At 42.6% G+C, this 288,358-nt stretch overlaps 2 protein-coding genes across 16 annotated transcripts; one reads left to right on the top strand and one right to left on the bottom strand.

The window, feature by feature from the left end:
* Window positions 1-93,376: 93,376 nt before the first annotated feature.
* KLHL13 (kelch like family member 13) lies at window positions 93,377-213,489 on the bottom strand. 15 transcript variants are annotated; one of them, XM_037908368.2, is made up of 11 exons: window positions 213,296-213,489; window positions 203,249-203,327; window positions 200,932-201,034; window positions 198,893-198,951; window positions 181,196-181,267; window positions 134,739-134,880; window positions 128,600-128,732; window positions 128,118-128,314; window positions 113,114-113,909; window positions 101,022-101,135; window positions 93,377-94,981 (listed from the first exon to the last, which is right to left on the bottom strand). In XM_037908368.2, the coding sequence occupies exons 4-11, from the start codon at window positions 198,910-198,912 to the stop codon at window positions 94,494-94,496; spliced, it is 1,962 nt and encodes a 653-aa protein (XP_037764296.1). In that variant the 5' UTR covers window positions 198,913-198,951; window positions 200,932-201,034; window positions 203,249-203,327; window positions 213,296-213,489; the 3' UTR covers window positions 93,377-94,493. The 15 variants fall into 15 exon arrangements, with proteins under 15 accessions (XP_037764296.1, XP_037764297.1, XP_043377942.1 ...); XM_037908369.2 differs by having other exon boundaries at window positions 200,932-201,057; window positions 213,296-213,484; XM_043522007.1 differs by having other exon boundaries at window positions 200,921-201,057; window positions 213,296-213,466.
* Window positions 213,490-213,933: 444 nt separating this feature from the next.
* On the top strand, window positions 213,934-227,417 carry LOC114018570. Its single transcript, XM_037909621.2, has 4 exons — window positions 213,934-214,693; window positions 215,786-215,852; window positions 222,966-223,094; window positions 224,034-227,417. Exons 1-4 carry the CDS (start codon window positions 214,561-214,563, stop codon window positions 224,056-224,058), a joined length of 354 nt encoding a protein of 117 aa, XP_037765549.1. The 5' UTR covers window positions 213,934-214,560; the 3' UTR covers window positions 224,059-227,417.
* Window positions 227,418-288,358: the final 60,941 nt, after the last annotated feature.

Below are 288,358 nucleotides of genomic sequence, written 5' to 3'. Positions count from 1 at the left end.
ACATGCGTAATTGATGAGTTTACTCACATGCAGAAATTTAAGCGTGTGTGTAATTATTTGCAAGACCACGTGGATACCAGAAGGCAGCTCTGGTCAGTCTGCCTGCTCTTGTCCCATGAAATCCATGTCATCAAATCCGGTTCTGATTTGAACTGCCAGGCTGGGTTCCCTGAGAGCAGCTCTACTGGATCTGCAGCTGCCAGGACCTGGTACAATGAAGTGGACTCTACCAGGCCCGCTACGGATAGAGGTCCTGTTTCAGTGAAGTCAGCTCCCACAGGTCAATGGTAGCCTGGTTCTGTCTAATTTCATTGAATGCCCCTCATTCTTGTGTTAGGAGAGAGGGAGAAGAGAAACTCCCAATCTAGATTCTGTGCAGAATTGATTATTTTACACACTTTTATAATGTCCCCTCTTATTTCTTTTTTGGGGAAACTCCCTTTCTTCAAGCTCTCTTTGGGTCCAAGATTTTCCAGGCCCCTAACTCTTTCATCACTTTCTTAAATCCCCTCTAATTCACCAAAATCCTTTTTGAGGTCAGGTTACCAGATTTCACGGGGGGAGACCAGATTTCACGGTCCATGACACGTTTTTCATGGCCATGAATTTGGAAGGGCCTGAGATAAAATTTTTCCTTGATAAAAAACAGGAATAGTTTTGAACTGTGAAAAATGCATTTTTTGGTGAAAATGCAATTTACTGGGGAAAAAAAAATCACCCAACTTAATTAGTAACCAACTATTAACCATGTTCTGAATGGACAAAAGTCATGATTACAAACTTAGTTAAAAGTTATAGTGTTGGCAGGGCCTTGATCTAAGAGGTCAGATTCTGCTATCACTTACACGTAAGTGCTTCCACTGACTGCAGTGGAGTTACGGTACTCCTCCTTTACACTGGCTGAAGAGAGACCAGAATAAGGGCAAGAGAATCTAAGTTAGTGTCAAAGGAGTTTTACCTGGTTCTCCCATACACCCAGTAAGGGTGTGTGAACAGCCAAGCATTCCCACTCTCTTCCAAAATCTATATGTACTGCTTAAGGGGAAAGCAAAATAGGAAATGACTGTCTAGGAAGGAATACTGCAGAAAGGGATCTGGGCGTCATAGTGGATCACAAGCTAAATATGAGTCAACAGTGTAACACTGTTGCAAAAAAAGCAAACATCATTCTGGGCTGTATTAGCAGGAGTGTTGTAAGCAAGACACGAGAAGTAATTCTTCCGCTCTACTCCATGCTGATTAGGCCTCAACTGGAGTATGGTGTCCAGTTCTGGGTGCCACATTTCAGGAAAGATGTGGACAAATTGGAGAAAGTCCAGAGAAGAGCAGCAAAAATGATTAAGGGTCTAGAAACATGACCTATGACGGAAGATTGAAAAAATTGGGTTTGTTTAGTCTGGAAAAGAGAAGACAGAGGGGACGTGATAACAGTTTTCAAGTACATGAAGGTTATTACAAGGACGAGGGAGAAGAATTGTTCGTCTTAACCTCAGAGGATAGGACAAGAAGAAGGGTGACCAGATAGCAACTGTGAAAAAACGGGACGGGGATGGGGGTTAATAGGCGGGACACCTGGTCACCCTAACAAGAAGCAGTGGGCTTAAATTTCAGCAAGGGAGGTTTAGGTTGGACATTAGGAAAAACTTCTTAACTGTCAGGGTAGTTAAGCACTGGAATAAATTGCCTAGGGAGGTTGTGGAATCTCCATCATTGGAGATTTTTAAGAGCAGGTTGGACAAACACCTGTCAGGAATGGTCTAGATAAGTTTTGGGCAACCTACAGCCCACAAGCGGCCCATCAGGGTAATCTTCTGGTGGGCCACGAGACAATTTGTTTACATTGAACATCTGCAGTCACGGCTGCCCGCAGGTCCCAGTGGCCATGGTTCGCTATTCCCGGACAATGGGAGTGGCAGGAAGTGGCACGGGCGGCAGGGACATGCTGGCCACCGTTTCCCACCGCTCCCATTGTCCGGGAATGGAGAACTGCGGCCACTGGGAGCTGCGGGTGGCCATGCCTGTGGGCAGTCAATGTAAACAAATTGTCTCATGGCCCACCAGCAGATTACCCTGATGGGCCATGTGCAGCCCACAGGTGGCCCACCACTGATCTAGATAATACTTAGTTCTGCCATGAGTGCAGGGGACTGGACTAGGAGACCTCTTGAGGTCCCTTCCAGTCCTATGATTCGATCCCCTTTATGTGGTGTGGCTTTCAATAGCAAGAGAACATGAACCTCAGTCTTAGCAGTTTCCTTATGGTTGGAAGTTCTTAAGGTTCCCTGCACAACCCCACCTACCTCTTCCCCTAGTTCTTCTGACCAGAGAACAGTCACTCCCACTTTTCTCTACTACCTTGGTGGAGACAAGCTGGGTCTTCCCTTGTAGGTGAAATTCTGATCCTAATAAAGTCAACAGCAACGTTCCCATCAACTTCAGTGGAGCCAGGAGCGTGCCCAATGGAGGTCAGTTGCCGAAACTCAGCCGTTTTAGGTACATCTCTGACTTCTGCTAACTGGGGTGTGTCAATGATGCACAAGCATCCTTTAGAGGGTTCACCATTCCACCAGCCTGTTGCAGAGAGCCAGAAGAAAGTGTAAGTTATACCTGCTTAGGCTCCTTTCTCTGTAAGGCCTACTGAATCCACTCAAAACCTAATGAATTCTGTGTTTAATTGAATGTGCTGTACTGTAAGAGCCAACATGGAAAATTAACTGCTTACCTAATGAGAGCACTTCATTTTATTGTAAAGTCATGCATCACACAGTTTTATTTGCCAGGGTGGTAAAAAAAAAAGTTTTGTTGAAGAATCACAACTGCAGACAGCTTGAAATTAGCTTACACAAGCATAGGCAATTAGTAATCTTATGTTCATTACCAGACTCATGATTTGCTCCATACTCCTTTTTAAAATTCTCTCTCTCGGCTCTTTGAGTGCAGATCAAAAATGCAATAAAGGCTACATCACGATCACAGAGAAGAATATATAGGTGCACTCAGATGTCTCATGGTTGACCTATAATTATACCTCGCTTCAGACTGCCAATCCATCCTGATAAATACTCTGCGCATGTATTCACAACAGCTTGCTTTGCACAGGAGAGATGGAATTCAGACGCCAGGGTTTTGAGGATGTCTGACTTTAAGATGATCTGGAATTCATGTATATGTTTTTATTATTATTATTTTACTATTGCAGCACTGCATTCGCTCAATTCAGACATTTCCATTAGCAGTTCCATCTGGGGCAGTATTATCACAGCCATTTGAAGTCAGACTGGAACGAAAATTCAGACTGGCAAACATACTACCAGCCCAATTGGATTTTTACCTTCCAAGCTGTGCTTTTAAATGGGTTTTGACATTACTGGGTGATAAAGCAGGGGGAAATGCATGATTGTCACAAGGCTTTGAGACATTTTGTGTCTGGTTATGTAGCCTATAGGCAAAACAAAACAAATGCATGTGCTAACTTTGAAACGTGTGGAGTACCCACAAATTGATGAGAGCTGCAGCTACTAGGCCCCTTTGAAAGCCAGGCCAGAAGAAGTTCTTGTGAAAAGGGGAACTGGACTTGGAGTTTGGTCTCTATAAAGATACATGAACCAGGAGATATAAATAAGTGTTTACATTTTCAAATTTGTTTAAGATGTGACCTAATAGTAAACTTTGGACTAGATTCTGCATCTCTTGAAGTCAGTGGGTTGATTTCATGGACAGCAGGACTGGACTTTTTGCTGTGAAACCGACCTCTTCAACAAAGCGAAAAAGCCCAGACCCACCCCCTTGAGCTGCCTTTTGTTTATCTTCTCTTCCTTCCTTTCCAGCCTGTGACTGGAGATGTGTTAACAGGTCACTTCACCTTGAATGGTCCCTTGTAGGGTATGTTAACTACTTATGCTCAACACTCTGCTCCACCTGGCACTTAGCTGTGATGCTCGGAGTGCCTTCCCAAGACCCGAAGAAGAGCTGTGTGTGGTTCAAAAGCTCATCTCCCTCACCAACAGACGTTGGTCCAATAAAAGATATTCCCTATCTCATCTTGTGCCTCTCAGATCTTCAAACGTCGCTCGGTGCCCATCTCTCACTGAAATCACATTTAGAAATGTAGATGCCTAAACACCTTTGGGCCCAAGTGCCACCATTTACCTGACTAGGTCACGGCGTCCGAACAAAGGAGCTTGTGCTGCTCTCGCACATCAATTCCGGCCACCAAGGCCCTTAATGCAGCGGAGCTGGATCCACAGTGGAAGCTAATGGGGTCCCTCGCAGAGGATGTGGCGCTCACAGTGAAAAAGAAAAGGGGGGTATCTCATCATTAAGGATGTTAATGGGTGAGCAGGGGTTCTCAGAGGCTTACTTTTGTGGCTTCCTGTCCTGTTGACAGGCGTGCTTGTCCCATGCAATCCCATGGAGGCAGGGACACCCCAGGTTTGTTAAATAGGTCCCAAATCCCAAGCCATGTACTGGAGACCACCCTACTTGCCTCCTGCTTGACCCAGGTTCATTGGTTCCCTTTCAGAGTTTTGGGGGAGGGGAGCAGGCATTAACCCCCAAAACAAGCACTGCACACTTTTATCTGACCAAAGAAAGGGGGTAAAACAGGGTTTGTTAACTATCATACCATCTCCCTGAGATCGCCCCCGAGCAAAGTGCTGGTCTGCGTAACTCAGGGTCACACAGAATGAACGACAGAAGCAGAACTCCCAAAACCACAAGCTCATTCCCGAGAGGCATGAGGTACATGCAATCAAACTGCCAATACGGAGCATATCACTGAAAAATGCAGGAGGTATCATCACCCATTGACGGGGTGGTTTCAGTGACATTTCAGAGCATTTGATACTGCGTGACATGACCATCTCTAGAGGATACTGGCAGACACAGGGATTCCAAAGCATTTCATTGAGCTCATCGCAGGCCTAAACGGTCAACAACAGATCACAGTTCAAACAGCAGAGCGTGATAGCAAGTGGTTTTTGCACTGGGTAAGGTGTGAGCCAAAGGTACAGTTTGTCCCCAAGTCTTTTCAACATGTGTGCAGAATTTATTCTGAGACAAGCCCTGGAAGGTTTTGATAAAGTGGAAGGAGCTGGAATTTCCATTGGTGGACACCTCTTAACCAACCGCCGATATTCTGAGGACACAACTCTCTTTGCCACCACCATCAATGCCACAGAATGTATCTGGAGTCTCCATATTTCCTCACAGAGGCATGTAAAAGAAAAAAAAAGGAAAAAAAGAACTTTAATCACCTCCTTAATTTCCCCATTTTCCTTTTATTGCATTTTCCTTCTCCCTGCTACATCTGTCCTAAGGTCAAGTCTCCCTCCCAGATTCAGTGGACAATCCAAGTTCCATGGAAGAGCAGGCCTGGGGAGAGTACTGGTGCCCGACAGGCAGGGGTGCTGGGCAAAGGTTTTAAATAATCCAAGACTCTTTTCCCAAGACTTCCCCCCACTCTGAAAGCCAGGCTCAAAATAAGGAAGGCACATGAGACATATGGATAAAAATGAAGGTTTCCCTAGCAACACAAAGTACTTAAAGTAATCTTGTCCTAATCTTTGCACACGGATTTCTCCTCGCGTTAGCATTTTGCACGTGGCCTTGCATGGAAACAGATTGAAACAAGAATTTCTCCATTTGGTCACAAACTGGTTAGCATTTTCAGTATGATTCTCTGCACGCTTTAACACAGGCCACCTGTATATGCACCTTTCTGAATCCTAAATAGCGTACCATGTAACAATAGTACCATTTGCCTCTCACTAGCCACCTGAAGTTTGGATGCTAACAATGCAATATAACAGAATATGGCATAAAGAATGACATCCATCCTAATACAAAGGGACCATGTGCTCTAAAGGAGATGGCATGGCAGACTGCATTAATCAAAATAAATAATGCAATAAATTAAAGGGGCTACAGTATAATGATATTGCTTGAATGTTTTGCCATTATAGCCAGCTAACATTAGTAACATATATATATATTACTAACACACTACAACCAAGATATGCTGGTATTTTTAAAATCATAGTAAAGGAATATTCATGATGTTATAATACATAGTGCTACTCAGCTTAGATCTTAAAGCACTTTTATAACAATGTAAGAACTAACACCCATTTTAGAGATGGGAAATCAAGGCGCAACAATATTAACTGGTTTGTGTAAGATCATGTCGTGAAACGATGGTATGGCTTATTCACTGGACTCTCTGGGAATGCTGGGAATGGCTTATTCACTGGACTCTCTCAAGGCATTTGGTTATAATGATTTTTGGCTTCTGAGGATTAACTGTCACAAGCAACTGAAGTAAAGCCTCAAAAATGTGTGTATGGGGGGGCGGGGGGTAGAAGAAATTAACGCAATAGTCTAAAACTCATTAATGAAATATACAAGCTGGTGCATGGAAGCATAGGTGGTGTACCCAAGGGGATTCAAAATGGATTTCTATTGATTCTTTTTGCAGAAGTTATTTTAGCTCATTGTTCTTCAATACAGTTCATATTATCAGATGACAGAACAATTATCCAACTAAGCAATTTAACCATGATTAAAGACTAAACAAACACCTACTGAGCCACATTTAGGCAGAATTTTAATTCCCTGCACATACACAGTGTCTTACATACTGTATCTTCTTGTAAATGGGTTAACAGGGTATTGGAGAATGCCTCTGTACCTCATTTCACAAGACTTACATTTACTCTTAGCTCGAGTAGCAAAGTAAGAGATACCATACGAATTTCACAGGTTTCCTAGACATACAATAGCCTATAAAATTAGCTCACATTGTTCTGTCATTTACACATAGGTAATTCCTTTCCCACCAGAATAGCCAGAGAAGCCTAAAGCCACATTTCTATGCTCACTGCATTTCGTCGTTAACAAATGGCAGTGCTCTTTGTATTGCTCTTTTAGACCCACTGCAAAATCCTCCTGTTATGTTTTTTAAAAAGTGCATTCAACAGAATGAGATTAGGGAAGCAGCAGTGATGTTGCCAAACTAACAGCATGAGGAGACTGGAGGGAAGATAGACCCCTTGTGTAACCTACTGATGTGAGCGTTACATATTCCCTTTTGTACCCAAACCACAGAGGATGCAAGTATGTTACAGCCCCCAGCTCCAGAGCCTAGCTCAAGCAGTAGAGACTCGTGCTTTCATCTCGGGAGGTTACTGATTCAGTCCCCAGTGTGCCCCCATCAACCGTGTACCATTCTAACACAAAAGGGATGCCAAGATGACTTAACGGGTCACCTCCGGATCTTCCCTACGCCAGTAAAATCCCCTATGCTGGGGCCGGCTGGGAAGCATTGTTATGCCTGCACATTAGTGGCTCCATCCCATCTCCCTCCCAGCCCGGGCGTAGAGCATGTTCCCAGGAAAAAGATATGGTCAGTGCACTTCTGTAGCCTAGCTGCTGGAACAGTCTCTTGGGGCTGTGGAAAGCCAGACACAAATTAGAGCAGCATAAAGTGACCTCTCCAGTCTGGCACCAAATCTGTAGGGGCTGCATGCTCCCTCCACTATGAGCAGACCAAGGGAGAAAAATGGGTCGGAAAGTCCCCACATTTGTAGAATGATGCTGATCATACTTTGTATGAGATACTGAATATGGGAAATTAATTCAAACCACCAGCTAATCTAGCCAGTGGAATACTGGGTATCAAGACCGTTTTGTGGCTATTAAAAGCTTCTGTTTGATGTGATCATATTGAAGCCTGTTAGCAATTGTGAATTCATGATGCTTCAAAACTGGTTGGCATGGTTTTGTTGACAACATATATCTGAAGCCAAAGTCATTATTCAGATGTTAATGCACACATCAGATTTAGCATTCCTGTATGTGGCCCACTACATTTCTTGGGTGTCCCATTTTGAAATTTGAATACAAAATACCAACACGGAATGCCTTGTAAATAATCTGTCATATAGCATGGGCTCACTCCCACTGTCCTTAGAATGTTTTCAAACAACCAGTACACTCATAAATAACGGATCTCATTTAAAAACACAGAGAAACAAACAAAAACAAAAAAGCCAAAAGCCAAAATTTCTTAGTTTTGTATTCAGTAAAAACTCTCACACCACTTCTATATGTTGCCCAGAGGCCTGGTGTAGCAAAAAAAAACAAATGTCTAAAGATAAAGGTTAAAAATTAATATACAAATTATATTATAATGTAGTGTATAGTATGGTATGTGTTATAGTTTTATTATCCATATGCTAAGACACTTATTTGAAAAATACTCATTTGCAATAGCTGCAGCCTTGTGTTATGGATTCTACAATCAATTTGGCCTAAATATTTCTGCCTTTAATTGTAGAATCATAGACTGTCAGGGTTGGAAGGGACCTCAGGAGGTCATCTAGTCCAACCCCCTGCTCAAAGCAGGACCAACCCCCAACTAAAGCATCCCAGCCAGGGCTTTGTCAAGCCTGAGCTTATTTCATCCTCAGTAAACACATTGCAAGATAATGCTCACATTAAAATTAAACCACCACTCCAAAGCAGAGCAAGATGGACCTGAAATCTGTATGCAGTGCATTAATTGTACAGACATCGTGATGAGTATTATCTCACGAGTAGCAATTTTCCTACTCTGCTTAATTCTGGGAATACAATGGCATTAAAGTTAGATCCCTTAATTCTGCACAAAGGACATATCCCTGCACGTGGTTTGTTCTTTGTAAAGTAGTAAATTTCCTTAAGGAAATTATAGATGTCACTCTTGTTTATCAACTCACTGAAAGGTTTAGATGTACAGTTAGGTGAACTCACAGACCCTTCTGTATTCTTATTGAAGCACAAGGAAAAACAAAAAGTTAATTTATTACAGTGTGGAGTTAGAATGGTTTTTACTGTAGGAAAAACTGCATAATAATATATAAGCCAAATGAAGAAACATATAAATGCATATTATTAACTATATTAATAATCTTCTGAAAATGTAGATACTTTTGCATATCTAGATTTACATAAGCAAGGACTATTTACATTACATGAAACGATAAACTATTTTTGGTAATGTGATGTCCCTGACATTTTGTTTTCTCGTGAAATTTCGGAGCAAAGTGAAGCAGTAGTTTAAAAAAAAAAAAAAAGCAAAAAAAAGTTTCGGATGCATAGGAAGGAGATGGCGAATAATAATGAAAATATTATGGTGCTGTTTTTATGGAGGTTCCAGTCATGACTACATAGCTGTGTGAGAGTCAAGATTTGTACTTAAAGTTTGGATTCAATCCAGGGGGGGCTGAAACAATGTGTATGGGGGGGTGCTGAGAGCAATTGAACCAAACTGTAAACCCTGGGTATGATGGAAACCACTTCAACCCAGGGGGTGCGGCAGCCCCCCCAGCACCTCTAGTTCCAGCACCTACAATTTAAACTCATTGTTATTCACGAAACAGAGCATATTCTCTCTCAAAATTACAGCACTTACTCATTAGTGCTGAATTAATTCTCTGGGAATTTACAAGTAAATCTATTAGTTTCTGATATAAAAAAATTAATTTAAAATGGATCTATTAAGCAATTTAGCATTTTGGTCCCAAATGAATCTCCTGTGCCTATGAACATAATAACTGGTAGACCGGTGAATATTGAGGAGATCTGCTGGAATGAGTAAATTGTCAAAAGAAATGTTAGGATTAATAGTTGTTTCTTCTATAATTCCCCTCTAACTGAAAGTTGATCTATAAAGCAGAAACTGAAGAAAGTTTTCCTTTAGAAAGCCTCACAAAGAATTGCCCTCTTTCAAAATGGCTGCATCTCCTCTTGTACTCAATGAGATGGAAGCCCAGGCTGCCTTTATCAAAGATGGCAACCTCCTCTATTCAACTGGTCTTCACAGTGCTACTCTATCTCTTGACAGCACAAGTTTCACCATCTTCCCTGAGGGCATCTTGGTTCCACTTTTGGCTTCTTTTCCTGGTCACACAATATTTTAGTCACACAGGCTGAGATTTTTCAAAGGCACCAAGGGGACATGGCCGCCCAATTTCCAATAGAAAATATTGTAGCTCACCAGAAAAAAAAGCTGAGAATATTTGCCAAGCACCAACGTTCTCGGTGTTTGTTTTAATAATAGCCGTGAGTGTTGTGTAACCACTCTCCACTCTCCCTTGCTTTATTACTCCAATCAGCCATACATGTGTTGTGGTCTTCAGGTCCCAGTATGAGCGAAGTGTGTCATAGAAGAGGTGAGAGTTCATGCAGGAGGGTACGTGTGAACACTCTTTGACCTGCTGCATGGTTATATACAGCTATGCTCATACGACTGCTGATAGAAAAGTATCTTACACATACACACAGCTCTGATTGTTCTTATTATGCAAGCAAAATGATATGCTCTCACATTTGTCACCATAGCTGTAAGAGCCAAGGAACACAGAACAGCTATAAATATCTGGTACGCTCATTGCAATGCCTAAACAAAGAGATCACTAGCTTTAAAGTAACGTTACCTTTATATATTTAAAATTAAAACATTGTGATGTTTCTAGAGACAAAAAAAAGCAATACCATTAAGCAAAAGCAATACTAACAATTCATATCTCTAATGCGTGCAATTCCTCCGGCGCTATCTATCGGAAGTAATGAGAGCTTACATTAGGCGGGCCATATGCTTTACTAACACATCTCATTCAAAGGCAAATTGATGTACTTCTAAATATTTGGAGGATGTTTATATCTCCATATCTGCATTACTGTGTAGGCCTCCTCATCCTTGGAAGCTTAACAGTGCCAATTAAGCTGACAAGGCTGAGCAAGCTTGACAGGTGGACATTAACAAAACACTTGGGCTGATTATACTCAGGAAGACATAGTGCAATACTCCGAGCGGGTTCTCCGGGCCCACCTAAGCAGAGCTGCAGTTGATCCAAAGCCCGAACGGTATTGTAGATTAAGCTGCTAATACAACAGGATACCTCTTACATAGCCTTCTGGTACCAGAATGCTTTTCTTTTACTCTTCTTTTGCCTTAGCCCCAGTTCTGCAATTCTACCCATTAAGTAGCACTTATGCATGTAGTCCCATTGAACTCAATACACTTGCTTAAGTATCACTCAGTGTAAGGATTGCAGAATTAATCCTTTAATATGTACGGCACGTATTTCAAAGGGCTGCACTGTTACATTTACTGAGCCACATCCCAGAAGAAAGGTTTTGTCTATGCTGAAAATTAAAAGCTACTGAAATGGGTATTTCTGCCATGAATTATCTTTTGATACATGGAGTACCACATTGGAGATCAAGAACAGTTAGTACACGAGGCCAGAGCCGTCCCTTGGGTAGGGCGAATAGGAGCAACTGCCCCAGGCCCCGCACTTTGATAAAATCGGGACTGTCCCGCTGTTTAGCCCTTTGTCCCGCATCCCAACTGATGTACGATCGAGACATCATTTGACCCAATATTCAGGTGAGGTGGCGGGCAGGGAAGGGAGGCGAGGCGAGGCGAGGAGGCGATCAGGAAGGCGAGTGGCAGGCGGGAGGGCGGTGAGGAGGCAGGCGGATGGCAAGGAGGAGAGAGGCGGGGGGGGGGGGAGCATGCCGAACAGACAACGAGGAGGAGAGCAGCAGAAGGGGGCTGAGGAGGAGAGCGGCGACTGGGTGGGCCAGCGCACCGGCGAGGAGACTAGTGGGGAGGCTGATTTGTCCTGGGCCCTGCATGCCCCTCGGGATGGCCCTGCGTGAGGCACCGACTAACCCAGTTTAATTATCCCCATAGGGGTTAGCTCGTACCCTTTCCTTGTAAAGGCAAAATCATCTTGCAGTTACTACTGGGACAAACTAGTGAGTAAAAGGTCATTTGTATGGTGGGGTCTTCTAGGAAACAACCAGGTGCTATGGGTGTTTGGGCAAAACAGTTTACAAACTTCATCTGAAATCATTCTGGTTTGCCTTGGTTTTGCTTAATACGAAGACTATATACACAACAGTTTAAATTGCAGCAAATCCCCCAGTAAAATGCATTGAGCTAGCACGACAAACTGCCAGAAAGAAGACATATGTGCAGACACCATCAAGGATAAGATGAAGTGTTACTTTCTAGATTAGAACTAATGCCCTTAGAAATAATCACTTATTCACGCAGCAAAATAAGGTCAGTTATGTTAACCTTGAAAGAACCACTGAGCTATTCTCAAGTCTTCATATACACAGATGGATGCCCGTTATCGTTCCTGTAGTCTTGAAAATCCATGGTTCCCCACTCTGTTTTCACCATCAAACAGTGGAAATTCCTTCAGTTCTCTTAAGTGCTTTACAAGTGCTTTGTAAGGTAAGAGGGACTGAGTCTCCGCTCACCCACGCCCGTACTCGTGACCATGAGAAAAAGGTCCAAGATTTTCAGCAGTGACTAGTGATGTTAGGTGCCCAATGTGAAATGCCTGCCAGGGGCTGGATTTTCACACAAAGTGCTGAGCACACTCCCACCAAAAACCAGGCCTCTTTAGGGTGTCTCAAGTTGAGCATTCAAAATCACTAGCCATTTTAGATTATTTTGGCCCAAGACTTTTGCCTTGCTGAGAAGAATTTAGTATTTTCCAGACATAGCCACCACATACATTGCAACTTCCTCACCCCACCCCTGCAGCGCAGTGAGTTATCACAGATCAGAGAGGAGGAAAAAAGCATTCAGATGCCAGGGTGATGGGTGTGATACAAGAACCCCCAACACAACTGGATAGCAGCATAGCCAGTTGGCTAATGGCCAGGGAGTCCAGAGCCCACAGCAAATGGGAAGATTGGGCAACGCTGCATTTTGCTGCGTGTTCTAAATGTAGCTGAAGGCTAGCAGCAGGATATGGCACCTCCTCTCCAGACAGCACCAGCGGTCAACACCATTACAGATGATGCTCACAGTGTCTGTCGCCATCTACACAGCCCTAAACAACCTAGCACTACTGCTGCTCTCTCTGGGACCTGCCGCCACACCCATGTTCCTCTGAAATGCTTGCACCAGCCCTAGGGCTGTGGCGTGTGCTGGGAAGCGCTGAGAATTCGCTCTACTATTCCAATAACCCTGGTGTCTGAGTCACATTTTAAAATCCATACAAAATGTGGCTTGAATTGCTAACAAATAACATAAAACTAAGGCTAAAAATAAGTTTTAGCCCTGATATTTTGACCGGTAGGGCATAGTTTGATGGTAACCATGGCTGACAGAGATTTTTCCAATCATTTCATATCTGTGTCTTCTAGAGCACATCTTTCCATTAAGAGCGCAGTGTATACAGAGTCACAGAGTGAATGTTATCCTGGTTTTATTATATGCACCAGTGAATATGAGATTACATTTACAATGGCTTCCCCATAAAAATGGCAACCAGCTTGACTGACACAAAACTGGTTAGTTTCTAAAGTGCCACAAGTCCTCCTTTTCTTTTTGCGAATACAGACTGCCATGGGTGCTACTCTGAAAACTGAGTTAATAACTACTGGATCTGGCTAGGTCACTATACATGTAACTCTTTATAGCGTGCTCAATCAGATTATAAAATTCAGCCCGACTGGTAGCAATTACAGCTGTGTATGGATATTATTTTATGTTGAAATCTGCCCAAGAGTTTAACTCTGCGAGCGAGTTGAATTCACCCTAGCGTAGAATGGGTTCACAATCACATACACCTCGGTAGAAACATGTTTTCCTGCAATCCAGTATGCTGAGAAATTATGAAGTTTAGTGACGAGAGTTAAACCCAGCCATGCATAAGACGACTAGCAACCCTTCAAGATACCATAATAATGGCCCAGGATCTTGTAATCCATCTGAAAAACAACAATGCAGAGACCAGTGCTTGGTCAATAAGGACATAAAGAGGAGATCTACTGGCAACGAAGAGGGTCAGGTAGCCAAACAAGAACAGGGAGTTAGCTGAGGCTTGCAAGTGGGGAGCCGGAGGAAGGGGAAGGAACTAGAGAAGAATGAGTTAATGCTAACTAAAAAGGCCAGGAGAAGAAGCAGGGCTTTTATAGACATTCCCAGGGAAAGCAGCCTAGGAAATAAAACCTCTAACAGGTGAGGAGGAGGAGAGGAAATTAGTGACTCAGAAGTGGTTGAGATGCTTGGAGAAGTGGACTTAGGAAATGTTCAGCTAGTGCCTGATCAAACTCCCACTGAAATCAATGGGAATGCTCAATTTCAGTGAGATCTGGATTGGGCCAACAGGGGCGAGGCACAGATGTTCCCTGGGGTGTGAAAAGCATGAATTAGCAAATGACCTTAATATAACCCCAGTTGCCAAAAAATGTTTCAGAAATAACGGTAGGGAGGACCTGGAAACTGGAGAAAAGCCAGTTTCAGGAAGCACATGTTCAAAGAGGAAATAAAAGACTGAGGCAATACCAGCAGTGTGCCTTTCTCATACATACAGTCAGCAACTGCACTTCTCCCTAGCAATTTTAAGAAGCTGCCCTCATTTATAAACTGCACATTTACCATGTGCCTTCACTTTGCAATCCTCCTGGGAATATAATTAAATTTCACAGAATCCCTCCACATTTTAAAGCTGCGGTGGAAAGTACTTATATTCAATGGAAGCGGTGGCTCCTAAATGATTATGGTATTTCATTTGCATGCGCTTTGCGATTTTATCTGCAGCTCCATGGCTGCCATGCTTTTATTGTCACAATGAGACGAACAGACAGTCTATGAAAAAATTCTAGAAAATGGAGAGAGATGAAGGGGTAGCAGAATAGGCTGAATATTTTTGTTTTGAAAAACCATTTTGGCTTTCGGCAAAGCTCAAATTACCGCTTGCTTTCAGGAAAAGAAAAGAAAAAGATGTAGCATCTTGTGTGCTAATTTTCATTACAATTAACCATCCGTTTGGCTCGGTATATAGGAGCAGCTCTTCATCTGATGTCAATGCACACTTCACTGCTGCAATGCACAGAAAGAACTGCAATCCTCCAAGCCTGGGTTAGGCCCATGGGCTCCCTGGACAATGAATGAGGCACCTCCCAATGCAAGCCACAAAGCCAGCCCGATAGGCAGGGAGCTGCCTAAGCTAGCCAGTGGGAGATGGCGAGGGGCGAGGTCTGGTAAATCCCACCCCTCTTGCAGAGACAGCTGCCTATCTTCACTGGTTTCAGAGTAACAGCCGTGTTAGTCTGTATTCGCAAAAAGAAAAGGAGTACTTGTGGCACCTTAGAGACTAACCAATTTATTTGAGCATAAGCTTTGGTTAGTCTCTAAGGTGCCACAAGTACTCCTTTTCTATCTTCGCTGGCGATCCACAGCTGGGAACCCTCGGCTGGAGTCAGATGGCTGAGGTGACTACGGTGTTTCTTGTGAGAATGAGTTAGACCCTGCCGCACTCTGCACAACGGGCGATGGGAGGGGAAGAGAGGCAGCGGCCCACCTTCTCCCTTTTAGCCCAGGGGTTAGTGCACACACCTGGGACATGAGCGACCTGGGTTCAATCCCCCCCTCTGCCTGCAGGGGAGAAAGCCTCCCAAATCCTTCCACCTCCCAGGTGAGCGCGGTAAGCGCTGAGCTCTGGGACAGTGTGATGTGAGGCACTCTCAGTCTTTCCTGGGGAAGCTGCTCCACTTTGGATAGACAAAGGAACAGTCATTGGAGGTGTGGGGACTGGACCCCAGGTCTCTCGCTGGCTGGGGACCCGATCCAGTAGGTGGCCTCTGAGCACAGCTCCCAAATCGGGCCCTGCCTGTGAGTCAGGCAAACAAACCCCTGTCAGACTGGTTTGTAGGTTGCTCTGGGGCTCAGGCAGGAACTAGATGCCTTGAGGGAGGCGGCTGCCTGCATGCCCAGAGGCAGAAACACAGACCCTTAGGGAACTTCTACTGAAAAATCCTAGGTGCTGAGGGAGTTTAGGGATCTACAGGGTTAGGCGGCAGCCAAGCGAGAGTTTGTGGATGCTAGTAGTGCCTACAACTGGGACTAAGGCACCCAAATGACTTGCCAAAGGACACACAGGACGTCAGTGATAGAGCAGGAACCTGAACCCAGCTCCTAGCCTAGTGCTGTAGCCACTGGACCCACCTTCCTCCCAACACAGGAGCAGCCAAATGGACGGCATCAGAGTCAGCATCACAGACCCAGCAGGCCCTAGAAGGCGACAGTGTAATTAAGATGTCACTTACACCACTGAGAGTCAGGGGTAACTCCACTGAAATCAATGAAGTTGCAATAGTGTTAAACCTCAACAACCTCTCAGAGTCAGATCTGAGACTTCTTGGGCCTTGCCTTTTCCAATTGAAGGCGCTGGAGGGTTTTTACAGCAAGGTAACAAATGCACAGTAGTGATCTTGGAATAAAGTCCCCAGTGGAGACAAGGCACTTGTAGTGTTAACCCTTAAGTAGCCAGGCAGGGTCAGCCCACCTGTCTGTGTTTGGTCTTGTGGTAAAATTCACGTGCTTTGTCTCCACTATGTTCTTACAACAGGACAGCTAGCGTGAGAGGGTTATTCCATGGGAAAGTACATACAAACACACCCTTTTTGTCAGTGAAGACGTAGCCTAGAGCAGTGGTCCCCAACCTTTCTGTGGGAATAGCATATTCCTATTCCCAGAAGACTGTTGCGGGCACCACACACCCCGCCGCCGAAATGCCACTGAGAAACGGCACCGCATTGGGAGCCCCTGGCCTAGAGTCACTGCCCAGGATTATCCTTGAAAGAGCTCAAACCAGAGCACGATACAGAAGCCTGGGGGGCAAAAAAAAAAAATCTTCCCTCCTCCTTTTATCTGTCTATCCTCCATCCTACTAGACTTTGCTGTTCAATTTATTGCCAGAGGCTTCTGCTTCTACATCTGAGCTTCCCAGAGCAAAGCGTGTGCACGTCGATGTTCCAGGCGATTGACATAGATCTCTTAATGGAGTCTTTACAAACTTTTACAGACAAAAGACAAAGCTGGTTCCAGCAAAGGCAGAGCGTTATTGAAGAGGAATTAAGAACGGAGGAGGATGGGAATTGTTTGATCAGTTGTCTGACTAGAGACCAGATGGGAATCTACTTGAGGGTGTTGGGTATCTCCAATTCCTTTGGAGTCTATGTCACAGACTTTGTTCAGAGTCAGTAAATTGCACATGAGAAAAGACAGGCTGGAGATGCAAACTGTGCAGTGCACCGTAATCATGTCCTGCACCTGAACCAAGAAATCACTGAATGCATCATAATAAAGGCAGATTGAGACTTTATGCAAATGTGCCCTTTAGTTTCTCTATTACTGTCCCCCTTTGCTAACGAGGCAGTACTGTAGTCCTGAACAATTTTAAAAAGCAGCCACTGCTCTATGGTGGTAAACTTCAAACATCCCTTTGATCACAAGCGCTCTGTACTACTCTGTGGTTTTTTTCTGTTTGGTGAATGTAGTGCTGGAGAAGGATGCCAGAGTGAGGTCCCCAAAGACTAAGGGATCCCTCTAGCCATGCACAGCAGAAATGCAACATAGGCAGCTGTACATGTCCCACCAGCCTGGCTTATACTCTGCGGTGAAGGGTTGAGGTGCCAGGTTGCATTCTCAGCTACACCGCTGTAAATCTAATGTAATGCTGCCATCTTGGTCTTCAGTGGAGTTATTGCAGAACACCACCAGTGTGATAGAGATCAGCCTCTGGCCATGTGTCCAGGAATGCAAGCCCATTCAACCACCGGTCTCTCAGCTGAGCTTGCCCCTCTGAGTACCACATGCTGCTAACGGATGTAGATACTTGGGGAACAATGGAGGCAGCCAACTCTTTCTACATAGATACCAATTAGCTATCAAATGGGAGTCAAAGAACCTTTGGTCACCATTGACCTGAGTGAGATTCAAACCGGTGACCTAACTGCAAAAGACTCCCCGTCCCATTGCTGTTTGCCAGAGTCATCCAATTCAATGTCATGTTTTCCTTTTCTTCCTTGCAATCACTGGCTCTTTCCATCTCTGGGGCTGTGCTCTGTGAGCCAAAATACTGCCCTCAGTTCTATTTCATCCTTCCCAACCAGCCCGTTATTTCTACCCGACTCATTAAGCGGGGTCAAAATATAGCATGAGAGACTCACAGCGGTTTATCCTTATGAAGGTAACTAAGGTACCTCCTGAAGGTAACTGTGGAGTCAAACTGTTGATTGTAGCACCCTTGATGTGCTAAACACTTCCGAGAAGGGAGGTGGCCTGCACCCAGAGGTGCTCACAGTCTAAAGAGGGACAGACAGAGAAGTAGACAGAGGTTAAGAAAAGGCAAGAATCAACAGGGATTTTTTTTTTATACACATCAAGTAGGTTCACTTGAAGCACAGTAGGTGTGTGGTTTTGAGGTCATGTGGACGATGGCATCACTGACTTTATCACGTATTATTTGTATTGCAGCAGCACCGAGGAGCCCTGGTCCTGGCCAAGGACCCCATTGTTCTTAGCACTGTGCAAACACTGAACAAAAAGATGGTCCCTGGGCCAAGGTACTTGCACTCTAAGTAGAGAGAGTCCGATGGGAGGAGAAGATTATGAATAAAGAAAAAGTAGCCATCCATCCAAAATATCCTGATTATTCTCCCACCAGTTTTAATTAATGTAGGAAAAGGAAAGGCCATATATGAGGTATATCTGGGCTGATCCTGCAAGTTTCATGGATAAACTTCCCTGTCACTTTCACCATTGATTTGGATTAATTCAGATCCTTTTAAAGTTATCTTTGCTACTTGCTGGGTACAGCAATGAACAATAACTCTTTTACAGATATCACTGACTTTATTGCTCTTGATGAAATGGTGTTTCAGTATGCAAGGGAGATGAAGCACACATAACATCTCCATTTGCTGAGAAACTGGATTCACATCAAAAGTAATAAAACTATATCATCAATTTACTACTGGTCTCTCTCTTTTTTAATGAAGCTGACTATACTGAAGTCCATTCTCAATGACTGACAAGCTCATTAGGATAATAATGTGTGTGTGATGACAAGATTGAATTGATTTTAAAGAAAAGGGATATGTCATTTGTTTATCAACTGAAACTTGTGAAAACATCATCCTTTTGACCACTAGGTCGAGGATCTACATCCTAAAGTGACTCCCCACGATAAAGCTCATTCTGGTTTGGCGATGAACAACAAAGCTCAGACAGTGGCCAAAGAGTTTTATAATGAAGGATGAAAGCATGTCCAGATCCACTGAAGTACTGTACTGGGATTTCAATATATGCAAAATATTACAACCACATTCAATCTCTTTATCCAGTAACTCAGCTACAGAACAGGAGAAGTAATATGACACAGCGGAGTCAAAAGATATTTAAACATTTGCTTATGTGCATTTTCCATCAATAGCTTTGGCCTTGAAGGAAACTCAGAGAGAAAACGGTAACTGGAACATTTATACAGTGACACATGAGCCTGAAACTACTAAATGCAGAACCAGCTAAGAGTTTACCAGAAGGGACAGCGGCTGTTCAGACCTAAATTAGCACATATTGCCAGTGGAGAACTGCTTGTTTTCTCCAAAGGGTTGCATGAGCAACAGCCAGAAAGACTGAATATCAGTGTCTTCAGACTCCCTCAAAATATATTCTATGATGTATTGAGAGAACTGTAAAGAAAAACTTCAGTTCTTGTACTCTATCATGTGCAGGGTCTGCAAAAATGTACCCTTCCCTCCTTGTCTCTTTACGGTAAGCGAGTCTGGTAAAGGTTTCTCAGCAGTGATGTTTCTTACACAGTAATGTCAGAACTGAAGTTTGGTGTCTCTGCATGAAGTATTTTCCAGCTACTTATAGAAAAAAACCTAAGCTTTCTGCTTTTGAAATATTTTATACCTGTTGATTTATCTGTTCAAGGAGAGATTGGTTCTTTAGAATTAGATTTTGCAGACCAGTGTAATGGCAGAGAAGCAGAATTTAAATACTTAAATTTCAATTTTGAAAAGCCTCTGTCCACTAAAGCAGCACCATCCTTTGGTTCTGCAATTATCCAGCCCATGGTTTATCATGTAGTTAACACACAGTCACCTTAAGTTACAGAGATGCCAGCAAGATCTGGCCCACCATCTATTTGTGTGTGTCGATAGAACATATGAAGAATAGTGCCTAGAAGGGGTGGGGGAGAGAGACAGAAATGTCCTTGTGTAGAGATCCCTAAACTCTTCCATGGCACTTATCCTGTGCTGATCTTAGCCTGTCAGACCACTTCCACTGCACTCCCCCTGTTCCTAGTGGCGGCTTGATGCCTTTGTGCATCTCAGACTTCCTTGGCTTTAGTCTTTGACTGCGCCTGCTTGTTTCTGTGCGCTCCCATTCAAGTGAAGCTAATTCTACACGGCAATATGCCAGCTCAGGAATCTGATGTGCAAATTCATAATTATTCATGCATGACTCAGGTATTATTTGCATACAGTAAACAGGCCCTCATTCTGATGAAGTGTCAGATGATATAATGTGCTAACGAAAGAACAGACAAGGGGAACAGCGAGCAAGACCAGGAAAGAGAGTGCAGCGCTGGGAGACTATCCCCTTACAAGAGATGAACAGGTTGGGGGAGGGTTAGTGAACAAAACATTCCTGACCCTGAGTTTAAATGGCACAAACTCAATCAGTGAGTAGCGAATGTAACTTGTCTCCCTGGACAGCACAGCCATCTGCACAGGAAGCTGGAACAGAACTGCCAAAAGCATTTTGCTTGAGTCCCTCCCTTTCTGTCACTCTGAAAACGATCATTGGCCAGTGTGTTTTCACCTACTGAACCTTCTCAGAGACAGACACAGATCGTGACTGACCAGGCCGGCACTCCCCCACCCCACTGCTGTGCTGGGTGGCAGGTGATGAGCGCGACCATGTTAAAAATCTGCCACCAAATACAGGGAAGTTGTGGTGAATTTCCTGCCTCTGGTGGCATTCACCTAATGCTCTGCACTATGCTAAAGTTACTTGCAGGGAGATGACTTTTCGCTGGTGGACATAAATGTCTGGCTAGATGAAGCCCTGGAGCCAGAGGAGGAAATCCAGGGCTGGGGCTGTGTGCAGATGTCTAGGAGCTAGAAGTTTCCCAGTGGATCTCGAGACAGATTAGCTTGCCCATGCTGTGGTTTTCACATGCAATGCAGTAGAATATCTGTGACATCAAACCCTTGGAGTTTTCCACTTACTTGTGTCCCTCCAGCAGGTTTCTCCCTGGGAGGGCAGTCTGGACCCAGCTACGGTGCTTCATCCAGCTCTTCTAAAGATTATTGCTCCATTACTGCAATGGAGTATTCTCCAGCATAGCTCCTGAGAGCACAATGCCTCTGCCTTCAGGAGGGCTTGTGCTCTGCTCAAACAGTTGCCTAACAGACGGAAAAAGGCATCACCTGGCACACCCAAGAACAGGTCACTAGCTGCCTAATTGAGACGAGGAGTCACTGGAAAACAAAGACTGTAAAGGCTTAGCAGGACAGTAACATACAGCCTCAAATAAAGACACCAGCATGAAAATGATTGTCATAAATAGAAAGGGAAGGATAAACACCTTTAAAATCCCTCCTGGCCAGAGGAAAAACCCTTTCACCTGTAAAGAATTCAGAAGCTAGGATAACCTCGCTGGCACCTGACCAAAATGACCAATGAGGAGACAAGATACTTTCAAAGCTGGGGGGCAGGGGGGAAACAAAGGCTCTCCCTGTCTGGGTGATGCTTTTGCTGGGAACAGAAAGGAATGGAGTCTTAGAACTTAGTAAGTAATCTAGCTAGATATGCGTTAGATTCTGTTTTGTTTAAATGGCTGATAAAATAAGCTGTGCTGAATGGAACGTATATTCCTGTGTTTGTGTCTTTTTGTAACTTAAGGTTTAGCCTAGAGGGAATCTCTATGTTTTGAATCTGATTACCCTGTAAGGTCTTTACCATCCTGATTTTACAGAGGTGATTCTTTTACTTTTTTTCTTCAATTAAAATTCTTCTTCTAAGAACCTGATTGCTTTTTCATTGTTCTTAAGATCCAAGGGTTTGGGTCTGTGGTCACCTATGCAAATTGGTGAGGATTTTTATCAAGCCTTCCCCAGGAAAGGGGGTGTAGGGTTTGGGAGGATTTTGTGGGGGGAAAGACATTTCCAAGCAGGCTCTTTCCCTGTTATATATTTATTAGACTCTTGGTGGTGGCAGCAATAAAGTCCAAGGGCAAAAGGTAAAATAGTTTGGGGAAGTTTTAACCTAAGCTGGTAAGAATAAGCTTAAGGGGTTTTTCATGCAGGTCCCCACATCTGTACCCTAGAGTTCAGAGTGGGGAAGGAACCTTGACAATGATACTCACCATATTTCATCTCTCCTTGATCTTTATTCCGTCTTGACATCTTTACAGTGTTTAGCAACATCCGTGCTAAGTGATGGAAGCTTAGAATTTCAGGCCTATTTAACACATGGTTAAATACTCCTTAATGACTTGGCCTTGGCTGAATGAATCCTTGTTAGGTAGAACCATCATTAATGTTGTCCCAATTAAGCAGCAATCATTGCCATTCACTATCATTCGGTTAAGTCAGCTCAGTGCAAGACAGCCCAAGGAGGTGGCGCCTGACCCAGCTGCGTACAGGCAGGCTGCTTGGCTGCTCTATGCATCCCCATCATGGAGATCCAGTGTGTATGGAAACTGCTCTGGGCTTGTGTAATGGGGTGTGCTGAATCCAGAGCTAACTTGGCACCCTGCCACTCAAACCCCCACCAGGATGTAGTAATTGGCACCTCATTGGAAGCTAGGGAGTTGACCCAGGGTGTGAATTAATTGAACAGAGCTGCAGCTGCGGGGCTAAGGGAGGGGGCAGCAACCCCAGCAGCTGGGACTCACAGCAGACCTATATAAGCCGACAGGACGGGTGTACTGGGGAAGACCCAGGAGCCTGATAGAAGGTAGAAGACTCACTGCTCCTGCCGCCACCGCTGCCATACTCACACATGCAAAGTAACAAAAACCACAAAAAACCACCAACAGAAGGCGCCAGTGACCTGATTGTAATGACGCACTAGGTGACTGCAGCAGCAACTGGTGCCCGGCCAGCCATCTCAGTAAGGCCACACCTGGGTGAGATATCCTGCTGTTAGCACTGGGGCCATCTTCTAGACCCCAACACCCCAGAGCATGTCATGGCCTACAACACCTGGTGCTTGAACTTGCATAAGAAGGGCAAGGAGTCAGTGGTACGACTAATGAGCCCCAAGGAGCTCCTATTTCGCTTGAGTTAGAAAACCGAGCTTTTCAATCCAACCAGAAATCAGTTTTCTGAGACTCAGTCATTCGAAAGGCACTTAGTTATCCAAGGTGAAGCATTTTATTCAAGGATTCTTTGGGCCTCTCAGGAGGGGCCCAATGCTCTCAAGTATTCTTATCAGTATGTACATTAGTGAGTTTGTAACATGATGAGATGGGGTATGATGATTTCATTGTGAGCAGACACATTCTACTTGTATTCAAGCTCCTTCTTCAGTCAGCCCTAGGAAAGAGCCAAAGTTCTGCTTCTAGGAACACTGAAAGGACCCCTGTGTATTAGAGGCCTTGTTAGCAAGAAATTACACAGCGGAAGTGAGGGAGCATGTGACCCTGATCACTATGTTGAATTTGTTACCACCCTTTCTGAATGATCACTGGGACTGCGGGAAGCATCCGACCCCTCTTGACAGCATACTATGGAACGGAGATCCTTGTGCTATCCCAATTTGATTTAAATTAATTTATTCTGTATGGTGTATTTTTAAATGAGCAGAGAAAGGATTTTCATTTAGAACTGGTCAAAAATGAAGAGAGAATTTCTGAAAAAAATTGAAGTTTTCATTGTGTAGGGTTCAAAATGGAACCTTTCATTTTTCACAACGTGATTATTTTAAATCTATTTTTAGCCAAATGGTTGTAAAAAATGTCATTTACTGAAAACTGGGTTCTTGGTAAACAAATAATTCAAATAACCATTTCAACCAAAAACTTTCATGAAACCTTTCAATAATGTCCCCTACTTTCTGTGAATTATTGGCTTTAAAAAGGGGGGGGGGGTGTTCAAAACAATTTGACTAGTTTTATTATAATTATTTATGGAAAATCAATAGTGTTTGGTGCTGCAAAAACGTATTAGAATATGCACGATTGCACAAATAACTTTACAGTTTAAGATTCTGCAAATAAGCATGTAACTTTACTCAGATAAAAAGAAAAGGAGTACTTGTGGCACCTTAGAGACTAACCAATATATTTGAGCATAAGCTTCCGTGAGCTGCAGCTCACTTCATCGGATGCACAGAATGGAACATATGGTAAGATAGATAGATTGTGTATATACACAATCTGTCTTACTATATGTTCCATTCTGTGCATCCGATGAAGTGAGCTGTAGCTCACGGAAGCTTATGGTCAGATAAATTGGTTAGTCTCTACGGTGCCACAAGTCCTCCTTTTCTTTTTGCGAATACAGACTAACACGGCTGTTACTCTGAAACCTGTCTTTACTCAGATAAAAATTCTCCTTGAAAGGAACGGAAGTGCTCCCTCTAGAAAGCACTACCCTGGTAGTAATGATTTCCTGTATTGGATCCCACATTAGGTACAGACAGTATCATCTAAATAGACAGTATTTCATACATACGTGATGCAGAAGAATCTGCATGCAGATGTGTCATTTTTAATATCTATTCATTAGTTGGTGGGTTCATTGTTCATTAGGAATCTCAGAAGAATTGCCTTTCCATCAAGCTTACTATCGACCTCTACTGAGCGGAAGCCTGTGGTATCCGCTCTGCCTTGCTGTGGGTTTCATCACTCTTCCACTGAGCCGACAATACTCTGTGTATTAACAGAGGGGCAGCCTGTGTTGTCGCTAAGTAAAGGTGCCAAAACAGTCATTACCTCCAGTGTTTTGATAGTGTTGCAGCTTGGCTGCTTTTAGAAGCAGCCTGGCTCCATTCTGGAGAGAAGAAAAGAGGGAGGTGGTGGTTTAAAAACAACAAAACACACCACCACCACCACCACCACACAAATGCTTTTTATGAAGTGGCAATATTATTTACAATCAAGGCTTCAATCTTGCATTTTTTTGGTCCATTAATGGACTGCCTGTGAGGAGCAGAGATTTGGAGATAAATCCTTAGGCTGCAGTTACTTGTAAGAGTGGAAGATTTATGCATATTTCTGTTTCATGCTATCCTACGCATAATAAATAGGTTCTTTTATGGTGAACATCACCTATCAGAAACTTTTATAAGGGCAGTGCCAAAGAAAAAGAGGAGAAGAAACAATCTGTGAAAGGAAGGTGTAGGAGCACTTAATGCCACTGGAAAAGATTTAAGCTTGTCAGAATGAACGAACAACATTTTCAAATGCATAATTTCAAGATAATTATATAGAATGTAGGTGGCTTCAAGAACTACACTAAGTTAAGGAGAAGAAGAAAATATTAACCTTTCTAGAAGGGAAAAAAGGAGGATGGCTGTAATTCTGATTAATGGAAAACACTAAAAACAAACACCCTAACACCCTATCTTGCCCCCATTGAAGTCCATGATAGTTTTAGCCCTGATGTCAGTGGGAGCGGTGGAAGGCCCCCATGTGAGAATTTGTTAATATTCTAAGGACTGTGCTGAAGTGAGCAGTCCCCTCCTCCCTCCATTTTATCCAAGTACCTTTGACCAAACACGCCCACACACTAAAATGTGTGCCTTTAAAAGCCTTTAAAAGCCCTAGCAGCCCCTGAGGGTACATGTTTCTCCACAATATTTCTGTGTGAACCTGGCTGCCACCTCAAGTCAGAGATGAAGCAAACCCATAGGACAGACACGGCACATGACATGCCACTGGATTGTCTCATAACTCAGCTCATTAGAAAATGCATGACAACTAAGCATTAAAAATGTATGAACCATGGAGAGGTGTGAGGGAAAACTGCACTGAAAAGCAGGAAAAGGAAAGTGGCTTAGTATGTCCATAGTACTAAGGATCGCAGCACCGCTATCCCGTCGTCTAAGATCTGACAGACCTCCCTGACAAAGGGCACTTAAATCATAAAAGGAATTGAGCAAAGTAAGACTTGTTTTGCCATAGTCATGACACTTGATCCAGTTTCTACTGAACTCGGTAGCCAAGCTTCCACTGACTAATGAAATCAGGACAGAAACCAGGGGTTTCTTTAAAACCTCCCAGGGTACGTCTTCTTCCTGGGTCTAGCTCAGGTAGATCTCAGATCCGGAGGCTGAGTTTTATCCCATTACATAACTAATAAACCATTACGGCATGTTTTTAAAAAACGTATCTTCCTAAGTGACTAAAGTTTTGGTTTCCTTGGGGTTTTTTTCTGTTTTTCTTAAAGCAGCATATTTGGTGTTTCTTATTAAGATCATGACTATCACCTTAAGCATTATGAAGCACCTAGGTACTATGGTGATAGTCACTGGAGTAATAAAGTGTTTTAAATTTTTTAAAATTTTTAAGATGTTTAAAGGAAAACAAATGAGGCCTATCAATAGGAAGCTAAACTGAAACTTCTCCCACTGTATAGGGTAGATGCTCATTTATTTATTTTGTTAGTCATTCAAAAGATGCTCTAGGAGAGTGCTTCTTTTATCATCAATAGGAAATCTCTATTTAAAGAGTGTAGATATTTTACTATACCTCACATCAGTTGTGAGAGGGATGACATTAAGATTGATTTTTTGCCTGTAAACTCAGACTCCATTTTAATGAGCATCTAATGATTTTGGAATCACCCAGCAAGATGTATTGGGATGAAATTAGATTTCTAGCAAATCACAAAAATAAATAATAAAACAATAAAGAGCTGAGAGAAATATCAAAGATTAAAGATTGTAGAGAAACATGTATGGACCATGAGGTTAGATGGCTTCTCACTTCCAGAAATTATTCTCTTCAATTTTTGGAAATAAAAGCATCTTGAGTTGTAGAAATCAGCTTTGCTGCAACCCATAGGATGTTGCCAGGACATCTGCAGGGGCCAGGCAGCACCTGGCCTTTCTTCCTTTCTTATTATTGTCTGTATGATAGTAGCACCCACAGGCCCCAACTGCCATCAGGGACCCAGGGTAGGGAGTGTTCTAAGGCCCCCTAGTGAGAAACCTGGCTTTCAGGGGCTTACCCCCTGAATTCACATCTCCAACCGCAGGAGGTGTATCGTCCCCATTTTACAATGCCGGAAGTGAGAGGAAAAGGGACTTGTCCAAGGTCCCACAGGAAGTATGTGGCAGAGCTGGGATTAGAACTCAGATTTCCTGAGTCCCAGTGGTGTATTTTAGTCACAGGACCAGCCTCTTGCTGCCCATTGTTTTATTTTTCTATACTGAGGGGAGGCTGGTGGCTTCCTGATGACTACCACAGCCCTCAGGAGACCATAGTGGTCAGCATGGAGCGTGCAGCCAGAGGCCTCTGAATACACCTACTCAGCACTTTCATAAATAAACCTGGTCACATGGTGCTTCATAATTGGATAACAATTGTGTCACACCAACTTTTAATATCTTTCATGGAATTCAAAATGATCTGGAAAAATGGTCTGAAGAAAATAAGATGAAATTCAATAAGGACCAACACAAAGTCTTCCACTTAGGAAGGAACAATCAGTTGCACACATACAAAATGGGAAATGACTGCCTAGGAAGGAGTACTGCAGAAAGGGATCTGGGGGTCATAGTGGATCACAAGTTAAATAAGAGTCAACAGAGTAACACTGTTGCAAAAGAAGCAAACGTCATTCTGGGATGTATTAGCAGGAGTGTTGTAAGAAAGACACGAGAAGTCATTCTTCTGCTCTATGCCACCCTGATTAGGCCCTAACTGGAGTATTGTGTCCCGTTTGGGACACCACATTTCAGGAAAGATGTGGACAAATTAGAGGAAGTCCAGAGAAGAGCAACAAAAGTCTAGAAAACGTGACCCATGACGGAACATTGAAAAAATTGAGTTTGTTTAGTTTTGGGAAGAGAATACTGAGAGGGGATGTGATAACAGTTTTCAAGTACATAAAAGATTGTTACAAGAAAGAGGGAGGAAAAAATTCTCTCCTTTACCTCTGAGAATAGGACAAGAAGCAGTGGGCTTAAATTGCAGCAAGGGCAGTCTAGGCTGGACATTAGGAAAAACTTCCTAACTGTCAGGGTGGTTAAGCACTGGAATAAATTGCCTAGGGAAGTTGTGGAATCGCCATCATTGGAGGTTTTTAAGAGCAGTTTAGACAAACGCCTGTCAGGGATGGTCTAGATAATACTCAGTCCTGCCTTGAGTGCAGGGGACTGGACTAGACGACCTCTCGAGGTCCCATCCAGTTCTGTGATTCCATATAGTAGCTAGCAGAGCAAGTTGCACCTCCCTTAGTTTTATCATTCCTCAGTATTCACTTATTCCTTTTAACTTCTCCATCAACCATCACAGTGCATCCGAGAGAGAGCCTGGCAGTGTTTTGAGTTCCCTAAAGTCTCTAGACCATTCCCTGGGGCATTTTATGAAGTAAACAGCATAGCTGTGTTCTACAAATATATTTTGATATATTATCGATCGCATCATTGACCTGCAGGCTCTACAAGGCAGTGGGTCCCTTCACAGGCAATGGGGACTGCCCATGCCACTGGTCCTCACAACAAAATATAGATCTGGAAAAAAAATACCATTTCTAGCCGACTTCACAGAACACTAAAAAGTCAACAAGAGACTGCAACCTCCTGTAGACAGACACAGCTGAAAATCAGTACATCGTATTTTCCTTGACTTTTAGAAAAAAACTATAACCTATAGGCAAGCTGGGGGTACCATGTGGAGCAAAGGAGAACAGGAATAGCAATGGACATGACTTCTCCCATGCCCTGGTCTTTCTTATACACAGTAGATCAGATACACAAGGCAAGGTCTGCATAAATATTTCCTACACAGCAACCCTCAGCTTTTAATGATCTAAAACTTTGTTTCTATCGACTGTTCTCATACAGCAATATTGCACTGGAATGGCCATAATGTGCTTGAAAGCTGCATGTGTTTTTTCCTGGAGGGCTGCTATATAGATTATCACACAGAAAATTCTTTAGCATTTGCAGACACCTCCCTATTCCAGGGATAGATCAAAATAAGCTTGAAGGATTTTATCTTTTCTTCTATCTACCGAATACATTAATTATTATTTGGATTGGGGCAAACCTGCAGCTCCAGGACACCAATGAGCTGTTCGAGTTAAAAGATAAATTAAGTCTCCATTGACCCTTCTAAGCACCAATACAGAGATGTGTCCGTGAAGGAGCTTAACGCTATATAGGGCTGTGCTTGATAAAAAATAATACATGGACACATTGACCTTTGGGAAAGGGATGTGGCCAAGCTACTCACATAAAGCCCGTGCTAGCATTATTGTATGGGTAGCCTTCTGGGAGAGGGAACTACCATGCTCATTATAGCCCCGATCCTGAGCCCCACGCAGCCTGTGCCCTTTTGAACTGAACACTGTATTTCCGTAATGGTTTCACTAAAGCCGTGTACAGAGGTAATACCACCACCCTGCTCCGACTTGGTATTTCTCTGTCTATAGATTCAAGGATTGCATTCAACCCCTGAGCCCATGTGATGCTGTGGCTAAACCAGTTGGGTGCTGTGACCTGCAAGGCCTTTCAAGAGTCACTGCACTGTAGAAATCAGTCTCCCCTCTTGTGTGACCTACAGCTAGATGTAGGACCTAACATTTGGCTGTATTAAAAAACCCACATTTTGTTCAAAGAAGCTCATCCTACTAGGTAAATCTGTATAAATAACCTATCCTTGCCATTATTCATAGCTCCATCAGGTTTGTGGTTATCTGCACATTTTACCAGTAATGATTTTATATTTTCTTCCATATCATTAGTAAAGATATTAAACAGCATTCGACCAAGAACAGATCCCTGTGGACACCACCGAACACTAGAAACACCTCTACTAGATGACAATTTCTCATTTTGCAATCTATTAATCAGTTTTTAATCCAATTAACATGGGTCACACTGATTTTGTAGAGTTTTTTTTTTTTAAATCAGAATGCCACATGGGACTAAATTAAATGCCTTTCAGAAGTCTGTTATGTCAACACAGCTTTCTTTATCAACCAAACTTGTACAGCTGTGCGCCAAGGTTGTGTATTATAGCCTTCATTTTTCTTTGATTGAGTCTGAAGTGTGCAATAAAGGAAAAACATCTGAGGCAATAAAACAGCCACAAAGGAATGACCTAGTGTCTCCTGGCTGAAATACTGAGCTGCGGAGAAGCAATGCAGATTTGGCAAGGAATAAAGTGACAGTTTAAAAAAAAGGAACAGCAGAGATCAATTTTTGTGACCAAGTGAGATCCCGTCTGTTCCAAAGGTGTACACAAGAATGAGAAACTAATAAAGGATCAACAGTTGCTACACATGTTCTTCATGGGGTGAACGAGGAACCTCCCCTGCTCCAAAACCTTCTCCCAGAGATATCTGAAGATCAGTTATAATATAGATTGTAAATTGTTCAGGGCATGATCTTGTGTCTTCCTACTGCATGTAAATAAAGAAAATAATGCAATTCTCAATCGATGAACAATAGTAATGCAACGTCCCTAATTGAACTGTATCTTAATGACAAAATCTTGCCCCGAGTGTTAAACAGCCGAAGACTCCATGCTGCATCTGCATGAGGCACATTCTTCCATCCAGTTGCTAACTGAATAGCTTCCTTTCGTGTATAAATATGAATGACACAATGATCCTCCTAATGCTATTGTTCAAGGTAATATCTCAGCACTTTGGTGGCAGTGGTATTTTTAAGAGCTGAGAAAAATAACTTGCAACAAGAGGAAATTATTTGACAATTTTCTCTGTTTTTACTGTCTAATATGTTTCCTGTTTACAAATCCCTAAATTGCCCAGCAACAAATTTTGTAAAATATTTCTTGGTATTCTGAGCGTCCCCATATGGTGAACTACAAATGTTTTCATGTTGTGCTTTGGATGTTACAGAAGTCACGGGGTATTATTTCTGTTCTCTGGATGTCTTATGTAACTCAACAACTCAATTTTACAAAGAAATACACAATTCCAAAGTCATTTTTGGTAAACAGTTAGGCTTAGCATGTGTGAGTATTCAGGGTAGCAGAGCCCAAACACACAAATGCTGATTGAAAGTGAATTCAAAAAGGTCCATTAACACTGTCAAGTCAGAGCAGATTTTTGAATTTTAATGAATGTGCGTGGAACGTTTTCTCCCCAATATTCTCCCAACCCCAATAGTTTCATTTTTTGATAGAGGGAAAATAATAAATTATCACAATAGAATAGTTTTAGCCAGTTCATTTACATTTAATCTAATAAACATAAAATCATTAAATGAAACAAGGCAATACCCAGCATATACTACAGATACAAGGTGCATACACACACACATACCCAGAGTATATTTTCATGTAAAGCCACTTAAGAAAGATACAGAAGATGCTAATCAGATTCTGAAAATGACAGACTACGTAGGCATTGACATTAATTTGGTACAAGGTGCTTAATTCCCGTTTGGATCGTGTTGTGGCCAAGTAAGGTACAGGAAGATTTGCCATCCACAATAATCCATTACCTATTATGACCTCATTAGCTTGATAAATGGCACAGCTGTAGGGGAAAAAGTCTGTGGACTGACAGCTGATTAAGTATGTATGGGTTCTGAGGTTGTCATTTTCCCAGTTTAAAGAATGGTTTGTTCCTCAGTTCTTTTGCTTTGCCATTTGAGCATCCAGGGAAATCTTGAAAATAGCTGCCGTTACACTTACTTTCCTGAGACTTTTAGAAGTTACAGGCTTCTAACACTATCCTTCTGAAACACCGGACACAGCATTGTATAGAACTAATAAGACATTGACAGTACAGATTAAGCAGAAATGCCAGGGAATGTCCATCATGGGTTTAATATATCTTCACCGAGCAGGAGCACGGTATGAAACATAATTGCAGGATTTGGCCAAGAGTGGTTTTGTTCTGCAGATATTCCATCATGATACCAATATTATTCAGTGGGATCAGAAAACTGCAGAGGTGAAAGGTTCCTACTTCTTTATGAATTATTTATGTGCCAAGATGCAAAGGGCTGAGTTACTGCCAGCAAAGAATTATATTTACTGGAGAGACAGGATTTCTCCATATTTATGTATTTGAGATACTTTTGGTTTTGTGGGGGTTTTTTGTTTTTTTTAAACACACGCACAGCCTGGTTAAAGTTGATACAGTGTCTGCACAGAAGTCATTTGTTAACTATGTAATGGGCTTTTTATTACAGCATAAAAAACTAGTCCAACTGTGCTAATGAACAATCATTATTGAAAATGCCAGGGCAGTGTCAAGGAAGAGATATACAAAGAATTATTGAATTATGATACAACCATATGAGAGGGGGATTGGAAGAGAAATACAGTTACCCTCCAATTTGGAAAGAGGGTGTTGCTTTATTCAAAGGTCAATTTGAGATAGCCTAGGAGGCACCTAATAAGAAAGAAAGGGGTCTGACTGGCATTAACAAAAGGAGAATGTAACAGATAACAAGCAAATATCTGAGCTGGGAGTTAGGTAGACAAGCAAAATGGACAATCAGGGAAATGGCTGACTCCGGGATTTTCTGCTTAAGCTTTACCTGCTGTCTTCCAACCAGCAAGTGGTGAGGGACCTCCATGGTGCTTAACCAATCTTGGCAAATTACTTTAGTTTACTTTGGGTCTCTGTTTTTCTGTAGTGACTAAAGTTTGGTTTATTTAAACTCCGTTGGAGTTGCTGTGACCCATGCCAAGCAGAGGGGAATTTTGTTCTATCGATACAGGTTCCAATACCACCTCATTATCATGGTCTCTGAGATCCTTCCACTAAGACCTGTCACATGGAGTCAGTTCATTCTCTCTCATCCTCTCCCCAGAGAGATTACAAGGGAAATAACTATCCTTCAACCACTGACTGAGCCAAAACCCAGCTCAGATCCTCAGCCAGAGCCATGGACTACTTAGGGGGTAAATAAGTATTTTGGCTTCCATCTGAGCGAAACGTCAACGTTCAAGAATGAGAAGGATGAAGGTGACACAAGAGCAGGCAAGTGTTGTTGGGATAGATGTAGGAGCTGGGTGGCTGCATAAGAGGAGGAAGAGGACGAATGCATCCGTCACGCATGTGCGAAAGAACCTCACTTTCAAGGGAATGGTCAGGTAGCAGATGGTGGAGCACGGCTCAGTTTAGTAGAGCAAGGTAAAGACGGAAGAATCAAGGTGTCAAACAGTATATGAAGAACCAGTATGAAGGTAATAGCGGAAATAGAAAGTTATCCACACAGGAGATGGTCAGAACACTGTGACTCCAACAAAACATGCCTGGGAAGGTAAAGGGAAGGAGGGCTAAACAGGTCAAGATCTGGGATCAAATCCTACTCGCCTTATTCAAGCAGTTCCATTGACGTCAATGGGACAACAGGGGCGATTAAGGCAAGCAGATCTGGGTCCTTTATATGGCCATAGGGATAAGCAAGAAGAGAAAGGAATTGAGATTTATGGGTAACTGAACTGGGAGACTTTGAAGGATTTGCAGAATAGCTATGATGCCAAGTTAGAAGTAGTAGAGGTTGTGCCTTAAATTACAGTATGGGCTTTAAAGTTAGAGCTTCAGATTAAGGGAGATCAACTAGGGAGAGAATAAATGGAAAAAAGAATGTACAGAAAGGACAGGAATACAGAGGAGGTGGAACAGGCCTGGGCCTTTATCTAGGATGCCCCGGGCCCTTTGCCAGCATTCCCACTGTCGAATCGGATACTTAGTGGAACTGAGAAGCACACGTGAGGAGACTATGGCACCGGACAGCTCCTTACACAATATGTATAAGGATTAAAACCAGAGTCCCTTAAAATGAAGGAACCAACGATTTGTTGTTGTTTGTTGCTGTACGTAAACACAAGCAACTATTGCTAAAAAAGCTACAAGAGTTGAATTCACAGGTTACAATGATGATGGAGGAACACATCTCCAAGGGAGGAGAAAAAATATACTTAAATAAATAAATAGAATTATTTTCACATCTGCAGTGCTAGTCTTCTTGTCAGGCTGAGATATGAACTTAGCTGTCTGGAGAAAACTGCAAGCAGCAGGGTTTTTTTTCTTTTTTTCTTTTCTTTTTTGCTTTATGCCTTTCCATTTGTAGTGATAAGACAACAGGGAGTTTTTCAAGGAGAAAGACCTGCAGGGCTCTGTGAGCCTCCGTTTGTTTTCCGTACATGTGCTCGTTTAGACCAGATTGCTCCACTATTCTCAGACGCCTCATGGAAACATTTTCTATGTACATAATGAAGTCATGTTTTATACTAACACACCTGTGTCTAAATACATATCTACAGCCACACACACGATAAGCAAGCTTACATTTTGTCCTTGACCCTCTAGCCTGTTTGTGGTGAGCTCTCCAGTGGAAGTGTGGTCAGAAGCTTTGCATTGACCCTGGTACAGTGGAACACCGGGCACAGTCCTCTAACTTGGTGGAAATATTTCTCAGCTGCTTGTTAACGCAGCCCTCACTCAGGGTGAGTGCAGAGCATCAAAGGGAGAGGAGGTGGATGGAAGAGGGGTGTATCTACAAAGACATTGTCTAAGCAGGCTCCTCAGCTTGCTAATAAGGTGTATGGAGTGAAGGAATGTCCTCCCTCCACAAACCATAATGGGTAGTTAAAAGCAGAGGTGTCCAGGTCTTTCCCTCCCTCCTTATTTTAAATAAGAAAAGCAGGCCAGGGATACATTCCCAAAGAAATCCATCATGCTGGTTTGATGTTTTTAAATGCATGACATTAAATCAACAACAAAAGGGAATGTGAACTAACAGACCATAAGCATGCTTGTGTGCTCCTTTGAAATGTTGTTACAGGTTAAAACAAGGATTCCTTGTGGCACCTTAGAGACTAACAAATGTATTTGGGCATAAGCTTTCATGGGCTAGAACCCACTTCATCAGACGCATTAGTCTAGTAATTACACATTGTCACTGAATCTCTCTGTTACTGGCTAATCATTTTGAATCAGTTTTGCTGCTTCGCTTTCCCTTGTCACTAGCTGTGGATGTTGCGAATTTTCCTTCCAACAATTTTCCAAAGGAAAATTAGCTTTCCCTGAAAAATTTCAATCAGGAAAATTGAAACTACAGATTTTGTTTGGGGTTGGGTTGTTCTGAATAGAAACATTTCAGTTTGTCAACCCAAATGGAAATGTTTTATTTCAGATCAGTGAGGCATTCATCTATGTTCAGCACAGTGCCTCAGAGGAGATGAAGTTTGGGTGCCTCAGGCCCCCATTCTCCTCTACGGGCCAGGCTCCATCTCTCATGATGCACTTTGGACTCCCTTCTGGCTGAACTGATGTGATGCATCATGGGAGATGGACTCTGTGAACAGAAATGATTATTCATCTGAAAAGTTATAACAGAGAGTATGTTATTCATCCATGTTATTCATTCCATCCACACACACTACTTATTCTCCTGTTTCAAAGTTTCATAAATCCAATCAGGGAGTAGAAACAACCTCATTAGGGGATAAATTACACATCACAAATAATGAAGTGAGAACAGCTGAGATGAACAGTTTACAAATAATCCATATGCTGAAATCGGTTCACAAACTATTCCTCCGATATTGATGAGTGCATCTGCAGAAATCATCACTGGGGTGTGCGTGCACGTAACGCTGACTTGGGGTGCCCAGGATTGTAAGTCACTTTGTAACCCCCCTGCCTCCAGCTAGAGGAAGTCTTTCCTGCGGGCGTTGGCTGCCAGCTCCCTGGCCCTGCCAGCCCTTCAGCCACTATCTGCAGAGCTCTGCCATCCCCCACTTTGCCTTGCAGGCTGACTCATGGTGTAGCCCAATTCCTGAACTCCTCAGAAGGGTCCCCCTGTAGTACCCAGCCCCTGTCAGTGGACTCAGAGTAATTAGCAGGGGAGCTGTCCCCAAAGGAACAGTGTCACACAGCTTGACTGTACAGCGCAGGGTAAGGTGCAGTATAGCACTCCAGCACTGCAATCTATTTACAGCAAAAACAAATGTACGTTTATTAACAAAGGTTAAGATTTATGAGATAGTGAGCAAGGCTAATAACAGGTTACAAATAAAACAAAAAGCTCTCATGTGCTTCTTAGAGTCTAAATTTAACTTTAACAGGTAAAATCTTTGGGAGCATCTCACCCAAAGCAACCTCGTCCTCCCCAGAGTCACTAGCCCCAGTGGCCAGGATCCAACTTTCACGAATATGAAAATCATCATCCTTTTTACTTCCCCAGTCATGGCTGCTACAACATCTTTTGGTTCCTCCTTATATTTTCCAAAACGCATTGTTTTGTCCACAAAGACAGGGTGACACTCTGGTTCCCTTCCTGGAGGGCTGGGTCCACATGTAAATAGGGCTTCCATTGTGTTGGCTTTACGCTACTTAATTTACGTCAGAGACTGGGACGGGTGAATACACATACCTTCTCTGAGAGAAAGCTGGTCTATGCTGGTGCCTCAGAACTTGATACAGACTCTCAAGATATATTTTCTGTATATACACAAATTTTACACACCATCAGCACATGCATTTTACAATGATATTTATGACCAGCATGACACCAGCTTTCATCTGATACCTTGCAAGGCACGATTTATGGATAAATACCATGAAAGTGGCAGGTTAGGTGTAGTAGCTTTGTCAAGCCAGAGAAGCGTTGCTGATACAGAACAGTGACCCCTTCGCCAGCTGGCCTGTGTGACAGTGTGAAAACTGAAAAATGCCAACGTTCACTCATTACTAATTAGTAAGTCCTTTTATCAGCCGTAATATTTGCATTAAATAAACAATTTTGGCTTTTCTATATGGAACAATAAATTGTATAGCAAGATGTTAAATGAGGTTTACTTCTATTTTTAATGTAGCTAAATATTGTAAAGTCAAGTCAAAGTAAACGAACAAAAACCCAATAAAACTGTTTTTCAGTAAGAAAGTGTCAGAAATGGATATGAAAGATTTTAATACTATTCAGTCTAGGAGTGCATACTGCTACTGGTTGTCCAGCCAACAGTATTTAATTTCAATAAAATTATGTAGTTTACACATAGAATTAGAGGACACAGCCTAATGGCTGTCAGAAAATCAATCATTCAGTGTCAGCCGTTATGTAACTGGCACAGATGATGACACTTACATGTGTATAACACTGAGTAAATGCCAGTGTTGGAATCACAACCTTAGTTTCCAACAGATATTACTCTTTATGATTGCCTCCATCTTTTTGTCATAAATGTAAGGATCCTACTACCATGCTGAGATATCGTGCACTAAATCTATCAGAAGACATTACCCAATATAGTTCTTGGCAGTGCCATTGAAGCAATGTCAATCAGCCAAAACAGAGCTGTATCTGAGAATAACTTGGATCATATGCTTTAGTAATTATGCAAAAAAGACATACACAAGTTTAATACATGCGATTATGCATGACCTAACATTTCTGCACAATTCACAAATTACCTACAACTCTGTTTCTCAGACAGGCAGTAGATTCACCATAAAGCTGACATATTAAACTGAAGGCTGTGGCTTTCTGAGAAATTACTCCTAGATTTATGATCCTATTAACCCATGACCCTGAAAAGCAACTGATGAGACTTGTTTATCATTCCTGTCTGGCGGCTGAAAACAGCTCTTTTCTTGATCTTGATGATTCTGTGCAGAAGCAACATGGCTCTGAACAGAATTCATAACAAGGGGATCAGAAAAAACAGAAAAAATACACTTGCTATGAAAGTAGTGTATGATCATCCCTGTTTTACTGAACAGGAAAACTACCTAACAGAGGGGAAAATGGGGTGTTTTCCCTTGGTTGGAGGATTTGCCTTCCCCAGAAATTAAGAGATTTTTGAAAAGGCAAATATTGAAACAGCATTTAAGCTTCAAAATTGACCTATTAGAGTTTGAAGATTTTCCAAAAAAAAAAAAAAGGTGACCATCAAAAAGAAAAGAAAGAACAAAAAAAGGACACTGCATCTTGAAGAATCGTATAATAAATAAATCTGGCATATGCTCTGTACTACACATACACCGCATACAACTGTGTGCTGGCAGCCAGAAGCCACCCACAGATACAGAGCGAGAGAGAGAGGCATCAGCAACTAGATTGGAAAAACTCTAGAGGTCAGAAGTTCAGTATGAGAGCTGGGTTTTATGCCTAACTCCCGTAAAGAAGGATAATTTATCTATAGGGCATCATCACCTCAGTATCGAGATGGCATTTAACTATTGTAATTAACATGATATTTTCCTCCCAACAGAAGTCAAACACTTCCCTCGCCCCCTGCATCATCCCTGGACCCTAAGCCAGGAAATGCCAACGACAGAGACCCACCCTGGACTCTGATCCACTTTCTCTGGACTTGCCAGAAAATGGAGACATGACACTTAGCCAGTCTGCTGCACTCTCATCGGGCTGATGACACCCCCCCACGCACACACACTCTTATCTGACACAGCCAATGCAGTCAAACCCCTGGTCTAATACAGGGTGTGTGACAAGATATCTCAATTTGCTGTCTTGTGGCTGGATGCAGCATTGCGGGGTTCTCACTCTCCATAGCCTTGTTGACCTGCCATATAGACGCACTGGTGGTCCCCTTAGTCTTGTAACCCAGCCTTCTCCTCAGGGGACTCACACTGTTGGCAGGGGTCTGCCCTAGGGTCACGCCCCACATCCCAGTTCCCACCGGAACAGAGGAAAGAAAACAAAGCGACCAGAAATAAAGAGCGACACCAGCCCTGTTATCACACAAGGGTCCTTCAGCCATCCACCCGACTGCTCCATGTCCCCAGGCAACCTCAGGCAGCTTGGCTCTCGGGGAGCTGGCAAGAGAGGTCTGTCCACCCTCCGCTCCGGCGCTCGCTGAGCTGGGCTTCTCTCTATTAATACTCCTCCTCCGAGCCCAGCATGGTTCACCGGAGCAGCGGGCAGAGCTAGTGCAGGTTCGTATACCCCACCCCGAGGGGAGATCGGGTGTGCTGGCTGAAGCTGGTTCCCCACAAGACTCGGGTGACACCAAGCTGCTAGACTGGGGGCAGCCATCAGAAAATATGGCCTGGTTTACATCGGTCATCCTTGGGCCAGGTCTACACCACAGACTCCTGCCACCAGGGCAGGGTCAGGCAGCCGAAGGGGTGTGATGTGTGGCTGACCGAGCTGAGCCGGCAGAAGCCCCTAGCAGGACGGCCAGTGCTAACCTTTGTGCCGCTCCTGGAGGATGGTTCTCTTGGACCAGTTCAGAGCGCTGGTCTGCCAGCCAGTTCAGCTGAGCCCTCCACACGCGGGGCGCTTTGTGGTGGAGTCACTCTCATCCTCAGAAAGGCGACAGCTGGTAGAGTGCGCTGGGACAGGAATACCGATCAACCCTCCCTAGCGTAGCCACAGCCTGGCTGGGGCTGAATTCCCACCGTTTGTTAATCGAGTCTGCAGTCCAGGGCTTTGCTGGATCCCCAGATGCTACTGGATTATAATACAGTGGTACTATCCGGGATGGCCTTTCTCATCTTTGCCTGGTTTAGAAACTGTGGTCCTTCCTTTTGGGTGCTGCTGTGATCCACATCGCTGCTACGTCAAGACTCAGTCACTGCAGCGTGCTGTACATAGGGTGTGTCTTAAACCAGTACGGAAACTCAAGCTGGTGCGGCATATGTGACTGGCTTATTGAGTGGTGTCTCCTGCCATAAGCACCCGACTCCTGGGTCCTAGCCCTCCCCCTCCCCCAGCAGGGATTTAACAGCCCATCTCATGGGGCTGCCTCAGCAAGCGGGTTGGAACGTCGAGGATTCCTACAAAAGTTTTGCCCAGCAGTTTCCTTCGTGGTCATTACAAAGAGCTTCGGCTGCACTCTAAAGTCCAACTCAAGCTGACAGCTGTCTGTTAATCCAGATTCTTACGGGCTACCTTAGTGCAGTAAGGGGCCATTACCAGATGGCAAGAACAAGTATATTCTCCCCTCCAGTTACCATCAGGCACTGAAGACTTGACTTCACCTTGCACAGTGGCGCCTACTCTAGCTGGAACACAGACTGAGCTCTAATAGATGGAAACAAAACTCCAAACTGGTCTTCATTTGCTCCTGGTCTATAACACTCAGACATTTTTAGGATTATACTAAAGTAGTTTATATTATATAAAGCAGATTAGAGTTATGTTTAATTTCACATAATCCATCTATTGTTTATTTATCAATGTTATTATGGTAAGGATGAACAACTGTCATTCAAAGCAAGCATTTTAAAATCAAGTCTCCATTAAATCTATTACATTATCTATCGTTCTGAGTAGTCATTAACTGATATGACTTTTAATAACTGAAGAATCATTATGAAAATAAAAATGAAATTATTGACTTTGGTCGGTCCTTGGAAGCATATTTTAAAACCAGCATATCTATTAAGCCTACAAAATATAAATTAATGACTAATAACATGGAAAGGAAAAGTTTAATATAAAAACAATTAAACTGAGGCCCTTTCGTCACTGATTTTTCCTTGTAAGCGACAGACCTTTTCTCTCTACATTGCACAGCATTTGGTTCGGATGTTTCACATGACTGGATCACTCATTGAAAAGCAACCTATAGTTCTTCACAAAGGTCAGACTACACCAAATGTCTAACTTTATAATTTACATATTTTCTACATATTTATATTGCTTGAAAGATACATTGTGAAGGGAGGCAAAATGGTGACTCATAGTCTTAATCATTTCATAATTAGATGTGGTTTTAATAACTTCAAAGTAAGGGGAAATATTAGGCTATTATTATTCTCACTCTAAGACATGGTTATAAAAACTTCAAAGTGGTTTAAAAAAACAGTCTTGCTTTAAACATAATTAGTAATGGAACTGATAGTTTCTAACATGAGCCTAAAACAATAATAACCCAGTTTCTTACCAACTGTTAGAGAATGAAACAAGGCAAAAAAAACTATTAAGGATTAGCTGAAATCAGAAATAACCTTCTTAGCCTTTGCCCAAACAAGAACATTTGCAACATGTATGGATTCTCTAAGCTTACTATATTAGTAAATGACTGAGGAAATCGTTCACACTGAAATGCCCTAAGCGATCAGAAGACCAGTGGTGTGACCCACAAACACATTTAAGAAGAAGAAATGCATAATAGCAGCATAGTCTACCTAAAGATGGGCTCAGACCAACTTTTTTTTTTTTTTTTAAAGTTCAGGGATGATTGGAGCTAGGGGTCTGGGTTAGCCCATTAGGGAAGAGGGGAAAACCAGGCAAAAGCATGACTCCAGGTCTGGTTCTGAAACATCCTAGTGGTTGTGGTCTTTGGATCTAGTATTCAGAAAAAGCCAATTCTGTGTGTTCAGAAAAGAAGTGTTAACCATCCCTTTATGTTAGTTGTCCCCAATGCATCTCCTTTTCTAATATTAGTCCATAACTCTTCATGTAAAAGCTTTTATTGGCTTCTCATTGATAGTAATGGCTGACGAATATGCCATGCCATCAACCTGGTTACTGCCTGATGCAAGAATCAATAAAAACTGCTAATAAAGACTATTTTTATTGTTCCCAACTACAGTACAAAGAACCAACAAATGCACTTTAAAGAGGCACATATAAAATTAGATAAATGCCAGGCAATATAAACAAAATATGTATGCAGGTATTGACAGGTCTGCCCCACTGAAGGTAATTATTGTGCACTACCACGAGAGAGCAGCGTGCTCTTAAATACTTGGTTCAATTATTTCTCCCTGGTATTTGGTCATATCAGCCTTCTAGCAAAAGACTTGGTTTTCAGCTGCACAATCTTATAAAAAGTGATTTGTTGTCACGATGATCATGAATCTGTACTCAGACTAAGCCAGATTTCATTAGTCTGTTTATAGAGAAATCCCATATTTGACAGGTTTGGATTTATCCATAAATTGTTGCAGTTTTGTTAATCACTCTATTACTTTTTTTAAAATTTATTTTATTGGGCGAAAAACTTCTCAAATGCACATTTTCTGTTCATCAGTACTTGAGATTGGACATTTGTGATAAATCTCACTGCGGGAGAGAAACCGTGTTGTTCTCTCAGAACAAAATAGCCCATTGTAAAAAGCATCGAGAAGATACACTGCTGCTTTAATCTAATAGAAACTCCCTTACGGTGTCACACTCATAAAGAGTCTATTACTAGCAAACTCGGGACAAATAAGGTTAAACTTGGGGGGAGGGAGGGGGAGTCCAATGACCATTTTAAATTTACAAGGTAAGGAAAAACAGGTACTGGAGGAGGTGTGAATCCTGTACTCACTGAAGTCAATGGCAAAACTCTTATGATTTCAGTGGGGTCAGGATTTCATCCCTAAATTGTTTCTAAACCTGGGAGTATTTGCCCAACTTCCCCTGGGCCGATCATGAGTCAGCGTAGGGAGGCGGAGTGGCCCCCCTCCGGGCTCGAGAGTGAGGAACCACGCCATTCTCCCAGTGTCTGGAGCCAAACCTGCCCCACCCCTCCTCACCGAAGTACCAGGGCAGAACAAGAAGTGTAAAAGGAGAGCCCTGGAGCTCAGTTGGTGCTGGACCAAGGGACGGAGCGGACGTCTCTTCCAGGGAGCGGAGCCCTCTGCAGGATACTGGACCAGCCCCGAGCAGAGCAGCGTCCTGCTGACCAAGGAGGTGGAAGGCCACGAGAAGGCAGCAGAGCGGACGCTGCCTGACTCTGAAGCAGCCAAACTGAGCTTGGTGTCAATGGAGCAATGCCGCCTGAGTGGGGTAAGAAGTAGCCACGGGGAACCAGTCCTTGATCTGGTTGTGCTGTCGGGAAGTGAGGCAGCGTGTTCCAGTGGGTTCCCTGCTGACCCAGAGGCAGGCCCACCCATCACTGTTGGACCCTGGGCTGGGACCCGGTGGAGTAGGGTGGGCCTGGGACCCCCTTTCCCTACCTGCCGCCACTCCCCCACACATGTGGGCTGGCTGCCTACTCCCCAGAAGGCCTTGCCACAGACTGTTAAATCGCTGTCTGCACCAGCCAGGAGGCTCAGGGCTAAACACTCCAGACTGCTCTGCTCACCCAGAGGGCCAGAGCTTCCCACAGACTGTTAATTTGAGGCTGCTTGTTGCTCTGCCCCCCGCAGAGTGGCCCCAGCCTGACTATTGTTGCCTGCCATGGTGAGGCAGCGTGGCCTCCCTCCTCACTCGAGGGCGAGGGACCACTGCAGCCAGGCAATGAGAGATCTAGTATTCGGCAAGGAGTCCTGTAAGTGCATGTATTGCCTAGCATGTGCCTTAATTGTCTCTGTGGTGAGCCATCCATCTGTGCTATGGGTTTATTTGGGGCATAGCTGGCTAGCTAATCCAAATGCCTTTTGATCGACAATATTCCTTTTAATGCTGATTATCAGGTGTATGTACAAATCACACAGACAAAAGCAAGGGAACTGAACACACCACAGACACAGGGCCACATTCCCAGTACGGAGAGGCCCATGCATTCACAGTGATTTTTCAGTTCCCTGGTCATTCTGGGGTGGGGGGGGGATAGTTTCATGTTGACCTGAACATAATTTTTTTCAAATTTTCAGCAAATCAAAAAGTTGGAAAAAGATGTTTTGGGTTGAACAAAAATGTTTGATTTTGAGCATTTAAAAAAATAAATACAACTGAAGGTCATTTCTCAACGAAGAGTCATTTCAAATTGAAAAACCAAAATGTTGACTTTTGGGGGGATTTTTCCCTGACATGAACAATTCAGAGAAAGTGACACGAGTTTATAAATCGTGTCAGAGTCACTGAATCTGCATTTTTTTGCTGAACAACGTCACCCAGGGCCAGGTGCGGAGCACTTGGGCCCTGAACCAACCAAGTGGTGACACAAGTGCTAAACTGAGTAGTTCCAGTGACTTTACACGCTTATACAGCTTAAAAGTAAACCATGTGCGGAGAGCTTCATTGCACTGGGAACAGAGTGCTCCGCACCTGGCAGGATCAAGGCTTTACCATGTTACCATGAGTAAATGCAGTCATTTTACTGCAGCAGGCTACCTGGAAATTACTATTGTTTCCAGTGGGTTTAACATGTAGTTTGCAACCAAATCCTAAACTTCTAATAGAGGAAACGTCCTAATTCGAAACTGACCATTTGGCACCTTTGACGTATCTAGAGGGGCTGTTTGTTTAAAAATGCCACTTTTTTCATGACATAACGTCAGCCTTTTCCAGTCATAAACCTTCAAGGAGCAGGTATTATTCATCAGCCTAACTGATCATTAAAACAGAGTAGCCAATGTAGTCTGAGACCAGACCGCTTCCACCACACACATTAGATGTTAAGGACTTACTCCTTTCACAGTATAAAGCCATGTTCTCCCTTCTTCAGTCACGGAAACCTAGGGGTGTTTTCTTCCATGTAATCATTGCTAACTCTATTCTGGGGTACGCTATCAGCTCCATACGATAGCAGTGAACATAACAGTAAATTTCTTTCTAAATGAGCTCAGTGAAAAACATGGTCTCTGTTACCTACCCGCCATGCGGTTCAGCAATATGGAAGGCATTACAGATTCAGGGGATGAGCCACGTTTATTGCGCCACTTGCTAGGAGCAATTAATTCTTTGCACTATTGTTTCCTATAGCACCAAGTATCAAAACAACAAGCTAATCTTTCTGCTCTGACCATGTTAGGGAGGATATCACTCCTGCACGAGAGATTAGAAATGTTCGGACGTATCCCGGTCATAAATCTGTGCTGATTACAAAAATCCTTTGCAACACTGAAGACAGCGAGTCTTTTATGTTCAAAGAAACAGCTGCCTTGTGTTGATAACAGGTAGCATCCAGCCCATGTAAAACTTGGAGAGTGCTTGTAGATGGGAGCATTGTCTGTCTTGAAATGATCACTATCTGAGCCTATGAAGAGATGGAGACATTAATGACAAATTATCTGAAGTCTTCCATGTATCCAATGGAGCCTGATAATGCCCGTGTCCCTCCGCCTCTCTGGCAGTAATCACCCTCCTCACTGGAGCAGACCCGTGATAAAGAAAACATAAGCACCTTTCATATCTCTTTAGAACAGTGACCAGAAAAATGTAATCAAAGCGATGGCAAAAGACATTTTTAAGTTTAGATCTAGAGCTAGACCTTCCAAATTCTACTGCTTGGAAACAGTGCCATGTGTACCCACTTTTACTCCAGGTCAGAAGGGTGAGCCTTGGCAGGAAAGCATATGTCCCAGGACGAATTCAAAAGCTAAGCCAGCAATATAACCCTTCTTTAAGCTGCTCTAAGACAGCAATTTAAGAATGCTCAAAATATGTGACTGTTATTAAGTATTTGCCTAACGTCACCAGCCCAGCTCAGCACCCCACTGAGATGATTATTTGTTTCACAGTAGCACCTGGAGGTTCCAACCAATATTTGGACCCCATTGTGCTAGGAGCCGTACAAGCACATAGAAACAGTCACTTCCCTGAAGAGCGCATCTCAACAGACAAGACCGGCAAAGGGTGGGAGAAAAGAAGTTACATCTCGTCCGTTCCAGATGATGTCTAAAAGGCCTCTGCTATAAAGGCTCCATTAACAAAAGCTGCAGCTGCTCTTGGTGACAGGTCAAGAAGACGGGAGATTAAGAAGAATCAGTCTCAGTCCCGAAGAGGAGAAATAACTCAGAGAGCAGAGAAGCCTGACAATCCCAAACCTTTTGTGCTGAGGGGAAAATGACAATGTAACGCTCTAAATGTATGCTGAGAGCTGGGGCGGGGGGAATTTTTGTTTGAGGAAAGTGGCTTTTCAAGCATGTTTAAAATTCAATTTTGAGCGAAAAGCCACGATGTTTTTTTAAGTCAACCCTAGATATATGCTAATGTTCATTTATGGAAATCAGTAACATACATGCCCGCACACACACCTAACAGCTAGCCATTTAAGAGACCCAGAAGATTTACTGTCTAACAGAAAATCAGCGAAAAGCAATCATGTTATGTGAAACAACAACTAGAGGCTATAATTTTAATAAAATATGAAGACTGGGGAATGTGTGACTGTGAAAACAGGACTAGTTATTTTATAAGAAGCATTAAATGGGAGCATGAATTTAACAAAATCTAAAGACAAGGGAAGTATTTATGTCATGCAGGACAACTTGTAGTCATGGCGGGAATTCCAATACAGGGAAGTGTAACTACAGAGTGTAATGTACCAGGGGAGCCGTTGTGATAAAGCCCTCACTGATGAGACAGTAAGAGTAGTGCAATGTGATCACTGGGGAGTGGGTTACGTCTTATCCTCACCCTGTACGTAGAGCTTAAGCCATTGAGGGACAACGTGAGCTTGCACGCTCCTCTTCTGGAACAGTGGGTGAGATTTCCCCCAAGCTCCTAAGAGGAGCTGAGCACTGACTTCACATGGGCATTCCCGACTCCAAGGTGCTTTGAAAAATCCCACCTTGCATCATTAGAGTGCAGTGCCATGTAACAATTCAGAAGAATGTTCCAGAAAGTGGTTTTGGCAGCATTTGTCCGGATCTAATCAGGAGTTCTGTCCCAGAGCAGAGAAGAGGGATGCATTTCCATTGATCACTTCTACAGTGGCTATTTCTTTGCTGCAGAACAGTGTTAAAGTTGTCCTGTCCGTGTCATGACTTGTGATGCTCCTTTAATGATATGGTCCAAAGAAAGCAGGAGAATGGTCTTGTGATGCAGTCTGTGGGAGGCACACGGAAGATGCCCCAGGCACGTCACTTCCCCTCTCTGCTCCCCTGATGTAACATGAGGCTAATGCTTCCTTTCTCCCAGCATTTGTCTTTCCTGTTTCTTTATTTGTGGATTTTAACACCAGAAGGAACCACTAGATCACCAAGTCTGACCTCCTGTATATGTCAGGCCATTCCATTTCACCAGGTTACTGCTGGATTGAGCCCAGTAATTTGCATGACTAATGCATACTTTCCAGAAAGGCATCCTGATTTGAAGATGTCAGAATTTCCTTGGTCATTTTTCCCCCACACTTTTCCAAATGCTCATGTGCAGTTGTGTAGAAGAGCATGACCCCAACACTGGGGAAGGGGTAAATAAAGAAGAGAACAGGTCGCTGATTCGGAGTGCTCTCTAGATCACTTGGTGAATAGGGCACGAGGAACAATATGCATTTTAATACAATGTTAATGTATAGATCTAGGAGTGAAGAATGTCTGCCATCCTTACAGGATGGGGGGACTCTCTCCTGGGAAGCAGTGACTCTGAAAAAGATTTGGTGCTAAACATGAGTTCATGTGTGATGCTGTGGCCAAAAAAGCTAATGTGATCCTGGGATGCACAAACAGGAGAATCTCAAATAGGAGTAGAGTGGTTATTTCACCTCTGAATTTGACACTGGTGTGACCACTGCTGGAATAGTGTATCCAGTTCTGGTGCCCACAATACAACAAGGATGTTGATAAACTGGAGCAGGTTCAGAGAAGCCACAAAAACAATTAAAAGATTAGAAAACATGCCTTATAGCGATAGATTCAAAGAGCTCTGTCTATTTAACTTAACAAAGAGACAGCTACAGCATGACTTGATTACAGCCTATAAGTACCTATGCAGAGCACAAAGATTTAATAACGGGCTCTTCAGTCTAGCGGAGGAAGGTCTAACAGGATCCACTGGCTGGAAATTGAAGCTTGACAAATTCAGACTGGAAACAAGTTATGCATTTTTAACAGTGAGTAATTAGCCCAGGGTGATGAATTCTCCATTACTGACCATTTTAAAGTCAAGATTTAAAAAGATTTTTTTCTAAGCGATCTGCTCTAGGAATTATTTGGGAGAAGTTATGGCCTGTGTTATACAGGGGGTCAATGATTACAATGGTCCCTTCCGTTTTTAGAATCTATGAATCCAAGTTGTCCCGACAGTACCGTAAGTCATTCCCTTACTACCCACCCCTGGACTGAGGGCTATGCATTCCCCGGCCTCCTTGCCCAAGATTAAGCATCTCCAGAACCCAGTCTTTACATAGTCAGGGCTGGGTTCTTACACTCCCGAGATGAGGTCTGTGCATTCTGCCATTAGCGCATTATGCTGCCTTTTCTAAGAGCCACCGCACTTATATAAACCTCCTCTCTGGTGCCATTCTGTGTTTCGCTGTGTCATGTCCCTGCACTTTGGGACCCGGCTACTCTAGAAAACTGAATATTTAGAAAAAGAGAATAGATCGAGTTAGTCATTCCTCTGTACACGCACCACTGAGCTAAAGAGCGTAGAGCAGAAATGATAAAGCCAGGGGCTAGAGACAATACAGTGAAACCATTACTACTGATTTAGACTGTGGCCAGAGAGTACAGAAAAGGCTTTACTAAGTCATGCCCTGAAGTCACAGTAGATAGTTCATGTCGACAATCTAAACGCATCCCAGACTAAGTCATTCTCAATGGAATCTCACTTTGGATTCTTGGAAGCCATTTTTCATCTGATCCCTTTAGTCCCAGCAGTTCAACTCACTGAGACTTATTGGCCTGACAAGCTATTCACAGATTGGCAAAGTGTTTTGGTTTTGGTTAGGCCCTGCTCAGGACGGTACCATTCTTTGGCCATTCTGTTGTATGCCTGAGGAACTTCCGACCGCTCTGGAGGTAAGAGCAGCTGGGGTGTGATAAACTGATCTCTAAACAAACTAGGAATCACGTCTCTCTGCCCACACCAGTGTTTACATTTTTTTTTTTTTAAAAATTAAAAAGTAAAAAGTGACTTCAAAACCCCAGAAGCTGATGGGCTGATCTCTCTGAAAGACAAGCACGTGTTCCTTCTGGAAGAGTGTCACAAAAGTCACCTATTTCCCCCCCCATGCATCCCTGATGTGCTGGAGGAGTCCCATGTGAGTGCATAGTGGACAGTCGATCTTCCCACAGGCCCCAAAGGCTACCGCGCAGCCAGGAAAGAGAATTCTATTGCCAGCTTTTCAGGGCAGGGACTGCACCATGCTCAGTGGAGCCCTGTCTGGGCTGGGGCCTCAGAGCACGACTGTAAATCAGATAAATAGCAGTAGCAGCAGCTAAGTGCAGGGATGGCCGTGGAGACTTCCTTCCCCTACCACAGCACGGTGACTCCAACAGCACTTGCAGGTAAGCGGCTTGTTTGAAATAGCTACTCAGTCAAACACTGCCCAAGGCCCCACGCCCAGTGATTTTTGCACATGTCAAGGTGTTACACTAATAAAAATGATACCACCAGGATCTTGTAAGAGGGACAAGGCAAAATGCCACATTTATTGTAAATACAACAAAATATTACTATATGCAATTTCTATAGAAATCCATTCACGCACACAGACATTCACACAGGTTCTGCAAAAAGGTTGTTATAGTTACCAGCCTAGATGTTGCTCGTGCCAAGTCACTGGCCAGGTGGCCTGGATACAAGAGTGGAGCCAAGTCGTTGTCAGATGCGCATCCAGTGCTCCTGGAGGGTGGTCGTAGAACCAGACTCAAAGAACACAGTCCCTGGAGCCAATTTTTATAGGTCTCTGGTTGAATACAAGTCTATGGAAGTTGCTTCATCATGCTGAATTTACAGTTGAGATGACCATCAATCAGCTCAATCAGCAGGTGGTACATTCATGATGGCTCCATGATGGCTAGGTGTTATCTTCTTGTTCTTCCTTGATGCGTTTTGGGTGGATTCCGGTTCGCCCTTTGAGGGGTCATCCAGTTATCTCCTCTTTGCATATTCTTCGGCCCATTGATACCAAGGTTGAAATTCTTAGGATTAGGCTGGCACCATTTAATAACCAATTATTTCCCTGCTTCAGGCTTTCAATTCCATGCACTCATCATTCATTCTTTTACTTAACACAATCTATGACTCTTGATTCATTTAACAAGTTTTATCCCACTATCTATTTTTCCCTCTTTGGATACGAAGATTTACATAGGCATGACAAGGGGCCACCACGGGGGAAGAGCATCAGGGTGTTGTTTTAAAGAACAGCATTGTTTTCTCAAAGTTCTTATCACTTTCCAGCACAGACTCTTTATCCGTACTGGCCTGAAATAATTAGCCCTTTGGCCTTGCATTTGTTACAGAGTGAAATTCAACAGCCTGGAACTGATGTTCATACCCTTTTACAATACCTATATATTCTTTTGTCTATCTTTATTTCTACTACTACATAATTATAATTCTATCGTACTTATATAACTTTGAGGGCGACCCAACAAAGGCACCTGAGAAATCACACCCAGGGACTCTGGGGCATGAAGGCTCATGAATGAGAGACTCCAGCGCATCGTGTCCTTCTCCAGGCTTGTTTCTATAAAGCATTGAGTCCTGGTTCCTCTACGTTCCAGTCCTGCTCCCACAGGAAAGTCCCACTGGATTCCCCGGCAGCAAGATCTCTCCCCTTTCGAGAAAGGGGCACTATTGACTTTCCACTCAGCAATGGCGGTTTCATGCCTGGCTCTCAAAAGCGCAGGCAGGGCCGGTGAACTCTCGTTATGGGGTGAGGGGAAGGGCGGTGAGCTGCACCAGCAGAGCGCTCACCTTAATTAGCCTCTGATTAAAATTAATGTGGTTTGTTGATGTAATGCTCTCCAATTTATGTTGGAGTCATTATGATTTTTCGCTCCATTTACCTAACAAAATCTATTCAGACAAACAGTGCATTTATTAAAAGCAGAGATGTTCCGGCACCCACCATAAATCCTGATTTGTAAAACTAAACTCGAGCCCAGAGAGAGGGACTAATTTATCCTAGCTACAAAGCAAGCTGCAGGCAGCACCGTGAATTCAGCACGCTGCTGTGAAGCGTGAGTGGTCTGAGATCCTTACTAGGGTGTGCTGGCTTTGACGTGCAATGAGGTCACCTTCAAACAAAGGGAGAGAAGGAAGTTCGGTAAAGCATCATCATTTCCTTCACAAAACATTGCTCTTTTGCCAGGTACAATCTGTGATGGATTCGCTGTCAACTTTTTCTTTTTTAATTGCATCAGGCTTTCCATCATTATTATTATTTAATGGCACCCCAAAGCATGTTAAGTGCTTCACAGAACACAAAGAAAACAGAACCTGTCCCAAAGAATTTACAATCTAAGAGCTTGGCCATCTGAACACTTTGCTCTGATGCCGGCAGTACCTTTCCCAGACCCGAAGACGAGCGGTGTGTGGCTCGAAAGCTTGTCTCTCTCACCACCAGAAGCTGGTCCAATGAAAGATATAACCTCCCCCACCTTCTCTCTCTAATATGAACACTTAGGAACCCGAGTAATTCTATTCTAATGAGTAGTCCCATTAGACCAGGGCCTACATTTTAGAAGTGACTCGGGTGAGGGTGACAAATGATAAGGAGCGAGTGGGGCTAGGAAGAACAGCGGTATAAAATCATGAGCACTGCTTACTGTACCCTGGTCTTGGCGGCTCTTTCAGGTTAGGTTTGATTGGTGTTTTAAATATGAAAAGGAAGGGAGATCAGGACACAGCCTAACACTAGGGTGACCAGGTGTCCGGTTTCGCACCAGAACACCCGGTCGAAAAGGGACCCTGGCAGCTCCATTAGAAGTCCCATCGGAGGTGCTGCAGGGCTCAGGGCAGGGATTGTAACTTCGCCGTCCTTGTGCCGTGCTTGGCACGGTGGGAGTCCTGACGCACTGTCGCGAGTCCTACGCCTACTTACAAACATGGACATTGTGGCGCTCCTGCTCCCTCTTCTCGTTAATGAATTTCTGCGTCTCCCTGGAGACCAGAAGCCCCGGTCAGGAACAGAGCCCCACTGTGGCAGGTGCTGTACAAACATTTCAGAGAGTGATCAGCCAGAAGGGACCATTAGGTCATTAAGCCTGAGCTCCCGTATATCACAGACCATTACATTTCCCCCAGATGCCTCCAAGCTGAGCCGAATGAGTGTAGTTAGACCCAAGCATTTCAGTCCTCAGGAGACTCAGCTGTTGTGTGCCCCTGGCAGAGAACAGGAGAGATGGACGTGACACCCATGCCCGAGGCCCCAGCAATGGCAGGGAATTGATTAGGTCTGAGATGCCCAGATGATTCCAGCAGGTGAACCTCACCCTATGCTGCAGAAGGAGGTGAAAACCCCCAAGGTCCCTGTCACCTGACCTGGGGAAAATTCCTTCCTGATCCCAAATCTGGCAACCAGTTAGACCCAGAGCCTGTGAGCAAAACTCACCAGCCAAGCATCTAGGAAAGAAGATTCTCGGTACCTCCTTAGCACGCTGGCCCATTCCATCCGGTGTCCCTTCTGCAGCTGTGGCCATGCCCTGATGCTTCAGAGGAAGTCGAAAAACCATTCAAAGCCACGGTCCAGCTTTCCTCCTTGCCCACCAGCCGGATCTCGTTCCAGGTTTGCGTTTGTTCTTCCATCCAGCTTGCCTTCAAAATGTAATGTCCATTTTCATACCCAGCATTTACTGCTGGATCCCCAGCTGAGCACGCAGGGCTCCTAATATGCATATAGCATCCTCATCCCATGCCTATTGCTCAAGGAGGCTACGGCGTCAAAAGGAAAAGCACCAGGGAGGACTGGGGGCAAGTGGCTAAAGAGAGTAGGAAAAACTGCACAGCCACAAGAGCAGATTAAACACCAGTTATTTACTACATTGATTGAGGGTTATCAGCTATTACCTATTTAATAATCAACTAGTATTTAATTAAATATACAGTAACTGTCCCCTTTCATACTGCCACGTCGAGGCAGAGCTCACTCTGGACATTGCTGCATATGTTTCCATATGAATGAGGCTTTTTTACAGCAAGCTTGTTGATTCTACTGCTAACTATCTCATGCATAAAAACTAGCAGAATTAATGTGATCTGACCACAAGAGGAATTTCCCCGAAATAAAGTCCTTCTACTAACAGAGACTTATTGTAGTCCGGTTTAGCTTCCTACTTTGCACTGCCGGAGCCCTGCTTCTTGGGGAATAGAAATATGAGGTCCCATGCAGGAGGACCAAGACTTGACATTACTGGTGCTCCCTGACTGCGGCGAACAGCAGAGTGGTTAACAGAGGGAGTTTGCCTGGGATCTGTCTGAGAGGAGGTATTCTAAGGGCTGCATTAGGGAGGCTGTGTTGGTGAGTATCTGAGTGTCTGTTGTGGGGACAGTTTGACCGTATGCTTGATTGGTTGTTTGAAACGTGTGAATTGGGAGTGCTTGGTTCCAGGTGAGCCTTGAGTGGGCCTGACTGTTATAAAAAGCCAGTCAGCTGTGAACAGCAGAGCGGCTAACAGAGGGAGTTTGCCTGGGAGTTCGCCCGGGGAGAGCCCACTGAGGCTGACATCTTGCCAGCTTCTCTGAGTAGTTACTACAAGTCCTGAGGAAGCTCGTAGAAGGACGGTAATATGGATGGGGAGCGTTCAGCTGTTGTGACCTGCACTGGATGTGCCGTGTTTGTCGTTCTTCCACAGGACAGAAGCTACTTTGTCTGTACAAAGTGCAAGCTGGTCTCCATATTGGAGGAGAAGGTTCAAGGTCTGGAGCAACAGGTATCGACCCTGCGTTGCATAAGAGAAACTGAAGATTTCCTGGACAGACGTCAGGATATGCTTCTACGGGCACAACGTTCTGAAGATTCAGAGCAGGCTGCGCAGCGGGGACAGGAGGATGGTGAAGGAATTTGGCAGCATGTGACCTCCAGAAGAAGAAAGGGGAGCGTCCATGTACCAGCAACGCAGATACAGGTGAGCAACCGTTTTCATGTTCTCTCCACAGGTACTAATGCGGAGAGTGGCCCAGATGATACATCTGAGGGAAGGGAACAGAAGGAGACTCCGCCAATTGGAAGGCATGAGATGCACTGTCCTAGGGTTGGGGGTTCCACGACCACCGCTCCCAAGAGAAGAAGGCGGGTGGTGGTGGTCGGGGACTCTCTCCTCAGGGGGGCTGAGTTATCTATCTGCCGCCCCGACCGGGAAAACCGAGAAGTCTGCTGCTTGCCAGGGGCTAAGATTCGCGATGTGACGGAGAGACTGCTGAGACTCATAAAGCCCTCAGATCGCTACCCCTTCCTGCTTCTCCACGTGGGCACCAATGATACTGCCAAGAATGACCTTGAGCGGATCACTGCGGACTACGTGGCTCTGGGAAGAAGGATAAAGGAGTTTGAAGCGCAAGTGGTCTTCTCGTCCATCCTCCCCGTGGAAGGAAAAGGCCAGGGTAGAGACTGTCGAATCATGGAAGTCAGCAAATGGCTACGCAGGTGGTGTCGGAGAGAAGGCTTTGGATTCTTTGAGCATGGGATGGTGTCCCAAGAAGGAGAAGTGCTAGGCAGAGACGGGCTCCACCTAACAAAGAGAGGGAAGAGCATCTTTGCAATCAGGCTGGCTCACCTAGTGAGGAGGGCTTTAAACGAGGTTCACTGGGAGAAGGAGACCAAAGCCCTGAGGTAAATGGGGATGTGGGATCCGGGAGGAAGCATGATCAGGAGAACGCGAAAGGGGAGGGCTCCTGCCTCATACTAAGAAAGCAGGACAAAACAGCAAGTTATCTCAAGTGCCTATATACAAATGCAAGAAGTCTGAGAAACAAGCAGGGAGAACTGGAAGTCCTGGCACAGTCAAGGAACTATGATGTGATTGGAATAACAGAGCCTTGGTGGGATAACTCACATGACTGGAGTACTATCATGGATGGGTATAAACTGGTCAGGAAGGACAGGCAGGGCAGAAATGGTGGGGGAGTTGCACTGTATGTAAGGGAGCAGTATGACTGCTCAGAGCTCCGGTATGAAACTGCAGAAAAACCTGAGAGTCTCTGGATTAAGTTTAGAAGTGTGAGCAACAAGGGTGATGTCGTGGTGGGAGTCTGCTATAGACCACCGGACCAGGGGGATGAGGTGGATGAGGCTTTCTTCCGGCAACTAACAGAAGTTATTAGATCGCAGGCTCTGGTTCTTATGGGAGACTTCAATCACCCTGATATCTGCTGGGAGAGCAATACAGCGGTACACAGACAATCCAGGAAGTTTTTGGAAAGTGAAGAGGACAATTTCCTGGTGCAAGTGCTGGAGGAACCAACTAGGGGCAGAGCTCTCCTTGACCTGCTGCTCACACACTGGGAAGAATTAGTAGGGGAAGCAAAAGTGGATGGGAACCTGGGAGGCCATGACCATGGGATGGTCGAGTTCAGGATCCTGACACAAGGAAGAGAGGAGAGCAGCAGGATACGGACCCTGGACTTCAGAAAAGCAGACTTTGACTCCCGCAGGGAACTGATGGGCAGGATCCCCTGGGAGAATAACATGAGGGGGAAAGGAGTCCTGGAGAGCTGGCTGTATTTTAAAGAATCCTTATTGAGGTTACAGGGACAAACCATCCCGATGTGTAGAAAGAATAGTAAATATGGCAGGCGACCAGCTTGGCTTAACAGTGAAATCCTTGCTGATCTTAAACACAAAAAAGAAGCTTACAAGAAGTGGAAGATTGGACAAATGACCATGGAGGAGTATAAAAATATTGCTCGGGGATGCAGGAGTGAAATCAGGAAGGCCAAATCACACCTGGAGGTGCAGCTAGCAAGAGATGTTCAGAGTAACAAGAAGGTTTTCTTCAGGTATGTTAGCAACAAGAAGAAAGTCAAGGAAAGTGTGGGCCCCTTACTGAATGAGGGAGGCAACCTAATGACAGAGGATGTGGAAAAAGCTAATGTACTCAATGCTTTTTTTGCCTCTGTCTTCACGAACAAGGTCAGCTCCCAGACTGCTGCACTGGGCAGTACAGCATGGGGAGGAGGTGACCAGCCTTCTGTGGAGAAAGAAGTGCTTCGGGACTGTTTCGAAAAGCTGGACGAGCACAAGTCCATGGGGCCGAAGGCATTGCAGCCGAGAGTGCTAAAGGAGTTGGCGGATGTGATTGCAGAGCCATTGGCCATTATCTTTGAAAACTCATGGCGATTGCGGGAGGTCCCGGAGGACTGGAAAAAGGCTAATGTAGTGCCCATCTTTAAAAAAGGGAAGAAGGAGGATCCTGGGAACTACAGGCCAGTCAGCCTCACCACAGTCCCTGGAAAAATCATGGAGCAGGTCCTCAAGGAATCAATTCTGAAGCATTTCGAGGAGAGGAAAGTGATCAGGAACAGTCAGCATGGATTCACCAAGGGCAAGTCATGCCTAACTAACCTAATTGCCTTCTCTGATGAGATAACTGGCTCTGTGGATGAGGGGAAAGCAGTGGACGTGTTGTTCCTTGACTTTAACAAAGCTTTTGACACGGTCTCCCACAGTATTCTTGCCAGCAAGTTAAAGAAGTATGGGCTGGATGAATAGACTATAAGGTGGATAGAAAGCTGGCTAGATTGTCGGGTTCAACGGGTAGTGATCAATGGCTCCATGTCTAGTTGGCAGCCGGTATCAAGTGGAGTGCCCCAAGGGTCAGTCCTCAGGCTCGTTTTGTTCAATATCTTCATTAATGATCTGGAGGATGGTGTGGATTGCACCCTCAGCAAGTTTGCTGATGACACTAAACTGGGAGGAGAGGTAGATACGCTGGAGGGTAGGGATAGGATACAGAGGGCCCTAGACAAATTGGAGGATTGGGCCAAAAGAAATCTGATGAGGTTCAACAAGGACAAGTGCAGAGTCCTGCACTTAGCAAGGAAGAATCCCATGCACCGCTACAGACTAGGGACCGAATGGCTGGGCAGCAGTTCTGCAGAAAAGGACCTAGGGGTTACAGTGGACGAGAAGCTGGATATGAGTCAGCAGTGTGCCCTTGTTGCCAAGAAGACCAATGGCATTTTGGGATCTATAAGTAGGGGCATTGCCAGCAGATCGAGGGACGTGATCGTTCCCCTCTATTTGACATTGGTGAGGCCTCATCTGGAGTACTGCATCCAGTTTTGGGCCCCACACTACAAGAAGGATGTGGAAAAATTGGAAAGCGTCCAGCGGAGGGCAACAAAAATGATCAGGGGACTGGAATACATGACTTATGAGGAGAAGCTGAGGGAACTGGGATTGTTTAGTCTGCGGAAGAGAAGAATGAGGAGGGATTTGATAGCTGCTTTCAACTACCTGAAAGGTGGTTCCAAAGAGGATGGATCTAGACAGTTCTCAGTGGTAGCAGATGACAGAACAAGGAGTAATGGTCTCAAGTTGCAGTGGGGGAGGTTTAGGTTGGATATTAGGAAAAACGTTTTCACTAGGAGGGTGGTGAAACACTGGAATGCGTTACCTAGGGAGGTGGTGGAATCTCGTTCTTTTGAGGTTTTTAAGGTCAGGCTTGACAAAGCTCTGGCTGGGATGATTTAGTTGGGGATTGGTCCTGCTTTGAGCAGGGGGTTGGACTAGATGACCTCCTGAGGTCCCTTCCAACCCTGATCTTCTATGATTCTCTTCCCTTCAGAGGCTGGAACCATAACCGAGGCACCAGTTTCAGTCACCGGCGAAGAATACAATTTCATTGCTCTCCATCACGCTCTGACAGCAAGTGTACAGAGAGACATGGACAGGCTCCAGTGTCCTCTGGCCTCATATCTGTGGGCACGTTTCAGCCCAGTGCTTCTCGGAGATGGTGGAGACCACAAAGAACAATGAGGGGCTTCCAAGTCCTGCTGCATTGGCTATGCCATCCTGCCCCTGTTCCCCAGGAGCCGTGAAGAGCCCATGACAGCATAGGCTTTTGCTAGAACAACAAGAGCAAGGTGCCTCGGACATCAGCAGTCCAAATGCCGGAGCCCTTCCAGGCTATCAGTCTAGTACATCTTTGGCCTATGGGTAGATACACAGCAATACTAAGAGCTTCTGGTTTTATTTAAAAATTGCAAGAATATGCAGTTGCTGCTTTCTTTGGACCGGGTTCTGGAAACATGTTACAGTGCAGTCAACACAGACTTTGGGCCAGGCTCTGATTTCAGCTACACAGTGTAAATCCAGAAGAAATCCACTGAAGTTAATTCCAGAGTTACACCAGTGCCTTTTTGCCATGAAAACGATGCTCACAATATTGATAGCCACTCCCTCTACACCCAGACACCGACACCATCTCCTCCCTCTAAATCCTTACTAGACAAAAATTGATAAAATCTAAAACCCAAAACAAGACCAACAAAAGAAAGACAGGCAGATTCTTGACAGCAAAAATGCGAAATGCCAGAGACACCAGGAGATCCACTATGGGTTTCGCTAGTGATTATACAGAACGGGTGCTCAAACAGTAGGGCAATGGGCAGCGGGATAAAACGAAAGAGAGAGATCAGGCCAGGGTGAGTGCACATTCAAGAGCCAGGATCAGGGTGCAAACACTTACACACATAAGAGTGGCCACACTGGGTCAGACCAACGGCCCATCTAGCCCAGTATCCTGTCTTCCGACAGTGGCCAGTGCCAGGTGTTTCAGAGGGAATGAACAGAATGGGGCAACTAGCAAGTAATCCATCCCCTGTCATCCACTCCTAGCTTCTGGCAGTCAGAGGCTTAGGGACACCCACAGCATGGGGTTGCATCCCTGACCCTCTTGGCTAATAGCCATGGATGAACCTATCCTCCATGAACGTATCTAATGCTTTTTGAACCCCATTACAGTTTTGGCCTTCACAACATCCCCTGGCAATGAGTTCCACAGGCTAACTGTGCATTGTGTGAAGTAGTACTTCCTTATGTTTGTTTTAAATCTGATGCCTAGTAATTTCATTGTGTGATCCCTAGTTCTTGTGTTATCTGAATCTCTCTCTCACACACACACACACGTGCTTACATAAGCATTTGCCGGATCAGGGCCTTAGACTGCAAGCTCTCAGGACCCAGGGCTTCATCTGCATCCACGTCCGTCAAGTGCTGTGCAGCTCGCTGGGGCTGTACAGACATACGGCAGGTCACTGCTGCACGGTTTTAGGCTAAATGTGTAAATTCACAGTTCTTTCTTTATAATGTCTGACAAGGGGAACAGATTTGTGGCAACCTAGGGCCAGCTCCTCAAGTGGTGTAAATTGGCAACGCTGCATTGTTTACAATGGAGGGAAACCAGTTCATGCCAGCTGGGGATTTGGTGCCACAGGTAAGGTTTTTATATTCTGCTCTGCCAGCATTTGGAAAAGTAAATCCAGTCAGCATAAGGACTGCATTCTTCCTGCACTGACCGGGGTCGGAAAGGAGGGCGCTCAGCCCCCGGCAAGATTGGGCCTTGTTTGACAGACAAGAGGGGCACGTACCGTACTACCAGTCAGGACCAAGCTGCAGTGCAGGGTATCTGCGCAGCCTTGTCATGCTAACTGCAAATAGTTAAAGAGTTGAGGCAAATGTGTTTCCATTTTCGCTTGAGGCTCTATCAGGGCTGTTTAGCCCCACAGCTCTTGGGACAGTTGGACTCTAGAATCATAGACATGAGGCTTTTTAGCTATATTGTAGCAATGCAGGTCACACTAATAAAAAGATTATTTGTACCCTGCAATTCAATCTAGACAGTCATTATCCATATAATCACCTCTGTTATAGCACAATAAATATCCCAGTCTCACAATGATTTGGCTGAGGGGAACTATTGAGTCATGTCACTGTTCCTCAACGTGCATCAGCGGTATTCAAATGTGAACACCGGGAGAGAATGGGAATGCTTGGAAATAACTCAGACTTTGGGAAGAAAATCAGCTTTGGCGATAGAGCAAGTCAGCAGAGAGAATCAATGCAGACAACTCTCTCTGGTGTTGTTCCGATATCTACTGAGACATTTTTTGGTTTGGGTTGTTTTCCTGAAGAGCGCTGGTGATTTCTTTCTTCCAAATCAGCTTCAGTATAATTGGGCCGGATTCATTCTTCGTGTAATGCCAGCTGAATTCAGAGGAGTTGTCCAGGAAATAATTTAGTCCCTTACGCGAGTGGATCGTTACTCTGTTAAGTCAACTCTGACTGTACTTTTCCATCTGGCTTTAATAGCTCTAGTGTTTGGAGTGCTAATGACTGGAGGTAAACAGAATTCACCATGGAGATTCTTAATGCAAGTCCTCTGGGAGCCTTTCCATTGACTTCAGCTGGTCTAGATCAGGTCCCTATGCTGGTTTCAAGTGGTAGAAAAGACTAATACCGAATAAAGAACAATGAACAAAGAACCAGTCTATTGCTCCACATTTTCCCGTACATCAACTGCAGAAGTTATTGATGAAACAAAGCTGGAAACCGCTGATCTGAAAAATCTCATCTCTCGAGGGGAAGCTGGGTAAACAAATGTTTTTTGTTAAAAATAATATATAGCTACTAGTTTGCTTCTTAAGAGTTTGGAATGTCGTTTTCGTACGAGTGGATTGTGTGCACCCTCTAAGCAGAAAATTGGAGTGACATTTGAAAGAAATGAAGATTTGTTCCAATTTTTTTGTCTAAATTACACACAAGACCTCGCTGTCTTGATGTGGTTCACTTAAAGATCAGTACTCCTGTTGCTGAGTGGGTTGCAGAGTGATTCATGCCTACGCAATCTTCTGTCTTTGACTGACAAGAAAAGGCTCAGAGATCAATAAGGAAGACATCTGCAGTTCTGTATGTACTGCAATTAACAGAGTAAACTTTTGATGCTACATCAAATCTATATAAATCAAGACATTTGGAACTAAAGATTTTTTTTTAAATGTGGAATAAAAGCAAAAATTAAAGGCTTTAATTGAAAATTTTAAACCCAGACCAGCTACAGAACACCGGGGAAGTGTTTAATAATTAAGAATATAGTTAGCAGCCTTTCATACTTCATTTGATTGATGACACAATATGGTGGTTAATCCATCAAACTAAAATATTGCATATCAAATTGGTTTCATTTTTAACAATTTGTCTTCTCTGCTTACCTTCTGTTGTTTGGCATCTCCAGAATAGTCATTTGATTTTCTCCCACACACACACTGAAAGCAAATGGCAAATCTGTATTTGTTTAAAGAAGTTCAGAATAACAATGGACTGACCATAATAACAACAAATGATAGCAAAGAAGGAGGTAAAAATTCAATTAAAACCTGCTTCTGCCCTAGAAAACTCCCAGAAGAAATTCCTAAGATTTTAATTTGCTGCCTTCCTTATCTCCTGAACACCAGAGCTACGAAGCCTTCTATGCCAGCCCCATAAAGACATTGGAGAAAGGAGTGAATTTGCACACACAGCGGATAACAATTGCTTCCATCTTTTTAGGGCCTTTTTTATCGGCCCGGCTTGCCAGATTGTAAGCAGTAATTATGGACGGGAATGGACCGGACTCTATAGGAATGAGCTTTGTTCAAATAATTGTCTTTTAAAAATCTCCTTACTACGAATAGGGCTTTATTCTCAGTTTGCTGCACACGCTTAACACTCAGTCCCCTGTGATATAACTAGGGCTTTCACAGCCAAATTGGGGTCAGACGTAGCCCTGGGACAGGGCCTCAAGAAGTTGGTTTCCTGAGTGCACTCCAGGGCAGGCTACAACGACACCCACATCTCTGAGTTAAGACCTCTGGCTGCAACTATTAACAACATGAATTCCTTTGACCCGTGGTTACTGTTAGCCACCCACAGCCCCCGGGCCTCAAAGCGGCAAGGTGCTGAACACGGGCGTGATCCAGCAAAGCCCTTAAGCGTATGCTTAATTTTAAGCAGTCCCATAAAACTCAATGGGACTAATTCATGTGCTTACAGTTAAGTACTTGCTTAGATGCTTTGCTGGGCCAGGCCAGAGTGGTCGGCATCCTGCAGGATCAAGTCCCACTTCCTTTGTGGGGGAAACTGGACATCCTAATGGGACTCTCTCATTAGTAAAGCCTAACCCAACCCATGATGGTTCCAGTAACACTGTTCCAGCCCCCTCCAAACCCGGCTGGTTGTCCCAGTCTGAATACTGGGATATGGCACGTATATGTAATCCAATTGCCTTCGTTCACGGGAACATCAGCTAGTGATCTGACCGCCTGCTGCCAGGTCCCCAAACAGACCTCACCTGAGACCCATGTCTCCTGATGCTAACATTTGGGGTAGCTCTGCCATGTTGCACAGTGACAGCGAGGTGAGCAGGGAGTTGTTACAAAACACTTTCTGAGTCAGGATGGGTCCAGAGTCAACAGGCAATCCAGAACTCCCTCCAACCACAAGAGCATCCTTATCAGGATCCTGCTGAGACCTTTAGGGCCTAAGCCCCTCTCTGCGACCATCCTGAGCAGAGTGAGTCAAGAAATGAATCTTATTTTATTGAGGCCTCATAAGGCTGGGTCCTTGTTCTGAGGTGAAGCTTGAACTCGTAACCACAAGGAAACCCCTAAGGTGGAGTGTTGAAGGACTGTTCCTGCCAGAGCCCATGTCAGGGTTAGGGTGAGTGCTGATAAGCTTATTCATATAGGTGTAGCTTCTTCTATTGTTTTTTAAATGTTTTCTCTGAAATGCTTTTCACCCCAGGAATACAGCAATCTTGCACAGAAAGAGCTGTGTGGACTTCTAATGGTTGACAATCCCTGTGCTAGCCATCTCTGAAGAGAAAGCAAGCTGGTGTGTTTGGATGGCTCGTCTCCGCTGGGAACAACAGTGAAAACTGGGCAGGCTGGAAATACCCCATCAGGAGGGAGAGAGAGACGCGGATCTCCACCCAAGAAAGGCAATGGCTGGGAAGCAGGAAGGCTGCAGTTGGGTGTCCTGGCTGGTCCACTGAGGGGGAATGCAGATGCAGTTGCCCTGAACTTGGACCATGGGTTAGGTGGTGGAGTCTCAGGCTATGACCAGGTAGCACTTCCCAAGAGACCGGCCTGTCTGAGTGACCTTGGGCCTCTGGGGCTGGGCTGCCCACTGATACCAAACCAAGAGTGGGGTTTAGCAGATGGCAAAGGGGATGGGACACTGTAAAGGGGCATTTGCCTCTTGGCTGTTTGCACTGGTGGGTGGGGAACAGAGCTAACTGATGACTCTAAGAGTTACTGTGGAAGTGCGTTTTACCTGTCAGTCACTTAGACTGCGGGGTGTTTTCCCAAGCTGAAGCTGTGTCCCCTCTCCCCCAATACAGGATGGCATTTAATGTAACCCTCTTACCAATTCCTTGGTAGCCTTTTATTTTTGTCAAACATACGCTTAATTCCTGCCTTGTTGAACGAGTTCATAATTGCTGCCAGTCACACTTGCTGAAATTGGACATTACAATTCTGCAGGTGTTGTGCTGTATTCTGAGAAGATAATGAGAAACACTTTTAAGACATGGATTTGGAAGCTCATTAATTTCCTTTAATGGTGACCCTGTGTTCTGCCTGACGAGCTAATTATGACAGAATCGTTTTGTGAGGCTCAACGACCACAAGTGCTGCTCAGTGCGGAGGCAATCCCGTGACGCAGGGCTATGCTCTCCTCCCCGTTGCACCACTCTGGCTGTGCAGTAGCTTTGTGGTCCAATGGAGTTACACCTGTGAGACGGAGAACACTGCTTGGCCCATTGCGCACGCATCGCAGACAGAGCGTAGACACTCCGAGCCATCAGAGCTTTGAATAATGGAACCCCAGAGCTGGATTCATGCTAAAGAACTGGAAGCATCCAAGGACCGAGACCCAGCGCTGCCAAGAAATGCTGGGAACTCTGTGCCCATCTTTGTGGTGACAGAAAAGCATCAGCTAAAACAGCTGAGAGCCAGGTGTACAAGGAGGGGCCTCTGTTAGGAGAGGTTATATTTTAAACTGGACTATAAATAATCTATTTCCTTCCTGTGCCAAGCACTGGACTCAGACCACAAAGGGCTAATGGAGCAACGTTAGAAGCCCCCAACATCTAATTTTATCTATAAAATAACATTTAAACTTAAAACTTTTCATATGTAGAGCTGCAAGTGATTTATAAGGGTCCATTGATGTCAGTGGGGTTGTATCAGGAACCAAAGAATCACAGAAAAATGAGGAGGACTTGTGGCACTTTAGAGGCTAATAAATGTATTTGAGCATAAGCTTTTGCGGGCTAAAGCTCACTTCATCGGATGCATTCAGTGGAAAATACGGTAGGAAGATACACACACACACAACATGAAAAAATGGGGATTGCCACACCAACTCTTAACGAGACCAATCGATTAAGATGGGCTATCAGCAGCAGGAGAAAAAAAAGCGTTTGTAGTGATAATCAGGACAGCCCATTTCAAACAGCTGACAAGAAGGTGTGAGTAACAGTAGGGGGAAAATTAACATGGGGAAATAGTTTTTAGTTAGTGAAATGACTCATCCACTCCCAGTCTTTATTCAAGTCTAATTTGATGGTGTCCAGTTTGCAGATTAATTTCAGTTCTGCTGTTTCTCGTTGGAGTCTGTTTTTGAAGGTTTTTTGTTGAATAATTGCAACTTTTAGGTCTGTAATCGAGTGACCAAAGAGACTGAATTGTTCTCCGACTGGTTTTTGAATGTTATAATTCTTGATGTCAGATGTGTGTCCATTTATTCTTTTGCGTAGAGACTGTCCAGTTTGGCCAATGTACATGGCAGAGGGGCATTGCTGGCCCATGATGGCATCTATCACATTGGTAGATGCGCAGGTGAACGAGCCTCTGAAGGTTCTTCAGTCTTCTCTGATCTTGACGAACCTACTTTATTTGAGGTCATCTGCAAGTGTTGCCAACTCACTGCTCTTCCTCTTTCCTGGCTCATTAGGCAGGCTGTTCACCGGCAGGCAGAGGGCAAGTTTTACTAGTTCATTTTTGCAGATGGGGAAACAGAGGCACAAAATAGCTCAGTGATTTGCCTAAGAGTACACAGTGATAGCGGTGCCAGGAGGGGAGCCCAGGTCAGCTGGCTCCCAGTCCCATGGGCCATACGGTCTCCCTACCGTGACCTTTCAAAGCTGTATTAAAAGGTTTGGGGGGAGGGGAAAAGACTTCTGCTAATTCCCTTCCATGCCTCCTACACACACAGTCTAGCAAACCAGCCCTTCTAAGTTCACTCATCACAGACACTCTCATTAAGAGTGAAAAATTTCCCTCCCTGCTCAGCCAAAATATTTCAGACAGCTCAGTGCGAAGCGCCAAGCCCTGACGACCCATGAGGTAATGCTCCCAATGAGATCATGGCATCATGCAGTCCCCTTGCCTAAGCAGGAGAGAGGCTGGAAAAGGAGCAGGGTGACAGCAGGCATTAGCTCCCACCGTATTTCTCCTAGAGGCTCAGAAACAGAGGGGAGAAATCTGGTTTGGAGGTCTGTCTAGCATTGTATGTTTGATTGTTTCCTTCTGCTCTGCAGCAAATAAGCACAGGAGAGGATGGGTCTGTGGGGCTGAGCCCCAGAATGGCACTTGCACCTCTGAGAGGTGTTGTCCATCATTGGATGATCCACTGGCATTGCTTAGATGCACCTTTGATGGGAACACGTCTTTTACAGGTACTAGGCCAGCTCACCAGTGTCCTGAGCTCTTTAAAGCCTCTCTGGTTATTTTTCAGTGAAACCACAGATTTAATCCATGCTGTCAAATGCCAGCTAATGGTCTGTTGTTTGTTTTCATAGCTAGTAAACATCACTGAGTGATGGAATTTATTAGCAATTATAAAAGCAAACTTTTGCCTCAGGGAACCATTAGTTATTTAAAGCCCCAACCAAAGTGACTCCGGGACCTCTGCTTCCATGCATAATGAATGCATCCAAAATTCTCTATTGTGGAGAGGAAGTGTAAGCCTGCGGTCACTGTCTCAACGTTAGCATTTTGAGCTAGCAGCCTGATGATTAGATAGTGAGACCTTAAACTGGAAAGTCAAAAACAGCCATTCATTGTGTCTGAGTGGAACTTCCTATTTGTGAATGCTTGTGAGATTTGGAAGCTAATTTTGACCCGACTTTGTCCACAGCCCTTTGATGTTTGCTTCCTTGACCTTTCAAGCGCTTGAGTTTTACTAGTGGAAATACCCACAGGAAATACATTGAAAGTATAAACCTTGATTGTTCACGAAGAGCAAAAATTTCAAGTTGCACGGGATTGTAAAATTCACAGTTTGCATCGTGTTAGTTACATAGGTCAGATGGTACAGTTCCTGATCTCTGAATGGATGTCTTCTTTATCTGACAAAACACACAGTTCAAAATATGCATGTTAAAATTGAGCACGCAGTTAGCAATAGGCCCATCCCTGACCACCACCTGTCTCCATCTCAGGATATTTGGATTCGAGTCCAACAGCACAATCTGCTCCGGCTTGGTGACATACAGGTTCGCGATGCCATCAGCTGATCCCTTCTGTGGCCTAGCTTCAGGCCTGCCAGAGAAGCAGGCGGTGGAGCACTTGACGCGAGCTGCCGCTTTCGTGTGTCCGTTGAATAGTAGGGCTCTGTTGTCACATTAAGGCCCAGCAGCGTATTGGGGGAAGGTCAGAGGAGCGCCGCCCCAGCAAGGCTCCAGAGGCACTGCTGGGCACCGCAGCAGGCCAACACCTCCCGGAGCTCTGGGGCGTGCCACAGGAGAGCAGCAGCACCCTCCAGCCCCTGGGCTGCTCTGCTCCCCGAGGAGAGGCAAGCACCGGCCGTGGTGCTAGCAGTCTCTCTCCTGCAAGAGCTCACCTAGCACAAAGCCCTGGCATGGGGCTAGGCTGAGGCAGCCGGTGCCTTGTCCTTCCCTCCCTGGTGCACCCAGGCAGGGCCATGCACTGTGCTGGTTCCAGCCCCAGGGTGGAGGGCTCGAGTTCTGAGGGACGTTGCTGTTGAACCCAAGGGCTGCAGGACAAAGAAAGAGCGGCTCCGCCATAGAGCGGGAAGCACTTTGTGAGCCCCAGGGCTGGGAGCGAGGGACACAACAAGGGGAGACAGGCATTAGCTTAGGTGACAATTTTCAAAAATGGTTTTGGTAGCCCAAATCAAGCCCTCCTACCCCCAGCCCGGCCCCGCCAATGTCTGCTTTGCAAAGGTGCTGATCAGCCTCAACGCCAGCCAGAGTCACGGTCTGTACCCAAAGCTGGGGCACCCAAAAGAAGAGGTCACTTGGTGAATAGAGGGAAGGGGAAAGGAGAAAAGCGGTTCTCCCGTTATCACAGCTTCAGCTTGGAGCCTGGCTGACATCTGGGGCCCGCTCTCCAGAGGTACAGAGCACCAGGAGCTCCCTGGCTTCCCACTGGAGCTGCAGTCAGGTCCTGCTGAAGATGCTTTAAAAAAGGCCTGATTGGGAGCGCAGGGTCATCTAGTTCTTTCAAAGCATCTCAAGTCAGGCAGCCCTAGCCCTCCCTCGCGCCCATGCCCCGGACGAAGGCGCTTTGGGAAATGCAGGCCCCGCAGCCTAAGCCAAACCGCGCAGCTCCCGCATTCATAACCAGCCGTGCGTGCAGGGCCCGTCGCTGCACTGAGCCGAGTGCGCTGGGCTGAAAGAAAAGGCACTTGGCATCATTATTTCACAGTTGCCCATTGCAGACAAACTGCACGTTGAGGAGGTATTTTGCTGTCTGCAGGAGCGGGCAGCTGTCTACCAAAGCTCCGGGAGAACCGTGAGCAGCTACCTCAGCGTGCCACAAAACCGAACACCAATCCCAGCTCCTCACTCCGTCAGCCTAATTACAGGAACCAGACCGTGACGGCAGCCTTGCCACCCGTGGCAGCACAGAGAGCGCCCCACCCGGAGGGAACACGAGCCCCTCATTTCACTTTTAGCTCCCGCAAGTGATGGCTTCAGCAATGCGACAGCAGCTCGACGGCGGTCGTGGACGAGGGTCAGCGGATGGGAAAATGTCGGTGCTTTTCAGCAGTTAGCCCGTACAAGAAGCACTACACGCAGCCACCTGGGAAACCAGCAAGGACCAAAGGCAGCTCTGCCGGCACTGTATGACGGGAGTGCACACGGAGTCGTTGCAGGAAGGGCGGCACTTTGCCACGGTCTCTCTTGCTACGGTGCTGCATGGGCAGCTCTTCCCCAGGCATCCAGTTAGGTGCCATAGCTTAGTTTCCCTCAATGATCCAGTCTCATCAAGGAGCCTAGCACAAGGCCAGCTCTGGAGGGAGGACGCGGTGCTGGGCACCCCAGCTAGAACTGGCCCCAGTAAGCTCACTGGCTGGGAATAAGGGACACCAAAGGTTTCCATCCCCCTGCTAGCACATAGGGCTGTGCAGTGAAAGCCACTTAATATGACTGGGCTGGACAAAAAAAAACCAGCAGCAGCTGGACAACAAGAAGCAAGAATGAGGAGCTGGTGCTCATTAGATGCCAGATGCTGCATCATAAATTAAGACATTTTTGTCCCCTCTGAGTCGTTAAAAGCTCTGCAGAGTCCGTCTAGATCTGAGCCCACCGCGCCACCCGTGGGGAAGGGGGGATGTTCCAGGATGTGCACTATTCTGGTGGCGGCAGGATGCTGGCTCAGCTGCCGATCCAGCCAGGCAGACAGAGATCAGCACGTGGGGCGTAGATGGGAGGAGAGGACGACGCGTGGGCAGATGTGACCGAGCGCCCACCCAGCGTCTGCCGTAGTGCCCCCCTGTGCACACCAGCATCTTCAGAGCGACGGGGCTGAAACGCTGCGGGACGGACCTGTCTGCTGAGCCCAAGACTTTCCGGCGGTGGCTGACTCGAGTCCTCTCGGGGCGCGGGAGCCTGCTGCTGCACGTGCTGGGACTGAAACGCTTGCTGCACTTACCAGCCGAAGCGCAGCACAGAACCCGCAGCGGTTAGGGAGGAAGACAGAGGCGGGCCACCGCTTGGGGCCCATGCTACAGGGGAGCCGCCTGGAGCTGTTGCAGAATGGCTCTCCAGCTATCCTGCCCTCTCTGTGTCCTACCGTTCTCATCACCACTGAGTGTGTGGGGAGGGCCTGAGCTTTGACCGTCTCTGCCGAGGAGGAGGACAATCTGTGCCCGTCTCACTTAACCCCTCCCTGTTAAAGTAGGGGTTCTTCCCCCATGCTTTTAAGGAATACAAGGTTTTTGATACCTAGCTCAGACATTCAAAAGCCCTCCAGGGGAGTTTTGCCTGAGTCAGAGCTGGAAGATTTGAACACTAATTGTATCCACTTCCTGTGGGATTCACTAGTTAATGGCAAGGACATACTTGTTACAGATTACATTGTGCATTTTTTATTTTACATGTTGTCCTTTTATTTCATTAGCTGTTTGTGTTGTGCGCAAGCACAATGTTTCCTTATGAAATAATCAGCTGCAAGAGGCCTTTTCATTGTAATATACAGTCAATGGGGCACCAGAGATTAATCATTTTAACAGGCTTTAGGAGATGCAATTCTTCCTTAAACAAAACACCCCCCACAGTGCAACGAGGCCATATTTTCAAAATTGCCCATCCACATCCATGCACGCCCAGTTTCCATGTGCATCCAACATCTAATGCTCATGCCGACATTTGATGTTACACAGGTTCAGTCCTAGGCAGGTGTGCAAACCCAGCTTACTCACATGCATTGGAAGCTACACATGAAGCTGGGCTCATGCAATAGGGAATGTATTTGTGTTCACTGCTAGACATTTCAGCCAGGTCTGTTTATTTGAACAGAAAATGGGCTTTTCCCATATGTGCTGCAAAAGTAAATTTACTTCCCTTTATGCTTAACTCACCCTACTAAATAATAGAATTTACTAAAAGTCATTCTCAGCTCCTACCGAGACTCAGAGACAACATACTGTATCTAGAACGTATGATCATAGCACGTGTTCCATGAATGATACCTCAGTTACTAATACTGTCTAGGACATGCAATTATATGAAATATATTCACCCACTCAAATAAAATCTGAAAGTGTTGTTTGTCCTGTTTGGAAAATGCACGCTGGATTGGTGAATTTCAGCGTAGCAGCCGTGTTAGTCTGTATTCGCAAAAAGAAAAGGAGGACTTGTGGCACCTTAGAGACTATGAGTGTTACCAGACACACTGTAAGGAGAGTGATCGCTTAAGATGAGCTATTACCAGCAGGAGAGCGGGGGAGGGGGGGAGAAAACCTTTTGTAGTGATAATCAAGGTGGGCCATTTCCAGCAGTTGACAAGACCGTCTGAGGAACCTGAAGCAAATACTCACCAGCAACCACACACCACACAACAGAACCACTAACCCAGGAACCTGTCCTTGCAACAAAGCCCGTTGCCAACTGTCCCCACATATCTATTCAGGGGACACCATCATAGGGCCTAATAAAATCAGCCACGCTATCAGAGGCTCATTCACCTGCACATCTACCAATGTGATCTCTCTGGTCACTCGATTACAGACCTTTAAAAGTGGCAATTCTTCAACAAAAAAACAAAACTTCAAAAACAGACTCCAACGAGAGACTGCTGAATTGGAATTAATTTGCAAACTGGATACAATTAACTTAGGCTTGAATAGAGACTGGGAGTGGATGGGTCATTACACAAAGTAAAACTATTTCCCCATGTTTATTCCCCCCCCCCAACCGTTCCTCAGACGTCCTTGTCAACTGCTGGAAATGGCCCACCTTGATTATCACCACAAAAGGTTTTCTTCCCACCTCCCCCGCTCTCCTGCTGGTATTAGCTCATCTTAAGCGATCACTCTCCTTACAGTGTGTATGGTAACACCCATTGTTTCATGTTCTCTGTGTATATAAAATCTCCCCCCTGTATTTTCCACTGCATGCATCCGATGAAGTGAGCTGTAGCTCACGAAAGCTTATGCTCAAATAAATTGGTTAGTCTCTAAGGTGCCACAAGTACTCCTGTTCTTTTTACTGGATTGGTGACTATCAGTTATGTTTGCATTGTCTGTACCCTAAATGTGTATGTCCGGCCATTCCTGTTGGTCCAAGCTCTTGCTTAAATACTCCTAGTTTGTCTGTGTGAAGACTGTAAAGTTCTCTAGAAAATCATGATTAGTCTGATCTAAGAGCAGCAGTGACTGGAAAATGAATCGAAGGAACTAGAGGATCAGTTTATGGCTCAGTGATTGGAAGGAACAGCCAAAATGTGCTGTTTTATTGTTTACTTTGACAATGTAAAAGCCAAAAAAAAAACCAAAAAACCTTGGCTCTGGAAACTAGTGATAATAATATGCATGTATAAATTATAATGAGCATTGTGTATGTTCAAACCATGTATCATACTGACAATTATTTCCTTGTTTTTTTTAAAATGCCTCTTGGAACTCCTCAAAGCAGCTCTTAAGGAGCCTGGTGATGGCACAATTACGTGTCAGCTGGAAATAACCTAGATACTTCCAAGGAGGTCTAATTACCAGTCAGGTTCTCCTTGGCTTCTTAACCTGTGCCTCCCCTATGTCCCCCTAGGGCCACTGGATGCATGCAACCCAAGGAACACGTAGCAATTGCTGGTTGAATTTCTCCAAGTTGGACATTTCTTTTTCTTCCAGCTGCGTGTCACTCCGGTAGAATTACTGTAGCCTGGGGGAATTGAAATTTTGCTTAGCTTTTCCACATGAGGGGCTCATCTTGGAAAGCATGCATTCGGAAGAGCTGTTGTATTAACTAGGAGCAGCAATTAGGTATTTTTAGACCCCCCCAAATGCATCTTTCACAGAGAGGGCTGCTGGGGGGGCCTCCTTGTCCGGGGCTAGGCCTTGCTTTTGTGTGGTGTCTAAAATAGCTGCATGTTTCTTTTTCTCCCCTTTGTTTCCTTGCACATCCTCTTTTAATTAGCTCTGGCATAGTAAAAGAAAAATCAGTGTACTGGCAGGTGAGAGTTTTTCCAGCGCAGCCATGGGCAAGAGGGAAATTGTAAAACAGAGCCAAGGACTCTGCAAAGTTCTTGTTGTGACTGGGGGTAGGGAGGACCGGATGATTCAGCCACAGCTTTTGGGTGAGCAGAAAGTAACTGCACCACCCACTAGACTTAGAGAAGTTTTCTGAAGTAGGGGATAGCTCCCACTTCCAAGCAATGTGTCTATGAATGAAAAGCACTCCAGATGAGCTAGATTGGCACCAGGTAACATGCAGGTGGCACATCTGCTCCTTAGATGGAGCAGCCTCAGGCATCTTCACCCACCCCCTGTAGTAGCAGAAGATAAAACTGCTATTGAGGATCCTTGCAGATAGGCCTGTTGGGTCTAGTACCAGAAGACCCCTTGCCTTTACAGAAGCATGGAGGAGAGGTGCTGGGTTCTGTTCCCTACAGTCAGGAACTTTTTAATGAAGTTCCCCCATTGTTACCAGCAACTCAACTAGTCTCTGAAGCCAGTTTAATTACATGGTGTTAAATATGCCAGAAGCCACCAAAGCATCATCTACACGCTGGCTGGAGGATAGCTAAGGGCGACCTATTACTGTTTAAATGATCAGTTTGTTCCAAAACCTCTTCTACTGACACCTCAGTCTAGGACAGTTCCTCCGATTTCTCATCTAAAAAGAATGGCTCGGATGTAAGAATCTTGCTCATATCCTCCGCAGTGAAGACCAATGCAAAGAATTCATTTAGCTTCTCCTCAGTTACATTGACTGCTCCTTTAGGACCTCGATCGTCCAGAGCACTACAGCATATTATTTGAAGTAGTTTGTAGGACATGTGAAGACTTACCACCGTAACTGTGTGAAACAACCTAAGATAGGAGGGGTCACATATTAAAGAAATATTGTCTCCCTCCTCCCCACCTCCTGCTAAAAACCACACCAAACCCAACACAGAATCACCAACGGTGGAATCTGAATATCTGACCTGAACTTTGATTAACTGAGAAATATGATTTCCATCAGGGTTGGGGCTTTCCATAGTACATTACCTCTATCATTTAGATTTTAAACAGGGCTAGACCTTGTTATGGTTGGTAACAGGTCAGCATAAGGTAGCTTAAGAGAAGTTGTTTCCCTGTTTAATGTATTTGCTACTATCTTGTTGCCTGCCAACATTGCCGACTGCACAGTGGAGAACTCCAGTACCAACCCTGAAAATGAAGCACATAAAATAAAATGTCAGGCAATTTCAAGAGGAAAAGGAGACTCGAGTGCTGGGATGAATACATGCTATTGTCAACATTCTAAAAACTCAGCATTTTACTTGTCACGTTAAACCACTGTACTTCTTTCCGGCATCATGCGGATAGAAAATAAAGATGGGAACATGTGTCCATGACACCGGGTAAAGCCCGTCATAGAAGCAATAGGAGAGATCAGAGCGGAAATCTATAGTTAGGCCCTCTCAAATTCACGGTCCATTTTGGTCAATTTCACGGTCATAGGATTTTAAAAATAATAAATTTCATGATTTCAGCTATTTAAATCTGAAGTTTTACCGTGTTGTAATTGTGGGGGTCCCGACCCAAAAAGGAGTTGTGGGAGGGGTCGCAAGGTTATTGTCGGGGGGGGGGGGGGGGGGGGGTTGCGGTACCGCTACCCTCACTTCTGCGCTGCTGCGGGCGCCGGCGCTGCCTTCAGAGCTGGGCAGATGGAGAGGGGCGGCTGCTGGCCGGGAGCCCAGCTCTGAAGGCAGAGCCGTCGCCCGCAACAGCGCGGATGGCCTGGTGTGGGATAGTCATCCTCACTTCTGCGCTGCTGCCTGCAGAGCTGGGCCCTCGGTCAGCAGCCGCCGCTCTCCGCCCACCCAGCTTTGAAGGCAGCCATGCAGAAGTAAGGGTGTCAGACCATGGTATCGTCTTGCTTACTTCTGCGCTGCTGCTGGCGGGATGCTGCCTTCAGAGCCAAGGGCCTGGCCAGCAGCCACCACTTTCCGGCCACCCGCTGTTGCTCTCCAGCCACCCGGCTCTGAAGGCAGCTCAGAAGTAAGGGTGGCAATACCACTGTCCCCCTAAAATAACCTTGTGATCCCCCTGCAAATCCCTTTTGGGTCAGGAGTCGGGACCCGCAGTTTGAGAAATTCTGGTCTCCCCCTGTGAAATCTGTGTAGTACAGGGTAAAAGCACACAAGAGACCAGATTTCACGGTTTGTGAGGTGTTTCTCGTGGCCGTGAATTTGGTAGGGCCCTAGCTATTGTATATTTGCCATCTTCACACACATTTTACAAATGGAATATTGGCCTCTGACCCATCATCCCTCCCCGAAGGATGAGCCGGCGCTCCCGCGAGAGCGGGACACGCACTTCCATCTAGCCCTTCACATGCATTCTGCTCAGTTATTTGAGGGGAGGGGGGGTTCGGTTTGGTTACCAGATGTCCCACTCCACCTTGACAACAATTGGTTTCTGTCCACGGACAACTGCCGGATGCAAAGCAGCACCTAGCCCACCACTGGGGCTCGTAGGAGCCAGGTAGTGCAGATAAATAATTTATATCATCAAAATTTGGCCTGCTGCGTATCAACAAAGCGTTGCTGCAATTACCCGTTAGCTGCGGAAGCCCGGCTACAGCCAATGCCGGCACCCATGCTGATGCGCTCACACACTGAGCTCGGGGGCTCAGACGAATACGCAAGCAGGAGACACGTGACCTTTTCGGTGGTAATTCACATCTCTTGCTAGCGAAAGGGCAGGATTCAGGGGCAAGTTGCAGAAAGGGCGGACATCACCGTGAGTTTGTATTGCCAGCATGGTCTCCATGCTCCCGAGACATCGCGCGGTCGGGGCCCCTGCGCTCCCTTTGGCTGGCAGCCACTTCTCGGCCTTGACGCTTAGAACCTACAAACCTGTCACTTCAGTATCGAACAATCGGAAAACAAAGCACCATTTCCAGGTAAGCAGCTTAACAGCCCTTAGTGGGGTGCAGCAGCCAGAGTTATTTTACTGGGTTGGCCCTGGCGCAGGATGCTCTCACAATCTGCTATTTTAATATACATAAAAACGAACATGAATTTAAAGAAGCAATTGAATGTTTTGCCTCAAGCCCAGTGGCAAACGAGGTCATATATGGAGGTGTCACTGAAACGTTTCTACCCGAATGTATCGCCACCAGTCCCATTATCTATTCTTCATGAAGCCAGGCAGATCCATCCCCCTCAGCAGTCCCAGGTTTTGTGGGACTGTCCTGCTTTGACCCCCAGCCCCTCCACACCTGATTGAGGTAGAACATTTCCCACATTCAGTGGCTCTTGCAGCTGTATGCATGTTACACATGGTGCATATCACTGGCAGAGGCAGGGCTAGAGAGAGCAGATACTTCGGGGATGGGGAGAGACACTGCACCAGGGCAGGCCAGCCTGGAAGGTGGGGGGTGAGCGTGGCACAGATTTGGCAGGCAAGGCTCTGGGTTGGCTCCTCAGGGATTGGGGGTGAGGCCAGGGACATCCCAGCTCCCCTTGGGTTGGGCTCAGCAGCCACTGTGCTCAGGAACCATTCCTGCTCTTCGCAGGTGACAATGCTGCATCCTGCGTTAGCCACTAGAAATGCTGGGGGGTATGAGGTCACCTGGCAAAGACCCCAGTTCCAGAGCAAACCCTCAGCCCCAGGGCAACGGGGGTTGGAGGATACGAAGAACTCCATAATGACATGTGCAGGGTCCTGGATAGGACCCACGTGCTAGCTGATGGTGCATGTTATGCAGAAGGGACATGTGCAGAGCCTCGGCTGAGGCATAAACTGGCAGAGAAAAGTGTCTCTTGGCTGAGAATTCAGCTGGCTGAGATGCCACCAGCTCCTTAAGATGCATCACTCCACCGTGCAGTGTCACTCCATCACCCAGCTGTGAGGCATAAACGCAGCAGAGAACAAAAGGCCCAGACAAGTCACGGTGCTAACACGATACGCACTCAGCCTCCCTCACCCTGCACTGGGACCCAGATTCATAGAGCGTTGGGCCAGGACCAGCGTGCCCTCCATTTTGCCCACCCATGTGCGGAATGGATTTTGTTATGTCCATCAATATGGAGGCAATGTGAGACACATGACCTTCATATTGGTGCACATACAATTCATGTGGTGGGGGTGGGGCCGAGGGGCTCGGAGCGTGGGAGAGGGCTCACGGCTGGGGCAGAGGGTTGGGTGGAGGGCCCTGGCTGGGGGTGTGGGCTCTGGGGTGGGGCCGGGGATGATGGGTTGGGGGTGCAGGAGGGTGCTCCAGGGCTATGGCGGGGAGAGAGGGCTCCCCGCAGCAGCACCTAGGCTGGGGCCACAGGATAGGAGCCCCTCCCCCAGCAGGTCCAGGCCAGGGCTGGGTTCGGGCTGGGGGAGGGGCACCTGGACTGCGGATAGGTCCAGACCAGGCTTCCCCGGCTGCAGCAGGTTGGGGCTGGGGGAGGTGCGCCCCTCCCCCAGCCAGGTTCCCTGAGCACCTGCACCCCACTAAGAAGGCAGCCGCGCAGCTTACAGGGAACTTAGGCCAGGATCCGTTAGTGTGAACTTCTGGGCAAGAGACACCCCAGAGTTTCATCCAGTCACTCCGGTATGCAGCCTGGTCACGTGTGTTGTTTCAAGCATGGTTTCTGAAAGCGGCAAACACACACTGGGTAGCCGCACTGCCGCCTACCTATTGTCCCTACACAAATCCTATTGTTTAAACCCCGGCAGCTACTCGATACTGCAGTCAGCTGCCATTGCACTGAACAGGTCTAAACTCGGCCAGTTGGCCACCTCCCAGGAAACCCGGAGTTTAAATGCCAATGCGACAGACCCCCCTAGAGATACCATAAATGGGCTAGAATATTGTTTTAATGGCACGGCAGCAGATTTCTGTGTTAGGGGAATAAAAGCATAGGCCAACGTTAAATTAACCAGCTGCATCTTAGACGTGTTCCCTAACAAACAGACTGATTTTATACAGTTTAAAATAGTAACTCCCGGCAATCAATGAATGCGGAACAGCAACGGGCATAACCAGCACCTGCTGGAGCTGTTTTGCTAGGCACAGAAGCCTTGTAGCTGTGTGTATCACAAAATCTGCTCTTGCCGTGCTCCATAATGGATTATGATTGCACTCTCGGAGACCTACATTCCCTTATATTTTAGGCTGTCCCAGGAGGTCCTGATTAATCAAGTCGTCAGATAGTTGCACCGATATTTACGTTAGCCGCATTCCAGTGCGGGAAGGGGAGAAAGGCTGCAGAGCTTGGTGTCAAAATCCACTAGCAGAGCTTTGCAATCACAACAGCAGCTATGAAATGTGCTTACAGGAGGGAAGAGATTACACTGTCCATACACGGCTCCTTAGGGCAGAAACAGTCATTTATTACAGGTGTGCAACTCCTCGCACAATGGGGCCAAGCTGGTTGTGGCCTTTAGGTGCTGCACCAGTGTAGTAAATGATAACAGACTTACCATCACGGATACTCAGGACATTTTAGATTTTCACACCATTGATTTTAAAATACTATTGTGTAGAGGCTCTCAGACTTCGTTCATGTATTACCATACTTGCACTGACCATAACATTCATGTGCAAGGTGCAAACACAGCATCTCTTGCACACTGAGTGAGAAGAGAGGGCAGAAAACCTTTTCAAACCCACCAGCACACCCACAAAGGAGGCAGCCAGCATGTGTTGCAAGTGTGTGCATAGTCGGCAGTGCCAACAGCATGCGGACATGCTCCACCTTCCCACCCCTGCCTCCCAGCATTCAGGATAGCGTGGGGGAAATGAACTGAGTGAAGACCAAGATGTACCAGTCTTTCCTTTTTAAAGATTACGCTCTTCAGGACAAGAGCAAAAGTGTGTTAGTACAGCACCGACCGCAACAGGGTCCTGATCCTTGAGGTACGGGTAGATCTGGACACCCCAACGTCTGAGGTAGGCAGACACCACCGACATGCACTTGGTAAATACTTGTGGTGCTGTTACTAGGCCAAATGGGAGGACCGCAAACTGATAGCAGTTGGGACCTACCGTGAGCCGGAGGAAGCGTCTGTGTCCCTCGAAGATAGCGATGTGGAAGTATGCATCTTTCAGATCAAGGGCGGCGTACCTGTCTTCCAGATCCTGGGAGGGGATGATGGAGCCCAGGGAGACCACGCAGAACTTCAGCTTCGCTAGGAAAGGGTTCAAGTCTCGCAGGTCCGGGATAGAGGATGGATCTAGACTGTTCTCAGTGGTAGCAGATGACAGAATGAGGAGTAATGGTTTCGAGTTGCCGTGGGGGAGGTTTAGGTTGGATATTAGGAAAAACTTTTTCACTAGGAGGGTGGTGAAATGCTGAAATGCGTTACCTAGGGACGTGGTGGAATTTCCTTCCTTAGAGGTTTTTAAGGTCAGGTTTGACAAAGCCCTGGCTGGAATGATTTATTTGGGGATTGGTCCTACTTTGAGCAGGGGGTTGGACTAGATGACCTCCTGAGGTCCCTTCCAACCCTGATATTCTATGATAGGTTGCAGACTGCCCTTGGTGTTCGGGATTAAAAAGTAATGGGAAAAGAACCTCTTGTTCCTGTACTCCGGAGGAACCATCTCCACCACACCTAGCTGCATGAACCCCTCTACCTCCTGTGCGAGGAGACTCGTGAGAAGGGTCCCTGAAGAGGGACAGGGAGGGGGGTGGGAAGGAGGGGTAGAAAGTAACTGAAGGGTGTAACCCCGTGCCACTGTACTGAGGACCCATCAGTCCGATGTTACAGATGCCCATGCAGGGACGAAAGGAGAAAGGCAGTTGGCAAAAATAGGGGAGGAAGGATCCTGGGAACAGTCCAGTAGGTCACCCTCAGGCGTACCCTCAAAATGAGCACTTGCCCGCCTGCTTATTGCGGGTCGAGCTTGACTGAGAGGCCTGCAAAGGCTGTTGCCCAGGACGCCACTGGTAGCCTCTGGATTTCTTATGGGGAGGTGCCTGGCAAAGGGGCTGCCCTGGCCGAGGCTGCTGTGGTTTGAACCGCTTGCAGGCAGGGCCGTGAACATACAAGCCCAGCGTTTTAAGGGTCATGCGGGAGTCCTTTAGGCCATGGAGCTGATTGTCTGTCTGTTCCACAACCAGGTTTTGCCCATTGAAGGGAAGGTCTTGCATCGACTGCTGAGCCTCCGTGGACAAGCCAGAGAGGAGCAGCCAGGATGTCCGGTGCATGGCGAAGGCTGAGGCCATGGTTCGGGCGGCAGTGTCCGCCATATCTGACACCGCCTGAGGCTTCGCCCTGGCCACAATTGTGCCCTCCTCTATAATAACCCAGAACTGCTTCCTAGAAGCCTCAGGGAGTCCTCGAACTTGGCCATGTCGACCCTCTTCAAGTAAGAAAGGAGAGCAGCAGAATACGGACCCTGGAATTCAGAAAAGCAGACTTTGACAACCTCAGGGAACTGATGGGCAGGATCCCCTGGGAGCATAACATGAGGGGGAAAGGAGTCCTGCTCCAGTTGGTCCTGCTTTTAAAGAATCCTTATTGAGGTTACAGGGACAAACCATCCCGATGTGTCGAAAGAATAGTAAATATGGCAGGCGACCAGCTTGGCTTAACAGTGAAATCCTTGCAGATCTTATACATAAAAAAGAAGCTTACAAGAAGTGGAAGATTGGACAAATGACCAGGGAGGAGTATAAAAATATTGCTCGGGGATGCAGGAGTGAAATCAGGAAGGCCAAATCACACCTGGAGTTGCAGCTAGCAAGAGATGTTAAGAGTAACAAGAAGGGTTTCTTCAGGTATGTTAGCAACAAGAAGAAAGTCAAGGAAAGTGTGGGCCCCTTATTGAATGAGGAAGGCAACCTAGTGACAGAGGATGTGGAAAAAGCTAATGTATTCAATGCTTTTTTTGCCTCTGTCTTCACGAACAAGGTCAGCTCCCAGACTGCTGCACTGGGCAGCACAGCATGGGGAGGAGGCGACCAGCCCTCTGTGGAAAAAGAAGTGCTTCGGGACTATTTCGAAAAGCTGGACAAGCACAAGTCCATGGGGCTGGATGCGCTGCATCCGAGAGTGCTAAAGGAGTTGGCGGATGTGATTGCAGAGCCATTGGCCATTATCTTTGAAAACTCATGGCGATCGGGGGAGGTCCTGGACGACTGGAAAAAGGCTAATGTAGTGCCCATCTTTAAAAAAGGGAAGGAGGATGATCCTGGGAACTACAGGCCAGTCAGCCACACCACAGTCCCTGGAAAAATCATGGAGCAGGTCCTCAAGGAATCAATTCTGAAGCATTTCGAGGAGAGGAAAGTGATCAGGAACAGTCAGCATTGATTCACCAAGGGCAAGTCATGCCTGACTAATCTAATTGCCTTCTATGACGAGATAACTGGCTCTGTGGATGAGGGGAAAGCAGTGGACGTGTTGTTCCTTGACTTTAGCAAAGCTTTTGACACCGTCTCCCACAGTATTCTTGCCAGCAAGTTAAAGAAGTATGGGCTGGATGAATGGACTATAAGGTGGATAGAAAGCTGGCTAGATCGTCGGGCTCAACGGGTAGTGATCAATGGCTCCATGTCTAGTTGGCAGCTGGTATCAAGTGGAGTACCCCAAGGGTCGGTCCTCAGGCTTGTTTTGTTCAATATCTTCATTAATGATCTGGAGGATGGTGTGGATTGCACCCTCAGCAAGTTTGCTGATGACACTAAACTGGGAGGAGAGGTAGATATGCTGGAGGGTAGGGATAGGATACAGAGGGACCTAGACAAATTAGAGGATTGGGCCAAAAGAAATCTGATGAGGTTCAACAAGGACAAGTGCAGAGTCCTGCACTTAGCAAGGAAGAATCCCATGCACCGCTACAGACTAGGGACCGAATGGCTAGGCAGCAGTTCTGCAGAAAAGGACCTAGGGGTTACAGTGGCCGAGAAGCTGGATATGAGTCAACAGTGTGCCCTTGTTGCCAAGAAGGCCAATAGCATTTTGGGATCTATAAGTAGGGGCATTGCCTGCACATCGAGGGATGTGATCATTCCCCTCTATTTGACACTGGTGAGGCCTCATCTGGAGTACTGCATCCAGTTTTGGGCCCCACACTACAAGAAGGATGTGGAAAAATTGGAAAGCGTCCAGCGGAGGGCAACAAAAATGATTAGGGGACTGGAACACATGACTTATGAGGAGAGGCTGAGGGAACTGGGCTTGTTTAGTCTGCAGAAGAGAAGAATGAGAGGGGATTTGATAGCTGCTTTCAACTACCTGAAAGGGGGTTCCAAAGAGGCTGGATCTAGACGGTTCTCAGTGGTAGCAGATGACAGATCGAGGAGTAATGGTCTCAAGTTGCAGTGGGGGAGGTTTAGGTTGGATATTAGGAAAAACTTTTTCACTAGGAGGGTGGTGAAACACTGTAATGTGTTACCTAGGGAGGTGGTGGAATCTCCTTCCTTAGAAGTTTTTAAGGTCAGGCTTGACAAAGCCCTGGCTGGGATGATTTAGTTGGGGTTGGTCCTGCTTTGAGCAGGGGGTTGGACTAGATGACCTCCTGGGGTCCCTTCCAACCCTGATATTCTATGATTCAGTAGTTCCTGGTGCACTTTAGCATCATCCGGAGGAACTGGCAACGATGAGGAGGATGTCGGAGCTGTAGGGTCCTCCACAACTATTGGTGGCCCAGTGGCTTGCTCCCCTACTCCCTCTTGGACCTGCGGGGTCCTTGCGCTCGAGGCTTCGTGCACAGGTGAAGTCTGGCAAACAGTGTTACATAACTACATGAGTCCACATGGCCTAGTAAGGAAAGGCAGATATTGACAGGGGTTTATGGACTGAAAGTTATTTGTCTTATCAAATTGTTCATAGTCTGGAGTCTTTCTGTAGGGAGGTCACGCCTTGCTGACATCGAATATAGGGTCACTCCTGTAAAGTCTATAGTATTTGTGGGAGTTAAAGTGGACTTTTCTTTATTTACACAGATTCTCACTGTTGCCAGAAGATGAAGCAAGAACAGAGTTGCTAACTGGACCTCCTGACTGCAACCACTATTAGAAGCCAGTCGGATATGAGAAGATTGTACAGCCGGGACATCTCATTTGGGCCACCACCACTGAAAAGACCTTCGTGAAGACCCTGGTGCTGTGGATAGCCTGAAGGGGAGTTGTGATTATTGGACCTAAAAACTTATCCTAATAGCGAGCTTTGATGTAAAAGCTGTGTGCAAGTTTATAAAATGTCACAGTACCTTTTTGCCTAGTTGGAAAATAACCAAAACAGGTCAAGTTGTTTTCAATATATAAATATTAAGAAGAAGGGCAAGAGAAGCAGGCAGAATGAAAGGTTTGGTACAAACAAGGCGGGGGCCTATTGATATGGTTCAAGGACTGTGGAAATCACGGTTAGTAGAAACAGAGGATGCGGAACTGGAGATTAGTGCCCCAAGGCTGGTGTAGCAGCTGGTGGGCCTGGTTCGTGGATGGAAAATGAGGGGATGAACTTTGCTGCTCACTCCCCCAGCCCCTTCTTTTTTAAACAGAGAGACTGAAAAAAGCTTTCATCTCCCATCCCACTTTGCATCCTGGCTCGTCTTGTCTCATCCTGCTTGACCCCCAGATAGAAGGAGCAGACCAGACTAACTTGCTTCCTCAGAGGAATGCCACTTGGCCTTGCTCTTGTCCTAGGAACTTTGTTTTTTATTGGCAAGTCCTGAAAATCATCATATCATGAAAGCCAGTCCTCAGCCCCTCAGCAGAAATTCCTAATTGCCAGCATCACAGAGGCATGTAAGATCCTGTCTCCCACTCTTTCAGCTTTTCATCACATCCTGGAATCTGTTCAGTGAGATGAGGTGACCACAGCCTGCCCTGTCTAAGGTGAAAAGACCCAACCAGATCACATCCCTGACTGGAATGCGAACCAGGGTTCAAGCAACAGGTGCCACGATCGACTTGCCAGCCAAAGCTTCCATTCATGACTGACTAGCCACCCAGTGTTCCAAAAACATCAATACAAGCCGTATTTCCCCACCTTTTCTACGCTATCTCTCCTCCGCCTTGTGACTGTTAGAAACAGGAGAAGTGAATATCCTTTACACAGCAGAACTCATCCTTTTCATCAAGGAAAAGATGTTCTGAAAATAAGAGGCTCTGATAGAGACTTTAAAGGCTTTGATTAAGTTTGTTTTGCACAATCACTTTCAGTTTCAGTATAAATGCTTGTTGTAATGTCTTGTTTCTTTTGACAGGTTTCAGAGTAGCAGCCGTGTTAGTCTGTATTCTCAAAAAGAAAAGGAGGACTTGTGGCACCTTAGAGACTAACCAATTTATTTGAGCATAAGCTTTCGTGAGCTACAGCTCACTTCATCGGATGCATGGGGGGGAGGGGGGGAGAAAACCTGGATTTGTGCTGGAAATGGCCCAACTTGATTATCATACACATTGTAAGGAGAGTGATCACTTTAGATAAGCTATTACCAGCAGGAGAGTGGGGTGGGAGGAGGTATTTTTTCATGCTTTGTGTGTATATAAAAAGATCTTCTACACTTTCCACAGTATGCATCCGATGAAGTGAGCTGTAGCTCACGAAAGCTTATGCTCAAATAAATTGGTTAGTCTCTAAGGTGCCACAAGTACTCTTTTTCGTCTTGTTTCTTGTGTTTAATCAATAAACTTTCAACTTTAGAATAAATGCTTTTGGGTATTTGCCAAAGAATCAAGGAAAAACAAGGCCTCTGTAGAAACCCCCCCCCCAAACCTAAGAATCACTTTTAATGTTTAATGTCAAACTCCTTCAGTTCTTTTGAGATTAATCCCTAAAGATTAATACGGAATACTCTGAACCAGTAGTATTCCTAGTCTACCAAAAACCTTAGAAACTTTCTGTGGGATGGATAAATGTTCACATGAAAATATGCATCTTTCATGTCAAAAATCACGAGCCATGTTTCCTCCCACAGGGAGGAAATTATTGATGTCATCATAAGCATTCAGAATTTTGATTTGTGAATAAAAACGTTTGGGAATTAAAGGTCGAGAATGGGTCTCTAGTCTCCCTTTTTCTTGAGGACTATGAAATATGCGGAGTAGAACCCTTTCCCTTGGTACTGAGATGGCACTTCTTCTATTGCCCCTCACTGGAAGAGAGGATCTGTGTCCTGACAAAATTTCCTCATGTGAGTGGTCCCAGAAGAGCGCCCAGGAAGGGAGAGGAACTCTATAGAGTAGCCACAATGGATGATTTCTTGTACCCACTTGTCTGTTGTGATGGTCTCCCAATTGTGGGTGAAGAGGGTGAGGAGGCCACCAAAGGTAGGGGGCAGAAGTGGATGGCATCAACAGGGTAGGCGGTTCTCGATCATCCCATCAAAAGTAGCCCCTGTATGTGGCTGGGTAATAGCAGTTGCCATACAGAAAGACCTGTATATTTGGGTCTTTGTACCTTTTGGCATTTGCACAGTAGTTTGAATGAGCCCTGGTGGTAAAAGGGTTAAGGAGGCAGCCTTCACTTATTCACCTGTTTATACTGCTATCTCTTCAGGCCGGGATGTAAATTCCCAGGGAGCAGAGGGTTTTCTTTCAATGAGTAAGCACTCAATACTCTTCTCACTGAATAAATTAGACTTGTCAAAAGGCAAGTCCTTGTGGTATTTTGAATCTCCCTGGGGAACCCTGAGGAATGCAACCATGATGCTCATCTCATGACTATACCTGTGGCAAACTATCTAGATGCAGTGTCAGCTGCATCCACCACAGCTTGAAAGACTATTTTGCCCGCTAGTTTGCCTTCCTCAGTGAGGGCCTGGAATTGGCCTCTTTCCTCAAGAGAGTTTGTCCTTGAAGCCCAAAATCCTTGAATACTTAGAGAAATCGTATTTTGCTAACACAGCTTGGTAGTTAGTGATACAGAACTGAAGACTTGTGGGAGGAAAACACCTTCCTCGCCAGAAGATGAAGTCATTTCAAGCCCTTCCCTGTCGATGTACCATTGGGATGCTGTAATCTAGACCTTTCCGTGCCTGCTTGCTCCACCAGGGAGTTGGGTGCTGAGTGTGGAAAAAAGGAACTCCGCTCCTTTGGTACAAAATAGCACCTCTCAGCCCTTTTTGGGGTGGGGGCGTAGGAGGCCAGAGTAATAAAACACATTACTTCACCCACTTTGTCTCTCTAATATCCTGGAACCAACACGGCTACAACAACATCATCAAAGCTCTTCATTGCCATTTTCCTGAAGTGTGGATGCTCCCTTGCTGGGTTTAGCATGCTGTGAGAAGAGGCACTGGATGAGGGTCAGCTGTGCAAAGCCCCAACACCCAGGTTGGGTGTTGGAAGGTAGTGATGTCAGTATGGCAGAATGGCTCCGAGAACATGGAGTAGGCTGTCTACAGTCCTCTGAAGCTGCCATTTCATCTGCTTCCATACTGGTGTATTGTATGTGTTAATGAAGTGGCAGCCTGTCTCAGCTGCCATATGGCATGTGTCATCACTGATCCGTGATGGAGCTTCATGGAAGTTTTGTCTAGTTAGACAAACTCCAAATAGCTAGCATACTTGGGGGAAAAGACAAATGCATTTCCATAAGGGTAGCTGGGTTTCCTGTTGTAGTACTCTCATGCAAGACGTGTATTGACTACACATCCTTTCGTGGAATACAGTACTTGGGAAAGACCAACAACTGGTCTTAATTTGGAATTGGTTAAAAAAAAAATGAGGGTGTGAGAGAAGTGTCTGGAGTAATTCATATAAACTACTTGAGTGAGATGTTTAAGGAGGTAATAGAGAATGGCAAAGAATAAAACAAAAATTGATGATAGGAAAATGTCAAAATTCAGAATTTATCTCCCATCAAGGAAAGCGCCTTTTCTGCTCTTTATTTAAAGAAAATTCCTAGCTCAAATTTGGAGCTCTCTGTCTGGGGAAGGAGTCAAATTATTTCTATGAGAGATCAGGTAGATGAAATAAACTTGTTCTATTTTGACTGGTGGTAGGAAGTTAATAGCTCTTCCCTCTTCTTAGTGTCTACACTATGGTCCTTGTTCATACCACTTTTAGAACTGAGTTACACAAAGATGAAAATGTAAACAGCCTCAGCTGGCAGTGTGGTTTAATGCACAAACGCTTACTGCATTGACCTTCAGCTTCCTGATGCTATCAGCCGGAGTCTCAGCTGGGGAATAGAAAGGTACATGACTCTGTCATTGGCATTAGGATGTTCTTCTTGCTGATGGAGAGGAAGATTGTCCCAGAGGCAGGCGTACGGAGATGGAATTTCAGTTTTCCTGCCTCATTGGTAAATGCTGTTATTCTAAAACATGCAACAGCAAGCCACAGCTCTTGGAGGAATTCAAAGATGGTGTTTGCACTCTCAGCACTATGTTACTGCCAGCCAAACAGAGACCTTTAAGTTATTAAAGAAGATACATTTAACAGCTGTAGAAACATCATAAAATTGCCCCAACCTTCCCAACTGCTGACAGAATCTATATACTGATAAAGGCTACATTAAAAACTGCCCCATCACTTCACTGTGGCAAGGAAAAAAATAGAAAGAAACCGCCATGGCTTTAAAAATATTGTCCGGAAAGTATTCTTAAATGTGGCTCTCAGTAGTTTTAATCGCAAAGGGAGCACATGGCTTTGACTGATGATGCCATGTCTTCTTGAACAAATAAAATTACATGAAACATATAACTGGAAAAACAGGTGTTGCTTCTGCCTGCAAGCACTTGTCAGACGCTTCTGACTACATTCTTGTCAAGGAATTTAATAGTCTGGCGTATTGACCTTGACGTCATCTACCTTGGCTCTTATAGCTACAGGCTCTGTGCCAGCACTGAGAGATTTGCTAAAATGTTTTTATTTACAGCAATGATCAAATTTAATTTACGAATAGCCTTCACTCAAGACAAAGACTAGTAGGGGAAACAAACTCCCCCGACCCTTTCTATAGGGTCAATCCTGCAAATCAAGATGTTGATTTGATTTGATTTTGCTGCTACCAAGGTGTCCCTTTGATTTTCCATCCAAGTTAAGCTAAGCTCCCCCTGCCCCTGGTACAGACTTTTCAGGAACAGGAGGCTTCACCTTAGGGGTTGGAAGAGAGTGCACTTCATGTCTTTTTCTTGATGCTTGCTGGGATAATGTTAGTAATGGTTTAAATGCCTAAGGAATCTCTATGGCACGATGGAAGACCTTATCAGCAGATAACGAGTATGTTACATCTGGGATGATGCACCAGAAGTGGGATTGGCTTTAAATGCTTTTAAAAGGATGGCTATGATCAGCAGGTTGGAGCAAGGCTTTAATAAATGAAACATTACTGCAGCTCTACATCTGGTAAGGCGGCACACGTCTGGATTAGAGTGCAAAAGCTTGTTTTCCTCTGATGTTTTGACATAGATTGATTAACCAAGATGGCAGGAAAACCAAACACCAATGCTTCCTCCTCCAAGTTTTCATGCAGGCATAGCAGTGAGAGGGAAGCAATGCTATTCCAGGAGGCAGCAACCAGGTGAGAAGTGCCTTCTGAAGAGATTTAGAACATTTGACCCCTTCCCTACAAGATGATTTGGGAGCAGGGGGACACAACCTCCTCTGACATTCCACGGCTAATTGGAAAGGTGCCGCCTTCTACAACAGACTCCAAACCTGAGCAAAGTACTGTATCAGAGATACAAATCTTAGATATTTATATAGTGCCCATTGCCACAGTAACTAGTTGCTAAGATGAGAAAGAAAAAAATGCATCTTAGGCATAGAAATTAAAATGGCAGAATACAAGATAAATATTTCACTTTAAAACCACAATTAAATGAAATGCAGTATTTGAATAATTACTGGAAACAAGGAGATGTGTAACCTCATTCAGCAGAAATTCACAGGAGCCCAGAGGAAACGGCCCCTGCCAGTAAACACAGCCCATCCTGCAAGAACTGTGAAGGATGAGAGGGCAGTGAGAGTTACATGAGCTTCCTGCAGCTGCACTGAGCACCACTGGAAACACAGCTGTAAATACACGTCAAGAAATAGTGTGGGGGGGGGATGGGGGGGAGGGTCATCTTTCTGTCTCACACTGGTCTGATAAGGTTTCAAAGCCAGTATACATTTGAGATGCAAACTTCCACAGGTGCGTGTAATGCAAAAAAACTTGGATTTCCACTTGGACTCCAGTTTCCAGTACTATGTCATACCACATGGAGTACAACTCAAAGATTGTTCCCCCCACCCCCTTGAGAGTTACAGATACTGAGAGAAGTCATGGGCTCTAGATTCTTGTCTCATTTGTGTACTAGAGGGATAATTAAAAATAAAATCATTAAAAGGGATTAGTATTATAACACACATGGAAAACGTAAGTTGACTAGACTTGCATTGCAGTTACTCAGTTATTTCATTGATTTATTAACCAGACTACAACCTATCAGTCCTATCTACAGGAGAACCTCTGAGTTACGAACACCAGAATTATGAACTTACCAGTCAACCACACACCTCATTTGGAACCAGAAGTATACGATAAGGAGGCAGCAGTACGTGCACACACACACACACACGCAGATACACACACTGCGTTAAACTGACACTACTAAAAAAAGGGAAAGCAGCATTCTTCTTCTGCACAGTAAAGTTTCAAAGCTGTATTAAGTCAATGTACAGTTGTAAACTTTTGAAAGAACCACCATAATGGTTTTTCAGATTTACGAACAACCTCCATTCCCGAGATGTTCGTAACTCTGAGGTTCTACTGTAAAGCAGGAAGTAGTAAGAATGCAAGCTGGGACTTGGGAGACCTGGGTTCAATTCTCTGCTCTGCCACAGACTTCCTGGGTGACCTTGGGCAAGTCACCTAGTCTGAATTTCCTATCTGTAAAATGGGGATACTACTACTTCCCTTTCCCCATGCCATGGGGAAAAATACATCACTACAGTAATATAGTCCTATTAGTAGAGATCTAGATAGATAAGATCATGTATGTAAGCCTCGTTATGTAGTAAACTTTCACACTGGGATTTTGAAGATACAAAAAGTTATGAGTTATCAGTTTTAAAATGTGAACTGATGTAACAAACAGCACAGCATTAAACTTAGCTAAACATTACTTCAAACTCGGTATCAAACCTGCTCGGTTATGGCATGCCCATAGGATATTTTAAATAACCACATCTTAAAGAGGCATCTTTCCCACTCTACACTCATTGGCCAAGATTTTTCAGGAGTAATTAGTGATTTTGGTGGCCCACCTGAGACAGCTCAAAGGGGGACTGATGTTTACAAAACACAAGGGAACACCTCCCTCTGAGATGTCAGGCACATTTAGGGTGTCTCAAGTTGGGCATCCAAAATCACTAATGCTTGTGAATATCTTGGCCATGATGGTCATCATCATCATCATCATCATCTGTTAACTGAAGAGGAATGCTTCTGGAGTGTCTTAAGCATTCCTTTTATCAACAATACACATTCAGCAAGGACTTTTCCAAAGAGGATCTTGGCTTCACAGTTTAAATTCAGTGCTTCAGAGTGCTTAGCCAATGAAACCCTCACTAGAATACACTGCAGAAACCGGTCTTTGGAGTTTGTAGATACATGAATGCTCCGGCAACCTCTGGATCAGGAAGGACCAGTTGTAGTTTCCAGTCCAACCACAGGTGGAAAAAAGACATTAACCAATTCATGGCTGAAATCCAAAAAACAAAAGGCAGCAACAGGTTCAATGTGCCCCCCATGGTCAAGAACCATAGCAGCCAAGATGAGCCCTACTTCTAATAAACGGGCAAATTCCATTCCAGACCTGCACTGCAGTTTGACAGCAAGTCTCCCAGCTCGGGTACAAAGACGTGTCCTAGCTCTGTTTGAGCTAGCATGCTAAAACCGCAGTGTTGACGTTGCAGCCTGGGCTAGGATCCAAAAGTCTAAGCCCACCAGAGTCCATACTTGGGTGGCTAGCCCGTGTCACCACCCAGTGTCGCAAAAGTTCACACTGTTATTGTTAGCATGCTAGCTCAAGCAGAGCTAGCCTGTGTCTGTCTTCCAGGGCTGAGAGGCATGCCCCCAGATGAAGTACCGATAAACCTCTACAGCAGCACCTTTCCCAGGCTATATGAACTTGCATCCCCTGAAAACATGCAAACAGCCTAGTTACCTAAACACTTCAGAAGGGCACTTGTGCCACTGGTTGCCTTAATTCCTTCCTAATATCTAACAGGCAGCATCTTTACAAACAGAAGAAACTAGGCAAAACATTTTGTTGAAGATGGAAACTTGAGGCTACTGTGGTATTCTCCATGGTACACCAGAAATAGTGAGTGTAGTGGAAGACAAAGGGAAGAGACTGAGGATGGGGGCTGCCAAATAAGGTACTAAGTTCACTTCACCCTGTTGATGGATGAAATAAACCAAAAATATCACCCCAATAAATAATCACCTGCTTTGTGTCCTTCTCTGGAGGACTCAAGGCAGCTTACAACCATTAGGCCTCACCAGACTCCAGTGAGTAGGCTGACATGATCCCTAACTTGCAGCAGGGGTAAAGATGTACCAGGTAAATGCCAAAAGTCACATGATGAGTCAGTGGCAGCCAAGCAGAAAAGGTCTGATTCCCAGACCAGGCCCACTTTTCCATCGCTATACTGGTTCTGTAGTACTGACATGAGTAAGAAGAAACAAAAACTTATTTTTGTCATCAAGCAAAGCTGATATAATTGTACACACCACAGATTTTCTCCTTAAGTATAAAAATGTTGTATTTTTACATAGACTTTCTGACCACAGGTAGACTTTAAGAACTAACATTCTCTTGCGGCTAAGTGGAAACTATGATTAACTACACAGTGCTTAAGTAAAAAGAAAAGAACAGCTGTAAAGTGCTCTGAAAATGTAAAGCCCTATACACAGCGGGCCTGATTCTAGCATGGATGCTACACCTCTGCAAAGTGGGTAGCATACTACATTCACTTTGTATAGGCATGACTGACTATGCAAGGTGCAAGCCAGTGGAGTACAAGATTCAGGGTACGTCTTCGATCTATCGGGGATAGACACGATAAATCGATCCCCGAATCGACGCGTGGACTCCACCTCGGCAGGAGGAATAAGCGGAGTCGACGGGGGAGCCGCTGCGGTCGACTCACTGCCGTGAGGACGGCCAGGTAAGTCGAACTAAGATACTAAGTTGCGTATCTTACTTTGAACCCCCCACTAGTGTAGCCCAGGCCTCCGTATTTTTCCTGCAGTAAGATAAGCAAATATCTACTTTTCCAGAAACACTCTCAGCAATGTTGAATCAAGACGACTTGTCTTACATAGCTGACTTCCAAGTGTCTGAAAGTTGTGCTATGATCAGATTCACTAACTTTCCAAGTTTATTCCTAGGAAAACAGTGAGTTGTTACTTATCAGTAATGGTGCATTTTGCCCTTCAGTCCTTTCTAAATTAGGCAAGTCATTACATTTTTACAAATTTTGGTGCACCTTCCAGAAACAAGAGAGAAAACAGAAGTGTTAAGAGAACTATAAACATATGTGAGTTCTGTCTTAACTCAGAAACAAGGTAGACAGTAGTTTGGATACAGATTAATCTCTCCAAGCAAAGGACATTTCTCACATGAAACCAGTCGTTAGGCTAGAACAAAGAAGACATCAGTGGAATAGGGGATGACTATTTAGAATAAGATGGGATGGAGGGGCTACAATAAGACAACTAGTAAGCAAACATCTTCAAAAAGAACTTTAAACTGTAAAGACAGTAGAGCAACAACACAATTTATCCAAAGCAACAAATGAAATCCGGAATGGCTTTGGGACAATGTATAGTGCATTGAAGCAGTCAAGCCTGGAACTCAAACATGTGGCTTCTGAGAGGATTGCAACAGTCTCCCGACCAGCTGTAAATGGAAAAAAGCAGCAGCTGCTAGGAATGCTGTTTGGGAACCAAGACAGGAGTCCAGATCAACCCTGAGATTACAAACTGCCTTAATGGTTGGAAGACGGACACCTCAGGCCTTTGGGTATTGGAGATTACCATGGCTCTTCCAGCTGTCCCCTTAACATCCCTTGCATCCAACTCAGGGTAAGCATCAACTTTGCATTCAATTACCATTCCCTCTTTGGTACTGCGACAACTAGATGATGTTACTATCAACAATTGATGTAAAGGAGTTGGGCATCACCTGTGTACCGTGAGCATTTAATGCCATGATAGCTCACAATCTCGCCACAAAAGCAATCTTGTTAAAAGTGGAGGGTGAATATCCTTCTCCTGAAGTAGCTTTCCATAATTCCTTCTAGATTCACAGACTGAGGTTATCTCAGGCTATCATGAAAAGAGATGCAGTCAGTCAGTGTCAAGCTATTCAACAGCGCACCACAAAAGAAAAACAATTTGCCATCTCTGTTGAGTCTTTGAGATTTACTCTTAAGTCCTGGTGAACTGATCTGAAATAATTTCATTGTGTGGTAGAATTCTTTAGCTATAAAAATAACAGGAAAAAAATTCAAAAGGAGAAGCATTTTATTTAAGGACAAATCTAATCCATTATCCCATATACATCCAGCGTTGGTGCAGAAATTCAACACAAGCACTTTGCATTTAAGGATTATAGCTAACATTTTGTCATTAAAAAGAATCCCTAAAGCTGAAAGAGTTGCTATGTTCCAGTTACCTGCTCTCCGACAGGGAAGCTGCTAGACTTCCTCTTCTAACCTTCAGGAAGGTATCTCCAAAGGGTCTTTCCACCATCAGCATCTTCAGAGTGCAGACCATCAGGGCTAAGATCCACTTTCAAGAAGTGGACCCTAAGGATTCAGAAACCAAAACCATACTTGAATCATCCAAAATGAATTGCTGTTTCTCTTTCTAGGAGGAGGATTTCTTTTCTAGTTGAAAAATAAAGTAAGTATGATACAGGCCTCTGGGTTTTATGTTCACAAGAGTTCACTAGAGGTGGCATTTAAGCTAAAATTAGGTAAAGTGTATGTTAAATACCTGCACTAGTGACAGCAATATTTGCTCATCTTCTGTTTCCTATGAGTGGAACAAAATATTTTACCTAGAATACTCATTTGATCTTGAATAGGTCAAATATTTCCCAAGAACATTCCATCTTTCATTTCCATACAGGATAACTTGTGGTAACTCAACATAAGTAGCCCAGAGTTAGAAAATGTTTTGAGGAAGAACCACTTTGCTTTTAAGCAAAATAATGTTAAAATATGAAACCTGTGATAAAAGTACATTTGAAAAATGAGTGAAGGACACTTGACCAATTAAATTCCATCAGAGAAAAACAAACACCAGCAGTTAGAAGATTTAGGGTTCAAACCCAATATTGTTATAGTGGAAAAACGTGGAAAAGAACACTTATGCTGAGAGCATGCTACTAAGATTTATATTGTAACTGGTAATAGATACCATAATAAAATAACAAATAATGTAAACACTCATCTCCAGATGTCTGCAAAAGCCACCATGATTGCTAGCAATTAGTACAAATTCTTGTGCTTTTTATGATGGAAAGCCAAAAACAATAATGAGGATTTTGCGTTCAGATAATCAAAACTAACATTTGTGATTATTTGCCCTGCATTTTAAATTTAATTTGATTTAAAACCAGAACTTAAAAAAAAAAAAAAAAAAAAAAAAAAACATATTCAGAAGCAAATTACTGTGTTGGAACCGATAAAGATTACTGTGTAGTACATTTGTACTGCTTAACATTTACATATTAGCTCACTCTATGCACAATTGTTCAGACATTTCCACATTTTCAGTCCTTAAAATTACAATAGACAAGTATGGCCAAAATAGTGCCTTGAAAGTAGGTCAAAGTACCCATTTGAGACCACTTGTGCATTGGTTTCCTAGCAAATTAATCTACCCACACATATATATGCAATGTGTATCCCTGGTAACAGTGAGCAGAAGAAGAAAATCAAAGCAACATTAATGAGGTATCTTAGGCTGAATAATTGCAGTTAAAAGTTTTATTGAACAAAAGAAGGTAAAACATGGTAGTCTGAGTTCACTGAGCAAAAAGCAGCTCTCCTGCTGAAGCTGCACTTTGTGCTAAATAACCTTATTAACTGAGACTATACAAAGGATGTGTAATATGTAAGTTCTCTCAACAGCAAAGGAGAAAAATTAGATTAAATTTGATCTGAAGGAACAATTTGGACAAATTTAGTGGCTTGAATTAACATTCCTAGCCCTTATCTACATAACTCAATACAGGCATACAACAGGTCATACAACTGTACTGAATTCCAATTTATTAATAGCTTATGCTCCCTTACAAACGGAAGCTGATTACTGGGTGTGTGGGGGAGGGAAAAGAGACCAAAAATTAAAAAGCCCAAACATTTTAAGTCTTCTGTTTGAAGTGTCACTTAATTGAGTCAGGGAAAATCCCCTCAATATATGTTATTAAAAAAACCCAGGCCTACACAGGGTCCACCTGTTGCATAATATTAATATTTTTTAAATTATTATTTGATTTCTCCTGTCTGCCTAAGAAACTCCATATGCTCTTAAAGCACCCACCCAGTTGGGCAGGTAAAGAGATGTGTCAAAAATACTCTGTGAAAAGAGGGAGGTAGCTCAGGCCTGCTGGCAACCTTTTGTCATAGTTCACATGGGTGCAGGCCGCCTCCCTTTAAAATCTGCAATCAAAGATGAAAGGAAGAAAGACTTTCAAATATGAAGGTTAGTGAACATAATTACAAGTTCACTATGACCCCTTCCAATTTGATTTATTGGGCTTCCTAATGTAAGTTGTAAGGTACCTCACACCCAATACACAACATTAAAAACGTACCTAATTCATATATTTTATAGACAATATCTTGTTTCTCACTTTTAAAGATTTGGCTCTGTTGAGTACATTTTTCCATAATCTTTGCTAACCACTCGATAAACATTCTAGGCCAAACAAACAGCACAAGTAATGTCAAAGTCTTTTTTTTTTCTCCCTCAGTAACTGTACCAATTGCTGTAGGCTAAGCCTAACAGATACTACTGAAGAAAAATGAGACACTCCATGATGCAGTGCAAAGGTATTACCACAACACCGTAAGTCAAAGGATTTTTTTAAGGTGCCGACAGAGGTGACTCTCTAGAAGGTGACCCTGTGTTGTCTTCTGGTGGGAAAACTGTAAGAGTGCAGGCTCGAATGCCACCAAGTGATTCTGGGAGGTCAAAGACCTTATGCCACTCATCCTTTTCCGGGTCATATTTCTGGACTATTTCCACCATACAACGATTATTCCAAGAGTACCCTCCAACAACGTAGATTTTATTTTCAAAGACAGCAACCCCAACATCACTTTGCCCACGTAACATAGCAGCAATTGGAGTCCACTGGTCTAGGGTGGGTGAATAATATTCACAGCTTAGAACATCATCGTAATCACTTGTTCCTCTAAAGTGATTACCGCCAATAACATAAAGCTTGTCTCCAACAGTACACATGCAGTGCAGACCTCTAACTGTTGTCATTGGAGCTTTCTGAGTCCATTTGTCTGTGTCGGGGTCAAAGCACATAAGTTCTTTTTGGAACGTATCATGGGTAATTCCGCCTATAGAAAGAAAGAAAATCAAAGTAATATTGACTCTGGAATAAATACAAGTCATAGCAAAAGTGTAACAGTATTTCAACTAATTCTAGAAGATCTCCAAGGACAGTGGTTCTCTACCTTTCCACACTACTGTACCTCTTTCAGGGGGCTGATTTGTCTTGCATACCCCAAGTTTCACTTCACTTACAAACTACATGCTTATAAAATCAGACATAAAAATACAGAAGTGTCACAGCACAGTTACTGAAAAATTGCTTACTTTCTCATTTTTACCATATATTTATAAAATAAATCAATTGGAATATAAATACTGTACTTACATTTCAGTGTATCCTAGATACAGCAGTATAAACAAGTCATTGTCTGGATGAAATTTTAGTTTGTACTGACTTAGCTAGTGCTTTTTACGTAACCTGTTGTAAAACTAGGCAAATATCTAGATGACTTGATGTAGCCCCTGGAAGACCTCTGCGAACCCCCGGGGTACACGTACTCCTGGTTGAGAACCACTGCTCAAAGATATAGATACGGGAGACCAGAACCATTTGTGTGGAGCACACGCATCTCCACACCATGGCACCTGCATTAGCAGGGACACTCGGAGTGTGGCCGCCCCTGCGAATTCTGGGGAATGGCTCAATCAACAAGATAACATAGTCCCAGGCTGTATTCTCTTTTCTGAGTAAGCTCCATGTAGCCATAGATGGTGCTGGGGAAAATGTGCATCAACCTTGGCTCCATCTATATCCTGTTCATTCCTCATTACAGATTACCCAGTTTCTACCTCTTTGCCAACACAGAACTTGGACTATGTGAAGAGGATTCTGCTGAGTCCTGAAGAGGGGAGAGTACTGTTCCTGAGAAAGCAGCTGAGCCCGCCCTCTGAACTGAACTGGTGAGATATACTTGTGCAAAGGTTCCCCTCTAGTTGTGGATTTGAGAGAGGCAACTCTGCTCTCTGACTAATTCTCCATTGTTTGTATGAATCTTTTAAAAAGAGAGAAAATAGTTGCATTCCTTTCCCATTTGAAACTTTCTGATTTGGCAAACTTTTCCCCACTTTCATTTGACTCAAGAGCCTGAAATTAAAGAACCAGCAACAGTTCTGAGAAAAGTGAGCACATTGTCCCTGCTCATAGTCCCAATCTGACAGACTACTGTTTAAAAAGAACAGGGGTACTTGTGGCACCTTAGAGACTAATAAATGTATTAGACCATAAGCTTTCGTGGGCTACAGCCCACCTCATCGGATGCATAGAATGGAACATATAGTAAGAAGATATATATATATACACACACGAATATATATATACACACACACACATACAGATAAGTTGGAAGTTGCCATACAAACTGAGAGGCTAATTAGTTAAGCTATTATCAGCAGGAGAAAAAAAAAAAGTTTCCTCTTAATCCTCTTCAAATGTTTTTCTCCTGCTGGTAATACCTCATCTTAATTAATTAGCCTCTCACAGTTTGTATGGCAACTTCCAACTTATCAGTATGTGTGTATATATATATATATATCTTATTATATGTTCCATTCTATGCATCCGATGAAGTGAGCTGTAGCCCACGAAAGCTTATGTTCTAATAAATTGGTTAGTCTCTAAGGTGCCACAAGTCCTCCTTTTCTTATTGCGGATACCGACTAACACGGCTGCTACTCTGAAACCAGACTACTATTTAGTATCCCTTTTACCAGCTCTCTAGTGACAGGCAATTGTCCAAGTGTGAGTAAGCTACTTCTGAAGAGCACCTCTGTCAAGAGCATATCAGAGGGACTCGGACATCAGCTGAGGAACCAGAAGCGGTGGCTTTGAGTGAAATGAACAGTGCTGCCTGGGGAAGGGTTTTTGTTCCATTTGACCCATTTCCAAGCAGCACTTACTCACTTTCAAGTCGCGTCACTACTGCCACTTCAGCTGATGCTGAACAGCAAACTTTGACATCCCTTCAAACAGCGCAAATTTCAGAGGCCACTTACCTACTTCTCAGATCGCTTCCTACAAACGAAAGCATAAAACGGGACAGTCACGTAAGTTTGTAAACTTTAGTAGCTGGCCAGTGACCCTGAGTGCATAACCTCATGCTTCCTTAGACACAGCTGCTCTTTAACATGGTACCTTGTCTTTCACCACCGGCGTTAGAGAGGGCTATCAATGTCTGAGGAGCTACAGGAACATGCCTTGATAGCAAGATTTTTCCTCCCTCTATTTAGTGATAACCTCCATCAATGGCTCCAACAACAAATGCACCATAAAGAAAATAAGCAACAGGGAGTTAAATGAGGGACAGCTTATATGGAGATATAGACCCTTATATAAAAAAGTAGGGGGTTATATTTCAAATGGGCTTCTTCTTGATAAGCTATAAATAATTTTTCTATATAAAAATGAAGAGTTCAGAAAGTAAACTCTTTGACCAATAGCCTAGTGCTTGAATGGAAGGTCAAAAAGAATGAGGGAAGAAGAAATTGAAGATGATGAAACTGATAATAAATTTGAATTTATTTTTAATTTTGCTGATGAATGATTTTGGAGGGACTGGTTTTATTACTAGGATTTTTTCCAATAACCTATTTTTATAGAATTTCATATTGAACTTACTGTAAACTGGGGATTTAATATCACCTTAAGACTTTTCACCCACATAAGATCATGCCAGCTTCCTAAAAAGAGATTTAATGTATGAGATATTTTTTATACTTGGAGGGTGGGGGGAGGAGATCACAGACTCAGTTTCTCTGGTATGCAAAACACTGACTAGTTTTTAAATGGCTGATTGAAGTAGGACTTTTCCATATTGACGCTTTCTCCTGACCAAATCTGCTCCTGATTGGACCAAGCTACATGGCTCCAGTATAGGTAGTTAAGGCTGAGTAGCTAAGGTCACAGACTCAGAATTAAGGTCACAGACTCAGAAGCCAAGAAGCCTTGCCTTTTTGGGTCACTAAGTCATCTGAGAGAGGACTGACCTGCCAAAATCCCCAAAATTGATAATCTTGAAGAGAGGAAGTCACATCAACTACAAAGCCATTACAGCCTTCTCTAGTCTTCACCTGTACCTGACGGAGTCCCACAAGCAACAAGTGCTGTGCCAGCAGATCACCACCATCTGACTCCTTGACTGCAGTTCCAAACTCTAGGAGACAGAGAGCTGAAGAGTCTGTAAAGCCCTTGCTATTCTAAATAGAATTTTTTCTGTTTGGGTTTTTGTCTTGTTTTTAACCTTTTTATGTTTAGGGCATGGAAGTGCAAGTGGGGCTGTACTCATGAAGGCCAGACAGGGACGGAGCCTGAAAGAAAATTTCCCCAGGTATAATCAGCTCTAAATGTCTCACAGAGATACTCATTAGAGTATGTTGTGTGTCCTATGTTTAATAGAACTGAAAGAATTGAGATTGTCACCGACAATTTCAGGAAAATAAGAGTTGTTAAACAATGGCTTATCAAGAATTTCCTGTTACAGTCTGTATTATACCATCTCTGGGGAGGAAGGGTTAGCCATCACACCGAAATCCAAGGAGTAAGCTCTATAATTGGCTTTGAGGTTGTCCAGACATTAGATAATAATTTGGCTTTAGTATTAAGCAATTATAGATTTGACTCCCTCTGGTCAAAATTCCTTAGATGGGAATTATAACGATACGAACAGGCACCTTCTTAAAAATCTGTAAAAAGATTGATCATTTTTCGTATTAATTTGATGATTTAACTGTAATTCAATATTGAGTCTAACATGTTCGATTTGCCCTTGATTTGACAGTTGTAGTGCTTTACTGTTAGTTAAGTTTAATATTAATAGTAGGTTGAGCTTTGGTGATCTGTTTTTTTAATTTTTGTTTTAATAAAATTTATAAAAAGTCAAATTTCTTTCAATAAGCAACATATGCCCAGAACCTTTGAGGCCTGAGTGCATACTAGTTGGTCAACCTAAAAGCCTGACCAGCTCCTCCTAATTGGCCTTCAGTTCTCACACTTTCCCAAGGCCATATTAAGAAAATGGCAGAGCAGACACTAGAACTCAAGTCTCCCAACTCCCAGTAGCGTACTCTAACCACAAGATCAAGTTGCTCCCTACTGCATGAAGATTTCAGGTGAGGTTAGAGAAAGCAGCTACACTAATTTCAGCCATTACAGATGTGTTCAAGATGGCATTGTTTCTGACAATTATACAACTACCTGTTTAACTGTAGGAGATTGCTATAAAACAAGACATTCTTCAGAAGATAGGCATAAGTCTAAGTGATTTGACCTAAACTGTAATGCTTTGATTATCACAGGATTTGCAGAATCCTTGACTTCTGTAAAAGCCATTTAAAAAAGCCCCTAAGAGCTCTTTGGAAAGGAAGCAAGCAAAGAAACAAAAAGAGGATTAATGAGCTGCTTAAGCCACCTAATGACAGCCACCACTATGAGTGCTTGGCAGTCTGTCAGATGATAAAAACCTGAACAAGAGAACATTCGACTGAGAGACTGTCTAGGTATTGACATTGTTTTCATCACTAAGGTAATAGCACCCGTAAGGGTGTCTATATGGACAGACAGAGAAAACCTGTGGGGAATACAAAGAGCAAGGTGAGAAGCTGCAGCAGGGACTGTAAGCTCACTAATAATTTAAAGATACGTAGATAGAAAATAAATTAGAAAGGGAGGAATCTGACTTTAAAACAACTTTTGCACATGACAAATCCCTGATTTTATCTAAAATGTAACATGTAAAAAAATACAGATCCCTTCTGATGAGAAATCCATCTACTAAAACCACCCTATCATGCCTGGCTTCAAACTGTATCTAATAAACCAATGTCATAGAATATTTGCATTTGAGTTCTTAAAGGAGGGCAAACAGAATTCTTAGAGTGGTTGTAAAATATACACTGGGTGCAATGCACTCATTTCAGCTGCACTATCGCTTTAAAAAGGAAGTGTCCTTGTCTGAGGTCAGTGGAAATTCTGAGCCAAGTGTTATTTAGAACAAGCATGAGGCAAAAATGTGGGCATGGAGCCTACTAAATGCCACTACCCAGGAAAAGCATGTGAAATCAGAGTAGGTCAGGTGGGACCATTTATTGACTTGGCATGGAATTCCCCTCAAAGGAGAATAATTATGTGGGAGATCAGAGAACTTTCTTTCTCAGGATAACTATGGATCCTGATTTGAACAGCATGCATTACATTATCGCCTTTCAGAGGCACAGGACCAATCAAAAGTTACAGCAACACAGAAGCAGTGAAAGGAGTAAAGACACCACTCACATACTGCAAAAAAGAACAGGAGTACTTGTGGCACCTTAGAGACTAACAAATTTATTAGAGCGTAAGCTTTCGTGAGCTACAGCTCACTTCATCGGATGCACAGAATGGAACATATAGTAAGACAGATTGTGTATATACACAATCTATCTATCTTACCATATGTTCCATTCTGTGCACCCGATGAAGTGAGCTGTAGCTCACGAAAGCTTATGCTCTAATAAATTTGTTAATCTCTAAGGTGCCACAAGTACTCCTGTTCTTTTTGCGGATACAGACTAACATGACTGCTACTCTGAAACCACTCACATACTGTGGGTTAACCTTAAAATCCTTCCAACTTTGTCTTACATAAGTAGATACTTTTATCTCAGTATTTGTAGTGTTAGGTAACCTTTCCAATCCTTAGTGAGGTAACTACTTATCTAAGGGCAAAATGACAAATTCTGTTTGACAACTATGAGTGTTTGTGTTCATAAAAATGCAGCACTGAAGGTTAAGATGTACTAGTGAGCACTGCAAATTAGACAGGTTTAAAATAAGTATCTACCAACAGCAGTATTTTTATCTAAAATGGTTCTTTTAGAGATTTAGTAAGCGTGTGTTATTTGACTAACTTTGTATGAAGCTATGAATCACTGTTTGAAACATGCAGATGTTTTATATCTAAAGTAAGAACAATTCTTTTAATCTTCCTTCACCCACTGCAGTAAGAAAAAGTATGTAGCCAATATGCCTCATGTGTGGTGGGTTTTGTTCATAAACTTAAAAGAACGATTTACCTGAAATATACATTAATCCCCCATACACAGTTCCAGCATGACCATAGTGGGGCTCATTCATTTTTGCAACATAGCTCCATTCATTCATTCTTGGATTGTAACATTCCACTGTGGCTGTTAAAAAAAACAAACAAACAAAAAAAAGAGTGCTTGAATTTAGCATGGTAATTTGATTTTGAGTGCAGTAGTAGTGAAACTAATACATTCATAAATAGACAATACATCAATGAAAAATAGGTTATCAATATAAGAAAGTTTCAGAGATTTGTTCAGTTACTCCGTGTAGTTAAAGATATCCTTGAATAGCCTATACGTTTTTTTTGTCCCACAGGTGCAGAAGAACGAACTCTTGCCCAATTGTTTTCCCTGGTTTGCATTCAATACAGTTGCTGCTTAGCCTGCCACAGCTTTCATTTATCTTGCTCTGCACACACTATGGTGTACTCAAAAAAAGTGAAAATAAAATTAGGTAATTCTGCTTTTCTAATCCTCCTTCTCATAAAACCTTCCCAGTGCCTGGTGCAAACTGATATGGAGCAAACTTTAAACATGTCTAAGTGGATGAAAACATTAGGGAATCAGAAGGACCTGTGTTAGTCACATTTCTTTAAAAGTGTCCCACCCAGGCACATATGGATACAGACCCAGCTTGTGCTCTATCTACTGCATTAGAATCCCATTATGCCACTCACTCAAAGATTGCCTGAAAGGACACCTGGCATATGAATTCTTGATTTGGGAATGTGATACCACCTTTTGTAGTGACTGCTATTTACTACTTATACAGCACCACAGAAGTGCATGACACTTCACAAAAAAGGATACAGGTCTAACCCAAATTGCTTCCAGGATCCAAGCCTGCAAAGAAAACTATGTAGGGCCGTACTGGCTTAAAGGCAGCTCTGTGTGGGAACAGAACTCTGTTCATGCAATTTTGTTTGCAGGACTGAGGTAGATAAACAATGATTTAAGATGTTTTTAAAAATTTAAATAGGTTTATTTTTAAAAATAAAATGTAATTAAAATGATGACCTGTGTTAAGGCCTAAACTTAATAAAATATAGTAAGATAATTTAAATAAAAATAATATTCAAGGAGTACATGTTTGCTGCTGAAGTTTTAAAGAAACTTCAAACCACTGAACTGGTGGAAGTCAATGGTCAAACACCTGGAACCAGAGACTGTTGAAGCGACAAATCAGCTTTTGATAGCTTCCGCAGTTGCACAGAAAATATTTCACTCATCTCAGTTTATTCAACTAGTTCAGTTAAATTATTTGTTCAGAGTTGGGAAACCAACTGAAAAAGCATGAAAGCTTGTTTTCCTGTTACTATCTATGAATAAAAATGAGGTGAGAGAGGATGAGATCTACTAGTTCTAAAATATTTAATGACATGGTGACCAGAAACAAATCACATCAATTCACTAATTATTAATACTTTCCTTGTTTAATAAATCAGTTTTAAAGGCAAAACATGTTTTCATAAACTCACTTTTCTCCTTATGTATCCAGGATATTTAAGATAATTTTATTTAAACTAATAAACTACTTAATTCTTTTTGTGCATTTTAATTGAATTTTAATTTCCATCCAAATGCAGTTTAAGTATTTACTTGTGATTTGTGTCAATCATCTAGGAAATAAGAAATGCATCATTCACTATTTTCTAACAGAGCAAAAATTAAGAATCTGAATAAGTATATGCCAAGTTATACAACTGCTATAGTTTATCCTCCTGGTTAACAAAAATAGTACCAAATTAAAAACAATGAGAATCAACCTTTCTTTAGACAAATAAGAAGTACAAATGAAAAACAAGATTAAAATTGATTACTGATATCAAGATTTCCTGCTGCTGAATTAAATCACTGATATAAATCAATCTGCCCTGTGGGGGACTAAGGGAATAGTCAAACTGTAAGAGAACAAGGGTGAAAATACAAACATTTGGTTGCTCGTGAAAATAATGCAGGCAACTGAGAACAGACAATAATTTAAAAAGAAACCACAGTTTAAGTTTCCTTGGTGGAGAGTTTAGAGGAGGTACTTGGAAACAGGATGGGGTCAGAAAGGGAGTTCCAGATTTATGGGCCTTATGAAAGGCACAGACATGTTCCTGGGAAAAGGATATGAATGAGGTATTCGGAAGAGTAGCTTGAGAGGAGATGTGACCAGAGACTTAAGAGGGAGCAATATAGTTTGACTACAATGCACGGTGTAGCAACCCATAATGTTAAAGCTACTGTTGTCTTGAAAGCAAATTAAACCTCTTAATTTTAAATAATCAAGTCAGGTTAGCAAACTCTGTTTTCAGAGAACTGAATCACATTTCATACACACTGACTATAAATGTCTTCCGTTTTCAGAGATTAAATATTACCATAGGACTTGCTTTTATTCAGTCTTAGACAAGTACTGAAACTCCCAAACTGGTGTGATGGGCCAGGGTTAATTTTAAAGTCTGTCATCTCAAACCATCAGCATGACACAGAAATATATAAAACTGAAAGGCTGAGAATCTTGACATTCTAAAGATATGACAGTTGCAGTGCTGGCAGGAATCTATTGTGTGACTCGGTACCTCATTACCATGATACAAGGATTATAAAAGGACTATTTAATTTTTTTGGTTATTATTATTTTTAAAACAAGAACACAGGATATTTTCAATTGTCTGAAAAAATCCTTAGGGACAATCTCTAAGGACAAGATATAGCTGTGGCAGTAATTCTGAATTTGAGAGTACTTCCAAAGTGCACTTTAGCAAGGGGAATCTAGCAAAAAGGGGCCTCTCTCACACACACCCATACACCTACCCACCAGTAAGCTCAGTACAGAGTGTAGCTCCCTAAACAAAAATTCACCACTACCTCAGGACTAATGACACTTCCAATGACATAATACCCTGAACAGTGTGTTGAACTGATTCAGCAGAAACTCAGAAGGAAAGTGCCAGCTACTAAATTACTCACACAAGTCCCTATTTCCAGTTGCATCCTGGATTTTCCTTGGACATTTCTCATCCAAGTACTGTCCAAGTCAGCTCTGTATACTTTGTGAGGTCAGACAAGGCCATAGCACAAAAAGTCATTGCTGCAGGACATAAAAAAGACCAAACCCATCCCATTTCCATTTCTTTCACAACAAGCTGCACACTTGATTTACAGGTATAATTTGTGAGCTAATTTAGTGTTTATGAAATTGAGGAAATACCAATAGTCTTGACCTGAAATGCATCTGCTGTTTTAATACCAATCTCTTGAGTAGATGCTGCCAGTTGTGTCTGTTAAATGGACCAAAAGTATGGAACAAAATTAATTTATAAATAAGGTAAATATTATCAATTATGCTCTAGCATATCACAACTTATTAAAGTTGTGATAAACAATAGAATTATTAAGTGACTTTTGGGTTGGTTAAATAATATTTAGGTTAAGCCAAGTCTTTGAAATACAAAACTTACCAATTATCAATGGATGCAGCAATACAAAATTTATATGCATGAGACTAAAAAGAGGTCAGTGAAAAAACTGTTCGTATCTGGAACCAAAACATTTTTGGTTCTCAATGTCTACATTTACTTTCTGCTAAGGAGTTCCAAGTCTGGAACTGAAATACTGAAACTTCTTGGCTCGGACGTAGATAACTCTACCCCCTACCAATTACTAGATAAACATCCTTCCGTTCCAATTTTGCCTGTTCTCCAAATGGAGGAACAGTTATCTTGCAGGGAGGATAAAAATCAATTTTTTAAATTTTTTTTTAATTTAAATCAGATTTTATTTACATTAAATGCAGGATTATTTTTAAAAACAGATTTACTTAAATTTAAATTTGAAGTTATGACAACTTACATTAAGGCCTAAACTTACTCAAATCTATTAAAATAATTTAATTTACATTAAAAAAATTAAGCAGTATATTTTTACAACCAGAGTTTTAAAGAAAATCAAAGTACTGGACTGGTGGAAGCCACTGGCTAAGCACCTGGATCCAGTGTTTCCTGATATGCTAAATCCACTTTTGAGAGCAGTAACCTTGTCTGCAGGTTCAGGGAGAATATTTCCATTTCAGTTGATTTAATTATTTCAGTTCAATTATTAGTTCATTCAAAGTTAAAGTTGAAAAAAGCAAAACAGCTTGTTTTCTTCTTCCAATCTATGATTTCTACTAGTTCTCAAATCTGGAAGGACATGATGACAAGAAACAATCACGTTGATTCACTCACTAACTGTAGATAATAGTTCCTTTACTTCATAAATAAGTTTTAAATGCAAAACATGTTTTGATAATTTTTGATCAACTTTTTTCTTATGTATCCAGGACATTTAGGGTAGTTTTATTTAACTAATTAAAAAATAAATAACTTTAAAATGCTGCTTTTTTGCATTTTTAAACTGTTCGAATTTCCATCCAAATAGATTTGACACATTGCACAAGTAAAAAATTAATCATCTAGTAAATAAGAAATGCATTATTCACTGTTTTCTAGCAAAATAAAAATGTAAAAATTAAGGATCTGAATAAATGAGAGTTAAGCTACATAAAGGCTCAAATAAAAGTGTATAGATATAGTGTGTCTTCATGTTTTAATGGTTACCAACCAATGAAAATTATCTTTCTTTAGGAAAATAACTAAGTACAAATGCAAAACTGTAATTAAAATCAACGATTTAAAATCAATCCACCCTGGTAGTTTGACTGTTTACTTCCTAGTAGTGGATCAACACCACCAATTTCATTAGCCCAGCAATGTGAACATATGGACAATATGTAAAGTTTTCTCCTGGCACTTCTTAGGAATCTGGGGAAAAAAAATCTTCAAAAAACAAAGCCAGTTCTAGTAAAATACTAAGCAAACTATGGACTAAGTAGCCCCCCCCAAAAAAGCCACAGAGGACCTAGCAGCAACCAAAAATTCAACATCACTCTATTTCCAAAACACCAGACAGCTGTTCATCCCGCACCAACTGGAGGGAGGATCTACAGATGAGGACACATAGACAAGTTAGGACAGGGGACAGCAGATACAGCATGCAGAAGCTAGTGTACAATATTATGGCTCATACAAAGTTATAAAACAATTGCCTGTTTGAGAACGGACTATTGTCAGTTCCAGAATCCTTACTTTTTGAACATCAGCTATGTAGCTGCAGTGTTCATTTTTTAGATGATCACTACCAACTTGAAGATCATAATTCTGACTGAAAATCTTGTGGATGCTACACTCACAACTAACTTCTAAGATTATCACGACTAAAAGAAGTTAGCTATTTTTCATGATTTTTTACATTGCCTACAGTTTTCCATGAATAGTCTGTCAGTTTCTCCCTAGATAACAAGGCCCATATAAACCTCAACGGAGCATCAGAAAAAAAAATTTAAAAAAAAATTAAAGCACATACTATTTAAAGGTGTTGGTCAAAAAAGGATTTTTTTTTTTTTAAAAATTAGTCTATCAACACCCCCCCCCGGCTTCCCCCCAGTAAGAAGGCAGTCTCTCTTGAAAGCAGATAGAGTACATACCATACATGAGAGAGCCTCTCTTGAAGGTAATTGAGTAACTAGACTGGCACATTCTAAATAAGTTGAGAAGGTTTCCTTCTCTCTCTCAAAAGCTTGAGCAATCCCATTAGGTTTTGTTATATTGGAGCAGAGGCACTTTTGACCAGCATGTATCCCATAAAACAGCCCAGAATATCTTTTTGATAGAATTAAAGGAATAGATACTTGGAAAGGCACACCTGGAGCAGTCCCAAATTATGCAACTCTGCTTGTATTTTCACACGGCCACCTGTGTTATTGTTTGTGGAGCATGTAGACATTTATCAGTTTTGTCCCAATAACTTCTAATGAGTCTTGAGATGTATTACCATTGTTTACTTGTATTATAGGAGCACGCAGAGCATGTATACAGTGCATCTGGGAGTGTACACATTGCAGCTCAAGCTACAGCTCTTACTCTCAGGTCTAGGGGGCTGGGGTGAGCCTAAGCCTTGGGCTACACTAGTGGGTAGGGAGTCGATGTAAGGTACGCAACTTCAGCTACGAGAATAGCGTAGCTGAAGTCGACGTACCTAGATTAATTTACTGTGGCGTCTTCACAGCGGTGAGTTGACTGCCGCAGCTCCCCCGTCGACTCTGCTTGCACCTCTTGCAGTGCTGGAGTTCCAGAGTCGACGGGAGAGTACTCAGGGATCGATTTATCGCGTGTAGACTAGAAGTGATAAATCAACCCGATATATCGATTGCTACCCGCCAATCCGGCGGGTAGTGTAGACCTACCCTGAGAGTCCAAGCTCCATCCCAAGTGAGAAAACCTATATGGCCATTTTTAGCACATGATCTACTAGCACAAGTCTGCGGACCTGGGCTGGGAGGCTCACCCCCAGATGCACTGTAGACATACCCCGTAGAGGCCTACTGTCCCCGTACATGGGTGTTCCAGCACTGGGAAACTGAACTCTACTTTGTTCCCACTTGTAGGATTTTCATTTGATCATCCTGTCAGAGAGGAGAGTGTATGACCTGTTCTTATAAAGTGCTGCATCTTTTTCACAAATATAGCATAGTGATGGTTCCCTTATAATACTGTTACTACTCCTACTAGAAAAAAGAAAAGGAGGACTTGTGGCACCTTAGAGACTAACAAATTTATCTGAGCATAAGCTTTCGTGAGCTACAGCTCACTTCATCGGATGCATACCTACTACTACCATACTCCTACTAGCAGTCTGAAAGGATCTCTCATACAGCATTTGCTTTGGGATTCGAGTTACTGTCACAGAGTGACCCAGCTGGATACTACTGAGGGTTTTTACAGTTGTTACCACCATTTATAAATTTTACAAGGACAATTCCCTGAATAAACGAATCTGAAAACCACTGCTCTCTCAGCTGTCACATAGCTGGTGTTCCATTCCCATTCCAGAGAATTGTTTTGTTTGCGTATGAATCTCCTCAATTAACTAGGCCTCACAACTGAAATTTCCATGCTGCTCTTTTATGCTCTCTCATGAAAATCCAATATTCTCTGCCCCCTGTGTGTTGTATTATGATTTGATATCAATACAAAGTGATGTTTTGTAATAGTACACTTAAAAATACATATGAAAGTACACTAGATCCCACTCACAAGGTTGCATATAAAACTAGTTATTGGAGAACCCAGAATCTCTGGAGTTTTGGATATGTTGAGATTAACCATCGAAACTTCAGGATGCTTATCTAAACCTGTATCACCACCCCAGCCAGGCCACATGATTCTCACAATACAGCCACTCTTTCTCCCAGCAAGATATGGCTACCCCTATTTATCTTCAAGAAAGGGAGCCTATTATCAATCTACCAGCATTTCTCGTGATTGGAGATTATATATGCTCTGATCCCTCAGGCTTTTCTGTAAGACACCTCCCAATTTGTCTTCCGCACCTTCTTTCCTTTGGAGTCTTCCTTTTCTCGGTCACCTCCTCTGTTTGTTCCGACAGATACAGTTCCTGAAGTGTTCTCTCTTGATTCTGGCTTCCCTTCTCTATCCATTAGCATCCCCACTTAACCAGCCATATCTAATTTCCATGCACAATTGGGGTAATTATATGCTCAAATCAGATGTAGAGCTGTCCATAGCCCTGCACTTCTGCTGTTTTGAAAATGAGGCCTTAAAGAAACCCATTACAATTTTAGGTATTTGAGGTCTTTGCCAAATTCCAATTCTGGTAACTTCCCTTTGAAGGTTTCAAATGGGTACTAGTATGCATTGTTAAATTACTATTATCATCATCTTACTACTAGTGAAAAACAGACATTTCTATGGTGAAAAGTAATACTACACAGTTTTAATAAGCTTAAAATATTTGAGAAATGTTTTGGGTACCATGTCTGAAAGACCCCATACACGTATCCCTTTTATTATTGATTAAAGGAGACTTTTTGAAAAAAATAAGGATATATATTCTAATAACTTTGACCCTTAGACCCTGCTGTGCCTGAAAGAGACGGTAAATTAGTCAGTACAACAGAATTGACTAGAGAGAGTTTAACATCTAGAGAGCTAATATTTAAAGCCGATCTCCTTGGAAAGTTTAATTCAAGTTTTCAGAAATTCATATCACATATAATAACTAAGAAGTTGAAATCAGTTTGAATCCAAGAGGGCAAATTCCATAACAGTTTTCCAATGCACATTTAACCTGCTTATTTACGAAAAGTTAGGATTTTTTTATTTGGGGTGAAGAGAGAGCTAAACTGGATTTCAGATCTTTAGATTGCCAGTTTTTATAAAAGGAAAAATTAAAGTGAAACATGAGTTGGATAGCAATTGATGGGAAGAAAAACAGAATATTTCAGTCCCCAAATCAAACTCCAAGGCAACCAGAATACCTAACATTTATATAGAGGTTTTCATGCAAAAGGATCAAAATCGTTTTGCCAGCTGTACATGTAAATCACTGCAGCAGTTTAACAGTACTTCTACACAAAAGTTTAAACAGAATATTCTTCATTTCCTGTCTTAAACTGAGACTGCAAAGGAAATTTAGGTCAGAATGTTATCGCTTGAGATAGGTTCAGTGCTCTCTGTAAATTCAAAGCCTGGTCTCCATGCAGTTTAACAGAAGATGTGATTTGATACTGATTTAGTTAAATTGCTGCAACTTTGTGTATGGACACTGACATGAGCAGTCTCATGTATATCAATCTATTCAATGTCTTAGATAAACTCAAACCACTGTATTGGAGTCAGGGAAAGTACGAGCTGGGATTTTATGACTTTGCTGTTTATACAGCAGACTCTAGATAGAGATATCCACTTTACATGTGAGATCTTGATATGGCCCAGGGCATGTAAAAAGTACTTTAAAAAAAATGAAGAACATTTCTCCTCGAGGTCAACTGGAATCACCAACACAAAATGGTTCCAATGGATAAATCCTACACACTCAGGGAAGAGGTAAAAACTTTTGGCTTCTAGCACAATGCATGAGGAGATGATCAGCCTCCAAGTGGGTTCTCCACCAGCACACAAGTCTTACCTGTAAATGCATCAGTTCCCACAACCCACAATTAAATCAAAGAGAGCTGTGGAGATGATACAAATTAGGGTTGCCAGGTGTCCGGTTTTCGACCAGAACTCCCAGTTGAAAGGGATCGTGGTGGTTCTGGTTAGCACCGCCAAGGTTCGCTGACCAGGCCGCTAAAAGTCCAGTTGATGGTACGGGAGGTGGGGGTGGGGGTGGGGGTAAAGGCACGCTCTCTGCCTGCCCAAGTTCTGGGCGGATCCCAGTGCGGCCGCCATGTCCGCCTCCTAGGTGGCCCCCGCCCTGAGCGCCGACTCCGCAGCTCCCATTGGCCAGGAACCGTGGTCAATGGAAACTGTGAGGGCAGCACTAAGGGCATGGGCAGAGTGCAGGGGCCCCTGGCCCCTCTGCCTAGGAGCTGGACATGCCGTCCGCTTCCGGGAGCAGCTTGAGGTAAGCGACGGACAGACAGAGCCGCAGCCTGAACCCTTTCCTGCACTCCAACCACCTGCCTCAGGTTGGAACTCCCTCCTGCATCCTAACTCCCTCCCAGAGCCCACAACCTTCCCGCCCCTCCCCAACCCTCTCCCCCAGCCCCGAGACCCCTCCTGTACCCGAAACCCCTCGTCCCCAGCTGCACCCCACACCACCAGCCAGTGCCTGTAACCCCCCACCCCCAAACCCTGAACCCTCTCCCACACTCTGAACCCCTTGGCCCCAACCCGGAGCCCCCTCCTGCACCCCAAACCCCTCATCCCCGGCCCCACCCCAGAGTCCGTACCCACAGCCAGAGCCCTCACCCCCTCCCACACCTCAACCTCCTGCCCCAGCCCTGTGAAAGTGAGTGGGGGTGAGCGAATGATAGAGGGAGGGAGGGAGAATGGAGTGAACAGGAGGCGGGGCCTTGGACAAGGGATGGGGCAAGGTGTTTGCATTAGGGTTACCAACTTTCAAATCGTACAAAACCAAAGGACATCTACAAGCCATTTAATCTGTGGTGGCAGACAGCAAAATATTGTACTGCAGGAACATCTATGTATGCGAGTCTGATTAAAGCTCCTTAAGTGTCTGCTGGAACTGAAAATCAGAGTTTAAGGCCAGAAGAGACCATCAAGTCTGACTTGTATATCACAGACCATTAAGCTTCACCCAGATACCCCTATACTGGGCTCAATCACTTCAGTTAGACCAAAGCATATCAGTTCTCAGGAGACTTAACTGTTGTGTTCCACAAGCAGAGAAAAGGAGAGACTAAGATGCCACCCATGCCAAGTAACAGGCGGAATGGATTATCCTCCTAGGGTGAACCATTAACATGGGTCCTCCACTGAAGCCCAGGTGCTCTGACACTAGTTCACACAAGTGAATGATGGTAGATATTCATTAATTATACAATAGGTACACTCACAAGACACTAAACTTTTACTGCATGTTGCACCACCAGGCAGATGAAGTGAAAAGTTACCAATCATGATCATTTTAGCTAGAAATGCATTTAGATATAAATCATGAAATGGTTGCAAGAAATAACCAACTTATGTTAAAAACACAGTTTTTAACATATTATAACACCAAAAAATCACAAAAATCAATTCTGCTATTCAAACTTTGCTAAAAGAATTACAAGTCTACAACTTTAGCACTCCATGCTTCCCAAACAGGAAGTTTATTATATGACTAGGAAATCCATTGCAGATTATCTGAATTTTGCAGATTTGTAGATGAGTAAAATGGGGGAGGGGGAGAGAGAATCAGATGCTACATCACAAAACAATCAGTTCATTTTTTCTGATTAGTTTAAATTAAGACAATACTTCACAGTACATTTATAAAATACACTGCAGTATATCCACAAAAGTAATGAAGTTTTTGTAACAGGAGATTTCACCACAAAGCCAGGTCTGCTGCCAAGTATCTGCTGTGAATGGGGATGAGATAGAGAGACTGCAAGCTTAAATAAAGCATCTGTATGTGTACACTTACTTAAATCACACTAAGTGAAATTCTATTATGCAATCATAAATGTGAAGTATAATACTCTATCTCATTATTGTATTTCTAATACACAGAGACAAAATTTACAAATGGGTACATATAGTCAAATCTGTGTATCAACTCTGAACACCACCTGCTTTTGTAGAGAAAGATTAATCTTACATTTCTGATGGTTTATGCTAAATTAAAAGTGACTAGCTACTGCCTGATCATTTTTTATTCCTTCTAATTTTTATTTAGATCTTTTTTTCTCCAAGTAAAATGAATTACAATTTTTGACAAAGAGGGAGTGAAGAAAGGAGGATTAATAGGAAGTGAGACACTTAACCATGAGGTGCAGAGATCATGGAAAAGAACAAGTAATTTTTAGTGACAAACAAGTGGAGTGTGTCAGAACATTTTTAGTCTCACAGATAAGCTATTGGCTTGTCTTTAAAGCAACAAACATGTTTAAAACACTGATATTCCAAAATCACTATTACAATGACTGCAAGAAAAAGTCACATCTTTTGAGAGCCACTGCACAGATTTCCTTCAAGTATAAGAGATATTCTTATCCAAATAAAAATGTGTTAAATTATTTTGGCTTACATGATATATGAGGTTACTAAATCATGATGTGTTTGAAAAGCAACTGTTATACAGAGGCAGAACTAGAAAAGGTTAATCTATTTGCAAGCAAACATTTCTTCAGTCAAATGTTTAAAGCTCCTTCTGAAGAAACTTTGCAAAACTCAGTAAAAGCTTCCACAAACATTTAAATAAATGGCAGTGAGCATTTTATTTAAATAGTTTGATGCTAAAGATGAAAACACTGGATATTACATATCTAAATCAGTATGCAACATGTCACTTTATTCTACAAGTTAAATTTAATTTTGAACTTCCTTCACAAAAGTGTACCTGAAATTCACTGACCGTGTCCAAATTAGCATCTCTATAGATGCTGCTGGAAAGAAATAAACTTAATTTGTTTTCAAATTAGGATACTAGTTTTTCTCTCCCTTTTCCACAGAACAGAATAATTTTAAGACCTGAAAAGAAAGACAAAAATTCATACATTCAAGATAAAATACACTTACCTAGTTCACCCGCTGCATTTCGACCACCAACTGCATACAAATGTCCTTTGAGGGCACTTAGGTGGAAGAAGGTACGCTTTTCATTTAAAGATGCAACTTGCATCCATTTATTATAGCGAGGATCAAATCTGAAGACTGTGTCAACTGCAGTTTTTCCTTTCGTGTCGTAATTGCTCTGTCCACCAACTACATAAAGAAAGTTTCCAATCACAGCAATGCCATGCTGGTATCTTGGTGCATCCATGGGAGCTAATGATTTCCATTCATGTGCCTTTTCATCATACATCCGTAATTCTTTGCTGACAACCAGTTGCTGCCTTAACACTCCCCCCAATGTTACTAAGTGAGTACTGTCTGATCGAATGGCAGTTCTCTCTGACTGCATGACTGGTTGCATGTACGGCATCATTTGGTAATTGCTGGCTTCCAAAAGCAAATTCACACATGTATTGTCAGTTCTCATGAAATCCACTGTTTGTACATAATTAATAAGATCCTGTGGCGTCATCAGTGGAAATCTGATGTTCTTCATTAGTTTTGCAGCATATTCCATTCGAGGCTCCTCATACCGTAGCCAGCGACAAGCAGCCTTGAAGAGTTCGAGCTCAGTGCAGTGCTTAAGGCTATTGCTTGAAAGCACAAAGGCAAGACGTTCAAAGGGGAGTTTCACAAACTCACCAGTACTTAATAATGCGGGGAAGTTCTTCAGGATGAAATTATTAACGTATTTATCCACTTCTGTGAGATTGTACGTATTGGCAATCCGCCCAACCTCGACACAATTTTCCAAAGAAACCTATTAAGTGAGTAGAAAGAGGAATCAAAACACTTTTTCCTAATCTGATGTTCATTTAGCCATATTAGGATAATACACAATTTAAGGAATACTGTGGAGCCAGCAATATTTGCATCATTTTGCAATACTCAAGGTGATTTACGCATATGAGCAAATAAATATTCAGTCAGATGTGTATATTCATGATTGCGAGAATTGATCCAGTAAGGTATTTGTTGTTTTGAAGGAAGAAATAAGACTACTGGAGAACAGATGGCATATATTAATTATATGTCAGATCTAATATAATAAAATGATGATACATAGCAATTATAAAGGCACTTTATCTTCAAAGTGTCCTGCAAACATCCTTATATGTTTGGAATGGGGAAAGTGTGGTAAGAGTAGGGATGCATAGCTCTGTCAGAGTGAATCATCATGTGAACTGGGGTATGGCCTCAAATTCCTAACACATTCCCATGCTCATTCAACTACTCCATCACCCCCCCTCATTAATTTTTGTTTACCACAAAATAAGACGTACTGTTTTGTGACTATTCTCCTCCACACCTAAGCCACCCTCCATAAACAGTACCCACAGTGCATATAATTTTTACTATGCAAGATGTTCCCTAAGAAACATTCATTTGCACACAATTGTAACCCTATACAAAGCAATAGCAGGAAAATAACAGTTAAGAATTTAGTGATCAGACAGGTTAACATGCCCCAAAGCACAGAAATGTCTACAGTTCAAAATCTCCTGATCAAAGTTAATAGTAGCAAAACCAGAAAGTGTCTGAAAGAAACACAGCCTGTTTCTCCAGTGCTACACATTTCATTCAGTCAGCCTTTACTCTGAATTTTTAATTCCTTTGGTATGTTCTTTATAAAAGATTACTTGTGCACCATAACCAGGCTCTGAAGGATTCGATTTTTATGGGTACATATTGATAAGTGTTGATTTTCCCGTACACACAAAAACTGTATAGGGAAATATTTTTGTCAATCAAAATTTACAAAGAGGCAAAGTAAGAAAATGCTACTTGAAAAATTATTAGGGTTTGATTTAAGGATATTTATTGTGTATATTTGAAGTGTGATGTAGACAATGTGTGTTTTAACAGTTATAAAGCTTTAGCTTTTTGAATCTCTGCTGTTGGCTGTCATTAAATAATTGTCTGACCTCCACTGCAGGACTCCTCATAATTTTGTGCAACTGTGAATATTTAAAAAGATAAAAATCTAAAAAAAAAATTCTTCAAAATAAACATTGATATTATCTGTCAAAATTATCAAAAACTAAAAATTGAATTCTGCCAATCCTAACTATAACTAATGTATAAAAAACTTAATTTTAAAGCTTAGTTTCAATAATGAGTATGTGGTATACTGAAAGACTTAGTATACACCTACACAGCAACAGACTACGGCTGGACTATGCCAGCCGACAGGTTGCGGAGCGGTTTCATTGCTGTGAAAATTTCTGGGCTCAGGCTGGAGCCCAGGCTCTAGGACCCGGTGAGGGGAATCTCACTATATTTGTTTTTTTCTTAAAGCCCCAGCTCAGAGTCATGAGAATGTCGGGTTTTTTTAAAGTAAGTTTTTACCTTTATGGTCAGGGGAAAAAGCTGGACAATATCACCTGAGTGTAGCCTAAAGACTCAGAGACCAGAAAACACAGAAAAAGAACCCATACATATCTGATATTTTGGAGCCTGACTCATGATTGTTGAATGCTTGGGATCAGCAGTACTGCAAGGCCCATTAGAACCCCAGGACACTTGGGTTTTTTCAAAGATTTTGTCCAGGGAAATAGCAGAAGGTTTGAAGTCAGAAACATAAGTGGCCCATTTGTTTGGGTTCATCACATACGATCTTATCAATATCATGTGCATGTCATTCCTGAGTGTGGCACTGCCCCTTCAACATTTGACCAATTTACAAATCAGCAAACTATAGTGGTGATGACGTTTTTTCTTCACCAGAAACAGGGCCTAAGAACTCATTTTACATAGGCCACTGGAGAGCTACCAAATGATAATCTTCATTCACAGATGGCCTGCAATGCCCTCAAACAAGTGAGAGGTAAAAGGTTCCATATTCCATTATTAATATTCTGTAAAACCAAGCCCTATAATTGTTGGTTTTTTTTTTTAAACTAGAACATTAACAGGGTGGCAGGCTAAAAAGATTTATACAGTAAAATGCTGATACATTATATACTTGAATTAAACTTGCTTTATAGTTGTTAGGAAAGAAGTACAAAACTGTTAATTCATTATCTAGCTTTTGATATAAACTAATAATCACCTACAGAGTATTCTATGAAACTTGACAAACATTTTTATTTTATTTTTCCTTTAAAGTTTGTCAGTATCAAGCCAATTTCTATATGTTTTCCTCATAGGCTTCATAATTACTTAAATTAGTGGCAAATTGAGGGGAACTATACATTGTGATACAGGAGGGCCAGGGAGCAGTGGGAGAGTGCTAGATATATAAGCTCAAGGCTAATTAAGGTGTGGTTGGTTCCCTGTAGAATAGGGAAGGTGGCTGCAGGTTAACTGGAGCACCTGCAGTCAATTAAGGCCCTGTTAGGAACCTAATAAAACCCCCTGCATCAGGCAGACAGAGGAGGAGGAGGAGGAACAAGAACAAGAACAGACTAGAGTTGGAGGTGTGTTGAGAGATTTGGAAGACCTGAGAACTGGAGTAAGGGGGACCCTGCCCAGCAGAACAGGGAGACTCCCTTCCCCCTAGCATCTAAGGACTGAGGGTAACCCCACCTAAGGGGGACGAAGGTAAGAAACCCACAGAGGTTGAGAGGGGCTGGGACTCAGAGCGAGGAGCAAAAGGTAGCATCTTGGCTCCCCACCAAGAAAAGCGCAGGACCCACCAAACTAGAATTGGCTATCTTGCCACAACACACTACATTAATTTAACACTAGTGTAACTGGGAGAAGTTTCAAGTCATATAATAAAATGAAACAAAACAAATGGGAGAACCATACTAATAAAGCAGCCAATTCATGGTGTCCCACAACTCAATGGCACTGCAGTCTGTCATAACACCATTTTCTGTCTGTCCTGCCCTCCTTTGGAAATAATCCTGCATCTTTCTATTTGCATGCAAGTTCTCTCATTGGATAGCTGTGTTTTAGCATGTACCTTGATATATAAAAAGAAAAGGAGTACTTGTGGCACCTTAGAGACTAACAAATTTATTTGAGCATGAGCTTTCGTGAGCTACAGCTCCCTTCATCGGAGCGGGGATGCAGCATGCTCAGGGGAGGAGGCAGAGAAGAGGCAGGGCCGGGGATTTGTTGAAGGGGTTGAAATAGGGGCAGGGAGGCGGTGGAGTTGGGGTAGGGACTTTGGGGAACGGGTTGGAATGGGGGTAGGGCCGGGGACAGAGGGGGAGCTTTAATGGACGTAATTCTAAAAGTAAATGCATGTTTTGTCGTTTGAGTGAGGTGCACTACTGAGTGTTTATATTTTATTAAAATCCCTCTTCGCATTACAGTTTGTAAAATGTGAATACATTGACTTTTAATAGCATACTATATTCTTCATTTTTTTTCATTTTTGACTATACTTTTGTATCATTGTATAAAAAGGTTTCAGTGATGTGGCCCTTGGGCCAATGTACTAGCCCTCATGTGGCCCTCGTGGTGATTTGAGTTTGAGATCCCTGCTTTAAATCAAATGCAGGGCAAAGAGGTACAGGTAGGTATCCTGGAAGTTTATGTTGCACTGGACCATGCAGACAGAGTAGAGTGCATACCTGTTAGAAAGTTTTAACATGTAGCTTTTTAAGATAAATTTGTTTTTAAACTAGAACATTTAAATCTTGTTTCTGTGTTTGATCTAATTAATATCCATAATGCACTTGTAACCTTTAGTTGTGAATTTTACAATTCCTGTTTGACTCCTCCATCATCCATTTTGTATGTTGCTACTGTTTGTATGCTACTCTGCTAAACACTATCTGCAGGTCTCAAAATAGACCATCTCAAATCTATTCTGCAAAATATTTACTCTTTAAATTTAAATAGTTTTAATGGTTTAATTGATTACTTGGTCTAAATCTGATCTATTACAACTTTATTGTGCATAATCCTTTTAAGCATTATGATCATTAATGCACCTTGGGAATAACTGGGGTTGTGCCCTGTTCTGTGCTTGTCTTGATTAATAAATAAATTTCCTTCAATTTTGATTTAAATGTTTTCTTGAAAGCTACCTTTCCACTAGCCCAATTAGTAATTTTTTTTTATAGATTTTTTTTTTTTCTGAGCATTGACAGCTACCAGGCTATATTATATTGTATAGAGTAATCCTAGCTCGATTTACAGTATTCCTTTTTTTACAATATATAAAATATACTTTGTTTTCATCTGGAAAAAACCCTGACAAACAGCAGGGTGTCTAATAATTACTCACACTGAAATATTCAAAAATTGGACAAGATACAGTACGCAGATACTATCTTCTCCAAATACTGCTTAGATACAGAGCAACGTACTTTATAGAATTTCATTTACATGATAATTTAAGTTCCTTTTAACTTTTTTGGCTTATAACAGCAATGGTAGACACAGAAGCTGCTTCTATTGTATGGAACCCAAGAATAAAAGGGCTCATTAACAGGCACTGGAATATCTCAACCACTGTTACTTGCCCCGAACAGTGCTCCCAATGAAATGAATGGCAAAGCTTAATGACTTAAAGGAACAGCCTAAGGCAAAATGTAAGATTTCTCTTACAAAAAAGATTATGAAATATTTGAACAGCAAAGACATTTTATACACAGACAGAGAGGGGCTATAATTGGACAAACACTAATAACTCTACCAGAAGGAGCTGAGGGAGAGTTCATTCCAAGTGAGCATTCTTTACACTTTGGATGTTTTTGCCTACATAGCAAAACAGTTCAAGTTAATTTGCTCATCAAACTAACCTCCAAAAGCTAAAACTTTTAGTTAAAAAGTTGCACATCAAGGGAGCAACCAGCTAGAGCAGTGGTTCTCAATCACAGGTCTGGGGTCCCCTGGGGGGGTCACAAGCAGGTTTCAGGGGGACCACCAAGCAGGGCCCACATTAGATTTCTTGGGGCCCAAGGCAGAAAGCTGAAGCCACTGCATGGGGCTGCAGGCCCTGGAACTGAAGCCGAAGCCTGAGCAACTGAGCTTTATGGGGTCCCTGGTGGCATGGGGCCCAGGCACTTGCCCTGCTTTCACCCCTTAATCACGGCCCTAGGTTTTACATGCAGAAAAACAGCTGTGTCAGAGGTGGGCCATGGAGTTTTTATAGTATGTTGGGGGGGCCTCAGAGATAAAGTTGAGAACCCCTGACCTAGAGAGCTGAAACATATTATTGAGAAGAGTGGTAAACACCTTTTTCCCCGCTAAAGTAACAGGACTCTCTTCTTTTCTAAGTTTCATGGCTTGGAAAGTGAATGGATGGTAGAGAGAGAAAATGATTGCAAGTAAAACAAGAGAGTCCAAGAAATAAGTAACTGATGATAGCAATCCCCAAAACCTAATGGAAAACTTAGCTGACTATAGGAAATTGGAAAAGGAGCAACAGAACACAAGTCTGAGGGTTCTGAGGAGATCATAGGATAATGACTCTGCAGCCGCAACTTGCACAGAAAACCTTAATTCCTCACTGCTGAACTTGGGAGCAAAATCTTGAAATCTCTTTTCCTCCCAGTTTTTTGCCTGGTTTCCCCACATAGAGAAGTTCAGAACTTAGATGCCTTTTTCACAAAATAGGGGTTCAGACCAGCTCAGGAATTGGACTGACTCACCTTCACCCGCACAGAACTTACGGCTGGGTGGATCCAGAAGGCAAGTTAGAGGGGCACTTCTTGCTGAGCTACCAGCCTCAGGAACCCAGGATTTTTAGTGTGAAGCTTCTTAAGCAATTGCACAATAACTGGATCCCTCACTCCCACCAAACCACCCAACATGCTTGTCATGCTTTGTATAGCTTTGGCCTTCCTCACCAAGCCTTCTAGTTGTCATGGGAAGGTATGCTCTTAAGTAGCTTCCTGAGACCTCCATCATTCGAAAGTCATTACAACAATCCACAACATGGACATTCTTTGAAAGGACACAGCTTGTCCCCAAACTCTTTCCGCTATGATCAGTCTGGGAGATTTTTTGAATGGTTTTGTTCTTTGCAGATATACGGCTAATGCGCACTGCATGTCGAGGAATGAAGCCTGCTCTAATCTGTAGATGCATGTGGCTTTAGAAAGAACACAGGTAAGTGAACTGACTAGTTCAGATGAAACTCAAACTACTGGGAGGGTGAATTTAGGATATAAGCATAATGAGACCTTGTCTTTATGGAATATAGTGTAAGGCAGATCCACCATCAGAGCTCCAAACTCACCCAGCCTCCTGGATGAGGTGATGGCTACCAGGAATGCAACCTTCATGGATAGGAGAAACATGTAACATGAAATCAGTCTCTCGAAGGGAGGCTTAGTGAGCACTGAAAGAACAAGGTTCGGATCCCATTGAGAAGTAGGTTCTCTCAGAGCAGGAAAGGTTCTGATTAGACCTTCCCAGAATCTGTTGGCCAGTAGGTAAGTGAAAATTGAGTAACCCTGCGAAGGTGGGTTGTATACACTGACTTCTGCCAAGTGGACCCATAAAGAATTGATAAAAAGACCTGCTGTTCTGAAGGAAAGAAGATAGTCCAGAATAAATGGAATATCCACATCTTAGGGGATATACATTTTTATTGTTCCTAGATAAATGCCTCCTCTTGGCTATGCAGCATTTTCTAGTGGAATCCTTTCTACTGTAAGTAAGGATGCTTTGTACAGCTTCAGAGTATGAACATTCTAGAGTCAACACCCATCCTAAAACCACCATCTGAGATGGAGTGATTGGAATGTTTAATTTTGCCCTTTTCCTGGGTCAGGAGATTGGAAAAAGGCTGACTGTTCATCAGTGACTGAGGCAACATGAGAAGACGACTCAGGAACCAAAATTGTCTGGGCCAATGGGGGCAGTGAGGATGACTTGTGCCCTGTTCTAATGAATCTTCCAGAAGACCCAAGGTAGGACTGGTAAGGAAAAGAAGGCATAATTCAGATGGTTTGATCGTGGAAGAAGTAGAGCATCACCCTGACAGCAACATCCTCGGGCTCTGTAGCAGAAAGAGAGCCTGAGACATAAGTCTTTGTATTAAAGGCCTGGTATGAGGCAGGACCTGCATACAGAATTTGGCCAGAACAGGGCTAATATTGCAAAAATACACATTCCTAAGTAGTGCTAGTCACAGAGTGCTCACGCAAACTCATCCCAATATCAAGTGGTACCAAAACATCCCGATGTTAAGGATGGTACAAAAACATTCCCCAAGAATAACAGGAACACACTGACCCCTTCTAAAAGATAAGGTCAGGATGACAGTATGTAATAGAAATGTTTTAATTGAACTAACATGTACAAAATGAAAAGGAGGACTTGTGGCACGTCAGAGGGCAGTAACTAACTATATCAAAGGGGCAGTAATAATGTGTTTGTATTGGGGTATAAAGATGTATCTCCGAGGGAGTATTTCTGGCCAACCTAGGAAGCAGTGGAAAGTCCGGCCACTCACTGAGCTGCATCCAGTGTCAGGGGCATACATGTCTTAATATCCTTGTAGAGTTTACCAGGTGCTATTACCGTGCTTTGTTAACAATAAACCTGGCCAGGTGTTCATGTCTTAACGGATCTTGTGGTCACTGGGCGGTTCGCTCGAGGTCTACTGTGCCAGCTGTGTGCACAGAGCTGAGGCAGCACCCAGAAACACACACAAACACAGCTGAACATCTAACCACACTGGTGACCCATGACCACTGAGCTGGTAAGTAAATGAGCTGTCCTCTGTAGGAATTGCAATCTAACATGACAGAAAACCACGAGCTAGGGAATCCCCTCCCTGCAAATCCTCACAAAGTTTGGACACTGAAGGTTCTGATCCCAGTCATGAGGCAGTAAGAAGGAACTGGAGAGTGATTGGAATGCCCCACTCTTTACTGCCTTGGTTGGAGGCATGAGGAGAGTGAGGGCACATGCGTGGACCAATGGATGCTTCTTTCAAGATTCTCCGGCTCCAGGTGCATGGAGCACATGCATACGCTCAGTGTAATATACAAAGGGACAACCCACTTGAAGGACAACATAAAATTATCACTGATAAAGTCTGCATATGACAAATAAATTGGGGGAGTAGTAAATAATGAAGATATGTCACTAATACAAAGCATTCTGGATTGCTAAGTAAGTTGTGTGAAAGCAAACAATATTCATTTTAATATAGCTAAACGTAAACATTTATCTACAAAGAAAGCAGGCCACATTTACACAATGGGGGACTCTAACCTGGGAAGCTTGGTATGTTTACCCTAACACAATGAAGGCTGAGGGGAAATATGATTGTCCTCTATAAATATATCAGAGGGATAAACACCGTGGAAGAAGAGGAGTTATTTAAATTAAGGGCCAATGTTGGCACAAGAACAAATGGCTATAAACTGGCCATCAGTAAGTTTAGACTTGAAATTACAGAAAGGTTTCTAACCACAGGAGGAAGTGAAGTTCTGGAACAGCCTTCCGCGGGGAGCAAAAAACCTAACTTGTTTTAAGACGCAACTTGATACATTTATGGAGGGGATGGTATGATAAGATTGCCTACAATGACATATGACCAATCCATGCCTGCTATTAGCAAATATTCCCAATGGCCAGAGATGAGATACTAAATGGGGAGGGCTCCGAGTTACTACACAGAATTGTTTCCCAGGTCTTTTTGGTGCATCTTGCCCATATGAGCAGGGTCTAACTCATCAGCCTATTTGGGGTCAGGCAGGAATTTCTCTCTGGGTCAGATTGGCAGGGACCCTGAGGAGTTTTCACTTTCCTCTGCAGCATGGGGCATGGGTCATTTGCTGGCTTGAAATAGAGTAAGTGGTGGATTCTCTGTAACTTGAAGTCTTCAAAACAAGATTTGAGGACTTCCATAACTCAGCCAGAGGTTATGTGCCTATTACAGGAATGAGTGAGTGAGGTTCTGTGGCCTGTGATGTGCAGGAGGTCAGACCAGATGATCATGATGGTCCCTTCTGGCCTTAAAGTTTATGAGTCTATGGTTAAGGTGTCACTTGATTACAATCTATAAGCTCCTCCATGAAAAACAAATATTTGATAAGGAGCTCTTCAATCTAGCAGAGAAAGGCATAACATGATCCAATGGCTGTAAGTTAAAGAGAGAAAAATTCAGACTGAAAATAAGGTGTATATTTTTAACAGTGAGGGTAATTAATCATTGGAACTATTTATGAAGGGTTGTGGTGGATTCTTCATCACTGACAGTTTGAAATTAAGACTGATGTTTTTCTATAATATATGCTGTAGGAATTATTTTGGGGCAGTCCTATGGCCTGTGCTACACAGGAGGTCAGACTAGATGATCACTATGGTCCCCTTCTGGCCTTAGAATTTATGAAACTACCCCAAGACATTTTTGGAATAAAAATATTTCTGAAAATGGAGTGAATAAAAGCAAAACTTCAAAAGTTTCTCAGACCCCTCTCGGCCAGAACAGCACACCATAAAAGACAATAGTGTAAAACTTTTACTACAAATGCTTTAGTACAGTATTGAGCCCATCCAAAAACAGGAGGAACCCACAGAAAAACTTGAAACACTGATACCAGAATCTAATCAAACCTATGAGATGTGATCTCCACCTTCAATGAAATCTGTGAGAAAGTGGATAAAAAATTCCTTTAAATTGATCCTATTTAGAACAAACAAAAACAGCTGTTTCCCTAAGAAAGTATGATGAACAGCCCAATGCAGTATTCAAAAGGAGAGTGCACAGAACACAGTGAAACACACACAAAGCAAGGACCAGATGAGTACAAAAGCTCATTGGCTTTGCACTGGAAGAACATGCCACCACTAAAACTCAAGTTTCTGTTAGAGAGAAACTCTGCATAAGCATTGCCAAGAATTAGGCTAACTTTATTTCTGACATTGATTTAACTGTATATTGAAATCTTATTGCAACTTAAGGTTTATTAACAGCTTCTTTGTTCAAACATGAGGAGTTAGACAGCATATTCTTGGAGAGGAGATAATCTATTTACCTCAACCAATTTATGCTGGATTTAACTTAAGATGTTTAATTTTTCATTAATCTGCCTAGCTCAAATTCTTTAAGCAAGTTGGTGAATTAGAAGACATGCCAAGATTGTAAGTGAACTAAGATTGTTTAATTGCCTGCTTTTCTTTAGTATTTTCTTTGCAGAATAAATACTTCATTACTCACAACACTGAGTTTTTTGCTTGCTTAAGTCATAGTAAGACTCTGTGTAATACATAGTTACACCCCTCAACTCAAGAAACAACTTTTTATCTGATTTTTATTTCTCCAGCCTCCGATTTTAGTAATTCAGAGATAAGAGTATAAGGTGCTCAACATCCTACATAACATGCTCTTATCTTACTACTATTTTTAGAATAACTTTCTAGAAATGCAAACAGGCAATTCACACGGAGATCAAAAAACATTGTAAATGGTTCAAGAAGAAATAATTCCAAAAGCAATGGAAAGAAGCTGAGAAAGGGAAGTTTTTGCAAGAAAAAGTTCCTAGTAAGAGTAGATTATGCAGTAGCCTGTCCTCCCAGAGGAGACGTCAAATCTCCCTTTCACAGAACAGTATTCTTCTTGTTTAACTGTATTTGCAGGAATTATCAGTTGGCCCAATTTATTTGGCCAGAACAGTTCAATCTTTTTTTGAACAGATAGAGCAGGCCAGCCAGCCATTCCTAAAGACAAAGCAGGGGAGGACGGGAAGAAAAGGGAAAAGGCCACCAGGCTGTCACCGTCCTTACTACAGAAAGAGGTGGTCAAAGCCAGGGTGAGGGGAGAGGTGAAAGGAATCTCCCCCCTTTTGCAATGTCTCCTTCATTTGAAGGGATGGGTGAGTCCTCCCTTCTTGCCTGAAGGCAGAAATAAGAGTCTTCTACCAAGGCTGGCTTCCCTGGGAGAGAGGGAAAGGACAGAAAGGAGGACTGACCCGAACCCCCACCCCTTCTCCCCACCGGATCTCCTCCCCAGCTTCAGAGATCTAGGTTCATATACTAACTGATTTCCCAGTCCACACTAAGGAACAACCATGAACCACTATAGGCTATATTGCAATTAGTAGCATGATTGGTACCACATTCAATCCTGACAAAGACTTATGCTATAACAGTGCTTGAAAATGGCTTCAAACACATTTACAAGCTCCAGGTAGATGGGGCCTTAACAGAATCTGTATGTTCTCATATTCATGTAGAAGAAAACACATACTCTCAAGTCAGAGTTAATCAGTTTCTCGTGTATAAATTCCACTAGCAAATGTGTGTCAAAAATATGTCTGTTGTCACAAGCAAAAGGATAGATTGAGATACTAGTGTCTTTCAGCAATATTGAATACTTAGCAACTAGCTGAAAGCAGTATCTGATGCATGATACGGAGTATATGCTTATAAATCCTGATGATAGGCAACGAACATCTTTGAAACAGGTGGGGATTGGATTCCAAATGAGCATTAGATTTTCAAGATTCCGGAGTAACAAAACGTTTTCTCCAGTCCTCACTAACAGACATCATAGATGAGAGGCCTCTACTATTTCAATACACTTTTGCGGAACACTATATTGGTAGTTCTGCTCGGGGCTTTCCTTACATGTTTAAAGCTGATAACACTGAAATATGAAAAAAATCAAATTAATCAGACTACTCTCAAATATATGGTTAAAACTCAAGTGCACATACTTAACCCTTTCGTAAAACAATAATAATGGACTCTTGTTCACAAATCCACTGACTGCTTATCTCCAACAACATCCACTTTCCTTTGGTTACCAGTCACTTGAGAAAATCATATTTGCAACACTGACACCATCACAAGCCTTATAAGAGAGAATTAAATCTAATTCTGATGAATTTATCTATATTACCACTTTGTCTAATATGCAGTCAAAATTTGCACTACCATACCCTACAGCTGCACAAAAAAAAAGATGTAAATTTAAATTGCTTGCTTATTTTACCGAATTTATTACTATCTAACTATATGATCAATTATTCTAGCTAGATTTCCCTAGACCCTATTTCTATCAGAGTCTTGTGAAGAGCTAACGTTTCAGAAGTTGGCAACTATTGAGAAGCACTCTGAAGGAACCTGTGGAAGTCAGCCTTTGGCTTTGTAGGTATTACCTATCTAAATGTAGTAAAACGCAAAATAATATACTCAGAAAATCTTGTCCACCGTACAGGAAAAAAAAAAAAAAAAAAAAAAGACTCCCAAATTATCAACCCAACTCCCTCACTCAACTCCTCCTGTATAAGCGATGTCCTGAGAGTTCTGACACGGAATTATTTAACAAATAATTTAAATAAAAAGTCTGTACACTGTTGAGTTAAGGATGGGGAAGTAAGTTCCAGAGGTGAGAATCCCTTACAGAGAACATTTTTCCTGCAGCCTCCTTTCTTATAAACCAGAAGGTTGTCAGCCTGAGGAACTTGCTGATTGTCTGTTGAGATCACTTTAATTGCAAAGAAATGTCAGCTTCAGTCCCTTTGCTTTCAATAGTCTTGTATTTACAAGGAAAAGAAATTTGCTCTTAACACGTTAGGTAACACAGTAAAATCCTAGCATAGACAAGTTACAGTTTTAACACATTAGTTGAGGTAAATCCCTAGTAGGGAACACAGGATCTATCTTGACCAGCTGTGTGTTAAAGGTACAACTTGTCTTATCCACATTGGGGTTTTTACACACATTAGTGTGTGAGCTAACAAGTGTTAAAAACAAACTTTCTCCTAGTGTTGACATGGCCAATGGATTTTCCAGGACTCCTCATTTTTCCACCTGTAGACATACTGCTACACTGAAGAAAAGTGTTTAAAACTGTGGTCACGTGTCATGGTCAATTCTAGTATCCTTCCCACTCCTTGGGTTTTAAATGCTATTGTCTGTCTACGTACACTGGGTGCTAAGTAGTGCTGTAAAATGTGTGAGTTTTTCAATTATTGTAAAAACACCACTTATACTCCTAGTGCAGACAAACCCTTTTATGCTCTCTTTCAGGTCACAGCTAAGTGATGGGAAAAGCTCCAGAGATTCAGAAGTTGAGTCTCTCCAGATCTATTATTGTGTATACTTGCACACATCTCCCCCATCTTGTGATGCTGTGATTTTATTTTAAAAAACTGTTCAACCAAATAAGAGCAGTGGGATAACTTTGCTAAGCACTACATCTACAGAGCATATACATATATATGATCTACATTTTATACTAAAAAAAACTATACAAATGATCCTCTGATTCAAGCTCTCCTCTTTTAGATAAGCCTTAGTTAATGGGGAGAGAACAGAGACTATTAACTCACCTAGTTCTGTCCCTTACAAAACCTATTATTGAGGTCATTGTGATTAAACACTTAAGTATATATTCAAGGTAAAAGTTTTTTCTTTTAGTGTATTGCAGAAATATACAATGGTCACCATTAAAATCCTTATAATTACCTTCTCACGTAACTAACATTACTGTAGCATCCCCTATATATTCCCTGTAATTGGGTACACTGCACTTTGTTTAAAGAACATTACTGTAACCTCATCAACTCAAAGATAACACCGTAAAGATTTCAGTGACAAACACTGTAATTATGTGCTTCATATCCAACATAAGAAAATGTTATATACAAAACACGTACGTATAAAGATAATATGACAAATAATTCACTGTACAATAATGACTACGTTACTATAAATTCACAAAGTTACTTTCTTATGGTATATTATAAAAAATGAGCATCAGTGAGAGAAATCCAGTAACCAACTAATGAAGTATGACTATGGTTTACTGGAATATAATTTTCCAGTTCATGCAGTAAAATTAGAAATTACAACAAGTTCTTACAATTTTTAATGTGCCAGGATATTTAAATCACAAGCTTAGTGTGATTAGCGTTAGATACAGTAAATAAGATTCAATTTTATGGTTCCTTTGAAGCTAGAGGAACTTACTGTATGTGAACCCAAGTTATCCAGTGTCATGCTTAAATCCTCGCCTATGGATATTACACAATCAATGTGCTTTTTTTAAAAAAAAAAAGTCAGAACTTGAAACTAATGTCCAATCAAAATACCTTACCCCAGAGATCAGAAACACTTTACAGAAGTCCAAAACAGGTAAAATCTGCAAAAAACTGGCCGCTTCTAGAGTGTCCTGAAGGTTGTCCATATTAAGAGAAAGTTTTGCAGTGTAAATGAAATCAATAATCTTCTTTAGACCTATTTTGTTCACACCATGAAGCTTTATGCACATTAAATCTTGTTCCTTCATTCCACCTAAGAAAGAAATTAGATACATTAAAATGGGTTCTTCAATTACATTTGAAAGAGTTCACTCTAATAATATATGTATTTTTACACAATTAAAAAGCTCATTTAATTCATTTGAACTTTAATTTCAATTAAATGAAAAGATTTTGATTTTTATGATTATGACAGTAATATTATGTGGAAGAAAGTGTTTGATCTAGTATGTATGTTACACATATTAGAATATCTGACACCGAAGACACGTTTAAAACAGCTCAGAGTCCAAATTTATTACAGAAACAAAAGCACTACCTGTGAACATAGCCTTGAAGTAATCACTAGCTGATGCCATCATAGCTCGGTGAACGGGAAATACTTCATCACCATCACCTGGTACTAGCGTCACATCGCAAAGTAAACCTTCTACTCGCAGCTGGTCAAAACCCTAAAACAAGATCACAACCTGAACTACTCAGTCATCTTGAAGCGGAAAGTAAAAGTTTGTTTGGATTTCTTTAAGGGAAGTTATTTATTTACTTTAAGATTGTCTACGCTCCTTGACAATTGCTTGAAACTGAAGTCTGAGTAGTGGTCTTCCTTACTATAACCATCATGTGCTCAGACTTTAAAGTATAATCAAATCATTCAAAAACTTAAATCAAACAGAACAATTCAATTAGTCTCCAAGAGTGACTACAGAGTGCAAAGTACAGTATGACTGAGTAAGTGTTCTTAATCATAAAACAAAGATAGATTTGTTCAGAAAGGGCATGTTTTTTGTCCACTTATTCTCCAGATGTAAATGGTTTCAGGTAGGAATTGACATTTGCCCATTTGGATCAGCATCACTTCTCAGAAAAACATAACATGTGCAGGATACATTTATGTTCCATACTACTCCTTCAAAGTACTCTGCAACCTGGAAGGTTGAATGATATTGGGACTTGCAGGAAGGGTGTCACTTAACTACAACTTTTGTCAATTTTATTACCAATTTTAACTTTGTAAAACCTCCCAGAAGGCTCATGTTGTATTAGTATTTCTCATGTTGTTTCCTTCTCCAGACAAGTCTGAGGGGCAAACTACAATACCTGGGTCTCCGATAAGAATGGCACCTTAAAAGAAAGGTTTGCATATAGGGGGAAAACCTATTTCGGGAATACTTGAAGATCAATAGAAATAATGGCCCCTTTCATGCATTACAAGAACGTGGGAAGGACTTAGATCAATTTTGTTTAGTCATATATGTCGCCTAACCCAACAATATTGATAAGGTCGATGGGGGTGAGGGGAGGGAAAGGAGGCAAATAGCCTTACAGATAACACTTGGAGAGTCTCAGCTCCAAATTCCAGAATTTGTTTATTATTTTTATTAAAAAAGAAGCCTGGACTTTAAAGCTGTGGTGAACATAAATACAGAGATGAAAACTCAGATTTGTCCTAAAGAAAGAACACAATGGGAAAACAGAAAAGAACCAGAGGAAAGGCATAAATATGGGCATAGTTAAATTCAGTGTAATCCTTCATAACATTCTTCTAAAATTCAACATACTGACAGAGCCCTATTCTGAACCCAGCTCAGCAATACGATAACCCAAGATATGAAGACAACCTCCTGCTTTGAACCAAAATTTACGGCTACAATCATAACCAAAGTGGCTAGTCAGTGTCCTGCAAACCTGATGACCACTGCTGTAAGACACCCACATCTGACCTGTGCCAAATGACTCAGCTCGTGGGACTCTGGCTGTGGGGCTGTTTAATTGCAGTGTAGACATTCTGGCTGAGGCTGCAGCCTGAGCTCTGGGACCCTCCTACCTTGCACAGCCCTAAAGCCTGGGCTCCAGCCCAAGCCCGGACGTCTACACTGCAATTAAACAGCCCTGCAGCCCGTGCCAGCAGGCATGGGCCAGCCACAGGGTTTTAACTGTAGTGTAGACAGACCCTAAGAGAGCAGTGAATTTCTCTATGTTGAGCCTTTGGGCTGCATGGAAATATGGGAGTCTTCCCACCTTCTCTGCTGTCCTTCCCATCATATCCAGGCAAACCAGACTGTGATCTAAGGGCAGCATAAAATATTTTGCACCCAACTGGAGTTTAATTTTTTGACAATGATATAACAACATTTTGACAATGATCTAATACAATTATATAAACTAATCCATCTATTAATTTTTAGCCAAGTACCAGAACGAAGCATTTCAGTAATCCAATGACCCTCAACTGGCGCATTTTTACCAGGCCTTCTGAAACTAGTCCTTGCAAAAAAGAAGGCACCCTATTAGTTCTCCAATTTATATTGCAAGAATAGGTATTAAGACTTTGGAGAAAAATTATTCTTTTACAATTGAAATCTGAAGGCAATGAGCTGCGTTCAATATGTCTAGTTGCCAGGGTCTCCAAACAGTGCTATTTGTTGCTATACTAGCTATTATGCTGAAAGATGAAGCAAAAATATCTCTGCTGCAGTACTAATGATTGGAGTCACTTTCTAATAAACTATGAACTGAACAAACAGCAACCTGCCACCAATTTTTTTGCTTCTGTGAAAGCCCCTTTAAGCTAACAGAATCTACTGTATATACATGGGGATCCTTGTAGCCTGAGTATATACTCTCCTGTGGGATGGTAATCAATTTACCCATGCAGTAACCTGGGTTCGGCCTTGAGGTAAATCTTTCCATAAGGTTAACTCCAGCTTTGTAAAGGCTCCAGAGAAAGGCCATTTCCAATCATACAGAAAAAGAGACTCAGTGATAGTTCCCAGCGAGGTAAGAGGTAGGAAAAAATTAGAAAAGTATGACCTGTCCTAAGATTTGAAGATGAAAGAATACCAAGTAGAGGCCCAGGAGTTAGAAACTGAGACACTACTCGTGCTTTCAACCCAAAATTAAAATAAGAAAAAAGGCTCTGGCTTGTTTTTGTCTGAAAACCCATTGTGATCCACTTAAGCTATGTTGGCAGCAAGTCCTAAAATAAGTCATAATTCTTTAGGGAATCCTCATCCTATACAAGAAAACACACAGCACTTCTGCATAAAGTTCTAGTTGGAGAAAGCAAGGCATAGTATGGGTTGTAGGCTTGAATCCATAGGATATGGAAGAATTCTAGTGATGCCTACATAATTCAAGCAGAAACTAGAACATAGAGGAACTACTTTCTGAAGTTTATAACATTTTAAAGCTTTGTAAGCTTCTGCGAGAGGCTTACATTTTTATCTGCCAGAGGAGAACAACACCATGTGACACCGTCCCACAGTGCCTTAGTTTGGTTGCTCCAACAGAAAAAGAGAACTTAGTTCAGCGTGGGCCAGAAGACAATTTTTAGAAAATTATCACCAGCAGAATACAGAGCTCCCACCAAACAATTTCCCCTCATGGAAATAGATGCAACAGAGAATATACCAGGAATTGCTCAACAGATACATTTTGTTTAATCCATTTGCACCTTTTAGTAGATCTATAAACTTTACTTCTGACTGATAGCGACTGTAGAGAAAAATTGATCAAATTAAAAAATGTTCCTCTGCTTAAAAATTAGTTATCTGCACAGATTTGGTATATATCACAAACTTGTAATATTCTGAACAAAGAAAAAAATGGCTCAAAGTGTTTCAAAATGTTGTTAGAGAACTATATGAAAATACTGTACTCAGATCCTAAAAAGTGAGAGCTACAGGCTTCCTAGTTTCTCTGGTGAGCAACGTCACAGCTATAGTAACAACAAGGGAAAAAATAGGGTTTTGGATGGGATGGGTCTTTCATCAACCTTTGTGGGGTAGGGCAGAGGGGAAGGACCATCTCCTAGAGAGAGCTAGTGGCAACTCAGAGCACATTTTACCCCTTCTCTAGTCAGGTTTAGAATACCTCAGTTCTCTCAATGATCGCATCTGACTCATTCACACACACACACACTCCCCCTCTGTCACTGCTAGCTCTCTCATGCAGGAACTTGGAACTCCCAGTCTCACTGACCCCAGCTGGTTCTAGGATTCAAAGCCCCCCATTCCAATGGCTGGAACAACTGGGGTGTGATTCTCTTATCTGTAGCTATGTCTCTGTGCTGCAGGGGTATAAACAGAAATCTGCTGGTAATAAGAACATTTTTCAAGTTATACATATTGAGCTATGGTTATCAACAGGCCTTTGAAACCAACAAAGTATATATCTAATCTACTCTCTTCTTCTTTGGGTTTAATAATCTTGGGGATTTTTTAAATAAAGTCTTGGAACAGTGATGTGAGGTTATCTTATTGCAAGTACTTATATAGTTCTATAAAGCAATTAGCAAATTTAAGGGTAAATGTGCCAATTGGTTTACATAAGCAAACAAATATTTGCAATAAAATAAAATAATCTTACCTTTCAAAGTCTGTTTGCTTTAGATAGAAAGTATAGGAAAGTATAGGGGGGAGGGATAGCTCAGTGGTTTGAGCATTGGCCTGCTAAACCCAGGGTTGTGAGTTCAATCCTTGAGGGGGCCATTTAGGGATCTGGGGCAAAAATTGGGGATTGGTCCTGCTTTGAGCAGGGGGTTGGACTAGATGACCTCCTGAGGTCCCTTCCAACTCTGATATTCTATGATTCTATGAAACTGACAAGGTGAGGCCACCACTTTAGTTCACTTTAATTAAAATGGAAAAGACACATAATAAAATTGAAAGTGAATGCTAAAGCTCCATGATGCTGTTTGCTGGGCAAATGGAGGGTTTCAGATCAAAAATAAGACTAACACCTGCGTACAATAGGATGAGAAAACCACACGGGTGAATGTTTAAAGTGCAGTTCTGCTTTGAAAAATTATGGTTCAGAAACAGCACTATGGAATTCCAAGTTTGTCATTTCTTTCCATTTCACATGTGCCCAATTTATAAGTAAAAATATGTTTTCCCCTGCCTGCTAGGCCCCGCAGGTGAGTTCTCTCCATTTTGTGCATCATCACTAATGATAAAGGTTCTGTACTTCATATTCAGTCTCCATTTACCCCTATGCACCTTCATTTACACATTTACTTATTTCCTTCAAAGTGATTGCCCAGATTAATAGGTGAAGATACACTAACCAAATCTGGCATGTACAGGATGAAACACAGTAACTCCCCTTAGCTCTGAAGAGCTCATGGAAGTAAGAAGTGCTACAATTTTATTCTTGTCACTGAAGTCTACGGATATGATCCTGAATAAAGGTAGGGGATGGAAGTGTCATTTTTACAGTCACTTTTCAGAGTAGAGCCACCCTCCAACATTTTCTTCCTCTTCAGTTTGAATACCCACTTTCATGTAACTTGAGTTTTGATTCTTGAGTTTGGAAGAAGTAACTCAAAGGGGCAAGCATACTGCTAATATAAGGTGAGGAGGTTATCGACGGGGTTTGTGTGGTTTTCCTGAAGCGTGGGCACCCATGACAAATATTAACAAAGCCATTTACTTCCTTCTATGCATCAAGTACCACTGTATGTATAATATATAGGTTTCAGAGTAGCAGCCGTGTTAGTCTGTATCCGCAAAAAGAAAAGGAGGACTTGTGGCATCTTAGGGACTAACAAATTTGTTAGTCTCTAAGGTGCCACAAGTCCTCCTCTTTTTTTTTTTTGCATAGTGTATACTATCATTGTAAAAACATGAAACTTGCTTGATGAGATAGCTGTGAATTAAACAAAGGTAATCTTTTCCTAGCTGAACAGGGACAGATAAGATAAACTGACGGCTATTTCATGGTTGGTCTGTAAAAGACAGGTGGCATGTTTATTAAAAAATAAGTGAAAGCTGGCATATTGATGAGCTTCTGAGGATAACATAACAGTTTTTCTACGTGCAGAAAGTGCAAGCCTCTTAATAATGATTTCATATATAGGTCACATATTATGGCTCGCAAACCATGTAGAAACTGCAGATGGCTGCTAAGATTGTTTGTGGGAAGTATTCAGACTCCAGCACAGTATGTGGATAGATCAGATAATGAAATTGCCAACGGATACATGTTTTAGGGGTACAAAGAGGAATAGTTAAGACTCATAACATCTTTAACACAGCGTTCACGCAGAAAAGGCGAGAAGAGGAAATTCACCTGAAAAAGAGGTGAGTTTCTTTGAGACAGCGGTCCCTCACTTTAGCAAGCCTTATTTACCTATTTGAAGTTAATAGTGAACAAGTCTATAATTAGAGGGAAAGGTCATGTTTTTCAAATTGTTGATGTGATCTGAACATTTAACTTGAAAAAAAAAATCTGATTTTCATAGATAACATGAGCTCTCAAAGAGAAAATAAAGAACACAAAACCATGCTGCCTATTCAACAAAGGCATTGTCAACATGACACAAACAAATGTTTAATAAAGGTCTCTAAGGCACTTTTCCAGGTTTGAGAACTTTCTTAGGTGCAGATACGGTTCAAAGCCTTGAAAATCTTCAGGAAAGACTGGTATAAATATTACAATATATTGTGTTAGATTACCTGTAATACCACAGAACTATGAGTGTTGCTGGTGAAAAATCGTGTGGTCCCTGTCTTTGAAGACTGTAGATGGGCAGACACGCCCATATCGCTGCTACCAAGAGATACTTTCATGTGAGGATCTTCCTCTTCCACTAGAGATCTAAGAAAATGGGGAAAACAAAAACAAAAAAAAAAGCAAGCTTAAGTACACAGTTTAAATTAATTGCTGATAAACATTCAACCCATAGTGATTTAAGCTCCAAGCCAACATCAACATGAGCTTGTTTTATTGATAACAGTGGGAGTTGTACTGGGTCCTTATTGCTCATCTATGTGTTCATGCAGGTTATGCATGTAACATTTCATGACTTTAAAAATTCATCATTTCATTTTAGATTTTTGATTAAGTAGACTAGCAAGGGTTTTGATATAAGTGGAATTGACTGACTTTTTTAAGACCATTTTCTTTAAATTATTTTTAAAAAAACAGATACTTCCCTAAAATATATTTGTATTGTGTTTACAATTATTTAAGATGCCTTTATTTTCTCATTTTTAATTTCACAATTAAGTGTCTTACTACCTCATCAGACTGGCACATGACATTTGGAGATTATTAGTGCAAAATGTGTTCTTAACGTTTACTCATTTCATTTGTATTGGTTATTGCAGTCTTGCTCCAGTATGAAAAGAATACTGAAAAGGTGCCACAGTTTGTTAACACAAAAGATATCTTTGCACATGTGTTTTTAATTCCAAATAATTATTGCTCAAATCTAATAGTAGAGCAACTTTACAAAATGCTAATGTTTTCAATTGCTGCAATGTTGCTGGCTCACTACTTTCATCCTGTGATGTAAAATGCATTTAAACTTTATGGGATATCTAGAGCTTATACTTATGTACATGCTACTTATTTTATGTCTATTTAAATAATAAAAAGACATGTATACTAGGCTTTGGTACACTAACATTAAATTAATAATAGAGATTTTACAAATAATTAGATTTTAATAATCTGTGCTAGGTCTTCAGAAAATGATCAATATTAACCAGTTACAGTATTTTATGATTTACTGAATGTTGTAAGTTATCAATATGCATATCGGCATGGTTCAATAGAAGGCATTAGCAAATGTGTTATAAACCCAAATATGGAATTGAAATTATCCATAAGAGAAACTGTATTTCAGTAAAGCATTCATAACACGTAACCAATTTGATACAACTACTGCACATCTCACATAGAAATAAAAAAATCTCATCCACATTGTAACATGCAGGTATAAACATTGGCCTCCAAACTAGTTTCAGAAATCACTTTAAAGATAATTGCGAAAAGATAATTCAACGTTGATCTCCAACTTTTCACACTGCTCTTTTCTTGAGGAAGCCCAGTTTAAAATGTGAATTGCCTTTTAACAAATAATTTTTTCTCAATATACACATTTGAAGTTTTCTAGTAAAAGCAGTTTCTGAAACTTAAGAATTTTTCTGATAGGGTTAATATATTTTGTATGTTCAAACCCATGGTTTTTTTTTTTTTTTAAATGCCAGCTATAACAACAAAAATTCTCAATACACATGGGTTTGAAACAGTAAGATTTTAATGTACACAGACATAACAGTAACACACAATAAAGGAACAAGGGTATGCTTCAGAGGTTTGAATTCACATGTAAAAACCTAATACACAAATTTGAATAAGCTGTAATAAATGTGAATATATTTTAGCATGCACTATGGTACTGTTTGTTTACAATTAAAATAGTTTGTTTTAAATCTCACTGGAACTCTTCTTTAACATACAAATCAATATTTTACACTGTATTTTGTGATCAGAAAATTACTCTCCATACTTTTGTCTTTGGAAAACAAAAGTCAAAACAACATTCAACAAGAGGTTAGATAAAGCAGTTTCTAGTGCATGACCTGAATGTTTTTGGTCAGTTTGCTCTGGCTCTCTCTTTTTTTAAAATCTGAATGTACTCATATCAAGTATATTGTCTCATGTGATTTTGAGCGATATTTGCTCCTTATGTTTACATGTCATGTGTCCTTCTTTTGACACAAACGTGTTGATGTGGAGGAAAGAACTGTATTGTTGCAAGAGAAAGAATTATTACAAAGATCCTTTTAAAATTACATTGACAGGTTACTTCTCTGAAAGAATACTTAATAAAAGTATCAGCTCAGATAACCAACGAAGCAGAAATTTTCAAAAGGCTTTCTTCAACTCCAAGGAAAACTTGCCACATAGTTAATATGCAACAACTAGAAAACAGGCAAACCCACTTACTTGCCAAAATTTTCAGTGGGCTTTTAAGATTTCAGCCATAATATATGACAATTCCATACACTATTCATATATACTTAGCATAAGCCTTAAAGATTTGAACTGAAGCTGAAGGCCTTGTCTACACTAGATCGGGTAGAAAGAATAATGGAAGTACAATTGTAGTCAGACTACTGGTGAGCATCACCATTTTAAGCACCAGGACACCCAGATCTCTTTTGAGCAGGTTTGATAAGAGGGTAGTTAAAGTGCCAGTGGATGTCTCTATGAGTACTTCGATCACTGCTAACACAGGTGGAGCTGTACCACTGGGACATTAGAAAAGCAAATCTTGTCCCAGTAACTTCAACCAAGAGGGGCAAAGATCCTTGTCTGGAGTGTTACTGCTTATGGATCTCTGAACAGTTGGGGGAAGTATGGGTTCTTACTGGTCACTGACACAGATGTAACAGATAACAGTAAGTCTGTATAGAGTTTTCTCATTTTACAATAAAATTAGAACTATTTATGTATTTAGAAGATAACACCTCATGGCAACGTTTGTAAACTAGAACCATTTAATTGCAACTGGCTATATTTGCACATTTAAAAATGTATGGTGCAGAATGGATTTATAGGTATTACCCTTTACACTATAGTTAAGCAAGTGCTACAGTACCCTTGGCATTTACACTATAAAATTTAGTGACCTACTAGCAGTAACTGAGTAAGCTCTTGGATATCTAGATCTAGTTTAAAGGAAACAAAAGCAAGCAACCATAAGATATGATTTTACTGCTTGCCAAGCAAGTCAAGTTCATTGTACCAAAACTGCAACCCATTCAACAATTTGTATGTTCACATTAAAAATAACAAGACTGCCCTATCTCCCAGACAGTCAAGTTTAAGAAGTAGACTCTCAACTTCTATTTAAGATCACCATCAATACAAAAAAAAGAAAGAAAAAAAAAAAGATAGTGGGCACTCAGCATCTTTCATGATCTCAAAATGCTTTATAAAGGGTAAGTTTTCTCTCCATTATTCAGGCAATGAAAGTGATGTTCAGAGGAGTTTAAGCAACTTGCCCAAGGTCACATAGCAAGTCAGTGGTAGGAGCTGGAAATATGGCTCTGGTCTCCTGACTCCCAATCTTTTGACATAGCCACTACAAAATGATAGAGCCTCCCAAAATGATAGAGTTCTGATTTTGTTACTGACATTGTGTAAACTACATGTATGCTATCATAGCATTAAAAACTCATCTCTGCAAGAGAAAGGGAAAATGCAGTATTCCCTATATATTTTCAGTTACCCTATCAATATGCAAGATAATGGCAAATAAACAGATATAAGGTATGAAATACTTGTGACTAACTTAAAAAAAAACCTAAGCCTGCGAACAGAATTCAGATTTATTCAAAATTTAATTTAACTTGCACTTTTAGGCCTGTAAACCAAACTTTCATGAAAGTGATTCTTTACTATTCATTTCTGGGAACACATGACTAATTCAATCTTATATCTGATTAATTTTTTTTTTGTTTTTTTACAAAGTATTAACAGGATTACAAATCTTTGCCATGTACAGATCAGAAACAAAATCATTACAACAGCTGACTGTTGTTTAAAAAGAGATTACAGAACACAGCCAGTGCCCTCTATTTAACAGGTGGTTACCATATTACAGAGTGAACGCCTTTACACTTATGACATCTCATTTCTAGTGATTTTATTAAATGGAGTGAAATCTCTCATTACACATATTTAACAGACCAGGCACATCTATCAACTTATCATTTTTAAAAAAGGATGGGTGTACTAGTTAATTGTTTGTTTTTGTTTTTGCAGGTGAATGGACTTTCAGTACTGAATAAAAGGTAACCAAATATCTAATTCCTAATGAATACAAAAGAAGTACAAAATAAGTAGAATAGGCACTGATACCAAAGTCATTTTACTTACATTTATTAATGTGGTTTGATTAGCACTATAATTAATTGGGTAATAATGAATGTAAATATATTGATCAGTGCTTTATAATAAGTACAGTATATCACAATTAGGCAGACTTGCAAAGAAGAAAGTTAATTCATTTTCTAATTAGTTCTATTGTTCTGATCAATAAGGCATTAAGTAAAAAGTGCAGCACAAGCATTTTTAATCAGAATTTTAAAAGGCTGAAAAAGGAAGAGCTACAGCAGCGACTATAATGGACAATGAGAATTCACAACAAGTTGACATAAACATGAACGTTAACCTTACTTTAATCAAAAATAGTTAGTCTGGGGAAACACTGAGCCCAGCTTTCTATAATAGCTTTATGGTCAAATGAATGCTGAGTTAAACATGAAATGAACACAGGAACTGCCATACCAGATCAGACCAATGGTCTACATATTTCAGTAATCCCTCTCAGAGGTTAGTACTATGGCTTCGTCGAAAGGTGCAGGAAGCTATTTAGCGGATAACTATAAAATACCTAGCCCACTGGGGAAGTTTCTTCCTAACACTCAACAGTTAGTGGGGTGACCCAAGTGCTTTACATGACTGCTAGCTACATTATTTACACTAACACTGTACATAACCTGTTCTGGAATATTTGCAGTGAAGGTATCTTTGCTATTGTCCTTTATCAATTCCATTATCCAACAGCTCTTACTAGTAGAGAACTCTCCTAATGTGTATTTTAAGCTCCCCTCCCCCCCAAAAAATATTCAGGGCCTTGCTCTTATCTCAATCATCTGAGACTGAATATAATCTTTGTTTATATTGTTTCCTAGAAAATGTTTGTAGATACATCGTGTATCCCATCACCCTTCCCTGAGTTTTCTCTGTTCTGTACTATATAGCCTTTTACTCATATTTCTCATCATCCAATCCTTGCATCATGTTTCTTTCCTGCTTGCATTTTCTCTGTCTTTACTAGTATACAACAGTCTAACTGATACAAATATGTTACCCTTTTCTCCATACACCAGTTCTTTAAGACTGGAACAGGAAACAAATTGTTTTGATTTGCAAGTTTTGTACAATAACTTTGTACAATATAGGATGACTTTGCACTAAACCAGCTAACTTCAATATCCAAGGTAATATATGTGCATCAACAGTATTTTTACCTCATTTCATGAACAAACCTGATAGGGCTACATACAGCAAAAGTTTTAGTTACAGGCATGGAGTACACATAGGCAAACACAGGTTGTTCATGAAATGCTTACTAAATGCTAACAATTCTTATTAAATTGTTTCAGGAAGTTTCAAAATACCTTCCTTTGGTAACACAGAATATACCAGACTAAAAATATCTCACTGTCTGGCATCCATGACAACCAAATATCTGGTCTGAAAAAAAACAACTCAGCTACGTATTGTCTGCTGCACAACCTGCTAAACTAGTTAATCCTGTGTATTGACTGATCAGAGCGTCAGATTTAAGAATCAAAATGCAAATTAGCTTCCTATCTCCAGTTTCCTTAACATCATCAACAGACCCTACACCTTAAATAGCAAAGATATTCTTTGCTACTGTATTCCTAACTATATATATTTGGAAGTGTGCATGGTCGATGATGTATGTATGTGTTCCCCCCCCCAGAGTACAGCATGTTGTTCAACAGCTGATTAGTGTTAGGGCTGTGTCTTGCCATCCCTGTGAAAATATGCCCAAATTTGTTCAAATTATAAAGCCTCTGAAAATCTGTTTGCACATGCTCAGAGACTTGTTAGAATTTGAAAGCTAAAAGCTCCAAAGATTTCATCTCTAGTGAGCAAAGTCCATTCCACACAGCTCTTTTATGTGTAGGGTCCTACCAAATTAACGGCCATGAAAAACATGTCACAGACCGTGAAATCTGGTCTCCTGCCGTGAAATCCAGTCTTTTGTGTGCTTTTACCGTATACTACATCATACAGTTTTCACGGGTGAGACCAGCATTTCTCAAATTGTATGTCCTGACCCAAAAAGAGAGTTTCAGGGGGGTCATAAGGTTATTTTAGGAGGGTTGTGGTATTTGCACTCTTACTTCTGCCTGGCTGCCTTTAGAGCGGGACGGCTGGAGCGTGGCGGCTGCTGACCGAGGGCCCAGCTCTGCAGGCAGCAGCGGCTTCTGCGCTGCTGCGGGCGACGGCTCTGCCTTCAGAGCTGGGCTCCCGGCCAGCAGCCGCCCCTCTCCAGCTGCCCAGCTCTGAAGGCAGCGCCGGCGCCCGCAGCAGCGCAGAAGTAAGGGTAGCAGTACCGCAACCCCCCCTACAATAACCTTGCCACCCTCCCACAACTCCTTTTTAGGTCAGGACCCCCACAATTACAACACTGTAAAACTTCAGATTTAAACAGCTGAAATCATTAAATTTACGATTTTTAATATCCTATGACCATGAAATTGACCAAAATGGACTGTGAATTTGGTAGGGCCCTACTTACGTGCCAATCAGACTGTGCATGCACCATCTTTGGAGAGCAACCAAGCCTGGATCATCCCAAGGCTGAGCAAGGCTTTCCTGGAATTGCAGACCCTATGGCCACTATGGCGCTGGACACCAGAACTGAAAGCAGGAAGACTGGAGACTGTCTGACTAGCAGGGGTATTAGAGATAACTGCCTCATTTGTTACCCAATCCTGATTCATTATTCCTAGTGTATCGTCCATCCTATGCCCTGAATGAGGCAGGGCTCTGGTGGAGAAGACTGTATGTGATGATGTAATTAAATACTGTACCATAATGCATATGCACAAGGGGGCAAAATTAAGGTTACGTGAGCAAACTTAATTCTGGAATTTCTTAACCTGAGTGTTTGACTTTGCAACTTTAATGTTTCTTTAACAGTTTTTAAAAACAATATGTAGAATATTTGGAACTGAAACTCTGCCTTCCCTTTAGATCTTGGCCTGTTGAGTGAGCACATGCAACGCACAGTATACCATTAAAAATTCAGTAGGAAGTACTGAGAGTTTTGTCTTGTTGACTATAATATTTATCACTTATTGTCAAAATAACAATAAAACAATTATTTTGTTTTGCATTGCTCTCATTATGAAATTGGATTTATTCTAAACCCGTATCAGCAAGACAGCTACGAGAATGAATAATTTTGTGAATCTATGAATTTAGGTAAATAAATCCAAGTTGTTTTAAAATGTTTTATAATGTATGCTTCTTTTGACACAAAATACCTAATTGGCCTAAATTTTCTCTAGCATAATTTTCTTCACACTAGAGTACATATTTTCATGGGTTATTTTCAAAAATATGACATGACAGAATACATTAAAAATTTACCAAAGCAACATAGTCCAGATAGTATATTGATAACTTTGTGTAGCTCAGCAGCTTGTTTTTTAAAGGATTATAACCTTATTTTCTTTGTCAAATTATTCTCCAATGAACCATGACTGCAAGTGTTCCGGTCACTGGTAAGTGGCATCTTCTGAAATTACTCTTTGTCATGTGCCAGCACCATGGTATTTATCAGCAAGCAAGGAGCTAAATTTCCATTTCATATTAAGATTATCCTATCTCACGACAGATCTTTACTATTTTATGATCTAACCAAAACTCTGGTATATATGTGTGTGGCCAAGCATATGTTTAGCTAATTAAACTATTAACGAAGAGGCTGATTTAAATATAATGAAACTTTCATGTATTATTAGAAAATACAGTAATGCTTGTCCTTAGCCTGCCAAAAATGATTTTTAAATATTAAGTACGCTTAATGTCTTCCCATTAAGAATAGATGTTCTAACTTCTTGACTAGCGAATTTAGGAATTCTCTAATAAATTAAATGGCCATGTAAGAGCTGAGTAAGCTGAACAGTGATAGGGCAGCACTGTAAAGTGAATATTTTATCATTCTGATGTTAGGGAATTTAACGTTATAATAAGCAACACAGATGAATCTAGTTACATAATGCATGGTTCTTCACTTTTTTTTTTTTTAAATACACACTTCTGCATTGTAAATCTGTGTAATTTAAAGAAGCACTTTAATTGGGCAAAAAATTACTAGATTAAATGTATTAGTTATTGTTCTTCTTGTCCTCCTCCTAAATAGTGAAGTCTTGTCCTTTAATTAATATTACTCAACTACAGTTTTGTAACAACTCCTGTAGCATTTAAACTACAATTTAAAGTAGTCAGCACTGTGATTTGCCAATGCCTATTTATAATGAAAATTTCTTATCCATTAGTACAAGAAATAAAAGTTTTGCTGGTACAAATGTATGAGTGATTTCATCTGAGATGGGGAGGGGGGGAACTAATTTTATGGCATGGAAGAGCACTGACAGCAGGTCTAACTCATCTTTAAACTGCAATATTTAGCAAACAAGCACTTGAAACTTTCATCTTCTCTCCGAGCACACAGGTGCTGACTCACAATATAATAGGGTACTCTACTCTGTGTCCTCTTTTGCTATGAAATATCCAGAGTCAAGATGCATGAAAGCATCACACTAGGAAAGATCAGTGAGGTGACCTCTGACACTTTAAATAACTAAACCATACATTTCTACTTGGAATGCTTTTCTGATGAGGTGTCCAGTCACAAGCTATTCATTTGTACGTGTCAGACACACAGTTCTGGCTGAAAAATTAAAAGGAAACATTAACTTCTATTATCAAATATAAGGGCTTAATAATCCTGACAGCTGCACACACAAGTTCCATTGACTTCAACAGAAGTTGCAAGTTTTGTGGAGGAATAACCTGGACCCTTTATTCACCAAGTTACTGAAGTCCAATTTCTACCTCCTCCCTCATTATAGCCTTGCTGTTCTCTTAAGCTGGGTCTCAGTGATCAGCAGCATTCTGAATAGTTTTTAGTTATCCCAAAGTCACAAAAAGATGAACTCTATAGCTTAACTTCTTTGGCTGGAGTTTTCAAAGCTATCGAAGCGTTAGGTGCAGAAATCCCATTGATTTTTTAATAGGATTTGGGTGCTTAACCACTTTTGAAGATCCCCATTTTTATTTTTAAACTAGAAATTGCTTGTGGAATGTGTTAGGGTCACAAAAGAGCAATGTATAAGTGCTGTACTTGTCTGGGCGTGCTACGACTGCATCCTTGAGCGTAGTTCACATAAAAACCCACACAAATTGAAAAGGACAAAAATAAAATCCAGTTGTGAGTTAAATTAAGTAATTTAAACTGAGACCAATTTTTCTATTCCCAGACTCTACCTCCTAACAGAGGCAAGGGGTATTGCTCTTTGATGTCAGAGCAGAAGCAAAGAGGTAATCAGGGAGCATAAAGCGGAGTACCACTTTCTGCTAATTCTACTGTGCGGAAAGGGTCTCTCTCTCTCCCCTAAGGCTACAGAAAAGGCTGACATGAAAGATAACAGAGGGCTGGAGTTCCAAAATCCCTAAACTGCCATAGAAGGGTGGCCAACCACAAGCCACAGAGTGATGAAGGAAGAGAAGGCAGCACTGGCAGCCGGGCTGCCAACTCTGGTTACCTCTCAAAACCTACCGTAGAAAGCAGGGAAGAAGTCTTTCACTCCCAAGTGGCCCAACTTCTCCTCTGCCGGCTATCCACCACTGGTACAGCAATTAGACTAAAATAATTCCTTTTTGGTTTTAGAGATAATGAGAACCAGAGAATTGTTCCAGACACTGCTACCACTTCCATAAAACTATGAATTCACTGAGTTTTGTCCGGTTAATACAGAGCTAGAGACACTAGAGATAGCAAATATGTCGCAGAACCTTTTAAGTGGGTAATAACTGTAGAACTGGAATGAACTTTAAATGCCCCAACTGTAGGTGCATGCAGACTTTGCTTTTCACACCATGAAACTCTCAGCTGCATGCTCACTTTCATGGTTCCTCTTCTCTTTTCTGACCCCCAGGATACTTATGGGAGGAAAAGGGAAGACATCCAATTCTACTGAAGTTTTCATAAGTGACTCAAATAATTGAATTGTTCGTATGCTAAGAAAACCCACAACTAATTGTGGAAAAATAAGTGCAGTGTAATCTTTATAATTTAACAAAACAGAATTAGATTTTTTTTTTAAATGGCTTACAAAGAAAGGAAGTGAAGAGATATACAAAGAAGAAATAGTAGTTAAGCATTAGTACCACAGAGAAGGCTCTCTAGTTTATACAGTGGATGCTAAACTGAATAAGCCAAATATGGGTTACCAGTGGTAACACTGTATTGAACTACAGTAATAGTCATACGCTGTGTAAAACATACCAGGTAATTATTCCACTCTTCTTGGCACTTCCATGGGAAAGCAATAAAGGTAAAAAAAAAAATTGATGCCTATATTATACAAGAAAATCTCAAGAAAAATAGCTATATTCAGTATAGTAAAAAAGATAAATTTAAATTTATGACAAAGCTGTCTCTATAAAGAAGAATTGTATCAATTATTTCACCCAAAGAGGACAAAACAAGCAGAAGTAGGTTTAAGTTACAGTGGTGGCATTTTACTCTAAATGTTATGACACTAACTTTATATGGATCTATATAAAATGACATACTGAAGAGACTAAAAAAATCTGCTTAATTGGGCATTTGCTGCCCTCTGAAAAAATGAAACCCATTGTCCTAGCGAGGAAACGCTACTTGTCCTAAATCCTAGAAATAATTATAGCATCAAATGCTGATAGTGTAGACTGATCACTACTCTGTTCTCTTAACCTGGTTTCAGGTACAGAAAGAAGAACATTGATTAAACTTGAGATCATTCCTCCTCTCTGCCCCAGCCATCTTGCAGCAACCATCTCTATACAAAGCTGAACACAGACACCCCTCTGCTGCCACAAATGGTGGTAGGAGAGCAACTGACAGCGGCAAGCCAGGTGGGATGGTGGAAGAAGGTGACGAGGGAGCTAGAGAGAATATCTACACACAGGGAAGACAGCTGGCACATAGGAATGGAGACAGCCAGCTCTTCAGAGAAGAGTGATTTACCTGGCCTTAGAAGACAGAAGAATCACTGGGGGAAGAAACGTATGTAGTTTTAAAAAAATTGTTATCCTCATTTTAACAACATTTTGGCCATATTTTAAGTAGATTCAAAATAGAAACTGTTGAGCAATGAAGCAAGCTGCCTTGGGAAGCTAGGGAACCATCTCTAGGCTACCAGTGGGATACTCAAGGCTACCCACCAATCAGAGATAGTTCAGGAATAATGATATGCTCAGACAGTAATTTGAATGATTCAGGTTTGGTGCCTTGTTGCCAGCAGGGTCAGGTTCAGGGCAGATTACCCTAGAAACAGAGGAACAAGTTTCAGGGACTAACTCATTAAAAAATAATAAGAGTCTAGCCATTCAGAATTGCGGGAGGGGTTGTTTGTTTCTTTAACATACTGGGGGAAAAGTTGAGTCTGCTTAGACCCCCAGTGGGGCCTCAGCAACAAAGCCCTAGCATAAAAATCTGTAGTCAAGAAGTCATGCACAACATGTGATTTAGGCTGAAATGGAGAAAATGGGAAAGGAGGGGGATACTAAGAGGATCTGATTTTTTGTAGCTTCAAACAGAGATGTTTGTGAGGATGGAGGCCACTGAGGAGCAAGATGGTCCCTGCATAACTCTGCATGCACTCCCTCTTGTGTTCTTCAGCGTCTGACCACTCTACACTGGGACCAAAACCAGCACAAAAACAGCTTCCATGGACTCAGCAGTAGCAGCAAAAGAGGGAATGTCCAACACAGTGTGTGCCGTCTCCTTCACAGACAATACTGCAGACCTGTTTGGGTGGGATCTCCAAGGCTGAGGCAAAGAAATAGTCACTCCACATAACAGAATATTACTGTTTTTATTGATTTCAAGGAAATGCCAGACCTATGCAAAATGGCAAGCAGGACAAGTGTATTTCCACTCATAACTTCTAAAGATATACACATATTTTGTAGTATCAGTTAACCTCAGTGTCCATAAAAGGGCAATAGGAGACCTAATGGGAGAAAACAGAAAAACATATGCCACATCACCAGCTGAAAACTAACACTGAAGTGATCTTGGGTATTAGCACTGGTTCTACTTTTCTACATGGTAAATTATTTTCATTATTACACAGCAATTTTTTGACTCCATCAAACAAAAAGGGTGACTCACAATAACTACTATTTTATACACCATTTGATGACAAAGTATTTGTAGAATCACTTAAAGTAGCTTATTTCTCCTAACATTAGCCACTCTGCTATCAATGTCATATTAAAAATTTATTCCTTTAATTATAAAACCAAATAATTGTACAACATAAAAAATTAGAAGGCACAACATTTAGAAATTGGGTATTTTGCATCTTAGTAATTTTTTCAAAAAAAGCCATACTGAAGACTTATTTATTCAGTTAGCAGTGTGTTCATTTTCACAGAAATTCTTCCAGTAAGAAATCAAGATATAGGTGTTCTCATTTAAAAAAAAAAAAAAAATCTGCTGAAAGCGTTTATTTAATGCAAAAATACATTCTTTCAGATAGGCACTGTAGGACTTTGCTCTTATATTGTACATGTGTAGATATCCATAAATGTAAATAGGAGACCTGCACATGTTGGGAGAGCAGAATATAAAAGTCAAGTTTCTACTGTACAGACCTGAGATAAGAATTTTTCTCCACTTCAGATAAATGATGCAGAACCCAAGAAACATTCAGCAAACGAGACCACTTAGTTAGCAAACACTGACACAGTACATCTCCTCTTACCACCCCAAAAGCAGTGTCTTGTATGACCAAACTGGAAATGAATTGTTCCTACCCCTCCTCCAGGATGGTGTTTCCATACTGAAGTATTAATTTTTAGATGTCCTTTATCCACTTTCATTTAAATATTTTTATTGTGCTTCTCAATGCATATCTACAACAAATGCACTTTTTGCAAGGCATATAATGGTCTAACTTTGCCTGTCCTTTTTCTAGGATACTCCTACTGGTAAACTGCACACATTGCCACACTAACATTAACTGATGAGTGCTGCCAACAGCAGTCATCAGTTAATAATTGAAATATGAATGTACATTCTTGCCAGTGAGATTACTTACTTGTTTCAATAGCTCTAACCCTCAAATTTTAGAACAAAAAATCTAAAATCAGCTTTGGTGCTAACACAGGAAGATTAAAGGGATGGCAGTGAAAGATAGTTTTTGAAAACGCGCACACACAGATTCCCTGTACATTTATAATTTGTGTATTTATGAAGAAAAGCTGCATGATACTTAAAAAATATTTCTCATGGGCCAACACCCCAGTTCTCATCTTACCCAACCACAACTAGGATATGCCAAATGATCTCTCACCAGACCAGGTAAAAAGCTGAAACTATTTTGGACCAATTCAAACAAAGTTCATAGGTTTCACTCATCTCTTCACCCAAGGGAATCTTGCCCTGCTCTCTACCGTTTTAAACAGTTACCTCTTCCTGTTCCAGTATGATCTGGAAGTTTTTACGTAAATCATTGCACTCAATTTTGCTTTAACTAGTAGGACAAGAAGCTTCCTTTAAGGTCACAGTTACCACTAATCAGCAGGTAGGAGGTTTGAAAAAATGGTGCTCTCTCTCCTTCCCACTACCAAGGAAGTGTAATCTCACCTCTGAAACAGTCTGAGGGCCAGTTTAGAACACCAGTCTCCCTGAAAAGCCCAGAGTTCTACAGTCTACAATGATATCAGCTCAGGTGAAACAAATAGGTTGTTTCACACACCAAATGTATACAGATCTCTTCCAGCAGAGGGCTTTCTTTTAAACTGATCTCTACACAATACTTCTGTAGCCTTTCAATTAGTAGCAAACTTTAAGTAAGAACATCTTCTGTAAACTGAGTCAGTTTACAGAAGAGCTTCCAGGTCCATTCTGGGAAGCAAGAAGTATTTAACAATGATACTTTGTACCTAACATGGCAACTTTCATCAAAGAAGCTCAGAATGCCCACACATTAGACTCAATATTCAGCTACAAGATGGGTAAGGTGTAGTAAACCCATTTTACATATGTGGAAACTGAGGCAGCGTGTCTTTCTCATAACACCACAAGTAAGTAGATGGGCCAAGAATAAAACGTAGGTATCCTGACGCCTACTCTTGTTTCTGAATGACTATCTAGTGGTTAGAACAGCAAACAGGATTCAATATTTAAAGTCAAGGTTAACTGATTAGAACAACTGAAATATGAGGAATAGCATTTTACCAAGTAGAGAAATTTAAAAAAAAACTTTTATTAGTATAGCCAGTATATGTATGAAGTTAGTATAAACTAGTATTATTCACTATTTAGATGTCAGAATTAACCTTAATTCCTGTCATTGGTTTTCTAATACTAGATACTGGTGCAAATATTCCAGATTCTCCGAAGTATTAAGAAATTGTAGCAACACAATAAAAATAGTCAGTTCTTAGGTCATTTGTGGTTTGTTTTATTAAACACATACACACAAGTACTTCATGTAGAAGAAAAAAATGCGTGTATGGAGATGAAAACCAACATATACTATATTACATACTTAACAAATTTATCGTAATCTTTGCAATGGAGGTAGTGAGTGTCTATCATCTATTTTGCTCTTAAAACTAGCTCAGAAGGCTATTTTTAGCATTTAATATATATTGCCTAATAAAACTGGATCCATTTTGTAATTCTTCTCATTTAATATGTATAATGTATGTATAATTTCAGTATGATATTTAAGATATAATATTCCAGCTAATGCCAGGATTGTGTGTATCAATGAAGAAATATGTCTGCTTAGACACTAATCAGTGCCGACTGTAGCACTAATTTTTTTTTAATTAAAGCAGCTGTTCATGGATTTCACATGCTGCAGACGTACCTAACAGAAGATTGTTAATATGTGATCACTGAACTGCTCCACATACATTGAATACATCAATATAAGTCAACACCACATCCAAATCAAAGATGCTGGAGCACACAGAAAACAAAGGTAACAATTTAGAGAAGATGCATAAAATAAATTACATCTCTCGGGATATCTGTAGACAGACAAGAATAGAATGGAGCTTTTTTTAAATCTTGACTTCATTAAATCTTGTGATTTTTAAAATCCACAAAAATGTCTATCAGACAATATCTAGTCATTCTTTTCCGCAAATAGGTTCAAAGGCCTCAAACTCTTTTCTGACATACTACTGTTTTTATATTTGACCTTGTCTTATATTTTACTACATAAGTTCATATCTCCCATTTAGTAGAAATACCTTGAAACTTTCTGGTAGCTAAGAACTTGCTTAGCTAAGAAAATGATCTGAATTGCATTTACAAAAACTAAATTTAAATAAAGGGCATATATATTGTAGATTGGATCTGAGAATTTTAGCTTCTTAAACATTAGCTTTTTCACAACAAAAATAGGGACTATGCATATGAGGTGCCTTATCTTGCTTTAATCTTACTGACAAATTACTGACCCCTCAACAGAAAAATATTTATGGAACCCATAAACATCTACATGTCACACTGTGTCCTCATAAGAGATAAAGCAAAACCTAGGTGTAACAAGGTTGAGTAATGACATCTCCTATTTTACACAAGTCACAAAGCATTAATAATGTAGCTATTATACTAAGGAATACTACTAAAAGTAACTTTTTATTCCATTAATTTTCTTCATAGCACATGTTGTGTGCAATATCAAATGTACTTAAGCTGTTTGTTTTTAATAATCTTCCTGATTTAAAGAAAAATGCCATAACAGCACTTAAAGAGGAAAAATTGTGTACTTAATCAAGATTAAGCTTTATTTCATATTGCTAATGCAAAACAAGCCACCTCTATACACTAATACAAAATTTACATCCATAATCAGAAGCTGAAGTATAAGCTTCACTAAGAGTTGCCAAGAAACTCAGGCATATACATTTTATGTATCTATTAAAATGCATGCACATTTATCTAGAACCTACTGTGAGTGAACAAACTGCATAAACAAATGCATACATATTTTACATGTAAGTATCACACACAATAAAAAAAATGTTTTAACCCTCATGCTTTTATTTCAAGTATTTTTTTAAAAGCGTGAGATGTTAAATTCTTAAAGAGTATGGCTGTAAAGGATAAAAGCAAGACTTAAGTCAAGATGTACCATCCCAGAACTAAAACACACACAAAAGTGCACAACAATATAGCAGGTGATTCTATATTCAATGTCTAACAGAGAGCTATTTATCTTTAGAATATATGCCACAAATAAAAGCCTGCCTAGATGCTTAGACTTATTGATCTGAGATCTGTATTACAAATCAATGATAAATTGAACTTTTCAAATGAAAAGTTAAAAATATTTGTAAATATGATGAAATTTGCACAATTTCTCTGCATTTCAACAAAGGAAAGACTTGACAACACCTACCATGAAAACAATAAGAAGGTAACATTTGAGACTGTATATATAGAAAGAAAAAATAAGGTAAAATTCTGAGTGCCAATGTCATTAAATATATAACAGGGTATTTTGCCAAATGGTAGTCTCATGAAAGAAATCCCACCTTATTTATCCTCATTTCTCTCACTTACATGTATGCTGGAGAAAGTGGCGATGACCTGGATGTTTTAAGCACAGGAACTGGGAATTTCCAGATAGCAGGAGAGCTCGTTTTCCATTTCAATGGCATGTTGTCACCACGGTACTACAATAACAGTAAACAGCGTTTCCATAACAGACTACCAACTAGGACTTCCATTCCACACACTACTGACACAGCAGTGGCTGCTGCTAAGAACAAGCAAGCGATTCTGCCAATGCCCTTAAACCGATGCTTCCAATCTGTAAAATAGGGCTGTGAGGCATCTCCTTTTAAATCCTGCTGTCCCCTAAAGCAATATGATGATTCTATCGCTCTAACTCAACAATAGTGCCACCTCGTTAGGGAAGCGTTGACTGCAGTATATGTTTAAAAAAAAGAAAAGACTGCACTGTGCAAACCAGCACAATGCAGCTTTATTTAATTAAACCAGCGAAGATTTTTTTAAAGCTATTGTGATGCTATTGTTCTACCTTAACAGGGACACTGCAGTACTGTGCTTGCAGCACTGTGCTTCATTCTGTTCCTATTAACCTGATTTCTGACCAATGGTAGCAGGAAAAAAAATGGGTTTCATATGAAAAGGAAACAACCTACCTACTCAGAATACACTTGTCATCCTCTGAACATTCTTCTTTTGAGCTGCAACAATACAAATGGGATATGAACCTCAGCATAGCCTTAGGCCACGGCTAATAGAGATCAGTGACTAAATTCAGCAGCCTGTTTTCCTCTTGTGCAAGCTCTAGCCAGACAATACAAAAATGCCATTATAGAAAAAGCCCAATGCAAAAATGCCAGTCCTTCTAATCCATAGTTAGGGAGGCAAAAATGTAAGAATAAGTATAAATTGCTGCAGATTTCTGCATGCTCTTCTAACAGCTTCTGGTTCAGGTTGCTCTCATTTTTCTATTCTTATTTCCAAGAAGGATGAGCAAAATCTCATGCATTTTACAACATGCTGTGGGAACATGAATATCACTCTGTCTTCTGCAGTAGAGAAGCACAGAATAGCATGCTGTTAATAGCAGTCTTTGTAGGGACGCTATCAACAGTCTAATTCATTGCCCCCCTCCCTCTGCTCCCCCCCCCCCCCCCAACAGCTCACAAATTGCCTGAAATACTGACGAAGCAGCCGGTCATGCAGGTGTCCATCAGGGACCACTCTGCAGCTCTGTGGTCTGTTTGGTGCCCTCCAGGGGCTGATGACTGACAGGGATGCTTAAAAGGTGAGCTGCTAAAAACAGACATTTAGGCACTGTATGAAAATTATTTTGCATAAGAAGTTTATGTACCTAGAAAAAGGACAAAAGCAAAAAATCTTATTTCACTGAAATCATTGTTTAATATTTGTTTTAAAGATACTACCACATAACACCTTATTTAAACCAATGTTAGTGTATTGGCAGGGTAGGCTAAACCAATATGTTTAGAATACTGACAGTACAGACTTCAAAGTAGTCTCTTTTACATGTAGCATCATGCTATTATGCCAAGCTAGTTATTCTGGTTACCAGTATGGCTTTATTCTGTCCCAGCACAGTAATAGCCTCTTCAGATATACTGGGAAAAGACAGAAACAGTGCTAGTGTTTACATTTACCACTAGTATTCCTGACAGGCTTTTCTGTAAATTTCTTTAAAAAAAGCAAAAACAACAACAAAAAAACCCCACACACATTCTAGCAGTGTCTGGAAGCACTACTATAAGGGGGCTGTTAACACATCCATTACAAATCTTTATTTTCAAATTTATAACTACTCTAAGAATCTGTTCTAAACTAAAACTCAGCACTGCATGTCTTTACAAGTTTTCCCCAAAATGGCACTGGGCAGTTTAAAGTTACAGTAGCATAAACACAGGACATAAACTAAAGCAGTTTTGGGAGTTCATTTCATTATTCTAACTCAAAAACAGTTTGCACTTACTCCGCAAGCAATTAAGGGGCTAATCTCTTAGTACTTTGAAAAAAAATTTACACTGGCAATAGTTTGAAACTGGCAAAAAAGTTATCCAGATGTACTTGCTGAATATGGAAGAATGAGATTCACGTTTTTTAATCCTACGGAAAAAACTAAAATCTTGCAAACTGCAAGCATCCATTTTTAGCTGATGGGAGTCTGTCAAAATAAGACTTTTTTTTTTTAAAGACTATAGTTATGTACTTGTATGCACACAGACACACTTACCAGCAATGCACAGAAAAGACTGATTTGCATACATACAACTAGACAGATTAGATCTTGCCCTACCTGAATCCATGTTTTAGCATTCTTTTAAATTAGAAAAAAAAAGTCATTGGATATTTGCTAACACACAACCACATGGAAGAAACCAGACTTTTAAAAAAACAAACTGTATAGCAAGAATAATGTAAATTAACGTATACAGGCTTAAAGCACAACAATACAATGTTCTTAAGCCCCACCTTATGCGTAATGTATATTATGGATTTCCTGTCTGAATATAGAAAGGTTTGGCTGTTCCTGCGAAATCTAAAAGCAAAGGGACTAAAGAGTTTCTGTTTATGGATTAACAGAACATACTAAAAGCCAATAAACAGACTAATTTTAAAAAAACAACAACAACGGCCTCAAGAGGTCATCTGTGTCACACTCTGGCTCAGCCAGTGTAAATGTACACATAAGCAATTCAGCCAGTCCCTTGTACCTGAACTAATATTTGAAATTACAGTGTCTGTGACGAAACCAACCTATTGCCAAAGAGCAAGAATTCATTAGTCACTGATCAGCTCTGACCCCTCTAAGGTAAGCCAATGAACAGAACCACCTAAGAACCTGATTAACTATACTGGGGGTTTTTGTTTCTTTAATTTGGAAGTATCTTAAACTAATCCATTATTGTACATTAAAAGGTAATATGATTATAATAGTGCCGATTAGTAATAGTTTTATAATACACTGCCATTAGCATTTTTAAAAACATATCAATTCCATCCTCTATTTGAACTCATCTTCTCTTAATGTTCACCACACAGTTGGTGTTGCTGTTCTATTCAAACAAGTGTGTTAACGCCCTACTCGTGTGTGCCCTATCTAGTGTTTGAGACAGTAAGAGTCTACCAATGCATTAGCTAGAAATAGGCATAGTGTAGGTATGCAATTTGAGAACTTCCAACAACTCTCCTAACCACTTTCAACATGACCTGCAAAAGCCCTGCAATTCTAGTCCTGGGCCTCAATTGACTACAGGGCACTATCAGTGTCTAATTTTATACTGGTTGTGTGATGTATGCCTACTATTATAATAATCTAGAGACTTGGATAACAATCAAAGATTAAATATTTTAAATCATGAAAATAAAGACCTATAGTATTGAGCTACTCCTCAAAAGGGGCGGGGGGGGGGGGAAGAAGTGGGGAGAGAAGGAGAATGCATCTCTAATAAAAAGTCCCAGGTACTGCAGCAAAAACCAAATGAGAACAAGGAAATATCAGTCAGTGCTAGAATTACATGTGAGAAGCTAACTCCAGAGTCACAAAAAAGCTGTTTTATCCAGCATGTTGAGGGAATGGGGGTGCTGGTAAGTGAAAAATGCCGGTTAATTAAGAGGGAGGGAGTGTGGGTGCCGGGGAGGGGAGGAGTGCAGGCTGGGGGTTGGGGCATGGGAGGGCATGTGGATCATGGGCTCTGGGAGGGAGTTGGGTGGGGGGAGCCTCGGGGCAGTGCGTTGGGGTGCAGAAGGAGGTGCCGGACCCAGTGGGCGCTCACCTCAGGCGACTTCCCGCAAGAGGCGACCTGTGCCGGCTGCTTCTAGGCAGCTTTGTGCACTGCCTCTGCCTGCAGGCGCCGCCCTTGCAGCTCCCATTGGCCGCGGTTCCCAGCCAATGGGAGCTGCAGAGGCAGTGCTCAGGGCGGGGCAGGGGTCGCGCACAGAGCTGCCTGCCGCGCCTCCACCTAGGAGCAGCCGGGACAGGTTGCCACTTGTGGGAGCCGCCTGAGGTGAGTAGCCCCTGGATCCAGCACCCTGCGCCCCAAACCCCTGCCCCAAGCTCCCTCCCACACCTAAACTCCCTCCTAGAGCCCACACTCCACACCCCTTCCCGCTCCCCAACCAGCCCCGTGCCAACCAGACTATAAACTGGAATTTCAATGAAGATCAGAAATGCCGGTTTATAGAGCTTTCAGGTTGGTGAAGTGCCAGATAAAACAGCTTTTACTGTACTTGTTTTTCTGTTTTTTCCACCCAATTTCTCTGTTCTAAAGAAAAAACTGTGCACTTCAAACCCCATTTTTCATTTTAAACCCATTAGAACATCAGAGTCAAAAGGACAGGAAAAAAAAAAAAAAACACACACTTTGCTTTAAACTACATTTAGAAATCCAATTTCAAATTTTACAAAAATTGGGATTGTGTGTTTTAGAGCTATTAAAATGCTGAACTGACATGAACTATCATGAAAAGCTATTTTAATCAACAAAAAAAGAAGTAGAACTAAAGCTCAAAAGGCATTTCCATCAAAGACATGAAACTCAAATGTGATCTTCACTTCACAACCAGCATTTTAAATTGAGGTCTCAAGACACAAGCCTAGACACTGAAAGAGACCAACCAATGTTACATAACACTTTTAGTCAGGATCCCTAAAAGCTTAACAAAAAGTTAGCATACCATTTTCCTTACCCATCATCTCCCCGCCCCACGCACAGACTTTCCCACAGGCCTCTCCCTCTTCCTTCCTACAATTCATCTACCTGTACCTATCTTTGTTTTTTGAAGAACTGGCCCACTACCTTGACAATATTTTATTATATTACAGTCAGTTGATAAATATATATATTTTTTAGGCTATACAGCTGAAAGAGTTAATAATGTTCAATTCTAAGTAAGGCAAATTAACTCCCACTGTTTTGCCTGGGTATTAAAGCATGAACTCGAGTCCTGTTGAAGCCAATGGAAATGTGTGTATTTTCACTGCAATGATGCTAATAACATGCAAAAACACATTTAAAATATTATAGAAAGAGTGGGCATGTGAACTAGGCAGTTCTTCTCTTAAAATGTCAGTGTATCAACATGCCTCTGCTCTGCCTTAGGAACTAACAATCTTTCATTTAACAGGGTGTGTTTGTTTTAAAAACTGAATAAGAGAAGAAATAAAAAGCAAAAGGAGCTGTAGTTCATTACTGAGAATTAAGCAAGGCTATTTTGATTGTATTTTGAACTGAAAAGATCACAAGTTATCCAGAAAAAACCTTTTACAAAATAAATAAATAATCCCTCAAAGACACCGAATGTAGGTGCCAATATATTAAAGCAGTAATGTGTCCAGAGATCACTATGACATATTTCTGTTCACTTCCTGAAGAGTGTAAGTCTACAAAAGTTACTCTGACAGATGACTAATACTTTCAGATGTGCTTGGCTGCCCTAAATAAAAACAAAAACATGAAGAACAATCGAGAGTGGAGAAGAGTAGGCTGAGAGCGGGGAGAGTAATACAAAAGTGATTTGTAGTCTACTCTTAGTGTTGTCAAAATGCTATTATGGGACAAGCTTCGGTCTCTATAGCAATGTAAGCAGAGCTACTGGTTAAAAAAAAAAAGGAAAAAACAAATCCTTAACTATTAAAAGTGAAGCATCAGTCAGACTTCCATTCAGGGTATGCATCACATGTTTAAACATGAAATACTGCAGATTTCACCCACATTTTCAACAGTTTTCCCACATAAACTAGAAACTTGCTGAAGAATTTGCTGCAGTAACAGTTTAGGATGCACTATGCACTGTTGTTGTGGCCGTGTTGGTCCCAGGATTAGAGAGACAATGTGGGTAAGGTAATATTTTTCATTGGACCGTGTCTCCCTCACCGACAGACGTTGATCCAATAAAAGGTATTATCTCACCCACCTTGCCTGCCTAGAATGCACCATGTTAGAGAAAGCAACTTTGCAGCCACTTATATACAGTAGATCCCCTTTATCTGACAAGGAAATTTTACTTCAAAGAATAAAAAGTCATTCTCCTTCACCCCAACACAAACACACCCCACACTGGAAAAAAATATTTATTTGGATTTTTCCTCATCTGGTTTGCAAACTAGCAAAATATATGACAATCAACTAACTGAACTGAGATAACAGTTGGTTCTCTGGAAACTAACCAAGTTAACTAATAAGCTGAAGCATTACCAGTGTAAGTATTACGTGGATTACATGTGTTTTTCAAAAACCAAAACAAAATAAAAACATCTTTCAATTGTAATGGCAAGTTAATAAGACCGTTTTACACTTTGATAGCTCCAGGAATTTCTGAATACACTGCAGGCGGCAACACCTTGATTGTAAAAATCCTTTAATACAAGACAGTCAGAGATATAACCTTTAAAAACAAGCGAAATAATTTTTTCAAGTCATGTAACCAGACACCAGAAATGGTGAAAAAAATGGCACTGCATGTTTGTTATTCTAGAGGACAGTCAGCATTTGGAAGAATTATTTGAACAAGCGTTCTGAATGTATTAATACAGTGATATTTAATAACTATGCATAATGATTAGAGAAGTTATTTTTGTAAATGTTCCCCCAACAAGTATTTCCAGTTGAGAGAGCATTTTACTGAACCGTCAAAGTCTGCCTTATTTTCTTAAATCTCTTGCTATTACTTGAGTTTTGTTTTGACATAACGTTCAAAAGCAGCACAATCTGATTTTGGACTCTCCATTTTCACATCTAATTTTAATCAGGTTAAAAGAAAAATCTTTCCACAATTATGACCGAGATTTTAAGGAAAGTTTATAGCAAACTTTAACTTAAACTTCAAACTTAACACACTTCTCTCTAAAATGAGGAGCCGGTGGTCCTGGTACATGGAGGAGAAAGGTTCTGGAGGCCCAATTTAGGTTGCTAGGTAAGAGGTTGAAGTCCAGGACCTCCATGGCAGCACTCTCTAAAATACTTCCAGTTCCACATCCAGGGCCAGTTAGACAGGCAGAATTGCAGCGTCTCAATGAATGGATGAGACGATGTTACAGTTTTAGGTTTATTATGAACAGGGGAACCTTTTGGGAAAGAAGGAGCTAAACCAAAACAGAACTAGATGGTTGGCTTGTAAAATTAAAAAGGCTGTAGAGGAGTTTTTAAACTAAACTAAGGGCTGGGGGAAATCCAACAGAGACAGAGAGCACACGATTCAGACAGAGATGATTTAGTTGGGGATTGGTCCTGCTTTGAGCAGGGGGTTGGACTAGATGACCTCCTGAGGTCCCTTCCAACCCTGATATTCTATGATCCCTTAGGGAAGGATCTATTAACAGGGATTTTCTATATTCTAGTTAGGAGAAGAGGATAGAAGCAAAGGTAGGAACTGAATAGAAACAGTCAAATGAAAAAGTGTCCCATTCAATTACATCACATAATGACAGCTAAAAAGTGACAAATACCATAAGTGCTTGTATGCAAATGCTAGAAGTCTAAATACTAAGATGATTGGACTTGAGTACCTGGTATTAAATGAGGATACTGATAGAACAGGCATCTCAGAAACTTGGTGGAACAATGATAATCAATGGGCCACAGTAATAATAGGGTACAAAATATATAGGCATGACAGAGTAGGTCATGCTGGTGGGGAAGTGGCACTATATCTGAAAGAAAGCATAAAGTCAAATATAGTAAAAATCTTAAATGAATTAAACTGTACCACAGAATCTCTATGGATAGCAATTCCATGCTTGAATAATAAGAATATAACAGTAGGGATAGACTACCAATCATCTGACCAGGATGGTGATTGTGAAATGCGCCAAAAGATTAGAGACGCTATAAAAATAGAAAAGTCAGTAATAATGGGGGAATTTCAACTATCCCTATATTGATTTGTTATGTGTCACCTGGGAATGGGATACAAAGATAAAGTTTCTAGACACCATTAATGACTTTTTTGGAGCAGCCAGTCCTGGAACTCGCAAGGGGAGAAGCAATTTTTGATTTAGTCCTAAGTGAAGCATAAGATCTGGTGAATCTAGATGAACAGCTCGGTGATAGGGAGCATAATATAATTAATTGTAACATCCTTCCGGGAGGCGGGGGAATACCAAAGAGCCCACCAGAAGCATTTAACTTCAGAAATGGGAACTACACAAAAATGAGAAAGCTAGTTAAATGGATATTAAAAAGTACAGTTCCGAAAGTGAAATGCCTGCAAGCTGCATGGAAACTTTTTAAAAGCATGATGAGAGGCTAAAATTAAATGTATATCCCAAATTAAAAACATAATAAGAGGACTAAAAAAGTGCCACTATAGCTAAACAACAAAGTAAAAAGCACTTAGATGCAAAAAGGCATCCTTTAAAAATTGGAAGTTAAATCCTACTGCGGAAAACTGAAAGGAGCATAAACTCTGACAAGTCAAGTGTAAAAGTATAATTATGAAAGCCAAAAAAGAACTTGAAGAACAGCTAGAAAGAGACACAAAAACTAACAGTAAAAAAAATTTTGAAGTCCATCAGAAGCAGGAAGCCTGACAAACAACCAGTGGGGCCACTGAACGATCAAGGTGTTAAAAAAAGCACTCAAGGAAGACAAGGCCACTGTGGAAAAGCTAAATGAATTCTTTGCAGTGAAGACCGATGCAGAGGATGTGAGGGAGATTCTCACACCTGAGCCATTCTTTTTAGATGACAAATCTGAAAAACTGTCCCAGACTGAGGTGTCAATAGAAGCAGCTTTAGAACAAATTAATAAGTTACACAGTAGTAAGTCCCCAGGACCAGATGATATTCACCCAAGAGTTCTGAAGGAACTCGTATATGAAATTGCAGAACTACTAACTGGTATGTAATTTAAGATTTAAATCAGCCTCTGTACCAATTGACTGGAGAATAGCTAATGCAACACCAACGTTAAAAAAAAAAAAAAAAAAGGCTCCAGAGGCAATCCTGGCAACAGAAAAGGTACAGAGGCGGCCAACAAAAATGATTAAGGAAATGGCACATGTATGGAAAACATTAAAAAGACTGGAACTTTTCAGTTTAGAAAAGAGATGACTAAAGGGGGATATGATAGACGTCTATAAAATCACGTATGGTGTGAACAAAGTGATTAAGGAAGCATTATTTACTCCTTCAAGTAACACAAAAACCAGGGATCACCCAAAGAAATTAATAGGCAGCAGGTTTAAATTAACAAAAGGAAGTACTTCTTCACACAACACACAGCCAACCTGTGTAACTCAAGGGATGTTGTAAAGGGCAAAACTATAATGGGGCTCAAAAAGGAATTAGATAAGTTCATGGAAGATAGATCCATCAGTGGCTTTTAGCCACAACCGTCAAGGATGCAACCCCATACTTTGGGGTCAGAAGCTGGGAATGGGCGACAGGGGATGGATCACTCAATGACTGCCTGTTCTATTCATTCCCTCAGAAGCATCTGGCATTAGCCACTGTCAAAAGACAGGATATTGGGTTAGATGGACCATTGGTTTGACCCAGTCTGGCTATTTTTATGTATTTATATCACTGGTACAAACAAAATTCAGTTTTACTTAGTCACAATGCTTCTTACAGAAGAGCAACAGGTAAAATAATTTCTTCGTAAATCACTTTCTTTTAATCACCCCCTTTTAATCTCAGTCTAGCAACTATGTTGGTGAACCTCAGCTCAATAAGAAATGCTCTTGCTTTCAATTAGCATTAAATGTTCAGAGTACTATGCTCATTTTCCAAAGCAACAGCATGAATATATTTACCAGTTTCCAAAGAACTCCGAGCACTCAATACACATGCATGGCAGCCAGACTGAGAGTGCTGCAACTAATTGGTCCAAAGCAACAGTTCGTTTTATTAGATCTAGCTATGAACTACAAAGGATTTATATGAAAGTTACAACTTCTCTGTAGCTGTTATAGTCTATTGGCCAAACAAGTCTATTTACTAAAGCTTGCTGAAACACATTCACTCAGTATACCAGAATGATTCCCAAAATATTAAACAGCTCAATAATTAAGAAGGAGACAGAGGTGAGTGTTGGTCAGTTAGAAATGGGATAGTGTACTGCACCTGTTAGTTTTCATTCTCTTTTTCTGGATCTTTTCTATGTTTACCTTATTTTTTAAAATGGAAGTCAAATTATAATCGATGATAAATTTTCCTCTTAAATCTTATTTGCTTTTGGCCAATCTTAAACAGAAATTAGATATGAATTAGAGCAGCCAGGTCAACAGAAGAATCTGCACCAGGTCTTAGCTTGGAATAGCTACATTGCTCAAGGGCGTGGATTTTTCACCCTGAGTGCTGTAGCTATATCAACCTATGTTTTAACTGCAGACCAGACCCAAGACCTCAGTTTAGCTAATCAAGGTCATCCTGGGGAAAACATGCATTAAACTAACCACAACCTAATCTTGATCTCGTCTAATTAGACAAGCCAGAGTGGCTGCAGCCAATGTGATAACATCCTGGGCTATATCATTTAGGGTACTGATAGTAACATAACTTTCTGTGTCTTTCTACAGATAACTGAAGAAGCCGCATCTGCCTGGATTATGGCACTCCATTCTATGACTGACAAATATTTAACAGAGAAACAATGTGGATGAGGTAATATCTTTTACAAGCTCTTGAGCCCGTCTCTCTCATCAACAGAAGTTAGTCCAATAAAAGATATTACCTCACCTACCTTGTCTTGCTAATATTCTGGGACCGACACCGCTTCGGTTACACTGCAGATATCTAACAGGCAGACTGCTTCAAAACAGGGCTGTAGCCAATCCACAGTTTCTGCTAAGTGCCCAACAGATTTTGCAGTTGAGAAGGATTAAGAGGTCTACAAGGATGTTCATTACACTACTGAGGGCCAATTTTAGGCATAAATTATTAGGAATCCAGACCAGATCTACAGTCGTGGTCATCAATTTATGAATGGATAACCAGCTCTTAATGTCAGACAAAGATAGGCTGAGAGGAATCCTGCTGAGTCCCCAGAAAAGCCTGGTAATCAACACATGTTTAATAAAGCAAACCCCGTCCTCCAACAATACCTTCCAGGGAGCCCCAGTTCAAAGGCACCATCCCCCTCCACCTGATAGTGATGAGGAGCAGGTAATGTTACTACCAAAACTGAAGTAGTAGTCTGAGTTGTCTGGAGACAGGGAGAAGGAAGAACATTATACATGTGTGAAAGTGAGATGTAAGTGAATGAAAATCCAAATATAATCTCAGATTGTTCCTTCACTCCAACTCTTTGTCTGTGTGTTGATATCTGAAAAACCTGAGGGCATCCCTGCATGCGCGCACATACACAACCCTCAATTCCCTGTGGTTGCTAGAAAGTAGGAGCATTTTGTTCTCCCACCCAAAAGCCTCTTCCTTGCTATGAAGACAATAATGGGAAGGTATCCACTAATCTATCCTTCTATTCTGCTTCCCCCTCCTCAGTGAACTGCTCCAGTGATAACCTCTACGTTGCTCGTAATGTTCCCAAACTGCAGCAAAGTGGAGCTAACCTAATTTTCATCAACGTCACCACTCCCACATTCCCAGGAACAACACTGAAAACTGACAAAATGGCTAGTTTTCACAAGCTCCGGGGGAAGCCATCCACAGCAGCAGAGGCACTAGAACAGTTTGTAGGCAAGTATTTTGATTTCATTTTATAGATTGGAAAATAGTAAGTGTTTAAATGACTTGCTCAAAGTAAGAGGGGAAGACGTAGAAGCAGCCAGGAGAGAATCTAGGTCTCCCAATTCCCTGTTCTTGTGACAATAATGCCCTTCCTTCCATCTTAAGATTCAAACAGAAATGCAAATAAGTTATAAAAATAAAGCTGTGTCCTATTATGGAGTAATCACGTTTCAGAATTGAGCAGAACGTATGTATCTTTATAATCTGTCCCTTAAATATAAAGGCTAAACTGGTATGACTTCCTTCAGTTCTAAACTTTAAATATTTGAATATGCTTAGCTGTGCCAAACACTTGAATGCTAGTTAGTATCCACTGTAGTTTCTGTCCTGTAACTCTTGTTCACTCTTTAAAAGTCTTTACAAAAATCAGTTATGCCGCCCTCTGGTGACAATGTGAACTAACCAGCATAAGAAGTTAGTCCCATAAAAATTACCTCTTTCACCCTGTCTCAGCATACCTAACACTCATTTTAACAAGTCCCTATGTCAATGGGGAAACTACAATACAAAGTCAGATCAGATTTTAAAATAAGAGATTAATGTAACCAAATTAGTTTTTTCTTTTGTAGATCTGAACAAGTTTATATAATTTTCCTGCTCCATGCCAGGTACAGGTAGGCATCATATGACCATTGTCACTCATGATCAGGGAGCAAACATTGTCGCATACAGAATAAGCTATAGTCAGCAGAAATGTTCTGCTGTAAATCCTGTTTAGAAAGTGTTACAATAATCAAGCTTTGTGACACAAATCATCTGTTGCCATTGTAAAGCCACTGCATTGTGCATGTACAGCTATGTGTTTTCAGATTTGATTTGATAATTGCTTTTTTGCAGTTTAGCAAAGGGTCTGCTATTCATTAGGGACTGCCCTGCTAAATTTCAGGCTTCAAAGCTTAGGCAATGAATGACGCAGTAGAGACAAGCTTAAATTCAGATATATACAGCACTTCCATGAGTCTAGGTTCTGGGATCGCTTGAAGGCTGAAGCCTTTGAAGCCTTCCAGCCCATCTTCACATGGCATTCACAGTAAGCATGAAAGAATGGCAGAAGTGCTATTTGGTGTTCTATCTAGGATCTGGTTGCTGGTGGAGACATCCATGAAATCTTACAGCTGAGCCAGACATACTCTATTCCAAGCTACAGGATATAGCCGTCACACTTCTCTGTGAGGGCCATCGCCAGTTACACACACATTTGTTAAGCAGCATTTGTTAACATGTTTGGTACTGTACATTGAAAACAAATGGTCAGTCCCTACCCCTTCATGATATAGAATAAAAGAATGTTTGCCCTGAGACACTGCAAGCACTGGTAATATAACCCTCCACCCCCACGGCCTCTAAAACTTTAGATATAGATTTAATACAAAACTACGGTGAATACACATCAATGGTAAGCAAAGAAACAAACCTGAGAAGCTCTTCTAGAATGCATTAAGAAATCCCTTGTATTTACTCTTTTCTGCCTAATCTAAATATGGTAAAGGGATTTTACCCTGTATGGGGATAAATGATTTAGGGTGGGTTCAGAGTAAATGTGCTGTCACTCTTCTATGGAGAGAAGGTAGCCCCTCCCTCTGAGAACGAGAGAGGAGATGGCCCTGCCCTCAGAAGGAGGGGGACTGACAGCTGGAGGAGAAAGGAGAATGGGGGGGGGGAGGGACAGAGGGGAGCCTGAGAGAGAATGAGAGAGAGAGAGAGAAACAGAGACTCTATGTAAACAAACAGGGAAAGAAGGCAGACAGGAATGGAGGGAAACCAGGACAGAAAGAAACACAGTAAGTAGAGAGACAGACTGAACAGGACAAACATGCAGAAGAGGGTTCCTTTAGTTTAAAGTTGGCTGGTCACATCAGTCCACGTTTGATGGTGTGTTCCTGAGAAGCAGTGAGAGGCAAAAAAGCATCCTTTAAAAAGTGGAAGTTAAACTAATAAACTAAACAATAAGAAGTCATCAGAACCAGATGCTTTTCACCCAAGAGTTCTCAAGGAACTCAAAATGTGAAATTGCAGAACTACTAACTGTAGTCTGTTACCTATCATTTAAATCAGCTTCTGTACCAGATGACTGGAGGAGGACAGCTAATATGATGCCAATTTTTAAAAAGGTCTCCAGAGGTGATCCCAGCAATTACAGGCCTGTAAGCCTGGCTTCTGTACCGGGCAAACTGGTTGAAACTATAAGAACAAAATGGTCAAACAGATTAACATAATTTGTTGGGGAAGAGTCAATATGGTTTTTGTAAAGGGAAATCATGCCTCACCAATATACTAAAATTCTTTGAGGGGGTCAACAAACATGTGGTCAAAGGGGATCCAGTGGATATAGTGTACTTAGATTTTCAGAAAGCCTTTGACAAGGTCGCTCACCAAAGGCTAATCTTAAGCAAAGTAAGCTGTCATGGGATAAGAGGGAAGGTCCTTATGGATTGGTAACTGGTTAAAAGATAGGAAACAAAGGGTTGGAATAAATGGTCAGATTTCAGAATGGAGAGAGGTAAATAGGGGTATCCCCCAGGGGTCTGTACTAGGCCCAGTCCTATTCAATATATTCATAAACGATCTGGAAAAGAGTAAACAGTGAGGTGGCAAAATTTGCAGATGATACAAGGAGGCCTAATCAGCAGGGAGTAGAGTGGAAGAATGACTTCTTGGGTCTTGCTTACAACACTCCTGCTAATAGCCCAGAGTGATGTTTGGTTTTTTACAACAGCGCTACACTGTTGACTCTCATTTAGCTTGTGGTCCACTATGACCCCCAGATCCCTTCCGCAGTACTCCTTCCTAGGCAGTCATTTCCCATATTGTATGTGTGCAACTGACTGTTCCTTCCTAAATGAAGTAAATTCACATTTGTCCTTATTTAAATTTCATCCTATTTACTTCAGACCATTTCTCTAGTTTGTCCAAATCATTCTGAATTTTCATCCTGTCCTCCAAAGCACTTGCAACCCCTCCCACCTTGGTATCATCCACAAGCTTCATAAGTGTGCTCTCTTTGCCATTATGCATCAGATTTGTTATTACAGAGCCAGATGTACCTGTGCTATTCCCACCGGAACCTGTGCAGTTGGACTGGTGTAACTGAGGACAGAATTAGACCTGCAAAACTTTTATTACTGATACAAGGCAAAGAGTCCAGCTGAACTGTCAGCTTGAATTTGAAGGGCTATCAGTTTATTTAAAAAAAAAAAATCTTACTTGTAAACTGATCACAGATACAAAAATTGAGAAATATGTAATACAACAATGGCAGCTTTACAGTCACTTTTCAGTGAAGAACCACACTTGAGAATAAAGCAATAGCCAACTTTGCATCCCAGGGCAAGAGGCTCTGAAACTACTTAGCCATCAACATTCAGTCACCAGTCTGAGATAAATGTATGTCTTGTACTAGTTATTAAGAAGGAGGTATAGAATCCTATACAGAGCACTAGGGAACTGAATGTGGAGAGGAGAGCACACAAAAAGAAATAGAAATTAAAGCTATTTTCTAGCCAAGATTATAATCCTTATTTAATCAGACGTAGGTATGGTCTCAGGAATCTAACTGCAAGATGAGTGGGGGGGAAAAAAATGAATTCCTAAACTAGATAAATAAGATAGGCTACTGGACTATACTGGTTTAAACATAAGCATTATTAGAGAAAGAGCTAACATTACATCAGCACTTCTACAATCAATATATGTGGGTTTGTTTAGCGAATCATGGCACAAGAGGCAATACAAAGAATATAATGAGTGGAGGCAAAGCTCAGACAGAGAGAGAGAGAGAGAGAGAGAGAGAGAGATGTGTTTATATTCTAATTCAGTTAGATTATCAAGACCATTCGGCATAGAAAACAACTGCTGGCAAAAAGCTGGATCCTAGAATGAGCTTTTTTGCATATATGAACAGTGGCAGTAACTGATTCCAGCAGAAAAATCTAATTCACTGAGGAAAAAGAATTCTTCAAAGCCTCACTTAAAGATGAGCTGAAACAAACTGCTAAAATAATTGTTTAGCTATCATAAGTAATTAATGCATTGTTCAAGGACCACAACCACCAGATCAGATACTTTAACAAAAAGTAACCAGAAGCTCCAAAAACTGGAATGTAGCTACTCTAGTTTGTTTCTTCTACATCAGACTACACCACCATCACAAAGCTGCACAAAAACTTATCAAATAGTCTTTTAGGTTACAATGATATATAACAGGAATGTCCAAACCCTCCGAGCCGCATACGACAATCTTCAGACAATCGAGAGCCAGAGCGTGCCTGCCAGGGCTCAGGGCTTCAGACCTGTGGGAAGGGGGGGGGTCTCTGGGCTTCAGTCCCATGGGAGGCACCTGATGGGGCTCGGGGTTTCAGCCCTGCTCCTGCTGAAGCCCCGAACCCTGGCGGGTGCGCCCCACAGGCAGAAGCCCTGAGATTTCCCTCTCCATGGGGCAGAAGCCCCTACCTCACCACCCAGCTGCAAGGCAGAGGTCCCAATCTCTCCTTACCCCCAGTCTGGTAGGTGGAGAATGAAGAGGGACTCCACAAGCAACACTCTAACGGTAAAAGAGCCGCATGGTTTGGCCACCCTGATATATAATCTAATGTAGGAGGAACACAGAACCCAAACAGCTTGAACTTCTATGGACAGGAATAGGTTTCAAAGTGCATTTGTAATTTTAAACCTGAGTATTACTCTCCAGTTTTTGGGGGGGAAGATTGTGGGGGTTTTCGTGTTGTTTTTGTTGGTTTGTTTTTTTAATGTTCACAGCTACATGTTTGGTTCTTTTAACAGCACTAAATCAAAGTGGTTCAATAAACTCCCCCTCACAAAGTTCTCCATCCCATCATATTCTAACCTGACAGTTCTCCTAGACTGATAGAAAGGATGAGGTTTTTGCATTTTCCATCCAGCATGAATATCATTACCCCTAAGCCATCCACAGCAGATGGAGGTCTAGTCTAGCTTCAAGTTAAACCAATATAGGTGATGGCATGTGCAAATAACCGAACAGGAGAACCTCACTAGTCCACACTTGGGAACTCACCCCTAACACAGTTGCACTGAAGAGAATTTTCAGTAGACTAACAACTGTGCTACTGTACCAAGGCAAAGCCAAGTGAAGTCAGAGGAAGTTACCCAAATCTACTAGCTGGGCCGAGTTCTAATCAATGCCCTGCAACAGGACTGGGACTTATTGCTGACCAGTTATACTGGTCCTATCAGATGAAGGAAACCAAGGCATGAACGTACTGGAGCTATGAGGGTGAAGAGGAACCAAGCCAGGAGCCACAGTATGACAGGACAGCCAGAGAAGTGGAGCTCTATAAAGCCAGCCCAACTCCTCTCCACTTCATTTCCCTTGTTGTCTATTTCACTCCATCCACATCTCTGTCCTTATTGGCAAATTTAAGGAGGACATTGATAAGATTTAAAACAGCGTTGCTATTCTGCCATCTTTGTCCAAAAGGGGTGCTGAGGGACCTGTCAATCTGTTTTTATATTACCTCTAGGAGGCTATCTTTGAGATGAAAGTTAATACAGGAGAGGCAAGGAGAACATATGAGGTTTAATACACTCATCTCATATGCACTTCTTTTCCAGACCTCCTGCTAATAAACCTCAGGTTGCAATAGGCATCCTGAAGCAGGGCAATGAAATAGTAGGCCTTGGAAATGTGGAAACAGTGGTCCAAAGGGATGGAGATGGAAGCTAAAATTTTTCTTTTAAAATTAGATATGAAAATGGAGTGAAATTGACAGTATACCCATTGAGGAGTTTGAGGAGCAGTCTCACCAGGCCAGGGACAAAAATACATAAAAGATTGGAACTAAAACAATTAGAATAGTATAAATAACACCTGAAGATATGCTTTGGTGGCAACATTACAGTCAAGAAGAAATTAGGTTTCTAAATGCGGAGCATTATTATATGTAACAGCCACAGTTCAGGCTGTCTAGGGTAACACACTTCCGGAAAGATACCTACACTAATTACAAATACAAAAATATGTAAAACCTTTCCTCTATGGTTTGCACTGTAACTCACTACAAGTCAGAGTTAATCTGACAGACACCATATTGGCAAAGCCTAATAGTCCATTTGCACAACGAAGGAGAATTTCTTACTTTAGAAACACACTGTCCTACATTTTCACCACGGATTCATATATTTTAGATTCTGTAGTCTCTGCCACTCTCAACAGTTGTCTTCTAATCCTAAAGTGTGCCGCACTATGCATTCAAGTGAACTACAAACTGAATCCTAGACATCTCCTAAGTGTCTAAAAACAAAGGATTCAATATTCTTAGAACAATACAGGCATACAGGAAGAAAAATATTCCTCAATGTATTCCATATGGTGCAAGTACTTTTTTATTATTATTATTATTATTATTATTATTATAAGGAGCAACTTAAATGGAAATCCCTCATTAGCTTTTAGAGAAAGTCTGTAGTTTAAATAACACCACACAGAAAGTTATCTTGCTTTTGAAAAGTAGTTCATTGGATTCTAGCCAGGAATGGGAAAAAAAATGCAACAGATCCATTTACAGAAGAGGGTATTCCAAATGGATCAGCATCAATTTAACTGTTCCATTCTCAACTTCATGTCGAACTGTAAGTCATGATTAAAAGCTAGCACCAAAAGACTATTTTGGGGGCATAATAAACCTGAGTACAAATGCTTATTTATCAACAGATAAATCTTCCTGTAATCTGTCTGAGAATACTAAGGATAGCATGTAGCTCACGAAAGCTTATGCTCAAATAAATTTGTTAGTCTCTAAGGTGCCACAAGTCCACCTTTCCTTTTTACACTGTGTCAAAGAGATACAGCATGTATTTCAGAAGTGCTAATTTAGAAAAATCAACTGCTGGCTAACTGCAGCTCATAAAATGTGGAGAACGCCTAAATGCACTGCAGACTAAGCTGCACATTAGAACTATTCTTTTTTGGCATAATAGGAAGCATCTTAAAGGCAGGCCAAAGATTGTGAGTGCGCTGTATTTTTCTGAGCTTATACTCTACAAGAACTAATCCGGCCTGTACTCAAAAATAAGGTTTAAGAGAAATTGGTTATTGAACAAATTGAGTGTTGGGAGATAAGGGTTGAGGGATTTATGTGGATAAAACAAACTTAAAGATGTATATGTTTTCTGTGAAAAAAGTTCAACTTAAATTTCAGATCCCAAGAAGTTTTTTCAGTCAAAAAGCATTGACATTTTGAACAAAGGTAACAGCTGTTATTTTGCAAAAAATAAATAAATAAATAAATAAATAAAAAGACTAAAATATAAATTAAAGATGATCACTACAATATTGATTACACTGAATTATGGAATACTTAGATTAAAGCTGCAGTATGGTCAGCAGATACCAGAACAAGCAGAAGAGACATAGTCTACATAACTCAAATGTACATTTTTATCTGCAACATTAAGTGATTTTAGCTGGTAAATACATGGATATGAGTTCACATATAAACAATTACAGGTAATGCAAATTCATGTGTGTTTGACAAAACAGTCGGGATAGGAGAATAAAAGGAAAAACTAAGGACAAACTGCATGTGATTAGATTACAATACCATTGCTGGACCAAACCAGTTAGAGCAATTTCCAAGTTCAATTACATGCAGTCATATTTCTGTTTTTGAAACAGAAATTGTGGGTCTAATACGTAAATGTGAGCAACACTGACCAAAACAATACGGTCTCTCAAATAGAAGGATCTTTCCAAATGGCCAAAATTATTGTTTGAGAAATTAGGATGCGCACTAATCTTTACTGAAAAAACAGAGTTTCATAGAGTTTAAGGCCAGAAGGGACCATGATATCATCTAGGATGACCTCCTGTATATCATGCATCTGAAGAAGTGAGTTTTTTACCCATGAAAGCTTATGCCCAAATAAATCTGTTAATCATTAAGATGCCACCGGATTTCTCATTGTTTCTGTGGATTCAGACTAACACGGCTACCCCTCTGATACTTGTATATCAGGCCATTAAATTCCACCCAGATTCCCCTATATTAAGCCCAAAAACTTTATCAGACCAAAACATTTCAGTCCAAAACCAAGCTATAGCAGAAAACAGTGCCATCAATGCCCAAGGCCTGTACAATGGCAAGGAAATTATCCCAGCAGGCAAACCACACTCATGCTACAGAGAAAGGGGAAAAGCCCATAAGATCTCTGCCAATCTGACCTGGGGCAAAATTCCTTCCCAACCCCAAATCTGGTATCCCATTCCTAGACTCCGAGAATGTGAGCAAGACACACCAAGTAGACATCTAGAAAGGATTCTCTATACACCAGAGAGCACTAGTCCACCGCATCTGGTATCCCATCTCCAGCTATAGCCAATCTTTGAAGCTTCAGTGGAAGGCAAAAAGCCCAGAATACATCCAGTCAACTGGGGAGGACCCCTTGCACACACAGGCCATAGAATTTTTCCCAGGAAGTGAATTAAATCGTATATTTCAGAAAGCTATCTAATCTCTTCTTAACACTCCAAGCAACAGTGAGCCCAGTGACTCCTGGTTAAGCTGTTCCAATGTTTAACCACACTGACGGCAGGAAAGTTGCATCTTATTTCAAACCTAAATTTATATAACTTCAACTTCCAGCCATTGGGTCTTCTCGTGCCTTTGTCAGTAAGGTTGGAACCCCTCCAACACCAACAGTACATCACTATCAGATCTCTTTTCCACGTGTAAGTATCTAGACACAATAGTTAAATTACCTCTCAATCTTCAATAAACTGAATAAGTAGGCTTGGCAAAATTTCAATTTTTTGTATAATTTTGACAAATAATATTGATGTTTATGTTTAAGCATTTTTCAATTTTATCTATTTAAATTTTCAGTTGCAGAAAATTACAGAAGAGGATCAGACAATTGTTTTATGACAGTACCTGTTGAGATTCAAAAAAGTTTTACAACCCAACAAAACACAAATTGTATATTTTGACATGTTGTGTTGACAAAGTAAGTAACCTTAAATCAAACTATTATGTTCTCAAGCAGCATTTCTTACCTTGCCCATCTGTAAATCATCATCCAGGAAAATATTTTTGTCTGTGTATGGTGAAAATGACATTTATCAAGTTGTACTATAAAAATCTAATCCTTCCAAGCCTATGAATAAATTGATCTCCTTACGTCTCACATAATAAAGGTTTGTTTTCCAGCCTTGGGGATCGTTTTTGTTGCCCTCCTTTGAACTCCCCCCGATATTTCCATATCCTTCTTGAAGCATGGAGACTAGAAGTGGATGCAGAATTTTAGTAGCAGTCTTACCAATGCTGCGTACAGAGCCAAGATCACTTCCCTATTTCTGCTATTTGATATTCCCCTTTTTATACATCCAAGGGTCGCATCAGCCTTTTTTGCCACAGAATTGTACAGACAGTTCATGGGCCATCTACGATGGCCCGAAATCCTTCTGAGTCACTGTTTTCCAAGACAGTTTCCCAATTCTGTAGATCTAAACTGCGTTCTTGGTTCCCAGATATACTCTCTTGGGTTTGGCTATATTTAAAAAACACATTTTGTTGGATTGAGATCTAACCAAGTGATTCAGGTTACTGCCCTCCTCATTATTTACTACCCCACCAATCTTTTGTCATCTGCAAAATTCACCAGCACAGAGTTCATTTCACCACCCAGATCACAGATAAAAATTTTAAATAGTGTTAGACCAAGAACTGAGGACACTGCTCAAAGCAGCTCTAGTCATTGCTATCTCCCCATTAACAACTATATTTTGAGATCAGTGAGACAGTTTTTAATCCATCCAATCTGTGCCCTATTAATTCCTTATAATGCAAGTTAGCTAATCAAAATGCCACACAGGTTTCTCCAAGGCATTTGACTCTGTGCTAAGTATATTAAAATCAACATAGTTGTCTACCAGATCTGTAATTCTGTCCAAAAAGACTAACAGGTTTGTTTCACAAAATCTACCTTCCATGAACTTGCACTGACTCATATTACCTATCTATTTTAGCCTCTAATTCTCTGTTCAGTCCTGGATTAACCACTCGATTGCTTTGCCTACAACCAACTTCAAGCTAACAGGTCTGCAGCTTCTGCATTATCTTTTACCTTTTTTTAATTATTGGAACTCTGCTGGCAGACTGCCAATCCTTCTGAATTCCCTAAAGATTTGTTACAAACTAACACTAGTGATTCAGAGAGCTCCTAACCTAGTTTCTTTAGGACTCTTGGGTGTTCGTTATCCAGGCCTGTTCATTTAAAAGGTTTAATTTTAGCAGATGCTGCCCCACTTCCTCCCCTGTTACAGATGGTAACCTTTTTATTACATCCACTTCATATGGGATGGATATAATCTCCTTTGTTCCAACAGAACACACACTTATTGAACATTTTTTTTCCTACATCACTCTTTACAATGAACCTATACCTGATCTGGCATTTTTCTTGTTCCTATTTAAAAATGCCTTATCTTTAACTCTATTGGCGATTGATATTTCGTTGATTCCTTTGGGGTCCTTTATCAGTCACCTACTTTTTATAAATTAGTAACTTGTATTCACTGTCATTTACTTCCCCTTTGTTCCAACCTTTCTTTTTAATGTTTTAGCACCATTTCGACACGTCCCTTTAAAGAGGACAGATGGCTTCTTGCCCGGCATAATATTTTTCCTCATGTGTGTGGAATTGGGGCTTTTGGGGTAACTAATAGGATATCCTTGAACAATTCCCAGTTTCCTTAACACATCTCACTTTAAATTTATGTTCCCAATCAGTTGTGCCAATCATTGCTTTAAGCCTTTGAAGTTCCAAATATATCCATCATTGATAGATGCCATATTCTTTTATTCACACATTAAATGTAACCAGATCATGATCACTGATATCTAGAAAATTGTTAATTTTTAGGTCAGCAATAATCTCTTCTTTGTCCATCAGAACAAGGTTCAATACCGAGTTATTATATGTTGGTGCAAGACTTGGCGTTAAAATATCCTCTATTGTTTTTAGAAACTAAGGAATTTTTATTACTGGATATGTGAGATGTCTGGCAAACACCCTACAGGTTGAATTCACCCATAACAGCTTTTCTTCCTACAAATAATGGAACAGTTTAAGGAAGCTCAGCCTATTCTCTAGTGGAATTTCGTGGTCTATAATCCATGTTCACCAGTCACCTGTCTTTAAATTTTAACAGTTAGAACTTTACTCCAAAAGCATTTGAAGTTCTGTGATTCTGAACTATTACTTTAACAAGTAACCGTGTCTGATGTAGAGTGCAACTACACTCCACTTTTTCCCTTTCTATTCTTATGTAATAAGTTGTAACTATTGATTTTAATGTTCCAGTTTTAAGACTCATCCCACTAAATCAGCCATACCAACTGTGATAAAATGCACCCTTATATTCACACCACTGTAATAAGCCTTGTAAGATACCATTTGAAAATTAATAACTTCCTAGTCAATAACATCATGGTGGAATGTATGTAGCAACATTATATGTAAAGTTATAAATTCCCCCTGAATAATGTTGGTAGCACATGTTCAAACCCACATAACCTAGATTAGGCAGGACTGGTCAATCAGGTCATCAGCTAAGGAATGTATTTACTTCAATTTACATATAAGTAGTAAACAAGGTCCTTGAAACAGCAAGAGAGGCAAGGCAAAATCTACATTTTAGCAAACAGCATAGGAGTTGTCAGGACTGATATTATTGAAAATAAAATCATCTGGAGCTTCATGCAAAACAGAAGTTCAATCTGGGAAGTCCCAACAGTTTAGGAAGACTGACACTGCACCCCACATTTTTCATAGTGATATTATGACATAATTATAGCATAATTATTATGTATTTTAGGCAAGACGGGTCATGTAAGGTGGAAAAGTTATGATCTGGTGAATATGATTATTCTATTTGTCATTTATGTATCATTTATCATCTATGTATCATTTATCATTCATGAAGTTATAAATAGTGACTATGTATCTGTACTTCAAATGTAGTTACTCCTGGGTAACACCCACTGGACAAGATACTTTCAGTCTAGATAGCTGGTTGGGAAGGGCCTATTTAGGGCAATGAGCCTTTAGGAAAAACAACAGGCCTCAGGAGAAGTTTATCCCCCGACCTGGGGAGCCTTCCTGAGAACACTCCAGACAGCCTGTAAGTAATGGCTGCTATGACTCAACAAGGACATGTGATCAGGCCACATGATTCTGGACTCCATCTTGGGATGTAAATGTTTCTCCACAAACTGGTCTGGGAACCAAGTTTTGAAACAAAAGGTTCCCGCTGTACGCTAAGGCTCTAAAAGGCGGGGAGCGACATCTGTTGTTCTTCACTCCCCACACAAGACAACTCCTGGAAACACCAGAGGAACAAAGACTGAACTGGGGGAACTGCTGGACCCAGGCTAAAGGTATTTCTAGCCTGTATATGAAAGACCTGGGGATTCCAAGCTGTTGTAAAGCAAGTGCAACTTGCCCCTTAAGAATCTGCAGCCTGCTTGTACCCTCAGCCAGGGTGAGAATTTGCTAATTCATATCCTATCTTTCTAGTATCTTAGACTTAGTTTGTGTTTTTGTTTATTTACTAGGTAATCTGCTTTCACCTGTTTGCCATCACTTAAAATCTATCTTTTGTAATTAATAAACTTGTTTTTGTTTTATCTAAACCAGTGAGTTGTTGTTCGGAATCTTAGCTGAGAGAGGCTGTTGCATATTCCTCTCCACATTGGGGGTGGATGGGGGCGAACCCTCTGAGCTTACCCTGTACAGTTCCTTGTGCGGCGCAAGACAGTAATAATTTTGGGTTTATGCTCCAGAGGGGTGCATGCCTGGGGAGCTGAGAGTTACCTAGGCATTGGTTCTCAACCAGGGGTCCGGGGCCCCCTAGGAGGCCTCGAGCAGGTTTCACGGGGGCCTCCAAGCAGAGCCAACCTTACACTCACTGGGGCCCAGGAAAGAAAGCCGAAGCCCCACTGCATAGGATTGAAGCCCAGGTACCTGCATCCTGCCACCTGGGGCTGAAGCCTGACCAATGTAGCTTCATGGTGGCCCGTGGCATGGGGCCACAGGCAATTGCCCTGCTTGCTACCCTGTAATGCTGGCCCTGGCTTTTCTATGCAGAAAACCAGCTATTATGGCACAGGTGGGCCGTGGAGTTTTTATAGCATGGGGGGGGGCCTCAGAAAGAAAAAGGTTGAGAACCTCTGACCGAGGCTTTAGCCTTTCTACAGTTGTTCATGCAGTGGCTAGTCAGAGAGCCCGCATGTAAGTGTAGCTGGATTTGTCCCTACCAGGGTGTACGATAGTGGAAGTGTAAGACCGGGAGCGTGTCTGCAGCTTGTCACAGCAGCACAGTGTGAAAGGGAGCCCAGGCTGGTGAGTCAGAGGGCTCAGTGGTACCCCAATTCCAGGCATCAGCTCGGGGGGAACCTGTAACAAAGACATCACCTCTTTTACAGGTTTTTGGCTGAAGGAGTTGATTCTTTCAATTTAGTTAAAGAAGTTTTGCCCCCTAATTTGGAATATAAAAGAAGACAAATTGAAAATCAGATCACTATATTGACTTTTTTTTGCTTTACTTTTTGAGTTGACTTCAGTTTGAACAAATGAGCTGTACATATTGCTATTAAGAAGTCTGAGGAAAGAGGCACAATAGTCATTGTGATAGAAGTTTTCTTTCCAGACAGGTTGTGAAACACCAATATCAGGAAAAAAAACATAGCTCTATATATACACACATTATACATATATATATACACATATATACATATATATATATATATATATATACACACACACACCACATACACACACACACAGACACACACACAAAGGTACAGTTCACCTGGCTATTATGTAATAAATGCCCTTGTTCTAGTTGTGTACCTCATACAAATAATTTTAAGCATTTCTGATAATGGATTGTACCTGTTATAAGCTACAAATCTTGGAAGACCACATTTAGAAATCATTTATAATACCACATACATGTATATGATGCATTGCCTTTTAATGGATGTTTCAAAGTAAGGCTTTCCAAGTATATCTAACAGATCTCATCCTTTTCCCCTCCAGTGGAAGACAAATGCTAGGAGGATCCCTGTAGTGGCTCCCAGAACCACAACTAGTTTAAATACTGCTTATCCCACTTTTTGAAGGGTGACAGTTGCAGTCTATTAGAATAATCCCTCCATGCTGATATTTCTAAGACAGAGAATTTTGTTTGTATATAAACAGAGTGCACCTATAATTCCTGTAAGCATACTAAATTCTCTCTGACTGGCAAGTTGTCTCAACTACTTCAAGTCTAGGAAAACTGAAAGGAAATATTGTTATGCTGATACACAAAGAAGACTGGAACATTTAGAAACAACTAAAAAAAACTCCTCACAGGTATCTCTGTAGGAAATTGAGAGCATAGATTAATTACAGTTCAGTATGTGAGGTAAATGAAGCATTAATATAGGAAGGATAACGCAATTCTAAATATAGTCAATATTTGAAAACATCATAATGAGTTTTGTTTTTAGAAAAAGTAGAATGAGTTATGAAAAAAATTAATAAAAAGTCTAAAGTTGTAGTTGTACGGTTGGTACATCCACTCTTCAGTTAAGTATCCCTCTAGCACAGTGCTTCTCAAGCTATCTGATGTGGGGGACCAGCAATTTTTTTTTCCAGCGTGCGCACAGACTGGCAGCCGATGGCTCGGTCCATGGACCACCACTTTGAGTAGCACTGCTCTAGTGCACAGACCTGCACTTCCTGACTTACTGTGGTTTCTCCAAATGTCCGGATTAAGCGACAGAACAAAGCAAGATAAAGTGTCACTTACCAACATCTATTTGATTATTTCCAAGTAATACTGGAATGGGATGAAGCCACTATTACATTCTGAACAGTCTATTCATGTCCTTTCTTACAAGTATATGTTTCATAACCTGATAATTGAACACTGACGTAAGAGTATTTTGCACTCTATTTATAATGTGCTGATGAATTAGTAACACTTAAGTTTGAAATTTCTTCTTCAGCTACCACCAGCTTCATGGTAAGATTAATTAAAGGTATACTCACATCCTAGCTTCTTAATAACACTCAGTGGAAGATTTCTCTCTACACTGCATCCAACTTGCAATAAGTATATTGACATTTCTAATCAATGTGGAGAACTGATCAAAACACAGCATACATTTTAAGGAACTAGCTGAAGCAATATCAAAACCGTTAGTAATTATCTTGAAGAACTCATGAAGGATGAATGACGTTTCAGAGGACTGGAGAACGGCAAACGTTGTACCTATCTTTAAAAAGGGGAACAAAGAGAACCTGGAAAATTACAGACCAGTCAGCCAAAAGTGGAAAGATACTGGAGCAAATTATTAAACAATCAATTTGTAAGCACATGGAGGATAACAGGGTTATAAGGAAACAGGGTTACTGGCCTAATGGATAGGGGGAAACAGTAGGAGCGAGATCTCTTAGTAAGGTTTTAGTAAGGGCTTTGACACAGTCCTGCAAATTAGGCAAATGTAGTCTATATGGAATTATTATAAGGTGGGCACACAACTGGTTAAAAGACCGTACTCAAAGAGTAATTATCAATGGCTGGCTGGCAAACTCAGAGGGTGTATGTCTGTCCTTGGTTCATTACTATTCAATATTTTTTCTAATGACTTGGATAACGGAGTAGAGAGTATGCTTATAAGACTCTGTGAATGACACCATGTTGGGGGAGGTGTTGCAAGCATTTTGGAGGACAGGATTAGTATTCAAAATTATCTTGGCAAATTGGAGAATTGGTCTGAAATCAACAAGATAAAATTCTATAAAGACAAGTGCAAAGTACTTCACTTAGGAAGGAAAAGTCAAATTGACAACTACAAAATGAGGAATAACTGGTAGGCAGTAATACTGCTGAAAAGGATCTGGGGTTTATAGTGGATCACAAGTTGAATATAAGTCAATAATTTGATGCAGTTGTGAAAAAGGCTAATATTCTGTGATGTATTAACAGGAATGTCAAATGTAAGACACAGGAGGTAGCTGTCCCGCTCAACTCGGCACTAGTGAGGCCTTAAGCCGGAGCACTATGTCCAATTCCAGGTGCCATGCTTTAGGAAAGATGTGGACAAACTGGAGAGAGTCCAGAGGAGAGCAACAAAAATGATGAAAGGTTTAGAAAACCTTTCCTTGTAGATCAGGTTTAAAAAAAACCTTGGTATGTTTAGTCTTGAGAAAAGAAGACTGCGGTAGAATCTGATAAGTCTTTTAATATGTTAAGAGCTGTTATAAAGAGGATGATAAAATCGTTCTCCATGTCTACTGAACTTAGGAGGAGTAATGTGCTTAATCTGCACCAAGGGAGATGTAGGTTAAATATTAGAGAAAACTCTCTTATCACAAGGATAGTTGTTCTGGAACAGGCTTCCAAAGGAGGTTGTGGAACCCCCATCATGGGAGGTATTAAGAACAGGTTGGATAAACACTTTTAAGGAATGCTTTAAGGTTTACTTCGTTCTGCTTCAGTGCAGGGGGATGGTCTTGATGACCTCTCGAAGTCCCTTCCAGGCCTACATTTCTATGATTTTATATAAGGGACTCTAGAACCATTCCAATTATATAAAACATGATTGATCCCAAACAGAGTTTATGATAGAGTTCAAAACAGAAAGAAAAGGCTGAAATGCAGCTACTAAAACAATCTGGAGTTTATCATCTTCTAGTATATAAAGCAAAAAGAAAAGGAGTGGCATCTTAGAGACTAACCAATTTATTTGAGCATAAGCTTTCTTCATTGGATGCATTCAGTGGAAAATACAGTGAGGAGATTTATATACACAGAGAACATGAAAAAATAGGTGTTACCATACAGGAGAGTGGGGGGGGGGGGGGGGATGGGGGGCGAGGAGGAAACCTTTTGTAGTGATAATCAAGGTGGGCCATTTCCAGCAGTTAACAGGAATGTCCGAGGAGCAGTGGGGGGTGGGGGAAATAAACATGGGGAAATAGTTTTACTTTGTGTAATGACACATCCACTCCCAGTCTCTATTCAAGCCTAAGTTAATTGTATCCAGTTTGCAAATTAATTCCAATTCAGCAGTCTCTCCTTGGAGTCTGTTTTTGAAGTCTTTTTGTTCTAATATTGCGACCTTTAGGTCTGAAATCGAGCGACCAGAGAGATTGAAGTGTTCTCCGACTGGTTTATGAATGTTATAATTCTTGACATCTGATTTGTGTCCATTTACCCTTTTACGTAGAGACTGTCCAACCTCCTCGCCCCTGCTCTCCTGCTGGTAATAGCTCATCTTAAGTGATCACTCTCCTTACAGTGTGTACCCATTTTTTCATGTTCTGTGTGTATATAGATCTCCTCACTGTATTTTCCACTGAATGCATCCAATGAAGTGAGCTGTAGCTCATGAAAACTTATGCTCAAATAAATTGGTTAGTCTCTAAGGTGCCACTAGTATTCCTTTTCTTTTTGCAAATACAGACTAACACGGCTGCTACTCTGAAACTTAGTATATAAAGAGAAGTCCTAGCCTGAATCAGTTTCTCTAGAAAGGTTGGGTAACAGTTAACTTTCCGAATTTTGTTTAAAAACACCAGAATTCCTCTTCAGCCAGCCCAGCAACCAAGTGTCTTTAGCATATTCTGATTGTGTTCCTGACAAAGAGCAAGAGCAGACCCAAAAGACCAGTACACTTACCTAGACAGACTGGGGAGGGATGGCAAACGGTTTCCTTGCATTTTACTTATAGACCTGCAAGCTTTTCATTTTGGAAAAATCACGTGCTCTATTTCTGAAGAACAAATAAGCTAATGAAGTGAGCAGCATAGTATGTGTTGCGTGTTTTATTTCTCAAAACATTTGCTTTTGTTTGGGGGGGGGGGGGGCTTTTTTGTTCTGTTTTGGGGTTTTTTTTCAGATTTCTTCGAAGTTTTCCAGAAAGAAAAAAGGAATAGGTTTTCAAGGTTAAGAAAAATTGCAGCCACCCTGACAATATGCACTGAAGGCACTGCCTGATTTTAGCTACTTATAAAAAACATACCTGTCATGAAGCACTGCTGACATCTCCCCTCTGAGCACAGAATGATCCATGCCGTCAAGGTTAGTAACTGCCCTGTTGACCAAATGAGATAAAATATAACATGTAATTTTAAAAAAGAGCAGCTACCCTAAAGTGTATTTAACATGAGGGAATTAAAAATGCAGTCACTGTTGAAAATTCATGAAGCCTATCTATTGTTTTGTTATGAAAAGGTGGCTTTTGTTTTAAATGGAAAGAAAAAGCACAATAGAATGACAGACTGAACAACAGGTCCATTATATAATTAATTTATTGCTGCACAATAAAGTGAACCACTGCTTATTGCCATCATACTGCCCCTCCCTTTTTATTTTTGAACATATTTTTGAAATTTTGTCAGTCTTTGACAAACTATTTTCAGTACCTTGTTGAAGAAAAAGCCATTTATCTATATCTCAAAACAACTATGAATTACTATTCATGAACTAAAATGTCTCATGTATAAATATCTAAACACTATAAAAATAAATCGCCAATCCAGAGTAGAGATAGTCATCCCCCAATGAAACATTTCTTAGAACTGTGTTCTCCCCATCTCATTCACAAAATTTGAACGTATAGAAGATATTTAAGCAAGTTTAGCACAATTTTACTTTCAAATCCTCACCTATTCTGCCTGCATAACTGTCACTCTGGCAAACCTGAAGTCAAACAACTTTTTACAAGGTACTGCATTTAGATCCTGTGTGTGCAACAAGAAAGGATTGCTAAGAAACCAGTTAACCTGTTTGGTCACATTCCACCCTGTCAACAATGAAGTAGCAAAAATGTTTTTGGAAGTCATTAAGAATATACTGCCTCATCTTAATATTTAAAAAACAAAACAAAAAAAATTGAAACCACATTGTACAAATTGCAATTGGGGCACAAAGTTACGTTATATGAAATTGTTTTTAAAATTCCATTTAAGAATTCTCTCCTAACAGAATCTTTGAGCTGCAGAAAGGGCTTTCGTTAAAATTGTGCAAAACAGAAAAAAAGAGCCATGTCACTCCTTTATTACTGTTATGGAACTTCAAAGTTACAGCTGACTCACAGCTTAAACTGAAACCATTTTTGAAGTCAGGGTTTTGGTAATCAGATCCACAATTATTTTTTGTACCTTTTAAATATTTACCTAACTTTTTCAATTATTACAGCTTCCTTGATCTGTGGGATACAAAAAAAGTATAGAATTTTATGTACAAAAAATATATGTTTGGTATTTAAAATTATACTGATCTCTAGAACATAATACTTAAATGTTAATGACAGGTTTTAGAGTAGCAGCCATGTTAGTCTGTATTCGCAAAAAGAAAAGGAGGACTTGTGGCACCTCAGAGACTACCAAATTTATTTGAGCACAAGCTTTCGGATGCATTCACTGAATGCATCCGATGAAGTGAGCTGTAGCTCACGAAAGCTTATGCTCAAATAAATTTGTTAGTCTCTAAGGTGCCACAAGTACTCCTTTAAATATTGATGTGTTCCTAAAAAAGTTACTGGGCAACTTTAACATCAGATCATCAAGTGCTAACTTTATTTGTATTTAGAATACTATTTGTGCCTTTCTCGTGCACATTATGTACAATATCGTGGGTGGGATACAGCTCACCGCATCAAGTTTCAATGCAAGAATACAAATGAAGACCCAACCCCTTGTAGATTTTAAATACCTTCTTTTAGAATACAAGTTGGTAACTTTATCAATAAAGGACAAACATTTTTATCCACACCAAGAAATATCACTCTTCAGCTAATATCTTGCACTGCTTATTTCAAAACAAAAAACTAACTAAACTTTGGAAATGCAAGTTTATAATGGAAGAGCTAAATTTAATCTTACCCCATGACCTTACAGATTCTCATGCATGTGAGTAACTATGTGAGGAGTACCACTGAACTCACCAGGACTACTCACATGTGTTTGCAGAAACAATTAGCAGCATGTAAAGTTAACAAATAAATGAGACACCTGTGTGATTATTTGCTTTTTGCAAGATAAGCAAATAAACTGTAGAAGACTGAGAATTTCTCGAAGTTTAGATAATTTTCTAAAGATTTAATATCAAAAGGAATACTGATTTTTAATTTGGTTGTTAGCAGAGGTCTATTTCCAAACAAAGTGTCAGAGTATGGATTTTAGCCAAATCCTTTATCTCTGCACCTTTTAAAAAATACCCTAGATTGAATACACTTGTTAAAAACCCACACATTTTCCCCCGATTACTTTACTCCCATTGCAATAAAAAGTATGATGCAATCAGCATCTACCACCTCCCCATACTAACTTGAAATACTGCATGCACAACTGTACGGCAGAAGACCAGAAATTAGAAAAAAAAATATTTGCCAGTAAACTGGCAGCTAATTAAAGGTTGACTGGATTTTTTTTTTTAGACCAATTCATGTGGTCCAGGATATTGTATGGTTTAAGGATAGAGGAAATAAAAATTTTAGTGTGTAAATTTTTTGATTTTTAGTATTCAATTCATAACATTTTAAACCTACAAGCTATGAGTAAAAACAGCAGAATGAAAGCCTTTCTTCACTCTCCTCCCAAATGTATCTAGCTCTCTTGCAACAACCAGCAGAATTTACATTTAATCATGCATGTGATACCATTAGGTAAGTAATTCAGCTGGCCAAAAAGCCTCCAAACATTGATGGAGATACCTAGTTTTGCCACTTTTCCAACAACCAACTTCTTTCTAAGTAAGCCCTAATACAATTTACCACAGAGGAATAATAGTACTGGTTACAGCAGGAGACTAAAAGTCAACTCAGTTGGTCTGCAACTGCCTCTATCATTGAGTCACTGTGTGGCCTTCAGCAACGTACTCCCAGTTTTCCTATATTAAATGTTTATAGGCCAAATTTGTTTTAAACTTGAGTGCCCAACATCAGGCAATTGTGTAAAACACCAAAAATGTTCAGAGGTTGTCAGCGCCTAAAGTCACCTCCCTGCAACTTCAGTGGCAATTCTGGACACTCAGAACCTCTGAAAATTAGGTAACTAAATAAATGGTTGACTTTTACTAACACCCAAGTTGTAAATTTAATCCGGATGCTTATATACTTCACAGAGAAACTGATATTTCAATGTATGCTTGTGAAACACTTTGCATTCTGTTGAAAATGTTGTAAGTGAAACATTAAACATGGTTTATACTCTCTAGATTGAATAAATGATGCCTCAAAATTTAAGTGACCTAATAAATAGGGCAAAAATCTGTGTCTTTAAACCAATAATCAATGTTTACTAATGTGCAAGGCTAACTGGGTGAAATTCCCTACTGGCAAGAGGCAAAAAACTCAATTTTTGGAAAGGTTTAAATACCAGTTAGCTCAATTTATTAAAGTGATATAACTTGTGGTAACACTTAAATGCTGCAGAGATGAGAGAATCCCAGGTGGCAGGGGAGGGAGGGATTAGTTCAGGCTTTATTCTGAATTCTTGATGTGACAATTCTGTGATTACTACTACAAGAGCATTAATTTCTCCCCCTCCCCGACTCTTAGGGTATGTCTGCATCTCGTGATGCGACTGTAGCTCATGTACACATATCCCACCTAGCTGTAATCCAGGGCTTCAGCACAACCTAGCTGCCTACACGTCTATACTGCAAGCCTCTTACGGCAGCACGCAGACTACATACAAAGCATGTCCCCCTAGCACAGGTACAAATAGCAGTGTAGATGGTGAGCGTGACAGTGCACTCCATAAAGCCTAATGGAAATATGCTTATGAGTGTATATGACATAACTGGAATATGTTTTAGGCTACATATGCCATGTAACACATCTCTGTAAAGGTTATGATCTACTGAATCTATTCATCCTATTTGTATGCAAGTATCATTTTTGTATTCGAAGTTATGAATATTGGCTGTTTACTTGCTTGATTTTTAAGTAGCCTTAATAAAGCATTTCATCAGCTTCTTGAGAAAGGAATGCGCAAATTAAGTGCCCAATCAAGAAGCACTTAATGGACAATGGATCTTGTAAGGCTCCAATCCACATAAGAAGTCTACATGCAGACGTTCAAGATAGCATGTGAACCATGGCTGTTACCTGTAAGTTCTGAGTCATGTGACTTGCCCATGTGACTCTAAAACTCCATCTGGTAGCTGGAATTCTACACAGGGGAAGAGAGGGGTTTCCACCCACAAGAGAAAGTCTATTTAAGGCCATGGGAGACCCCTCCGTTTTGTCTTCAGCTGGCTCAAGAGATAGTCTCTCCACTCCCAAGGATACCTGAAAGAAACTGGAACAAAGGACAGCAACTACAGGGGGTGTGAGTGATTGCTGAACCCAGACTAGAAGGAGAGTAGTCTGTAAAAGGAAGCTTACTGGAACTCCTCTGAGGATAAGGTTTTATTTGTATTCAGTTTTCTTACTGTATTAGGCATAGACTTGCATGTTTTATTTTATTTTACTTGGTAATTCATTTTGTTCTGTCTGCTATTACTTGGAACCACTTAAAACCTACTTTCTGTAAGTAATAAAATCACTTTTTACTTAATTAACCCTGTGCATACCTCTCTATCAGTGTTATAGAGGGCCAACAGTTTATGAGTTTACCCTGTATAAGCTTTACACAAAATAAACAAGATTTATTTGGGGTTTGGACCCCACTGGGAGTTGGGCATCTGAGTGTTAAAGACAGGAACACTTCTTAAGCTGCTTTCAATTAAGCCTACAGCTGTTAGGGGATGTGGTTCAGACCTAGGTCTGGGTTTGCAGCAGGCTAGCGGGTCTGGCTCAAACCAGGCAGGGCACTGAAGTCCCAAGTTGCCGGGGCGCAAAAGCAGGGGCAGAAGTAGTCTCGGCACACCAGTTGGCAGTTCTCAAGGGGGTTTCTGTGATCCAACCCATCACAATGAGGCATTGTTTAGGCAAGTAAAGACATGCCTGAACCCTGTGGTCATGTGCCCTACACATCTCTCTACAAGCACAAGCAAGGTCTCCTCTGTCCACACAGCGATTTTTAGCAGTGTAGTGTCCTGCTGCCACAGTCCTTCCCCAATGCAGGGAAAGGCTCTAGCAGAAGAAAGGCTCCAGCAGCTACTCACTGCTGAAGCCTTTCATTCATGTGTGTAGTTATACCCCGCGGTGTGGACACAACTTGCTTTTCAATGTAACACATAGCTACATGTACCCTATACACTGCCAATAATATGCACTGTAGACGTCTACCTTATGTAATTATCCAGGGGTCCAGGCACACTTGTACAGCCCGAGTTGAAGTCCACATTGTGGTACCCAGCTAGCTAGATACAGCTAATTTGGATAGGTCTACATACCAGGACTTCTATGCAGGCATACCCTTAGGGCTGTAAGAAAAATTTCAGCTAGCACTCAGGAGATTGCTACTTCCATTCAAATGGAGGCCAACAATACACCAAAGTCCTTTTTTTACCATAAAGTATTCAAAAGGAACTGTGAATATTTTCTCCACCATCCTTACATGTTAGGAGTTAGTCTCAAAGATCAGTGTCTTAGCTACCATGAGATAAATCAGATAAATAAACTTATGTCAACTCTGTATCTAATTCTCAACTCTAAGGTATTCTTGAGTTTTGGCGAATGCCAAATTCTTCATGTGTCACTGAAAAATAATTGTGACTTTCACATAAGCCATGCTGGGATCATAAATAACTTGCATTTTTTAAGTCACATACTCTCTTGAGCAATGAGGAAGGAGAAGAGGGGAGAGCAATGACCAGGAAGGAGAGGGCAGAGTGCAGGGCCTTGAGGGGAGAGGAGCAAGCCGGGGTGGAGTGCTGGGGGAAGAAGTGGCACGGGGTTCCAGTTTTCAGAAATTAGAAAGTTGGCAACCCTAAAAACATCTCTAAAAGCCATGTTTCTTTGACTTCCACATAGCTAAATTTGATCTATTTCAGTTGACTACTGAAAACTCCTTTCTGGTCTGGACAAATGCCACATTGCTGCTCTGCCCTTAAATTCATTTAAACACTGGTGCAAACATTTTCCTGGATTGTCATCTCATGCACTATAACCCTCATTCTGTGTATCCCTCCACTGGCGCCTCCTCTTCCACCACATGAAGAATGAACTATTTGTATTCTGTATTTAGGCCCTTAGGGCTTAGCTCTGCCCTATTTTTTACATGGTATGGAGTCATCTACGCCCTCTTCTGCCACACCAGTGATGTCAGCCTCTATTTTCCATTAGTCAAACTGTCCAACAAGCATTGTCATGCTTTCGCCCATACAACCCCTTATATATGGGAGGAGCTCCCTTTAAAAATCCATAAATGCATTACATTATTCTTCTTCACATCCCACCATAAGTCACCTAGGCTGTGGTGCCTGCTTACAAGACACTTAATAACGGATTGGCAGCTGGTGTGCTGTTATCGTTGCTTATTATAGTTATAATGGCCTCCTCCCCCACCTCCACCTGTTCTCTCTTATCTTATACTTGGTTGTAAACTCCTGGAGGCAGAAACCGTCTTTTCATTTTGTTTGCACAATGCCCATGAGAGTGGGATCATAAACAGCAGCTGAAATCTCCAAACACTACTGTAATAACTGAACAATGGGGCTCCCTGCAGGTTGAAGAATACTGAGCTGCATTGGAGTCCACTTTTCATATTTAAGGGCTAGATTTTTTTTTTTTAATGAAAGGTTTGATTCTGCAGAGTTTGAAGATTCAAGAGTCCCACTTGCCCAGAGCTAGTAGATTTTTCAAGCTGCTATATAGCCTGCCTTTAAAAAAAGTAGATGAACTCAAAGTCTCTTTCTTCTTCAATTACAATGGTCATTTAATTAGTAACAGTGATTTAAAAATTAGAAATAGAGTAAAGCCAAAGTACTTTTACAAAAAAAGATTGTTTTTAGCTTCTCATTCTTATATCAGAACCAGGAAAGCCATGTTAACATATCACAGGCAAGAATCACAAACGCGGGCAATTGGTAACTATTAATGCAGCACTTTATATTTCCAAAACCCTGTACAAATAATTGAAAACATGACAAGAGCTGTAAGTTGATGGCTGAGCACTCCGACAGCATGATAGTAGTATATAAAGATTTAGACACTTCTCTCTTACAGAGGGTATATGTTCTCAAGTCAAATGTAAATCCTACATTGTATTATGATACTTACTGTGTCAGGTCACTTATCAAGGACTACTATGGAGACACGAGAAGCAACATTTTCAGAACAATTTTACCAGCAGCTATAATCTTTGGAGGTTTTTCACTACCACTTTCTCCTTCAGTAAGAGGAGTGTGTGAAATTAAGAGATACGATTTTTTGAAACCGTTTTCTCAGGATTTCTCTCCTCAAGATTCAGAACACTGCAGAGCACTTACATCTGTGCTGTGATAAGCCAAGATCTACAATTTAAGGAAGCGTCTGGTGTTCACTAAAAATCATCAACAGACCTCACAGTCCACACTAAAGTGCATTCAACATATGTACGGTCAATTCACATTTCCTCTTAACATATAACGCTTAACAGATATTCTGTTGATCACAAGTGATATTTCAGGAAATAAACACCTAAAATTTTGTTTTACTCTACTAGAGTAGTCCATTGAACTGAACTATGTTATCTAAAACCGTTTTTTAGATGGTACGTATAGTTTTAAATAAAGTTTTACATAAGCCATTACACTAAAAGCTAGCTTTTACAGCGAGACATTTTTGTTAAAGCAAATTTAAGCATCCGATTCATTAAGTAGTTCAAAGTTGAATTATTAATACCAAGGACAAGAGTTGACACTGAAAACAAAAGACAGCAATGTGAATAACAGACCTTTGTAACCCTTGTTGCCTGCCCCTCTCCTCATTGTATGCCTTGAAATCATCCAGTACAGTATCATGAACATTCCGTAACCCAAAAATCTTTATTTCATGGTAGACGTAGCAGTCTTATATTTAACAAAATAAGACATCTTACATATAACAAAATAAGCCTCAAAAACTGTTTAATAAATAAAAAACAATACCCACTTTGTGCTGCCATGGAATACTAAAAGCTTGAAATTGCTCTTGACAAATCCAGCTGCTATGCAGTATTTGCATTTGGTTTAACACAACATGCTCCTGGGCTGCCGAGCTAAAAATTGGATTATTTCATTGTCTAAGTACGTAGGCGTCTGTACCCTAAAGGATCTTGGCTTTCAAGTCAATCCATGTCTGAGAATCAGACTGCATAACTTGAACTCTACAACAGCCACAGTCTGGCAACAAGAAACATCAGACAAACCAAATAATTCTGCTCCTCTGGACAAATTTTAAACGAAGATTTATGCAAAATAGACATTTAAAATGAAAACTGCCTGCTTATTGACACAGCAACTAAGTACTGAGCTGTAGACAGACTCCATACAAAAAGTAGAATGGAACTTTTGTTTCAGACTGCGCTATTTCACTCAGATAAATCAATAAGCTTCAAGCATATAATCAGGGCCAGTGGGAAATACTCGACACCTGATTTTATCTACTTTTTTAAAAATACCTCATTGCTTGCTAAAAAATCAGGTACTTATGTACGAAGTGAAGTTTAAACTCAGTTTTACTGCATAGATTGCTTTCCGAATATACTAGCGTTTTCAACTGGCAGTGCAGAAAACTAGCAGTCACGAAACATCCCCCTTTAAATGGAGAGATTATCTTGACAGTATTTTTGGGACCATTATTCTACTAACCTTTTAAACCAAGGCAAACCAGACGGATTCACTTTATGCAGATGTAAGGGGTGGGCGGAGGAAGGGTTTTATTAAGTAATGCTTTCCCTTATGAGCAGTATTGCCAAGAGGCCCAAATCAAAAGTGGGGACGGCTGCACTAGGCCCTCTAGAAACACATTGGAAGACATATATGGGCCTTGCTTCTAAAGGTTTAAAGTTGAATTTATATTTACCCATAACCCCATATTAATCCCTGACAAACTTACCCTTTCCTAGCTTCTTTGCCCCCCAATTTTTCTGTCATCCTTGTTTGGGCCACAAAACTTTGAGTTGTCATAAAATCATACAAATGTGGAGCTGGAGGAGACCTGAGAGGTTATCTAGCCCTTCCACCCTCTGCTGGAACAAGATTAAGTATACCTAAACTAGTGGTTCCCAAAGTGAGGTACCCAGACTCCCAGGGGTCCACCATGAACATAAGAACAGACATACTGGGTCAGACCAATGGTCCGTCTAGCCCGGTATCCTGTCTTCCAACAGTGGACAGCGCCAAATGTTTCAGAGGGAATGAACAGGACAATTATCCATCCCTTGTCATCCAGTCCCAGCTTCTGGGAGTCAGAGGCTAGGTATACCCATAGAACAGGGTTGCATCCCTGACCATCTTGGTTAATACCCATTGATGGACCTATCCTTCATGAACTTATCTAGTTCTTTTTTGAATCCCATTATATTTTTGGCCTTGACAACATCCCCTGGCAATGAGTGCCACAGGTTCGCTGTGCATTATATGAAGCAGCACTTCCTCATGTTTATTTAATACCTGCTGCCTATTCATTTCTTTGAGACCCCTGGTTGTTGTGTCATGTGAAGGGATAAATAACACTTCCCTATTCATGATTTTATAAGACCTCTATCACAGCCCCCATTAGTCGTCTATTTTCTAAGATGAAAACACCCAGCCCTTTTAATCTCTCCTCATACAGAAGTCGTTTCATTCCCTTAATTAATTTTGTTGCCCTTCTCTGTACCTTTTCCATTTCTTATATATTTTTGGGGGGGATGGGCTGACCAGAACTGCACACATATTCAAGGTGTGGCTGCACCCTATACAGTGGCATTGTGATATTTACTCTATTATCTATCCCTTTCCTAACGCTTCCTAACACTGTTAGCTTTGACGACAACCGCTCCATACTGAGCGGATGTTTTCATACGGTTATGCGGAGGTTTGGAGTACTGCAGTAGGGCACACCAGAATGGTAATCTGTAACTTACCACTTGCAGGACATGATTTTGCACTACATTTTTCTTTTGGTTCGAGAGTCTTATTTTAACTATATTTTTTTAAATAATAAAGTAACCTAACTAATAGAAGAAAAACATTAAAGTTTATAAATATTGAATGAAAGGGGTTTGAGAAATTTAATCAGGTGCCGAAGGGGTCCTCTGCAGGTAAAAAGTTTCATAGCCACTGATCTAGACCATCCCTGATGGGTGTTTTTCCTATCCCATTTTACCTCTCCCTTTCCTCCTTGGCAATTTTCAAATTTGCAACCTGGCACCTACCCTTCTATAATAGGGGGAAATGGTATTGAAATATCTACTGCTATAAGCTACTGCATATGTTGCCTGGCAGGGACAAACCCTGGACTCCTACTTCTTGGACCATGCAGTAATAAAAGGCAGAGTCTTTACTGTATGATGAACTTTTCAATTGGGTGTGGTGGTGTAAGAACATGAGAACAGCCATTCTGAGTCAGACCAATGGTCCATCTAGCCCCATAGCCTGTCTTCTGACAGTGACCAGAGCCAGATGCTTTGGAGGGAATGAACGGAACAGGTTAATTATCAAGTGATCCATTCAGTCCCAGCTTCTGGCAACTGGCAATTTAGGGACTCCAAGAACGGTGTTGCGTCCCTGACCATCTTAGCTAATAGCCAGTGATCGACCTTCTCTCCATGAACTTAAATCAATTCAAAAAAAAAAAAAATTAGATATGTTTGGCCTTCACAGCATCCCCTGGAAACAAGTTCAACAGGTTGACTGTGCATTGTGTGACGTAGTACTTCCTTCAGTCTGTTTTAAATCTGCTGCCTAGTAATGTAATTGAGTGACCCCTAGTCCTTATGTTATGAGGAGTAAACAACACTTCCCCATTCACTTTCTCCCCATCATTCATGTTTTTCTAGATCTCTATCACATCCCCCTTAGTTGTCTCTCTTCTAAGTTGAAGAGTCTTTTTAAACACTCTTCACATGGAACCCATTCCACACCCTTAGTAATTGTTGCCCTTCTCTGTACTTTTTCCATTTCCCATATATCTTTTTTGATACGGGGTGACCAGAAATGCACCCACTTTCAAGGTGGGAGCATACTATGGATTTATATAGGGCCATGATAGTTTGTCTTATTACTGGTCCCTTTCCCAATGGTTCTTAACATTGTTAGCTTTATTGACTGCCACTGCCCATTAAGTGGATGGTTTTAGAAAAATATCCACAAATCCTCCAAGATCTCTTTCTGGGTGATAACAACTAATTTAGATCCCATCATTTTGCATGTAGTTGGGATTATGTTTTCCAATGTGCATTACTTCGCATTTAACAAAATTGAATTTCATCTGCCATTTTGTTGCCGTCACCCAGTTTTCTGAGATCCCTTTGTAACTCTTTGAACATAAGGACAGTCATACTGGGTCAGACCAAAGGTACATCTAGCCCAGTATCCTGTCCTCTGACAGTGGCCAATGCCAGGTGCCCCAGCGGGAATGAACAGAACAGGTAATCACCAAGTGATCCATCCCGTCACCCATTCCCAAATTCTGGCAAACAGAGGCTAGGGACACCATCCCCGCCCATCTTGGCTAATAGCCTCCTACTGACAGACCTATTCTCCATGAATTTATCTAGTTCTTTTTTGAACCCTGGTATAGTCTTGGCTTTCACAACATCCTTGGGCAAGGACTTCCACAGGTTGACTGTGCATTGTGTGAAGAAATACTTCCTATTGTTCATTTTAAACCTGCTGCCTGTTAATTTCATTTGGTGACACCTAGTTCTTGTATTATGAGAAGGAGTAAACAACACTTCCTTTCTCCACACCAGTCATGATTTTATAGACCTCTATTATATCCCCCCTTAGTCATCTCTTTTCCAAGCTGAAAAGTCCCAGTCTTATTAATCTCTCCTCACATAGCAGCCTTTCCATACCCCAAATAATTTTTCTTGCCCTTTTCTGAACCTTTTCTAATTCCAATATATATTTTTTGAGATTAGGCGACCACATCTGCATGCAGTATTCAAGATGTGGGTGTACCATGGATTTATATAGAGGCAATATGATATTTTCTGTCTTATTAGCTGTCCCTTTCTTAGTGATTTCCAACATTCTGTTCACCTTTTTTGACTGCTGCTGCACATTGAGTGGATGTTTTTAAGAGAACTATCCCCAATGACTCCAAGATCTCGTTCTTGAGTGGTAACTGCTAATTTAGACCCCATCATTTTATATGTATATTTGGGATTATGTTTTCCAATGTGCATTACTTTTCATTTATCAACACTGAATTTCATCTGCCATTTTGGTGCCCAGTCACCCAGTTTTGAGAGATTCTTTTGTAGCTCTTCACAGTAAGCTTTGGATTTAGCTCCCTTAAGTAATTTTGTATATCTGCAAACTTTGCCACTTCACTGTTTACTCCTTTTTCTAGTCCCAATACACATCCTTGGAGGCCTCACTATTTACCTCTCTCCATTCTGAAAACAGACCATTTATTCCTACCCTTTGTTTCCTGTCTTTTAACCAATTACTGATCCATAGGAGGACCTGCCCCCTTATCCTATGACTGCTAAAAAGCCTTTTGGGATAAAAGCCTGTCAAAGGCTTTCTGAAAGTCCAAGTACACTAATATCCACTGGATCACCTTGGCTCACGTTTGTTGACCCCCTCAAAGAATTCTGATATTGGTGAAGCGTGCTTTCCCTTTACAAAAGTCTTGTTGACTCTTCCCCAACAGATCATGTTCATCTCTGTGTCTGATCATTCTGGCTTTTTTTACACTATAGTTTTAACTAATTTACCTAATACTGAAGTCAGACTAATGGCTATGTAATTGCCAGGATCATCTCTGCAGCTGTGCTTTTTTTTTTTTTTTTTTTAAACTCAGCATTACAGGGGCTATCTGCCAATTATCTACCAGAGAGGCTGATTTAAGGAATAGGATGCATACCACAGTTAGTAGTTCTGCAATTTCATATGAGTTCCTCCAGAACTCTTGAGTAAATACCATCTGGTCCTGGGGACTTACTACTGTGTAACTTATCAATTTGTTACAAAGCCTCCGAGATTGAGATGTCAATAGAGGAGAGTTCCTCAAATTTGTCACCTAAAAAGAATGGCTCAGGAATCTCCCTCACATCCTCTGCAGTGAAGGCCGATGCAAAAAAATACATTTACCTTCTCCGTAACAGCCTTGTCTTCTCTGAGTGCTCCTTTAGCACCTTGATCTTCCAGTGGCTGCCCTGATTCTTTGGCAGACTTTCTGCTTCTGAGGTACTTAAAATTGGCTGTTACTTTGTCTCTTTTGCTAGTTGCTCTTCAATTCTTTTTGGCCTTCCTAATTATACCTGACTGGCCAGAATTTATACTCCTTTCTATTTTCCTCAAAAGGATTTGTCTTCCAATTTTTAAAAGGATGCCTTTTGACTCTAATAGCTTCTTCTACTCAGGTTAGTCATGGTGGCATATTTTTGGTCGGAGGAAGGGGAGTAATACATATTGTTTGAGCCTCTAATGATGTTTTTTTAAAAGTTTCCATGCAGCTTGCAGGCATTTCACTCCTGTGACTGTTTATTTTATTTTCTGTTGAACTAGCTTCCTCATTGTACAGTTCCCCTTTTTAATTTAAATGCTACTTTGGGGGGTTTCTTCAGCATTTCCCCCCCTAAATTAAGAAGTGCCTCTCACCTTGTGGGTTCCAGGACTAGCTTTTCTAAGAAGCGGTCATTAATGGTGCCTAGAAAATTTATTTCTGCATCCCAGCCTGACGTGACATGTACTCAGTCAAAATGGAGATAGCTGAAATCCCCTGTTACTGGGTTTTCTGGTTTTGTATCTTCTCTATGCTCCAAGCATTTCACGATCACTACCACCACCCTGGTCAGGTGGTCAGTAGTACAGTCGTACTCCTATACTCTTATTATTGGAATTTCTGTCCATAGTCTCTCTATGGTACTGCTTTATCCAGTTAAGATTTTTACTGTATTTGACTCTACGCTCTGTCACATATAGTGGCACTTCCTGATCAGTGTAACCTACTCGGTCACTACTACACATTTTGTACCCTGGTATTATCATGTTCCACCGATTATCATCATTCCACCAAGTTTCTGTGGTGCCTATTATATCAATATTCTCATTTAATACCAGGCACTCAAGTTCACCCACCTTAGTATGTAAACTTTTTGTATTTGTATGCAAGTACTTATAAAATTTGTCAATATTTAGTTGTCTGTCTTCATTTGATGTAATCTCCCTGAGAGCATGTGTGTATTTATAAAATTAAGTATGATCCTTATGACTTATTAATGAATTCTTTTGTCAGCAATATTACACATTTTTGATTCGTAAAGTAGAGCAAGTTTATGTGGCAAGATGTATAAAAATCTTAAACTCAATATTTTCCCGCAGATTTTTTTTTGTTGGCCTTGCTGCTAATAAATTTGAAACAATGTTTTTAAAAAATTTAACAGGAAATATGCTACAGAATATGAGGTACTTACATACACATACATCTTAAATGCTCTGCAGAGAGTCTTTGCTTTTCACCCACCATAGGCTTAGATCAGTCAAAGAGCTATAGCAAGAGAATCCACGGGTCACTTGCTGGAGGATTCTCTGCACCCTGAAGTCTTTAAGCCATGATTTGAGGACTTCAATAGCTCAGACATCAGTGAGAGGTTTATCACAGGAGTGGGTGGGTGAGATTCTGTGGCCTGCATTGTGCAGGAGGTCGGACTAGATGATCATGATGGTCCCTTCTGACCTTAATATCTATGAATCTAAGTCAACAGCTATATGCTTATGAATGTAGTTTCATCTGATGAAGTAATTATAAAGGTATATTAGGCAAAGACCACACTAAAATGGATCCCACTGACAAAGACATGATTAACTGAATAGTCCCTTTTAGAAAAAATACACTGCAGCAAAACCACAGAAATGGTAAAAGGCTAAAAGAAAAAAAAAAAAAAAAAAAAAAAAAACCATCATCTCTGCTAGTTCAAGGTAACAGAGTTGGATTATCTTATTCCCCAGAGTGCCAGACAAACCAATATTGATGAGCCAGGTGCTGTAATTTACTTTAAGAGAATACATCTTTAGGTAAAAGCAACAAGGAGTCCAGTGGCACCTTAAAGACTAAGATTTATTTGGGCATAAGCTTTCATGGGTAAAAAACCCACTTTTTCTTCTTTAGGTAGTTACTAATATTAGGAACAGCCAAAGGATCTGATTGTTCCAGTCATCAAATTGAATAGCTTATATTATGCATAGCATAATTAGAGAGATATTGGAGAGACAAGGAGTATGAGATAATATCTTTTATTGGACCAACTTCTGTTGTGAGAAACACAAGCTTATGAGTTTTACTGTCCAACCTGTCAAACTCCCTTATCTACTGATTACTGTTAGCCACAGCTGAAGTAAAGCTTCCAATAGTATTGCACAAATGAGTCTCCTAATTAGACATGGGCAGATATTAAGGAGGAGAATGAGGAACCCTAATTCAGATGTCAAGCTCAATGAGTGAACCAGAGCCATAAGAACAGAATGCAATTTAATGCATTTTTAATGTCAAATGTCTTCTTTGCACAACTTTAGGTTCAACACCATCCATCTAGTTCACTCTTGATCTAGCATTAAAAAAGGCTGTGAATTTAAGAACTGAATAAGACTGCTGAATGAGGACATTTATCACCACGAGATTTTTATTTTTCAGCTGTATATTTTTTTAAAAATTGATTCCAAACTGTAGCAAGTACACGTTGCAGAGTGAACATATTCATTTATAAACCCATTTTTATTTCTTCAGACATTCAGTCAGTCTTTGAAGCTTTTGCCTGCTAAATATTTTGAGGTCTCCAGCTTTCCGCAATTTAGATATTACCAAAAACTTTATTTTCTCAAAATAAAATAATGGTAATACTAATACTCAGATAACATTCACTTTCACAGATCAAGCACTTTGTAAAACCACATAAGCAGCACCACTATTTTACAAAGATAGTGCAACGGAGATTAAACTCAAGGTTACCTGGTAAGTCAGTAGCAGAATTGGGAAAAACAGCTCCGATATGCTGGCTCCCACCTCCCAGGTCTAATCAGCCCAACCCACAGTTGCCCCACATTTATTTTACCCTCATGCATCTTGACCCATAACACTTTGGCACAAAATACACTGCTTAAGTCTATTTTTAATCTTAAGTCTGGATTCTAGAAGAAAAGGCAGAACCAGTATGGGAATTCAAAAATCACATGAAATGGGATCCAAACGAATTAAAAACTGGGTCAGTAATCGCTATACAAGTTTAGAATAATTATAACAAGAGAATTTTTGATAAAAGTAAAATTCTGAGTGTGAAGTTCAGGCTCCTGTGACTGCACTTAGTCCGTGAAAAAGGAAGGAACTGAGGTGACAGGGGTTAACAAGGCCTCATTACTTCAGCTCCAGATGCTTAGTGCCATGAAGGGGCACTCAAGCAGTCTCAACAGGCACTGCTTTTCTAGAACGTTCCCAGAACTCAACAGCGTTTTCCCACACCACAGTGGGGGTTGGGGGGAGAGAGAAAGAAAGAGATTAACTCACATCCCAAGTGGGAATATTCAGAAGCCACCTTAAGGAACACAATAGGTTTATACTATTTGAAAGTAAAATTAAGCAAATTTATAGTACTGCTGCTGGGTACTATTTGAAAGTAAAATTAAGCAAATTTATACTACTTTTACTACAAAGCCCGAGCGTAACGTGACAATACAGCTTTAAGTTGTTACTCTAGGCTACAGTAATATTACTACTAAGAGCCTCGAGCAGAAATTGTTGGTTCGAAGGAAAGAGCTGCTTAATGACTCAGTATTCCACTGTGGCATTAGGAAGTAGCATCCTGAGAGAGAGTTACTGTGTCAAATAAGGCACCAGACCAAGGCTTTGAACACATGAGGTAATTAAAGATTAATCAAATTTTCACAAGAATAAATGTTTTAGAAAAGTGAGCAAAGCACTGGAGCTAAATTTATGGCTAGTTCCTTTTGCCTAAGAGGTGAAAAGACTTTGGCAGTTTTGCTTCACTTCCTGTGCTGAACTGTGGTGTAGTGTCTGTGTCCTGTCATACTGCTGCTGCATTTCAGGGGGCGGGTGAAAAGCTGGTTTTCAGAATGAATGGTATTCTAGAACTTTACTCTACCAGCTTTGTATTGTACAAGTCAGTCCTCAACAAGAATTAGGGAGATTTAATTCGTAAATTCACATGGACCTATTAGCAAAAGTGAAGAAAGCTCATCCTTAGGTGGCGAATTCAACCCTTCTACCATGGAGCACTGCCACTGATGATTATTTGAAGGGACTCTTAAAAGTATCCTGTTAATCCTGCCAAAGATCATCCACAGAACAAGCTTCACAGGTTATATATTATTCATATCTATAAAGCAAATTATGTTGCATGGTTAACACTAAAGTTCATCAGTCACCATAGAAAGGTTGCTGCCATCAATGGCTGTGTATGAAACAGTAGAGAGAATCTATTTTTTAGTTCTACAACTTTAAGACACCATCCAAACTTCACCTTAAATTGTTTGTTTTTCAAAGGATGCACCCCAAATTCATGTTTTTTCTGAGCTTAATGAGGACTTGAAGCATATTTAATGAAACATGGAATAAGGAAAATAAATTCACATTCAATTTCATTTCTGTTCCTACACAGTAAAGTTTTGTTTTTAAACACACAAAATTACTCACAAAGTGTCTCTCCACATCATCCCTCAGAAGCAAAATTATCTCCTGTGCTGTTCATGCACCTGCAGTTGAACACAAAAAAAACGTGGAGCAGAAAGTAAGACTGACATAAGAAAGAGTGTAGATTCCCAGATCCTAAATATTTTAGCAAAGCAGGGCAAGATCTGTCCAAATCATTCACACACAACTGATTCTCTCCTTCCTTGTTCCACCAACTGTTCCCACTGACACTAAGGGATAAAAGAATGAAAGAGAAACCAAAAAATGCTTTTCTGTAGGCAAATATTACATTACTATTGCTGGGGTGCTGGAACAATTTGTATAGGAGGCGGTGCTGAGGGCCACTGAACCAAACTGTAAACCCTGTACAGGATAGAAACCACTTCAAGCCAGAGAGTGCTGCCACAGCCCTAGCACCCCTACTTCCAACACCTATGACTACTGCTCCTGCTGTGGGAATGAGAATGAATTATGAAAACTAACCAAGTGAGCAGAAAAACTACAGGCCCTAGATTTCTCAAATTAATCTCATGGTTTAACCTAGCTGTGCCTGACCCTGTCTGTCTATCCCATGAACAGTTTACTAAAACGGAAGCTGTGACTCTATTTTAGGAGTGAAGGAGAGAACCAGCATAAATTACCAGTGTGTGTTAAAATATGCACATTAAAAGGTGGCCTCAATTTTTTTGAGCCATATTTTTTAAATGTACCACAATCATTTACCACATATTTACAGTGCCATCCCCCCATTCTTCATTCTCAAAGGTTTAATCTTAAAATACCTTTACAATAATTAGAGATTGATTCTAGTGTTCAATCATAACTCAATTTAAATTTACAGATTTTGCTAAAGGGCACACTGCTGCAATTTTACTTAGTAAAGCACACTATTTTAATTTGCAACTAACACAGAACTAACTCATGCTGCAAAGTATGTAATACCGTTGAACTACTCTTATTTTTAGTTCTGAACTTCCTATTTTGCGTTATGAAGAAAGAAATCGCAACAAATATTAGCTACTGTATGGACTTTATATTGGTTACTTTTATGAAAGATGGTACACTGAGCTTTATAGTCCTAAAACACTTTTTGAACAGGTTGTTCTCTCGTTTGCATTTATAGGTGTTAAATGAGTTGTATTATTCCTGTGCAGGAAGTGGAAAATAATTTCACATAAAAAGTTTATAAAATGGCATATTGTTTTAAATACACCACAAAGCTCATAAGTCAGTCCTACAAAAAAAAAAAAAAAAAGAAAAAAAAAAAGATAAATTTAGGAATTTCTGCAAATCCCTCAGGCAACAAATAAAGCTCTCTATATCAATACCACCATGCAAATAAGGGCCTATACCAGGGGTGACCAACCTGAGCCTGAGAAGGAGCCAGAATTTACTAGTGTACATTACCAAAGAACCATAGTAATAAGTCAGCAGCACCCCCCATCAGCTCCCCACCCTGCTCCCAGCACCTCCCACCCACTAGCAGCCCTGCCAATCAGCGCCTCCCTGTCCCTCCCAATCAGCTGTTTCGTGGTGTGCAGGAGGCTCTGTGGGGAGGGCGGAGGAGCAAGGGCACTGCAGGCTCAGGGAAGGGGGCGGAAAGGGGTGGAGTGGGTGCGAGGTCTGTGGCAGGGCCAGGGGTTGAGCAGTGAGCACCCCCCAGCACACTGGAAAGTTGGCGCCTGGAGCTCCAGCCCCAGAGTCGGTGCCTATACAAGGAGCCACATGTTAACTTCTGAAGAGCCGAATTTGGCTCCAGGAGCCACAGGTTGGCCACCCCTGGCATACAGCAATTTAAAAAACACACCTAGAAAAACTTTAAGGGGCACCCTTCTGTTCAGGAGGAGAAGTCATGATAAATGCTAACCCAGAATCTTAGCTAAATGGAAACGGTCAAATCAGACACATTCATTAAAAGTGATGCAGATGAATAAAGTGAAAGCATTACTTACTAATTCACTGTGTTCTAAGCAACACCTAGAACCTGGCATTACCAAAAATGGCACCATATAAAAGAAACCCTTTAACCACCTCTCACTTGCCTGCTGTCGCTTCTGTTGCCGCTGCTAGTCAAACAAAATTGTGCTCTGCTTCTGCTGCTGCACCTCAGGACATACTATCGGTTTAACTGAACTTCAGGGTTTCCTAGGTCAAAGAGGAGACGTCCACTAAATAAATAAATAAATTTAAAAAAAAAAAACCACACAAAATGTTGCTTGCCACAGATCACATTCTATCGATCTTCACAACTAAAACAAAACCATTAATTCACTTTCCAAAAGCAAGACACAACAGAATGCCGCTCTCCCAATTACAACCCTAAAACAAACCTGGATGTGAAGTCCTGTCTGCATAATGGACAAGAAAGGTTAATCTAATTTGAATGGAGTTTTTTGCTTGACAGCTTTATTCATCCTAATGCATTCCCCTAGTTGTTCCAGTAGCATTTATGGGCCTACACAGAGCCGTTTCCAAATATATCTGGCAGGGCAAAAACCCTCGACTCAGTTTTGTAATCCGTGGCTGAACGAGATAGTGAACCCTCCTAAACCTGAACATCTAAGGCTTCCCAAAAGTAGCTGCCTGACAAGGCATTATGGAGAGAAGCAGAGGTTGGCTTAGCTTTGGATCAAGGTACAAATGGAGATTCCTATGACTGGAATGCTAAAAATCTGCAGATATCTGCAGACCATGTTTGCAGCTCTACTAAAAAAAAAAATCAATGGTTACAACCTATTTGGGAAGGACTGAATGGGCAAAACAGGTAGGGGAGTGGCCCCCTGGCATTACCTGTTTCCAAGTAACTGAAAACTCGGAAGAAAATGATCTTGAATGCTTATGGATCAATATTTTAACAGATAAAATAAAAGATGGTGTTGATCATCTGTAGCAGACACCAAATAAATCACACTAGGAAACAGTATGACTGGCTCCTTACACATCTATGATGTTTAGGCAGAAAAAGCTGCGTGATTACATGTGACTTAAAATTGAGTGACATATGCTGGAGGTCTCATGCTACTAATACTAAAACAGCCATAGAATTTCTAAATTACAGACGACAATTTTGTAACTCAAGAAGTACTGCAGCCAACATAGGGGAATTCTATATTGGACCTTGTTTCCACAGATAGAAAGGAACTCATCACAAAACTAAAAATTAATGGTCGCTTACACACAAGTGATCATGACTTGATCATATTTATAATGTGCAAACAGAATACAGTCCAGACAGGTGATATATACATACATGAAAAAGAGCCAATTTCACAAAGCTGAAAACAATTATGAGCCAAATCAGCTGGGAGGAAGAATTTAATCAGAAAAATGCAAATGAATAATCAATGCTGAAGATGCAGGTTAGATTTTGTGAAAAATCCACACCCCTGTTAGAAGTAGCTATACCGACCAAACCCTCAGTGCAGACAACTCTAGGTCAACAGAAGACTTCTTCCGTCAACCTAGCTACCACCTCTTAGGGAGGTAGATTACCTACACCAACAGGAGAACCCCACCCATTGACATAGGTAGTGTCTACACTGAGCATTATAGCTGCACTGCTGTACCATCTTAAGTGTTGATATACCCCAAGTCTCAGGACAAGGAACAGCTGAGTATTATGCCCTAAAAATGTGTTTTTGTTCACTGCTACACAAGAAAAAAGGACAGGACTTGAAATTAATGACCATTCTCTGAAAGGTTATTTGGTTAACAGTAGTCCAACAGTTATTGTAACGGTCAAGAAAGGGAACCCAGTAGTAATCAAAAACAAGTTTCACTATATATGCAAGCTTAAATAATGGCATTGGCCAGAGCCTATCAATGCAAGTCCACCTGAAGAAAAACTGATCATGTGGGATATGCTCACTTGAGTGGAGGATTACAAAGAGCAGTAAGGTGTATGTACTCCAGATTCCAGAGTTTGGCTGCTCATTTAAACTGCATGAATACTGTCCTCAAGGCAGCACAACTGAACAAGTCCCTAGCTTTGATAAATCTAGGCTCAAGGACCACAGATCCAGTTTTCTAAAGCACAGAGAAACCACAGTCAGCCATTTGAATGCTATCTTCCATTTATAGTGTACCAATTTATATTTTGCCATGAATCTAGAGTTACATTCCCCATATATTTGTAAACAGGTGAAAATTAGATTTATCTCAATACTATTCAAAAATATTTCAGTGTAAGAACTGGACTCATGAGACACCACAAGATAACCTAGATGCTTGTTGCCTAAACACAGAAATAGCGCAGCCCAAGTTTTTCTGACATGAAAGTTACCGAAGATTACTACACATTTTTTGGATCAATACCCTATCAAAATCCACCAGTCAGAGCTTTTTCAGTGCCGCACTTACCATAATAATGAAAATTAACACTCATTGAAGAGAAGACTGAAGATGTCCCTGGAACATTCATCAACATTCTGTTGCAATCCTACACTCCAAAAGCATAAAGAAGAGGTAAAAGTTGGTTTGTCCAACATCTCAAGTATATTAGCCAGCACTGAAATGGATAACTGAAGTGGTTAAGTAACACTAGGTTGTGCTTCTGGAAATAGAGTAGAGTTACCTTTCTTGAATAAAGGAACAAGGCTGCTTAAGTAAACATTTCACCTGGCCTACTCCTTGCAAGAGCAAACTTCTTAAAATAGTTGGCTAGAGATTAAGTTACTTTATAAAGTATTATTCCACATGCCCTGAGGTAGAAACTGAAGGCTCTTTGTTAAATGGATTAAAGGTTGCCTACTTTTACTGTACCTTATGAAAGCAAATCTAAATTTTACTAAACTACTTCACTTCTAAGAGATGCTTTTCAGGGAATCACACTAAATCTGCGTGTATGTATGTGTGCGCGCACCTGTATATACATACATGAGAGAGACTTAGACATCTTTAACACCCCCACCACATATGTATGTGGGCACAAGTTACAGAAACAGTACTAGAACTATTTTTCCGCCCTGTTACTCCAACAGCGGACCACCACCACTACTAACCAGAGAGCCATTTGGTCCATGAATTAGCATTTTTCACACTGATACTATTACTAATATAGCTTCTAAAGTAACGAGCTTTCATGACAATTTCCACACACTGACCATGATTAGCAATTGGGGTGCTTCCACTTTTGGCTAGCCAATTTAAGACACTTTAAAGGATCTGATTTTCAGAAATCAGGTTCTCAGGACTTTCTGAAAAAAATCAGGCCCCTTTAACCATGTCAAGTTTCAACTCATCAAGTATTTAAGAATCCATGAGAAACCAATCTATAAGCAACATTTCCCAATTAACAGTACAACTTCAGAGTAGTAAGCAGATTTTGCAACAAACTAAAGATGAAAAGGTGCAATTTTCAAAAGTAGTTAAGTGATTTAGGAGTACTAAGTCCCATTGACTTTCAGTGGGATTTGTGCTCCTAAATCACTAAGACACTTTTGAAGGTTGCACACAAACTCAACTCTCTCAATTGCTGTAGATGGGGCAAGCCTTTTAGGAATAGCATTTAACCCCTGAAGGCGAAGTTATTTAAACACCATGTAACAGTTTTGTAACACTCCAGAAAGTGTTTTTCAAATCATTCCAACATCTGTGTACTAATGCAAATTTCCAATACCTATCTTTTTCCAACTGAATATTTCCTGGAATACAAAAAAAAAGTATTCTAGCTTCTATCCCCATGAATGTTGGTACTTAGTGTCAACAACCCGAAATTCCATTCTTATTTTTTCCCCAGATTCAGTCCATCACTAGGTGCACATGCAGTATCCCATACATCATAAAAAGAAAAATCATTCCTCCAGATATCTGCTTCCAGTGCCGGTGAAACTAAAATGGAAGTGTTAATTTAAATATAAATTAAGAGATTGGAGGTCTATGACTATAGTAGAAGAATCCTACTTCCACATCTGTATATATAGGAAAAGTATGTACAAGGAACGCAGTGTGCATACCTATTGTAGAAAAAAATTTCTATTTCATGGTGAGATTTTCTTACATACTTTACACATACCGTAAGGCCCAAAAGTTGAGAATATCGCAGCACCAACAGCAACATAAACAGAATAGTCAAAGCCCGTTTATAAAAGTTTGCCACTTAGTTCCATAAGTCTGTCAAGAGTACAGTATGCCTTCAAAAGTGCTAGTTCTACTGACTCAATAAACCAGGAAGAAATTGTCATGTATAAAATGTCAATAAATTCCAGAAAAAGATAAGAACACCATGCTCATGCTAGCTGAATTAAACACCTGTATAAGCATATTTTTCATTTCCTCATCTAAAAATGCCCACTAGCTTCTTCATGTAAATTTCTTATGAGAACTGTGGAGGATTACAAAAATTGCTTTAGCAGCCAACAAATTAACCCTTGTGCAATGCATTAGATGTTTTGAGTATTCCTAACATACACTAACTTAACAAGCATGTTGGGAATTATTAACTTTCAACATCATCCCTCAGTGCTATGTAAAAAGATAACAGTACACCTGTATTAATGTAACTGGCCAACAAATTGAGTAGTTAAGAATGCAGCATCAACTATTTCATTGTGCCTTCGTTACTCTCTTTCTAAAATAAATGTATGTGGCCATAACTTCACACCTGTCTCGCTGCACTTATGCCAGCATCCAGGACTACCTCTGTGATACAGAGCTCCGCTTCATCAGTCCCAGAAGTCCAGGTTAATTTTGACACAGAACAAAACTCAGGGAAGAAAGGAAAAAAAAAAATACCACCACAGACTCGTAAGCTATTATTCACTGTAGATGTTATTTAAAGACCTCCAGGGTATAGCATTTCCATCAGAGTTAACTACGGACTCCTGCAGTTATTTAAGCCTGATCTCCACTCTGAGTGGAAAAGTGGAACCTCCTTCTTAGCCCTGAGGGAAAGTCAGTTTACTCGCTGCAAGAGTGGGACAGTCTTGTCCCACCATTTCACACATTTCAGGCATTTCTAATGCACACCTTTCCGTGGTATCTAGGCTGCAGATACAAAGTCTTCGTGAACTGATACGGATACAAAGTTAAAATCACTGAATTCACACATGGTGAGCTCTGATTTTCTCTAGTTCTTGCTTCAGTTGCTGCTACTTAAAACATTCTTCTCCTCTCCCATTTTTCTGAATGGGTACAAGACATGGTCAAGGATAGGGGCCCAGGCAAAAACAGATGCATCCTGGAGGTGAATGCCGGCCTGGCTGTGAGGCACCTATCAAGGAAGGGGAAGAGCATATTTGGATACAGACTGGCTAACCTAGTGAGGAGGGCTTTAAACTAGGTTTGAAGGGGGCAGGTGACCAAAGTCCGCAAGTAAGTCAAAGGCATGGAGACCTGGGAAAAGGGTTGGAATTAGGGGGAGCATTGGCTGTTATAGCAGGGATAAAGGAAAGACAAGACAGAACTGGGAGGCGGGGGGGAAAATCAAATCAGTATCTTAGATTTCTGTATATTGATGCAAGAAGTATGGGGAATAAGCAGGAAGAACTCAAAATGCTAGTAAATAAACACAACTATGACATAATTGGTATCAGAGACTTGGTAGGATAATACACATGACTGGAATATTTGGTACAGAAGGGTACAGCTTGCTCAGGAAGGACAGGCACGGAAAAAAGCGAGGAGTTGGTTGCCTTATATATTAAAAAAGTGTATACACTTGGACTGAGGTTTAGATGGAAATAGGAGACAGACTTGTTGAAAGTCTCTAGGTAAGCATAAAAGGGGTAAAAAACAAGGGTGATGTCATGGTAGGGTCTACTACAGATAGAGTGACCAGATGTCCCAATTTTATAGGGACAGTCCCGATTTTGGGGGCTTTTTCTTATATAGGCACTTATTACCCCCCACCCCAATCCCGATTTTTCGCACTTGCCCTCTGGTCACCCTAACTACAGGCCACCTAAGCAGGAAGAAGAGGTGGATGAGGTTTTTTTTTAAAAAACTAACAAAATCATCCAAAGCACAGGATTTGGTGGTGACGAGGGAATTCAGCTACTCAGACATCTGTTGGGAAAACAACACAGCAGAGCACAGATTATCCAGTAAGTTCTTGGAATGTATTGGAGACAATATTTTATTTCAGAAGGTGGAGAAAGCTACTAGGGGAGAGGCTGTTCTAGATTTGATTTTGACAAACAGCGAGGAACTGGTTGAGAAGCCTGAGCCCCACCACGCGGGGCTGAAGCTGAAGACCAAGAGCTTCAGCCCAGGGCAGCGGGGCTCAGGTTACAAGCCCCCTGCCTGGGGCTGAAGCCCTTGGGCTCTGCCCCCACCCCCCCCCAGGGTGGTGGGGCTTGGGCTTTGGCCCCTCCACTGAGGGCAATGGGGCTCAGGCAGGCTCAAGCTTTGGTCCCCACTCTTGGGGTTGTGTAGTAATTTTTGTTGTCAGAAAGGGGTCGTGGTGCAATGAAGTTTGAGAACCCCTGATTTAAGTCATAGCAGCTTGGCTTGCTGGTCTGTGAAAGTTACATATTACTCTTTCCCCTCCACCTCCCACCATTCAGAAAATCCCATCCACTTTTCACAATTCTTGTAAAGCCGATTTGCAGCTGGTCAAATGGAGAAGCATTCACCAAACTTTAACTTTTCATTTTTCTGTCAGATCATCAAGTCCTAGCCTTGGGATGTAATCTTTAAATTGTGTACACTGGTAAAATTGGTTTTAGTGTCAGTTCATTTTTCACACCAAGAATACGGAAAGAACAAAATACTCTGTTAATTTTGACTCTTTACCCCTTTTCCCAAAAAGACTAGGTATCTTTAAAGTTCTAACTTTCCCCATAAAGCCCAAAACTGAACAATTTCAGCTCATGCAATTCCAATCCAGTCTCCCTTACAAGTCTCAACTTTTCAAAGATTTTCACAACTAGAGCATACACCAATAATTGCTGCATAATTCACAAAGAAGAACTTAAAACAAAAGCCACAAGAAATCATATGACTGTACTGTGTCATTAGTATCTACAACAAAGCACGGCTGTTTCCGAGAAAGGAAATAAAATGTTCTGTTTCCTACAGCTGAGTTTAAACTAAACTACAGCTGAGCTTATAGCAAAAAAGCTTAAGCTCTAAGAACATAACTCAATTGCTATACTCCCTCCAGAGACCTCGTGCACACGATCTGCTTTTTTAAAAGGCGTAAGCTTCTCTAAATGGGCAGGGAGGCTGCAGATGTGCTTAGATCACAACCTATCATGCTGACTAATATTATCTCATGGTTTCCTTGTACTTCCCCAATCTGTATTCATCTGTTGTCTCGGGTCTTCTACTTCGATTGTAAGTTCTTTGGGGTAGAACTGCCTCTGTTCTGTTCATAGAGTGCCTAACGCAGTGGGGCCTTGGTCCATGACTAGGGCTCCTAGGAACTAAGATAATACAAATAATAAATAACCATAGCGTAGGACATTTCAACACCTTGAAATGGGCATGGAAAGCCTTATCTGAGATGCCATTCCACCTTGTTTTCAGCAGATATAGGAAAATCAATTTGGACCATCGCACAGATCTAAATTTTGGTCCATCCTGCAAACTTTTCCCACTGAAATTCAAATGTGACCTTCCCACCACCCCAAACACACTCCTACTTAGTAACAGGGCAGTTACTTCCTCTCTATGGTTCCCCAATAAGCCCATCTATGTAAAGCTCTTTGAAAGTCAGTAGAGCCCTTTTGTCACTGCCAATATCAAGTCTCACACACTGGAGTGAATAGCCTCAGGATACATGAAATCTGAATTCAGCTACAAGTCCAACTTCAGGAAGGTATTTTAAGCTATGTCTTCACTGCAAGAAATAGGTGTGGTTTTACATCAATATACCTCAATGCAGTGTCCTAGATGAGACAAGGTACAGGTAGTTTTTAAACCTAGCTGTAGCTAGTCATGGTCAAATCTACATACCCCAGTTGACATGCACCTTGAATAACTATATATATGTAAAAGCTGTTGTGCCTTCTCTCCACTAAGATGTTCTATCAAAATAGCTATCTTGATGTGTAAACTAATTGACAGCTCTAATCGCAGTTAACTCACACGATTAACAAAAAAATTAACTGTGATTAAAAAAATTGTGATTAATCACACTGTTAAACAGTAGAATACCAACTGAAGTTTATTAAATATTTTTGTATGTTTTTCTACATTTTCAAATATATTGATTTCTATTACAACATATAATACAAAGTGTACAGTGCTCACTTTATATTTTTATTATAAATATTTGCACTGTAAAAATAAAGAAATTGTATTTTTCAATTCACCTCATACAAGTACTGTAGTGCAATCTCTATCATGAAAGTGTAACTTACAAACGTAAATTTTTTTTTTTTGCTACATGACTGCATGCAAAAAAAATGCAAAACTTTAGAGCCTACAAGTCCACTCAGTCCTACTTCTTGTTCAGCCAATCGCTAAGACAAACAAGTTTGTTTACATTTACGGGAGATACTGCTGACTACTTCTTATTTACAATGACAGGTTTCAAAGTAGCAGCCGTGTTGGTCTGTATTCGCAAAAAGAAAAGGAGTACTTGTGGCACCTTAGAGACTAACCAATTTATTTGAGCATAAGCTTTCGTGAGCTACAGCTCACTTCATCGGATGCATAAAAGTGGTTATGCATCCGATGAAGTGAGCTGTAGCTCACGAAAGCTTATGCTCAAATAAATTGGTTAGTCTCTAAGGTGCCACAAGTACTCCTTTTCTTTTTGCTTATTTACAATGTCAATGACAGTGAGAACAGGCGTTTGCATGACACTTTTGTAGCTGGCGTTGCAAGGTATTTACATGCCAGATACGCTAAACATTCATAGGCCCCTTCATGCTTCAGCCACCATTCCAGAGGAAATGCTTCCATGCTGATGATGCTCTCGTTAAAAAATAATGCATTAATTAAATTTGTGACTGAACTCCTTGGGAAGAATTGTATGTCTCCAGCTCTGTTTTACCCACATTCTGCCATATATTTCATGTTATAGCAGTCTCGAATGATGATCCAGCACATGTTCGTTTTAAGAACACTTTCACAGCAGACTTGACAAAACGCAAAGAAGGTACAAATGTGAGATTTTAAGGATAGATACAGCACTCGACCCAAGGTTTAAGAATCTGAAGTGCCTTCCAAAATCTAAGAGGGATGGGGTGTGGAGCATGCTTTCAGATATCTTAAAGAGCAACACTCCAATGTATTACCACAGAACCTGAACAACCAAAAAAGAAAACCTTCTGCTGGTGGCATCTGACTCAGGTGACACTGTAAACAAGACATGGGCAGCATTATCTCCTGCTAATTGTAAGCAAACTTGTTTGTCTGAGAGACTGGCTGAACAAGAAGTAGGACTGAGTGGACTTGTAGGTTCTAAAGTTCTACATTGTTTTATTTTTGAATGCAGTAATTTTTTGTACATAATTCTACATTTGTAAGTTCAACTTTCATTATAAAGAGATTGTACTATAGTACCTGTATGAGGTGAATTGAAATACAATTTCTTTTGTTTTTTACAGTGCAAATATTTGTAATAAAAAATGAAGTGAGCACTGTACACCTTGTATTGTGTTGTAATTGAAATCAATATATTTGAAGACGTAGAAAACATCCAAAAATATTTAACAAAATGGTATTCTAATATTTAACAATGTGAATAGTAGCACATTTATTTAATTGTTTGACAGAGCTAGTGTAAACACCTTTTCTCAGTGAAGAGATAGCCCATGAAGAGATAGAAGCATACTTAGCAGAGACACTCAAATCTTCTGAGATTTATCCATACTCCATCTTTCAGATGTAGTAATCCTTTGTCACAAATACTAGAATAAAAACATTCAGTGATAAAAACATCTGCAACCAGTCTTCCACCAGTACAGCACAGTGAGATGAGAATTTTTAAAAATTCTCAAGATGAGATGCCGTCATGAGGTAGAAGAGGGCTCATTGACCACATCTGTTCAATCCTTGGTACCTCTGCTGAGACCCATGAGGATGTCAGACATGGTGATGAGAGATTAGGTGGACACCTATTCAGTGGATCCTAGACTGAGGGAGCCCAACTGAGTCAATTCCCCTAAGCTATTGAAGTGCCATGAAAAAATTATGTAATATTACTACTGACACACATTGATGCTTAAAACTTAATGACATCACCTCTTTTATACAGCTAGTTCTTAAAACAAAAACTTCTAGTTTCTTAGTTTGTTTATAGAACACGTGAACAATATGGCTGTCCCACACAGAGGTTCAAATCTATACAACCTTTGATGTAACATAACAGGGACTTTTAGCTCAGCTAGCAGAGGCTCATGCTTTTAGAACCAGAGATCCTGGGTTTGACCTCCACTGCCTAATACCTCCTAGGGGTTTTGTGTTACATTTAGGGCTAGTCTACACTAGAAGCACTACAGTGGTGGCGTAGCGCATCTGGAGAAGACTCTCCAGCAGACAGCGCTGTCCACACCAGCACTTAGGTCGGTGGCTTATTCGCACCCCTGAGCAAAATACGTTATACTGACTTAGGTGACTTAGACGGGTGTACAAGTGCTCAGAAAGATAAAGCAGAGAATCTTAGATTTTGCAAATGGGATACCATCAACTTAAATCACTATTGTACCTTTTTTTTTCACCTGCTATTGTAACAAGCAACATCTCTGGTTACTACTATTTAAAGAGATTATGGGAAAATTACTTTTACTTTGTACATGCAACAGCACTCCCTGTATAACCAATATCATTGTTGCTACAATGTAGTCACTCATTCCTACAGAGGAGATCCCCAGTGGCTGCTCTTTGCACCCACTTTTTGAGAGTACAGGGTTTCAAATTCATGGATCTTTCTCCATGATTGGGGCCTTAGTCACTACTATTTTCCCTTTTGATTACAGAACTGTAGGGGAAACTTTTTTAAATAAGGAAATGTAAAGGCAAAACTGGCTGGAACTCCAGGAAAAACCAGTGGGCTTATTATTGGAAAGTGGGTTCAACCTGACAGCGTCCCTGTAAGTGTTCTTGCTTTGAATGCACAGCAGCGTGCTAATTTGTGCTAGAGATCCACTGCAGTTTGCTGAATTTTGCATATTAGGGAATAAAAGAACAAACTTTTTTTTGTAAAGACAGTTATTTTGAAATGTGTGGATTAGTCTTAATTATCACCCAAACTTAATGTGTTAAAATATTCTGTAGTACATTTTAGTAACATTAAACAGGATTACAGAACTGGCTTTGCTATGAAATCTCTGTTGAGAAATGGGGAGAGTTCCTCAAGGTTTCTGATGAGGATTACCAAATGTATAGACTAACAAAGTGAGAATTACTGAGGCTTCTCTGTAACAGTCTGTACAATATTTAGACATAGATCACACCTCTAGATTACTTGAAGCACAAGAGTTCTGATAGGTTTCAGAGTAGCAGCCGTGTTAGTCTGTATTTGCAAAAAGAACAGGAGGACTTGTGGCACCTTAGAGACTAACCAATTTATCTGACCATAAGCTTTCGTGAGCTACAGCTCACTTCATCGGATGCATCTTTCCACAGTATGCATCCGATGAAGTGAGCTGTAGCTCACGAAAGCTTATGCTCCAATAAATGGGTTAGTCTCTAAGGTGCCACAAGTCCTCCTGTTCTTTTTGCGAATACTTCCTACGCGGACTGCAGCAGCTCAGAAAGCCGGTATCAATATCTTGCTGGCACTCAGCATGCTTACTCTAAAAAAAATCCCTCTCCTTTACCATGCAAACAAGGCAAACTACATGCATGTGTGCGCCTGGGAAGTTGTGCAAAGGACCCGTGCTAAGAGCTCGGGGGGTTCACAAGTTAGCTCTGCCCATTTTCATAAAGCCATCAGCAGCCCAGGGAGGAGGAGAGCGGGGCCTAACTGCGGAGCGGCGGGGGAGAGCAGCCAAGTCAAGCCCTGCCGCGGGCACCTCTTGCCCTCCACGCCCCCCGCACCCCAGCTCCCCGCGCCCAGCACCCGGGACCGGAGAGCAGCACGGGGGCGACGGGGGGGGGTCCCTGAAGTATCTATTGGGGGGGGGGGCAGCATGGCACTTCTTCCAAGGGGGGAAGGGGAGAGGGACCCTGAGCAGAGGGAGGAGGGAGAGACACAGTGACCCCCCCCCGCCCACAGTCAGCCCCTCCCAGTGACGACCCCCCCATTCACCCCCTCTACCCCCCCCCGCGCGCTCAAACTGAACCCCGCTAGTTCCCCCTCCCCTCTGCACCCCCCCCCACGCACACAATGACCCCCCACTATCTCCCCGCGCGCGCAGCGACCCCCCCCATTTCCCCCCTCAGGCACCCCCTCTTCTCCCCACCCCCGCGCGCGCGCGCAGCGGCCCTGCCCCCCCCGCTCCCGCTCCCCGCGGGCGGGGCACGCAGCGCCCCCAAGCCCGGCGAGGGGCGCCCGCTCCCCCCGGCACCAACCCGCTGGACGCCGACGCCCCGGAGCTGCGCCGCCGGAGAGAAGCAGGCGCCGGTCGGCTCGGTCCCGGCCCCGGCCTCAGGCGGCGGTGGCTCAGCCCCGGAGCCCGCAGCCCCCCCGCGGCTCCGGAGCTTTTCAAAAGTCCCGAGTCCGGACTGGGAGGCTCCCCCCCGCCCGGAGCCGCTCGCCCCGCCCCCCGCCGACGGCGCGCCGACAAGATGGCGGCCGCGCGCGCTACTGCGCCTGCGCGCGGCGCCGGGATTCAGTTACGGGCAAGGCGGGGGGGGCGAGAGATACGAGGATGGAGCGAGCCTGGGCTGGAGCTGGGGGGGCGAGCCTGAGCCGGGGGCCCCGGGCTGGAGCTCGGGCGAGCCTGAGCCGGGGGCCCCGGGCTGGAGCTCGGGGGGGGGGGCGAGCCTGAGCCGGGGGCCCCGGGCTGGAGCTCGGGGGGGGGGGGGGGGGGCGAGCCTGAGCCGGGGGCCCCGGGCTGGAGCTCGGGGGGGGGGGGGGGCGAGCCTGAGCCGGGGGCCCCGGGCTGGAGCTCGGGGGGGGGGGGGGGCGAGCCGGAGCCGGGGGCCCCGGGCGGGAGCTCGGGGGGGGGGGGGGGGCGAGCCTGAGCCGGGGGCCCCGGGCTGGAGCTCGGGGGGGGGGGGGCGAGCAGGGGCAATTCCCCACCTGTTTGGCCAACCCTAAATATCCAAAAGCCATGTATCCTCCGGCCAGCCCTTAGGCACTCATGCGTGGTGAGACAATGGGTGCAGCGCTGGGGTTGGCCGGGCAGAGGGGTCACACTTGCGACTCCCTCCTCCCCGGTCATGCTGGTACCAACATCTCTGTCTCCTCATGGTGGGACTCCCAAGACTGGGGGCTATGGGGGGGCACCCGCTCCCCAGAGCGTTGGTACTGCTGGTCCCCAGCTCAGTCACAGACTCCATGGGATGACTCACATAGGCCTTGGTAGACTAGGGAAACCCGTGCTGGTGTCACCATGTTGAGGTAATCACCCTTGATCACTCTGGGCCTGAGAGTTCACCTTGTAACGGGACAGTGATACGGACTCATCCTGTCTGGGAGTCACTTGCTTCCTCACATGAGGGCTGTATAAGGAGGAAGAGGGACGTAGGGTCATGCATGTGGCCTAACTGCGCCCTGGATTTTCATCTGCCCTACCGTCTGCATCAGCAGATCTGCTTGTTGCAGCCCCTAGTGCCCAAGTAACATCCAGGGGCAGCAGGGCCGAGCCACGTGAGGTACCAAGAGTTGGGAAATGAAATCGCTCCGTGACACAAAAGGGCCCGCTACGATGCACATTCTACAAGGAGTACCACAACCTCAACCTGCGGCAACCCTCCTCAGGCCTCTCACTGTCTTGTCTTCTCTCTCTCATGTTACTTCTAACTGTAAGTCTTGATCCTGCAGCAAGTTCTTTGTGGCCATGTGGCAGGCTTTATAGTGCAAGCTAGTCAGTGCAAACATTTGTATGTTACTGTCCTGTAAAGTGCCATGCATACCTGTGATGCTTTACAAGAAAGCATGTGTTTATACAATGCCTATTATAATGAGGCCAGGATCCTCAGTAAGGCTCTTCTGCAATGCACAAACCAGTAAATTATAAGATGTGATATTTTCAGCATGTGCTGGAATCCACACTAGTACTATATTCACACCCTAATATACTCCTGCTTTCTGAGCTATCCCTTTTAATTGCCAGTATACCTGATTATTAATCTGAAAAGATAACAGCTGAGGTCGTCTGTATGTCCCTTATCTAGTTAATGCTAACATTTTCCCCACCAATTCAGCTGTCATAATGGCTACAAAATTAGACATTTTGTTACATGTCTTAACTCCAATCTCAGGGATGCAAAAGACTGCTCATTCACTCTACCTGCTTTTTCACCTTTAGACTCATCAGTGTATTTTCAGCAAAGGAGACTCTATTTACCATATGGACATGATTCTCTGTGGCTCTGTAGCTTTTGTAGTCCTTTACCGCAGTGCTAAGTGAATACAGAGCACAAAACACGACCTAATCAGAATGGTAATGGATTACATGCTATGCACTGGTATTATTGACCATGCAAAGGGCTGGAGAGAGAACCAGGTCCATTCAATGATGTTCCCAATATAACAGTATTTACTATTTAAGTACTTAGCCAAGAAAACAAAATTAAAGCATAGCTACCACCCCAGGCCCTAAGCAATACGTGATGTAAACTGAACCTGGTTTAATTTAACAGATTTAAGTCATAAACTACAATATTACTTGTTACAAAGCGCAACAAGAAGCTTTGTTAAATGAGAAGCTACGCTTTATTAAAGCTCAGATACCTATAATTATGTTTAGGGTTCATTAAGAACACTACAATTCAAATTGCTGATCTTATGAGCACTGAGTCAGTCAGTGGGAGTACTCAGATGTTTAAAGTTAAGCATATGAATAAGTGCCTACAAGATCAGGACCTTAATGCTCCCTGTTCTGTGTTGAATAGATGGACACATTCGTGGCATAGTAACAACTGAACTAAAGGAAGAAATCAGCTGCTTATTTGTCAACAGGTAAAAACCGAAAAAAATATTTTCTGATAAAAGGTTACTAATTTTAAGTATTTCTGATCCTAGAAACACTTCCTCCACCCCCACCACCCGCCTACAACAAATTTCAGTTATAGCCGACTTTATTGCATCCATCCATACACATACTCCTTACACTGTATTAGCAATGTTACTGACTAATAGACCATCAATTTGTATCCAGACTTAGACTTTCCCAAAAGAACATTTTAAGAAGATGGGAAATCTTATTTTTGTATGTGATACTTTAAGTCAACTTTGCTGCTTCATCCTCCCTTTCCCTATGTTTTTCTCCCTCTCTGTCTTTTTCCACTTAGGCAAAAAATTATCAAAAAAATTTTTTTTGTTATTCAAATGGCAAACAGCATGGCAATGCTTCCAACAAATGTCAATGCAAACAGCTAACTGCTGTACTCAGTTTCAAATATGCATCCTACTACAATAGCTCTTTTAACATCAGTCCCATCAATGGTTCTTTTACTAAAATGTCCATACAGCAAGATTCAGAATGAACAGAGCTTTGGTTTGATGGCAATGAAAGTTTTGGCTGTTGTGTGACTCATTAACTGATCACATTCTCAATCACAGAGCACAAGTTCAAATGGTCAGCTAAAATAATAGGTTAATTGCTGTCTTCAGAGGAAGACCTTATTGTTCTAGTTGACCAATTGGTATAATACCTTCTGTAAAAAATTACTTTCACTGGTAGAAAACTATTTTCATCTCACTAAACTCTGTGTTCAACTGGCTAGACAATGCCGCCTTGCACGCTTATATGCCTTTGTTCCCCTGTGACAAATGATATTCCTTCACATATCACTGTTGGTCAGCTTCGAGAATGTGGAATATAATTTAATTTTTTTTTAATCCTGTTGCTCAAATACCTGAAAAGGCTTTTTCTTGTTGAAGCACAAAACTGGTATTATAGGCATAGGCATGATGCTGCCTAGATACTTGCTCAGGGGAGCAGGGGCACAAGGTGCATCCCTTACCTCCTTGGCATATCCATAATGCCAGTAGCAGTGTAGGGTGGGGGAGAACCTTCCATAGGGCTGCTGTTGCCCTTTCTGTGCAGGTGAGTAGAGATGGGCAAGAAGAGGGCAGAGCCTCTCCCCCGGTGCACCCACCAATACAGCTGAGCTAGAGTGGAGAGGGAAGGAATCTGTGCCAGGTACAGGGCTGGTGCAGATAATTTCCCCTTGGTGTAAGGGGACACTGGAATGCTCAGTGAGGCAAAAATCTGGTTCTGCACTGCCCTTTACTCAGGACTTTTAGCGAAGTCACAATCTAGCTCAGTGGTCCCCAAATTATGGGGCATGCCCCCTAGAGTGTCATGGAGAAATGTTCGGGGGAGGGGAGCCAGAGCCAGTTCCCACGGGGAGCAGGGAGGGAGCACCTCCCAACTCTGCTCCCAGCCACACTCCACTCCACCCCCAGTCCAGCTCTGATCCCAGTCGCAGCACCATTCCGCCCCTTACCCAGCTCCCACCCGATCCAAAGCTCTCTCTGGCCCCAGCCCAGCTCTGCCCTCCTTCCCTCTCCACCCCCAGGCCAGTTCCACCTCTAGCCCCAGCTCCTCCTCCATCCCCAGTTCCAACCCCAGCTTCACCTTCAGCCCAAATTCTTCTGCTGAGCCAACTGTGCCATAATGGAGGGGGGGGAACAGACAGATTCCATTACTGGTAAGTGGGGAGGTGTAACAGGAATAGTTTGGGCACCACTGGTAGTTCTTTGTGGACATTTCTTTCCATACAGAAGGAGGTGATGCATGGCCTCTTGTTTTCCCTTGTGCACTACGAGTACTGGAAACAGAATATTTATCGGTATTAGTAAATCATCTATCACCATAGTATCTAAGCAGGATAAAAATATTGCTACCTATGACTTTTAAAATCATAAAGCACTGATAAAGAACCAGACCCTGCTTGCCTTATTCAAGCATTCCCATTGATTTCTATGTCCCTGCTCATGTGAATGAGGCAAGTAGAATTTGACCCAAGATGTGGCAAGTTTGCTTCAATACCATCCATTCATGCTTGAGTAGAAGAGCTATTTGTCATTTTCCCGGTGTCATCAGAGCAACACAGAAGAGTAGCTTCATATTCCTGTTCTTCAGAAAGTTAGCTGATAAGTGTGCCTTCTGCTGGCAATCAATAGTTCTTATATCCAAGCAATCTGTCTTTTGGTTTACTCACAATTAAGTATCATACTGAATATAAAATAATTATTGATTACTGCCAGGAAATACATTACCAAATCCAGCTCCAAACAAGAACAGATCGATGGCTCCAAGTGAACCAAATATAGTAAATATCAGTGCTTTAGGAGTTTCCCATCCATCAGTTCTGGCTGATCCAATAATGAAGAACCTTAATATGCCCCATACCGCTCATAAACCTGATCATGGGGACAATAAGAGAATATTCATTATGTGTGCTCTGGGCAAAGCTTTAGCAGGAGGTATGAAGTTCCACACTTCCTGCAGGATACTAAGCAGTGCTTCATCGTGATCATCCTAAGAACAATATAGCACATATTAAGCTCACAGACTCTCTCACAGTCAGAGGCAGGAACCCGTTACAGAGAATGAGACAGTGAGTACAGTCAAGCTAGATTGCAGTAGCATCAGTATAGTGTTTACTTGGTAAGTCATTTCTTGTTGAGAGATAAATAAACAGGCTATCCTAAAACCTGCTTTAGTCATCACTGAGCTACTGCAGTATATACATTGCATCAGTAGAATATAATGAGATGCGCATTACAGTAGAATCTGTACGGATACAAATTCCAAGTTATAAGACTATAAATACATTACAGATTCATAGATTCCAAGGCCAGAAAGAACCACTGTGATCATCTAGTCTGACCTGTATACTACAGGCCACAGAACTTCCCCCCAAAATAATTCCTAAAGCAAATCTTTTAGAAATACATCCAATCATGATTTAAAAATTGTCAGTGATTGAGAATCCACCAAGACCCTTGTTAAGCCATTCCAATGGTTAACTATTCTCACTTAAAAAATTAAACCTTATTTTCAGTCTGAATTTGTCTACCTTCAATTACCAGCCATTAGATCTTGTTATTACTTTGTCTGCTAGATTGAAGAGTCCACTATCAAATTTTTGTTCCCCACATAGGTACTTACAGACTGCGATCAAGTTGCCCATTAACCTTTTTGTTAAACTAAATAGATTCCATTAGTGATTGCCCTAATGCCAAATACAGAGGTAAAATAATCTCTCTCCTTCTATGCAAGATTCCCCTGTTTATGCATCCTTAGATTGCATTAATCTTACAGCTGATCATGGGGACAAAATGAGAATATTTATTATGCGTGCTCTAAGGGCAAAGCTTTAGCAGAAAGTATGAAGTTCTGCACATCCTGCAGGACACTAAGCAGTGCCTCATCATGATCGTCCTAAGAGCAATATAGCACATATTAAGCTCACAGATTCACACCAGTTACAGAGAATTAGCTGATCCCATACTGAGAACTCCTGTTCAGCTGATGATCCCCCCCACACTCCCCAAATCTTGTTCAGAATCACTGCTTCCCAGGATAGAGTACCCCATCCTGTAAGCATAGCCTACGTTCTCTGCTCCTAGATGTATACATTTACATTTAGCAATATTAAAATGCATATTGTTTGCTTGCACCCAGCTTAGCAAGTGAACCAGATTGCTATGTATCAGTCACCAGTCCTCTTCACTGTGTACCACTCCTCCAGTTTTTGTGTCCTCTGCAAACTTTAACAGTGATGATTTTATGTTTTTTTCCAGGTTGCTAATAAAAATGTTAAATATTATAGGGCCAAGAACGAATCCCTGCAGGACCCCATTAGAAATACGCCCCTTCAATGATGATTCCCTATTCCAAGCCACAAAGGAGCGGGAATATTCTAGAGATAGTCCTAACACACAGGAATTTGTTCAAGAAATAACTACACTTGAGCCACTGAGTAACAGTAATTACAAACAATTGAATTGAATTGAATATCCTTAGGGACAGAATTAGATATACCAAAAAAACCAAACCCCTAAACTTTTAAAAGAAGGATTTTTTTTAAAATGAGGAAGCCAGTCAAAAATTCCCTGAAGTTACAGTAAAATAATTTTCAGAGTAGCAGCCGTGTTAGTCTGTATTCGCAAAAAGAAAAGGAGGACCTGTGGCACCTTAGAGACTAACAAATTTATTTGAGCATAAGCTTTCATGAGCTACAGCTCACTTCATCGGATGCATTCAGTGGAAAATACAGTGGGGAGATTTATATACATAGAGAACATGAAACAATGGGTGTTACCATACACACTGTAATGAGAGTGATCACTTGTAAGATAATTAAAATCCTTAGACGCAGCATGGTGTGAACTGAAGCAACCATAAAAGACTGACCAAAAAGACACACCCCTCTAAACAAGTGTCTTGTTGAATGGTCTCTCTCACGACATCCTACATGCTTGTTTTCTTCTGTCACCTAATTTTTAAAACTGTAAAGTGATAAAAAATCATCCTTGTTGTACCAGCCAATGCAAGGAAAATGCTACTTTCTCCCCGCTCCCACCAGCCCAGGAATATTTTAGTTAGGGATGGCTGGTCATTGAAGCAATGCATCAGATGTTCATATATTGTAACAAAGACAGTAACACAAACCAATAAGACATGTCGATTTGCATTATAACATGTCTGAATATAAAATTTCTGTGGGCTAGGCTGTGCAATCTGTACTCATGTTGAATAGCACCTTTCCCCACAAGCGTTTCCACTGAAGTCAGGAAAAATGCTGCTCAACGTAGGTAAAGGCATCACAATCTGGCCCTGTACATGGATATATGGTAGCGGAGATTAATTTCCAAATGGGAGATACTCTTACGTGACAAGTCTATACGCCATCACTGAATACCCTACCTACCAGGGAGCCCCCAAACTGGTGAGCCTTGCAGTTTGTGTATATGTTAGTTTTAGGAGACAAGGCTGGTGGCATTGTATCCCTGAGGATTTCACTACAGCAGTGCCCAATGCACATCAGTATGTGTAAAACTATTAAGATGTTATTCTTGGGAATACCACTTTGTTAGCTAGTGTCTGAAGGTGCAAGGAATGGCCGTGTCTAAGCTTGCCTCTAAAAATCCTTGCTTGTCTCATTTCTAGATATGAATTTACACTTGAATTTTAAGATTCACAATACTGTGAGTTTTGGCTGAAAATCCCAGCTGTCTGTGACACTCCTATCAAAGAGAGAGAATGAATTAGCACAGGGTGAGGGTTGTAAAGCATTGGCCATCGCTGTTGGCACAGTAATTATAAGTGATACACAACACATTAAACACTGAGGTGGAACAGGTCAATCACTTTAGAAGCTCATTACTTAGAACTGATTGCAGCTGCAGTGCCCTGGTGTCTTTTTAAAATATTGTTTTTAAATAATGAGATGTGTGGCACAGTGAAATCCTGTTGATACGGCACATGAAATGCAGAAATACCTGACATTTGCAATTAGAGGTAAAATGGGTAGTATGCCAGAGCCTATTAGATTGCTCTTCAGTTTGTCTGGACCACAGCAGTTTTCAAATACGGAACAAATATTTCTAAAATCCCTTTGAGAACTAATAGAAACGGGGGCCGAGAAAGCCCAACTAGCTGTGCTGCAGCTGTATTAGTTTTTCAGAAGAACTGAGCAAACTTCACAATTATAAGAATTAGCAGAGGCAATGTTGTGTAGTGGGAATGTACTTGGTGTGGCTCAGCTGTGCGGCCTTAGCCATGCTACCATGGCAATACTGCTATTTATATTAGCACTAGCTCAATGAGAAATAGCACAAATACATGTACACAAGCAGGGGAATCACTCCCCTAGCTCAGAGTGTAGCTATAACCTTAGAAACAAATCTAATCTCAGTAGAAGGACAGAGAAAGAAAAAGAGAAGCTGTAGGTAACATTTTTTGAATTTCAATGGGAAAAAATAGGAATTCATTTGGAGGGAAATTCCATCCTGTTTTTTGCCCAGCCCTACTGCCTTGAAGGTAGCTACAGACTGTTTCCGAACGATTGTCACATGACAGAGCAGCTTTCTGCTAACACCAAATGGAGAACTTTATCAGTGAAAGAGACTCAGTTTTACCCATAGAGCTTGGCCTTCATGGCTCACCTTCTGCTTAGATCCTTCTCCAGACCCTTGCCCAGTGTCCTACCATGGACTTAAATTAACCATTCACATGCACTGCCCTAGCAGGAACTAAGACATTGGGCCCAGTGCAGCACTGCTCTGCAGACTCCACATGCAGCCCTCCCGCAGCTGTGTTCTCTCTGCCACCTCCACAGGAGCCCAGTGGCAGAGGAGATGTGCTAGGGCAGGGAAGGCAGAGGAGGAAGATGTGGCCAGGACAGTCTTAGGCCCCAGCCATTCTGTAGCTATTGCAACAGGGTACAAGTCAGAGTGACCCTTAGACCTGCTCTAGCCTGCAGAGAGGACCTGAACCCGTCCCCTTCTTGCCCACTTCGGGAAAGCTAGTCCCAGGAGAGGGGCTCTCAGCAGGGTGAAGGATCCTCTTTGACCTAACTCTTAGCTCCATTTCCCCCATAGGCCCACACAAGGCTGGATGGAAGGTACCCTCTCATTGTAATATGTGCGCTGAAAGCTGTGACGGGTGGGAGGAAATCCTAGGGGAGGGGTTTTCAGCACAGACTTATGCATGGTGACATCTGAACCCCGGCGTTTATTCTTCTCAGCATAAACCTGTTTATAAGAAAAGCAAAGAAAAATTCACCATGTTAATAACTGTGGGTTGCCCAGCACAAACCGCACTCTACATTTTTGTCTTGTTATTATTGATCTGATGTTAGGGTGACTCATCTTATTTTTTCAAGTAATTTCTATAGCAGTTTGTATTAAAATTTGAATTGAACCTATACAGAGTGCATTCAAACACACTGAATTTCTGTGGCAAACACCTTAGTTGTAGTACCAAAGCTACCATTTTAAGGAATCACTTGCATATTGTACCTTATTTTTCTTTGCCATGTTTGCTATGCAGTGTTGCCAGCTGTTGTTGACATTTTATCACAAGTGTCATAATACTTGGTGTTTTTCTTAAAGCCCCAACTCCTGGAATCATGTGATTGTGAAAATCTCTGCTTTCATTAAAAAGAAAAGATCAGTTACTAGCCCTCAGGGTTGCAGACAAAAGTTTGAAAATGTGAAACCTAAAGACTCAAAAACCAGAAGGTAAATAAAAAGTCCCACGTTTTTTTAATCTCATGATATTCAAGCCAATCTCATGATTTGGGGGTGGCAGGTCTGACTCATGATTTTTGGATGTTTGGCGTTGGTAGTACTGTGTATTACTAAATTCAGAAGCAATTGCTGTAACTCATGGCTACATAAATTAAACTAGTAAAATCTATAGGGGTGAGCAAGCTGTGGTTTTGGGTGTTGATTTTTACATGACATGATGATCCTGCTGGCAACAGAATTGTTAGACTTGGCTGCAGCTTGTCAAACATGTATCTATCATTATCCATTTTTGTTGTCGTTTTCACACCCCTCTGTGTTCTATGAATGCAAAGGATTGCTGAGCCTGTTTCAACCCACCGCACTTGGTGGTTCACAGCTCACGTTTAAAATAATCAATTGTCCTTTTAGGAGGGAGAAAAATAATTGGGAAATTTCCAATGTTTTTTCATCAAGAAGCCTAGGGTTTAAAAACACAAATTTCTGACTCTGCAAAAATGTTGCGTTGATGTCCCATATTATTGGCAAGGAGGCCTGAAAAGATAAATTACTCCTGTTGCAGCACTGCAACTCCCACACTTTGAGGTTGTTGTTGACTTTCAGAATTCTAGGCAGGTGTTATGGATGCCGTTTTCTCTTTATTATGCAGCTCCTGCGGGATGGGGAGGGGGGAATTGCACTTTAACATAGCAAATCTGAATTTTAATTGAATTTTAGCCTGCAGCAAGGTGGAAAGTCATTAAAATCAAATGTTGGTATCTCATTTATGTGCTGCTGTCCCTAACTAATTTTAGCTGAAATAACTGAATATCTTTATACCAAATGGACTGCTCTGTCTCTTTAGTTTGTCTCATTACAAACTGGCAAATGTATGTATTTATCTATTGGGTTTACACAGCTCTAAATATGGTGACAGTTTTGTTTTCCTTTCAGATCATCAGCAAATATTCTCCTGTAGACAATGGGAACATGAAAGGTTTTGCTGGCATTTTGGCTCCAAATAATATGACTTTCTCCACCTGCAAGCAATAGGGCCCATTGTTGCGTTGTGATACATTTGAATGGGCCAGTAACATACACTTAGACAAGGTTGCAATGCTCCCTATCTCAATCTATTCCCCCAATACTCATACTGCCAGAGTGCTTTCGTTTTCTATTCAACTGATGTTTTAATATGATTTACTCTTGGGGCCAATATTGAAGGAACATAGCTCTCCCAGAGGGTTATAAGACAAGCAGAACACTAGAAAAGCAACTTCCCCCTCTTAGAATACTCCAGCAGATGCAATCCACAGCCAGTCCTAAAGCACCAGGTTAATCATGAGAGACTCACAGATCAAGGTGCCCTACAGAGATGAAATATCTATTTAACAATAGGCCCTGTCTCTCCCCTTCCTCCCTGAGATCCATGGTATTGTCCCCCAAGATCCTCCAGTCCCAAGGGGGAATGTGCTTGGGAAGGACGGGGAGAAGCCTCATCAGGCCATGTGGCCGTATGATGCCAGTCCCCTCTGGTCTTGGGGCACTTGGTCAGAAAAGATATTCCATCCCAGGACCCCCATTGAGCCCTTGCTGCTACTTCACTCCCGCTCATACCCATCCTGGTGCTCCTAGCTGCAGCTGTGGTGAGGGGCTGTCTCCAGTGTTGTGTCTCCAGTGGGGCTCAGACTAGAACCAGTTCAAAGGTGCAGGGCCCAATCTGGTTGGCTCCAGTAGAACAGCCAACCCCAAGTGTTCAAAAATCATGAGTCAGGCCCCCAAAACTGATGAAATTGGCTTTAAAATACTGAGTTTTTTTAAATAACAACATTGGGTTCTTATATATGCCTCCTGGTTTCTGAGCCTCTAGAAGTCACTATTCAAGCTGTTCTCTGCAACCAGGAGGGCCAGAAATTTACCTTTTAAAAAATGAAAGTTGAGTTCACATGACTCCAGGAGCTGGAGTCTTAGAAAAAAACACTAGATATCATGAGAGTTGGCAGCACTGCTCTGGCCTTCTGCAGATCCCCTTGGGCTGGGCACAGATCTCTGCGGATTTGCCCCATGTCCAATCAGGGAATATCTCTGTAACACCATCCTCATTGAGATTTCCTCCCTGGGAGCCTCCTCCTGGAATTCCAGTGGGTGTGTCTGCAGAGTAAAGGAAGAATGAGAGAACCATGCATGGAGTGGTCTTCCCACATTTTATTGCTCCCCAGAAAGAAATAAAGACCCCTGTCCACCTCACCCAGTTGAGAGGCGCTGCCCTGTCATTATTATTTATGATAGTAACATCCAAGAACTGCAGCCAGGGATCAGGGCCCCATTGTGCTAGATGCTGTACAGACATGGAATAAAGAAAGTAGTTCCCCCCTGCCCCCCCCCCCCGAGAGCTCACAGTCTAGGTGTCAGTCAGACAGGATACAACAGGTGGATAGGGTAGGGGGTTGTTTGGGAGGACAGGGTAACCAAAAGACAGAATTTTCCCCAAGATATTAGGTCTCTCTCATCAAACCTGTAGATCTCATCCTGTATATTTGCATGCCTTCATCTCTCTTCCACCCAGAGCAAATCCTGACTCTTCCCCTATACCATAAAGTGACAGGCAAACAGTGTCTGCACTTTGTTGTAGCTGCTACAGTTTGGAAGGAATTGCCATTAGCAAAGATGGCTCAAACCAATTTCTAGAAGCAAGTCCAGTGGGGTGAAAGCTAAATAATGCTGGCTACACCATAACAACATGTGAGCCTGGGCCTTCTTAATACCACTGCGAATCAATCAGTGCTTAACGACAAACCAGTGGCAGCTGTAAATATATTTGATCTGTACATGCATTTGTCTGCTCAGTTCATCATCTTTCCACTTTCTAATGTATTTCCTTCCAGGAACTATAAAGATAAAAGTGAAATGTAAGAGAGAGGAAAATATTCTAGGGATGATTGGCCATATTCCCCATTCCCAACATTTTTCATTACCTAGACGCCCCAGAGATTCAGTGAGGCCAGGACGCATCGTTCTCTGCGCTTCTCTAGACACCTGTCAGTACACAACAGGAGGAAAGGGTACAGACGTGTTCTGCATTGCACCACATTGAGCTAGCTCACTGTGAAGCCAGTGGTTTGTGGAGACTTCTGCCTCCTTCAGAGCTACCATTTAACCATAACCCAGACTCAGACTGCTATTGCAACAGCACCTGTTATTGCCCTCTAATAAGACTTGGGAGATGGAGCAGTAGTTTATGCTTGATTTCATGTTCACTTCAAGCTCTGTTGTTCTCAGTTAATATGTGTATAAGGTCAGAATGAGAGAAGGGGTGGATGGGCAGAGGGGCAGAAAAGACTCTATTTTAATTTGAACTCAAGGAAAGTATATAACAATCTTAGTCACATAGAAATGCACATGACTCGGTAAATATGAATGTCTGATCCTTTCCCACCAGTGTCTTGGGTTTGATAAATAATGGAATATACAAACCTGAGAAATCAATTCACTTTTAAATAGTGTCTGTCCATTTATTTTTAAAGGGGACAGGGAGGTACTCACTGCCAGGAGGGAGGAGGCTGGGATCTCTCAAACACCTTAGGAAGGAGAGGAAGAGGTGTGTGTGGAAAAGAGGTAGGAGGAGCAAGGTGGCAAGGGATGGCATCTCCCCAAGCCCTATGAGAAAGGGAGAGAAGGGGGTGGGGAAAGTGGATAGGACAAGAGAGAGTGAAATGCTGGCTGCATTGAAAATTTCAGCCAGAGTGACCAAAGAAGAGCACAGGCTGTGTGGGATGGAGTGAGAGAGTAAAAGGAAAGGCAGTGGACAGAGCAGAGAAGGGATGGGAGGACAGACATAGACAATAGGGGAGAGCAGAGACAACAAGCTAGGAAGGGGAAGGGAAGGATTAAAGGTCAGAGCCTGGCCAGATCCCATTTATTTGAATAAGTGACTCCTGCAGTTCAACAATTGCTCAATTTTTGCTGCATTGCTATTACAGAAGTTATCCATATGGTCATTTTTTCAATCAGTTCATTTCACTTGTCCCATCTTCCCTCAGATAATTCTATAACTAATACAGGGAGGAAGTCATTCCATTTATAAGCTGAAGGAGCCAGGTGAATGAGATTCGTCTGGGATTTAACATTTCTGTTGTTTTATGGTCATTTGCAATGTGTCTTTGTGTGTGCTATATTCCTACCTTTTGGTAGAGCATGACTGTGTTGGTCTTCTGATATTCACTGCAGTAAAGGCAATCTAAGATTAAAGAACATATCTTTCTTGGTATCCCAGAGTCACCTTAGCTTGAACAGACTTCAGCCTAGCCTCCAGGGTTGCCAGTCCGGCACCTTTCTGCAATAACCAATTAAAATAAAATAATATTTCATGACTAATTTAATCTTCATGGAATATATGAACTGATAAAACTTCATAGGCCAGTTTCTTGAGGTGCCCTTGCTTTAGAATATAAATATGTATACATATTTAAATCAAAAATGTTTTAGAAGTTAATGACCATTTCGCAGCAGTTATACCAGCTAGCTAACAAGTGAGTCCATTGTGACCCAGAAATCTGGTCCCTGTAGGGGTGAGAAGCGATTTAAACCATGCTTCCACTTAAGGCCAGTTGTATAGGAAAAAATTACTCCACATCTCGCTATGGCATTTCCCCCTCTATTACAAATGCCCCTCTTCCTCCCATTCTCTAGTGCTGGCTGTATTCATGAGGTGTGCTGTGAATGACCCAATACAGGATTCGAATTCAGTAGTGATCTTGACAGCACAGCTGCCCTGTGCACAGAAACTACTTCATTGCTTGGGGAAGCTGGGAACAGGAGGTCTCCAAAAGTGTGATAGAAAAATTTCTGAAGAGAATAAAAGGCAGGAAATCAAACCCTAGTTTCTGTTCATCTGGGAGATGAAGAGCTAATATTTCCCTAGAACCTTTCTCTTGAGTGGAGATCAATGGCTATGCCCGTTCGTATACACTGGGATTCTGATGTGAACTGACAGATTCCCTCCTCTTGCTGGTTTCCAGCTCCTCAGTCAGTGATATGCAGCTGATTTTAAATTAACTAGAGACTGTTTTCTGTGCATAAAAGAGCCTAAATGAAAGAGGTGAAACATGCTGAACTTTACAATAGTTTTAAAAATGCTATTACATTAAATATAAATGGTTAACAAAAGCACAGGGCTCATAGCCTGGACATCAGTCAAACCACATGTCAAAGTGATGGCATTTGTATTAATTGATTATATAGCACTTTTCATCTCAAAGGGCTTTGTACACAATAGACTCAATCCTGAAAGGTGCGGAGCATTCTCAACTTCCATTGACATCAGCAGGAGTTGAGGGTGCTCAGAATCTCACAAGATCGGGCTCCATATGCACAAAGGAATTCCCACCCCCCTCTTCATGCAAGCAGCATGGTCTAGCAGATTGGTCACTGGAGTGGTGATCAGGAGACCTGGGTTCTATTTAGGGTTCTGGGAAACTGAATTTCCATTCTGAGAATACTTTCGAGTTTTGGGCAGGAGGAGGGGAGGATTGTTCTGAATAGGGATGAAGATAAAACCTCAACTTTTTGCAGAATCGAAATCCCAAGATATTTTGGTTAGGAAACACCGAAACATGGTGTTTCCAAAATGATATGTGCTCCCCAGGATCCCTGACAGCTCAAAGGGATGTGATTTTTGTCTGTTTCACTGCTGCCCCCACCGAATAAAAGCAGTGAAATGGACCAGTTCTATTCCTGGCTCTGCTACTGACCTGCTGCATGACCTTGGGCAAATCACTCCACCTCTCTGTGACTCTTTCCCCTCCCATCTGCTGTCTCTCGTATCTTTTTAGACTGTAAGCTCTGTATGGGAAGTCCTGACTCTCACTATCAGTTCATACATCACCTAGCCTGAAAGCCCCTGGTTTTGGTTGAGTTCGCTAGGTGCAACTGTAATACAAACAATAATAATAACATGGAAGTGCAGTGGCCTCTAGGAAATTGTGTGGGGGAGAGGAAGTAGCAGTAGTTTCCAGGCAGACAACCGGCATCCAGTCCACTTCTGAACTGGGGGAGAGCATTGCCAAGGACACAGGAGCAAAGCCCTTTGCTCTGGCTAGGTCAGAATGGCGTGATGGAAATTGGTTTGGTACAAATGGTTGAAGCTGTACCATAGTATTTGGAAGTTATTCATGTAATTTGTTGTACTTGGCAGCAGACCCATAATGCAGCATTAGCAAGGTGGCTGAAGAATAATGCTCTGCTAGTGTTAGACAGACACTGACCTTGGTTTAGGAGAAACTGTGATCAATAGAAGCGATACTTTAAGTGAGTTCAAGGTGGCAGTGGCCACTTTAGTCTACTGGGGTGGGATATTGGTTTGTTTGTCTGCAAGCTGACCTTTCACTAGTCTTTGAGCCTGACCTTGGTAAAGCTACTCTCCGCTAGAACAGGAAAACACCTACACTCTGAATGTGTGAAGAGAGTAAGCATGCCAGGGCTTTTCTTGGATTCATACCTCTTCTGTACAGACAGCATGGTCTTAACGTCCTTAAGATTCTACACACAGTATTACATATATGTCTATGGTTCCCCCTTAGTTGTGTTGTTTTAGGGAAATCCGCTGGTCCCCTTTTGGACCATGTGCAAAGTAAAAAGGTAGCTGCTGCCTTTAAAATCCTTTCCTGATTTCTTTCCCCAGACTTGAAGAACTCTGTGTAGTTTGAAAGCTTGTACCAGCTACCAACAGAAGTTGGTCCCATAAAAGATATTACCTTATCTCGCTCATATCCTGGGACCTACACAGCTACAGCAACACTGCAAGCAACTTTAAATGCTTGGAAGCCAGCCGTTACCCTTGCTATGTGAGGTCTCAGTCCCGCTGACAAGAATCCTATCATAATCACTGTTGCTAGGCAACGATACCTCAAGCAAAGAAATGTGGTAGATCAAAGATTCCTGCAAGTCTCTGTGTTTTTTCCAGTCTTCTGGAGTTGGTTAGTGAAGTTTGTAGTGGCATTATCCACTTTTGTTTAGCCAAGGAAAGCATTCACCTCAAAAGGTGGTACTACCTGGGCAGAGGTAAGGAAGAGAGTGGTCACTTTGGATGGGCTATTACCAGCAGGAGAGTGAGTTTGTGGAGGTGGGAGGGCGGAGGGTGAGAAAACCTGGATTTGTGCTGGAAATGGCCCAACTTGATGATCACTTTAGATAAGCTATTACCAGCAGGAGAGTGGGGTGGGAGGAGGTATTGTTTCATGGTCTCCGTGTATATAATGTCTTCTGCAGTTTCCACAGTATGCATCCGATGAAGTGAGCTCACGAAAGCTCATGTTCAAATAAATTGGTTGGTCTCTAAGGTGCCACAAGTACTCCTTTTCTTTTTGCTAAAAAGAGCTGTTTTCTTGCAATTCCATGAATTACTTTATTGGGAAATAATGAAAACAAGAGACAGAGTGAAAAATAAGGAGGAGACCAGGTCCAATTATAGGAGAGAAAATGTAAAGGGTAAATCAAGCAAATCCCCAAGAGGAGATGCACGAATTTCAGGGGATGCAGGCAGCCTGGTACTTTGTGACAATTTCTGGAGGCTATCCAGCAAGCTGATAAACTAAACAGGCACAAAAGGTCAGAACTATACTTTAAAATGTAGGGCAATACAGCGTGCTGAGAGAGAGGAACATGCATAGGAAATGCAGCTGCATTCAAAGCCAGACATAAAGTCATACATTACACGCTTTGCCCAGCGCCACACAGGGACCACTTCCTATCACACTGACCTCATAGGATGTGAGATACTCACCGAGTGACTCAGCTGAGATAAGCTTCACATGGACGGTTCTGCGAACTTGTACGTTTTGCTGTAGTGTGGGTGGCCACTTGTCCGTCGAGAGGTTTTCACCTTTGACAGCCGAGGCGTCCATTGCCACTTTTGCTGCTGCTGCTTCTATAGCACCCCTTTAAAGAAAACACAGGTATTACACGCTTTTACCAGAATGTTGCAAAAACACTAATGGCTTCCAGTACCAACCCTGCAGCATTTGGATCTAGAGCTATAGGGTCTTGCTGTGTTTGGGATAAGTGCTCTAAGACCCTCTAGTATTATTTTTAATAAAACAGAGATAAAACACATAGCCCAAAATATGTCGAAAGAAGAGCCAAGAAGGTAGAAGAAACAGCCACTGGGGAAATAAGCTCGGAGAGGAAAACTAGTGCTAAAGTGACCACAATATACCAGTACAATGTTTCCACTGAGCGATTTACAGTGTCACAGTTGAAATTTCTGCTGGAGAAGGGCTTTTGCTGCTCCTTCCAGCCTGGCATTACTCAGAGGCAAGCAGCTAAGCCAACCTAGCACAAACAAAGGCCCCAATCCTGCAGGCAGCCTCTCACACCTATGCAAAGCCCCAGTGAAGTCAATGAGACTCGACGTGGACATAAGGTTCTGCCAGCCTGGATGGAACGGGACAACCTGGGCCTGTCAATGAACAGGAGCAGGCAGAGAAGATCCCCTCTTCTTCTGCACTAATGTTGTCGTTCTGCACCTCTATGGCACGCTGCATGCCTGCGACTCATGCACCATCAGCTAATGCGTAGGCTCCATGGGTCTCTGGCCACAGGGACTCTGCCTGACATTGCACTCTTTAGTCCTACTTGTGCTTACGCAAGAAAGCTACTAATCTGATTTGGGGGAAAAGAGGACAGGTTAGGGGACCCTGGTCCTGAGCCTCATAAAAAGCAGATCTGAATGGGCACAACCAGCCAGGTATGGCAGAGCTCAAGGAGTGGAGAGGTTGGGAACAGCGCTGAGTGAAATATTTTGGTTGAAACTTTTTTTGTGTACGTCAAAAACGCAAACTGAGGTGGACTGAAACGTTTTGTGAATTTGCGTCAAAGTCGCTGGGTTGTCCGAGTCACAAAAAACCCTGAAGAAATCTGAACATTTCATTTCAACATTTTCGCAGCAAAACGTTTTGATTTTTCAGTTTGACATGGCTTGTCATTTGCAAATTTCCTTCAATTTTATTTTTTAAAAATGTAACATTTTTAAAAAGCTCAAACCTGAAGCAAAACGTTCCGTTGTTTCAGGAGAACTAAATGTTTCATTTGATCCTAAATTAATTTTCGTTTTTTTTGGAACTGCCAGAGAACCAAAAATCAGCTGTTCACACAGCACTAGTCAGAAGAACAGGAGGACTTGTGGCACCTTAGAGACTAACCAATTTATTCGAGCATAAGCTTTCGTGAGCTACAGCTGACTTCATCGGATGCATAAAGTGTAAAATACAGTGAGGAGATTTATATACACACAGACCATGAAAAAATACACATTGTAAGGAGAGTGATCACTTAAGATGAGCTATTACCAGCAGGAGAGTGGGGTGGGGGGAGAGCAAACCTTTTGAAGTGATAATCAAGGTGGGCCATTTCCAGCACATTTCCAGGAGTTAACAAGAACGTCTGAGGAACAGTGGGCGGGGGAGGGGGGGAATAAACAAGGGGAAATAGTTCTACTTAGTATAATGACACAGGAGGCTGTGCCATCAACCCGCCATCTGTCTGGAGTCTACTTAAAGTACAAACTGCTGACTATGGTTCTGCGGCACAGCTGAGCCGTGTAGATGCCAGCAGAGCTATGAACGCCTTGTGATTGGTAGCAGGGCTGCTTTCTGCTCACGCCATTCCTCTTTAAAAAAAAAAAAAAAAAATGAACATGCAATTGGAATGACACCCCACTTCTCCAAGGGCACAAACACCTGCCTGCTCATTTGCACTGTGTGGGGAGAGCGACAACTGAATGTTATTAGTGCCTTCATGTGCACTGACAGGGCCCATCTTTATCAGTCCCACCGTGGGAGCCGGGCTATGGCAGAAAGAGGAAACAGAATCTTTAGAGCAACAAAACTACGCTGGGCAAAAAGTTCAGACTCCTTCTGTGGCAGGTTCCAGTTGTGTGTAAGTACCCCAAGGAAACAGCACATAAAGACTGCCCATTTCTGTTCTGCCATTGGCTTTAGACTGGAACTCCTTTGAACATCCACATATAGCTGCAGAGTATAATTGTATTTATAGGCTTGAAGGGACCTCTTATCAGCTTTGCCTATTATTTCAGTGGTTTCTGCTCACTCGGTGTGAAATTATTGACTCCACTATAGAAGAGGCAAAGCTATTGTTACGCTCTCAGCCACCGTGATTTCTACCCTGTGGCGCTAAGCAGTGTTTCCTCCACCAATAGAAGAAAATGTGTCTCTCAAACAATGTGACACTGGGGGAGAGACCGCCTTCATTTTGAGCCTTGGGGCTGGTCTCCCGCGCTCCACATAAACTACCACTGAAATAGCTGAATTGCTTTTCATTCGCACCCTTGGTCGCTACAGTGCAAATCTGCGTGGGCAGTTTGGGGGCTCTGCAGGGGCTCTGGAACCTGGGTAGAAGTGGTGGGGCCACAGGCACTGGAATTGAGGCCTCACCCCATGCTCCTCCTCTTCCCCCTGTGGTCCTGCGCCTGGCCAGGCCAGAAGCTGGAGCCAGGCCAGGGTAAGAGCCTCCCAGGGAGCCCCAGACCCTCCAACTTGGGCGGATGGCTGGGGGGGCCTGAAAGCAGCCCCCAGCCCCTGTCCCCAGCCCCCGAGGCACACCACCCAGGGCAGGCGGAGGGTCCAGGGCTCTCCATAGTGGCCCAGGCTCCCTGGGCAGCTCTCACACCAGCCCAGCTCTGGCTTCTGGCCTGACCAGGGGGGCGGGGCCCTGTGGCAATGGAGGTGTGGGGGGACCAAAAGTTCTTTGTGGCCAGGGCCCCAATAAAACTTAAACTTCATCTAAAACTGGTCATCTGAAATGAGAGTGTCCACACACAGAAATGCACCAGATTAACTAAATCAATTTTAATTCACACTGTAACAGGGCAGCCTGCCCTTTAAGGACCAGCCAGCCCTGTTAGATTATCAGAGCCCGCTGGGAAGGGGTCACGTTTCCTGTAAAGGGCGGAGAGAGCTCTGTTGGAATGGAGCTCCAGGAGGCAGATGGGCTCCTGCTGTAAGTTCTGAAGCAGGCAGTGAAGGGGCGGGTGCATTTTCATTTCAGCACTGAGAGAAGCAAGGGCAGAAACTTCTGGGAGCTGTTGCCCAGGGTGGGCAGAGGAACTGCTTTTGTTTTGAAGTTTTGCCTAAGTTTTATGTTTGAAGAATAAATCTGCGCTTGGAAAGAGACTTGGGCCTGGCAGCGAGTCCTCCCCGGAAAGGTTGGGAAAGCCCACTTGAGTGAGGGGAAACTGAGGCAGTGGCTAGCTGGAAGCTGGACCAGGTAGGTGGCACTGCTGCAGACATCTTTTCTTATTTCAGTGCTAGTTTGTGTGTGGAAAAGCTCTTCTACAGCACCACACATGGTAGCAGCACTCAGATAACCAGCACCCCGAATGTAGTGGAAGCAATAGACTTTCTGTAAACCTTTTAAAATATACTGAGCGTTGGAGACAAGGAAAACCTTAAACTCATTCAACTCAAACACATTGTGTCCGATATGCAAATGGGAGGCTCCGCTTTCCAATGGGGACTAAATGTCTGAGCTGCAGTGGAGGAAACTCTCTAATGGGCCAACAGTTTCAAATCTGAGGGTCTAAAGTTAGAGTCCAAAATCCTTATTTAAGATCCTAGATAAGTGTCCAGGTTTTCAGAAGTGCCTAGCTCCCCTTCCTCTCAGAATTTATTTCCAGAGCACCTGTCTCCTGGGCACTGGGAAGAGGTGTCCATGTTCCAGCCAAGCCTAGCAAAAATGTCACTACACTTCTGCTAACCCCACCACACTCGTACAGCTAATCTGATGCTGTACACAGGGAGGGCAAAATGCCACCTCAGCATCTCAGAGAGACAAGGTGGGTGAGGTGTTGTCTTTTATTAGACCAACTTCTCTTGGTGAGCGAGACAAGCTTTTGAGCTTACACAGAGCTCTTCGTAAAAGATATCACCTCACCCACTTTGTCTCTCTAATATCCTGGGACCGACACCGCTCCAACAACGCTGCATACTTCGTGATCTGACTAGCGTTATACAGAAATGTGGAATTTTAAAAAATACCTTTTATCTTCCTAACTAAGACACCAGCAAAGCACTTCATAGATATTTTAAAAGGGTCAAAGGGATGAGCCAGGGAACTATAGACTCGTTAGCCTGTAGTCAAGCTGAGGAACAATAATAGCATGGTTAATCCAGGACTTTGCCAACAAAGAATTAGAGGTTAATGATAATTAATGCCAGTTAGAATGGTTTCACCGAAAGTATGTCTTGTCAAAGCTGTTAGTCTTTTTTGACAGGTTTACAGGTTTGGTTGATAAAGGAAACTGCGTTCGTTGATACAGCATTCTTGGATCTCTCTAAAGTATTTGACTTAGTACCAATTGACATTTTGATTAAAAACCTGGCATTATATGGAACCAACCCAGCACAGATTAGACAGATTACAAACTGGGTCACTGACAGATCTCAAAATGTAGATGTTCGTGGAGAATTATCAATGAGCCGAACTGTTTTGAGCAGGGGCCCCAGGCATTGGTTCTTGGTCCAATGCTATGATCTAGACCAGTGGTTTTCAAACTTATTTGATCGTACCCCCCTTCTTTGTGTCTGTAGTAGTTTACACCCCCCAACCCCACCACACAAGTACATTTACTGATAAAAAAAATCAACATGCAACTCTCACTAAATATTGAAAACAGTAAGGCATCGATTCAAACAGTGCCAACGATCCATTGTAATAAGAGCAAACGCAAAACTGCAAGTGAGGTCAATGCATATAATCAAATGTGTACACTATGTCGTAGCAAACAGATTAATGTGCAGGTGGCAACGACTTTGTGTCACACTATGGAAGTTTAACAGAAATCCGTCAAAATGCACAGCGCCACCTGGAGTCAAATGCACCTTGCCATCTGAGGACCTGACATGTCTGGAGGCATCAGCTTGGCCAGTTATTCACTGCTGTGGGTAAAATGTGCGCAGTGAGGTTTTCCCCCTGTAGTTTCGCACGCCTGCCCTCCCATCTGTGCAGCTCCCCAGTTTGAGAACGGCTGATCTAGGCAATGATGTGAAATGGGTGGTGGTAAAGTTTGCAGCTGATAAAGATTGGCAGAGTAGTAAATAATAAGGAGGTTAGATTACTGTTACAGAGTAAAATGGCCACAATCCAATAAAATTCACCTTACTACAGCCAGTTGCAAGGTAATACACCTGGGAATCTAGAATGCAGGCTACACATACAGGTGGGGACGCTGTCTTGGAAAGCAGAGATGAGGGGAAAGCAGTGGACATGATATACTTTGACTTTAGCAAAGCTTTTGATACGGTGTCCCACAGTATTCTTGCCAGCAAGTTAAAAAAGTATGGATTAGATGAATGGACTATAAGGTGGATAGAAAGCTGGCTAGATCATCAGGCTCAGTGGGTGGTGATTAACGGCTCAATGTCTAGTTGGTGGCTAGTATCAAGCGGAGTGCCCCAGGGGTTGGTCCTGGGGCCAGTTTTGTTCAACATCTTCATTAATGATCTGGAGGATGGTGTGGATTGCACCCTCAGCAAGTTCTCAGATGACACTAAACTGTGGGGAGAGGTAGATACGCTGGAGGGTAGGGATAGGATACAGAGGGACCTAGACAAACTGGAGGATTGGGCCAAAAGAAATCTGAGGTTCAACAAGGACAAGTGCAGAGCCCTGCACTTAGGACAGAAGAATCCCATGCACTGCTACAGGCTGGGGAACCGACTGGCTAAGCAGCAGTTCTGCAGAAAAGGACCTAGGGATTACAGTGGACGAAAAGCTGGATATGAGTCAACAGTGTGCCCTTGTTGCCAAGAAGACTAACGGCATATTGGGCTGTATAAGTAGAAACATTGCCAGCAGATCAAGGGACGTGATTATTCCCCTCTATTCAGCACTAGTGAGGCCACATCTGGAGTATCGAGTCCAGTTTTGGGCCCCCCACTACAGAAAGGATGTAGACAAATTGGAGAGAGTCCAGCGGAGGGCAACGAAAATGATTAGGGGGCTGGGGCACATGACTTATGAGGGGAGGCTGAGGGAACTGGGCTTATTTAGTCTGCAGAAGAGAAGAATGAGGGGATTTGATAGAAGCCTTCAACTACCTGAAGGGGGGTTCCAAAGAGGATGGAGCTCAGCTGGTGGCAGATGGCAGAACAAGGAGGAATGGTCTCAAGTTGCAGTGGGCGAGTTCTAGGTTGGATATTAGGGAAAAACTATTTTACCAGGAGGGTGGTGAAGCACTGGAATGGATTCCCTAGGGAGGTGGTGGAATCTCCATCCTTAGAGGTTTTTAAGGCCCAGCTTGGCAGAGCCCTGGCTGGGAGGATTTAGTTGTGGTTGGTCCTGCTTTGAGCAGGGGGTTAGACCAAATGACCTGAGGTCTCTTTCAACCCTAATCTTCTATGATTCTATGGTCCAGAAGGATAGAACCCAGAGTGAGTCAGAAGGGTCTTTGTTTTGGTTCTGTCCATTTTGTTGTGTTTCTTTTCCTGGAGGATAGGTCCATTAATGGCTATTAGCCAGGATGGGCAGGGATGGTGTCCCTAGCCTCTGTTTGCCAGAAGCTGGGAATGGGCGACAGGGGATGGATCACTTGGTGATTACCTGTTCCATACATTCCCTCTGGGGCACCTGGCATTGGCCACTGTCAGAAGACAGAATACTTTGGTCTGACCCAGAATGGCAGTTCTTATGTTTTCTCTAGCTTCGCTCCAAGTTATGTGCGTACTGAACCTCCAGCTGTAGTGTTATCAGCCCCCCCTCACCATTCCTCGATTTGATTTTTTGACAGTTCATCAGCTGCTTGCTTCACTGTCTACTCCCACGCAGAGAGAGGGGGATGCTTTGTCCAAGAATAGGTCTGTGTCTCTGATCCAACCTTGCCACCTGGCCTTCAGGTGGGCCAAAAACTCAGCTCTTTCCCAGGAAAAAGCCCCAACTTCAGCCTGCATCTGACAGCCACCACCTGCCAGTCACCACCATGCAGCCTAGGAAAGAAGCACATGTTCTCTTTTCCTTCTCCTTTCTCCTGCATTCTCTCTTGTAGAAAAAAAATTATGCAAAAGTCTTTGCAATTTTCCATGAAAACTTTCTTGTCAATTTCAAATTTTTGAAAAATGTCAACCTTTCACTAGGCTGGTTTTGCAAGTCTCTGGATGTGTAAGCCATAGGGGCCAAATTTCAGACTAGATGTAGATGTAGTGAAAGTAACACATAGAAAAGTCAGCACAAATGAGTGCAAGTAGCTGTAGGTTACATGCCAGAGCCGGGGAAAGGTGGGCTTATAGCAGCATCCACCAGGAAATATAAGATATAAGCTAGGTAGACTCGCTGGATTTTGTGCCTTCATATACACCCTCCCGTTGGCTGCTTATCTTGCAACAACCTCTTTCTTCTGCCCATTTTGCAGGTGGTTATATCTAGTTTCATTAATGTGTTTGCCACTAGGTAAGTCACCTCTGAGTGCAGCCGGACCAATTTATAAAATAACAGTGCTAGGTTCTAATAGAATAGGACACCTCAAAACTGCACCCAGCAAAGAAGCTGCTTGAAAAATGCAAGACAAATAAGTTCAGGAATAGTGAAACAGCAGCTAGACACCTTTGAAAAGTGCCTTGAGATTCTTGGTTGAAAAATGTGATGTATTCCTCTTAGAGTGACCACTTGGGCATCCCCGGAACACCGGACATTCTGGGACTTGCAGGAACGGCATGACCCTGACCTTGCCAGCGTGACCATGCACAGTGGGCATGAGGTCATGCTGCACAGAGGACACCATTTTGAAGAGCACCTTGCCCCGGTCACGCCACGTGGAAGTTGCCATTCTGAACTGGCGTGTGCAAGGACACACCAGCGAGGGCGTAGCGGTGTGCTTCAAAATGCTATGGGACAAACCATGTCCAGTTTTGTCTCAGTACCAGACTGGGACAAACCATTTAAAAACAGCACTGTCCAGCTTAAAAACGAAAGAAAGGCCTGCCTAATTACTGTTCTTGTTTAGTACCTCTGTCTGGTTGGGGAAATTGACTTGAGAAAAGTAGCAATTTTGTAAGAAAGCTGAGAACATAGGGTCTGGGATGTCACGTAGGTTATGCTGTCGTGACTTTCAGTTTTTCCTGCACACGTGAGTTAAGGAAGTGGTAGGGTTAGTATGATGTGTGACTGGTTATTAAGAAATTGAAGGCTGACATCTTCAAACAAAACCCTAAGGCCCAGTACTAGCCATAGCCCGTAAGAACAACATGTAAGTAATCTATGAACCATGGCAGACCCTTCCAGGGGAATGGAATCCTTATACACCCCGTCACACAGAGTCTAAATCTGTGCTGGGTTGTTCCCCATACACAGTACGCTAGAGGGCGATTAAAGTCGTTCTACTCAAGTGTTGCCAGCTCTCACAATTTTATCACAAGTCTCGCAATCTTTGGTGTTTTTTCTCAGAGCGCTGGCTCCTGAAGTCATCTGATTACTTGAGAATATTGGGTTTCATTTTAAAAAATGTCTAGCCCTACTAGTTGAAAATATGAATCCTAAAGGCCCAATAAAACCCAGAAGGCAAATAGAAAGAAGCACAGCTCTCCAGCCTGAAAAGACCATTGTTGATGGTGGTGGTTTAGATGGGAAACCTGTCCCCTTGGAGTCAAAGTCACCCCAGTACAAGGCCTTTGGACTCTTCCATTCTGGTTTGAGAGCAGAAGAAAACCCTGTGCAGCTCCCCTATATGGAGGTTAATTTCCCCGGGGGAGGGGGTGGGAACTGAGGCTTGGATCAATAGCTGAGAGCAGTATTTTCTCATGCAGTGTTAATACAATGAATAACTAAATCCTCAAATGCTTGGGATTGACCCTGTTCAAATCAGCCTACCCCCGCAGCAGTTTTTATAACTGCAGGTGATTTCCACAGGCCAGGGAAAAGAAATGTGGTCCAGAGTTTGTCCCTCACTCCTCCGACTGGCTCACTTTCTGGGGTTCCCATTTCTTATCATTCTGGATGTGAATTCAGCCTCTGCAGCCAGTTGTTAGAAGGTCAATGAAATCATACTCTGCTTAGAAAAGAAAACCCTAAGTTCTGAAATGAATTCTGTTTATCTGACCTTAAAAAAAGGTTATAAAATACCAAAATTTGCACATTCTCAAGGGAACCACTCCACTTACATGCCAGGGAAGGAGGAAATTATATTGCATGGGGACATGGCTGGGAAGGAGCCAGATTAGAGAAACCAATCTGAGTCACTGATCCTGTACCGTACTCTGCAGGGCGTTGTCAGTGTGCCATTTATTGCAGGATTGGGGCCTTTATTTGTAACCAGATTTGCTCAAGAAAGAACAATAAAGAAATTCAAAACTGGGCTTGCCGGGAATGCTGTATAAATCACTTAGACACAATCTGCCGAAGTCTGTCTTGTCTTGTCCCGGGTTTGCCTTTTTGACATCAAACTAAGTTCTCTGAGACAAGTGCTGTCCACCTTTTTATTTGAAGTCTGTAAAGCATTTAGCACAACGCGACTTCTGGGTATTTCCCTGACGGAGGTAATAAGTGGCCAAGCGCAGAAAGCTCTCCAAGCAATGTCATGACTCATTCTCCCTTTCTGGAAACAGGGGGAGGGGCTGTGGCCTGGGGACCATGTGATGCCTGAGCATCTGGGGCAAAACTGGGTGCCAACCCTACAGAGCTTGGGACATCCACCCAGAGCACCTGCTCTCCAGACATTTTCCTGTGCTTTCTCCCTCCCCAACACCCGAATATCAAGGCATCCCTGGCAGAGTTCTGGACTGCTCAGCCCCTTCTAAGGTGGTGTGATGCTGCACACCCAGGTGGCCATGTCTCCTTGGCATCCCCCAGCCCCGCTTCTCAGGAATCCTGAGTCCACAGACAGAGGTTGGCTTGGACCCGAGCACCCTGCCTGGCATGTGGAGGGAGGAGCACAGGTGGCAGGAGGGAAGACTCTGGAGGAGGCATGAAGAAGTCATTCTGTTTGCACGTGGCTTGAGTGCTAGCGGCAGCCTTTCTGTCAACGTCTCTCTTACTAAATAGCCAGTTTTGTTTTAAAAACACGGCGCCCTCCTCTTGTTACCCAGCCCCCAGGATGTGAAACATGGACAACGTCTTCTACCTGTCATCGGGTTCAGACAGATTTCCGTGGCAGTGAATTCCAGAGGGGAGCACCCCTGGCGACACCCAGGAGCTTGGATTATACTTTAGTCCTCGATTTACTGTTGAAATACAACGTGACTACGTTTCCATGTGTATTGCCCAGGAAGAAGCAGCCTCTCTTATACGAACAGACATGCGAAGGACTACGCGCCATGCTGGCCGATCACCTACCCATTCACTCTGCCCCATTTAGCTGGGCTTTTCTTAGCACTGAGCATTCCTCCGTGCTTTCATCCCAGGGGGTGATGGAGAGTATCTCGGTGTGCTGGGGTGTCTACCCCATCAACGCCTGAGTGGGGCCAATTAACCCCATGGGAAGCTGCCCCTGGAGGAGAGTCAGAGCTGATGAGGCCCGAATGGCTGATGAAGCCCAGCTGGGGAAGGAGCTGAGACAGGCATGAAGAAGAGGGTGGTGGTCAGAGGGGACTGTAGGGAGGAACTCTGCAGTCACTCCCTAGAGAGGAGCAGGGCAGAAGCCCTGGGATCCTGCCTGGGAACACAGACTCGGACAAGAACCTGAGAGAGGGTAAAGTAGCCACAGGGAGCAGAGGAAGCTCCAGTGGTAACTCAGAGGGCACCAGAAGGCAGAGAAGGGAAGGTAGGAAAGAGCCCAGGGAAACAGCAACAGGGTCTGAGATTGGGCAGACCGTGGCTGTTGGGCAGCGGGTCCCGAGGCTGGAACCTGGGGTAAAGGGTGGGCCTGGGTTCCCCTACCAGCCACTGGGGAAGCGGCATGGTCTGGGCTGTGGAGCTGAAGACTGCCTGGGATAGTTAGTCCTGAGAGACTTTGATACCCCAAAAGGAGAAAACTGTAGTGACTTGGCTGGAGGGGCAAGCCACGAAGAGGGAGCCCCCTAAATCACAAAGAGGGAGCACCCTGAGTCCAGAGAGAGAGAGGCACCACAAAGGGGGCGTCAGACCCATTGAGAGCTAATCCCCAAATGAGCTACAAGGAGGTGCCCCAGCGGAGACCCCTGTGACCATCAGCATTGAACCCAGGCTCCTAAGAATATTAACAAAAAGAAAAGGTGTACTTGTGGCACCTTAGAGACTACCCAATTTATTTGAGCATTAAATATTAAATATTAAAGAAGAAATAAGAAATATTAAAGAAGACAGGATTTTTGACATGAGCCTGCAGAAAAAGGTCAGCTTAAGCAATGAATACCCAGAACACCACAATTGAATTGCCGGCTGGATCTTTTCAACACCACATTTCTAACTGGTGGAGTGCCGGTATTTATTGTGAAGGGCCATCTCCGCTGCCTCGCCATTACGTAGTTCTGTGGTTATGTCTGAATTTTCCATTTTCAGAGTCATTGTAGAAAGCATTCTTGGGCAGGTCTCTGCTCAATAGGGGTGGGACTTGTGTCCGCAAAATACAAAAATATAGCTGGAGAAACTGGAACTGGCTTAGAAAGAAGGATTTTTAAAAGGTTCTGTTCATTCCTAAATATAACAGAGAGCTTTCAGCATGCAAATGACTGTCGTTTCTTCGGGAAGTGCTGTGCATTAGGCTATAGTGCCCAGTATGTAGCTAGCTCCTAGAGAGAGAGAGGCATTTTACTGCACGGTATCCGGGCCCACCTGGAGGTAGAACCAAATTACCGGAGTTCTTGATGGTGTGAGATGCTGTAATGGCAATCTCAGAAACACACTCTGATGCACATAAGCACCTGGAATGAGTGGCTGCAATGTCATCCCCTGCAGATAAATGTTCCAACACAGCTAGGAAAGAGGGAATAGTCATGAATGAACCAAGCCTGCGAGAGAGGGTGAACTACTCTCATCTTATAAAAATAGTGGGGTGAATCAAAATTAACAAACACGAACAAAAAAGCAAAAAACGGCCAGACAGAACACATGTATCAAACATTCCAACAGAATGAAAGGTACGTGAAATCATTCTTAATTGGAGCAAGGTATTTGTTGTAGTACTACAAGAATAAAATCAATAAGCTGAGCTGGTGTAAATCGGCATATATCTATTGACCTCAGTGGAGCTAGATCCCTTTACACCAGCTGATGGTCTGGTCCAGCGTACAGGACTCAAGGCACCATAGGTAGAGCTGTATAAATAACCAATTTTTTGCCTCACTGTGTCAGGAATAAGGCCCTCAGCTGCACCTGCTCAGTACTCCTGATGCCCTAACAAGGCTGCCTGACGCCAGGCTGAGGAAGCCAGCAGGCTGATTCCTAAGCTCAGCCGCAGCAGCTCGTCACAGGGTGCTCAATGCACATGCCCATGGACTCTGCCTCTCTGTACTGTCTCTCTAAGCCTTGTTCCTGCTTTGCTCCTCCACAGCTCCAGCCCAGATCCTGCCCTGCACCCAGCCTTGTTTCCATCCGGTCCCAGCCTTGCTCCGGTCTCAGAACCAGACCTGTTCCTGGCTTCCCTGACTTTTGGTAATCTGGTTCCAGCCCTCAGCTCTGACTCCTGACTCAGGCTCTGTCTTGGCCTTTGGCTCTGGCAATTGGACCACTAGGCCTGACTCCTGGGCCGACCGCTAGCCATGACCACCTATGACCCAGTCCCCTGACACACTGGCTGAACCAGAAAACCATTGTTTCAGGTTGATCCAAAATTAAAATTTGTCAATTTTTTCAGCAAATCTGAAAACATTCGTTTAAAGTCAAACAAAGGACTTAGTTTGACCCACAGTAACTCATTTTGTTTTTAAAATAGAATTCAGGGAGATTCGGAAATGAAATGCTTTTTCAAAACGAAAATTCCAAAAGTTTCATTTTTGGAAATGCTGAAGTGAACTGTTTTGACATTTATGAAAAAAAATTCGGCCTAAGCATTTTGCCAAAATCCACCCAAATGCACAAATTGTTTTGGTTGACCCAAATCTGTAACTTTTTTTTTTTTTTTTAGCAAAAAAAGTTTTTGCACACAAAAAAATTTCATCCAGCTCTACTCAAAATAAATGTCCCTGATATGCAGATGCTATTGTTTTGATATTTTCTTTTGAATTCTTAGAGGAAGACAACAACAACAAAAAATTCACATCCATTGGCTTTTATTAACTTTTCTCTCAATGCTTTCTAAGAAGATTCCCCAAACAAGAATGAACATGGGAAGTTGATTTGTGTTTTATAAACTACTTGAATAAAGTCACCTCCACTTAACTGACATGACGGCATTTCTGATTGTAAAGCATAACTTCAAACAGCTTTATTTGTTAAAGGCTAACAAGAAATCAAGCTGCTGTTTTATTTATCGTTTGTATTTCCCGATTGCTCAGCAGCCTTAGCCACAGCTAAGCTTAGCTGCACAACCACGGAGGAAAAAGACAAGTTTTGCCTCAAGAGTTTACGAGCTAGTATAATCCAAGAGACAAAGACAGATAATCAGGATGAACAACATTACCAAATTCTCAGTGAGAAAACAAACTGAAGGTGCAAAAATGACATATTTTTACAACTTTTTGCTGTTTTGCCCATGTTTGTTTGTTTTCATCAGCCTTCCATAACGACGAATGGAATGCAATCAAGTGCAGTGGTTCGCAACCTTTCCAGACGACTGTACCCCTTTCGGGAGGCTGATTTGTCTTGCATACCCCCAAGTTTCACCTCACTTAAAAACTACTTGCTTACAAAATCAGACAGACGTACAAAAGTGTCACGGCACCCTATTACTGAAAGTTGCTGACTTTTTCATTTTTACAGTACAACTATAAAATAAATCAATTGGAATATTTATAAAAACCATTTCATATTTGTATATACATTTCAGTGTATGCTACACAGAGCAGCATAAACAAGTCATTGTCTGACATCTTTGTTTGTACTGACTTCACTAGTGCTTTCTATGTAGTCTGTTGTAAAACTAGGCAAATATCTCGGTGAGTTGATGTATCCCCTGGCAGACCTCTGTGTACCCCTAGGGATACGCGTACCGCTGATTGAGAACCGCTGATCTAGTGGTTTGAGCATTGAACTGTGAATCTGATGAAGAGAGGTCTATTCCTAGCACTACCTCTAGCCTCCTTGGTGATCTGGGCTTAAGACTCCCATTCATAAAACTATTAACCCCCAATCTGGCAAAGACTTGTGTACATACTTCGCTCTGTGCCCTGGGAGTGGAAGTATTGACCTTTATGGGGTTGCTCATAATGTATAGAAGTAAGCCCGTGCATATATGATTGCAGGATCTGGGTCTGTTGTAGTAACCACACCTCATAGTAATGTAGTAACCCCATGTAGTTCACAGTCATGTAAGGCTAAATTTCAGTTATACGGTGCTCTGAGAAACACAAGTGAAAAACATTATAGGAGTGCAAATAACAATGTAAAATAAAAATCTGACCCTTTCTTTAACCTAATCTGACAACATTTTCAGTCCTGAATGGGATTCACTGAGCAAGCTGTTGTGTTTTAGCATTCAGAATTTTTGGCTAAGCATCCAATGTATCAGTCTGTGGAGAGAAGAGAAGTTTAAAGGAAGAGCTGCTCGCCGGGGAGCAATAGCGCATCCTTCAAGATAAAGCTGAATCCTCCACCTTCAGAACAAGAGTTCTCAACTTACCAAGCAGACTGTTTGTTCAAAATAATGTTGATCTTTGTTTGATGTTGTATCGTGAACGGTACAATGCAAGAGCAAGAAAAATAGCCCCAAAATCTTGGAGTAAATCGTCATTTACTGTCTGTAATTCTGGCGAGAAGACTGCAATGTGGTCCTGAGCTTTCGAGGAACTGAGAGTGAACAGCGATAAAGGCGCTGATCCTCACAGTGCTGACTAGAGCTGGTCAGGAAGTTTCCACTGAAAGTTTCTCTCAGCAGAAAATGTGGCTTCCACGACACTGGAGTTTTCCAGTGGAAATTTCAATTGTGCTGAAATTATTCCATTTTCCAGCAGGAAATAAAATATTTTGTTTTGGGTGGGGTCATCCTCACTCAGCACTTTTTTTTTCTTATTGAACCAAATCAGAACATTTCATGCTGTGGTCTCCCCTGTATGTGACCTGCATGACACATCATGGGAGTGCCCTGACTCTAGTAGATCCTGGGCAATGTACTCTAGCCAGGGTATCGGATCCCTAGCGAAGAAGGGGCATAAGACCCCCAAACAACATCTCCCAGGAGGCATTGCAGCAGTGTACACAGAGGCAGTTCAACGCTGAACTGAGCTAAAATGAAATATTTTCACATTTCCAAACTGAATATTTTTCCAACCTTCTATTCATCAAAAAAAGTGACGTTCTAACATTTTGTCCTGATTTGGGACAAACAGGAGTGCTGAAATACTGGAATGCTGACATTTGATCAGCTCTGCTGCTGACTAAAGAACACATATGAACATGGTCCTGAACCCAAGTCTTGGCAAGCACAAAGCTTTTCAGTGCCTCTGTAAGAACTAAAGGCTGGCTGTTATAAGGAGCTTTGCAGACTAACTGAGCATCCTGGAATGGTAAACAGAATGAGCGAACCTGAGAAGTGAGCCCCTCTCTTCCTGCATTTAGATGGCTTATTTGGACTTAGTTATGATACAGGTGCATAGGATCTCTCTTTTCTTTATGGACTGCAACTTGCATAGTTACCAAACTAGAACCAATCCCCCACAGTATGATGTGTTGTGTACTGTTCCCTCCCACTTCTGTTTCCTTTTGATCACTTTGCTATTATTTCAAACGAGGCAGTAAAGCCATTCTGTAGAACCAGCCTGTCTTTTCTTTATTTCGATACCATTTTCTGTTTCATGGTGCTTCAGTTTACCTGTGGAAATAGGCCACAAAAGCCACATTAGCATTTTCCCCATCATGTTCCTTTTGCACACCAGGATCTTTTATGTTATCGGTGTACGTGCAGCAGCAAGCCCTTGAAACAGATCTGTAACGCCCTTTGATTATAAACCTTGCATTGTAATTGGGCTCCCTGCACTCAGCTCAATATTATGTGATATTTGCTCTATCTACATGTCTGTTGGGATGTAAATCAGCCACTTTTCGGCCTCAGAGTATTTCAGTCTATAAGAACTCAAAGCAGATTTCCCCACGTCACATTCATGACTAGGTCTATGTCGGTATAAATCAGTGTAAAATATGGGAGGAGTCCTAGGGTGAGCCAGTATAGTTGCTCTTTAGATCTAATAAATTACAATAGGGGGAAATAAAACAATCATTACTGGCTGAATAGGAAACCAGAGGTAAGTGGTTTAGATTACAGTGGGTTTAAAATTTCAATAGGCTGAGGGCCAGATGCATCCTTCAGAATTGTACACACAGTGTTTCCTAAAGCACCTCTCTTCCTGGCACCTGTCTAAATTAAAGAACACAGAGAAATCCAGCATGGCCCCTATCCGTGTTCTGGTTTATTCCTGATCCACTGCTCATCTAGAATTTTATTCAATGCTAATTTCGGTCCCAATACAGAACTAGATTTCAGTGCCACCAGTCGTGGGGAGACAATGTGATGTAATGGGTAGTGCACTGAAGTGAGGCTCAGGAGACCTGCATTCTCTTCCTGACTCTGCGCCAGGCCTAGTGTGTGTCCTGAAGCAAGTCACTTCCCCTCCCTGTGCCTCATTTCCCTCTCTGTAAAATCCTGGTCTCCTTTGAAAAGCGCTTTGATGAAAAGAGCTAGGGATTATTTATTATTCTCACCTGTATACTGGCCTGTGGACCTGTTAATTGAACACATATCAATAAAGAGTGGTTTGATTCAGATCAGAAGAGAACTAGATTGCAAATGTGCCTGGCAAGAAGAGTGTGTACCTTTAACCGGCGCACCTCGCAACAGCTGTCCTTGCCTTTGTCATGTCTGGACTGAGTCACTGCAGTGTTTTCTGGACGGGGCTACTCCAGACATCCAGTCGGTGCAGAATGCAAAAGTCTGCTAACCGGGGCTTCTCACCCTGAGCATTCTTCATCTATGCTCCAATGCATAACTGTTGACACTGACAGCCTTTAATGGTTTGGGTCCAGTGTATCTCAGACCTGCCTTTCTCCTTGTTTTCCATCCCAGCCTCTGAGTTCAGTGGAGACGCATATCTGAGAGTGCCTAGATTGGCACATCTGGGCCTGGGATCAGGGTGTTCTCGGTGGAGCACCCTCACCTCGGGCACTCTCTCGCCCTGGGCTGAGAGAGCCGGAGTATGTTGCCCTTTGGGGCATTCTGAAGACTTCTTTGTTTTGCCAGGCTTTTTCCAAGGGTTGTTTCCTGGGTCTTGGGGAGGAGTCATTCTTCTGTGTGTGTTTGCGCTGGTCTATCCTGATGCCCCGTGGGTTGCAGATGTCCTCAGAGGTTGGCTGATGACTTCTTATGAATGGAAAATAATTTCAGCTCCTATTCCAGCAGAAATGCGGCCACTTACAGCAGGGCTGACTTTGTCCCTGAACGTCATTACATGTAACTAGGCCCGGCTGTCTGAGTCGCCCCCTTGAACAGTCCCTATCCCTCTGACATCCTGTGTGGTTCACTCGATTGTCCAGCACACTTGTGTGCTATATAAATAATATCTGTAATAATAAGTCCTGGCTAAATTCTGGGCTAAGGCTAGGCAAGGCTTGGTGTGAATTAAATACATCTGTTTGCTCTTTTTTGGTGATGAACTCAGTCCTCATGAACGGGGGCTATTTATAGGGCTAGCTGGAGGCAGGCAGAGCACAGGCAGGCTAAGTGTAAACTGCTGTCCACTGTGCTGTCAATGCAGCCAGTCACAATCTCCAACACCTCTTCTCTTCCAGTTCTGCAGGGCCCTCTTGGGAGGCAGGACTGCTGCTTCCGAGGGCTTGTTTTGCAGTTTTTGGCAATGCAGATAGAATGGCCCAAGCCTGTCCCTTGTGGAACTCCACTGATTTCAGCCCATTTACACCTGGGCAAAATGTGACCTGGTGTCCTAAGGGAAGTAGGACGATGTCAGCAGCAAATTCATTTTCTCATGTTATCTACACAGGCTGGGTGTCCTGGCACCTGACTCTCCCCTGCCCTGTACCTTGTGTAGCCATTCACGCCTGGGCAAAGGGAGTGCGAATGGCCAGTGGTGAACTCACCACTTACTCACACCCCTTGGCACCCGCTTTGCACAAGTGTCAATGACTGTGTGAGTTGCAGGGGAGAACCGGGGTCTCAGCTGCCACCTTCTCCCCACAGTTTTGCATTTGCTTCATCTCAGGGAAGACTTCCTCGCTGTAAGGACGGTCGGACAATGGAACAGGCTGCCTGGGGGGTTGTGGACGCTCCCTCACTGGAGGTTTTCAAAGGAGGCTGGATGGTTTAGACACAACAAATCCTGGCTCTCAGCAGGGGATTAGACTACCTGGCCCTCGCAGTCCCTTCTAACCCTATGGCTCTATGACTCTGTGATCGCTAGTCCCTGCTGCTCTCTGCAGGTCAGCCGTGAGTGTTCTTAGCAGGCGTAGCGGGAATCTGGCCATGCACTTTATGAATTCTGCATGCGGCTGGGGGCTGTGTATCTGGTGCCGACTGCAAACTCCAGTACGGGTGTGGGGCTTGGCTGCTGTATCTGCTGCCTCTTGACTCCCCGGTGAGGTAAAACCCCCAGGAGAGAACCGGAGAAATTCTTGCTTGTGGCATACCCCTTTAAGAGCCAGTATCTGGGGCCAGCCAGCCCTGCTCAGTTATTAGAGGCAGCTGGGCAGGGGCAAGCAATCCCTATAAAGGCCTGGGAGAGCTCAGCTGGAAGGAGGCAGGCTGCTGTGATGGGCCCTGAAGCAGATAAGGAGGCATAGAGTGAAAGGCTTCTGCAGGCGGTGCTGAGTAGGGGAATGGTTTTGGGTTTCTTTGAGGGGATTTTAGCTAAATTTATAAACTGTGCCCTGAAGGAAGGGCCTGAAAGCGATGGGTATAAGGCTGAGTTTTCTGGGGCTGGTGAGGGAGCCCACACTGGCACCTGGACAGGGCAAACAAGGGGGGTTGTTAAACCTTGATGGTGCCCTAGTCACACGGAAGCCCCCTGGGGCAAAGAGTGGGCCGCTGCTCGGACAAACTACTCCTTCCAGGTCTGAACTCTGGGAGGAGGCAATGACCTGGTGTGGGACTGAAGGCACAAAAAGAGGGAGTGTGCTAATAAAGTTTCAGAGTAACAGCCGTGTTTGTCTCTATTTGCAAAAAGACAAGGAGGACTTGTGGCACCTTAGAGACTAACCAATTTATTTGAGCATAAGCTTTTGTGAGCTACAGCTCACTTCATCGGATGCATACTGTGGAAAGTGTAGAAGATCTTTTTATATACACAGAAAGCATGAAAAAATACCTCCTCCCACCCCACTCTCCTACTGGTAATAGCTTATCTAAAGTGATCACTCTCCTTACAATGTGTATGATAATCAAGGTGGGCAATTTCCAGCACAAATCCAGGGTTTAACAAGAACGTCTGGGGGGAGAGGGGTAGGAAAAAACAAGGGGAAATAGGTTACCTTGCATAATGACTTAGGCTTGAATAGAGACTGGAAGTGGCTAAGTTAATTGTATCCAATTTGCAAATGAATTCCAATTCAACAGTTTCTCGCTGGAGTCTGGATTTGAAGTTTTTTTGTTGAAGAATTGCAACTTTCATGTCTGTAATCGCGTGACCAGAGAGATTAAAGTGTTCTCTGACTGGTTTATGAATGTTATAATTCTTGACATCTGATTTGTGTCCATTTATTCTTTTACGTAGAGACTGTCCAGTTTGACCTATGTACATGGCAGAGGGGCATTGCTGGCACATGATGGCATATATCACATTGGTGGATGTGCAGGTGAACGAGCCTCTGATAGTGTGGCTGATGTTATTCGGCCCTGTGATGGTGTCCCCTGAATAGATATGTGGGCACAGTTGGCAACGGGCTTTGTTGCAAGGATAGGTTCCTGGGTTAGTGGTTCTGTTGTGTGGTATGTGGTTGTTGGTGAGTATTTGCTTCAGGTTGGGGGGCTGTCTGTAGGCAAGGACTGGCCTGTCTCCCAAGATTTGTGAGAGTGTTGGGTCATCCTTCAGGATAGGTTGTAGATCCTTAATAATGCGTTGGAGGGGTTTTAGTTGGGGGCTGAAGGTGATGGCTAGTGGCGTTCTGTTATTTTCTTTGTTAGGCCTGTCCTGTAGTAGGTGACTTCTGGACACAAATCAGATGTCAAGAATTATAACATTCATAAACCAGTCGGAGAACACTTCAATCTCTCTGGTCACGCGATTACAGACATGAAAGTTGCAATTCTTCAACAAAAAAACTTCAAATCCAGACTCCAGCGAGAAACTGTTGAATTGGAATTCATTTGCAAATTGGATACAATTAACTTAGCCACTTCCAGTCTCTATTCAAGCCTAAGTCATTATGCAAGGTAACCTATTTCCCCTTGTTTTTTCCTACCCCTCTCCCCCCAGACGTTCTTGTTAAACCCTGGATTTGTGCTGGAAATTGCCCACCTTGATTATCATACACATTGTAAGGAGAGTGATCGCTTTAGATAAGCTATTACCAGCAGGAGAGTGGGGTGGGAGGAGGTATTTTTTCATGCTTTGTGTGTATATAAAAAGATCTTCTACACTTTCCACAGTATGCATCCGATGAAGTGAGCTGTAGCTCACGAAAGCTTATGCTCAAATAAATTGGTTAGTCTCTAAGGTGCCACAAGTACTCCTTTTCTTTTTTCTAATAAAGTTTGAGGCTGATACAAAGCTGGGAGGTATTGCCAATTTAGAGAAGGACTGGGATATCATACAGGAGGATCTGGATGACCTTGTAAACTGGAGTAATAGTAATAGGATGAAATTTAATAGTGAGAAGTGTAAGGTTATGCATTTAGGGATTAAGAACAAGAATTTTAGTTATAAGCTGGGGACACATCAATTAGAAGTAACTGAGGAAGAGAAGGACCTTGGAGTATTGGTTGATCATAGGATGACTATGAGCCGCCAATGTGATATGGACGTGAAAAAAGCTAATGCGGTCTTGGGATGCATCAGGAGAGGTATTTCCAGTAGGGATAAGGAGTTTTAGTACCGTTATACAAGGCACTGGTGAGACCTCACCTGGAATACTGTGTGCAGTTCTGGTCTCCCATGTTTAAGAAGGATGAATTCAAACTGGAACAGGTACAGAGAAGGGCTACTAGGATGATCCGAGGAATGGAAAACTTGTCTTATGAAAGGAGACTCAAGGAGCTTGAATTGTTTAGCCTAACCAAAAGAAGGTTGAGGGGAGATATGATTGCTCTCTCTAAATATATCTGAGGGATAAATACCAGAGAGGAATTATTTAAGCTCAGTACCAATGTGGACACAAGAACAAATGGATATAAACTGGCCACCAGGAAGTCTAGACTTGAAATTCGACGAAGGTTTCTAACCATCAGAGGAGTGAAGTTTTGGAATAGCCTTCCAAGGGAAGCAGTGGGGGCAAAAGATTAAACTCGATAAGTTTATGGAGGAGATGGGATAACATGATTTTGGTAACTAATTGATCTTTAAATATTCATGGTAAATAGGCCTAATGGCTTGTGATGGGATGTTAGATGGGGTGGGATCTGAGTTACTACAGAGAATTCTTTCCTGGGTGTCTGGCTGGTGAGTCTTGCCCACATGCTCAGGGTTTAGCTGATCGCCATATTTGGGGTCAGGAAGGAATTTTCCTCCAGGGCAGATTGGCAGAGGCCCTGGCGGGTTTTCGCCTTCCTCTGTAGCATGGGGCACAGGTCACTTGCTGGAGGATTCTCTGCTCCTTGAAGTCTTTAAACCACGATTTGAGGGCTTCACTAGCTCAGACATAGGTGAGAGGTTTTTCGCAGGAGTGGGTGGGTGGGATTCTGTGGCCTGCGTTGTGCAGGAGGTCAGACTAGATGATCATAATGGTCCCTTCTGACCTTAGTATCTATGAAAAGGGGGGAACTGAGGGGAACCTCACAGAGACGAAGGAAGCTTGGAACAGCATGGTGTGCTTCCATTGCAGAGGGGACCTTGAAGGGTGGGACCAGCTGAGAAAGAAGGAAACTCTCTGCAGAGGAGAGAGACTCTGAGGTTTGGACGAGAAGGCATAGGCTGGGGTGTGGGTCCTGGACTCCTCAAAGGGCTCTAACCCAAGCCCAAGGCATGTTCCAGATTGGTGAAGGAAATGAGGCAGGGAAAGTATCCAGGGGGTTTTGTTGTGTTGTCTAGATCTGTGTCACCCTTGTGCTATCTAGAGGGAAAAGTGGTTGGATTTTGGGAATGCTTCCAAAGCCTGTATGCTACCTGCTTCCTCTGTCCCTGAAGAGGTACCTCACCAAGTCTGGAGCTCTGGAAACAGGTGTGCTTCAACAACTGGGGATGTGAGGGGTCAGTCCTGGGGGCCTCGGGCAGCTGGACTGCGAGCTTCCATTCTGGGGAAGGGATCAGAGTGTGGGCCAGAGAGGCCAAGGGAAGAGACTCTGCTGGGACCAAGGGATGCTTAAGGGTATGTGGGTCCAGCACGTGAGCCCAAACCCACAGCCTGGTGAATGTCCAGCCAGGGGAGCTTGACAAGGCTGTGACAACAGGATGCAGCATTGCCCTTTTGCGAGCTAGGCCTCTTGTGTATCTCCTAGATCATCCCCAAGGTCAAAACTGCAAACTAAAGCTTGCTCAATGGCAACAAGGGCCAGAACTACTGCTAGTACCCGCAGCCGAGCAGAGTCGGATAGGGCTTCTCTGACACAGGGGAGCCAGGGCGTGCATTCCTTATGGGATTCACCAGACTCCAAGCATGACTTGAAAACATGCACCGTGGTTTTTTTTTAAACATTCCTGTGTATAAATCCCTGAGGGGCTAAAACATGTACGCTGAATGCTGTGGAGCAAAGGCACAGCTGCCCTGCCTGAGGGGGAAGGAGGTTGGGCCCGTGCAAAGGATGAAGGGACCCATGGAGAAGTCTGTGCAGAACCCTGCCTCTGGGTCCTGCCTGTCTGGAGTCCTGGACGCAGCGCTCCATCTCCCTTGGCAGCATCTCTCTAGAGCTGCCCTGCCATTGGGCTCTGGCTGCGAAGCTTGCTCCTGTCCCCTCCCAGTTCACGTGCGCCATTGAGAAATTCCCGCACAGTCCAGCGCTTATTCCTGCCCCCCCCCTCGAATGCATCCTCTGGCCTAACCCAGCCCCCGGTCTGGGGCTCTCGCACAGCGGGGCTGGGTGGCAGGAGGAGCATGCCAGGGACACGCTGCCCCGCGGCCGCTGCGGCAGATTTGGGGCTAGAGCCGCAGTGGGGACATAGCTGAGCATCACGAGGCCTAAGGGCTGGGCACGCTGCCCCCTAGTGGAATCCCCAGCCTCGTGCGAGGTGCTCCAGCACCTTACCCCATGCCGAGGGAGAGGTAGGCACTGCAGCATGGGGTTCACCGAAGCCGGCGCTCTGCAGGGGGAGCTGCTGAAAGCCCATGGGAAAGACCCAGGAGAGAGGATGGGCCTAACTCCACCCCTCAAAGGCGTTTCAGCACCTCCCTCTGCTCAGGCTGTCCAGCCATGAATCCTCTTCTGGAGCTAGGCCTTTCGCACATGCAACCTGAATGCAACCCCCACCCCCTTGCAACCTATAGCCAAGTGGTTCAAGCACTCAGCCAGGCTGGCGGGTGAGATCTGGGTTCAAATTCCCCCTCTGCCTGCTGTGGAGCAGGGATACACACCCATGGCCCAGCTACGTTCCCCTCTCCATTGGCTGAAGAGTCATTCCCACGCATTCCCTGGCCCACTGACTATTAAGTATGTCATGTAAAGTGGAACAGTATCAACCAGAGAGACTGGGGAGTCCCCACCTCGGACTGCCCCATAGCCTAGTGGTTAGGGCACTTGCCTGAGAGTGGGAGAGATCTGGGCTCAAATCTCCTGAGGCAGGGAGTGCATTGTGAGCAAGGGCAGATGTTCTCATCCTCTGGGGATGAGCCAGCCACCTCCACGGATCCTGCAGCCCATAGACCATCCATGGTCTGACTTTTCCCAGAGGAGCTGAGTGCCCACAGTTGCTATTGACTTCCCCACAGATCAATCCGCTGAACAATACCTAGAGCAACCGGGGGATAGGGGTTCTCAAACTTCATTGCACCGCAACCCCCTTCTGCCAACAAAAATTACTACACGACCCCAGGAAGGGGGACCAAAGCCTGAGCCCCACCGCCCTGGGCAGGGGGCCTGTAACCTGAGCCCTGCCCTCCAGGGCTCCGGCTTTGGCCCCAGGCAGTGGGGCTTGGGCTGAGGCCTGGGCCCCCCGTAAGTCTAACGCCAGCCCTGGTGCTCGTGACCCACTTTGGGGTCCTGACCCACAGTTTGAGAACAGCTGCGTTACTGCAAATCAGACTGCACAACGTGCTCCGGGGCCTGGCCAGGAGACCAGGCTGAGTCACAAGGCAGTGGGGATGTTCAGTATTTCAAAAGTATGTAACCAGCCACCTCAGCTGATCTAGTCTCCTTTGTCAGTGTGTAGAACCAGGTATATTCCTTGTACGTACCAAATGTATCCCTGCTATATGGATATGCAGGACCAGATTCTGTCCTCGTTTCAGAAGCCCATTGGATGAAATGGCTCTGTGAAGTACTTGGATTAGAGCACTTGGGGATTTAGGATTTATCTCCACAGGGACACTGTCTGGAAGATCTACTGCGGAATAGCTCTCTATATAGACATTTATTTAGCTTAATCCAAAACGGATTAAGCTAAATTGGAAAAAGGCCCCTGTGTTTCCAGAAGAAGAGTTTCCGCACAGTTGTCCCTGACGAGCTATTCTTACCACTTTCCTGGTGTAGACCAAACCTGGAAGGCTGTTTGGCTCAAACTATCCTGCTGTCCCATTGTTAACCATTAGGGACTCCTGCTTAGGGACTTCCCCAGGCTAATTTCCCCCCTACTGTAACTCACACCTTCTTGTCAACTGTTGGAAATGGGCCATCCTGATTATCACTACAAAGGGTTTTTTTTTTCTCCTGCTGAGAATAGCCCACCTTTAATTAATTGGTCTCATTACAGTGGGTATGGCAACACCCGTTGTTTCATGTTCTCTGTGTATATATATCTCTTCCTACTGTATTTTCCACTGCATGCGTCCGATGAAATGGGTTCTAGTCCACAAAAGCTTATGCCCAAATCCATGTGTTAGTCTCTATGGTGCTCCAAGGATTCCTGGGTTTTTTGCTGATTATCTAAGACTCACATGCCTCCCTTGGGAGGGATGGTGAGCTCCAACCCCATGCCCATGGATTCCCAGCTATTGCTCAGACTGGGGCTCTCACCCAAACCACCGGCGAATGGGGCTAGCAAAACTCTAGCTTGCAAAGGGCCCCGTTCATGAAGCTCCTGAATGGGGGAGACGTCCAGCCCCGCCGATTGGCTGGGATGCACTACTTAAACCAGAAAGAGGGACAGGAAGTTGTCTGAGCAAGGAAGCGAATCCCTGGCAGTGGCAGATGGAGCCTATTGTCCTGACTCCTGAGCCTTGACTTCCTGCCTGCCCTCCTCATCCCAGATCCTGTGTGTGCCCAGTCCCTGCCCTGCTCCTACACCCTACCTGTGATGCTGATTCCAGCTTTAGCCCCCGCTTGGCACCTGGCTCTGTCCTTTGGTTTGGCACCTGACTCTGACCCCAGCTCTCATTCTGTGCCCCTGACTGTAACCATTAGACCTGGCCAGTTCCTACATCTCTATAGTGGAGGCTGTCAGGCTGGGCTCTGTTAGTCTGCATCAGTTCTGTGTCTGGGTAGTGATTGCCTTTCTCCCAGTGGTCCTGCTCCATTGGCTAAACGCCTTCCAGCTATTTTAATTAGCTGGCCTTTTGGACTGCTAAGCGTCTAAGCAATACCTTGAGCAGACTCCATTCACACTGCGACGGCAGCCCTGTCAGATCAGCTGTGCATGTGGCTGTGCGATTCTGTTAATAACAACTCCAGTCATTAATAGAAATGTATCAGGTAGCAGTAAGATTGGACAGGGCACAAGCTTTCCCAAGGTAAGCAGGTGGGAGATTCGGACCAGTCTCTTGGCACATCTTGCATATCAAGGAGCTCATTCATACCTGTCTAGTTTTAATCCAGAATTTGCACATTAAGTATGTGGGAGTTCACTCTGCTTCTTCTGGGGTTTTTGAACAGTGGGTGCTCACATCTTAGGTGTTTAGTCATGGCTGGCTGGCCCAACATAACTGCACAAAGGTACACACTGCACTCTTCTTTTGAGAGAGCTATTTATGAAAATTAATTAGTGCAGCTTGTGTATGACTAGAAGCAGCTGAATGGCTGATGTCATGGTGCCCTAGAGAAGAAAAGGAAATTGTCTCTCTGGGTTTTTTTAGGAAACTGGTCGCAGTGTCTTGGGCTAGATATTTAATTTGGACTCACAACAGCATGGTGATCAGCCCAAAGCCGGGGCTAACCAGCATTCGTCTCCGCCAGTTACTCCAAGCCCACATGACACTTTCAGATTTACTTATTGTAACGTGTCCTTTAGTACGGTCATTTGTCTGGTGCTTTAAAGGGCAATGGCTGACATTTGGTCTTTGGTGGATTTAGCAGTCGCTTCTAAGCGTAAAGGTTCTGTCTGGTTAAATAAAGTTTCATTGGAGGTATTGTTTGTGACTTTATGCTTCCCTCCCCAGAAATGTCACTGTTTGCCTGTACTCCGAACTGGTTGGGGGAACTCGCTTTTGTTTCTGAACAGCGCTGAAGATAGCAGGTACTTGCCCTTCGGCCTGAGCTTCTGAGCCCTTATGTAAAACCAGCCTCCTGATGTACCAGTGAGAGGGAAGTGCTGACTTTCGTGAAGGTACCGAACTTTATGCCCAAATAAAAGTGTTAGTCTCCAAGGTGCCACAAGGGTTCCTCCTTGTTTCTTCTGTTTGAAGAGATTGATATCACTGCTCCAAGATGTAAGTTCGTACTAGCCGCCACATACTGGACTTTTTAAATGCAATGTGCTATCAGGGAATGTGTTTTCTTCTCTCCTTGGACCTACTGCTTTGAGATCTAAGCCAGACGAGCAGCGATACTCACACCCTCAGTGGCTCAGGAGCCAAATTAGTGATCGCCATTACCCAAAAGAGCCTCAGCCGTGTGAATTCATGGTTTCATTTGATCTAGTACTAGCTAGTCATACTGAAACAGCACGACAGGGGAAATATTTACTGTATTATTCTCACAGCAAAAGGACTGACCAAGTATTATTATTAACTACAATATAGTAAACGCATCCGGCCTGGCTAATAACTTAGCTGGGTTGATAATGACCTCGCCCAGTGTTTTAATAGCAGGCGCTGCAAAGAGCCGCAGGAGACACATGAAAGAGTTGCTTGCAAGCCTCAGTGGGAGTATCCCTGGCCTGGAGAGCCGGGTATTCCAGCCCTGGCCGCAGAAATAGGCAAGGCCGGATTTGTGGGCTTGGTAGAATGAGACCTTCGTTCTCTTACTGTGAAAACAAATTAGGGCTTAGGATATGCTATGCAGGGTGAGCACGTTCCCTTCAGCTTATGCCTCTGTGCAGGGTCCACACCTATAGGCCTGGCACTTGTATAGCATGAGGACTGGCACAGGCTGCTGCAAACAATGACCCTGGACTCCCCACAGAGACAACAGGCTGAAGTAACCTCTCTCTGCACCCACTCCTGAGCTGGGCCAGCCCACGGGAGGAGGAGTACCTATCTCCTCCTCTGCAAGGGAGTAGCAGGGCCCTTCCCAATGTGTAAGTCTACAGAGGAGCTGGGGGGTAGCCAGGAGAGGGATGGGCTAGCTGCCAGGAGGAAGTACCTAGGGGTTCAGATGGGCTGGTGCTCAGGGCAGCCAGCCCATCCCTCTCGGGGCAGATGCAGCTACACTGCTATTGTGAGCAGATCAGCTCTGCCCAGGTGAGCTGGCACCTACACCTTCCTGCTCCATGCCCGGGGTGGTCCCTCATCCCAGCTGGAGGCCTTGTATTGCCTGAGGCCCTGCCCACACCCGGCCACTCATAACGTATTGCTGTCTTCACCCCCTCTCATGCAGGCAGTGGCTTAGATCTGCAGTCTTGGCCTGATGTTCAGGGCGGAGGCTGGTACTCTCAGGAGGTCAGTAGCCAAAACAAATGCCTAAAGGGGTTCTGAGCGCCAACGGATAGGGGCCATTAAAGATCACGCTGGGTATGATTTGTAACATGATGTAAGCTAAATAGCCAGCCCTGTCAGCCTCCCCTGTCCGCTAGCTCAGTGCTACTCAAAGTGGTGGTCCGCACTCCTCAATGGTTATTGACGGGCGTGGAGGAGAGGACAAAATCCCAGCCTCCATTGCGAGGCAATCCAGTCACAGCAGGACATAGCCTGGTCTCTCTTACCTGGGGAGATGCTTTATCCCATATTCTGGGGAACGTATTAGGTCTCTTTTCTTTACCGTAAATACCATTTTTATAACCTGCAGGAATACACTTTGGCAGCCTGTTACTGCAGGAGAATCCGCACCCTTCCGTCTTGCCAGAGTTACCTTTTCCTTCTGCCTGAGGAAATGGGTAATGCAACGTGTGTCATGCCTTGGGAAATCTCTAAGGAGAGTTACACACTAGTGCCAGCAGTATATGTCCCCTGAATGAGCTCTGTCCTGTAGCCCATTGGTGAAACCTACATTTTATACATTGTCTCCTTTGAGGCAGTTGCAATGGCCAATATTTCCTCTACTCTAGGTGTGACTGGGGTCCTAGTGGGGGCCAGCTATGGTCACTCAGGGTGAACTGCAAAGAATGGGGCAGACAATCCCCATAAAGCTGGTGGATATTCCAATACTTAGATTCACCAAGCCCGCATAAAACAGCTTCTTTGTTACTTTACTGGTTACTCAGAAGTCCAAACAACACAGTTCCCTTAAAGTGATCCAGCCTCAGGCCTCCATCCAGGTACCTACATCAAATATGATGAAAATTTGTGTAAATCTTATTTCATCATAGAAAAGAAATGTTCTACCAACCCCACAGGATCAGACACGTCACCTCCCAGGTTAATGAAGGTTTCAGATCTTACCCAAATACATACGACAGCCAATTCTTACGAACTAAACTAAAATTTATTAAAAAACAAAAGAGAATATGGTTAAAAGACCAATATACATACAGACATGAGTTCAATCCATTGAGGTGCAGATTCATAGCAGAGATGGTGAGCTTCGTAGTTGCAAAGAGTTCCTTTAGCATTCAGTTCATAGGTCATAGTCCAATGTCCAAATCTCATATTCAGGGCATACCAGCATAACTGGGACCTCAGTCTCATGACTCAAACTTCCCCTGATGAAGTTTAAGCAGATCTGAGATGACAGAATCAGGACCCGAGGATCTTTTATACAATTTCATGTCCTCTTTGACAAGTTGGGATTTCCTTGGGGAACAAGAGGTCATTAGGATGACTTTGAAGCTGGTGGCCATTTGCTTGTTCCTCCACCATCCACAGTACATTTCAAAGAGAGAGGAGTACTGCGGTATCCCGTGTTTACAATTCATGTAAATGATATCAGAATACAGCAGAGACAGGGACTGTTCGTTACATTATCGACCCTACACATACATATGTAAATACACAAAAACACAAATGTGATCTCCCCACGTGTCTTCTGTGGGTTACTGATTTTGCAGGATGTTTAACCCTTTCTAGCCATGTGTCACACCAGGATATTCAGGGTAAGAGTTAACCCGTTAGGAATTACTCTGTTGAAAATGGATTCTGTATGGAAGCAGGGACAATTTAGCTGTCAGTCCTTCTGAAATTTTGGTGCAAACTAGTCTGAGGGTTTTTTTAAACTTGAAATTTAAAAATGAAATAAACCATAACTCAAAACTTCAGGTTGTCAGGGGCAAACCTGAGCTCATTTTATTGTTAACCTATTGGATCTATTATTGCAATTGGTCCCAAGAGCCTAATCACAGAAGCTGAGCAGGAGGAACTCCACTGGGGTCCCATTTGTTAAGAGGCGATCGAGGGTACGTGGATCCCTGTTGGCTATCACAAGGCAGTGCTGAGCATGCAAACAGGTCTTCAGGCACAAAGTGCAGGGCACATTCTACTCATGTCAGTAGGCAAAGTCGAGACAACTTTCCTGGACTTGAAATTACTTCTTTTAGTCTGCAGTTCATGGAAGAAGCTTCATATTGTTTTTCCTTTCACAATGGTTCCTTCTATCTGACTGAAATGATGTGACAATGCTGCCACAGTCTGCTTTGGGTAGAGAACAGGGGCCCAATATTTCAATCCCTTACTCATGCAAGTCACATTTCGACTTCGTAGAATCACTTGCGTGCGTAAGGGCTGCGGGATCAGGCACCAAGTGACGCGCCATAGCCACGTGTCATTGGCTATCCCTGTGCTGAGAGGTACCAGAGCCTTCATGAGGTATTTACAATGGGCCCGGTTCCGCGGTCTTCAGGGGGACTTTTCTTTGAGTAAGCAGTGCAGGGGCCAACCCAGTCTTGCACCTGAATGCTTTAAAAAGGGGATGCGGGCACGTGCTGCTTTCATCTCTCAGAGCAGCAATCACAGCACAGTCCTTAGTCTGCCATTTGGGTAGGAGATGACACCAGACCTTTACAAACAATATTCCAGTGCTATTTCTGCAAATCCATTAGCAACTTTCCATAGCAATCAGACCACCACTGTGTCTAGGGTTAGTTCACAGGGATGTCTTCTAAGAAAACCACCTTACTGTGCATCTGCTGTGTTGTTTCCCTGAGTGATGCATTTTTTAAGCCTCAACCTTTCCTGGTGTCTAGGAGTCATAGGTTAAATGTAAAAAGAACAGGAGGACTTTCAAAAGCTTATGCTCCAATAAATGTGTCAATCTCTCAGGTGCCACAAGTCTCCTGTTCTTTTTGCGGATACAGACTAACACGGCTGCTACTCTGAAACCTGTCAGTTTAAATGTAGGCTTTTAAATACGGTGCTGCTCTAGGAAATCTCCTTCAAGTCACTGTCTTGCACTGTTATAGATCATAAGGTTTGCATGGTGTTGGATAGACCAGGACTTTACAGTGAGAGTTTGCTTTTCTGTCCAACATTGCTAACATAACCCAAGAAAACCCTGGTGCCCTTCCTAGTTTTTCTTGCTGTCACTAAGTTTCCTTTTTTAAACCTGTGTCTGATTATAAGCATGAGGCCAGAGCACCACCTTCTGGTGCTGTATTGCAAAGCAAGCGTCAGAGATACAAACTCTGAATCGTTTTCCATTTATCCCTTTTATTCACATGCAGGCTGGAGCAGCTTCCCTCTCAGAAACTGACCCCCTTCCTTTCTTGCAGCTGTGTTCCTCTTTTCTTTCTTTGTAGTTCTTCGCCCTTTGGAAAGTAGCCAGTGCCCTCAGGCGTGGCACCTGGGAACCAGCTAATTTGCAGCTTATTGTGCGGTTGCGGAGGGGCACTCTCCTGGGAAGGAGGGAGGCTCTGTGGTCCTTGGAGTCAGGCTAGGTTAAACTCCTGCTTGCAGTGAGACTATGCTGCCCTTTGTCCCGACTTTCAGTTGAGGTGTGAGCCTGATGACCTGTGGTCAGTAATAATTCTGTCTCTCTATTCACCAGTGGGGAATGTTTGTCCTGGGACCCTAGTCACATTGCAACCCTGATCATTTACATTTCCCTTCCTAACATTTTTTTGGAGATGTCAGCAGGGTGTGGTCTTCTCCTCCTTTTCCAATCTCCACTGCTGTTGTTTCTGTTCGCTGGTAAACAAACGACACTTTTCCCCCCAGAGGAGGGTGCATTTTTCCTGGTTTCTAGGTCCTGATCCAGCCCCCATTCATGTGACTGCAGCTGGATAAGGCCCATGGTTTACATATCATTTTGGTAGGACAGAGGCTAAACAAGGAGAGCTGGTTCACTGGAGACACAGGTCTGAGCATGTCACCCTTTCCGGGTTGGAATCCCCATGCATGGATTCTGGTGTAACCCAATCGACTCCTGCTTGTCTGTGGCTGCTTCCCTTGTCAAACTACCTGCAGTTGGGGATCTCAAATAAATCCCATGCAGCCTAACTCCTACGGCGGCAGTTTGGGGCAGCAACCGGGGCTCTGGCAAGAATTCATCTGCCCCTTTTGCTGGGGGTGAGCATCTGTCATAGCCTGGGGTGCTGTTGGAACTTGGAGCCCCACCTGCTGATAGATGACCACACAGCATGACAGCAGCGCTGCCCAGGACAGGACTTCAAGAGCATTGGAGCCTTCCCAAAAGGGGAGGGGGCAGGGGCCCCGCTGAGGCCCCATCCCTGCCACGCCTCTTTCCCCTGTGGCCCTGCCCCCAGCCAAGCCAGAAGCTGGAGCGGGGAGCCCGCCCAGGGTGGGGTGCAGGTGAAAGCAGCCCCCTCCCTGCTTGTGTCCCTGCCCCCCCCCCCAGCTCCCCACTGGCCTGGACAGGGGGTGGGACTTCAGGGGGGAATAAAAAGGGGTGGGGTCTACCCCAGCGAAAAGTGGACGGGCCAGACCTGTCCACTTTCAAAAAGTGGGAGGGCCCTAGCCCCCTGATCCCCCCTGTTCTGGCACCACTACCTTCACTATCTTTGGTTGAGAAACCAGCTATGCCTTGCAGCTGTGATCCTACCTCTGGGCTTGATCACTGCAGAGGACCCTGTGTGGGGCTGTTCCTTCAGAAAATCTGCAAACCCAGGCAGGCGTAGAGGGCAGCAGCCCCCCTCCCCCCTCCCCTGCATTTAAGCAGCGGGTCCCAGTGGGAGCTGTGAAGGGTTGGATCACAGAAACCCTTTGGGACTGCCACCTGATGTACCTAGACTACCTCTGGGCCTGTTTTCCCTGCCAGCTTGGGACTTCAGTCCCTTGCCTGGTTTGAGCCAGACACACTTGCCTGCTGCAAACACAGATCCAAGTCTGAACCACGTCCCCCACAAGCTGCAGGCTTAAACTGAAAACAGCTTAAGAAGTGCTCCTGTCTCCAGCACTCAGATATCCAACTCCCAATGGGGTCCAAATAAATCCATTTTACCCTGTATAAAGCTTATACAGGGTAAGCTCATAAATTGTTCGCCCTCTATAACACTGATAGAGAGATATGCACAGCCGTTTGTGCCCTCCCATCCCAGGTATTAATATTTACTCTGGGTTAATTAATAAGTAAAAAGTGATTTTATTAAATACAAAAAGTAGGATTTAAGTGGTTCCAAGTAATAACAGACAGAACAAAGTGAATTACCAAGCAAACTAAAATAAAACACGCAAGTCTAAGCCTAATACAGTCAGAAAGTGATTACAGATGAAATCTCACCCTCAGAGATGTTCCAATAAATTTCTTTTACAGACTAGCCTCCTACTAGTCTGGGTCAAGCAATCACTCACACCCCTGTGGTTATTGTCCTTTGTTCCAGTTTCTTTCAGGTGTCCTTTGGGGGTGGAGAGGCTATCTCTTGAGCCAGCTGAAGACAGAATGGAGGAATTTCCAGGGACTTAAATAGACTTTCTCTTGTGGTTGGAAACCCCTCTCTCCCCCTGTGTAGAATCCAGCTACAAAATGGAGTTGTGGAGTCACATGGGCAAGTCACATGTCCATGCATGACTCAGTTTTCTACAGGACGTTCCCAGGAAAGCTCAGATGTGGATTGGTGTCTATCAAGGTCCATTGTTAACCAAGTACTTTCATTTACTTGAATAACCCCTTCACGCTATGTTGACCAAATTTGCCTTAAGTGCTTTCTACAGCAAACACTTTAAATACAAGCACAGAGCCAACACTCATAACTTCAGATATAAAAATGGTACATGCATACGAATAGGATGAATACATTCAGTAGAACATGACCTTTGCAAATATATGTTACATGGCAGATGTAGCATAAAACATATTCCAGTTATGTCATATTTACATTCATAAGCATATTTCTATAAAGCATTATGGGGTGCAATGTGACGGGAGCACTGCTCCATGCTCTGGCATCTGCCCATTGGTTTCAGACAGAGCTTAACATGCTGGTTTTGACCGATGAAGCCTTAAATGGCCTGGCACTTGCCTCACTGAGAGACCATCTTGCTCCCTGGGCTACATGCAAGCTGGAGTCCCTGCCCCCACCCCGCCCCTGGCTTCCTGAGGAGACCCTCCACTTGGGAACCTGCCCTAGTTGGAACCCCCAGCTGTCTGTTTGCTCTGGCTGTGGTGGAGAAGGGACTGGATGACGGGGGCTGGCTGGAGTTGTGATGGGAGGTATTAACTGTTTGCTTTGTTGCTATTGTTTGTCTTCTCCCTGGTGCAGGTGCATAGTGTGAACAGGTGTACATGTTGGTAAATGTTTCCAGCAAGGTCCCATCCCTGGCGTCTGGGTCTGAGAGCAATGCCCCCTGCTCTGTGGGTGGACAGCCTACCTAGTCTAAATAGCAGCCAGCTGGGACTGCTTCCCCCGGGCTCCCTGGTAATTAATGCCCTAGCCCAACATCTCCCCAGAGGCTGCAGCATCCCGAACACTACCTCACATGCCAGGATTTAGTCATGTGCTTTGGGATCCTTTCCCAAAGGTGCAGGGTGCTATTACCACCTCCGCCAAGATGACACGATTCCTTGACACCAGAGCCTCTGCGAAGATGGCCCCTTCACCCAAGCTTGCAGGTGGGTTGCCCAACAGTCCGTATTCTCCTTAGCATGCAGAGTGCTTAGCCCGCAGCCTGGGAAGGGAGATGAGTAATCTCAAGTCTCTCCCACACCTGCTGAGTAACCATGGAGGCCCACGTCTGGTGAGCCAGCTCTGGAAAATTGTTTTTAAAAGACTTTGGGAGGGAGGGCAGGGTGTGGTATTCCTTCAGGGGGCTAGGCATGTAGAAAGGCACTAATCCCTAGCATGTGCTGCTGGTGGTGGCCCAGTTGGACCTGTAATTTATTCCACTTTCTTTTAGGTCCTAACAAAATGCCAGCCTGCCCTTAAACAGATGGGCTGGCCTGACAAGCATTGCATTGTCTTGATCTCCAGACAGAGTGCTGCCAGGTCATGTGCACATTGGATATTTTGTGTTTTGCTTCAAGCCCCAGCTCCTGGAGTCATGTGAGAATCTTGGCTTTTAAAAAAAAAAAGAATGAAAGTTTTCTAGCCCTGGTGCTTGTGGCGAAAAGGTTGAAAACCTGGCCCTTAACAGCACAAAACCCCAAAAATAAATACAAAGAGCCTGCCATTTATTATTTTTTAAGCCACACTCATGAGTTTTGGGGTCTGGCTCATGATTTTTGATCACTTAGGCCTGACAATACTGCCGACGGGAAGAGGTCTGAAAGCCCTGGTGACTGATCATGAATTGAGAACTAAAATGTCTAGGACTTGAGTAAACTCCGGAAGCGCAGCCCTGCTCTGCAAAGTGACTGTATCAACGGGAGCATCTCCCGCTGCTAGGCGTGTATACTTGCAGGGGCAGCCATGACTGCACTGGTGACAACCGAGATGTCTTGTAAACCCTACTCCTTGGTTTTTGTCTTTAAACGATCAGTTACTATTAGTGGGAAGGCTGCAGTAGCCTAATGCCAAGGGGAACTTTTAGAAACGCTGTGGGGAAACTTGAGATCTCTGCTGCCTCCCTACCTCTGAGACCTGATAAACTGATCCCTTCTCCAGCCGACGAAGCATGGCTAACTGCAAGTATTCAAACACTGAGGCAGCATATAGCCATTGCCCCGCGTACATTACACTTCAGTTACAGCTTCTTAACAGCCGCCTTGCAGTCAAGAAACGACAGGGAAGCTGCCGTAACACGTATTTACTGGAGTTAACAGGAGAGGCTGAGGTGCTGGTGTGTTACTGTGGAATGCGCGTGTCTTGCTGCTTTTCTAGTGAGTCCGGTACTTGCTGTTCGTGCCACTTACAAGAGGGTTGGTGCGAAGGCCACTGGAGTGTCCAGTCACAGCTGCTGCAGCTGCTCCATCCACATGCCCCATCACCGCCGAGACAAGAAAGGACCCTACAGGGGACCAGCTGCAGACACCGCTTTGGCATGCTGCTATTGCACCAGCAGACAGACAGACAGACGCCCTCTTCACCGTGGGGTTTAAGCAGCTTGGTGGCCCTCTGCACCCGTGCGAATTTCACCACGGACAACACCAGACAGGTGCAGTAAAATGGCCCAGACCCCACCTCCGGCCCAGTCACCATTACAGTTGACATGACGATAACAACACTTCCTCCCAGTGTGATTGACCTGGCTTCTGCCCTGACATTGTGCAGCAGGGGCCACCCAATGGCAGGTTCCTGGAGGTTTTGCTAGCGAGGGAGCAGGTTTTCAGTCCCTGGAGAAATACTGTGCTGGTAGTTGTCTGAGGCTGTGCCTCTGGGGAGAGCTACGGCCAGCAGCCAGGGAGTTTGCTCGGTGCCTTAATCTCTCTGAGTGAGGATGGTGAATTCTAGGGCAGCACCGCTCCTTGGGAGCCAGGCATTGGCGTTGGGCTGAGATTTCTGGAAGAGGGAATTGCCTGTCAGCTGTGTGACCCCCCATTCCACGACTAGTGGGTATGTGTAAATAAAAGAAGTTGCACAAAGCATGTGCTCTGACCCTGCATCAGCCATTTCTCCTCCTGCAAGAAGCAAACCTGCAAAGCCCTGGACTTCTGCTGCTGCCATTTGTCAGAGGGAAGGAACACTACTCACCTGCTGTTCGGCAGTCCAGTTTTGCAGGTCACCCACGACATATCTCTGCTGTGTTTGGAGCTCCAGGAAAGGGAGCGGGCTCTGGTTATGGATAAAAGATGGAAGATGAGATGTTTTGTCTGTAGAATGATGCTGTTGTCCTTAACAAATGTCTCTTGTTTAAGAAGGGCTGTGGCCGTATGTGTTATGTGCATCCCACAGCGTGTTACCGTATAGCACAAGGTGTCTTTCCAAGGTTGTCATTAAAATCCTTTAAACCCTGGTTTTTGTCCAATTACCACAATATTTCTGTAAATAGCAAAGTAACATTAATGACTTGCAAGCAACAGTTGTATGGAATTTCATGGCAACCACTGTATAGACTATAATGTAGTTTCTTAACATTTACTCACCTCATTGGTGAGGTAGCGCTAGGACCCCTGTAATTGTTATTAGCAACACTATTGCAACTTCCGGGCAGACTTGGCCTAGAAGAGTGCAGAGAAAACAAAACCTGTTTAAAGGCGAGCTGGTCAAAATCTTTTAAAAATGTTTGACAACAAAAAAGCAAAAGTTTTTCAGAAAACGTTTACGTTCTAAATCTCCTGGTTTTTCATTGAAAAAGCCTAAAACTTTTTTGAAATCCATAAAATATTTTAAATGGAAAAACTGGAAAATATCTATGCAAATTTTTTTGGGGGGGAAATGTTTCTTTTTAATTTTTTTCCATAGCCAACACTTTCCATTTTCTGACTAGCTCCCGCTAAAAGGAATAATCTGCAGAACAAGTGAAGGGGCTACAGAATCTGCCAAAGGGGTTTGGGGATGAGATATTCAGGAGTGAAGGCCTATTCAAGCATTGCTGTAGCAAGCTGGTGTGTGCGCGTGCGCATGATACCTGCTTGGAGACGTTCCCATTGTTGTTTGTTGTCCTTTTTAAGTATTAGCTGAAGAAAGGAAGGGGAATTTCATTATGTCCTGAATGTGGCTAAGAGGATAAGAAAAAAAGCAAAGGCAATTTGAGAACTGCAAAGCTTCCTGGTTGGCTCTTACATTGTATCAAACTGTAGAAAAGAGCGGTTAACAGGCCACATCCCAGGGCAGACCTCCCGTGGTAATACAGCTAAACGTTTCCACTTTGACAGCAGGTGGAAGGAGGAGCAGACGGCTGGTACGTTTCTGATAATATATGCTAGTGCTAAATGCAGCCAGCTGGCTCTGAGGATTAGAACATTCTCTGCTAGTGACTGGGAAAGGCTGGCCTTGCTGGTTTACTGTAGAGAAAGAATCCTGTTCATAGATAGGAGGACTTTACGGTTGCTGATGCTGAAGCAGAAAAGTAGATGCACTTAAAATCCTTGTGGACTGAAGGTTGAAAACAAAAACAAAACTCTGTGTGTTTGAAGCAGGTCTGGGAAGGTAGCTGGGGAGGTGGGGCATCCATGACCTATCCTCACAGCCAGCCGTACCATCGCCCAGTTAAAAACTTACTGAAAGGGGACAATGGACAGGGCTGGAAACAATGCTACAGGCTCACAGCTACATTGTATGGCGGTTAAACACGTTAATTGTGTGATCATCACACTGAAATGGGGCAACTAATGTGTGCGTGGTGTATCTTCTCCCCTCCCATCATGCGCTGAGTGGCTTCATTTTCTATCCAGTTCCACTTTCCTATGATTTGCATTACTGCGTAACGCCAAACAAGGCTGGAGCCTCATTGTCCTGGGCAAACACAGTCACTGCCCCAAAGAGCTCCCAGGCTAAGCAGACAAGACAGACAGTGTCCAGGTTCACACAGGTCAGGGGCAGAGTCAAGGGAAGAACTTAGACTCCAAGGGCCAGGATACCACACAATCCACTGGGCCATGCTGCCTCCCAATAGCTATTGTGAGATCAGTCTGTCACACAAACCAGCCATGCGTTCCTCCCCAGAGGATGACACGTTCCCTCTTAAGAGGGTGTTTCCGCCAGGTGGGTAGATGAGGCTGATGACAACGGCAGGGGGCCTCCTTCTAGTGGCAGGACAGACACAACCTTAGCGACGCTCGCCTTTTCCTTTTCTTCTCCCACTGGTGTTTTTCCACCAGGGCAGCACGAGCGTTGGGGGGGCACGGGTGTATTTACCAGCATGTTGTTGAAGCAGCTCTAGCTTTCCTCCCAAACCACCACCGTAGTGCTTCTCCTCTCCCTGCGTGAAAAGGACTTTGGATCGTTGCAGTCCACGGGGTCGGCTTGGATCCCTTGTCTGTGCTAAATTAACGTTTACTGACACCCTGATCCTGCCATGCAATCTGCCAGAGTTGTGACGATCATCTCAGTCACACTTGGGGAGTGAACCCAGCAGCTCCCTGACCCAAAATGTGAGCTACTAAAACACCAAGGGCCAAATCTGTAAAGGACTCCCACGGGGAGTCTTCCAGCTGGGAGCTGTAGCAACGTCAGCTCCTCTGGGCGTCACGTGCCAAGAGGGACGTGTACCACACACTAAGCAGTGCCTCACACTAGCATGAACCTCTACGCCCAGACAGAGGCCCAGTGGTACTCTGCACAGGAACAGGAGTCCACACTGGCAGATCCCAGGGCAACACTGGGAACTATTCCTTCTCTTACCTCCAAAGCTAGGTCCAAAATCACTTACAGTATTTCCATTGTTTCTTGGCTTCAGCCTTTCCAAGTTTGGACTGTTGCTGTCTCTAGTGTCAGTTGTGCACCCAGGCAGAATACCCAGGGTGTAATCCTGGCTTTGCTGCTACCGTAGAACGTGCAAACTGTGCTTTCATAGGCCATGACAAAAGCAGAAACCCTTAATTTAATTCCACTGTTGAGTGCTTCATCTAGGACTGTGACATTTAAATTAGTTAATAATATAGTATTGAGTTAACATTTAGCTGTACATGACTAAAATTAAACCAGTAGGCGGATGCATGGCATAGGAAAGTAACGATCAGGATCTGATTTAAACCCAGGAAAATCTGCCCATTCAGAATTAACCCATCCTTTTGTGCCTTCGCATTAGAATGTGTGACATTCAGAGCTGTGTTCTGCCCACCCATTTCTCCAGAGTGTTCTTCACTCTCTTTCTCTGGCTCAATGGCTCAATGACTGTTTAACCATTTGCCCACAGTGGTCACTATGCCAGAGAGCCTGAGAATGACTCTGTAGCCCAGCTGTTAGCCACCCTGCATGGGAGCGAGGTGACTATGGATCCTGCCCCCCTGCTCCAACCACCCTTTCATTATTTATCCAGAGTGCAGCAGCTCTACATCAGACTGTCACACAGCTCAGTGACCAAGCTGTACAAACAGGTAGTTAATTATAACTACTTACATTATTTTTTGCTCTTGATAGCACCTTGAAAATGAAGCTAATCTGTCCTATATAGGTTCGAATACCACACTCTAGCAAGGGGGCGTCGTCTCCCTCCGAGACTGATGGGGAGGGAGGGCCATGAACTCCCTCACACACACACTCCTATGAAGCTTACTGTCCAAGACAACACACAAAAGGGAGTCATGGTGCTCTGCATGACCTGGAGGTGCATTCGTTAAACGCCAGTGCAGCAGCTTGTGTGGGTCATACGGATGAAGAACAGAGCTGCTTAGGGTGATGGTTTCAGTGATAGGCTTTGTGAAAGGTGTGTTTAGAAGAAAGAGTTGAAAGACTAGAGGGTGGATGATTGTCACACCACAATGGGGTCTAAATTAGCTGTTATCACTCAAGAAAGAGCTCTTGGAGTTGTTGTGGATAGTTCTCTGAAAACATCCACTCAATATACAGTGGCAGTCAAAATAGCGAACAGAATGTTGGAAATCATTAAGAAAGGATAGATAATAAGACAGAAAATATCATGGTGCCTCTATATAAATCTATGGTACCTCCACATCTTAAATACTGTGTGCAGATGTGGTTGCCCCATCTCAAAAAAGATATATTGGAATTGGAAAAGGTTCAGAAAAGGGCAGTAAAAATTATTAGGGGTATGGAACGGCTTCCATATGAGGAGAGATTAATAAAACTGGGACTTTTCAGCTTGGAAAAGAGACAACTAAGGGGGGATATGATAGAGGTCTACAGAATCATGACTGGTGTGTAGAAAGTAAATACGGAAGTGTTATTTACTCCTTCTCATAACACAAGAACTAGGGGTCACCAAATGAAATTAATAGGCAGCAGGTTTAAAACAAACAAAGGAAGTATGTTTTCATACATCACACAGTCAATCTGTGGAACTCTTCGCCAGAGGATGTTGTGAAGGCCAAGACTATAACAGGGTTAAAAAAAAGAACTAGATAAATTCATGGAGGATAGGTCCATCAATGGCTATTAGCCGGGATGGACAGGGATGGTGTCCCTAGCCTCTGTTTTCCAGAAGCTGGGAATGGGTGACAGGAGATGGATCACTTGATGATTCTCTGCTCTGTTCATTCCCTCTGAAGCACCTGGCATTGGCCACTGTCGGAAGACAGGATACTGGTTAGATGGAACTTTGATCTGACCCAGTATGGCCGTCATGTTCTTAATGGCTCTGCACACAGCCCAAATATTGTGTCATCTGAAGCAAAGTGGCACGGTAAAGTCCTCTCATTCTTGTTGGCCTAGCAGATCTCTCTCCATCACAGGAACAGCTATGTTTTTCTCCAAGTAAAATGCTGCACTGAAATCATCTTCTCCAGAAGATTTAGTCATCTGTCCAGTTGTTTTGAAGAAGAAGAAGAAGAAGTCTGAAGTATGAAGTGGTACTGGACCATCGGTGGTGCCCAAAACCGCAGTGAAAAGCTTTTTGTCTAAACTTCCAATTGTAACCCAAGAAAGCCTGGTTCCCCTTCTCCACCCACCTTTTGGAGGAGGCAAGTCCCAGACAAACATCTACAATGTCCTTGAACACTTTTGTGACAATTGGGAACTGGGACATTTTCTTAATGCTGATCATTATAGGACTATAACATATAAAGTTACAATAATTTCAAAATACTTTGTGGTGTCAATCATAGTGTTCAACGGACTTTCATGAGAATTTTTTAAACACAGTCATTTTGGTTTGAGGGGGGGTCCTGTGGGGATAGTGTGGACAAAATCAGTTGCTTAAATTATTTTATTAATCTTTAATATTCTTTCTCAAGCCTGAGATTGTTTTACAAAAAATATATTAGAAAATATTTCCTTTATTTTATAAAAATTTCTTTGAATTTCTTCATGAATTTTGGATTATTTTATAACTTTGTAAACCTGCCAACATTGATTAAAAGAAAGTTGTCTGTATCACAAATTTTCCATGCATAAACAGTGACCTCATTTCCGTCTTCGTGTGAAGAACGTCTGTTTTAGCTTAATGAAAACAGACAAGGACCAACAAAAGCAGTTTCCAGGAGAGACCACACTGTGTGGTGCTGCTGTAGAATGATGTATCAACTCTGCTTCGTAAAATGGCTGCTGATTCCTAGATATTTAAAGAAGTAGGACACAGAAAACAAAACCATAACCATTATATAGTCACACACACATGCACACACGCACACACCTGGACTGTTCCAGACAAAAATAAAAAATGGCACTTCTGACAACAAAATATTTGCATTTGCAAAGATTGAGCTATAGCTCATCCGCACATGCAGAAGTTGGCAGCACGCCAGTAATAATGAATAAAGATCAAGTCTTTACATCAAATCTGTGTAATTAAAATGTTTTTATTTGTAAGACGAGGATGATAAAGTAGCAGGAAAACTCTTTAAACATAAATAGTTCTGCAGTCTGAGTTTTGGGAGGACAGCTGACGAGGCAGATGGGTAGCTCCGCTGAGAGTTCTCTCCACTGTTTGTTTTTCTGTCTAGCAGAAAGCGAGTAGCACTGAGATTTCAGTGCAGCATTTGGGGCCTGCATCAGATGCTATTCTAACGCTTAGTGCAGTTCCTTGCCAAAAGAAACAAACATATTTCCCTCCCGACAAAGCAGTTTGGTTCACAAGTTCAATTAGCCTGGGGAAACCTCAGCCATTTGACCCAGACTCTGCTGAGCCACTTCAGACCCTACTGTTTCTTTTAGAGGGATCAGAGCCACAAAGTTCAGATCCAGACCTGGGCTTCCTCCCGCATGTGGCTATACAGGGCTGTGCAGGTGAACTGCCCTCAGTTCCTTCTCAGCTGCATTGGCCTGAGATGGAGCCTAGCCTGTCCGCACTGAGCGTGCCTTGGCTACTTTGCTTTTGTTTTGCTGAGCTTCGCTGAGCTTCATGTTATTAGTTGGTTGACTTTTATTTGGATAATTGTTTATTTCCTCCCTCACCAGAGCCCTTTCTCACTGAGAGAGGGGTGCCCTGTTCCCCAGGTTTTAAACGCTGCCTCGTGTACCGCAAGGCCGTCCTGGTCAGTGATGGACACTCTAAGTGCGTTAGCTGTTTAGGAAAGTCACAAGTCCCACAGAAGTGTAACGTCTGTTTAGTCCTCAAATCCAGGGCAAGAAAGAACCAGGAAATCAAGCTGCAACTGCTAATGATGGGGCCCTCCCTTCGATCTGCTTCAGAGCCAGGTAAGGAGAACCCCCCTGTACATTAGTTTTCAGGGGTATCTAACGCCTCTTCGACCTCAGCTCAGCACTCCCCCAGAAAGACACCGAAGAAGAGGAGCGCTAACCCCACTCTTAGGCATCCACTTTGAAAAGACCTCGCTCTCTGAGCAGGTCAAGGGCCTCAGAAGCTCCCACCTCAAGGCACTGTACTGCGGAGGCTAAGGGTCGCTCTGGTACTGGTGTGGTTAAGAGACCCTGTAGCTCTAAGAGCAAACATGGCTCCGAGAGGGCACTGGTACCATCTGGAAGAGCTGGACAGATTAAGCATCGAAGAGTGGTACTGCCAGACATAACCACTCGCCTGGTATCTTCTTTAATGGGCTCTTCAGTACCGGGTGTGACCAAGCCCCCATCTACATCAGTAACTATCTCAGGGCGCTCGAAACCTTTGGTCCTGTCCTGCAGGGATAAGCGCACTCAGCGCCGCAAATCCACTCAGCGCCGCAAGTCCATGCAGTACCGCAAGACTTCAGGTACCCAAAGGACGTATCAGTGACTACTGAGCCCGAGTCTCCATTGCTTTGTGGTACCGAGAGTCTTCAGAGACCGAGTGGTTCTCAGTACCCAGACCCATACACATCTGTGGTACCACCTGATTCGCCACCCGATTCAGTTGGAGCTCCTCCATTAGAGGAAGAAAAGGATGATGATGGGGACCTCCCTTTGGTCTCCGTGGTTACCCTGCGTATCCACATAGGAACCTGCTTTCCTGAGGAGACAGGGATTAATTTGGGGGAGTGTTTGGTGGAAACCTGGGATGCCACCCCCTCCCCTATATGGACCTCAATGGCCATACTGGGATCCATGGGCAGCTTATTGCCAACAATTGTCCAGGACCCAACCCTCTCCCATCGGGATAATAGGGGGACACAAGCTTCTCCTCCCGGACACACCCCTCAACAGGAAGGGGCTAGGGTGGACAAAGAAGCTACCCCTCAGATTACCATCACCTGAATGGGCGGTAATGCTCTCCCCATCGCCATGGCCAATGATTTTTGGCAGTTCCAAGAACTTATCAGATGGGTGGCAGACTCCCTACAGATATCTCTCAAGGAGGTCAAAGAATCACGGCACAGACTGCTGGATATTCTCCACTCTGCCACTACATCCAGAGTCGCCCTCCCTGTCAATGAGGTTCTCCTGGAGCCTGCAAAAACAACTTGGCTTATCCTGGCCACAGAACCACCTACACGTAATAGGGCTGTTACAAATATTATGTTCCCTCCAAGGACTCTGAGTTCCTATTCTCCCACCCTCCATCCAATTCTTTGGTGATTGACGTGGCGAATGAACGAGAAGAGTCCATCCCATATGACCGACACCAGAAGCGTCTGGATCTTCTAGGGAGAAAATCTTACTTATCTGCATCTCTACACTTCCTCATTGCATATTATCAAGTGCTAATGGGCAAATACAATTTCACAAATTACACAGAGCTTAATTCTCTTATTAAAAAATCATCCTCCAGAAGAAAGGGAACGATTCCAGGCTGTTATTGCTGAGGGACGTTACTGGCCAGGCCAGTCCTTCAGGCATTCTTACATGCTGCAGGTGCCATGGCTTGTTCTACCGCCAGAGGAGCGGTGATGCACAGGGCAGAGAAGTCCAGGATATAGCAGAGGGTCTCCCGTTTGACGGACTGGAGGTGTTCACGGAGAATACCAATGAGTTGCTCCGCACTCTAAAAGACTCTAGAGCCACATTGCGTTCATGGGGATCTACACCCCTGCGAACAAAAGGAAATTCAGTAGATCACAAAGAGCTCAAAGATCCCACCTGGTGCAATTCTCAGGGTTTTAGAGACCTCTCAAACCTCGAAGAAAGAACCAGAGGTTCCAGAGAAAGAGATCCTCTAGCCCAACCGACACTAGTTCACAGGAGAAATAGGCGGAGAAATGTTTGCAATGGCATTGCCCTTAGCACCATGCGATCCCTGGGGTGAGCAGCATGGTAGCGGTACTCCTGGCATACAACACCAGGTGTTAGCATTCTCAACAACTTTCTGATTCAACTGCGGTTCTAATCCAGGATATGGCAGGGTAGCATTTTGCAGTGTTTTGATACTCGGTGTCCATGAAGTGACAGGCCTGCCCTGTGCTGTGACATGCTGCCTATCATGCACCTTTTCCAGATACCTGCCCCAAAACTCTATCTTAGGGTTTATGCTGCCACCCATCAGGCTAGTGTCTGAGTGCCTTCTATGTGCAATGAGTAGCAATAGCAAAGTCCCCAGGGGCCTTAGCAGAGTCTCTGGTTCTCCTCCCTTTTGGGGGTAAAAGCTCTGCTTGGGGTATTTTTTTGTTTGTGGCTTTTTGGTTTGGATGGGTTGATTGTGTTACAGGTTTTTATTTGTTAGTTTTATATATATATATATATTGGCTGGGGTTGTGGGAGAAGTGTTGGGGTAGATGGGAGCTCTTGGGTGGCTGTGACATTTCCTAGAGGATAGTGAATGGATGACATTGCTCCATCCAGTGGTGTGTATCTTCACGCATATTCCATCAGATCATCTTTATTTTTAATGGGCAGCTAACGCATGAGGTGCTCCAGGCCACTACTGCAGTGTGCTACGGAAATGACGAAGAAACCTGTCTTCGCTCCAGCCCTCATGCACTGTCTTGGAGGCGGATGGGCTGTAAAGCAACCACAAGCCGCTGGGAGAGTATTCCTGCGGCACAGGGGCAGGGCAGGGCAACTGACTGTCCCTACACTGCCCCCTCGGTAGCCCTGGCATTGTGGGAGGAGGGGATGCATACACAGCCCGGAGCACTGCGGAGAAGGTGCACTGCTCCAGGCTGCAGTGCAGCCCATAGGCAGTGTGAGAATGGCTGCTGTCCATTAGAACAGCCCCAGCACTCCAGGCCCTGGAGCAGCCCAGAATCTGGACAGCCTAAGCCACCTTCGTCCCCCCTTACCGGGGGCTGTGCCCAGTCATGTGCCCTCATCCCCTGGAATGGCTGTGGTGGCTTCCACATGAAAACTCCAGCTCCTTGTCCTTGCCTATCGGGCCACATACATTTGTGCTCTTCTTTCCTCCACACACCCCTTCCACCCTCTACACTCTTCCCAAGCCGCTCCCCTTGCTTCACCCTTCCCCTCCTCCTCAAGTTCTCAGCTCTGTGCCATCCATCATGCTCTCCCCCGGCCCCCCGGAATGGTCTCCCCTCCTTAGCCTCAAAGCATCCACTTTATCCTGCAATAATTCCTCCTTAAAACCCACCTTTTCAGGAAATCTTTCTCCCTTCTCTCGCCCTGTGCCTCTCCTGCATGGCTGTCTGACGTTTCATCTTCTGTTCGTGTGTCATGTTTTATGTAGATTGTCAAGTGTCTGGAAGCTGGACTGCACCAGGTGGTCAGGAAAATGCTGTGTTAATTGACTATGTCAGTGTTTTATGATAATCCTGATCATTCCAAGAAAGCCCATTTCTGCATCAACCTTTTTATTGCCTTAAAACTTTCAGTAGGCATCCGTGCAACTGACAGCGTTGCTAAGATCAGCCCATTTGTTCCTGTTCTTGAAGCATCTGTTCCATCATCCCATAAGGCATTCTGTTTCCCTGTGCCCTATGTAATGCCCAAGCTGGCGGAGAGCTGCATTCCTGTGTTGCGCCAGGCTCTCATACTCCAAAGTGTTTATCTACAACTCCAGTGATTTATGCAGGAAAAGATTAGAATCAATTCCTCTGCTCAGATTTTCCATGTTAGTAAAAAGCAGAGGAAAGCAGATGGGCATTCAGGTATCAACACCCATGGGGATAGAATCCCTCCCCCGACTCTGGTCACTCTGTGTCAGAATTCCTCCCCTGCACGCGCACACACACTCCCACCTCTACAAGGAGAATTCCAGTGGCAGCCACAACCTGGGGCCTTGATAGCTAGGTAAGGGACAAGAGCCTTGACAGCTGAAGAGGCATAGGGTACTCCAGGGTCTAGCGGGTCCCCATGATTCCCAGGATTTGGTGGGTTCATCCCCTGCTCCCGTTGCAGGGGTAGAGAGGAAACCCACCAGCCAGCACTGGACTGGGACTCAGGAGACCTGTATTCAATTCTTGGCCATTGACTTCTTGTGTGACCTGGGGCAAGTTGCACTGAGCAACCCTTTGTGCAATGAGGATGTTAGCACTTCCCTCCTGCCCAGGGGTTTGTGTGGATCAGTTAACCATTGTGAGTGGCTCAGCAGCTACTGTCCTGGGGGCTGTTTAGACAGACAGCCATACCTCTGTCCTCTCTCCATGGTGCCTCCTACACCTGGAATATCCTCCTCCACCTGTAGGCAGCACAACCTCTCTTTGGTCCTCTTCCCACAGTGCTTCAGACAGCATCCTCTCTTGGCTATTTAAAGAAAAGAAGTCCCGCCCTTTGCCCACCCCTGTGTTTGCGTGTTGCCTGTGGCCATTGTAAGCTGTTTGGGTAGGGGCCGGACTAGAGATTTTTGATACATTTCTAAAGCACCGAGCACATTCTGGGGCACTAAAGAAACCATCATCATCATTTAACCGGGAAGCCAGACATCTACTCCAGGCCCGGCATATCGATGACCCTACAAAGACTCCACTTTCCATGGAAAACCCAGTGAAATTATAGGTTACCATTTCCAAGGGGCTCTTTCTTTACCAAACATTGGCAGTTGACCCCCATCCCCCATATAGGAACTACTTGGACCGAACCAAGATGGCACATTCTAGAAATGAAGTGAGGAATTAGGTACAGGGGTGTGGCTTATGGGAAGTAGAGGAGACCGCAGAGCAATACCAAGGGGGAGAGTAAGGAAACCCGAGGGAAGACACCAACAATCATTAGCTGGTGTTGGTTGTGACTGCCCGTCAATTGCGGCTGTTATGACGGTTCTTTGCTGGTGACACCAGGAAGGCAAATACAGCTCTGGGGTGAGCTGCTGCAACACCTATTAACGCTAATGGTAATTGCACCTGCTAATACCAGAGCTTAGTTTGGTCCTGAGGGTGCAGAAACCGTGGCTCAGATTTCCTGTGTCTTGCTGAGCTGTGCTCATTCCAGGACTGGGAGGGACAAAGATGGTTTTATGTTAATTTTGTGGCCCTGGGGCTGACTGGTGACAGGGTTGGCCCATTGCACAATTTGGAGTTGCCTCAGGGCTGCTCTAGGTTACACCCAGGACATTCAGGGAACACCAGAACTCAACAGCACGCCACTCATACATCCTTTTACCTGGCCACACTCCTCGAGCTTGGGCAGGAGTGGGCATGCTGTAGAACCACTATCCTGATTCTGTTCCACTGGGGGCAGGTAACCTGTTAAGCCGGAGTGATATGAAGCAGCCAGATTGTAGGGAAGAACCGGAGCCGGTGTTTCACTTTTTTTTTAATAGCCAGAAAAAAATAAATGTTTCATTAAAAGGCTTTTGCCAGTTCACTCCTCACACAGACGGCAGGTACAGCCCATCCAGATATGTGAGCCTTGCCCTCTTTGGCATTCCTTTGATATGTTTCAGGCATGTCCACAGAAAGGCAGTATAGACAGGTTGCTTGATTTCCTTAGACCAGAATGTCATCACCAACTCAGCCGGGAACTCTTACTGACAGGACAGGAACGCCAGGGCTGTAAATTTAGTCAAGTCTTGTGCACGCAGCACTTACCACAAGGAACTCATTTCCATTTTCTCCATCCGGGCTGTGCCTTTGGCTTGCAGCTCCCCTTTCACACAGCCACATGAGAGCTGACTGATCTGGAACATTTTTAAGATTACTGGCATTACCAAGGACACTTTGACCCTATTATTAATCTTGGCCTGTTAATTTTTTTCTGCAGTGACAGTTGCTTTGAGCACACAGGTGTTCTGCTTCTTTTGGGCCAAATTCACTTATGGCTTCGGTGAGTGCCACTCCCTCGCCATCTATGAGTATTCTGTGAATATGAAATGTACCATTCGCAGCAGGGCCCTGTGGCCATTTGCTGCAGCCTGGTTGCTGGGGTAGGACCAGTATAGCTGGGGTCATAGCCTCATGCCAGATTGAGGCTGCTTTGTAGTTAATCCAGCCTCAACCAGACAATCTAATTCTCAGTTACTACAGATATCGTTATTCTCCTTACCTGCTGCCATAGCATTCTGCACAGCCGTCTGCAATGCCAATGGGAAGTTTTATCTGCAAAGATTTGTTTGGGTTGTGGGGGAGAAAGGCTGAATAATTTGTAATACCAGTCACGAACTGTACACTATATCTCTGGAAACTGTATTCCTGCTACCAGAGCTGTCCCTAGGGTACAGCAAATTGGGGCGACTGCTCTGGGCCCCGCGCTTTGTGGGGGACAGCACGATTTGTCCCAGAAGTGACGGATTCGTCACTTCCGCCCCGGGCCCCGCACCCCTCCAGAGATAGCCCTGCCTGCTACACCCATACTGCGCTGTTCTGGTTGGCTGGGAACAGGAAAGTTAACAATATTCACCTTTAAAGCGACCTGAAAACACCTGACCACACCCTGAAGAAATATGAGTGAGATTAAAACCATGGAAGACATTCTTCTATTTTGCTCCTATGAGCTTGGCAGAAACATAACATTGTGGCTGCCAAATCTTGTGCACGCCTCCCTTTCTAGCCTCTTCCGATCAACAAATAGATTTGCTGATGCTTAATGACATCTCTAAAAAATCCTTCATAGTATGCAACATTATACTTGTCCAAGCTGATAAAGGAAATTTAGGTTGCTGATTGTTAGTGCTGTGGTAATTATCCTACTGACTTCCTATAGTGTCTAACAATTGCTGTGAACCTTCTCAGACATTTACAGGATGAGAGTTTTCAGAATGTGAGGGCAAAGATCGCTACATATAGGAAATTGGGCTTGATTCTGATCTTAAGCTTGTACAAAGCAGAAGTAAATGGAGTTATACTTGAGTAAAATCCAGACTTGGGCTCTTGGTGATCTTTAAAATGCTAATGTTATCTATATCATTTCCTCTGGGCAACAATATACTCAGCCTTACAATTTCTGTCAGCTATTGGCAAAGTACTAAATTCAAGAAGCTCTTCATGTTTTTTCAACTTCTGTAGAGGTCTGTCTTTCCAATTAAGATTACATCATTAGCTTTAATAATTTAGAGACCACTCTATTGTCTTTAACGGAATCTATGTGTCATGCTGACTGGCAGAATAGGAACATGAACTATGTATTAAACATTGAATCATTAGTCAGTAATTTGCTGCATGTGATATTTTGCCCTATTGTTCGCTACATAAAGGTGCAAGGTGCCAGCCAGGTCCCACCTTACCTATTTATTAGAAGAAGTACAAAAACAGCAAAAGGATGTGCCCGGTGCCCTCCCTCTCATCTTCCCCCAACCCCCCACAACCATCGTCATCTGGTTGGCTGCCACTCTTCACCCATTACTGCCCTTTTGTGAGGGATGTCACCCTGTAGTCACGGGCACGTTCAGAGAGAATGGGAACCTACTAGGTGTGTCCTTTGGCTGAAATGCTAGAGGTGTGTGTTTTTGGAGCTGAAGGCCCAGCCCTTCCCCTGCGTGTATGCCATGAGCATGCCATGTAGCTTCCTGTGTAGACTGGCCTAAACCCACATGCTTTGCAGAGCACTCTGCTTTCATACTCTTGATTTCAAATTCTATCTTGTTCTGAGTAACGTTTTGTTTCTGAAAACTGATGGTCCGTGCTTTTCCCACACAATCTTCCCCACTAAGTGATGGATTACAGTCAAGTTTTAACTATGTTCTTGAGTCCCAGAGGCTCATTAGAAGAAATTTGTCTCTTCCTATGTGTTACCAAAGAGATTTCCATCGAGATTCCTTTGAATGCGTTGGCAGCTCTCTGCCAGATGAGTGCGTTTCCACAGCACCTATCACTTGCAGTGCTGCACATCCCTAATAGTGTCACAACCTCATTTTTGGCATCAGATTTTTTTTCCTGTCCTACAAAACAAAGTTGAAAGAGCAGACTACCGCAAGTTGTGCTGAGCAGGCCAGGTGACACCGACCAAGGCTTTTAAACAGTTGTTACAAGGCAATCCTCTTGACAAAGTTGACTACTGTGACCAGATTCCCAGGGGACCCAGCTAAGGTCACACAATTAGGGTGAACTGCAAAGAATGGGGCAGACAATCCCCGTAAAACTGGTGGATATTCCAATAATTAGATTCACCAAGCCAGCATAAAACAGCTTCTTTGTTACCTTACTGGTTACTCAGAAGTCCAAACAACACAGTTCCCTTAAAGTGATCCAGCCTCAGGGCTCCGCCTAGACACCCAAGTCAGATATGATGAGGATTAATGAAAATCTTATTTATCATATAAAAAAGGGGATCAGACACATTACCTCCCAGGTTAATATCTTACCCAAATACATGCTTACAGCCAATTCTTATTAACTAAACTAAAATTTATTAAAAAGGAAAAGAAAGAGAAAAATGGTTAAAAATCAGTATACATATAGACATAAGCACAATCTTGAAATTCAGATTCATAGCAGAGATGGTGAGCTTCATAGTTGCAACGAGTTCTTTTAGAATTTAATCCATAGGTTATAGTTCAATGTCCAATATTATATTTGGTGTGTTCCAGCTTAGGCTAGGATCTCAGTCTTGCGACTCAAACTTCCCCTGATGAAGCTTAAGCAGATCTGAGATGACAGGATCAGGATCCAAGAGTCTTTTATACAGTGTTTTAGCATCCACTTGACCATACAGTCCTGGGTAAACAACAGGCTTTTGATGTAACCTTCTGTTTCCGAAACATCACCAGTCATGTTACACAAATTAACATAGGGCAATTTATCCATTAGGCCGGCTATCACAAACTTCAAAGAGACATATAAACAATGACATTATTGCACCCAAAATTCATCTAAATGTTAATATTCCCTTCTGATCTCTAAATCAACAGCTATAGTGACAGACAGGAACTGTCTGTTTACATGGCTAACATTTATGAGTCCACAATTAGTATCACTTCTAACTTCTAACAATATAGGTTTGCATTTCAAAGTTCTAGCCTATCTACTATAGAATGGCCCTAATTACTATTTCTAACATGTCTCTACAGGTTGGCTCTGGGTTAGTTAGCCTGCAAGCTATTTAACCCTTTCTGGCCATGTGTTATACTTTGTATAAGATTTGTTGCAATTATATAACAGTGGTAGCAATAATGATTTGCCTGATGATATTTTAATTAGATAACATTACAACTACCAATAATGAATCTAATTCAGCTTGTTCCTGGACCTGCAATGTATTTTAACAGGAAAATCCTCCTTAACATGGAGTCCCATTTAAGATCCCAATCCTGCAAAGACTCATGCCCACGTTCAGTTTGAGGTACTGAGAGTAATCCCATTGAAATCTATCAAATTAAGTATGTGCACAAATCTTTGCAGGATTGAGGGCTAAGGTACTGTACGGAAAGCTGAAGGACTGTCATAATCTTAAAATGCACTACTTGCAGACTCTGAAGTAGAGAAGACTATCCACTCCTCAGGAATGAGGATCTGTCCAAGTATCCAAAAGTTTAGAAGTTTAGCCTAAGTGACAAAGACCCACAATTCAGCTTCAAGCCCCTGGCCAGAAATATTTGCCATTTAATTAACTAATTATTAATGTATTGCAGTAGTACCTGGATTCCCATCCCCATTGTGTTAGGTGCTGGACACAGACACATAACAAGGTGGCCCAAAGAGTTTACAACCTAAGTATAAGACAACAAGAGAAAACAGGTGGACCTAACAGATAGATGCAGGGGAAGCACAAGGTAATGAGACAATTATGATCAGCATGTCATCTTGGCAAGTGCTGATAAATTATTCTGCTTTGGTTCAGTAACATGTACTTATAAAATTATTGTACAGATGCAAAATGAAAGGAATGTTTAATGTGTCAGAAAGCAGTTAGATCCCTACAGTGAACTGTTGTTGCCTTATTCATTGATTATTTGGTGGTGGATGGAAAATGTCCACATAAGATAAATCTCATAGGCAGGAATATATATATGTATATATATATATAGATAGATAGATAATATAAAATGAGGAACCAAAGAATTTGTCTCTTGCTGAATTCAAATGTTCATTGCTAAAGCTGGTCACAAAAAAACAATTTTTTCAACAGGAAAAATCCCTTTTAAAATTTTTTCAACTGAAAATTTTTGGATATTTTACAGGAAATTTTGCATTTTATTTCATCTTGAAGTGTCATTTCATTTTTGGCTTTTGGAAATGAAAACATTTTGGTTTTCTATGGTTTGTTTTTGGATTTCCCCCTGCTTCTCTTTTTATTACATTCCACTCTTTTTTCCACTGGAAACCAGGGAAAAACAGTAAGAAAATGTGGGAAATCCATTTTTGACACTTGAAAAACTAATAAAATATAAAAGTGTTTTCCCCACTTTCCCACACATTCTTATCATTTCCCCCCGTTTCCAGTAGAAAAAGTAAAAAAGGAAGAGAAAGGGGGAATCCCCCAAAATAAAAATATTAAATCAGAACATTTACATTTCCAAAAAACAAAAGAAAACATTATTTTAGAATCATAGAATCACAGGACTGGAAGGGACCCCGATAGGTCATCTAGTCCAGTCCCCTGCATTCATGGCAGGACAAACTATTATCTTCTAAACCATCCCTGACAGGTGTTTGTCTAACCTGCGCTTAAAAATCTGCAACTGAAACCTCCCTGGCTGCAATTTAAGCCCATTGCTTCTTGTCCTAACCTCAGAGATTAAAGAGAACAATTTTTCTCCCTCATCCTTGAAACAATTTTTACGTACCTGAAAACTGTTATCATGTCCCCCCTCTCAGTCTTCTCTTCTCCAGACTAAACAAACCCAATGTTTTCAATCTTCCTTCATAGGTCATAGGACATTTAATCATTTTTGTTGCTCTTCTCCGGACTTTCTCCAGTTTGTCCACATCTTTCCTGAAATGTGGTGCCCAGAACTGGACACAATACTCCAGCTGAGACCTTAACGGCCCAGCGTAGAGCAGAAGAATTACTTCTTGCTTACAACACTCCTGCTCCATCACAGAATGATTGCTTTTTTTTTTTTTTTTGCAACAGTGTTACAATGGTGACTCATATTTAGCCTGTGATCAGCTATGATTCCCTTCCAACATCTATTGTCCAATCCCAGCATCTGGCAGTCAGAGGTTTAGGGACATCCAGAGCATGGGGTTGCATCCCTGACCGTCTTGGCTAATAGCCACTGATGGACCTATCCTCCACTAATTTATCTAATTCTTTCTTGAACCAAGTTATACTTTTGTCCTTCACAACATCCTCTGGCAATGAGTTCCACAGGTTGACTGTGCATTGTGCAAAGTACTTCCTTTTTTTTTTTTTTTTATAAATGCTGCCTTTAATTTCAATAGGTGACCCCTGGTTCTTGTGTTATGTGAAGAGATAAACCACGCTTCCCTATTCACAATTTTATTAGACCTCCACCATAGCCCCTCTTAGTCGTCTCTTTTCTAAACTGAACAGTGCCAGCCTTTTCAATCTCTCCTCTTATGAAAACTGTTTCACACCCCTCATCACTTTTGTTTCCCTTCTCTGCACCTTTTCCAATTCTAATACATGTTTTTTTGAGATGGGGTGACCAGAACTGTATGCAGTGTTGAAGGTATGGGTATACTGTGGAAATATAGTGGAATTATGTTACTGTATTTTCTATCTATCCTTTTCCTAATGGTTTCTAACATTCTGTTAGCTTTTTTTTATTGCTGCTGCATATTGAGCAGATGTTTTCAGATAACTGTCCATGATGACTCCAAGAGCTCTTTCTTGAGTGGTAACAGCTCATTTAGACCCCATCATTTTGTATGGATAGTTGGGATTATGTTTTCCAATGTGCATTACTTTTTATCAACACTGAATTTCATCTGCCATTTTGTTGCCTAGCCACGGGTCTTGTGAGAGCCCTTTGTAACTCTTCACAGTCAGCTTTGGACTTAGCTGTCTTCAGTAATTTTGTATCATCTGCCAACTTTGCCACCTAACTGTTTATCCCCTTTTCCAGATCATTTACGAATATGTTGAATTGTACTGGTCCCAGTACAGACCCCTGGGGGACACCGTTATTTACCTCTCTCCATTGTGAAAACTGGCCATTTATTCCTACCCTTTGTTTCCTATCTTTTATCTAGCTACTGATTCATGAGAGGACATTTCCTCTTATTCCATGACAGCTTAGTTTGCTTAAGAGCCTTTGGTGAGGGACTTTGTCAAAGGCTTTCTGAAAGTCCAAGTACACTATATCCACTGGATCATCCTTGTCCAGATTCTTGTTTATTCCCTCAAAGAATTCTAATAGATTGAAGAGGCATGATTTCTATTTACAAAACTTGTATTGACTCTTCCCCAACATATCATTTTCATCTACGTGTCTGATAATTCTGTTTTTTACTATAGTTTCAACCAATTTGCCTGGTACTGAAGTTAGGCTAACTGTCATGTAATTACCAGCATCACCTCTGGAGACTTTTTAAAAAACCTGCCTTATATTAGTTGTGCTCGTCATCTGGTACAGAGGCTGATTTAAGCGGTAGTTACATACTATAGTTGACAGGTTTCAGAGTAGCAGCCGTGTTAGTCTGTATCCGTAAAAAGAAAAGGAGTACTTGTGGCACCTTAGAGACTAACCAATTTATTGGTGCATAAGTTTTCGTGAGCTACAGCTCAATTCATCGGATGCATCCGAAGAAGTGAGCTGTAGCTCACGAAAGCTTATGCTCTAATAAATTTGTTCGTTTCTAAGGTGCCACAAATACTCCTTTTCTTTATACTATAGTTGTTAGTTCTGCAATTGCATATTTGAGCTGCTTCAGAACTCTTGGGTGAATATCATCTGGTCCTGGTGCCTTATTACTATTTATCAATTTGTTCCTCAGCTTCTATCGCTCAATCATGTAACTCGGGATCATGGCTGCTCAGAGACAGAGTTTTGTGGATCTTCTTTCTGTAGTCACTGTCTTTCCTATAAAAGCTGTATAAACAAGCCACCAAAGCAACCCTCCCAAAAGCAAAGAAACAAGTAGCTGAGTCATTCAACAGCTCCATTTATTATGAGACACCCTTCAGTTCTCATTTCAACCGTTGCTACCTTCCTTTTTCACAACCCACCTAGCTCCACCCTCATCCTGCACAACCAACCACATGTATGGGTTACTGAGCCATATGCTTTAACAATCAGTCTAGGGTGAGTGGGGATTTCCTACATCAACCTCAACATATTTCTGTACATGCTCTTGCATTGGCATTCACCAGTCAGGGAGGGATAGTATCCCATTTTACGTGGGAGCTGCGAGATGGTTTTATATGAATGGATAATTTAGGTGGGTAATAATCTATCTGAATTTGGTAATAATGTTTAAACAGAAATGACAGCACTGCAATCTGCACCTGAGTGTGCACTGGTGCATTAGCTCCATGCTGCTTGTTCAGGGTGGAAGTGGGGGGATGTGCAGGCCGTGCTTGGTGAAAGGGAGGCAGTGGGGAGCTGAGAAGGGGAATGGATGAGTGGAGCGCTGACTGACTTAACTGCTTATTTTCCTTTTTTGGGACCTTGTATTTAACTTGAGTCATGCGAATTTAGCTGAGGCAGGGCTGCAGCGAGTAGCTTGACAGGCCACTAATAACGATGCAATCTCTAGCACCCTGTCAGCCCAGGAACAAAGTGAATGAAACCACTGCCCTTCTGAAGGTCTCATCATTCCCGATCACTCAGGGTGCAAGGTGGTTTAGGGAAAGGCCTCTCTCTCCCGTAGGTGTTTGTACAGCTCCGCGAACAGTGGAGCCCTGCCCCTCCCTGCCCAACAGAAATAAGCACCAGCCTCTGTAAGCACCCAGTGCTGTGCCAGAGCCCTGAAGCCTCTTGCCGAGAAGCGCCGGCAGCCTCTCTCTCCGTGTTTGTGCAGCGCCTAGCACCGCGCCTAGGTGTTGGTACAGCGCCTAGCCCAGCGCCTAGGTGTTGGTACAGCGCCTAGCACCATTCCTAGGTGTTGGTACAGCGCCTAGCACCGTTCCTAGGTGTTGGTACAGCGCCTAGCACAGCTCTTAGCACCGTTCCTACGTGTTTGTACAGCGCCTAGCACCGCTCCTAGGTGTTGGTACAGCGCCTAG

This window comes from Chelonia mydas, chromosome 9 (genome assembly GCF_015237465.2).
Source record: "Chelonia mydas isolate rCheMyd1 chromosome 9, rCheMyd1.pri.v2, whole genome shotgun sequence".
NCBI lineage: Eukaryota > Metazoa > Chordata > Testudines > Cheloniidae > Chelonia > Chelonia mydas.
The sequence above is the reverse complement of the archived record's forward strand: the minus strand, read 5'-3'. Positions and strand labels throughout refer to the sequence as shown.

Excerpts from the sequence above, each read along its gene's own strand:
- KLHL13 (XM_037908367.2), bottom strand. The coding sequence starts at position 151,587 with ATGCCATTGAAATGGAAAACGAGCTCTCCTGCTATCTGGAAATTCCCA. Across the intron at positions 113,910-128,117 it reads AAGTGTTTCTGATCTCTGGG|GTTTCTTTGGAAAATTGTGT; the intron begins GTAAGGTATTTT and ends CTCACTTAATAG. Across the intron at positions 101,136-113,113 it reads AAATGCAGCGGGTGAACTAG|CCACAGTGGAATGTTACAAT; the intron begins GTAAGTGTATTT and ends TTTTTTTAACAG.
- LOC114018570 (XM_037909621.2), top strand. The coding sequence starts at position 214,561 with ATGAAATCGCTCCGTGACACAAAAGGGCCCGCTACGATGCACATTCTA. Across the intron at positions 214,694-215,785 it reads CTCTCATGTTACTTCTAACT|ATGGACACATTCGTGGCATA; the intron begins GTAAGTCTTGAT and ends TGTGTTGAATAG. Across the intron at positions 223,095-224,033 it reads AAAGACTCAAAAACCAGAAG|ATCATCAGCAAATATTCTCC; the intron begins GTAAATAAAAAG and ends TTTTCCTTTCAG.